The sequence below is a fragment of the Mya arenaria genome, chromosome 1 (assembly GCF_026914265.1).
Source record: "Mya arenaria isolate MELC-2E11 chromosome 1, ASM2691426v1".
Classification (NCBI taxonomy): domain Eukaryota; kingdom Metazoa; phylum Mollusca; class Bivalvia; order Myida; family Myidae; genus Mya; species Mya arenaria.
This window is the reverse complement of record NC_069122.1, coordinates 33,268,683-33,557,040: the sequence shown is the minus strand read 5'-3', so window position 1 is coordinate 33,557,040 and position 288,358 is coordinate 33,268,683. Positions and strand designations below refer to the sequence as shown.

General features: G+C 34.8%; 7 protein-coding genes, 1 long non-coding RNA gene and 1 pseudogene across 33 annotated transcripts; 4 read left to right on the top strand and 5 right to left on the bottom strand.

The window, feature by feature from the left end:
• Nucleotides 1-12,549: 12,549 nt before the first annotated feature.
• On the bottom strand, nt 12,550-16,572 carry LOC128234189 (uncharacterized). Its single transcript, XR_008260899.1, has 2 exons — nt 16,394-16,572; nt 12,550-15,959 (listed from the first exon to the last, which is right to left on the bottom strand). It is a non-coding gene; the product is annotated as an uncharacterized LOC128234189 (long non-coding RNA).
• Nucleotides 16,573-20,861: 4,289 nt separating this feature from the next.
• Nucleotides 20,862-24,661, top strand: LOC128234182 (protein wech-like). Its single transcript, XM_052948244.1, has 4 exons — nt 20,862-21,234; nt 22,128-22,269; nt 23,635-23,901; nt 24,135-24,661. Exons 1-4 carry the CDS (start codon nt 20,894-20,896, stop codon nt 24,483-24,485), a joined length of 1,101 nt encoding a protein of 366 aa, XP_052804204.1. The 5' UTR covers nt 20,862-20,893; the 3' UTR covers nt 24,486-24,661.
• Nucleotides 24,662-27,622: 2,961 nt separating this feature from the next.
• On the top strand, nt 27,623-47,765 carry LOC128238440 (ceramide kinase-like protein). The gene is made up of 13 exons (XM_052954365.1): nt 27,623-27,948; nt 30,178-30,300; nt 30,682-30,807; nt 32,142-32,273; nt 32,813-32,876; nt 33,636-33,778; nt 34,711-34,966; nt 35,937-36,017; nt 36,363-36,472; nt 37,201-37,418; nt 38,991-39,437; nt 41,029-41,252; nt 41,757-47,765. The coding sequence occupies exons 1-13, from the start codon at nt 27,753-27,755 to the stop codon at nt 41,848-41,850; spliced, it is 2,214 nt and encodes a 737-aa protein (XP_052810325.1). The 5' UTR covers nt 27,623-27,752; the 3' UTR covers nt 41,851-47,765.
• Nucleotides 47,766-77,273: 29,508 nt separating this feature from the next.
• On the bottom strand, nt 77,274-78,204 carry LOC128226573 (uncharacterized; annotated as a pseudogene).
• Nucleotides 78,205-84,001: 5,797 nt separating this feature from the next.
• On the top strand, nt 84,002-99,111 carry LOC128232517 (RNA binding protein fox-1 homolog 1-like). 7 transcript variants are annotated; one of them, XM_052946156.1, is made up of 11 exons: nt 84,002-84,078; nt 89,492-89,608; nt 89,884-89,975; nt 91,318-91,387; nt 92,405-92,464; nt 93,257-93,278; nt 93,809-93,948; nt 94,308-94,406; nt 94,680-94,763; nt 95,280-95,414; nt 97,210-99,111. In XM_052946156.1, the coding sequence occupies exons 1-11, from the start codon at nt 84,070-84,072 to the stop codon at nt 97,744-97,746; spliced, it is 1,365 nt and encodes a 454-aa protein (XP_052802116.1). In that variant the 5' UTR covers nt 84,002-84,069; the 3' UTR covers nt 97,747-99,111. The 7 variants fall into 7 exon arrangements, with proteins under 7 accessions (XP_052802116.1, XP_052802124.1, XP_052802109.1 ...); XM_052946164.1 differs by having other exon boundaries at nt 84,055-84,078; nt 89,480-89,608; XM_052946149.1 differs by lacking the exon at nt 84,002-84,078 and adding an exon at nt 84,085-84,278.
• Nucleotides 99,112-99,960: 849 nt separating this feature from the next.
• Nucleotides 99,961-225,483, bottom strand: LOC128230308 (dynein heavy chain domain-containing protein 1-like). 19 transcript variants are annotated; one of them, XM_052942490.1, is made up of 113 exons: nt 225,432-225,483; nt 223,003-223,241; nt 222,011-222,203; nt 221,377-221,478; nt 220,454-220,630; nt 218,704-218,791; nt 218,130-218,203; nt 217,528-217,641; nt 216,783-216,932; nt 216,230-216,399; nt 215,710-215,868; nt 215,395-215,478; nt 214,553-214,642; nt 214,090-214,170; nt 213,326-213,489; nt 212,544-212,748; nt 211,980-212,191; nt 210,980-211,133; nt 208,784-208,958; nt 207,545-207,666; nt 206,589-206,685; nt 205,856-205,978; nt 205,244-205,405; nt 204,576-204,617; nt 202,167-202,268; nt 198,446-198,643; nt 197,844-198,014; nt 196,641-196,884; nt 193,442-193,498; nt 192,647-192,810; nt 191,725-191,859; nt 191,290-191,385; nt 190,897-191,028; nt 190,282-190,510; nt 189,534-189,707; nt 187,731-187,962; nt 186,983-187,131; nt 186,426-186,620; nt 185,573-185,838; nt 184,891-185,023; nt 184,416-184,528; nt 180,552-180,671; nt 179,866-180,001; nt 178,139-178,186; nt 176,817-177,010; nt 175,557-175,694; nt 174,533-174,650; nt 173,702-173,813; nt 173,122-173,302; nt 171,787-171,987; nt 170,351-170,389; nt 169,265-169,456; nt 168,688-168,804; nt 167,893-168,055; nt 166,849-167,017; nt 166,157-166,392; nt 165,829-165,864; nt 165,142-165,195; nt 162,151-162,313; nt 160,929-161,055; nt 160,391-160,552; nt 159,489-159,699; nt 158,863-158,994; nt 158,384-158,562; nt 157,524-157,698; nt 155,149-155,337; nt 153,893-154,014; nt 153,178-153,347; nt 152,492-152,589; nt 151,821-151,964; nt 151,630-151,692; nt 149,903-149,917; nt 149,248-149,289; nt 147,240-147,317; nt 145,405-145,547; nt 145,054-145,147; nt 144,255-144,397; nt 143,402-143,497; nt 143,060-143,101; nt 141,024-141,195; nt 140,198-140,365; nt 139,533-139,690; nt 138,815-139,024; nt 138,380-138,550; nt 137,696-137,791; nt 137,361-137,420; nt 134,864-135,009; nt 134,417-134,510; nt 133,944-134,120; nt 133,383-133,505; nt 132,791-132,982; nt 131,780-131,982; nt 130,883-131,039; nt 130,185-130,422; nt 129,688-129,862; nt 128,711-128,892; nt 128,013-128,198; nt 127,233-127,417; nt 126,585-126,701; nt 125,692-125,887; nt 124,815-124,918; nt 124,152-124,292; nt 123,840-123,941; nt 123,275-123,373; nt 122,280-122,448; nt 121,146-121,360; nt 120,563-120,746; nt 119,871-119,995; nt 119,188-119,337; nt 118,360-118,506; nt 117,745-117,914; nt 116,812-117,367; nt 99,961-101,033 (listed from the first exon to the last, which is right to left on the bottom strand). In XM_052942490.1, the coding sequence occupies exons 2-113, from the start codon at nt 223,161-223,163 to the stop codon at nt 100,680-100,682; spliced, it is 16,653 nt and encodes a 5,550-aa protein (XP_052798450.1). In that variant the 5' UTR covers nt 223,164-223,241; nt 225,432-225,483; the 3' UTR covers nt 99,961-100,679. The 19 variants fall into 19 exon arrangements, with proteins under 19 accessions (XP_052798450.1, XP_052798442.1, XP_052798458.1 ...); XM_052942482.1 differs by lacking the exon at nt 225,432-225,483 and adding an exon at nt 224,845-225,070; XM_052942498.1 differs by lacking the exons at nt 143,060-143,101; nt 225,432-225,483 and adding exons at nt 142,620-142,649; nt 224,845-225,070.
• Nucleotides 225,484-240,999: 15,516 nt separating this feature from the next.
• LOC128226566 (uncharacterized) lies at nt 241,000-246,000 on the bottom strand. Its single transcript, XM_052936512.1, has 10 exons — nt 245,820-246,000; nt 245,215-245,291; nt 244,479-244,532; nt 244,112-244,186; nt 243,865-243,929; nt 243,282-243,483; nt 242,853-242,906; nt 242,506-242,679; nt 241,380-241,557; nt 241,000-241,085 (listed from the first exon to the last, which is right to left on the bottom strand). The coding sequence occupies exons 1-10, from the start codon at nt 245,998-246,000 to the stop codon at nt 241,000-241,002; spliced, it is 1,146 nt and encodes a 381-aa protein (XP_052792472.1).
• Nucleotides 246,001-251,504: 5,504 nt separating this feature from the next.
• Nucleotides 251,505-252,247, top strand: LOC128226558 (uncharacterized). The gene is made up of 2 exons (XM_052936500.1): nt 251,505-251,821; nt 252,139-252,247. The coding sequence occupies exons 1-2, from the start codon at nt 251,505-251,507 to the stop codon at nt 252,245-252,247; spliced, it is 426 nt and encodes a 141-aa protein (XP_052792460.1).
• Nucleotides 252,248-263,503: 11,256 nt separating this feature from the next.
• On the bottom strand, nt 263,504-279,578 carry LOC128237142 (uncharacterized). 2 transcript variants are annotated; one of them, XM_052952415.1, is made up of 6 exons: nt 279,087-279,578; nt 269,688-269,768; nt 268,526-268,669; nt 268,360-268,413; nt 266,661-267,036; nt 263,504-264,802 (listed from the first exon to the last, which is right to left on the bottom strand). In XM_052952415.1, the coding sequence occupies exons 1-6, from the start codon at nt 279,459-279,461 to the stop codon at nt 263,823-263,825; spliced, it is 2,010 nt and encodes a 669-aa protein (XP_052808375.1). In that variant the 5' UTR covers nt 279,462-279,578; the 3' UTR covers nt 263,504-263,822. The 2 variants fall into 2 exon arrangements, with proteins under 2 accessions (XP_052808375.1, XP_052808378.1); XM_052952418.1 differs by lacking the exon at nt 268,360-268,413.
• Between the last annotated feature and the right edge of the window lie 8,780 nt (nt 279,579-288,358).

The window sequence follows — 288,358 nt, the reverse complement described above, 5'->3', positions numbered from 1 at the left end:
GCAATAAGTGGACTATAGATTACATGCATAATAACCAGATTTCAGTAGAGCAGCGCAATAATGGTTGATGCAATGTAATTCATTGTCATGCATTATCACGTCTAGCACATTTCGCTTTAGTGACAAAATAAAACAAATGATTATGTGTATATATTAAAAAATATAAGCGATATCCTGACGCTTTTTTATTGGAGAGGGGATGGATTGTGGTCACGTAGCTATTAATTAAATAAAAACATTTACAAAAGTTATTATTTGTTTATCTGTAAGGAAAAATTATGTTTTTGCAAACTATTTTGCACTTCAAAGACCGTGATTAAAGACTTCAACTTTATTAGCCTACAGTTTTTAGACTATTAGGAACAGCACATGTATGAATCAACTGCGGACGTGCAAGTAAATAAATCGCTGTGCGACAAACATCGGCAATGAGGCCTTTGTAAGGTCATTGAAATCTATAATATGCAGTCGAACGTTTTAGTGGGTCATAATTGGAAGTTAATTAACACCGGTTATGCACATTCGATACCATTCACTTATGCTGTTACATATAGATATGCATATAAATATTATATGTAATGCATGCTGATCTGGATGGGGATGACAGGGGTATGTTAGTGTAAACATTCTACGATTTTGCTTGATTATTATTTGGTCTTAAATCATGAGCAATTGCATTGCACTGAAACAGCATTTATTTCCGAGGACATTATTTGACATGGTTGTTTCCATATATAGAATGAAATGAATTAATATAAAGTTATAAAATACCTGATATTAGTGAACAAAAGAATAAACATTATAATATATAACTTATTCAGCGTTATAAGGCCTATTCAATATCAGACCTGAATGACCATATCTGTCTACATAACTGCTCTTACCAACCATCTTACCAAAGAGGTCGTTAGATCAGGAAATTCAGTGGCGTAGCTTCATATAGATTTTGTTGGCCTGGGCCTACATCATTTTCTCGAAAAATTACAAGATTTAAATAACCCAAAACTAATAGCTACTCAAAAACTTTACACAACTCAAAAGTTGTATATAATGTTAATATAACCAAAGCAAGTCTGGTGTTTATTTTAACTACATGCAGGTTGTATTGATTGATTTTATTGTAATCATTGCATATATAATTAGGTTTGTGGAATACACATATAAAATGGACGAAATTGTGCCTATTGTTTGTCTCCTGGAATGCTCCCAAACGACATCGAAGGGGAGGGGGGGGGAATCCCCAAACTCACATAGAACCATCGGGCCTACAAGTGTTTTAGGCCTAGCTACACCCCTGAAATTGATTTCAATATAAAGCCAGTTTCAGAAATCGATTAGATTTTGACATATCAATTCAAACCTTATGTTAGCTTTATGTTAACATATCTAATGACGACAAAAAAGGATTCAAAAAATCAAAAGAAAGATAACTTATTTGAAAGGAGCTGGTCCGGATAACCCCAGTAACACTGCAGCTTATTTATAACGAACTCAATTCTAAACTTCGATTTTCAAAATTTTCAAATCGATACATGAGCAATCCAAAATTTAAATTTAGTTTTGATTTAATCCTTTACTTATACTTTATGGGTGTTCAATTGTTATTGTCATGAAATTGCATGCATTTATTTATGTACATTGTGATTTAACATTACATTGTATAATCAATATATTATTTTTTCAAAATGCGTCACGCTTAAATCACTGTCAGATGGAATAAAGAGTGCTTGAACCTTGACTCAGACTTACTCCTGATAAAAGTTTTTATAAGGGCAAGCGGGTGCCTTGTGAGATAAGATGTTCGTGCAGGTTTGTTTTTTTTGTATTAAGATATTTCAGGTTAGGGGTGTTTACTTATTTCCGCACGTATCCCACAATTGCTTTTCGAATCAATTTTTCTGAGGTGTTATAGTATCCATTTAAAAGCTTAATGTATTTCTTTGCTACATTAGGCCAAGTTTATTCGGCTTTGCAAGTATTTTGTTAATTTCATTTCAGACACTCACTCAATGTTCAATTTAAACGTGATTTTACAACAGTGTGTCGCACGTTCGGTTATAAGATAGACCCATAATGTATTTCACCTCTCTTTGCCAACACACAACTGGCTCATGAGCTGCACACTCACAAATTGACCTTTTTGTCTCAAAATCAGCTCATTTTGGCATCAGTGCCTTTCAGATAACTCAACATAGAACAGACCTCTTTCTTTCATTTTTTCTTAACGCGTTAGTAACGCTTTTAGCCATAAACAATATTTTTTTCAAACGTTAATATAAAAACTGCGATCTGCTCTTTTGTCAGCAGTCTTATATCACTGGTTTCCAAATATTTATGCAAAAAGAATGATCATTCCAAGACAAAAAATATCAATCCGTGAGAGCGCAGCTTTAAAGGAGCCTTTATCAGTTTGAACAATATTACATTATTATTTTTTTGTATATACACATTGCAAGCTTGTGGTCCGTATATGCATACCGACTGTAAATATGGTACGTCTTATAGCAATACCTATTGCTAACTCTTTTGAGATCATTTCTAAAGGGGAATTATTTATATTGCGTATTCTAACAGTATAGGCTTCTATACACCATACTGAAGACTCTTACATTCCTGTTAGCTTAAACAATTTATAGTGTGAGGTCCTGGCCCATGACTTGTGAATGTTCTTGCCGAGCTTAAACACGTTAAATTACTACAACTTTGTTATTTGTTATGTTTCTTATTATTTAGAATGACATATTTACCTTCTTAGAATATTTATGTGGACAACTAATATTATTGTTGAAATATTTACACTGAAACCCTGGTTAGTTTGTTAACAACAAGCAACAATAAGAACACTTTTTGTTTATTATTACCTATCCGACTCACCTAAATGCACGTACGAAACGACTTGAAACTAGTTTTATTTCACCGGTAGTCATATATGTTTCTCCTTTGTTGATATAAGGGGGAAGGGAATAGCCTTCCAACCAACCTGCACCTAAGAATGTGGGTCTGATAACGCCAAACAAAATCTTTATTAATCGTGGCTGATGGTAGTTTACGTATATTATAATTGTATTGTTCGGTTCTTGGTGCCATGATTGTGTTCAGCAGCATTTGCGCGTGTAAAATGTTCTTTTGCAAAATGTACATGCGGGATTTACCCTGAACAAATATAAATTTGTTTAAAAAAAGTATGCAGGGTAGGGAATCACGTGACTTCAACGGGGTCCTCACATGGGATACCACGTGTCATAACCGATGTAAACAAAGAAGAAAGTGACGTTAATTCCTTAATAACTTTTTTGAAAGAAAATATATTAAATATATATTAGCCTTTAAAATAATATGATTTCTACAAGTGTGAAATATTTTTAATTTGCATTTATTTTAACGATGCACTCTTTGGCCAAAATTTCAAATCGACGGAATTTGAAAGACGATGCAACGCTATGTGCGCCGTGAGTCTTTGTTTTGTATACATTTCTTAGTAATTAGTAATATTTACGAACTCAGACATATGTTAAAAAGTTATTTTTGTTCACTTCGCTCATTAATCGAATTGTTTGCAAAACATCTTTTAGTTCTTATATTAATATCGATATTTCGAGAATTGCTGTTGTTGACGTGAATTTCATATATGCTGCTGTTAACGTTAATTCTTCTCATTGAAGACATGCTTATTTTATTTTATTGAGTAGTTTGCATTAATCTCTCAACTGTGACGAAAATTTATTCAACATTAAACTATCATTCTAGTAAATGATATTTCTTTCATGAAATAAATTTATATCCGTCCATTTGATCGCTCTTAAAATGTTGAATTTCTGTTCTAAGTAGGCCGTCATAGGGATACGTCCAAAATACCCATTGTTCCCCTGTATGAGACAGAGACGGCCCCGTATGTTTCATCAAATGTTAACAAAAAGTGGATAGATTCAATTGATGCAGTGATGAAAACATTCAAATGGAATACAAGATATACTCCAGCCAACCCCGTTCCATTTACATCCTCCAGTAAAAGAAAGTCAACAGTCAATATATGATTGAACTTGCATTCGTCCTAACATTTACTTTAGATAACTTATATGTTAATGCATAATTAATCATTAAACTATTAAATAAAAAAATGATTACATGTGTTGCCGGTTGGGTCCATTTTATCTGTATATGACGTTATACATTATAAACTGCTTATTATTTTTTCATGATATAAGGCAAACTATTTGAGTGGAATGTTTCAAAACTTTGCGCTCGTAAAGTAAAGTACAACCCTTTTAAGTTACTGATGAAGTGGGCACAATAACAATGTATTTGATATATTATATGTTTGCATATTACATTGGTATGATCATGATGTTGTTTACATATATATATAAGCACATTCTATTGTGGTTTTGAATGGCCTTTGTACATTCATATTTGGTACATTATACATTGAATATTTGAACACAAATGACAAAACTATTTAAATGTTTTAAAAATAGCTGTTCATTAAGCACAACGTTTGACACTTATGAAGGCTCTTTACAAGCTTAATTAAGACCTAGTAAAATGTCCTGGTATATGAACCAGCAATTATTTATCTTTGTTTGATAAACTAATATATCCTTTTTTGAACTATGGATGTGAAGTATGTGGTCTACAAAATAACATTAAGTTAGGAAGAATTCTTTTAAAATTCTGTAAAGTAATACTGAATGTTAGAACCCAACGCAGAACAATTTTGTTTATGGAGAACTCGGAAAAATACCATTACTACCTAAAAGAATAGTAAATGTGATTAAGTCTTGGTTAAATATTTTACAATGTGATGATATTAAATATGCTAAAAAATATAAAATATCTTTTTAAGATTGCCAACTTGTTAGTCATGGGCAAAGGGTATTAAAGATATATTACAATCACTAGGATTTTATGATGCATGGGTATCAAAGTGTTGGAGCTTTTTAACTTAGACGGAAAAAATGTACTAAAATGGTTTGCAGAACTTAATCACTTATCTAGAGCCAGAACGTATGTATTGTTCGCAGACTTTAAGTTACAGCCATATTTGTGTTATGTTAATATAGTTAGATTTAGGAAAGCATTCACGAGAATTAGACTTTTGTCACAAAGGGAAGAAATTGAAGCCGGTAGATGGCAGAAACCCACTCCTATATCTGAAAAAGAAATGGAAGATCATGTGTGCCGTAAACTAGAAGATGAATTTCATTTCTGATTTGAATGTTCTTTATATCGTTATTTAAAAGGACAATACATACATAAATTATATTGGAACATATACCAAATATACTTAAAAAAATAAATTGATGAACTTTTTACAAATACAAATACGACTAATCAAAGGTGATAACGAATGTTTATCCATAAGGCTTTTGAATTGATAAATATCATGTTCTATTTATGATGATGTTTAATAACACATTTAAATGATATTTGTAACCACTGTCTCCTCACTATGGTTATATTATATTATATGTGTACCGGCTATGTTCAATTTGTGTTTCGTTAGTACCATGTTAGCATAAATAATTATACAAGTATCAATTTAATTATAGTGCGACCTAGGATTGATCGATAGAAGTGCATTTAATTATATATATTATGAATTCCATTGATGTACGCTCATTGGCCTAAGGCCTTCTAATATGCATTTGAATAAACTAAGAAACTATGAAAATATATCATCACAACTCGAAGTTTGTGAATCCACATGCGGTGTCTGGTTGGTGATGGGTTTTTTATGACGTCAAAGCTATCAATTTCTCCGACCTCAGATAAGTAGATCTAAACATTTCGCCATGCTGGACATCCTTTTAGTGCTCACGGCTAAAGATAAAAAATACCCGTAATGAACTAATTTTCAATTGCATCCCTTGTTAAAGACCGCCGTCTGTAGCACAATGGAAACATTGCCATATGGTGTTATTTGAAATCAAATAAATCATTTCTCGCATCAAATGGCACCGAAAACTGATTTTACTCCCCATTCAAGGAACCATGCTGCACTCTCCTCATTTCTTCATGTATTTCAAGAAAGAATTGACTATAAACATATAATGAATCACTCACAGCGCAAATATCTATTCCATCCATAAATTATCCATACGCGAATTATTTCTTACGAAGGTAGGACAATTTAATGGTAGTCAATTTCTTTGTCAGAGCTTCGTATTATTTCCAGATTTCTTCTGAATAAAGATATTTTGACCCTTTTCGAAGTAGGGGATTTAACTGCAGTGTGGGTAGTTTTATGATTAACCTTTAGGAATGGCGATTAAGTTACTGAATGTATTCGTTTCTTGTCCGTTGACTTTCTTTTACTTTGGAACGTACATGAAATGGGTGTGGCTTAAGTGCATTTTGCCTTCAAATTTATTGTACTTATTACTTCATCCATTTAATTTATCCATCTTTTGTAAACATTTTAAATACTTAATAAGGACAATGAGTGATTGGAAGTCTCCTTTTGACGGCCTTCATGCAAAATAAATTCAACATTTTCAATCGATCAAATAGATATTAAATCATACCATGAAAGAAATATCATTTGGAATAATAGTTTTTTGTTGTATACATTCTCGTCACAATTGAGAGAGAAATACAAACTATAAAATAGAGTAAAAAACAAGATATAATAAGTTTGTAAAGACCTCTGAACAATTTGAGCCGGACATACCTGACCTCCGTATGCATGTACTGGAGCTGTGGCTAAGCAAGTCATTGAGAACAAAAATAATTCAAAATTGACTCAGGTGACACTTTTAAGGTAAGTCTTTAAATACTTGTCTCCTTGACATTCAGACAAATTTGTCAACATTTGATTGTTCTCTACATAGGTTAATTGACCCAAGGTAATAACACAGTGTCAAGTTCACAATTTATCAATTAATATTATATTATTCCTGATATTGCAAGTTTGTTAGAAAGGGTTTTAGGCGAAATGTGCAGGTCCCATTTTGTTATGGTAAAGAATGGTGTTCTGATGAGAAAATGGTGACCATTTGATATCCCTGCTAACGATTCATGGCCTGTTACACACCATATGTCAGTCCCAATGTCAAATCGACGGTCATTCTTAATTAAGTTCTTGGAACACCTGTCAGATCATGTAGGTGTTAACAAGATAAAATTATAAGAAACTTTACCATTTATATTGGTGTGACATCAAAGCGGATGCTTCAAAGTACTGCAAACTATGCGACACTTGATGGTAGGGAAACCTACCCAAACAATACCAAAAGCTCATTTACAGCCTAATCATGCATGGATGAGCTTTTTAATAGTATCATTAAAGACTGTGTTGATCCTTTAGCTAGTCAGATTGTGGATGCATTTTGACAACCATGTATGCTTCAACACTCTTTCCTGAATCAATTAGTTTAAGGAATGTTAGACTAAGACCATTGTCAAGGTTTTTGTGAATGTTTTCACATTTGTTTGTCATCTGAAATCAATCAAATCTGAGCAGAGGTCAAAATTAATGTCTAGCATTTTCCAACAAGTCACAAGTTAGGGATCAAACAATATAGGTTATCAGCTTATCAACTTCAACGTCAAGTTGCATTAGAAATATCTCAACGAAAACTGTATAATGCGATACGGTTATACTGCTTTAACTCTTCCATATCCTTTTATTTGTAGTAAGGGAATCTGTAGAGGAGTCTCTTGGTTCCAGCCCTTTGGAGTTAGTGTTTGGTCATTCTATTTGTTTGCCATTACAACTTCTGAAAGAGAAAATCATGTCAGATAATGATGAAACTTTAGTAAATTTGCTTAGTATGACTTCAGATATAAGTTGTCATATGAGGATGAACATTTCAATCTCAACATGTCAAAGAGCAAAATAAAAGGTCTAAACAGGATGGTTAAAGAGATACTCTTTAAATCTGGACATACTTCCCTTACCTGGTTCTAATTTGCCTGCAAAGATCAAGAAATAATAACAATATTAAAATACCATCATTTAAGTGCAGACCAGAATTGATAACATTTTGTAAGTACAGCGCTCGACGTTCTACAAATAACGAGTATAGTGAAGGAGACATAACTTCAACATATCAACAAAATTACATATAACCTTCGTTTTCAAAAAAAAAGTTATTTTGATTTTAAGGATAAGTCTAAAAATAGAATCAGTTGAAGATCGCCCTTTTCGAAATCCGAATTGAGCATCCGAATTACATAATGTTAGTCACATAATTTATCTATACGCTTATTTAAAACAGAGATAACTTTAATAGACAACTTACAAATGTTATTCCCCTATAGTTATTAACATCAGATTCAAAACCTTTGTTATGCAGGGGGATACTAATACCTTGGGTCCATTGCTCTGGGGAAAACCCCCGAATGTAATATATTGTTAAACAAGTCACAAATATGCGAAAATATAATATTAACAATTTCAATAAAATAGTCATTTAATAAGAAGTCATTGCCAAATGCTTTACATCTTTTCAACAGCAACTTTAATTTCTTGAGCAGAAAAAACTTCATCCAGTTTTGGAAAAACTGTATTTGTTTGATTGAAATCCAACTTTTCATTAAAATCCTCCGCTTCCAATTTAATATTACTAAAATCATTGTTTCTTATATTTATACTTAAGTATTAGTGGAATTCGTCAAGAAGTATTTTATTGGATACACTTTTTTTATATATATAAATGCTTCCAGACCTCTCGAAGATTCCAAGTAATTTATTCCTTTTCTTTAATGAACATTTTCCATTCTTTTTAAGGAAGTAAGTGAATTGATTGTTACCGTGACATGTGGAATATAATCAGTAAATGAAATTATAAAGACAAAAGTAGAACACCTGGTCCCATTGACCTATATGTCACCGTTATGTAGAGTTAGGTATAGATGTGCAATTGTGATCATATCCGTTCATCCACGGGCTCGTCGACGTAACGAACAGTCTCGATCTGCAAAGGGAGAATCCATGGTAAGGCGTTCATGTTTTGGGATATTTAGTGTCACATATTTCTTAGCTTCTAAGGTGTCTTTAAACAACCTGTATGTCTGCAATTTTGGCGACGGCTTTATGGATTTTGCCTTTAGTGCGTTTTGAGCGTTAAATAATTGAATCTTTGCTAATTTTAAGTCGACTGAAGATTTGAATAATAGTGATTGGATAATCATTAATGGTCGATTTTATCTCACTGCACCAATTATATGTGTGTGGGTTATCATATTCAGTTTCAAACACCCGTTTTGTAATGATATCTATAATTAAGAGCCTATTCCAAAAACGGAGCATATTAAACTCTTTACGCGACAGTGCTGGGAGCCATCCGATGTAACCGAAAATGGCAGCAGTAGAGGCGAAACGATGCACACTCAAGACATAACGTATGGCCCTGTGTTGAACATTATCACTGGCTTGGTAATGTTTAAAACCCCAAATACTTGAGCAATAATCGAGTATCGGTACAATACAACGGTTAAATAACTTTTCATATGATTTAAAGCCGAAGCCTTTAAGGTAATGTATTTTGAAAATAAAGCTACCTAGGGCTCTTCCTTCTACGCGGCTAAGCATTTCAGCGTGAGATACAACAATGTAACCGTTGTCTGTGAGAATTACTCCGTGAGCTATCTGCATTCGGAAACTGTTTCGAGCACGTAGTCACCGATATGGAAACGAAAGTATGTTTGTCTCCTCCGTGACCAACGGAAATGCATGCATTTAGATATACCAGGTGTTTATGAAGACTCGCCATTTCTTGTACCAAACGTGAAGGGTACTTAATATTGTCTGTAAGTTTCTTTCTTTAAATAATATCCTTATAAATCGTTTTAAGGTCATACAGAATCAGTCGTTTTCGATCAGATTTGCAATTATCAAAAGTTGCCGTGCCTCTAAATACAAGCTCTGGGCATTTGAACATTTTTTTATCAAACCAAATTTTATCAATAAGTGTACAATTGTCAAAAAAATACATTATCCTTATAACAGCAGTCTTAAGCAAACAGTGGATTGGCTTCATCTCGTATTGTATTAGTTAACATATTATTTATAGAATCCTTTTGCGAACAATGTGCACTATAAACTATATTATTAAATACATGTACTGGCAATATTGATATCATCCCGGAAAGAAATTGTTCCCGAAAAGATGCATTCCATTTATACATAATCTCTGGATGTAATTCGGCGTCAGGTATCTTTAATATTGTTGCATAACAATGAAATATTTAAAGGGACGTGTTCACTCCATTCATTAAATGATTCAATATTAAACTGATTTATCTTCGTACTAGTTAGATGACACGAAGTGCATTTTTAATTATTAAGAATGGGCGGAGAGAGCGTAGCAAAAAAGGCCTTCTCAAGAGTCGCTGTGCATAGTTTATTTCAAATACTTCAGGCAATATGCCTTGCGTACAGAAGCAACAAAACATGTGTTATAATACATAGTCGAGAGACAAACAAATATCACAAATATCATATGAGGCCGTATAAATGTAAAAGGTTAATCTCAAACATATATCGCAGAGAGATGAAGAAATAAACTAAATGTATATATATCGCAGAGAGATGAAGAAATAAACTAAATGTATCACATTTGGTAGTTATATATGAACGAAACTATCGTCTTTAACAATATTAAATACACTAGAAACTGTTTTACAAAATATTAAAATGAACTTCCTTTAAAAATACCTCTTAAGTTGAAAGGGCACACCATATGTTGATGCCACAATTATATTACATTAAAACAAATTTGGCCTTCAAAATTATGGGTTTATTTAATTAAAAGCTACACGGCCACAAAATTCCTATTTAAAAAAAGCGCCAAAATATCACATATATTTTTTTCTGTACACAAATCAAATGCGTTTGTTTTTTGGGTTTTTTTGACAATTAAAAGCAAAATGAGTTAAATATTACAATAAACACTAAATTGAAAACAACTATAGTGTGCGCTTTAAAAACTGTAGCATATAAAGATACTATAAATCGATCAGTATAATCATCTAATATATATGCTTAACGGACAACGTTAGGAAGTTTACAAACACTGTCTAAATTTTAAAATAACCTTCATAGCCTGGTCAGACATTAATTAAAGAACCACTAGTTGTAATTAGTTGTCAACACAACTCTAAGCTATGTAAATGTATAAAAAGATACTATAAATCGATCTGAATAAAAATCTCAAATGTGCTAAACGGACAATGTTAGAAAGTTTACACTGTCTAAATTTAAAAATAACCTTCAAAGCCTGGTCAGACATTAAAATAATAATGAACGTCTCGTTAAAACACAACTCTAAGCTATGTAGATGTATCTACAATATCTAATTCATACCCTGACATTTCGAATATCATCTTTATCTACCTCTTTTATTAAACACTCCATCACATTCTTCTTTTGTAAATTGACACTTTTTTATATTTCGATTCACTACAATATTCTTCTTGCAATAACAAGCCTTTTTGATATGAAGCCCGGATTCTGAATACAAAATAATATCATCAGCAAACAATAGTACAAAAGGCTTAAAGACATGCGTACAACTAATCAGAACAATACATCTTAAATGGTGATACCTCTTCCACTTTTGCTGACAAAAGATCAGATCGTAGATTTACATGTTTCAGTTCAAAAACTAATGTTTTATGGCTTAAACCGTTACTAACGGTTTAAGAAAAATGCATAAAACATCAATTGTTTTATCTCAAATATAAAAACCTGCAATCTAATTTTTTGTCGGCAGTCTTATATAACTGGTTCCCATGCATTTTCGCAAAAATTTGCTCGTTCCATGACAAAAAATAAAAAAAGTTTTCAAAACTTTCAATCTGTAAGAGTGCAGCTTTAATACATATTGTATATTAAACTGTGACGTCATACTTAATTAATAATCAACTTGCCTGAGTGCCATCGATTACATTAAGTTCGATAGTACATGTAGTAATATTACAAACAAAATAACTTATTTCTACGATCGAAGATGCTTCCTTGGAATACATTCGTTAAAATTGTAACATATGAACTATAACTAAAACATAATGTACATTGGAAAATTCATTAGACAAAAAATACACATAGAGTAACAGACAGACAACTACAGAAAAATCCCTGTTGCCAAACTTTCAAATATAAAACATGTATAGAGGCCCACGTCAAAGGCCCAAACTACACTGAATTTGAGACACAAACGTATAAACATACGCACGTACAAACACCACTCATAGACCACATGCGGTACAGCGTTGTCAATAAAGAAGGGATAACCGCATTGGAACATCCTAATACACATATTTATGTTTACAATTATATAATACAATTAATATTACTATGATTAATGCAATTAATTACTAGCGCAGGAACTCCATTTTGATTAAAGCATAGTGTACTTAGTTTAAACAAATGAATGTATTTAACACACTCATACAAGATACATGAATGTCAAAGTATAGTACATAAAATACAAACAAAATGTAAATATATCCAAAAACAAGTACTATTATATACTAAAGAATTAAGGGACCTTTTTATCAACCAGAGTAGAATAATGGATAATTGGGGCCATTTTATCAACGAGCCAACGAGCGTAGAATAATGGATAATTGCTGCCATTTCATCAACGAGCGTAGAAAAATTGATAATTGGGGCCATTTCATCAACGAGCGTAGAATAATGGATAATTGTGGCCATTTCACCAACGAGCGTACACTTATCGATAATTGTGACCATTTCATCAACGAGCGTAGAATAATGGATAATTGGGGCCATTTCATCAATGAGCGTAGAATAATGGATAATTGTGGCCATTTCATCAACGAGCGTAAAATAATGGATAATTGTGGCCATTTCACCAACGAGCGTACACTTATCGATAATTGTGGCCATTTCATCAACGAGCGTAGAATAATGGATAATTGGGGCCATTTCATCAATGAGCGTAGAATAATGGATAATTGGGGCCATTTCATCAACGAGCGTAAAATAATGGATAATTGGGGCCATTTTATCAACGAGCGTAAAATAATGGATAATTGGGGCCATTTCATCAACGAGCGTAGAATAATGGATAATTGGGGCCATTTCATCAATGAGCGTAGAATAATGGATAATTGGGGCCATTTCATCAACGAGCGTAGAATAATGGATAATTGGGGCCATTCTATCAACGAGCGTAAAATAATGGATAATTGGGGCCATTTTATCAACGAGCGTAGAATAATGGATAGTTGGGGCCATTTCATCAACAAGCGTAAAAATAATGGATAATTGTGGCCATTTCATCAACGAGCGTAAATATAATTTGGGCCATCTTTTCAACGAACGTTGAAAAATGTAAGTAGTATACAGAAGTGTTTATTCTGTTTATTTCAGTACTGTTTCATATCTGAAATAATTAAAAAAAACAAAAAACAACCTTGCTCTATAGGCCTTTTTTTTTGAAAATAATTGTTCTAATAACCTGTAAACAAAAAGCTTAGCAAATGATTTACAGTATTTCTATTGCCAAATTTGATTAAATACATCATTTTTCAAAATGTTCAAATTGGCCACACAACTATGATAGGCTCTTCCTTATGTTTAAGTGATTGAAAGTGAATACTTAGGCTATTGATATAACCTTATCCATTGTCATATGTCAATCATGTTTTCTAATTTCATGTAAATGACTCTCCGATTCGCGTATTGGGTATCATATGAATTGTAGTTTGATTTTAACTTGGTATCTGCCGCCATGTATATATGCTTTGTACATGACCTTATTTGCCATGTTTATGGTATTAGTGAATAAACGGTGTTTGACTTGACTTGTCCTGCAGTTTATCAACAAGCGTAGAATAATTAGGGCCATTTTATCAAGGAGCGTAAGATAATGTGGCCATTTTATCAAGGAACGTAGAATAATGGGAGCCATTTCATTTTATAAACGAATGTAGAATAATGGGGCCATCTCATCAACGAGCGTAGAATGATGGGGCTATTAAATCAATGTTCGTAAAATAATGGGGGTCATTTTATCAACGAGTGAACGGCAAAATATTATCAGAGATAAAATGCGTTTGCTATTATTGTTGTCTAAAAAAGATAATTTAAAAAATCACTCAAAAATTCAGGTACGTTTTTCTTTAATATTACGTACTCATTTTCTCTATATAAGCACTTAACCATTAAAGCTGCACTAGCACATATTGAATGTTTTGACAACATTTTATATTTTTGCCTTAGAACGAGCCAATTTTTGCGAAAATTCATAAACACCAGTTATATAATGCCCAGTATAAGATCACATATTTTTATATTTAAGTTCAAAAAATGATGTTTTATGCATTTTTCTAAAACCGTAAGTAAGGTTTAAGCCATAATCATTAGTTTTCGAACAGAAATATAAAATTCTGCGATCTGATTTTTGTCAGCAAACTTTTATCATTGGTTTGCTGATATTTACGCAAAATTTGCTCTTTCCAAAACAAAAAAATGTAAAAATGCGATATCTGTGAGAGTGCAGCTTTAAAGGTTTTAATATAGTTTAATGCTCATACGTATTTAAGTTTTCACTTTTCCCTCTTTACAAACGTTAGTCAAGGAAAATCATTGAAACAAGAAAAACAATTGCCTCAGTAATACATTTGAAGATCACCATACGAGTGTGCCATGGGTTTCAGTGCTGTATATGTGTGAATAAGCAGTTGTGGGAATAGTCCTGTCCAATATGCAAGCAGTTCTGTTTCATTGTTGCCTATTTCTTGGTGCAAATGACTCATCTCGTGAAAGTGGTCCTTCGTGTTTCGTACTGCTCGAATCAAGCTGCTGACCTTATACTTGTTGTACATCGGTCTATTTCTCGTTCTAGGAGCCAAGAATAGTTCAGTTTTAACCTGTGATGAAAGGATGGTTTCCCAATCCTGCTGAAACACCTGATTAAAATGTTGATCTAACGCATTAGACATGTTTGTCATTCTTTGCCTCTGTTCACCTATCATTGTATCACTAACCACCTTGAAATATCCCAGAGTTTTACAGGAATCCCAATGAAACGGATGTTTCAAACACATCTTCGCGTCTGGACGTTCCCTTCCGTCGCGGCATGTCATCGCTCGTACAAGATCCTCAGCTGTAGGGTCAACTAAATGGCTATAATCTGCAATGTCATGATTTATATCTTGCTGAGAATTGTAACACTTGTTGCCGCCTGAAACTACATAGTACCCGAGCAGTCCACATGCAACTATATCTGCAGATGACTTCACTATCATATTTGGTGTGTTGGCTTCTACTCCTTGGTGCATTTCAGGTGGCATCCAACCTTCTGTTCCAACATAATGTCAAGATATGGCGCTATTTGATGTATCTGTTTCTTTGGCGAGAGAAAAATCAGACAATTTAAACAAAATACTTGTGTGTTCTCTCTTTACAAGAACATTGCTTGGTTTAAGATCTCGATGCAGAAAATTATTATCATGCAGACATTTCAATCCGTTGAGCATTTGTCTAAATCCGTCCTGCAAGGTCGCATTCACATAACTCCATGCAAAGGTAAAATGCAAATTTGTTTTTATCAACGGTGTAATATCGCACAATATTTGGACATGTAAAATTAAGGAGTTTTTCATTCGCTTTCACAGCTCGTCTTTTAGGCGCATCTTTGTCGACTTGTCGATAGTCCTGTATTCTTTTACTGCTGCATCGGCAGCTTCACCAAACGTAACCCTGTAAACGTTTCATTCTTCCCCTTGTCCAATAACATCTGCTGTGAATGTAAAACAATTTAACTGCCAGTGGGCAATCATGTTTTCGGAGCCTTGTCGTGTTTGACTTCGTGTTGATTTACCTGGTCTATTTTGCGCTGTGTTGTGATGGCCATCTGTGGAATCGCTACTCCCTGTATGCAGTATATTTCTTGAATATAATACCATTCCTGATACAACTCCCACTATCGCAAAAGAACCTAATACGACGAGTGCGGCGGTGGTTGGCTTCATGATGACATCAACTGTTTAGAACAAAAATTATAGTTACGTAGATTTATTTTTCAGATGCTAAGAACAGGAAATTCGTATTTGAAGTGATTATAAGAAAATCACTTTTCATACATTCGATTGGAAGCAAGGAAACAAGATTGACTGCAAAGGTCATAGAAAGTTATATTATTGTTCTCGACTTCATTGCACACGTACGTCACTAGGTAGATGCAAGTCTACCATCTCAAGACTTTACTAAATCCCCAATATCGAGGGTTCACATTATATGTGTATACATATGTTTCTTGGTATTGGTATTAATTGAAAAGGCAGATTTGAACTACCCTACAACATTGAGAAATTTCTTTTCTATCAAGATTACACATTAGGTTCAAGTAGGATATTCAGAAGATATCCACACATTGTGACACAACTTAAACAATAAAAATAACAGTTAAGAGCATACCTGTACATAAACAACTTGTCTGAGGTAACGTTACCCAGGACACAATTATAATTCACTGGTTTTAGTTTTGTAAATGCATTACTTATTCATTAAAAGATATAAACAAATGCCATCAACAATAACTGATTATGAGTAGCCTTACACACCTTTAATAGGTTTTTTATAAATTAAGTTCAAAATTAAATGAATTTTATGGGGATTTTTGTGGGGATTTCCAAGATTACTTACTTTCTGTTTAAGATAAAGGGAGACAAGTTTGTCAGCTTTATCATCATTCGGAGCTCCTCGGCCATTATTTTCAAAAACAAAGTTGTATTCATTGCTCTCAGTTTAAATTGATTGCCAGTGAAGTGTATAATTGCAAACATGATTAAGATTCCCAAGAGTTAAGTCATAAAGTTTAACAACTAATTCAGATTACTACGCGATCTATTTGCAGCGGACTTAAACGTACCACTTTTTGAGTATGTAAACCGTCCAAATACATCCGAGGTTGTTTTCGATAAAATGGCCGAGGAGTTCCGAATGCTTTATCATATTTTATTATACTCGTTCATGCGGACGTTTAGATTTGAATAAACTTAAATGAATAGACTTTTTATTAGTGACTCGGGGCTTTATGTTTAACGTATGCCGGGTTGCTTTTTATTACAAGTGGCATTATTGGGTTCATATTTGACTGTCATTCATAATGGCCCGCGGACAAACACAAGCCGAAATTGTGTGATCAATTATTTCTTCAGGAGATTTGCCTGCCATGACCATGTCATCAAGAAATAATGACAATATTAAAATACCATCATTTAAGTGCGGACCAGAATGAATGTCATTTTGTAAGTACAGCTTACAAAAGTTATAGACCGCCCTTTACGAAATCCGAATTGAGCATCCGAATTACATAATTTTCGTCACATAATTTATCTATACGCTTATTTAAAATAGAGATAAATACTTTAATAGACAACAAACAAATGTTATTTCCCTATAGTTATTAACATCAGATTCAAAACCTTTGTTTTGAGGGGGACACTAATACCTTGGGTCCATTGCTCTGGGGAAAACCCCCGAATCTAATATATTTTTAAACAAGTCACAAATATGCGAAGATATAATATCAACAATTTCAATAAAATATTCATTTAATAAGAAGTCCTATCCAGGACTCAACGCACCCATTGACCCCTTCTTATTCTATATAAATGATGCAATCGGGTACGAAGTCAATTTTCAAGCTCAGTCTAGCGCGACGTGATCTCTCCGCTTATGACGTATGATATGGTTGTGGATGTGGGACCATTGTTTATCATTCATATTAACTGTTGTATATACATGTAGGCGATCGATATGTATGTTAACCCGTGGCCTTTCGGTACTCTTTGTTCACTCAGGTATTGTCTAATATGAACAATTTTGTGATTCCGCGTTAATGTCAACACACTTCCAACAACATTATATATCATGTACAGCATCATAATAACAAATTTTGGCTTTAATCACTGTGAGGGAGCAAAAACAATCACGTGACCACAAATGCGGACGACCACGGCGAAATTAGAACAACAAAACGTATGTTTTTGATGTTCTAATTATCTTGAATCGAATTAAAGCAAGACCTAGCCCATGGTACGCTACATAGTTTCCGATTTCATGTGGTATACTGTCTGATATTCTTGGTGTCGTAGGTTTTGAGAACATTCAATAACAAATTTCAAATCGAAGATGCGGACGACCACACATTTTGTATATCTTGCAAACACAATTATAAAACGGCTAGTTTCACCTAGTTCTTTACGATAAACACTTATTAAAGCAAATATATACCATTTAGAATACCTTTACAAGGGGTATTGATGATTTTGAAGGCAATATTAAATAACAAATTATGCGAACGACCACACTCGAGAATTTTAGGCGAACGACCACACTTTTTACATCAGATTTGAAGGGGGTGCAAATAAAGCCTCCGTGATGTCAATGTTTTTTTCTATTCGCAGGACTGTTGTATTCGCACAGGACGCACACACGTGTATAATCTTCTCGACAAATCCGACATGTCAACAACACCAGAATGTGACCGAGATTGCATTCGACCATTGTAAAGGAGACTATTGTCAAGTAAGATTCTGATAGAAGTCACTTTAGGATGTATATCTAAAATAAAAAGAAGTACTAGAGATGCCAAGATCTAACGTACATTTGATAGGGCTAAAACCCACCCAAATCCCATGACACCTATATCTCTTAGTAGGTCAATCGTTCAACTTGTTAAAACACCAATTTTTGTATTATAAGATGAAGAAAACATACATTTCATTTATCTCATCCACACAATTTCAGGGACCGTATGTTCGATATACGTTCGACGAAAAGGAAGAAGAGTGGTACAGTATGTTTGGATCGAAATTCATTACATTACATAAAGGGGCGCTGGGTGTCAGAAGGGAAAAGGCGAGGAGAAAAACGTTAGTTACATCCTAAATGGGACTCCTAAACATCCAATTTTGACTATCTATATGATCATATGGAACTTCTAATACTACTGGGTAACTACAAAGTTGTTTCTGATTAAATATGTGTTGTGCCGTTATTCTTTATTGATACGTCACTTATATGGCAATACTCAGTCTTATTATTATTATGAAGATTAATCAAATAAAACTGATATTTGATAACGTTTATTGTCTTTATTTTAAAAATACAAACGAATCACAGTAAACACAGAACAAAATCACATCAATATGAAATAAAAAATGCCCGCATTTGTTTGTAAACAATCGCATTTATAAGATTGATATAGCATGGTATACTGATCAGGCTGTTTACAAACAAAACATACACATGTAATCACAGAGCAAATCACAAAAAGTGAAATGAATCACCTACAATAATCGTTTATGCAAACCTATCGACTCAAATTAATACAAGGATTTACTAATAAAGTTATGAAAAAAAATCACAAAAATAAATAAATCACAATATAATGATCTTTTATAATAAGAGCTGTCACAGAGACAGCGCGCTCAACTGTACCGTCGCTTTTAAGTTTAGATTGCAAAGTTTTGGTATATATTAAAAACCTTAACCAGAAACTTTTATTCGAAAAATAAAGGACCATAATTTACATTTTATGCAAAATGTAGCTATCTTACTTGATTACTTAAGTCTGTTCGATAGTTGGAAACGCCTGTCTAAAGTTTCAATGCAATATATGTGTTTACTGAGATAATGACTTAAAGGTGCTATTACATACAAAACCTTAAGCAAGGTTTGACGCTAGGTTGAGTAGGATAGCTCTCGTTAGTCTCTGAATAGTCGAGCTAAAATCACATCGCCTCAAACAAAAGCAAGAATTTACTAAACCAGTTGTGAAAAGGCCTTCCTGGTTATGTACATACGGCGATTACTTTTCTAAAACAAAATATTGTTAGAAAATACAATAAGTTTTCTAATAATATATATGTTGTTTCGTGCTGCCGCAGTGTTGAAATGTTCGAAAGGACCTTGCCACAATATCTGCAGACCTGAGGTTGTCGATTCTCCATCTAAAAGATATACCATACATATTAACAAATAAAGTATTTGAAGCATTATTCGCACTTTTATCAAAATTAGATAAAAAGTGTGGTCGTTCGCCTAAAATGCTCGAGTGTGGTCGTTCGCATAATTTAATATTGTACGATTTCTTTCAAAAGCATCATTACGCCTTGAAAATGTATTGTAAATGGTATATATTTACTGTTTATACAGTACATCTTTTTGTAAAAAAAACAGTTGAAACTAGCCGATTTATCATTGAGTTTTGCAAGATACTAGTAAACAAAATGTGTGGTCGTCTGCATCGCCGATTCCAAGTTTGTTTTTGAATGTTCTTAAATACTACAAAATCAAGAATAACAGACAGTTTACCACATGAAAGCGGAAATCATGTGGCGTACCATGGGCTAGGTATTGTTTTAATTTGATTGGATTTAGTAAAAAAATATACACAAACATAACTTTTGTTGTGTCAAGATCGCCGTGGTCGTACACATTTGTGTTGACATCACAATTCTTGCTCCCTCACCCTGAATACGGTCATAAACTAGTCATAACACTCATTGAGGTGGACTCGCATTGAAACAACCGTCCTAGAGTCATGTTACACAAATCTGCTGATTTAATTTGGTGAAATTCATTTAAAATATAAACAAATGCAATCAACTATATATGAGTAATCATGCATACCTTCAATGCTTTTCTTGAAATTAATATCAAATTCTGCCGAATAATTCCGTCTTTGATTACATGGGTTTCGGTGGGGATTTCCAAGTTTTTGTTAAGATAAAGGGAGACAAGCTTTTCAGACAGATAATATTACATTCTATTTTCGTACATGCGGAAGTTTAAAGTTCAATGATATTGATTAAACATAAAAGAATAGTGGCTCGAGGATTAATGTTTTAACGTTTACTGGCTTTGTTTTCATAAGTTACGTTATTATTAAGTGGAAAACATTTCAATATGGCATGTGGACAAACACATACCAAATTAGTAGAGGAAAGTACTGACTTAAATTTGAAGGTTATTTGTATATCATGTGACACTAAAGGAAGGGAGACAAACGCAAGTGTTTACTGCGTCGAGTGTAATAAATACGTTTGCGAAACTTGTTCTAACAGAGAACATGTTGATACGTCGGATGAACATTTTATGGTTTCCAGAAAAGATTTCCTTATAAATGAGTCGCAAGATAAGTCAGAGGATGTCGCCTGTGATGAACATCCTGGTCTCGTTGTAGATATGGTGTGTGTTAGCCCGCATAATCAAGTGGGCTGTAACCTATGTATGCAGATACACCACAGGTTCGTGCGTGTATTTATAACTATGTTTTCACAATGTAAATGTATATTTAATATATTTATTAGATTTTTACAAGTACGATATTTATAGCTTGGTGTAAGTTGCGTTATCATGCACACAGTGGCTTGATGACAAAGGCTCATTAAAGTCACAATAAATAATTCCAACTAGCCAAAATTATATTTTATACATACTTGAACATGACTTTTTTGTATATCATCAATAAAAATAAAAAATGAGATTTGACAAAATTCATAAATACCCTATACTGTAATATGAAAATTACAGTATAGAGTATTCTTGAATTTTGTCAAATCTCATTTTATGTTTATGGTAATGTATTATATTGATGATATACATGTTCAAGTATGTATAAAATATAATTTTGGCTAGTTGAAATTATTTATTGTGACTTTAATGAGCCGTTGTCATCAAGCCACTGTGATCATGCATACAGACAGTAGGCTTAAAGAGTAAATCAATGGAATTGCTGCCATGTACAAACTGATGTACATGGCAGCAATTCCATTGATTTACTTACAACTTGAACCTCTCTTCTTGTTTGGAATATAAACTTTATATTCCAAACAAGAAGAGGTTCAAGTTGTAAGGTATCCTATGCATTAATAAGCTTGTCGTTTTATCGTGTCAATTGTGATTATGTAAAAAATCAACTGAAATCGGATGTGGAATGGCCAATTTTGCATTTTTTCAAGGCCAAATTAAAAATTGTTTATCATAATTGGTATAATGTTGACATTTTTCTCTACAGTATATATCAAACGCTTTGAAATGATACAATAAATAATTGTGATTCACAAGAATTCTTAATTCACGTTATTTGTACATGAAGGATACCTCAATTAACAAAGCTTTCCATCTTTTCCCCTTTCAGTGGCTGTCAATTGCGTTATATCACCCATCACATGAAGGCGATTAATTTCAAGAGCGGAACTCACCTCAAAGAGATGGAAGCCAAACTTGCCAGCACTGTTGACGAACTCCAGGCAGAAATGACCAGGCGAATGGAAGTTAAGGTTAGATAAGTTATGCGTAGCTAGGGCTTAAAAAACTTGAAAGTCCAATGACTCTGTGTGAGTTTTGGGATTTTATATGCTCATTGCACACACTCAATTATACTTGCAATGGTTACAATAAAACCAAGTAATATACTCTACACCAAATTTGCAAGGTTATTTAAATTTTGTCATTTTTCATAAAAGTTGTAGGCCCAGGCCTACAAGGCCGATATGTAGCTACGCCACTGCAAGTTAAACTCAGCATAGAAACAACGCAGGTTGAGATTTGTGAATTGTTGCTGAAGAAATTACAAAAAGCTGAGGGATTTAAATTCCGGAAAATTAACTTGCCCGTTCGGGCAACCACTAGTAAATTTTGACTTGTCCGAAACAGTATGTACTTGTCACGGGCTTCAGGCAACCCATAACCCATCATAATCATCATCATCGTCATCATCATCGTCGTCGTCGTCGCCGCCACCACCACCACCATCATCATCATCATCATCATCCTTGTTAATCAAATTGTAGGATTTAAGGCAGGAAATTATTTCCTCGTCTTATGAGTGTACGTGAAACTTACCCCTGGTGAATAGTCGTATCGAGTTAACCGGATTCAAGCTATGGATTATTACAGAGCTGACTATCAACGTCGATAACACCTCAGCGCAATTTATCAAAAATATTGTTTGCACGTTATCGTACTATAAACTCTTCTTTAAACTGTTCGATTAGTCATGCTTTAAAGTGACTCGCTCATGGTTTGTTAAATGCAAATTTAATTGCGAATTCAAGTGTAGCAAATCATAAGGAGTGCTAAAGCAATCAATGCCAAAAGCTGGAACCCTTCAGCAAATGTTGATATTTGCTCAAATATCGTCTTTGAAGACCACGATTTTCATTAGCGTTTATAACGCGGTTGAAAATTAATTACGGCTGTGGTGTTGCGTGATTGGTTGGTTCAATGACGTTATCACGTGATGTTATCATTGTATCCTTAACAGGTCAACATATCTACCACTTTTGTTAAAGTCCCGGTGACCCACGCAGCCGGCTGTTTTTTTTAATAAATCCTGACTTTACCGGCGTGGGTTTGAACCCCACTATAACCAAAATTATCTTGTATGCTTTAACTGTATTTTTCTGCAACTTCGATATCATAGAGTAAAATAATGATGAAAAAGGTGTTTTTATAGCATTACCAGGAAAACTATTTTTTGTCCCAAAGCACGAGTGAGTCACTTAAAGTTACAGATCGTTGTCTTTTCTGTCACGAAATTGATGCTCCAATAGTCAGTGTCATTTATTTGTTACACGGTCCAAGTCCTTAACTGATTGCCAGATGATCACATGATAAACGATTAATATTTGAATTATTTTTAGAACAACGTCGAACGTCAAAAGCAAGAGGCCCGGCAGACCATCGCCAAAACCGCTCGTCAACTGGGGAGAATGATGGACGACCTGGAACGGAGAACTATGGAGGCCCTGACAATGACATACGAGAACATGGATAACGAGCTAGCCCAGGAGGGCCTCACCATTGAGGATCTGATTGAGAAAATTGAGGCCCTGGAGAGGGCGCGGGATGCGAACCCGTGTGAGGAGACGGAGCTCGCCCTTCAGGAAGCCATAGATCAAGCGGAAAAGGTGGCTAAAAGAATTTGTATTATTCCTTAGGGCTGTTTATTGTTGCATAATTTTATTTTCCACATTACTCTTGAATAACGAATATAAATGGAAAAAAATGAAAGTATCAGTAATACAAATTTAAATGCATTTTTAAGACAAAATTAATAGGGCGGGTTCCATTTTGTATCCATCCTGATTTGATTGTAATTTCGACTCTGTCTTTGCAATATCTGTTTATGTTTTCGTTTTAGATGATAAACGAAAATGAAGGAGGCGAACGGACTTTAGAATTCATACCTGACACGAGCATACTGGACACGATCCGCTCATGTGATACTCTTCTCACTGCGCATGTCACCGGACTGGAGCGTCAATTGGAGGACAGAACGGCGTTGGGGACTATCCAAGAGCGAACAGTGTTGGCACCGGAAGAGGGATCCGTGCAAGATCGTGGGGACAGGGCGGCTCTCGCTTCCGTCCAAGAGCGAATTGAGGCGACATCGGAAGAGGGATCCGCGCACGGCATAGACAACGACGCTCCTATGGAGTCCGTCAAAGAGCAGACAGCGGCGCCTTCAGAAGAGGGTCCAAGCACGGCCTAGGGGCAGGTTGGCGTTGGGGTCCGTTCAGGATCGGAATTAGGCGCCACCGGACCAGGCAGAAAGCGCCGACTACAGCGTTAACAACCCGGAAAGGGATTACGTTTTGGAGTCTTCCAAATCGCATTGGGTAAAGAAAATAATCCCGTAGACTAGGAGGAGACTTTTAATTATTTATATATATATATATATATATATATATATATATATATATATATATATAAGTTTAATTTGACGTTACAACTGTCTCATTCATGTCTTATATTAAAGACATGGACGTTCATATGAACTGTGATAAGTATGCTATAAGTATATGTGTAAATATATTAATAAAATCATAAAAATAGCTTATGTTTATTTTAACCACATTTTTATTCGGACCGTCCCAAGCATTCTTGTGACCGAAATTAGCGTTTTTAAGTATGGACTGTTATGGCTGGATTATTTAAAAGATATCCTTGAGTTTTAAAGTCTACGTATTCATTCCCATTGAGGCTTCAGAAAAAGATACTGAACACATTTCAAAAGCCTCCATAGGTGCGTGGCTAAAGCTCTTAAGCAATATGATTTACTTGAATGCCTGTGCAAATCGGAACAACTCTGACATTATCCAGCAGATGTCGGAAAAAACGGGCCTTTAAAAATAGTCCGTCATGGCGGCGCCCATATTGAAAACGTGCTGTATGTGTTTTCAACCGTGAAATGGTTTGAAGTGTGTGTGTGGGGGGGGGGGGGGCATTGTTTACCATATTTAATGGGTCTACGTAGCGAAATGACAATCGGCTTAATCGGCGGCGGCCTCCTCACATTTTCTTTATCTTTATAGGAGGCCTCTCCCGAAGTTTGCCGGTGATGGCCGAAATGTTACGATTGTAGATATATAATTGCCTTCGCTTTTCTGCATCTTATAATAAAGTGGTTGCGTGTGGCCTATTTTTGTGTATTCGTCATCAAAATATGTGTTCAATGAATAAAAGTTTAGATTGACATGCTTTCCAATAAATGCGATCAGTACACATACAAATGCAAGTTTAAAGTTATATTTTGCAAATAGTATCAAAATCAATTGCAACGTTTACACGTTCATGTAGCAATATGAATGAGGGCGATCCCTAGAAATTTTGTTTTGATCATTTAAAACACGCATGACCCTCCAAAGCACGCTTGGCCATCCGAAGCACGCATATGACCCTCTAAAGCACGCATGACCCTGCAAAACAGGTATGACACTCCAAAGCAGGCATGACCCTCCAACGCAAGCATTAGCATCCAAAGCAGGTATGGCCCTCCAAAGCAAGCATGACCCTCCAGAGCAGGTATGACCCTCCAACGCAAGCATTACCCTCCAAAGCAGGTATGACCCTCCAAAGCAAGCATGACCCTCCAAAGCAGGCATGACCCTCCAACGCAAGCATTACCCTCCAAAGCAGGCATGACCCTCCAACGCAAGCATGACCCTCCAAAGCAGGTATGGCCATTCAAAGCAGGTTTGACACGTTTTAATTAACAACGCTTGCATGACCTTCCAACGCAGGTATGACCTTCAAAGCATGCATGACCCACCAAAGCAGGCATGACTGCTCTAGGCAAGCATGACCCTCTTAAGCTTGGAATGCCTTTAAAGCACGCATTGCCCTAAAGGCGTGCATGACGCCGGGTGCCCCTCCCCCCTCTTAAATCCGCTTGTTTGGAAAACGACCGACGATATTTGGAGTGGATTTCAGTATTGGTTAATTTCATCTGAGGAGACTGGAGGAGCTAATCTGTTTGCGTGGTATAAATTATAAATAAGCATTAAACCAACACCTACAATGAATAAAGTCAATGAAGTTGAACCATAAGATTTATTAAGTTTGATATACTTTTCTCTTTACGTTCATGTGTTATGTTTAATATAAGTTATATGGTCATGAATGTTGTTACATTTAATGCCGAATAAACAATATGACATAATATGTTGTGTAAGGATTAAGCTTGATTTTCAACGCGATCAAAATTCAACGTTACCAGAACAAAACATAACAGAATTTTATTAGACACGTTGCCAAAAAGTACATTAACATATTTTCAAATATGACTGCAACAAGTCACATAATACAGAACCAATGAAGGTTGAATACATTGAAGTAAATAATTTGTCATGAGAAAATGCATATAAATGCACGGTTCCAGATTTGAGGTTATCTAGAGGGGGCGTAAAATAAGTGTCCAGCCATTTGAAATTCGCCCCTCCCACAAAACTGAAATTTAAATTCTTTAAAATGTTTGCAGTGGGATGGGGGGGGGGGGTTCTACCCCGAGACAATTTAAACAATTTCTAGTCCAAAATCGCGCCTTTTAACGTTTTTCTATATATAACCCTTTTTACCGGTATTGTACGATAAAAAAGAAACTAGCTTGGGCGATTTTTTTATTGATTTTTTTAGGGGGCGGGGGCGAGTGCCTCCCCCCCCCCTTACGGTTTCGCTATTGCATAGCAAACATGTACTAACAAAAATTCCATGTTTTTTATTCAGATTTTCTTAATAAATTTTGACAATTTAAATACGTGTTTGTTGTTGTTGTTTTTTACTTTCAGATTATAACAATTCTAAGTACCAATGCCGTACAAAAGTAAATTAACAAACAAATCGAGATTTCAAGCATTTACTGTACTGTACTAATTAATAGTGTACTGGATATATGATTACAGTACTTTGCATTTTTCTTAGTGTTATCCTTTTTATAAACATGTACATGTATGTAGGGTACATATATAAGTATATATGATAGGGTTTATGCAACAGATACAATAATATATTAAAATGATATAAAATTTGCTTTCAAACGTATAGATTACAGTACAGTAAAACGTAGTAATTTCAATTATACTGTAAAAAAGATCTGTTAAGACTGTTTCGCTGGCCAACAAACCATCCATTAACATTTGCCTATTTAAGGAATTTTTAATCTGTTTAAGTGTTAAACCAGACGAGCATCGCCGGTTTTTACATGACTGAACGTGGATGAATCACAGTTTGATGATAATTGATTGTTGTCATAGTTGTCATAGAAATGTCCCGGATTATAAACTTCGCTCATTTTTGTCCAATCAGCTTTCGTTGTTTCCTATTATTCGGAAGAGTACCTGTTTACTTCCGGGTATTTTCGGTATTAAAATATTTTTAGCTGTCAATTCAAATTATACTAACAAATCAATATTTATATGATTAATTGGATCAAGCGAATTTAGGTTGTGATTATTAGTGGCAACATTACATTCTGACAGTCATGGGAGACATAGAAGAGTATATATTCGATGACGATGGAAATCCGATTTTGAATTGTCCGAATCTCCCTCAAGAAGACCAATTATTTGCGGATGAACCCGACTTAAAAGACATTTTTCACTGTAAATCGGATGGTTATGATGTCACACTTTCACTATCAAAAGGGTACATATGCTGGACGAATGTTAATTCTGCAGGTAATTAAAACTTTTGTAACTATATGTATTCATATCAGTAGCAGTTAGTTACAATAATGTTTGTGAAGGGAAGTTTTTTTTAACATTTGGACATTCATCATGTTCCCCTTAATGTAGAATAAAATAGATTCACCAAATCAAAAATCATCCAAGACTCTGAAGGAGTTGTTTATATGGACTAAATAGTAAATAGCTTAAAGGTAATTTTAAAAATACATGTAAATTATTAACCATGTGTACCATAAATTAAAAAGTATTGACACTGTAGAGTTGAACTTTGCCATGATAAGTGTAACAGTTCCCCACTAGATGTGTTTTGCAACTTTTTTTTACTGCTACATTTGGTGTATAACGTAAAATATTTTTGATAAGATATACATGTAAAGTTGCTGTGTGTTACATTTGGTGTCTATTTGTAAAATACAGGTGATGAGCTTTGCATGCAAGAGTCTTTCAAATTGATCTAATATGAGATACAAGCTAGTTTGATATATAAGAGTTTAAGCATTGAATAAGCAGAGGGATTTATTAATTATTTGACGGTTTGAGAAATTACAATGCATAATTAACAACAACTGTGTTATACAAAATGTATTGAATATATTATGGGTGGGAGTCGTCTAGTGGTATACACATGAAGGTGTCCGCCTCTTATCCAAGAGGTTGATGGTTCCATCCCCACCAGCGGAACTATCACATGGCTACTCAAAATGGAAGCCAGCACTTGATTTCAGCATAGAAATAGGTTCGAGCATGATTCTTTAAGCTGACTTAAAGCTGTCACCTTTTTTTACAATCAAGCTAAAGGAAATTAGTATTAAATAAAAACTGTAGTGGTTGTTATGAGAAATCCTGTAACTCGTAAAACATGTGATAAATATCATTGTGAAATTGTATGGGCTTTGCAACGCAGTTAGCTTGTGTACCATAAAATAATGAAATAATACACAGGGTTACTATGTTGCAAAGCCTGCTGTGCTTTTAATGAACTGGAATGATTCTGTTATACAGTACCAACTTTTCAATCACACAGATGTGAGTTCTTTCCAACATAGTTGAATCAAACTAAACCAACCCATTAGCAATATGGAAATTAATAAAAATAAACTTTATCTCAAAGAGAGCCAAAACAAGTGAGGCCAAAAAAGGGGTTTGGTTAGGGTAACATCCTTTATTTTACCAACAGTCTTTAAAAAAAATGGTAGGGTCTATTTTGTAGGTAGGGTTGGGTAGCCTAAACTAAAGGTGTTTTTAGGCCTAATATTGGGTGTTACTGTCTTTTGAAGATATGCCAATAATTTGGATCAATAAAAATTAAGAGTTCTAACATTAAAAGTCATTTAAAAGGAGCAGGTAGGCTTTGACATGCAGGTACCACAATACAGCGAGTTCTTGAATTGAATCATTCCCAGCAACATTTTCCTTGACACCACTCCTAGAATTAAGGGCCATTTCCCATCCTGCTGGCTAAGGCGATTTAATTGATTCTGTATGTGATTATTTTGAGAGCTGATAAACATGCAAAAATGTGTATAGCTTGTTGCTGTATGAAGTTGTCAGAATTGTTTCAATTTAGACTTGTGCAGCAACATTTGTCCCCCCAAAACGAGTAGCTGTTGACATAGTTTGATACTTGAACAGGCAACTTTTGACAAAACCATTGTGCTCCAACATGCCGCTGTTGACATAACTTGCTGCTCCAACATGCCACTGTTGACATAACTTGCTGCTCCAACATGCAGCTGTCGACATAAATTGCTGCTCCAACATGCAGCTGCTGGCATAACTTGCTACTCCAACAGGCAGCTGTTGACATAACTTGCTACTCCAACAGGCAGCTGTTGACATAACTTGCTGCTCTAACATGCAGCTATTGACATAACTTGCTGCTCCAACATGAAGCTGTTGCTTTAAATTATTGCTCCTTGAGGTAGCTATTGACATAACTTGTTGTTCCATGAGGTAGCTCTTGACATAACATGCAGCTGTTGGTAATATTGCTACTCCAACATGTAGCTGTTAGCATAACTTGCTGTTCCAACATGCAGCTGTTCGCGTAGGTTGCTGCTCCAACAAGCAGGCATTAGCAGGGTTTTTCATCACCAAGAAAAATGACTTTTAATTGTCATTATCTGCACAAAAACACATAACCTTGTACAATAACTAGCTATGTGAAATGTTGTTCATTTTGGTTGAAATAATGACACTCTCTGTATTAATGTTTTTAAGGTAAGAAGAAGGGGAAAAACAAGAAAGGAGAGGACAAAAACACTGTTAAGCTTCGAGATGTATTTGGTATAACTATGAAGAGGAAAAAGGCAAGCTCGGAGAAAGAGGAGGGACTATGTTTAGGTATGAGTTGTTATTGAAAATATCTTAAATATGAGTAAGTCTGTAAGACATTTTTGAGAGAATAAACAATTGAAAATACAATAAGTTCCTTTTTAAGACTAAATCAAAGCAGTAATTTAAATATCTTATTTTCAAAGACAAAGTTAGATAATAATTGTTGTCAGTGATGTTTTATTTTTCAACAATTTTAAATCATCTTTAAGAGTTTGATGTTGTTTAAAGAATATTGCAACCTAATCCTGATGGTATGAAATGCTGAATTATTACAATTGTTTAAAGGCCGAGATGGTGGTTATCAATCTACATGTGTAGCAAAGTGCCCATTTTATTGTTCATTTAAAACTTAGCTTAAAATATAAAGTTTATGCTCTTCAAATTCAGGGTTTACTCTGCACATTGCTGATAGGTTTGGTCCTAATACCTGGGTTGACAAAATCGTTGTGTTCGAACATCCTAGCGAGACACTATGTACAAGATACATACGGAAAACCAGGGAATATCTTGACGGTACGTATAACACTTATTGGTTTCTAATCCATTAAAGTGTCTTAAATAATAAATGTGTTTGGCTTAGTTTGAAGTCGTTTTATTGCAGACTGGTAAACATACTAATTTGGACGTATTTTCGTGTTTAAATGGATTTATTTACAATTGTTTGGGGGTTTTCTGTCTGCATTTGTGTCTATATGATGCATTATATGATAAATTCAAACAATCTATCAATCATGAATTATTCAATATTCAATACCCATTATTTATCTGCTAAATGTAGCGAAACCATGCCCTAAGTACTTCTAATGCAAGTGAAGGAAAGAATCTATTGGAAATGAAGGTAGACTGTGGCTTTAAATACTAAAAACAATAATAATCATACCAAATAAATAAGCTGTTTTGATTGTATTATAGTTGAATCTCTGCCATATGCATCCACAGGGTTGTCTAAATAACATGTTTTGTATTGTGACATACATGCCATATTTCTGAGAGGCTTCCCAAGGGATTTTGGTCTGAAATCCGGGGGTTTTGATATTACAACAGGGGATTTTTAAGCAGCGAAATTTAGCGCAATCACAGACCTATAAACCTAGCTTTAGGTCCGTGGGGCAATATCTACATTTATGATATAAGAATAAATACAGAAACAAACTTTAATTACAATAGTTTTTGGACTTAGTCATCATGGAATTTCACACTCACAATATTATGGATGCTTTCCACTGTCAACCTTAAGCTAGTTTTTACCCCCCAAAAAAGGAAAAAAATAAATAAAATTCCAGGGGATAAGTTTTTGATATTATTATTTTTTTGGATAAAAATGCCCATAAATTTTCTGCTCAAATTTTCCTTTGCTCTTATGCCTAAACTTAGGAGTTAAAAACTATGCTTTAGTATTCAAATTGATGCACATTAACTCAATGTTTATTGATTGTTCATTCTTTTTCTAATCAATAATGTTTTTATTAGAAATACATTTGAGTACAACTTGTAAAATAGCATTAGAATACAACCTACATTTACAGCCAATGAAATTGCAGATAATCAATCATTTAGTTCTAGACTTAATCATTAAGAATTTCGACTTTCGCAGATGTTTAAAGGTCTGCCCACTGCCACTCATTTGATTCACAATCCTTGCGTCAGATTTTGCGTTGACAATGTGTCCGCCAATAAGATTGTATTCTAAGTCAGTTAGATGACCTGAATTAAATCTTAATGATTAAGAATGGGTGGAGTGAGCAAAGCGAACAAGCCCTTCTCAATCATTAAGATTTTAATTCATGTCATCTAACTATTACTTATGTAATTAATAAAAAAAATTATTCCATCTGTGTCCATTACAGCCTTGCAGTGCAGACCCCGCTCAGTGAAACTGTTCCTTCAAACCCACGCTGGGTCTAAGACCGCCAGTGCCCTGTATAAGAACAAGGTGCTGCCCTTGTTTCAAGCTGCAGATATAGATGTGGACTGTATTGGTGGGTATTTGAAATAACTTGAAAGAACCTGCTGCCTTTCAAATTAAAGGGTTCAAATAGCAAAAACGCCAGTTCAAGTTTGGAAATAAAAGAGTACAATAAGCAGTAGCTGGTCGGTAATTTACTATTTGAGGTGGTTCAACTGTAACATATTGAGAACCCTGGGTGTTTGTTGTACAAGTAAGTTTGTCAGTTCATTGAGCCATTGATATGGCGTAATGTGAATTCAGATGCCTGGTGAACCTATATATTTTTGGTATCATTGAAAGGAAATAGCTTACTGGTTACCAGCATGTAAAATAAATGATTGTGCAAACAAAAGAGATAAAGACAATGCAGTTCCTGTTTTATTCTTTATTTCAACTGAAATTGAATGCAAACTTACCCATAGTTAGTTAAACAGAGAAGTCTAATCATTTTATAATAATTCACCAGCCAGGAAATAATAAGGGCACCAAAAGAGTTCACACAATCAGTATCACATTAGTACAAAGGCAATAATGAACATATTTTTTATCATTTTTTTTCTTTTTTTCCAGAGGTACAGCACAACGAGCACATCAAACAAGAGATGACCCATATAAATCTAGACGACTTTGATTGGTGAGTAAAATTGGGATGTATACAACAGCTTTTCGTTTGTTTAAAAGAAAATGACAAAATTATAGTTTTGCACTTATTTAGTACCATAAATGACTCGTTATAAGACACACTTTTTTCTCTCAGATTTAAATGTAACAAAATGCCTGCGTCTTACAAACAGTAACAAGCTTTTGACATTTTTTTCTGAGGTCGATTTCAGGATCAAAAGTTTTTTTCTCGAGTTTTTCACAGATATTTTTGCCTTCGTCTTATAACCAGTCATTGACGGTATAGTGATTAGTTATAAAGTTCCAATGTACAATTATAGGAAGTTTCGATGCCTGTTCACCCCATGATACTTTGGAAGTCTTTGAAACCGTGTTATTTGCAGTGAAAGAATCATACAAAACTTATACCTACAATTACAAATGAGTTATTTTAATGGTCTTGAAATATTGCAAAAGGCCAATAATGGTTGATATAATGAGCAACTATTCAAACTGCATAATTAACATCTTACAGGGGTTCCTAAGTGCTAAGGATTGATCGTGAAATCAGTATAATGATTAAAAACTTTCAGCTAAATTTCAAAAACGTTTAAAACAAATTTTTCAAGTTATATCTTTCTGATAAACCTCTGTTTGATTTTGATTACAAATGAGCTTTAAATTAAAAAAATGTTTGATACCATGAATATTTCAAGTTATATTTTACTGATAAGTCTCTATTACCAACCGGAAAGCATATAATGAATTGCATCATTTCAAATTTCAATTTTAGTATCATAGCAATGGGAGGTGACGGCACTGCCAACAAGGCAGCTGATGGACTGTTGACTGCCTCACAGAAATACAGAGGCGTGGACCAGAAACCTGGGTTTACACCTGTACGAGCAAGGCTTCCCCTTGGCATCATCCCTTGTGGTATGTGGGAATAGGGCATAAAACAATTACCTGGTATTGTTGAAAATCAGCCTTTTGCAACCGAAGTTGGTGCCAATTGATTCTGGTTTTCAAAAATTGGTTATCATTAACTGTATATAGTTATCTAACTTTTGCTTTAATATTATTAGAATTATTATAAGGACAGTAACTTAGCAACTTTTTAACCCATAACTTTACATTTCACAGTTTCACACGACCCTTTTAGAAATCTTGTTCATTGGCCTCAGATGATATTTGTCTTTTATCGCACAACAAGTATCATATTACATTAACATCTGTCAGATACAACTAAGAAAACATTACAATACACTATGTTTTACATAATTCAGTTTCGAATATGAAATTGATGATTCATCAAAATAACTTTGATTATTGGTGATTATCAATTGTGTTTTTGTTCATACAAAACTACAAGGACAAATCGTCGGCCCATATTGACTTGAAATTTTATTAAATGCTGGGCCCATTTCATTAAAGGATCTTGGTCTACCTTCATTAAACGTAAATCTGTTTATGCATCACATTTAATTGCAATTTAACAAGGTTGATTTTTTCTTTTTCCTCAACTTTGTTTTCATTTTTGATACTGACTAAGTTTCAATTCTCAGAAATATGTAGCAAAATAATGAAAATATAAAACAAAGATATTTTCAATTTATGACGAAAATCCACTAAAATTTGTGGTCTGTTCCGATTAGTCGATTTTAGTCGAAAAATTGAAAAGAAACAGACCCCTGATCTTGATATTTGAAGTAAAATCTTAGTGTTTTGATTTAATGAGAAAATCATTTGACAAATAGAGCCAATGGAATAATTGAGACCTGTTAAAGGGTATGTATGCTCAAACAAAACATTCATTAGTTATGTTTTAATTATCATCATTCACTCATGAACCTTTTTTATTCTACCAGGTTCCACAAATGACATATGTCGATCAATAACCGGCACAGAAGACGTGGTCACATGTACCATACACATTCTGATGGGCTGGAAGTCCCCTGTTGACATTTGCTCTGCCTACTCGGAGGACAATTTCCTCCAGTGGAGTTTCAACTGTCAGTATGGGTTTGCAGGAAATGTACTCACATTCCGGAAGCGCTACAAGAAACTGGGAAAACGGGGTCTTGAGGCGGCGTTTATGAAAGCTCTCACAAAGGCTAAACTTAGGTATGTTGATGGTTCACTTCTTAAGATTATTAACTCAGCAATTTGATTGAAGTTTTCTTAGTGTGATTTAAAGAGGTCAGGCTCTTTGTTTTATTTTATAACTTTATGTGACTTATAAAATTTAGCCTAAGGTCTGTATTATAGAAGCAACTTAATTTCAAGACAAAATTTTCAAATATTTTATCTTAAATGTTAAATTTTTAAGTGTTCTAATCCTCAAAAAATGCAAAACTTTAAATGTTTTTTTCAATTTTTGAAAACTGAATTCCCCATTTTTTAATTCCAGAATATACATTAAGCATAAAAGAGTTAAGAAATGGTTGAGTTTGAGGAAAAAGAACAAAAAAATTAAGATGCTTGTGTAATTTGGCCCAAGAGTTTAAACAAAATGAGTATGAAACTGTCTTTTGTAATTAAACCTTTATAAAACTTCAAAATTAGAATAAAAAGGGCCGATCAAATATGTTGAAGTTAACAATGTTGTTAACGTCACTGTTGTTAACTTTCAAATTGTTACTGCTCTGGAAGTTTAATGGATACACTTGTGATCTGCTGTAATTTTAACAAGATTAGAGACAACTGTTTCAGCTGTACCTGTTTATAGTCAAAACTATGAGCAGATCATAAAATATTTCACATTTTAAATTAACAACAATGTCGTTAATCATGTTGTTAACTTTACCAAAATTCTGAATAGTCGGCCCAATATGTATCAGTATTTATAATGACATTTTTTGTATATTTCATATATTTCCACAGATTTATTTAATTTACTTTTGAAAGATGGCATTAAACTTGAACGGCTAATGTGAAAGGCGGGAGACGTGGTGGTTGAAAACCTGTTGTCCCTATCAAGTCCAAGGGTCACCATTATAGACCCTTCCAAGCGTCACAATAAAGACGCACCGTATTGTACACTTAAAACACCATCAGCAGATAGACCCTGGTACATGTTGTTGTTTTTTTTCAGGCCGTACAAGTGTGACATTGAGTACATTCCATCAGATCTTCAGATCCCTCCACATAGGAAAAACCTGCCTTGTTATACTGGGTAAATCTTCTCGATTCAATATGTTATGATGCTTTCTTTGAGATTGGATAATTAAATAGTGGAAAACTCCATTGAACTTACTTTGAAGTTGAACTGTAGCTGGCTAACTTGTGATGAATTAAAAAAATAAATGAATCAAATCACTTCAAATTCTTCGGTAGTGAAACTTTTTTGTTGAGAATATTAACAAAGCAGTGATTTAAGATGGAATTTATTTAACATGTTTTGAACAAAGGCTATTTATATCAATTTTAGTATTTTTTTTTTAATAAATTCATATTGAAAAACCACTCCATGTATTTTTGTCCATATACCGAGTATCCATGTTGTTGCTTTACCTTTAAGGTGTGACACGTGTTGGAAGGAAACAGTTGAAGATGATAATGGAGTCACTGAAGATCTTGTCCAGGCTTTTGACCCTCTGTCGGAGTCCAACAACAGCGATACTCTCGTCAGTAAGTACCTAAATGAAATGTTGTGCTACTAGAATACATGTACATACATGTAGATAACAGAGTGACCGAGATCTTGTCCAGGCCTTTTACCTTTTGTCTTAGTCCAACAATAGTGATAACCTCACCTCATCAGTGAGTGGAGAAAATGTTATGTTACATACATGTAGATTATGGAGTCTACCAAGATCTTGTTTAAGCCTTTTACCTTGTGTCTGAGTCCAACAGCAATGACACCATCGCCCCAAGTCAGTACCCCCCATCAGTACGTTATCTGGCTTCGTAAAGGCAATTTTTAAGCAATGTGAAACCTATATAACACTGGTTGATGGTAACTGTAAGATAGCCTGGGCAGTCTGCACATTATACAGGCTTTTTGATTAAGAAAATGCTCAGCATAGATGTTGTCATTGGAAGCAGTGTCATCATGGTTGTTATGGTGCTTGGGCAAAAGCTGTAAATAGAATACAGTTAAAGATATTGATGTGAAACTTTGTTAATGATAATGACTAAATCTATACAAATTTAATAAAAGTCTAGGTATAATTTTTAATACCGGGGTACTTTCCAGATTCTTATCATTAGAACATCGATGGTAAACACTTAATATTTGGTTCCATTATTGTTTAGACCAATAGTGCACTTGGCTGTCTTCCAAAACTCTTTATAGCATAGACAATAGGATTCAGTGTTAAAGTTTCGGTATTTCAGTTCTTCATAACTTTTTTCAGATTTGGCAGAACTTGAAGAAACTCCTTGGAGAACAAAGAAGCTTGACTGCCTCAACATAGGGCTCTACACAATATCGGGGCGTTCTGAACTAGCCGCCCGAGGGCTAAGTATGTATACACACCTGAACGACGGGGCCGCTGAGCTGGTGTTGATCAAGGACGCACCCAGGAAAGAGTTTATTAGAGTTCTAAAGAGGCTGACAAATGGCAAAGAGCAGGTACGTTTTCACACCGAAGCTTGTATTTGTATCTTAAAAACATATAGTTGAACCCTGTTGACTCGAACTCCAAAGGACTGGGGTAAATACCTCGAGCCTCGCAAAATTCGGGCCCTGTTGGCTCGAACTCCAAAGGACTGGGGTAGATACCTTGAGCCTCGCAAAATTCGGGCCCTGTTGGCTCGAACTCCAAAGGACTGGGGTAAATACCTCGAGCCTCGCAAAATTCGGGCTAAGCTTACATTCAGCATATATATAAAGAAATCGGTCCTTTACATACAATTCCAGCCAAAGAGGATTTCGAGCCAAACAAACAGGATAAATATAATACCATACATAATGTGTCCTTTCTTTGTGTATATAGTTGATTGGTCCATATGTCAATATAGTATAATAAAAATCCAGTTTTATGAGATCAGTGGTCCATATAGTATATTTGGCCAGTTTGGAACTCTCCAAACAAAATATAGACAGCTGATGTCATACAACTGCTTATGCAGCTTTGCAATTTTCACAAGTAAACAAGGCCAGGTTGAATAAACCACTTCAAAGCTATTTAGAAATATTGAATGATTATATAATATGTTTGGTATAATATAGTACATATGACACACCACTACAGGCCATGTGGCATTTTAAGGACTGGCCAGTCAGCCTACAAAAGTGAATAAGCCTCAGCTAACGCCTTTGTCCATATACACCTTTAGGGGCTGACCGACCTGCCCACATAATGTCCACATAATGTCCCTCAGTTATGTGTAATATACCCCAAGTATTACTAAAAGTAAATTTCGAGCCTCGGTGATGTCTGGGTAAATATATAGGATAATCTTTTGTTTCAATGTAAGATCAAAGTATATTTTACCATGTAAGCATCAAAAGCAATGTTCCAGAAATGACGTCGCCATGAGTGAAAAAATATTTTCATGATGAATTGAACAGTGAAATATCTACTATTTTCACTGACAAATCTCTATTAATCACTAAAAAGGATATTATAAAAAGCTCATATTACCCCGGTAACTATTTTACAAAAAATAAAAATGATGGACGCTCTTGGAAGAGAACAAACTGCCTTTAAAGCCATTTTTAGTTTGACTATTCAAAGAATAAGGAGAGCTATCCTAGTCATCCGAGCGTAAGCATCAGCATAACCACTTATGTTAAAGTTTGCGTACCACCTCAATATCTTCAAAGTCCATTGACATATGGCTTTGAAACTTTGCATGCTTGTTCACCATCATGCCCCAAACCTGTACACAGGAGGTGGTTACTGTATCGAGCATTTTGACAGAATTATGCCCCTTTTTCGACTTAGAATTTACATTAAAGTTTGCGTACCACCTCAAATATTTTCCAATTCAATTTATGTAAATATCTCAGTGCATCATGTATTGCACTGAAATCTAATCTAACAGTGATCCATGCATGTTTCGCCAAAACTTTTCAATCCATACACTGAAAAGCGGCGGAATAGTCGAGCGTGCTGTCTCTGTGACAGCTCTTGTTAATGAGGTTATGGGACTTGTTCAATACTTAATATAATGTTTAACCATGTTTTTCTACTTCCAGTTTGACTTCCCCTTTATTGAAGTGCTGAGAGTTAAGGAATTCAAGTTCCGACTTCGGCTACCGACAGGATTCCAATACAAAGATCGTAACTTTAGTGAGCTGGATTACGAAATCAATCGCCAACAGAAACAAATGGATAGTGCAACAAAATCAATGGAAATTCTAGAAATTGATGACTTGATTGAATCAGACAATGATGATCAGGTTGACAAATCCCCGAGTCCATCTTTAAATGATTCTGTGCATTCAAAAGACTCCAAGCGTGTGAATAATAACAATAAACCAGCTCCGTTCAAGAAAGCCAAAAGTGTTCAACATTTTGATAAGAAGGTTCTCAAGAGAACTTCAACAGAAACATCCATTGAGACATTCACAACAGATGATACAGATTCGGACTCTGACACGGAGGATTCGGATAGTGACATGGAGAATGGGAAGGAAATTGTGGTAAGAGTATTTCTGTATCTACTGCAATACGTGAAAGGTCAAGTAATTAATTGCAATACATTTTAAGGTAGTATATCTATCATAAATACAAAAAAATGCTACTGGAAATTTTTATGCCCACCAAAGGTGGGCATATTAAAATCTCACCAACTGTCTGTCCGTCCGTCCGTCCATGTGTCAGGCTCAATAACTTGTGTCCGGGCTGCTACTTTCTCTTGTATGGACAGATTTTAAAATAACTTGCCACATGTGTTTGACATACCAAGGCGACGAGTCGCGTGCAAGACCGGTGCACCTACCTCTTAGGTTAAGGTCACACTTAGTGTTTATTCACAATGGCATGCTGCATATAAGGACATAGAGTATAGGTTGTCGTGTCCGGGCTGTAACTTTCCCTTGTATGGTCATATTTTAAAATATCTTGCCACATGTGTTCAACATACCAAGATGACGTGTCACGTGCAAGACACGTGTCCCTACCTCTAAGGTCAAGGTCAAACTCAGGTGTTTATTCACAATGGAATGCTGCATATAAGGACATAGAGTATAGGTTGTCGTGTCCGGGCTGTAACTTTCTCTTTTATGGACATATTTTAAAATAACTTGCCACATGTGTTTGGTGTTTGATCTACCAAGATGATGTGTCGAGTGCAAGACCCGTGTCCCTCCCACTAATTTTCTTTTAAAGTTACAAAATGTAATTTTGAATGTTTGTAAAGTTTTCAAATGGAGCTTTTTTTTACACGCACCCTCATAAAAATGGACATATTGTAGTTTAAACTACAGCATGGGTTTGGGCAATGTCCAGAATCTTGTACAATCAATTTGGATTGACATATTATTTTGGACAAGTTTGATAAGCATCCATTTCCCTCTTAGACTCTCGAGAGTTATTGCTCTTTAATTATAAAGATTGTCGAAAATTTGTTGTGTCAGATCAATACCCTGGTAACTATTGGAGACTAATGGGGTGATGAGAGTTATGGCCCTTGAATTAGCAAAAATGGCATTTCTGGACTTATGTATCTCAAAATGCCAAAACTATTTCACCAAGAGTCTAGAAACCTTATGGGGAAAGTTTATTTTGGTGATGAAGTCTTGCACCTTAGGTTTCGTTTCCTGTTGCATTAAGTAAAACCAGAGTTTTGGCCCTTGAATTAGCAAAAATTGGCATTTTGGGAATTGTCCAACTTGTATCGCTCATATCTTCTTGTGAGTCATACACTCATGAGATCTTTCAGGAAGAAATTTGATGTTATTAAATTGTGGACACAATTCTAGTTAGTTCATGCTTCCCTGTTGATAACATATCAAATCAATTATTAACTGATTAAATTTAAAAATTGCAACAGTTTTTTCACCAATTTATGTGATCCAGGAAATGAAGTCATTGATTTTTTCCTACCAGCATTTGTGCTTTTACAATCTTTTTTACAGTGAAATGGGCTATAATGAGTGAAACAGTTACACTATATTTCTATTAATTCACAGTTTCAAACAGTGAGGTTACCAGGACATACATAAGTATCCCATTGATATTTTTCAATTTACCAACAGAAAAGCATTAAAAAAAAAACATTTTATCTTTCAGTCTGTAGACTCTATGGGAGTCAGGACCGTGAAATCTGCCAGTGCTGCCAACCAACATCTGGTCGGCCCTGCGTACAGGAAGACGTTTGCGGAGGAAGACCGGGCAAAGAGACAGCGTAAAAGGCAAAAAAAGGAAGATAAAAAGAAAGCAAAAGAAGAACAGAAAATGAAGTCCGTGTGGAACATGGATAATGAAATATGTCAGGAGGATACACTCCATGTTAAGTAAGGCACAAGTTTTTAATACAATGTGAACAACTGTTTTAGTTAATATGTTACATGCTGTCTGATTGGATAAAAAATATTGTACAACCAATGAACATCCACCTTTCATTTGAATAGTCTACTTGACATTTGTTAAGTGATTTCATCAAAACTTTTTTGGCATCAATTAAGAACAATATCAGTTATCAAAAAATCAAATCTAGTTAACTTATGAAGAAATGAATTTAAAAAAAAACAAAAACAGTGTGACATCCTTTGGGAGCATGTTATCAGAGGTAGGAATCAAAAAACAAATATCTGATTGAACAGCTTTAAGAGGTAGTGGGCTCAATCCCCACCAGGGCTACATTCTCATGACCACTAAGAAATAAAAACAGGTTCTGGCTTCATCGCAGAAAACAGATTTTGTTATAAATTATATTAGCTTTTGGCAGTGTCTTCGTAATCAAGATATTATATATTAGTATATACTTGCCCTTTAAAATTTCTGCTCTTTTATTTCAGAGTTCACCATGGATTGTTGAAGATCTTTGGACAAGGTGTTTCGCCATCAACTATTTATTCCAGCCCGTCACTGCTGTGTATTGCCAGGATGTAACCAAAACACTCGGGCAATCATCTGTTCAAAAGCCTCTATTGTACATGTTAAACAAAAAGAACATGGCTTTAGTAGAAAAAAAAACACCAATAACACAATCCAATCATTGCTGTGTTCTTCAAGGCTGTAGCTTTGTTAGATGTTTCTAACATTAAGTGTCCTGGGTCTGGTCCCATTTTTCAAAACATCTTAAATCCCTTATAACAGTATAAATTATTTTTCAAAACATCTTAAGTCCCTTATAACAATATTAGCATATAATTATATTTAAATCCCTTAAGCTTACTATATTTTTTGGACATATGTTGTGTAATAGTTAAATTCTTGAGAGCGTTGAAGTACAAAGGGATACTATCTCGATGATAATCACAATAATAATAATAATCTAATTTATCGAAATCAAGATTAAGTAGGAAATTTGGCTAAATGAAATAAGCTTTTTAAGCTTGTTAAGCTTGTTATGCTTAATAACTTTTGGGGAAATTGGGGCCTGGTTTCACGAAACAAAATGTTGCATAACAAACTAAACAAAGAATTAAGACCAGCTTATTTGATTGTCACAATAACTGTCTTATCGGATTATACAATTTAAGGCGTTGAAATATTCTCTTATTTTATGGGTTTTTTAAACTAGCCCCTGATGTAACTTACTATTTTTGTCTCATAGATTGAGATTGACAATATATTTTTTGAACCTATTGAGAATTGCAAATTATTTACTGATTTGACTGAATTGGCTTATATTTAAAACAAAACAATACTGCACTTAAATAGGCAAGTATGTGATGGGTTTAAAAACAAACATTAACTCTTCTTACTTATCCTCAAAACCTGGGTTTTTGTATTGCCAAATAAACCATTTTTTTAATTGTTGCCCGACTATGGATTCATCATTGTCAGATATCACTAATACGCTACTGCCTAGTGCTGGGCATAATGCTTCGTTGTGTTCTCAGAATCATGTAATAATAATTTATTATTGAGGCAACTTGGGGAAACAATGCAGAAATATGCACAGACACTCATACTAATGTTTTTCTGTAGAAAAGTACTCTGGCAAGCTCAAATAGAATTAGGTCCGTCTGATCATTACAAATTTTCAAACAACTACTTAGACCACTTGCCTGCGGATACAACTGACAACCCAAGAACAGGGTAATTTTATTGTAATATGCTATTTCATTGGTAGAAGGTTGTGTCCCCTGCCTAATGAATACTCGTATAAAAGAAATTTTGTCATTTTCCAATGTTATGTATGAAGTGAAATGGAAGAAAATTCTGTGGTTGCCGATGATGTGGATTCATAGGAGCCCATCTATTTTGAGACTAGCTAACTTTTTAGGCAATAATGCTCATAACAGTCCATTTTATATTTTACTATCATTTTACTATGCTTCCATACATTTAAAAATGCTTAGAAGTTCATGTTAACTTAACATTTGTATTCTAAAAAAAAATGATCTCAAAATAATATTACTAAATTGAATGATAAAGCTAATTTTTTTTTAATTGTAAGTATGGAAAAAAAGAAAGAAAAGAAGTACAATAAAGCCTTGTGTGGAGACAGCTTTATCAGTGAATTAAAAAGGATATTTCACTGTTTCAAACAATGACACAACCTCAACGATGTCATTTCAAACAACTATTAAAAGTCATCCTATATCATCTTTAGGCATATAATAAAATGAAAAATGTTTCAGTGCAAGATCCCAATACCTTTCATGTTTTGAACACCTCAAGTGAATATTTAACTTGTTGCTGTGCAACTCATGAAATATAACTTTTGATGCACACTCGGTAAAATATATTGCTATCTTACACTGAAGCAAACAATTATCCTCTATGTATGAAAATAGATTAAAAAACATGAATTAGAAATTTTGCTATTTAAATCATTTGTCAATTATTTTATTGTTAATGTCTGATGTGTCTGATTTGGTTTCAAGTCATATACTTACTAGGTTAAAATTTGGCAACCTTTGACATCCATATTGTACATGATTTGAAGAGATTTATTTGTGCCATTTTTTAGTGTAACGCAAAAAAGCATTCCATTTTCTACACTGTTCAACTATCATTCTACTTCATGTTGTATTTATATATGATAATCTTTTGATGTCCATGCATGTGTATTATTTTTGTCCCACTTAGTAGTACATGAATTCTAGTTAGCCCTTCCGCAGATAACATTTTTAGCCAGATTTTGCTCCTAAAATGTTTAAAAGACTGTCCATTGGGCTGATAGGTCAAATCAGAAATTTAGGGAGCTGAACTATCCAGGCAAAACTAGGCAGTTAAAATTGCAGCAACAGGTGCGAAAAGGACTCTCGTCAGAATTTATGTCAGCTAAGGTATTTGTTTTCACTAACTGGACCCACCCTATTTTTTCTCCCAATATTTATATGAAAAGCTACAGAAACAAGCCCACCCTACACTTTTTCCTGCCATAATGTAGATTTTTTTTCCGTAATTTCCTAAAAAATGTTTATTTTATGGATGAACATGTTTAAATTTGACCATTTTATATTTAAAATTTTCTACAATATTGATATACTCTGGTCCCTGAGATAGGCCAGTTTGGTTGAGAATCCTGGTTCTGTAAAAAAAAACAAAAAAAGTTATACCTTAAATCTGCACTCTCACAGATATACATTTTTTACAACTTTTTTATTTTTTGTCTTTGAAAGAGCAAACTTTTGCACATTTATCTGCAAACCAATGCTATAAGATTGTTGACAAAATTTCAGATCGTATATATTCATATTTCCGTTCGAAAATTAATGTTTTATGGCTTAAACCGTTACTAACGGTTAAAGAAAAATGCATAAATCATCAATTTTTGAACTTGAATATAAAAATCTGTGATCTAATTTTTTGTCAGCAGTCTTATATAACTGGTTTCCATGGATTTTCACAAAAATTGGCTTGTTCCAAGACAAAAAATAAAAAAGTTGAAAAACATTCAATCTATGAGAGTACAGCTTTAACTTACCCCCGAATTTCTTGAAGTTGGTGGAAACAAAGACCCGTTTTTGCCTAGTGTAATTAAATCATAAGCTTTTGTAGATTGCATGGGTCGAAACTCAGTTAAATGAATGACATCATTGTAGCTAAAATGACTTACTGTTTGATTGAGATTGATCTAATTTGTGTTCAGTATTATTATGTTACTTTGAAAGCAACTAGTAGATCAACATTTAGCATTAAATTAACATGCATGTAGTAATTTAACCATCTAGACTAAGTTCTTCTAAGAACTATAAATTAATTATCTTTTATTTCCAATTTAAATAATTCTATATACTTTTGTATGTTCTGTTCTTAAGCTCTGAGCTTGGCCGTTTCTTTGACATTCGGCTTTTATATTTTAAACATGTCTTGCGAGCATCCTAAATTTGAAAAAAATGATTTATGATCACCTCACGATTTCTTTCATGACACTTAGCCTACTTCTACTTATTATTTTGAAATTTATTTTGAAGATTAGTTACTTTTATGATTGAATCAAAATAAATAAATAAAAAAATGATATTATTCTGAAAACGAAAAAAACTGGGCTTAACATGCCATGTATGAATATCATGTTGAAATTTACTGGGGGGTACATAAAAAATTATGATTTTGTCAACGGATTTCATTGAATGTATATTTTGAATGTTCGTATTTAAGTGTATTTTAACCATTGTTTTGTATACTTTTATAGCGCTGTTATGCAATCAGTCACCAAGTGATAGTTAGATTTTAGCCAAGTTTACTTTGCACACCTTTGTATACCGTTTTTATACTTTTTTTGTAGTAGTCTAGTTCAATTATTTGAATGTAAGTTAAGTTATACTTATTTTTCTAGGTCATACACAATCTTGTATTGTTTTGTTTTGTTGTAGAGTGATTGTCTTTGGTTAACTGTCTGTGCTCGTTAAAAATTCCAGTCTTATTTTTCTTTGTTTGTTAGTGTTGTTTTATTTTATTCAATTTTTGATTTACCTTAGCTAGTTACCGTAAGCATTTTCATTTGTCCTATTTGTGTGTGTGTGTTTTTTATTTTCATATTATTGTCAATGCAATCTTTGCTGTTTTTATTTCATATTTATTTTAAATAGTGAATCTAGACTCTATGGCGTATCAATATGTACAATCAATATGTACAATTGGAGTAGAACAATTGTTATTTATTAACCAATTTGTTTGTAAGGTTTACCACACATATTTTCAAAAAATACAGAAAGTTTTAGACATTTGCTGCTATTTTTATAAAAATAACAATTATTTTTAAGAGATTTCTTTTTGTGCTCAAATTTGGTCACGTATGGCATGGATTCATTGAATTTGCAAATGACATTTAGTTTAACCTTAACATTCCTTTTACTTATAGCCTTGATCATACTTTATTTTGTCCTAAGCTTGTTGATAATAAGACCATATACAGTGTATAGTAACTGTAATTTTTGTTTTACATTCTGTTAGTATTGTTTTTCTTTTAATTCAGAATGAATTGTTGTATGTTATTCCGTCCTACATATTTTTACAATTGTTTAATTTATTTTATATTAATGTTAATATCTGGTAACATGATTGTATTGTACAAAAATTATATGATGTTATAATTTGTCTTTAAAACATTGTGAGTATGTAATAAGAAGTTTTTTAGTATTCGATATGTAACCATTTGTCCTCATAAAACTAGGAGAAGGTGGGTAAACCATTAGTGACACATGAAGGTCAGGGGTATTTTTTTTTAGCTCATCTGATTTTCTGAAAAAAAGTCTACATATCTTCACTGCCTTGTTGTCGTTGTTGACCTGTCATCAGCATCGTTGTTAAAAAACATAGGCCATGACCATTACTAAAAAAAACGTACAAGATATTCAAAACAATTTTTTATCACATGTTGTCTGAGACAGTACATTCATGTTTGACAAGATTCTTAACTCTGGATTAAATAATTGATGAGTTATGTCCCTTGTTGGACTGGAAAAATGATGAATGTTGGTAATAGCTCTTTAGCGCTCTTGTTTTATAGTATGTGTATATTTACATAAAAATAATTTCACTTTCACTTTACTAATACAATGTAAGTCCTGCCAATGTACAGCTCATACTAATTCCAACCACAATCCACTGTTATGAGATAAAATAATTCCAATGCCATGGTCGTTATTTTTACAGTCTTTGTTCTACATAAATTGAATATTTTATGCACTTATAAAAATGTTATTTTACTGATACATTCCGTCCCATCTGTTGTATTTTGTATTTTACACTGTGATTTTTATTCATTGGGCATCAAATGAAACTGCTTGAAATGTTTCTTTTTCGTGGAGTAAATAAAAATTTGTCTTAACATTTTATGTTTTCATAGTTTTGTTGGGAATATTTTAGCTTTTATCTTTTTCAACCCACATTATTAAAAATTACATGCAATACTCGAAAATCATAACAATTATGTCCTTATAAGGATTCCTTTATTAACAATCTATTTTTTACCATTAACTTACTGGATTCTTGGTAGTTTTGATGAACATTTAATTATATATATTTCGAAACAATTTGTTTCACTGGTTGATAATTTTGTTGAAATACAGTCAAAAATCGCTATATCGTTGGGAACTCGGGAAATACTTCAAGATAACCAACATTTGATATAACCGAAATACAAAAAAATGTCTCACTAAACCCAGATATTCTTAAAAGGTTTGACATAACCGAAACATCGAGATAAAAGAGTTCGACATAGCGAGTTTCGAAAGTAAATTTTTTTCTTATGTATTATGACACAAACGTTATCTTTATGTAAATTGATTGAAGTTGATTTTTCTTACTGAGTTGAGCCATATGCTCATTGGTGACATGGCCCAATGAATATATATTTATGTTATGATTACATGTAATATTTTGGTCAATAAATCTGTCTATTATATGAATTCTTATATTTTATTTTGAAATTTCTTAATTCATTTATTAAATTGTCAATGCCTTGCATATGGTTTCAATATAAACCATAAGATATGTCAAGCAAGTTATTTCAAATATAACTGTCAACATCTTAACGATGTACAATGGTCTGTCATCTGCCAGCGGAAATAGTAATAATTCATGATGGTCAATCATCTACCAGCGGATGTAGAAAAGATTTCATCTATCAGCGGATGTAGAAATGCTTTCATCTATCAGCGGATGTAGAAAAGCTTTCATCTATCAGCGGAAGTAGAAATGCTTTCATTTACCAGGGGATGTGGAAATGCTTTCATCTATCAGCGGAAGTAGAAATGCTTTCATGTACCAGGTGATGTGGAAATGCTTTCATCTACCAGCGAAAGTAGAAATGCTTTCATTTACCAGGGGATGTGGAAATGCTTTCATCTACCAGCGGAAGTAGTAATGCTTTCATCTACCAGCGGAATTAGTAAAATGCTTCATCATGATCAGTCCTTTACCAACGAACGTATTAAGTATGGATATACTTTACGTCTTCACTCAAGTATACAATGAAATCTACAAGGATAAGCCCAGTAGTGAAAAAATCAAAAATAAAGCCAGTTAGAAATGGCCAAAATGACATTGAATTAGAGACAAAACGTATACAGTCGAACCCCGATGGCTCGAACTCCCAGGGACCAGCGAAAATACCTCGAGCTTCGAATAATTCGAGCCAAGCGGAATTGTTAACATTGACATTCAGTTTAAATAAATCGGTCCTTTACATCTTGTTCGAGCCAACAATGAATTCGAGCCAAACGGGTTCGACTGTAAATAACACCAATTCAAACACCACAAACAGACCACACACGCATCAAAATTGCTTTAACGATGATGACAGGATTACCGCCTTGGAGTGGTCAGTAACACAATTGTTAACTGGAACACGAGTCTACAGGATGCTTAAACTAGTTTGTATGGTCATAACCTCGATTGTTCCAAACATTTATCAATTACTACAAACTGATTTAATACTGACCATCAAGACAAATTAATCAGAGATTTAAAATATGTATTTGTGTAAACTGGAGTATACGGAATGAGGGTACAAATCAGTCTAATATGTTGACCAAGTTTATGGGAGTGTCACCCATCTTTATCAAACTTTTATAACACCCTCTGTACTGTTACCTTTCTTTGTCCAACAAAGACATCCTCCTCCATACGTATTTGGCATGGCAAACACATACGAAAGTACCACCGATTGATGGCCACAGAAGCTAACTCAAATTCATAGCTCGACCATAAAGCTACTGTGGACACTTCACCATTCCTCTGCCTCTCTGCTCTCCAGAAACGTTAAACCTCGGTATCATAATAAGTGCTTACAGATGTTTCTACCTAGCACACAATGATTTGTCGTACATAATACACCCAGAAATGAATTGCAGCAGCTAAAGCTGCGGTAACATGGTTATTAGCTGCGGTATTGTTTGTGGGTTTTTTCTTGTCATAGACTGTGGTTTATTTGTGGAAGGATGATCCATTGTATTTGATTATTTTTTTCCTTTCTGTAGCTTCTTGCTTAAGTTTATGACTTTGGGCTTAAGTGCTTACCATAGAGCAGAAGTTGGTTTGAAGAACCTAAACATGAAATGCTTAAAAATATTTATTTAGTTATTAGGTTCAGTAATTTGCAGCTTAGTACAAATATCCTTTGCAATTAAGGATTACGAACAATCTCAAGTCTAAGACTAGACTCATCGTCAGAAAAGAATACCATTTTATTTACAAAAATATATGTAGAAACTAGTCAAACATTAAGACTGAAACCTACTTCAGCAAAGTTCACAATCAATGCAAGCTTAGAAGAAAAGTAGCAATTTATTTTGAGTCAACATTTAATGTTGTCATAATTTCCAGTTTTACAGAGACTGAGAACGGTAGTTTTTAGTTTACATAATCTTAGTGGAGTTTTGTGCTGTTCTTCTGTTTCTTGTTTGTGATTTGGTGTTCTATGTCTTTAGCGTTTGCCCAGTGCCACTAAACCGGGTTTATGTTTAAACTTTTTGCTACTGAGCTTGTTTCTGTAGCTTTTTGCATAAATATTGGAGTCTGAACATGGATTCATACTATTTGTAGATTCCAAAACATGAGCATTGTCGTGTATTGCATTTTGTTTTGTTCGGCCGCGGTCTTTCTACAGAATGAACATGTCATCTCATTAGTACACCTAAACAATCTGCAAAGGACGGATGTTTTGCTCTTTAAAGAGATTGTTCTTCAAAAATACATAAAACATGAACGTTTGAAACATTTTAAGTATTGGTCTTCCTTATCCACTTTGCACTGCGGAAGGACCTTCAAAACACACCCCTTTATCAATATAAAATTAATTTAAGATAATGATACTTAAAATGTATGTATTAATACATACGTGAAATTAACCGCTATAATAAAGCCGGCCTTGTAAACTTATTCTTAATCATTATGTTATCAATTAACGATCTAAGTTTTCATCCCGAGTTGACTGACAGCCTATAAATTAACCGTTATTCTGACTTAGGTGTGAAAGTACGTGTTTATGTTTAGCACTTTGCACCTATGGAATAAGATATTGCCTGTTTCCACAGCAAAGCAAATATTAATAAAGTCAGCAACATTCTCAGTTTATATATTGTTTTCATAAATTGATTGTAAGATTGTTGCCTCTTTTAGCTATAGAACTTATCTTCAGGTTTTGTCTCATATAAGATTCTTTTGTATACATGTGTATTCTATTTTTTGTTATTGTTTTTATAATATATGTTGTAGGACATGCAAAATATATAATTACTTTAGTCGGAGAAAGACCATGCTTAGTGTTTGCTTACCTATTTGTGGTATTCTCAGAATCTGTGCAATTCCAGAGAACAACGCAAAAATAATGTTCGTTACAACAAAACTTGTCAGTGACTAACATAATGCTGTAATAGATTCAATATTATTGGCACTACGTTGTTTTCACCAACTGTAAATATGCTATTAGGGGGAGTATATTTCCAAGTACGTAATAGATAAATCACATATTTCCCCTTTGAACTTTACTTCTTCAAGACTCCTATTTCTACTTCTGAGTTTACTCATTGCAGAAGTATTTGACATTGATAGAAATGCTTTCTGATCTTTTGTTGTTTAGAAAGACTAAAGAAGCAAGCGGTTCCATGCTGTGTGGGTTAATAAGTTTGCTTTCCACAGGAACCTTAGATGGAATTGTATACCTGGCATATTCTGGAAGGATTTTTCAGATTGATTTTGCTCAGCAAAACCAGGGAATTTTGCCACCAACTAGGGGAATACCGGGAGATATTGAAGAGAGCCCTAAAACCTCCACAACCCACCGCGGGGTATGGCATGTATGGGAGTTAATGTACAATATGCAAGGCCCAGTTCCCATAGAAAATATATAACACACTGTGTTCCCCTATATTCAAACATTGATGTGAATGATACAACTTAATGATAAGTCTTTGATATTAAACATTTAAGTGGTGCTTGGTTGAAAAAAGTTTTTGTATCTCTCAGGAATGTCATTAGTTGCTGCTATCCTTCATCATTAATTGTCTGTTATATCATTATTTTGTGTGCAATGCGACCTTCAAATTCTTTTTAGTGCTTTCTTATGTTTGAAAAAAGCTGATTAGTGTTGTCGACATGTTGCTTAAAACATTATTTAATCCATTTCAGTTAAAACTTGACAATTTTTATTTGTTATGATTTTGCAGCCAGGATTGCACATTTAAAATATTATCACATTTTTTTAAATAGAGGAAACCATAAAACATGATGTTTCTCGTTGCATGTTTTGTCTATAATTTCTCATAATTGCTATTTACGCTAATATCATAATTATAACAGTTGGCTGATGTTTTTGTTTCCGACTGCAAGTCATATGCAACCAGTTGTGGTATTTTCATAATCATCCCTAGGGGTATTTCCAACGTCAAAGCTGCAAGTTTGACATTTAGGTAGGTGTGTCTTAGACTTCCATGCATGTTTTGAAGATTAAAGGTGTAACTATTTAGCGAACTTGCGAAAGATAATCCTAATAAGATCAGCAGGTAGTATTCCCAAATGCTGATTGCCATGTCATGCTTAACTTTGATCTTCATATTTATAAGAGAGTGCTCGTTCTCCACCATTTTTCACTCATCAAAATGTTTAAGGTTGTTGTACGGGTATTTCATTTCCTTGAATCTCATCATTGGTAACGCAATTGGTAATATTTGTCTCGATCTCAAGAGGTTGTTGTGAATATCACTAGGTTCAAACCAAACAAGCACGCATTCACATGCAAGATTCCTGATTGTGACAGCACCATATCAAGGGACGGAGAGCTGATGCAGGGCGAAGATCATCCCCTCGTCTTTAAACATGTGCATTGTCTTGGTTACAATTGCTGGAAATAAATCCAGCAATCTTACCCAGTGCTTTCTAGTCCTATAGAACATTATGACAAGAGTCCATATCTGTTTGTCTACTAATACACGTCAAAAACAAGTCAATATTGGTTTTTGTACTGTAAGTTCGCAGTTTTAAGACATCTAAAGCATGGCATAACTAATTATGTTCTATAAATTGTTTCAAACCAAACTCACATATACTTTGACTATACAAAACAAAACAATGACAACATAATTCTTGAAGATGCTGCGGTAGGTAATAAGGTCAGGGTTTTTAACAAATTATTGAGATGGAAACTAGTTACAAGTACCCATAAATATAACATTTGTAAAGATCAAGTGGTTGTATGTGTTTGCCATTAAGTTATGAGCAGTCTGTTAACAACACCATTATGTTTATAGTCATTTCTTGGATAGATAACTAATGGCACACCTGTTTTTGTTTAGATTTGTTCTTTTTCAAGGTATTATGAAAGCCGTGGTGTTTAAGTCATTGTCGGCGGTGGCATAGTTGTGCAAGATCGTTAACCTTGGCCATAGCTCTAAAACTGTTCAAAATATTTAACTGAAACTTGATATACATGTTGCCGATGACTGTTCGCACATATACAACAAGGCCCATAACTTTATTAATAAATGCTGAGTTATATCCCGTGTTTTAACGAAGAAAATATATAAACGTGTTTGACTTTGCTCCTCTGAGCTCTTGTTCACATTACAGTTGCATTATTAATGTCAATAGTTTCAAGGATAACAGAGATTGTCATAAATATTTCACAGATTCCTTATTTCGTCGTCATCCACTTACTTAATTACAACGTTATGATAGATGACTGTACCGGCTCTTACAAGAAATAAATACACATTGTTTCACAAAACAAAGTTTTTCTGTAATTAATTCATTTTGTTGTTATTTTCTTTCATACAAGTGGCAGTAAAAAGTGAGTTTGTGATATGTTGGCTTGGTAATAATTATTTCTGTTAGGAGACACAACGCATAAATGTGATTATCTTATTACCAATTTCCACCACATTTATGAGCGGTTATATGAGTATTCCACGTTTTCTTATCATTTTCTTGGGTCATTTAATAAGATTTATTGAATTCATACATGTAACATTCATAATCATGAAATTACCTCATGAAAGTATATCCTTGTTCTTTTCTAAACTAAAAGCAATTTCTGCATTGGTAATCCATTGTTTGCAATGAGCTTGATTGTCTTTGGTCGATGATAAGTCTGAAAAATGGGAAATAAATTATACTATATATAACATTTTTGTCGTCACTATGGTATTTTTCATTGCAGCTATTCAAAATTAAACATGCCTATTGTAATTTTACTCTTACATTGTATATTGCTGTAATACACGCCTTCACATTTTCGCTTCATAACTCTCTTCAGTAAACTATAAAAATATAAAGTGATAAACGTTTTGATATTACAATTTTTTTTCACGGTTTCATTTGCCAAATGGCTTCAGTTATTGGCAACGCAATCTTTTCGTAGACGTGATTCCACCCTCAAAGCTGAATGTATTTTGTCTTTCAGATTTGACACACTCAGACTGAACTATTATTATTTCTTGGGTACAGGTATGCAAGATAATGCTTGTTAATACAAAGTATTGTCTTCCAGATAACAACTTTTGCTCACGGCTGGTATCATGAAAGACATGTGTTTCCTTTGAATCATCAAGTTGGATTGAACATTATAGTTGAAGTAAATATGATGAAATCGTTTGAATGGTAGTTTGGGTCATTGTAGAGTGTGAATCCCCCTCCCGCCTTGCGTCCCGAATACACGTGTATCCCTTTGTTTTGTACCTTAACCAGGTAAGCAGACGACACCGAGGCAAAAATGAGTAGGATAGCTGTCATGTTCTAAGAATAGTCGGGCTTGAACGGGGCTCCAGCTCGGGATTCAATCTCATTGCAGCTTCTATAAATACCGACCATCATTGGCATAAGCATTGCTTCTATGAAAAACTAGAACACACGTTGTTATTCTGATTTCCCTCTTATACAGACATATAGAAACAATGAAAAAACAAAACCAAATTGTAGTCGTGAACAAGTACAAGTAGCTTGGTAACGACTTTAGTCCTAAGATACAGATGTTTGCGATGCTTATCCCAAGTTGACTGACAGACTGTAATTAACCGTTATTCTGACACATGACAATACCATTAAGACAAAATTGATGTTCTAAATATCATAAAGTAGAACAACTTAACTCATGTGTGAAAGTACATGTTTATGATTAGCATTTCGCACCTATGGAATAATATATAGTGCCTGTTTCCACAGCAAAGCAAAATAAGTGTGCCTCAATTTTCATTTCATATAAAGTTTTCATAATTCTCAGTTTATATATTGTATTTTTGATAATTTGATTGTACGGGTATTGCATTTATTGAACTTATCTTCAATTTTTATCTCAAATAATTGTCTTTCGTATGTATGTTTATTTTTTAATGTAATGTTGTATGACATGTAAAATATACCATTGGTTTAGTCGGATAAAGACAATGCTCACCACTTTGCTGTATTCTCAGAATCTGTGCAATTCCAAAGAACAACACAAAAATAATGCTCGTTACACCAAAAATTGTTAGTTTCTCACATAATGCATGTTAGATTGAATATAATTGGAACCACGTACTTTTCACCAACTGTTTATGCCATGAGGGGGAGTATATGTTTCAAGTACGTAATAGATAAATCACATTATTCCACTTTGAATGTTACTTTTTTTAAGACTCCTATTTCTACTTCTGAGTTTTACGCATGGCAAAAGTATTTAAAATTGATGGAAATGTTTTCTGAACTTTTGTTATGTTAGAAAGACCAAAGAAACCAATAGTTCCATGCTGTGTGGGTGAACAAGTTTGCTTTCTACAGGAACCTTAGATGGATTGTAGATATTGCAACATTCATTTGCTCAGCAAAATCAGGGAATTTTGCCACCAACTAGGAAAAGACCGGGGGATGTATCGATATTGTAGAGAGTCCCACCACCGCCATGGGATATGGCATGTATGAGAGCTAATGCGCAGTATACAAGGCCCAGTTTCCATAAAAAAAATTTTTTATAAAACAAACTATATTCCCCGTTTATCAAACTTTGATGTAAAGGATAAAACATAATAATAAGAAATAAGGTATAAAACATATAAGTGTTGCTTGGTTGTAAAAGATTGTTGTAACTCTCTGAGATGTCGTCAGTTGCTGCTATATCCTTTATCATGAATTGTCTATGTTATATCATTATTTTGTGTGCAATGCGCCCTTCAAATACTTTTAAAAGTTTTTTGCATGTTTGAATAAAGCTTATAAGTGTAATATACATGCTGCTTAAAATTTGATAAATGCATTACAGTTCAAACTTAAAGATTTGTATTTTTTATGATTTTGCAGCAATAATTGCACTGTAAAATGTCATCACAAATATTTGAATAGAGGAAACCATAAAACATAAAGACATCGCCAATTATTTTCTATAATTCGAATAACCATTTTAAATTAATGCAAAGGAATTGTCATCACTGTAATTGATTAACACAATCAAATAAAACACTTAGAAATTGTTTGCTGTTTTACTATCGAAATGAGCATTGGACAGATAAAAGATAAAAACAACACGTTGTGCTGCACCCGTGTATTCCGGGCACAACTTTAACACCCCGTAACACAATAGTAAAAATTGTTTCATCAACATGATGTTTCTCTTTGTATATTTTGTTTATAAATTCTCATAATTGCCGATTACGCTTACATCATAATTCTAACAGTTGGCTGATGTTTTTGTTTCCGTCTGCAAGTCATATGCAACCAGTTGTGGTATTTTTTTAATCAGCCCTAGGGGCATTTCCAACGTCAAAGCTGCAAGTTTGACATTAAGGTAGGTGTGTCTTAGACTTCCATGCATGTTTTGAAGATTAAAGGTGTAACAATTTAGCTAACTGGCGAAAAATAACTCTAATAAGATCAGCAGGTAGTATTCTCATATATTGATTACCATGGACAGACCTCTGTCATGCTTATTATTTTGATCTTCAGATTTAATAGAGAACACTCGTTCTCCATCATGTTTCAGTCATCAAAATGGTTATGGAGGTTGTACCGCTTTTTCATTCCATTGTATCTCATCAGTGGAAAGTTTGTCCTCACATTTAACTCGCAAACTTACCCAGTGCTTTCTCGTCCTACAGAGCATTATGACAAGAGTCCATAATGTGTTTGTAAAATAATACAAGCCAGTTAACTTATCAGTTATCACACTACCGTTAGCTTGAACTTTAACTGGTCTGTTATCCACAGAAAACAATCAGGGTATTGTGAAAGCCTTGGTGTTGAAGTTATCGTCGGCGGCGGCTTAGTTGAACAAAAGCTTTAACCTTCGCTCAAAATATTTTACTGAAACATGGTATATATATATGTTGCCAGCGACATTACGCACACATACAACAAGGCCCTAAACTGGATTAATTTAATTGCTGAGTTAAATCCCGTGTATGAATGTTGAAAAAACAGTATACGAGTGTTTGCGTTCGCTCGTCGGCGCTCGTGTTCATATTCCAGTCGTATTATGATTGTCAACGGTTCAAGGATAATAGAGATTGTCATAAATTTTACAGGTTTCACTATGTTCTCCTTTCGTCGTCATCCACTTACTTAATTACAACATTATGATAGATGACTGTAAGACAATGAACCGGCTCTTACAAGAAATATATAATCATTGTTTCACAGCACAAAGCTTTTTTTGTATTTAATTCATTGTTACTGACATTTCTTTCATACAAGTGGCAGTTAGTTAGTTTGTGATATGCTGGCTTGGTAATTATTATACAATGATTATTTCTGTAAGAAGACAACAACACATAAATGTGATTATCTTATTACCAAAATATACCACATTTAGAGGGTAATTTTGGTTTCATTGCAAATAAGAATTCCACGTTTTATTAACATTTTCTTGTGTCAGTTAATAGGATTTATTCATTTCATACAAGAATCAGTAACATTGATAATCATTGACTTTTTCCATTCAGCTTATGAAAGTACACGTTTGCACTTTTCTTAAGTGAAAGAAATTTCTGAATTGGTATTCAATCGTTTGCAATCAACTTGATTGTTTTTGGTCGATGATCAGTCTTAAAGAAGAATTATAAATATACATTATTGTCGTTAGTATGTTAACTTTGTTTGTTTTTTATTGCAGCTATCCAAAATTTAACATGCCTGCTTTCATTTGACTTTCACATTGCAAATTGCTGTAATAAGTAAGTAAGGTTGAATGTATTATGTCTTTAAGTTTTGACAAACTCAGACTAACTAATATTATTTCGTTTCTTCTTTATACAATACAGAAATATAAAGTGATAAACGTTTTGCTATTGCATTATTTTTTCACAGTTCCATTTGCCAAATGGTTTCAATTATTTGCAGAATTCTGTCACAGACATAATTCCACTGTCAAAGTAAGGTTGAATTTATTATGTCATTCAGATTTGACAGACTCAGACAGAACTAATATTATTTCTTGGGTACAGGTATGAAATATAATGCTTGTTAATGCAATGTTTTGTCTTCATGATTACAACTTTTGCTACCAACTGGTATCATGCAAGACATTTCCTTTGAATATTCAAGATTGGATTTTGTTTATGATAACATCGTTTGAAAAAGTATTTAGATACATAAATAATATGCTCGACTGACGATGTAATACGTCCAGAAGATGCAGAGATACTGTCTTATATGTTCGCTTACATCAAAACCTTTAAGATAATTTCTATATCGAATAGTGAAGGGCCCTAATTTAATTATTATTTGCAAAATAGAGTAAGCTTACTCAATTTATTAAATAGGTAGGATGATTTGGAACACAATGTATTTACTTAACATGGCATACAATAATCAAGACAGAAAGGCAGACAGAAATGAATATTGTCGTAAACATTTAAACACAGTTTCTTTACATAACATTCTATTTATCAGAGTAAATAGATACCACATTATGAAAACCAGATATCTCTTAGGCCAAATAAAAAAATAGGTGCGTTTCAGGTAACGCTGCCAAAAAATAGGGTAGGTAGGTCGGAATATTTTTTTTTAATATATATATTGATTTCAATAACTGTTGACTCAGACTGTAACAAAAATAAAAGTAATCAATTTTCAGGTTTATCAGCAGTTTTTAAACATAGTCCATGCTTCAAAGCATATCTCTTTATTTGTCTGGTTAAATACTTTGACAATGATGGTTGTATTTCAACTAAGTTATGGTACACCACTCTGCTATTATTAAAGACTTTCCAGGAACGGTTTTACTTTTCTTTATGCACCCCTTTGCTTTTGCAATCACCCTCTGTAGTAGGCTAACCTTCCTGTTACATAATTTCATGGAGAGTGGAACAGCAAATTTACCATATAAGCCATCAGCCAAGAAAACCTCATTGCTGTCAAGAGGACCTGGGGGTTCAGGCTTGAAGAACAAGTAACATGCAGGTTTTATTGCCAAAATTACACACTTAAGTCTGACATATCAATCCGAAAGTCAGTATCTGACACATTTGTATCTGACAAGAAAATATAGTTCAGGAATTGAAATATACCTGCCACACAAGCACAAACTACCCGTAATTCACCTGCCAGTTTGGACACTCTAAAAATTTGGACACCCATTATTACTTTCAAAAATAATTTTGTTTTGTGCACCTAATTTTCGGACACCAAAAGGACATCGATTATAACTTTTACAGTTACTAAGTCTCACAGATAAAGATTATTGATCTTTATCCTTACAATGTACTTGCCTGGCTAGATTACCTAACCGTATACCGTGATCACTTTGAAAAGTTAATTAGTTACTACCCATCCAAAACGATTTATTGGCTGTTGAAAGGAAAGTGTGATATATTTAATGGAGGATTAAAGAAACAACAAGGGCAATCAAGGGATTATGAAAACACAGACATGACATGTTTGTAAAACGATCCGCCAATAAACTTTGAAACTTGTACCACACTTTTAATATAGACTTTATGAAGCAATAATCGTATAGTAATACTCATTGAAACATCAATAGAACAATGAAAGTCAACACATTCAATGATACAGGTAACTATTTAGTGTGATGAATTAAAATTAGAAATGCAATACTTAAGTTGCAGTCGAAAACACCACCCAGACACATTAATCCTGCATAACAATATCCATGCTCTCCATGAGATCCTCGTGGGTATAACTGTGAGTTATGTGACGTCACACAGTGTGACTGTTTGATCTGAAGCCGATAGAAGGTGTTTATTCATTTTAATGCATGTATAAAATGGTGTTGAATGGGATTTTAATTAACTTGAAGGAGTTATACTTATAGACGTTATAACCATTGAACTACGGATAAATAAACAAGTGGTAAAATGCAGACATGAAGAAAAAGGCAGGTTTAACATCATACATGTAGATAAAATGTAAAAATGGTTATTTTCTATGAATTCGGACAGCGAAAAAAAAATATTTTAAGGTGTCCAAACTCTCAGGTGAATTACGGTAAATACAATCAGAAATCCAACTCTAATATGATATGTCAACTTTTCGTATACCTTTCGTAACAAATGCTTTTCGTACCCAAATCACATTTTGTTCAGGGAAAATTAGGTTAGGGTCGGCGGGAAAAAATAGGGTCGATCGGGTAACCTGAAACGGACCTTTTTTATTTGGCCTTAGCGTCACATTTCTCTTTTTTAATTTATATGTACCAAGGTATCACAGTTTAATAGCTACATATGCTGACTGAAATTGTTGGTTCCCTTCTTAGACATCGACCATGAAGCTATAGTGGACATGTCATCCTTCCGTGCTTTTGTTTCGCCATTCATCTGCCCTTTTCTCAGTCTCATCATCGGGTAACCCCGATACACTACTGCGCTTTACTTCGTTGTGTTTGGTTTGTGAACTTGGCTTGCCCGATTCCTTTAATATTTTATCCAGCCCTCTAGACCAATCGCCTGCCGAAATATCTGACAGTAAAGAGTTATTAAAATGTATTTTATTGTGACATATGGTTTCATTGGAAGAGGAGTTATCTACCCCTGACTCATACATTTGACATTTTGTCTGTCCATTTTCCCACGGTATGTATAAAGTGTAACAAAAGAACCGTGGTTGCCGACGATGCCATTGTTTGCCGTGCTCTCATGTCACCATTTCTATGTCTTGCTCTCATGTCCCCATTCCTTTGCATTACTCCCATGTCCGCATTTTCTCTGTCTTGTTCTCATGTTGCCATTTCCCTGCCTTGTTCTCATGTTGCCATTTCCCTGCCTTGTTCTCATGTTGCCTTTTCCCTGCCTAGCTCACATATCACCATTTCTCTGCCTTGCTTTCATGTCACCATTTCTCTGTCTGTCTTGCTCACATGTCCCCATTCCTCTACATTACTCTCATGTCCGTTTTTACTCTGCCTTGTTCTCATGTTGCCATTTCTCTGCCTTGCTCACATGTGATCATTACTCTGATTTGCTCACATGTCACCATTACTCTGCCTTGGTCACATGTCAGCATTTCTCTGCATTCCTCACATGTCACCATTTCTCTGCCTTGCTTTCATGTCCCAATTCATCTGCCTTGCTCTCATGTTCCCTTTCCGCTGCTTTGCTCTCTTGTCCGCCTTTCTCTGCTTTGTTTTCACGTCACCAATTATATTCCTTGCTCTCAAGTCCTTGTTCCTCTGCCGTGCACTCATTTTCGCCTGTCTCCCTATTCCACTGCCTTCCTTTCATGTTCTCATGTCTCGCTATTCCTCTGCCTTGCTCGCATGTCCAAATCTCTCTGCCGTGCACTCATGTTCATGTTCGCATGTCTCCCTATTCCTCTACATTGTTATCATGTCCCCATTCCTCTGTCTTTCTCTCATGTCACAATGCCTCTGCTTTGCTTTCTAAACATCGGACAGATGTTTGCCTTCCTGGCATACAATGATATACAATTGTTCTCCACATTATAACCCACGGATAAAATTGAAGCTTTATCTGCGGTTACATTGGTCTAGCCTACGGTTTTGTCTGTGGGGTGTTGTTGTTATTTTTGGAATGGTGATCCATTTTATTCGCTTTTCATTTCTGTTGATACTTCTTTAAGAATAGGGCTGCATTCTTTTATTATGTTTTCACGTGACTGAAAAGTCTTGGGTGGTGCGATGGTGACGGTGTAATAAAGGTCTAATTTATGAGTGGCTCTCCATCTCCATATTTGATTAAGGTATATGTGATGGCAACGAAATACTTGATTCAGTGAGTTTGAGTTAAATAGCAAATCTTCAAAAAAGTGTTTGTTTCACAGTACACAGGCAAAGATAAATTGAATTAATTGTTTCAATTGTTTCAAGCATATGTGAAATTATCGAGTTTGAGAAAGCCTTGTTTTTAATTGCTGTTATTTATTTAAAATCAATGACATGAATTACATCAAATAAATCAATCATTGTTTAAACTGATGACAAAACCTTTATTGCAAACTATTTGATGTTCCAGATATCATAAGCAGAACGGTTAACTCAGGTGTGAAAGAAAGTGTTTAAGTTTAGTACATTTCAACTTTGACATAAGATATTGCCTGTTTGCCTAGAAAAACAACAATTAATTTTTCTTCAAATCTTAGTTTACATTTTGTTTTTTATCATTTGATTATTCAGGTAAGATCGTCCTTAACAATAGAACTTATTTAATTAGCCTAAAATAAAAGCATTTCGAACATTGTTTCTTTTTCCTTTGATATGTTGCCTTTTTGTTATAGGACATGTGGAAATATAATTGCTTGAAAGGAAAAGGCCATTCTCACCTGTTTGTGGCATTCTCAGTATCTGTGCAATTCCAGAGAACAACGAAGAAATGATGTTCGAAAGAAGAAATATCGTCATTGACTCATATAATGTTATGTTAGATTGATTATAATTGGAACCACTTTGCTTTCATCATCTTAATATATTATGTTGGAAGTATCTTTAAAAGAACGTTGTTAATAAATTTCATAACTCAACTTGGATTTTTTTAATCAAGTTCACTAACGGACTATAAATGAAACGTTCTTCCGACAGATGGCAAAAACATTAGGGCAAATTATGCGAGGTTCTTAATATCATAAACAGAAAGGTTTAACTCAGGTGTGAAAGAATGTGTCTAGGTTAACATATCTCACCTTGCAATAAGATATTGCCTGTTTGCCCAGAAAAAAAAAACAGAATACATTTGCCTCAATTCTCAGTTTATTTATTGCTTTTATCATTTAATTGCTGGGATATTGTCTTCTTAGCAATATTCATGGCTCAAAATAAATGTCTTTCAAATATGTTTGCTTATTTTCTTTTGAAATATTGCCTTTATGTTGTATGACATGACGGAAAATAATATTGCATTAGTAGAGGAAACGCAATTCTCACCATTTTGTGGTATTCACAGAATCTGTACCATTCCACAAAAGAATGTTGAAATAATCTTCGTAACAATACAAAACGTCAGTGACACACATGTTGCAGTAGATTGATTATAATAGAAACCACTTTGTTTTCATTTTATGGTTATATGTTATGTAGGAAAGTATCTTTACACAATTCAACATTTAATTGTATTTTATCAAGACTTCCGATTTTACCTCTAAGTTTACCCCTTGCACCAGTATTTGACATTGATGAAAATGTTTTCTGACCTTTTGTTATTCTGTCAGAAGTCTAAAGAAACAAATAGTTCCCTGCTGTGTGGGTATACAAGTTTGCTTTCTACAAAAAAAACTTAAATGAGATTACAGCAATATCATATTTCCGGGAAGGGCTTCGAGCGGATTATGCTCAGCAAAACCTTATTTTGCCATCTACTAGGGGGATACCCGTGGATGCATCGATATTGAAGAGAACCTCGACCGGTTGCTATGGCATGTTATGAAGTAAATGTGTAAGCACAAAAGCTACATCAAAGTGTATTCCTCTATTTTCACACTTTGAAGTCAATGATAAAACTTAGTATTAAGTCCGTGGTATAAATGATAAAAGTGGTGCTTGGTTGAAAAGATATGTATTTTCTCTCAGAGATGTTCTTAGTTACTGTAATGTCAACCATCATTGTCTATGTTGTACATATTAGAGCTCTCTTATCTTTAAATAAAGCTTACCAGGGTCGTCGACCTGCTGCTAGAAAAGCTTTATTTAAATGTACAACAGTGCAAAGTGACAATTATAGCAGTTACATTTTCGCAGTTGGGCGATGTTATTTTTGTGTTTCATTTTGCAATTCAGCTAAAACCATGGTAATGATGGCATTTTCTTAATCAGCCTTAGTGGTGTTTTCAACGTTAGATTTTGAGTGAGTGTGTCTAAGACCGTCATCCATAATTTTGAATATTAAAGGGGTTTCAGTTAGTTACCCCCGAATAAAATCAGCCGGCGGTTTACTAAAATGATGGAATTGCCTCTGTCATACTTATTACTTTGATTATCAGAGTTTATAGAGAACACTTATTCTCCATCATTTTTTCACTCCTCAAAATATTTGTGACGATTGTATAGGTTTTTCACTTCCTTGAAACGCATCAATGGTAATTAAGCTTGTCCAACCATTTGTCTCCATCTCAAGAGTTATTTGCGAATGCTACTTAGAGACCTATGCAAACAAACATGCAATTCAAATGCAGAATTTCTGATTGTGTCAGCACATATCAAGAGATAATGAAAGCTGATGCAGGTGGAAGTTCATCCTTCGTCTTAATTCTGGCCTCCAAAAATGAGCATTGTCTTGGTTTCAACTCCAGATAATAAGGCTTATTCCTTAACCTAATTGACTCGTCCCCTCGTCTAAATTCTGGTCTTCAAACATAAGCACTCGGTTACAAGGTCTGTAAATAATGTTCATTGTTTGATCTAAATAGTATATATTAACTGGTTCAATCCTTATCGCGTCTAATCCGACAATAACATATTTCAACAACAACAACCACTCTCTTGCTTACAAGTGTTGCAAATACGATATCCTCCATAATCATTCCCATTATTTTCTTGTTCTTTAGTTTGTCTACTAATACAAGTGATGTTCGTCGGATGTCATTTATTCTTAGTTCTCCGTTTAAAGACAGTGAAATCATGACTACCATGCCATTCAAATTATGATCAATAAATTGGTTCAAACCAATCTGAAATATAACTTGACAATACAATATTTCAACAATGACAACGTACATCCTGAAAATGCTTCGGCAGGTAATAAGATCGGAGTAAAGAACACATTATTTAGGTGGAAACGAGTTACTAGTACCTATAAATATAACAATAGTGAAGATCAAGTGGATGAATATGTTTGTCATTTGTTAAAAGCAGTCTGGCAACAACACCGTTAGGGTTTTAGTCATGTCCTTATAGTGTTATCCTGGTACTTGTGTTTGTTTGGATTTTAACCGGAATGTTTTTCGGAGCAAACAAATCAGGGCATTGTCGAAGCCTTGGTGTCGAAGACATCATCGGCGGCGGCTTAGTTTTGCAAAAGCTTTAACCTTCGCCATAGCTTAAACTGTGGTCAAAATGTTTAACTGAAAAATTGAATACATGTTACAATACACATGTACAGTACGGCCTATGAGTGGCTTTCGTAATTGTTGAGTTTTGCCCCTTGTTTGAATTGGGATAAAAAAAAAAAAAACAGCCACACATGAGTGTTTTCTTTTGCTCCTCGGCTGTCGTTTTCACATTCCAGTAGTAGTATAAATGTCGATGGTTTCAAGAATAGCAGAGATTGTCATAAATATTCCAGACATCACAAACTTATCCTTTCGTAGCATTTCACTCACTCAATGAGACAATAATAATAGATGACTGCAAAACAATATATAGGCAACTACAGACAAAGATAATATGACCGTGTTTTCACAGCACCAACCTTTCTTTTTATTTTAAATTAATGTTGTTGCTTCTGACATTTCTTTCAAGAACCTATACTGCTGACTGCAAATGAGTCACAGTATAGAGAATAGCATTGTCTTATGGAAAATTAATGTTGACAAACAACGTTCTGGCACCCTTTTAATACATGCCATCTTTGGAAAGGTTCCAAAACAATACTGAAAGTATACGAAATTTGCTTGTACTTGGTGTTTTCTCATGTAACTGACAATTAAACTGTGGCAGGAACATGTTAATGTCCTTAAAATTAAGTTAAAAATGACATTGTTCAGAATATTTGTCTATGTAGCATCACTAAAATACAGTTTTATTATAAATGAGAGGATTGGCTAATGTTTCTCATCCATACAAGTGGCAGTAAAATGTTAGTTTGTGATATGTTGGCTTGGTTATAATCATTTCTGTTAGGAGACACAATGCATTAAGGATAAATGTAATCATCTTATTACTGAAATCAACCACATTCATGAGAGGTATCAATTTGTTTCATTGCAAATTAGTATTCCACGTTTTAGTAGCATTTTATTGTGTCAGTTAAGTAATACGATTTATGCATTAAAACATGCCAATGATTAATATTCATAATCATTTCGTTTACAACTCAGTTCATAAAAGTACTTTTCTAAAGTGAAAGCATCATCTGAATTTGTATTATATAACAATAGTATCGTATTAAACTATGATAGTTTTCATTGCAGCTCCCCAAAATATTTGCATGCCTACTTTTATTTTAGTCAGAGTTATAACGTGTACAGAAAAAATGATAGTAAAATAATTTTACTATTATTTTTCTGTACACGTTATAACTCTGACGCCTTCACATTTTGTCGTAATAACTCTCTTCAATATCAATCATGTTTTTCCGGTCCGGATTGAAAACATAGATACTTATAGTTTTATGGTAAAAATTAAAAGCACCTAGCCGTTTGTTTTCGAAATAGTTTTCAGTAAGGTTAATGTAGTGCGAAGAGTTTTGCTTCCGCAAGAAGTATGCATAACCAGCATAATGTTCAATGAATGATAAACATAGCAACTTTTGTATTCATTCCTAAAGCGTATAAATATGTGCGTTTTTCCTTTTTAAGAAGTGCTTATTAGTTTTGATGTGTTCCGGCATAGGTACTATACAGTTATGTTTGCATGTGTGAGAATGTTCTTACGGATTGTGTAAGCACCGAAATGTACTTGCTATGCAATCAGGTCTCAAAATATGCACAAGTCCGATTCGGGAGAAAAGCTGCTGGCAACACAGTTTGCACAATATTGAAACGAAATAGTAACCAGCCTACAGTAGAAGTGTTCTTACACGGTACCACATTCTCCGATTTTCGAAATATGTCCGTGTAATGAAATTATCAAATACAATATAAATCATACTCACGTTTGTTCATGTAAACATAGGGCACAGCTCCACCAAGGAAGTGTCGACAGCTCTTTTTCTTTGCACCACCGTAAAGTGGTGAACCTGGCGTTTACAATAAAAAAATATAAAGTGATAAACATTTTGCTATTACATTATTTTTTCACAGTTTCATTTGCCAAATGGTTTCAATTATTGGCAACATAATTCTGTCACAGACAATTAAACTATCAAAGTAAGGTTGAATTTATTATGTCTTTCAGATTTGACAGACTCAGACTGAACTAATATTATTTCTTGGGTACAGGTATGCAAGATAATGCTTGTTAATGCAAAGTTTTGTCTTCCCGATTACATCTTTCGCTACCAGCTGGTATCATGCAAGACATTTGTTTCGATAAAATGTTCGAGATGAACATTTTAGTAGAAAAAATATGATGAAATTGCTTTAATGTTAGTTGGATCGTTGCAGAGTTTGAAACCCCGCACGTCTTGTGTTCCGAGTATATGCGTACACCTTTGTTTTGCACCTTCCCTCCTCACAATTTATATATAAACATACATTTCGGCATACAATATCATGCTAAGTTTGAGCATCGGTGTACCGCGTACCACCCGCATGAGTCCCGAGTTCCACATTTAGGCCCATCACACTGCATGCCTGACGGAAGCTGTCACAGAGACAGCGTGCTCGACTATTTCTCGACATTTAAAAAATATTTCGAAGTCGATTAACAAATGGCCATACTTTGCATTACATTTAAGATACTTATCTGAGTAGATTAATAAAGTAATTTGCATGGTTGTGAATCCTATCATGAATTCTCGAAGCAATACATAAAATCGTTATTGAGATAATGACTTTTGAACGCTTACATGCAAATCCTTGACCATAATGTTTGAGTCGAAAATGGGCCATAATTTGCATTATATGCAGAATAAAGTAATGTTATTTGGTTCATTACGTAGGCTTGTCGGTTGAAATTTCTTGTATAAACTGTCAATCCAATACAGTATATGTTTCAAGAACACATTACTCATCATAGTGTAAGGATTGTTATTAGAATAAATTGAAATTAGCTGAATAATATTCTGTTGAACAAAAATCAATTCCATCTACATTGACGTACGACATCCGTTCTTGTATTCATTTAATATGGCAATCACATACCAATGGAGAACAATTGAATGACCAAATACCTGTAAGTGTCACCTATTTTACGAAACTTAAATAAAATTCTCCTGTAATTAAACATGGCAAAAACCAACCAAGGTACCACAGTTTGGCGACAAAATTCATGTCAGTCTCACATATCTTTACCAAGCTTTCTTTACAAACGAACTATTTATCATATTAAATAGATATCACATATGTAGCGTCACATATCTTTATATTAGAGTAAATTGATATGGAAAACAATGTCATACCAAGTTACCACAGTAATGGCAACACAAGCTGACAGAAATTGCGTACTTCCTGATCATGCTCCAGCCATACAACTTTAGTGTAGATATCACCATTCCTCGGCCTATAAATAAATATGAGACCTAGGTATCCTAAGAAGAGCTGACAGATGTTCGACTACCTGGCACAGAATGATATATCTTCACATTATAACCCCTAGAAACGTATTGCAGATTTAGCTTCGGTTGCATGGGCCTTGGCTGTGGTTTTTCCATGGTATGTACTTTTGATGTATGTTACTACTTGTTAAAATATATGACGGTGTACTATTATATTGTTCACATGTTTCCAAAGTCAGGGTGGCGGACGGGTATTTAAAATCAACACTTTGAGTGGTTTTTTATCCGATCAACTTATAAGTTTTCTGTGTGCAAAATATATTTCAGTGAGTCTAATTTAAAATTTCTAAACTTGTTTTCTGTCGTAGTGGCTTAGAAACATTGCATTAAGTGTATCACTTGCATCATACTGAAATTAACCTATTATGGCAAAGTATGTCATGCTTTTAAAGGAACTCGCTCATCATTTGTAAATGCACTTTTTTATTACGAAAAAAGTGTGGCAAATCATAACGAGTATTAAAACTAAGATACTGACAGCTGGAGCCCTTAAGCAAATGTTGATATTTGCTCGAATATTGTCTTTGGAGACCACAAATTTCATTAGCATTACTCTTAGTTTATATATTATTTTCATAATTTGATTATTCATGTTATGTCCTCTTTAACAATATTACTCTCATTGGTTTGCTTTAAATAAATGTATTTAGAATATAGTTGCCGTTTGTTGTAGGACATGTGGAAAATATCATCGCTTAAGTGTAATTCCAGAGAACAACCCAAAAATGATGTTTGATAAAATAAATATCGTCATTGACTCACATAATGTTATATTAGATTTGTTATAATTGGACCCACTTTGTTTCATCAAATGTTATGTAGGGAAGTATCTTTCCAAGTACGTAATATTTAGATAAATTGCATAATTCAAATTTGAACTTTACTTCTTCAAGACTCCTATTTCTACTTCTGAGTTTACTCATTGCTGAAGTATTTGATTTTGATGGAAATGTTTTCTGATCTTTTGCTATTTGCGAATATCTAAAGAAACAGATGGTTCCCTGCTATGTGGGTGGACAAGTTTGTTTTCTAGTGGTACCTTAGATTTTTGAAGTAAATATGCAACATAACTGCCGCAGTGCCCACAATATTTATTGATTTTCTTTCTAAATGTATTTTTCTCCGCCATTCAAACCTTGAAGATAATAATTAAACAAATAGTTGGCGTAAGGCACATTAGTGGTGTTTGGTTCAAAAAGAGTTTTGTATCTCACAGTGATGTCATCAGGTGCTTTTTTGCCATTCTACATTGATTGGCTATGTTGTATAAATATTTTAATTATTACTTCAGACCCTCTTATGTTTTCAATTAATCAAGCTAAAAAAAAATTGTAAAAAAGCATAGTTAAAGCTGCGCTCTCACAAATTGACCTACTTTTTTATTTTTTGTTTAGGAATGAGACAATTTTACGTAAATGTCTGCAAAAGATTGCTGACGTAAGATCAGACCGCATATTCTCATATTCCCGTTCGAAAATTAATGTTTCATGGCTTAAATCATTACTAACGGTTTAAGAAAAATGCATAAAACATCATTTATTTAACTTAAATATAAAAACGTGCGATCTAATTTTTGGTCAGCAGTCTTATATATATGGTTTCCATGGATTTTCGCAAAAATTGGCTCGTTCCAAGACAAAAAATGAAAAAAGTTGTCAAACGTTCAATCTGTGAGAGTGCACTTTTAAAATATACAAAGCATTAAAGCTATAGCAGTTTGAACAGTTTGTTACATGTCATCATATGTTTTATTTTTCAAAAATAGAGGAAACGATAACATATTGCTGGTGCTTTTTGCATATTTTGTTTATACTTTCTCAAAATTGTTGATAATGCTAAGACCATTATCATAACAGTTGTCGGATGCTTTTGTCTTTCCTTTTGCAAGTCAGCTGCAACCAATGATGATTGTTTGAGCAGAATAACAATGTACTTCAAATTTTGCAGGCACATTTCTTAAATGTTTTATAAACATGGGGAAAGTTATTTTTCCAAGCTTAAGTATACCTGCACGTTTTTTGCTTGTTTTTAAAGGTACTAAGTAAGGTATTTTCTATCTACAAACAAATTGGGCATACTTGAAAGTAAGATTGTAATATCGTTCAGAAAATGAATTTGTGGTGGGTTTAACAAGGTTTGATATTTTAAGTAGGTGTGTGAGAATACCATGTTTTTTTTTAGATTAAAAGTGTAACAATTAAGCCCACTGATAAATGGTTACCCTATGAAAATCAGCCGTTGGTATTCCAAATGCTGATTATAATGGAATTGCCTCTGTCATCTCATAGAGAGCGCTCATTCTTCATCATTTTCCACTCATTAAAATGTAGAAAATAGATAAATTACATAATTCCACTTTGAAATTAATATATTCAAGATTCCTGCTTGTACATCTGAGTTTTCTCAATGCAAAATTATTCGACATTGATGAAAATGTTGTCAGATCTTTTGTTATTTACGAAAGTCTATCGAATCAAATGGTTCTCTGCTGTGTGGGTTAACAAGTTTGTTTTTTACTGAAACATATTTCAAGAAGATTTCCCAGAGGATTATGCCAAAAATATCACGAGCCTGCCCTCAACCAGGGACCAGGTATGAGTTTAGTTTAGTTTATTTCAGAATACAATAGGCAATACGCCCATGCGTACACAATCAATAAAATACGTTAATGTTTTTGGACTAGGGCACTTGTGGCCTAGTTCATAGCCATAACCGCGATGTCTGCATTTTCAAGCCGCATCTGAGGGTTCACTGACGTAATGTATTCATACGCTGTATTTTGATTGGATTGCCGTTAGCGAATTTGAATAATCAAAGAAGTACCAGATCTGATTACAATCACAACATCCAATAAAAATAGTTCTCCTAACAATTCAAGCTAACTGTTTGTTCTTTTAATGAAGCACGATAAATGCATACGTAGCGAGTGAGTTAATCGGGTTAACCACATGAATGTTCTTGCATACGGTCAGATTATATGCAATAAGAATATGAACATATTGGAAAAGTACGCATCGAGGTTTTTCCGTTCAATGCTCTGTATTGATATACTGGTACCCTCTTTCGCTTTTATCCGAAAAGAAATTAGTATCAGCTAACCGTGGTGCCCGTCGCGCATTCGAAATGTCTTGTGAATTCATACGTATTAAAAGCGAATAAAGCGTGCATTCTAAGTAGAAAACAACCAGGAAAGTTGGTTTAACAAAAGTAGTGTTATCCTTTGTATACAATGTCGGTATTCCGAAGTCGGTCCCTGATCTTTTTTTTCGACATAATTTGCATGTTTCCGTTTCATCGCATGGCACTTAGCAATTTTTTAAATACAACATGATTTTTGGTATTGATTGTTCAAATATTATTCAAGTTAACTAAAAACCATATGCCGCGTACCTGTATAACTTTATATTTTTGTTTACTTATTGAACTCAAAATTTACTCTGATCAGAGCGGCCGAATGATTCAGACATGTATGTTATCACTACTTCCGGATGCTGATGATGTGAATTTCATAGTGTTTTATTGAGGAAATTTATCAATAAAGCCGCCATTGAATGCTTACAACCATCAAACGGATTTATTTTCATCTTACCGAGGGTAGCATTTTTAATTTGACACGTTAATTTTCAAGCAATACAAGTTCGTTTGAAAAACTCATGTGATTTCAATTTTGCAAAATGGAGATAAAAAATATCAAATATGCGCATACTTATTTATGAAGTTTCATTCTAAATGAAGCCAAATATATGGATATGTGCACAGCATCTGTGAATAAGATGATTGTTTACCTATGTGCATAGAAAAATCTTGGAGCCACTCTCAGTGTAAGTACATGACATTGTGATAAACCATCTCCATGGCATTGATAAAAACAATCTTGCATGCTCAATTTTGATTTCCTCTCTTACATAATGCACCAGTCAATTGTTACCACGGTCCCCTCGAGGATATACCAGGGAAAAGGGCTGTGTTTTTTACCTTTCAGGTGCCCTCGTAGCTAAAGAACTTCAGCGAACACATTATATATTACCTTTTTGGACGTGTTGTAAACATCAAAAAAATAAATATCAACATTACAGTTATGGAAGCCAGAACTAGTGTCCTCGCAATGCTGGGTGATTGCGGTGGTTTTGTCTTCCCTCAAAATATATCAGGAAATTGCTCTTACCTTAGATCCCCGGGGTGTGGGGTTATTCACGGGATTTTACCACCAGTTCGTTCTCGCAGGGCAGGGATTTTACCGGGGATTGGCTGGATGAAAATCCGGGGGGGGGGGGGCGTGGTTACAATTGTCTGATGCATACTTTACAAGTTCTTTTTCTGAAGACGCTTTGTGCTCACTTTTTGTTTTCTAGCCAAGAATGAAAATCAAAAATTAGTCAGAGATACAGTATGGTGATGCATTGTTATTGATAGATCAATATAAATTTGTGAAGTATTTGAGGGAAAGGTATTTGGTTAAATTATTTACAAGTGTAACTTTTGAGTTTTATTTAACAATGCAGTGCCGAAAATTGTGGAGATATAATTGAATTTGTATCAATTAATCAGTTGACTTGTGGCGTTTAGGGAACAAAATCAAAATATTAAATAAAGATCCCTTATGTTGTGGAATAGTAAAGTAATGAAGATTTAATCTCACAACAGTCTTTCTCAAATGCTGTCAAGGCTTTTTTATGCTTAGGAATATCTAACCTCGCGATGTCAGACCAGAAATCATCTTGGCATGAGATTGGATCACTATGTATCATTATCCACCAGTCAATTGTAACCACGGCTCTCACATCCGGGGGTATACCGGGGATAGCCGGCGAAATGGGCCATGTTTTTACCTTTCAGGTGGCCCCGCAGTGCCAGGTCTTCCCGGAAAATACAGTGTGGATGGGGCTTAACCTAATATCCCTTGGGTGCGGGGCATTTGGTGGAGGCTTTACCATCAGATTATCTCCGCAGGACGGGGACTTTAGCTGGGTTTGGCTGGACCGAAAGTAAAAGTCCCTGCTATACCGGGACCGGGGGCGGGAGGCATGGTTACAGTTGACTGATGCATTAGCTTGTGTATTCCGATAAAGTTAAGAATAAATATTTATTTATATAACTTATACTTTGTAATCTAATTCAAAGATTTGAAAAAGGTATCAATAAATGCAAATATACATAAATGACTGTGCAAATCTTTTTGTATCATCCAAATATGAGTACCTTGCAGGGTGAATGTTATTTGTAAAAATTATACTAGGTGAGATTACCTTTCCAATCGCATACACAATGCAGTTTGAAACCTGAATAATTAAAACAAATCTTGGTTGTAGACCATTACTATTAAATAGTTGATAAGTCACAGACATTATAAGGTACAGTTTAAAGGGGCTGTACTAAGTTAATGATGAAAAAGCAAAAATTTAAAGAAAATTGTAGAAAATTGACATAAACTTGGTATCGATGTGTACAATTAATGCATTGAAACTTACTACTGATGATCCCCATCGTTTACAAATGATTTATTAATAGCAGTTATTTCGTGTTTTTTCCTTTAAAAAAGATTACTAGGTATTGTCGTTCTAAGACAAAAATTTAAAAAGTTGTCAAAATGAGAGTGCAGCTTTAAACTCATAATAAAATGTCAATGCACTTCAGTTGACATAATTTTAAACAGATGAAAAAATGTTATTTTTAAAAAGCACAATATATCTTTTATGTGACCTTACATTATTTAAGGAATTTATTCAGATCAGTGACTTTTCTTGCACTTAAATGTGAACAAGAAAGCTTGGGATTGAACACTAAATGAAACAGGAATGAAATTAAATGAATCACAAAATATCATCAAATTTATACACACAAATGTTATTTGATATACCAAAAAATGAAACTTTTAAGACATACAAAAATTTAAGATTTACTAAATACGGTTATAAAAATGATGAATACATTTGTAGGATTTGATATCCTACTAGATGTAACTCGGCTTCGTTCATTTTTCTAAACTTTCTCTCAGTGATGAGGAATAAATTTTATTCACTGCAGTTGTGTTTTCTAAGTTTATGAAAATAAGAACAATTGAAACAATTCATTAACTACTGTTGATCAGTGCAGATTGTGGGAGGTCATGGTTGATTTCAATGAACCACCAATAAGCCATGCCAAAATTGGATACTGATTGGTCAGTCAGGTGCTTTTGGGAGGAATGATTAGCATGAATGTTAATTTTAACCATCATTAATTTTATGAATGTTTACACAATCTTTGAATATTGAAATAACAAGCGAAATGTTAGTTTGAATGATGAAAGCCATGAAATATGTGAAGTATTCAAAAAGAGACCATTTTTTCAGCTTGTGTAAAAAATGAGAAAATTGTTAAGTAAAATTATTTATTGTTTATCAGGAAAATGTTGAAATCTCATGTTTAGGCCTATAGTGATCATACTTGATTGCTATGTTATTGGCACTTATTGCAATATGTTTTATTCATTGCAATATTTATGTAAAACATCAATTATTATGTAGACTTAAGTTTGTAGATAAGAAATTATGGTATAGGTGATGTGAGAATGATCTCATAAGTCTTTAAAACCCCTTTTGGTATTGTGAGTTTTTTGCTCAAGTCTTGTTCAGTTAAGCTTTTGAAGATTTTCAAAGTAACTGCAAAACAAGTCCAGCTGTCTAGAAAGACTATGTCAAACCCTGACCAGATATAATTTCTTGTCTTTTCAAATTACCAACTTGGCAATGGTTTTAGATCATAACATAGGATATTGGTTTGAACATGTTAGTGTTTTTGTATGTGGAATGAAATATCATAAGTGGCACTAAATTGAACATAATTTATAGTTCTCATTGATATTACACATAGCCCCAAGTACATGTTGATCTAAGATTTAAGGCTTGGATGGAGTCAGGGCAAGAAAAATGCATGTTAATACATTGTACTTTCCAACACAAGAACTGTTTGTTTATTCAAGCTAATAAAGCAATCCCAACACCAAGGAACTGCAGTATTGCATAACCAGCTTAATTGACATTATGAGTTAGAGTTCAAATTGCTGCAATTAAAGGCACATCTAGTTTTCAGAATTATTCAAACTCCGATTTAGCAACCTTAATTTAGTTATATGAACTTCTTTTGCGAAATGAAAGTTTTTTTAGATTTACAAGGACGGGTGAAAAGTATTTTTCAAATGTACTGCAACACCTGATACCTGTTGCCTAGGAATCCAACAAATTCTTGGCACTCCAAATGTTACAGTACTATTCAATTTGGAGTGCCTGAAAAGAAAGCTTCTTGATTCTACATTCAACATCTTCTTTCTGTATGACATATTGGACCAGGGAATCATGAACCTACAACCTTTTGCATCTATTGAGATAGGGAGCTATCAGGACAGTGACAGAGGACAATATAAGAATGGCCAACTGCTGCATTTATAGAGTTATCTAATGCATACAAATTAAGACGGAGAAAATAATTCTAATTTTTTCCAAACTACTTCCTTAAGCATCTTGTAAATGTATGTAGTTGTCTTTTACAATGATTGTTCAAAGTTACAATGGCCCTGTGGGTTAAAGATGCTCTGTCCACGGGGTAACAGGTTTTGTACATAATAGGGTTAAAAGTACTGCGTTTTGATCCAGTAGGTTGTATTCGACTCAAGTAGATTTTTGCAGATTCGGATACCACAAGGCACAAGCCGAGTAAAATCAAAATCTACAAAAAACTACCAGAATCAAATATGACATTCCGCCATATCCGGATCAAAACGCAGTTACCACATTTTAGCCTAAAATGTTATAATTATGGGAACTACTTTTATGCGCAGTCACCCATAGTCGCTTAGGTGTTAATCCGATCTGGTCATTGTTCAGTTTAATTTCGTCCCGTCCAGACGTCCAGTATTTGACTTAAAAAATGGCGGCATCAGAAAATGGCGCTCGACCGAAGACAAAGGCTTCGCGAAAAGTTCAAGAGGCCATTGAGTCTCTAGTGGAGGAGAACAAGGAAATACAAGAGGAGCTTGTGAATTTGACTCTGAAGAACGAGACCTCTTACGACTCTCTGGATGCTTTACGTCGTGAACGCTCGGTTCTACAACAACAGATAGAAGAGCGGCGTACCGACGTCACAAGAGTGGTATATGGCCGTATTGCACTGGAGCGGAATATGGGTTAAAGTATTTTGTGATATGTATTGCATGTGGATTGATGATGGGTATAAAATAAAGAATAAAATTATGTTTGATATTCCATTCTCACTAGCAGTGTGATGAACTGCTGTTACCATGTTATGAAATTTGATGGTCAAGGTATTTAAAAGACATTTCAATATTTCATACTTTAAAAACGATATTCATCTCATCTTAGTCTACTCAACTTGCTTTGCTATGTACAAAAGTCTGTAGCAGTTATATGAATAGCATTGGACAGAAGGCAGTGCCTAATATTTATCAACAGCACTAAGTTATCATGGTAACATGTTATATGAATTGAATACCAAGCACAAATTAAGAGGGAGAAAATAATTATTCACTTTTTAAATAAAAACTACTTCCTAATAGCATTGTGTATGCAGTATGACATAGGTGTACAATGTAGATGTCTTTTACAAAGATTGTCTAAAGTATGGCTCTGTGGTTTAAAGTTCCCCTGAAAAAGAGGCGACAGGTTTTCTATATAGTATATAATTACATCATTGAAAATCTTCTCTGAAACTGCAAATAACAGTCCTTTGATTAAAAGGAATTGATCAAATTAAAGAAGTATGTGTGCCAAGCACGTAAATTAATTTGTACAAGTCTGATTTAACGACTTTGGGAAATTCAAAAGAACTACTAGTATGACTTTATCTGATTTAACGCTTTAGCCCCCCCCCCCACTCTACACACACTTAACTAGATTTTTAAAATTTCCTTTGCAGCTTGCAAGCAGTTTTAGTCTAAAGTTTAAGCTAGCCCATTAAACAGTGACCCCTTGTGATATGAGCCGATTTTTTCAATGCTTAGAACATGGTTGTCAACATTCCCCTGAATGAGGCCCTAGTCCATCAGTGCTTTCAGCACTTTGATTAACATAGTCAATGGTCACTCAATCTTCCAATCATACAGTTACAAATTGGTTTAACAATCACAGTTCCATACAACAACATAAACACAGCGAGAGGAATAACCAAATATTATCCCTAATAACTATAGTAGGCATTTCTCAATTCGAAAGCTTTGAAAACAAACATAGATAATTTTCTATTTACGTTAGTATTTTTAGAGGTGAATAATTCTATAAATTTAAGCATATTAGGTCTTGCAAAATAATATTTATCTATGTAAGCTTTTCTTATATCAGTATACAATTTACATTCAAGAGCAAAATGATATTCATCTTCCAGTGAATCACATAAATGACATTTTCTTTCCGAATAAGGTATAGCAGCTGGTTTATGCCATCTACCAGCCTCTATCTGTAATCTGTGTGCAGACATCCTTAATCTTGACAATGCAATTCTATACTTATCAATGTTAACATCCTTTAAATATGTTGTTATGTTGAAATCTGCAAAAAGTACATAGGTTCTAGCTCTGGTAGACTCTGTTAATTCTGAGCTCCAACTCTGTATAAAAATATCAGTAACTCTTTGCTTAAAAAAATTTAAAAATAAAGATATATCCCCAACTCCTTGGTTTAACCATACATCATTGAATCCAAGCCTCTGTAATAATTCTCTTAACATGTATATCCATGATCTATTATTTGGATTTCTATCTACTTCTAAATACATTTTATCATATACAATTCTGACATATTTTATGGTTTGCATATTTACTATTTTAAGCCAATATCTAATCACATTTACAGAACGTTTACTAAACAATGAAGTCCTACCTAGTTCACCATAAACAAAATTATTTTGAGTTTTTTTTCTTACTCCTAATATTTCTTTACAAAAATTTAAATGTACTCTTTCTATTTGCTGACTATTAAAAAGACCCCACACTTCAGAGCCGTAACTTAAAACTGGATATATATATAAGTTTATCAAAAATATCTAATCTATGCTTCACAGACAACGTCGGAAATTTGGATAAGCACTGTCTAAGTTTATATATACCCTTCATAGCCTGTCCTGACAATGTTTCAAAAGTACTAGTAAAGGATTCCCCTGGTGTAAATACAATTCCAAGATATGTAAACTTGTCGACAATTTCTACTTCCTGGCTTTATACAAAAAAATTAAATTCCTCCTTAATCTACCGCCTTTTCTTAATATCATGACCTTTGTCTTTTGTGAGTTAACACTTAACTTCCATCTATCACAGTATCTCTCTAGTAATAAAAGACCTTCTTGTAAACCAGCCTCTGATTCTGACAACAAAACAATATCATCAGCATACAATAATATAAATAGTTTAAACACATCTAAATCTATACCCTGATGGTTATTAGTCATGAAATACTCTTCTATATCATTTAGATACATTGAAAATAAAAATGGAGATAAGGATTCTCCTTGACGAACACCTAACAGACATGTAAAACTATCACTTAAAACATTGTAATATTTTACTCTAGACTTAACATTCCTGTACATTGAACGTATAATATCTAACATTTTACCTCTTACCCCAAGTTTAATAAGTTTATACCATATCATATCCCATACAACATAATCGAATGCCTTGGTAAAGTCCACAAATGCAGTAAATAACTTCTTATTTGTATATGTGAAATAGTTTATAATGCCATGTAGAACAAAAACATTATCAAAAGTTCCCATATTTTGCATTAAGCCTGCCTGAGCCTCAATATACACTTGATAATTTTCAGCCCAATCAGTAAGTCTAACATTCAAAACTTTAGTAAATAAATAACTTTCCAAGTGTACTTAATAATGTAATACCTCTATAATTACTTGCAACATTAACATCTCCTTTTTTATGTAAAGGCACAATGAACCCTTCAGACCACTTCTCAGGGAAATAACTAATGTCAAATAATTTGTTAAACAATTTACATAAAGCTGTACTAAATGCATCATTGTTTGATCCATACTTGAAAAATTCATTAATATAACAGTCAAGGCCACCTGATTTACCGTTATTTAATTAGTACAATGAGTCTAATTATAGGGAAACATCCCCCTCCCCCCTCCCAACTGATGGATATGTAATGTGCAGGACATTTTGCCACCTACCAAGGGAGACCGGGTGGTAGATTGATATTGAGCGATATGTTTGGGAGTAAATGGGCATGAAATCTACAACTAAGTATATAACTTTCTTATCAATATTTGAAGTTAATTATCAAACGTAATATTAAATCTAAAAGTGGTGCTTTGCTGAAAAAACAACAGTTTTTTTATCCCTCAGATGTCATCAGTTGTTGTTTTTCAATCATCATTAATTGTCTATGTTGTATAATTGTTGTGTCTGCAAGTTGACCTTCAAATTCATTTTTGTGCTCTCTTATGTTTAAATCAAACTTAAACAGAAAAGTTTTTGCATTGCTGGAAAATCTTTATTAAATGTTTGGCAGTTATTAAACTTCCACAAATTTAACAGTTCTTATAGTTATGTTTTTGTGTGATATATATATATATGTAACATGTTGACATATATTTTTCAAATTAAAGGAAACATAAAAAATCAAAATTGATGATAACGCAAAGAGCATTTTCAATTTACGAACGTTTATGTGTTTCTTTTTGCCAATCAATTGCAACTAACGATGATTGTTAGAGCAGAATAACAGGGTACTTCAAAGTTCTTATGCACAGTTGCTAATATGTTTTTTTCTGTTTTTATGGGAAAGTATTTTTCCAACCATAACGAATACCTTCAAGTTGTTTGCTTACTTTTCAAAGGTATTTCCTACCTGCAAACTAGATTGGTCTTGGTTAGATGCAAAACTGAGCAACTGCTCAAAGTCAAATTTGGTATTTTCGTTGTCAGCTTCAGAGGTACTTTCAACGTTTTATCTGCCTGTTTGACATATTGAGTAGGTATGTCTGAGACTGCTAAACATTTTTTAACATAAAAGTTGTAACAATTATGCCCACTGGTGAAAGGTACCCCTAAGAACATCAGCCAGTGGTATTTCCTAACGCTGATTACTATTGAATTACCTGTGTCATGCTCATTATTTTAAACTTCAGATTTCATAGAAAGCGCTCATTTATCACTCATCAACATGTTTGTGCTGCACACACTGGGAGTTCATCAGTGGTAGTTAAGATTGTCCACACATTTTCTCGAGCTCAATAATTGCTTGCGAATATCTCTTAGATACCCATCCCAACAAGCATGCATTCACGTACAGGATTCCTGACTGTGTCAGCAACCATCAAGAGATCATTACAACACATGGGATAAAGCTCTTTCCGTTGTCTTCATTATGGCCACTGAAAAATAATATGCTTTGAATATAAATTTGCATGTATCATAATGTTTTCTTACTATCGGTGCTTGGTGTCCGCTAAAATACTATGACAAGAGTCCATATTTATTAGTCTACTAAAACAAGTCATATTTTGTTTTCGTCGGATGTTATTCATTTTCATGACTCTGTTTGGAGAGCCATACAATCATGACTACCTTGTGATAAAATTTTGATCTGTATTTTGGTTCAAAAACTCACACAAATAACTTGACAATGAAATATTTCAGCATTGACAACGTTCAACCGGAAATTGTTTCGGCGGTTAACTAACATCAGAATATAGGACAAAATATTGTAAACACTATCCACAAGTACCTATAAGTATATCAGTTATGAAGATCAAGTTCTGAGTATGTTTGTCGTTATGCTTTTAGAAGTTTGGCAACAACACAATTTGCGTTGTGTTGATTTCTTAGATAGTTAACTAATGACACTGCTGTTTGTTTGATTTTAAGACTTGGTAAACATGTTACCAGATATGCATTGCACTAAATAATTGTTGAGTTATGCCCCTTGTTCAAATTAAAAATAACAACACATAGCTTACCATCAATGTTTTAAGGCGTCACAACCTTCCCTTTCATCGTCATTCATACATTATATATGAGCCAAGAATGATAAATTACTGTCACACATAGTTCAAGAAGAAAATCGTTGTTCCGCATTGCAAAAAAAGGACACTAGACATTTTAATTTATTTCTTGTATAATTAATTTGCTGTTACTCAAATTTCCTTCAATAATATAATGAAAACTACGGGGAGTAGCCTATAAGTAATGAGTTGAAATATAAAACATGGTTAGAGGCACATGATAAGAGCACGAAGAGACTCTGCATGCTCTTACTTTCCTTGCTGGCAAAAACTCTATAATGTTATAACATTCACTGTCTTGTGGTAAATTAATGTTGACAAACCATTGTACTGCTTATAGTTGTTTGGCAGCATGTCCAAGACCTTTCAGGTATATAATTATGCTTTCTGCAATGGAGGGCTTGGAGTGTGTGTTTTTGTGGAGAATTTCCATGCGACGTGTAGATTGTTTTGTGGCAGTATTTTTTTCAATTCATCAAAATTAAAAAACACAACAACATTTTTTGGCATCTACTAATAGTATGCCCCTTGAATAGATGTGTTAACGACAAAGCAAGAATCCATTTTTGTACGACCTTTGTATATGTTCTATTACTAGAATTCTTCTGAAAGTAAGTGCGTTTTAGCATGACTGTTTTATTATAAACAAGAGGGTTCGGCTAATACTTCCCATTCTTACAAGTGGCAGTAAATTGTTAGTTTGTCATAAATGTAATTATCTTATTACTGAAAGCTACTGCATGAGAGGTATACATGTTTTTGTTTCATTCCGAGTTGTTTTCGCATTTTGTGTCTGTGTTTTAAGAGTATGGAATTGTTTTTTTTAACAATGCCGAAAAAATCTGTATTGATCTATAAATAGTGGTTAGTTGATACTGTCTCCGTGGTCTAGTGGTTAAACGTCCGCCTACGGAGCGGGAGGTCGTGGGTGCGATCCCTGGTCGCGTCATACCAAAAGAGGTTAAAATTGGTACAAGTAGCTCCCTTGCCTGGCGCTCGGCATTTGAAGGGTAGTGCTTGGAAAAGTGGTGTACTCAGTACTGGTTTAACCCAGGAAAGTTGTACCCCGTGTATCGGTGCTTTACACCGAGCACGTAAAAGAACCAAGGGATCTCTTCGAAAAAGAGCTAGGGTATCGCACCCGGACTTCCTTGTATCCCACCACTGTCTCTTCAGCGTACTGTCCCTTCAGCAAAAACAAAGGACCCCGTTGGAAATAAGTGCTTGCACTTTCACGGGTTATCCTTGACCGCAAGATCTAAAGATATACTTACATACATACTGGCCTGAAAGCCTAAGTTATAGTTAGATGACATGAAGTAACTTTTTAATGATTAAGAAGGGCATGCCCATTCATCTTACTGTCTTAGAAAACTACCTTATTGGCTGTCACATTGTCAGCTCAAAAGCGTCTATCGGATGAGCGGCAGTTGAAAGAAATTCTTAAAGATTAAGCTTTGTACTAAATGAGTGCCTATCTGCGGTTCCATTGGCTGAAAATGTAGGTTCTATTCTAAAAAAAAGATTCAAAATGTAAATACCGTTCGCTATGTGAGGTATAAATCTTGTATCCGGAATAGCCTTCATGTTGCAATATAAGCACACAAGTTCATTTTAAATATAAACACCATTCTCATTCGAAATTGAATAAATTTCACACTTACAACAAGTACAGAAATGGGGATTTTCAAATCTGACTTAAAACGAAATGATTTAGTTCTACTTTTAGATACACAAATGTGTGTTACAGTTTAGTAGTATTTCCATTTTAAATAGACCTATAACTTTAATTCCGTATGAAGTTAAACTTTTCAGTATGTGCTGAAATGTTGTCCTTTCTATTTGTTTCTTTTGCTTTTAGCACAGATAATGTTATCGAATATATGTATCACCATTTTTTTTTATTAAGTTTATAAATCGTGCCTGATTTATTCCGGCCAACACCGTAGACCCATGCTTAATTAAATGTATAATTTTCAACCGGTATTGTGCAAATTATAATAATAATACAAATAATGAGATCTGTCAATAATTATATTTAAATAAATATCGTTTTGTTAACAAGTGTATCATTATGATTTAAAGAAACAGGGGCGTAGCTAGGGCCTAAAAATCTTGTAGGCTCGATGATTCCAAGTGAGTTTCTGGACTTTTATATGCACATAACATACACTCAATTATATTTGCAATGATAAAAATAAAAAAATAAGCAATACACCCTGCACCTAGTTTAAATAAACACCAAACTTGCTTTGATTAAAAAGAACAAACTTTGGTGTTGTTCAAAGTGTTTGAGTAGTTAGTTTTTATTGCTTTTTTTGGTCATTTAAATTTTGTCATTTTTCAAAAAAGTTATAGACCCAGGCCTACAATGCCAAAATGTAGCTACGCCACTGAGAAATAATAATAATAATAATAATAATAATAATAATAATAATAACTTTATTTAAAGAAGGTAACACGTTCAGACATAGGCATCATATTATGAAAAACATAATATATTATAATATATTAAATATAATATAATATATATATATATATATATATATATATTTGTATTACAAAGTTAGTTCCAACTAAATTACATTACTATTTGATTTTACCGCTCTTTAATTCTACAGCTGAATGCCGTTTCACCAACCGTATGCCGTTTCAAAACTTTTAGTGGCGGGAAATTTCTCTCTGAAACATCCAAATGGACGATTACATTTTCGCAGGTGTTGCAGCATGAATATGATTTAAATAGTTATTCTCTGAAATTGCTTTTGTTAACAAAAAACTAATTTACTAAATCCTTTAACGATAAAAGAGATTAAATGTTGCAAATTTCGCTCTTGTTCTATCCTAACATAATATTTAAAATATACAACACATACCCGACTTACCCACGTGTTATTGGACGAGCGTCTTCATTACCTGGCTGTACACAGGAGCAGAAAAACACACAGGAAAAATGGAAATGGTGAGTGATCGCAGTGCAAAGACAATATTTCTTACCTGATCAGATGTTTTGTTGTCAGATATACACCTCCATTTATTTATTTTTGTAAATAGATATTCAGTTATAACTTTTAACAGTGCTGAAGTACTCCACCATTCGGACAGTGATTCCTGTGGATTTCCCCCCGTCACAGAATGTCATTGGAATATCAGTGTTTTTCTGTTAGTTTGTTTCTTTTTTAATTATTTCTATATTGTCATGTGTTCCTCTTCTTTGATATGTGATATTGGAATAGCTAAACACGGGATTAGCATAACTTATTTTGAAATTCCAGCGTTCTAAAAAGTGTTGGGACTTATGATATTTCATGTTCAATGAATAGTATTTGGACCCTATGTCCTGAAGGGCACGTGCAAGAATGTATGAATACATACACATTTAAAAACGTTAAACTTCAAAGGTACATGTCGATGCATGTGTTAGAATGTATAAATACATATAATACAGTACATTTAAATAGGTTTTACTTCAAAGGTACATGTCTTTGCATGTGTAAGAATGTATAAATGCATATTCATTTGAATAGATTTAACTTCAAAGGTACATGTCTATGCACGTGCAAGAATGAATAAATACATATACATTTAAATATCATTATAGTGGTCGAAATTGGCACAAGTCCACAATCCCTGCACTAGTTCAGTCCTCAATTTAAGACTGATGAACAAGCCTGAATGCTTGTACTTATACTTGGCATCAAATTTTGTAACAAGCCCTGCTATATAAAATTCAGAATTTGAGCAAGCCCGAAAGACCTTTTACCAGTGCAGGGCTTGCGGGCTTGTGCTAATTTCGACCACTGCCAGTTAATTACTTTCCGGGCTTGCTCAAATTCTGGGTTTAATAAAGCAGGGCTTCTTCAAAATTGTAATTCCAAGCAGTAATATAAGAATTCGGGCTTGTTTATCCAAAAGACTAATTTCAACTACTGTCACTAACTTCAAAGGTACATGTTTACAACAATTCAACCAATATATCAGATTGCAATTGAATGAAACTTGGAATCGTTAACAGTTGTATCACAGAAAGTTGATATGACTTAAGAATTATACTACTAGATTATGAAATTAATACTGCAAACATTTTTTAATGATAGATTAATGATTTAATAACAAATTAATTTCAACAATGTTGACGACGTTTGCACAGGAAACGCGCAAAGTTTTGCTCATGTGCAAGAGCTCATTTCTAACAGGGTCAATGATTTTGCATCAAGGTTTTTAATGATAGTTGGACATGAAGTACCAAATGCTCCTTCATTTTCAACTCAAGTCATCCGTAAGAAAATAATATTGAACGACCGAGTCTGCGTATCCCTTACTGGTTAACGTTGCAAATCCCAAACATTTGTTAAAACGAGCATTTGTTGATGTGGATCGATAATTCAATGACATCACAGGGCCCGTGCGCATCTTGAGGCCTGTTATGTTTACTGACATTCAAGGTAAAAGGCACAAGTTATTAGTATTTTTATGGGTGCTGATTTAAATTTGATATTGAAAATGAATAATCCATCTTGCCCAAATGAAAATAAACCTTCATTAAAAAAATGTAACTAAATGGAAGAAGGAACTCTTTGAATATGATTAATTAAACAATACTTTAGATGATTGGAACAACTATAAATTTCTTGTTCGAATTCAGTACATATATCTCTTTCTCTGAAGGTGGTTCAGAGCAATCGTGTTAAGTTAAATATGATGATAAATACTGTGTTGACACTCTTCCACTTTGTTGAACTTTTTCAATAATGAGAACTTTTTGTTTTAGTATAAATGTTTCGTTTTATTTTAAAATGCAGTCCCATCAGGGCTCCGAATTTAAACTTTTTTCCTACTTGCAATTTTTTAAAAGTGGGTAAATTTTCAACTAACATTTTCAGAGTCGCTTGCTTTTTTTTCTAAAGTATTAAATAGGGTAATTAAGCATTCTATGCCATATAATAAAGTAACAAAAGTCAATACTGGAAGTGCTAACTGCGTTTTTTTAGAAATGTTTCCATTTTGACATATAATAAATGATATCTGCAGACGACATATTCAGGGCAAAAAACGAAAGGGTATCGAATTGCACACACCATCCTCGGCACCCTAGCGTATCGTAACCTATATGATACCCTGGGCAAATTGGCTAGGAAAACTTTGTAAATCTTGAAATATTCAGAAGCATTTTCCAACCAGTTAAAAAAACCTGATAACAAAAAGGATCTCCTTTGTGAAGAGCTATAGGCATGTTTAACAATGTACTGCCTAAAACAGTTTGTAAGCCCAGGGTTCGAATTTAACTTTGAGGAGCACTTGCAAAATTTTGCGAGTGCATTTTGAGGCAACTCGCAAAATGACAAATCAACTTGCAATTTTATTTTTTGCTTTATTCCCTTATAATATTGTCTAATTAAAGTAGAAATTAACACCTAAGACATATTATGAATATTAAAAAGTATCAATCTTGAGTGACTCGACTACTAGAACTTGTTGATGGCTTATTCTATTTGGGGGGTATGGAAAGACTCGTCTGATGCTGGCAGCTTTTTGATAACAAAGCTGTCCAATAATTTGACATTGTTCACTTTGTATATTTAGTACTAGAGCGTTACTTCGTACTGTCTTCTTTATACCGGTAGTGTAAACATGCCACTTATAGGCTGTTTACACTCGACTACATAGTGGAATTAAGTTCATGTTTATTCTACTTTCCTTATAACATTTTGTGGTCTAGAAAAAGCCACTCGCAGAATTTTGCGAGCTTGAATAAAAGTAACTCGCAATTTCCAAATGTCGCTCGCATTTTGCGAGTATGCGAGTCTAAATTCGAACCCTGAAGCCATGATCTCGCTGGATTATTTCAAACCGAAATTACATCTGTAACATCTCGGCCATTTCCACACCGCTTGATTGGGCCTAAAAAAAAAAATTGTTTGGTTAGGGTTACATCCTTAAAAAAAATAGGTAGGGTAGGTAGGCTTTTTTTTTTATTTTATTTTTTTTTTTATTAGGTTTTATATAAGAATATAATTTTCATCATTGGAGAATGGTGTTAAAGCTATCTTCTGTACAAGCATTTAAGGTTTAAACTTAATATTAAAAAGCAATTAAAAAAAAAAACGAATTTTTTTTTTTTTTTTTAGTTTTTCATTTTTTTTTCAAACTGACTATAAAAACGGTAGGGTCGGCGCCTATTCCGTAGGTAGGGTCGGGTAACCCGAACCAAATGTATTTTTTTTTTAGGCCTTGGTCTCATGTGACCAATCAAGTGGCTTGATTTCACCTAATTAATCATGAGTATGATATTTTTACAGCTGATTTGCCCAGGGTATCATAGGTTATGATATGCTGCCTGGCTGCCGAGGATGGCACACTCAAACTGGTAACTTTCCCTTTGCTGAACTTCTCTGCCTATCAGGGGAGATCACTGCTTTCGAATTTTGTGTACTACAGCATCAAAATCGGCTCTCGCGATCATTGCACGAAGGCGTTTAATGCTTTCCTATTATGGGTTGTAAAGTGTAAGGGACATGATATTTGTTGTGTACTCCTTATCGTTCATCCTCTGGTATTTTATTTTGAAATATGAGACTCGCGAATTTTAGCAAGAATATTTTTTATGAGGTTGTTACCGACAGAACTTGCTCGCATTTAGGGAGTATGCGAGCATTAATTTGAGCCCTGTCCTATTTATTATATTTTATATCTACATTAATGAATAGAGTTTGATCTAGCTCCTCCAGTGTTGGACGAATAATGATATTTTTGGGGAGGCAAGGGGGGGGGGAGGATGATGGCTTTAAGGAACACGATATATGTTAAAAGATTGATTAAGTTTTATCTTGATGTTTTGCTTCCTTTAGTTTAATTTTTATCAGTTGGACACATCCAACCAAGAAAATTTTACATGTTCTAGTGGGAAATCACAAAATGTATTTAAATAAGCGGCTTAAAATAAAATTAACCTGTTGCAATGTCTGGTGAAGAAACATTGTTTGTATAACATGTGCACAAGTGTTGCTTTTTTGCAAGTGTGTCGATTTTTTTTATCATTTTGATTACAATTGGGCATGGATTCTTTTGTTGCAATTTAATGTTTTTTTATAGGTTGTTTCTCTTCGTAGAAGTGTCCATTTCCTCGAAAATGTCTCATTTTCCCATTTCTATAACAGATTTAAAAAAAGAGGAGATGAAAGAATAAGTTTGATTTTCTTTTAAGAATACACTACCAACCACACATTATTTTGCACATTTCCCATATTGCCACTATTTATCCTTAGCTCTGATGTTATGTTTTTAATCTATTTTTCTCTATACCCGCGATACAAGCATAATGTCCACCACATTAATTTTTATGCTTTTCTCCGCATTCCACAGCGTCGGGTCAACGCTTTTTACCCTGCGCACTTGCTATACCCTGCGCGCTTAAAAAGAACCATTTTTCCCAATTCAGCAACGTAAAAATGCACTTAATTTTAGGTTTGTCATTCAGACATCACGAAAGTTCAGAAAAAGTCTCGGTCATTCGGACCGACAGCCACTGATATTTTGTCGGTCCGAAAGAAAATTTGCTGGTCCGACAATTTTTGTTTGACAATTCTCTTTATCAAAGCCTTTGTCGCTAATTTTACATTAACAAGAAATAAAAATGTATGAAGATATTAACCAGTTAATCTTGAACACAAATAACAGTTTACAGAGCATTTTTTGACAAAATATGATTAAACCAGCTTTATTTCAGGTTGCCATATTTTGACAGACACACGCACTTAATCGTAACGAAAATTCTGATTGGGCGATTTTTTGGCAATTTGTATTCTTTGGACCATACCGGTAGCGTTTACGTAATCAAAAAGCATGTTCCAAAGGATAAGATTATTGTTTGGAACATTTGGAACTAAGCATTCCTATCTTTCAAAATATCGCGCGATATATACACAGTAGTAAACATTATTTGGTAATGTATTGCAAAGGGAGGCAAATGCTGCATGGTGTTTGATTTTATGCCGTATGCATTCCGACATTTACACTTTCGGAAAACTACATCGGATCCGAAAACAAATGGTTATTTGATAATTTCATTAAAAAAAACACGATTTTCTGTTAAACAAAATAAATTATTCTTACTTTTAAGCGGTGTTACAACACAGATAATTGATAAAGATTAAATCTTCATTTATTTTTTTACACCTGGCCCTCAGAATACTGTCGGTCAGACCCCATCACAAATTTAGTCGGACCGAGTCAAAATTTACCAGTCAGGACCGTCGGACCGACAGTTTTCCCGATATCTGGTCATTTTCTGGAAATTAGAGTTTAGTGTTAGAAGTTTGTATAATCTAGTAGTCTTTTAAAATAGGATTGATTAAACATTGCAGTTGCAATTGCAGACGTCGTCCACAGATGTTAGCCCCACCTCCACGCCCTGTGGGACGCCACTCGGCGGCGCACCCAAGTATGGCACAGTGATACCAAACAGAATATTTGTTGGAGGCATAGCAGCTAATGTAATTTCTATTGAAATTATCATGCACTCGATAAACTATTTTGAAAGGTTTACAAAATTGTGTTTGTCCAGACGTGCAAAATTCACAATAAAAATTTCCATCTTAAGAAAATTGTTCATATTTTGTTTCTGTGCTGCAAGATAAAGAGGTTATTTATGTAGGTTAAAAGTATTTTTCTCCTGAGTTATTTATGAATGAGAAAATCTTGTCAATTTAGTATCTTGATGTTATAACTCTAGGTACAGTGTAATTCATACAATCCATTGCCTTTTCAGACAACAGAACAAGAGCTCAAACAGTTTTTCTCAGCATACGGGGCAGTCAAAGATTCCAAAATCATTGCCGATAGGGCAGGAGTTTCCAAGGGGTAAGTACTTAAGTTATGCTGGGTCTGGCGCTTGATGGATTGGATGGCTCTGACCTTCCATCATATTGTGATGTGAAGAATCCAGTCTGCGAAATAAGCCACACACCTTGCCCGTGGTGTATAATAATACCGTCGGGCCTGTAAAAATCGGCAGACTGGGTACGTCCAGCGGGGGCCTATGATTTTTTTTCAAGTACTTGTTTATTTCACAAACTATCGATGTTCATTTTCGGATAAAGCTTCTCAATACAAACAAAATCATATCCGTATCCTAGAGCATGCGTTATCAAAATGCACCAGTCAATTGTTTAATACTTCAATTTTATCTTTAAGAACATGCTTTGAGATACCACCTGCAAATACACATTGCCACACAATTGACCAATAACAATCTGTTAGGAGTCGGTGTGAGAAAGGCAAAAAATGGTGATGTTGAAATTTTAATAAGAACGACAAGTTTTCACACCCAATGACTGACGCTCCTTTGCGAAAAACTGTCAATTTTTTCCCCAATTTGATAAATGAAGATTACGTTAACGAATAAAAAAGCAATGAATTTTTTTTAAATATAAACAAAATATTGACAAGACTTACTCTTTCAGCATAATGTATGCATAAAAATAGTTAAAACATGTATATTTTCAATTAAGTTTGCTATTTGGGCCTGATTTTGTATTTTTCCCAGAAGTCCACTTTTTCCCCCAATTTGAAAGGCACAGGCGGTAAAAATTTTCAAAAAAAAAAAATCACAAGATTGTCTACTGTATACGGTGGTTGTTTTATGAAGGTTGAATTATAGCACATTATGAGTGTAAATAACATGAAGCGCTTCGGCGAAATAAGAATGAATAAACTTTAAACTGCAATACACACCCGATGCTACGACTGTGTTTTCTTTCTTGTCCTTTTTTTTAGAAAATGGCACTAAAATACTCCATTTTGGTTATTTTGGTTAATTTTACTATCGAATATCAGCTGTTCCCCTCTCAAAGAAGCATTTTTGTTTACCAAAAATGTCCCACTGACTGACTGAATTTCTATTTCTTTTTTTTATCTAGAATTTAAACTTGCAAAGCCCTCTTCACATTTTTATTGGAGGTATTTTAGTTCCAGCAGTTCTTTTTTGAGGACTTGTAGACTTTTAGACAATGTATGAACAAACATCAAAATGAATGATAATTGTTTACAGTATTTTTTTGTCTAGACCCAACCCATGGCTATTTTTAATGATTGATAATATTCAGCTGATAGAACCCCTGCCTATAGATGAGTTGTAGTGAATGTCTCTTGATTCAAATGGCTGCTCCACTTGTTATTATGAATGCTTTTATCTTCCTTCCAGTTATGGTTTCATTACGTTTGAAAATCAAGAAGACGCAGACCGCATAATCAAGAAAGAGGTAAATGTAGAGGTATGTAAATGCTTAACATGATTTAGGTAACTCTGAAGTATGTGTTCTCCTGTTGAACAACTTCGAATGAAGCCTAGAGGTAGTGGAATGAATCGTTAAATACAACTTGTAGTCTGTTATGTGCCATGCTTCATCATGCAATTAACTTAACATTGTTGTTTTTTCTGAAAGAAAATTTAGCGCAATTGTTTGCATATATATATATATATATATATATATATATATATATATATATATATATATATATATATATATAGAAAATTACAATGTAATCCTCATGACGTCATCTGTAGGGCTTCCGTCTGTGGTCAGAACAGATAATAGCCTTGTAGCTTTTGAGTCTCACCACAATCGCATGCTTTTGTCGTCGGTTATACCATTAAAAAAATTCGTTAAACTGGAACTTCGTCAACTGTTTCATAGTATATAAGCAGCAATAAAGGTATGTACCATGGCTGCCACTATTGGAAATAAGGGTCAAACTTTCTGTTTGAATTCCTAACTCAGAAGTTATAATGATAATGCCCCTTTCAAAGAAGATGGTGCATCAAATGTTGGCTTGTAGACCCTGTCTCTGCTCAATAACTGTGGAACATTTGGACTTAGGACCATGAAACTGCAGTGGTAGATTGCTCTTGACCAGCAGATGATCCGTTATTTTTTAGGTCAGAAATTCATGTTCATGAATAAGCAGTTTTGTCTGCATCTTAGCTTAAAGGTTTGACCCAGGACTATTGAACTTCAATGGTAGGTTGCCTTTGAACAGTAGATGACCCTTACTGTTTTGAGGTCAGTAGGTCAAAGATCAAGGTCACACTTCGAGTTTATGAAAACTTGGTCTGTACATTAATTTTAGAACAGTTTGATTAAACTTCAGTTGTAGATTGCCCAATGACCTTTGGACACTTGGAAGTATTGCGTTAATGCAATCATTTTACTTCGTGGTTATGTTACTTGTGTTTACTCAGGGACAGTGTAACTGATGCGCAAGAATGTTTTTTGCTATACATATTTCAGTCCGACAACTTGGTGTTCCGTGACCGAAAACTAAACATCGGGCCAGCAATACGGAAACAGGTAGGAAGTGTGCCTTGGACAAGTTGTTCATAGAAATATTCCTAGCCCAAAATGTTTTCGAGTGGTTACATTATTGTTTTAGTTGAATAAGAAATCTCCCTTCTGTTCACATATTTGAATGTTTTAATAATGATGTTTTGTTCTTTCTTGAACAATCACCAAAAACTGTTAGTACTAAACAGGTTGCATTATTCTTGGAGAACAAATTGCTGAACTTGCTTAACTCAAGTTGGAACTGTTTGTTCTTCGAATTTTCACTTGTCATGGTTTTGTCTATGAACAACGAGTCAATCACAAAGTGGCTGGCATCTTTCTAGACATTCATGCAAGTTGTGCATGTATTTTACCCAATGAACAAGCTTTTACTGGACGATTGTCTTAATTCTTAATTATTCAAAAAATTTACATTTAACAGAAAAATTAATGCAACTGTCGTAAAGCTTGTTCTTTCTGTTCATCTAATAATGATTCTTCTGTTAGTTTGCATTGAAATGTAATGATGGAGGTTTGGTGCTGCTACATTTTGACTTGCACAGCTAGGTGGTGTTCAAGATTAAGTGTATATTCACAACACTTTAAGGATGTGCGTTGCCATTTGCCAAAATAGGCTAATCACATGTTGGCTTAAGATATTTCAAAATCAGCTGCTGGAAATGAGCTTTTATTATGATTCAACGAGTAAATTAAGAAATGAACTATCTGAAGCCATCTCGTTAAACTTAATATTTTAGAACTTTTTTGCATGGTATTTACTGTTTGTCTAACACTGTTCTTTTCCCGTTTCATTTACAGCAAGTTTTGCCCAGGGCATTTGGTAAGCTTTTCAAAAACCTTATGGTGCAAATCTGGCTAATAGAACATACATGTAGATAGCGAGATTTAGACGTGTTGTACCTGCTAACTAATCAAAATGCTTTCTGTAGGCTACATAATTATATTCACAAGATTTGGTTTGCAGAGAGCTTTTCCATTAATAAACAAACAAAAAAACAAGTAATGACATTAACAATATTTCATCTAAATAAATCCAACTAAGTGTGAACCAGTATCTAATACTATCTATCACAATTCTAACTAATTAAAAAAAATCATAAAGAATGTATATTAAACCCAAAAAAATAACATGCATGTACTACAGTCATATCTTGCCTTCTTAATTTTATTTTATAAAATTGACTTCTTAAATGTAAAATATTTGCCTCTTTTAACTTGAAATTGTCAAGGCAATCTTTGTGTTTTCTTTAAAATATGGAGCAATTGAAAGGTCTTTGTTTCTTAATAATTTATTAAATGTCGTTTTTTTGTTGTACAGAGGTACATGTTGCATATCTCTTTCACTTGAAGAGTCGCCAGTGTCACCGGGGGCAGTGATGTTCTCCAATGGTGTACCATATACGTATCAGAATGGAATGGCAGTGTTTGCCTCTCCGGAGGCTGGCTATGCTGCAGCTGTACAGCAGGCTCAAGCTCAGGCTCATGCTCAGGTAGCTCTTACATATCTTACACTAATTAACTGTATGCTTCAAGTCTATTAGTAGTTCATGAATTTGTGTCATTTATGTGATGATTATAAAGACAAACTACTGTTTGTGCAAGTTATTCATATGTGTTCAGGTAATATATTGATCGACCACAGGGAGTGTTACATAGTATCACAATAACCTCATTTTACAGTGGTTAAAATAAGCATAAGCATGCAATATTTTTATAGCAGTGCGCATTGACCATTTTGGTGCCAAGCATTTCTGTTTTCTATTTCAATCTCTGATTTCATATAAGGTTCACTGATAGTATTCTTGCTTGGTTGCTGCTTTTTTCTTGTAAGTTAGTCTTCTCATTTTAGTCGCAGGCAGCACTGATGGCAGTACCACAGACCCCTCCCATCTATGTTCAGCCACAATACACATATCAGATGCCCCTCTCCTACACAAACCAGCTCCAGGTCTGTAACCTTGCTTTTCAAATTTTCATTGATAGAAAAAAAAATTGTATTTTGTGATTGCATTACTTTCTGTCTTCAGAGGAGAAAGGGAAGAAATTTGAAAGGTTGTTAGAACTAGTACATGACACGCTTGTAAGGATATATGTTCATCTTCAGAGTAATTTTTTCTTCTTCTTTCTTTTAAATTTAAACTGGTAAAGATTGAATCTGACTTATGTAGATAGGCATTTCTTCATCTCTGCGCATTATCATTTCTGATTTATATATTTCAAGTCTTTACAGACATCACCACAGTGGGCAACAACAGCGGCGGCGGCGGCAGCAGCTACTGGCGGCCAATGGAGATACATGACTCAGGTAAGTACCTGGGAGGATAGTTTGGATGTGCACAGATTGTAATTATTTCCAGAGCTTATGCTCTTCCTATACTGACATTTATAATGCAGGCAAAAAAGCATTTCATCAATATCGTCCTATTTCAAATTTACCTAACTACAAAAATGGTTCAATGGCATTGCAGGCAAAAATATTGTAAAGATATGGAACCTATCTGAATGCAAGAATATTGTGGAAGTAATACATTTTCAAATGATTTAAAGAACTGTTAGTCACTATGTATAGAACGCACATTTATTAAAAAATGCCTGTGTCTTAAGTATTGGGCTTCTGACAAATTTTATTAAAATCCATTTCTTGCCGAAATCGCTTTAATATAGAAATGAATGGTCCAAGAAAAGTTGTAAGTTTACATTTTACTTCAAATTACTTTGACTCGCATTGCTTGATGGATTTTGTAATTATTCAAATATTACTTGCATAATTCATGTATGTTGTTAGAGGGGGTTGTAGAGCATAAAATATGTGTATTTACAGAGTCCCACTACTGCACTGACAGCCACCGCCAATCCCTACATGATAGCCATGCAGCCCGACATGATGTATGCTCAATTTCCCCAAGCTTATGGTGGTACTGAGCTAGCAGAACTCGATGGTGCAGCTGGGGTTGAGGTAATGTCAAACCCATACGCGCTGTGATATGTTCAAAACTTGTGCTATGGTGATAAAAGACTTGTAAAACTGAAATATATTGGTGGTAAAATTGTGAAGTTCAAAAGAGCATAGTGTATTTGGTGTTAACATGATTGTAAGCTAAATATGTTTTGTCGAAAATGTTACATGTTATCATATGACACAAATTCTGTTAACTGAGTTTTTGAAGAAGAAAAATGACCAGTAGAAGGGTAGTGTGTTATTCTACAACTGGTTGATGATGAAAGTTGTGCTTGCGGAGTATGCTCTTCTGAACTGTTGCTGTGTCCAATACTTCGAGACTTGAATGGCATTCCAGTGTTATATTTTGTTAATTAGGTATAGATAATGATTTCTAAATTTAGACAAGGATATCCTTACTTCAAATAAATTTTAAATTCTTCACTAGTTGGAAGTTCTATTTTTCTGTTATGTGGAATTAATCCGGAGTGCCTTGTCAATACATTCATTTCCATTTTGTATCATATAATGTATGGTACTTGTAATCTGTTGCTGTTGTAATTATTTCCTTAATTTATTTAAATTTATTTATTTGTATATAAATCATTTTATTCAGAGAAATATTTTTACTCTTTAATCTTCTTGTGCAATAAAAATGTTGATTAAGATGGTTTGCAGATTTCTACCTCGCATGTTCAGTGTTCTCAATAAGAACTGGCTGCCAGCCAAAATGGACAGTTCAAATAACAATTGGGCTGGTTCAAATTTGGAACAATACGTGAATTTTAAGTAGAAGCTGGTTAGTTATTTTACTATTTTCGACGGATTAACTGCAACTTATTGAGTACCCTGTCTGTTCAGATTAAATCTAGCTATGGTGAGCTTGAAAACAATTACAGTAACCGGAAATAGTCTGAGTTGAGTACTGGACTACCATGTTGTTTTTAATTTATTTGCAATATATAATTTTTCTGATTTAAGTTGTTATGTTGTTGCATTAAAGTTTTCCTGTGCAAACTTGGTATTTATAAGTATTTTTCACATTTTGTAATGAAGTGGTTTGCTGCTGGATCCTGCTTGCTGAAAAGTAACATGCATTTTGTTTCTTGTAGCATCTTGACGTTAAGCATGCTGCATGCACACAACTTCAATCATGCATGTATGCTTCTGCATTTTGTGTAATATTTTTTTTGAAATTTCCAGGTTTCCAAATATTTTGTGACATGAAAGTCCTCCATGGTGCATAACAGTATATTTAGCTGCGGTAGATTTAAGTTTTGAAAGTTTGAGCAAATTGTTCACAATTAATTTCACTGTATTTATGAGAAATTCATTCCTGTTGATCATTTATTGTAGCGTTCTGGTAATACAGTTCTATTTTTTGGCTTCCACATGTTGATTAACCAAATACTTTTAACCCATTTATTATTCTGTTAATTGTTGAGAATTTCCTACAGTGAGGTGCAGTTTGCAGGAATGTAGTGCGTGTAATTGAAGTACCTGTCTGAAGTTGCTAGATAGCTAAGCTTCTGAATGCATTTTGTTATTTGAACTAACAATTTCAGTTAAGTTTATGCACATAACCCATTTCTTTCATTTGAGTTTGGTGCTTATGCAAATGCTCCGCTTGTCCATAAGTCTTAAGCATCTTAATGGTAGTTATATATTTTTAATGCAAGTCAATCTCTATTTTAGCATTTAAATCCTTTCTTGTGCATTGTGATATATACATATATGTGACTGAAGCATCATTCTTGAAGAAAGCTATATAATTGCATGCGTCAGACATTTCTAGGAATGGCATTTGTTTCAGGGCAGCATCTTACCAGTGGAGGAAAAATTGCCAGTCAGCAAGTCAACCCGCGGCTATGCTACTGAATGCAGCCTAGGTTCAACCATGGGGCCCACAACTGTTGGTTGTGTATCGAGTGTATCTGCCCCACTTGTCTCCCTAATGGAGACATTTCAGACTCAAAACCCTGTGCCAGTAACCAGCACTGCAGTGTCCAGTGCTACCATGCTTGCTAACCTCTCCACTGTGCCTGTAGTAAACACCAGTATGCAGAATGCTGCCGTAACACAGACTATCAGTTCCTCGCCACCTGCAGCCACCACCCTTACTTCAAAACTGATGCACTCAGTGTGTAATGTGAATGTTACTCCTTACAAGAAACCTGTTGCAAGTCTGGCAAGGAGGCCAACATACACCACTCCTACATTTCTAATCAGAAACGGTCACAAAGTTCAGTGTGTGATGGTGCCACCTAAGACCCTAACATCCACTGGTCACCATGCATTATTGCCCCACCCACCTCAATCTGATACCACTCCAGCATCTGGGGTCTACTGACTGAATTAACACGATTCATCTGTTCTGTTGTTAAATTAAGTGCTAAAATCCATGTTCAATTCATGTTTAGTTGACTGTTAGCTTGATGAGATTTCTGTTAAATTATTATTTAAAGTGCTAAAAGCATTATTTATCAAGGGTGGTGGTTTTGTACCTTTGTTTTTCTTGATCAGTGTGATTTCTGTGTATGGTAACTTGGGTATAGTGAACAATTGTAGTTCTCAATGTGAAAATTAACACACTGGGGTGCATGTTAGTGGTGCAGAGTTGACTTGTCATTTTCACACTTTGTCTGTTTTATATTTTGTACCATGTGCTTTTTGTCTTTGACATTCTTATAACCGTATGATTATCTTAAAAAGCTGTTTTACACATGATTGGGTGCTTGATTGGTGAAATTTTACAATCCATTTATATGATTTATATAACTTCCTAATTATACCAAATTTATGCATCATTTTCTTTCATTTAATTTCATTTTAAATCATTATTTAGATGGGAAGCTAAGCAGCAGTATTGTATGCATTTTAATCTTTGAACTAATATGCATGATTAATTATTGGCTATTATACAGGTATAATTCAATTTGAATGTATGTACTTTGTGGTATACTTTGTTGATGCATATTTGATCCTTTTGATAAGAGTTATTTAATGTTGTATTTTTCATCTATACCATTATATACAATTTGTTTCTTTTATTAGAGAATGTTGTAGACAATTCTTGGATACATTTAAGGATTTTTAGTATTGATTGGCAAGTATTTCAGAACAAAAGTATTTAAAGTTGTTAATTCAGGTCTTAATGGCATTTTTTATAATGTCGGGCTGTATTTTGTGGCCATCATTAAAATTTTTAAAAAAGGACCCGGCTGAAACAAGTTTTTTTTGTAATTAAAACAATGAAGAAAGTATTGGCTTTTGTAAGATCATAATTATATGAATTAAAAAGGATTCAATTTCTAATTCATGAATTATTGGATGTACAAGAGGTTTTGAAGTACATATGATGTACACTGCTATACATGTTAACCAGCTACTCTTTAATAATGTTGAAAATGGGTACTAAGTATTTTGCTACTGTTAATTATACATTGTCAATTCTTTATTTTGTTCTGTGCAACAAAGTGCTCAATGAAAACATTTCATATATGCAAGATTTGTATTATATGCAACACTTACAAGTATAAAAGCGTTCATAGTATGTTTCGATGACAAAATTTAATGTAGTGTGAGTGGCGAGTGGTACGAGAGTAATCATTAATTCCTTAAGACTGTATTTTTGTGAGGTCATAAAATGTCTCAAATAATTGTGCTGATATTGTAAAATGTTTCTAGTCATAATAAATCACAGAATCACTTTAAACTATCTGTTTCCCCCCTTTTTTTGGTGCATGCAATGACCGGTCTGTGAATGCGAAAAGGTCTTAAGTGACGTTAGATAAGAAAGCACATGGAACCTTGTGCTTTCCCTTCTCGATATGTGCAATGCGTTTATAAGCAGAACTCATTATCTTGACTAAAAATACTTTCGTATTTACCACATTGGGGAACAAAATATTATCGGAACCAGTCCGTTTATGAAACTTCAATCCCCGCTTGATAATATTGTCATATTTTATTTGATTGAAAAGTAGACCGTCCAAATCGAAATGTGTCCCTGACACAAAATACGACCATAATTTTAAGTCGATGGTAGATTTCCTTCTATTTTAGCGTGACACTTGGCCTTACATTTTTCTAATAAAAAACTTGGCACACATGTTAACTATCGTGTTAAAAGCCTGCGTATCGTTTGCATGATGCATTCATCAAAATGCTATGTAGTTTGGCATGTCCTTTCACTGAGGGATTAAAAATATCTTGGCTCGACAAAGTTTTGTCAACAATGCATTTTAAAGAAATTGATACAACCAACCAACCACTTGATTTCCCTTGGCTAAATTGATATATTCCCGATGACACCAAGGCTATCACAGTACACCCGACTGCTTTTCTTTGAAAAACAACAACAGATGAGCTTAAACTGACGCCAAATTGTTGGCATTGAGACTTTGATGTTGGACCATTATTAAATGTCATGTAATTATTTTTTGCATCGTATGGACATCGGCAATAGTGAATGAAAGTCAACAGTTGTCGAGACTAGTAGTAAACTAGTCTCGACAACTGTTAGTAGTCACCACCAGTCAGATAAATAAATGACCCATTGAAGGAAAATCAACCAATTTATTTATAGAAAAATACAGTACTAGTTCATTAAGCAAAATAACACCAATAATAAATTGTACTGTGGAAATGTGATGTCATCTTTTAAGAAATTGTAAAATATCACAGATAAAATACAGCATCAACAAATATGGACGGATTTATTTCGACATTTCTGAATTTAAACGAAGATGCTTATTTAGTATCTGGAGAACAGACGATAATAATGTTCACACATAATTGGATACACATTAGGGACAGGTTTCCTATTTTTCTGCCAATATTACTGAAATAACGTTTTTGCTTAAGAGAAATTGTTTTTTCAGATTGTGCTTGGCAACAACTTAAGATGTGAACCATGAAGCAGAAAATTAACAATCCAGTGTCTTAAAAAGTTCTTTGATTTTCATCATTTTGATAGTACGATCGAATAGGTTATTAAAGACTTTAATTTAAACACAAAATGTAGATTTATCAGTGTATAAATAAGTTTAAAACGGTTCACCAATAAGTATAACATTAATTCACAATTTGATCATTGTGCAGTCTAGACATAGTGAATTGTTCATGTTTTTAAATTTCAAACACGCGTGTTAACATAGTTAACGTCACTGTTTTATCACATAATGAAGCAGTCACCACTACAGTATGTGCATCATTTAATAAGCAAGTATAATAAATAAATATAAAACTATCACAGTCAATAAAGTTCTTGAAATAACAATTTTAGCTTGAAGGTACAGCAGCGGACAAGAATGCTCTCTGGTACTGCCAGATGGACGGCTCACATAGTGTAGGCAAGGAGAAGTGAACAACTACACTGGAGTCTCCGTGCTGGCTTGAGCCTCTCGTGCAATAAACGGGGCATCTGTAAAGCTTATACAGGCGTCGTGGGGTCTGGGCACCCGCGTCGAGTGGTTTTAAACAGAATATAGGCATATCCTGGTGGCTGGGACTGTCCGGTGTGGGCTGCATCATGACGGCCCGCGTTATATCCCAGAGAGCGTTGTGGAGTTGAAGACCGGAAATAAACACTCCCTGAGATGGGGGCAGCGACGGCTTTAGCCCTGCTGGCATCACCTAAAACATGGGAGCATTTCAAGTTAAAGTGTGGATTATACAGCCAAAATTATAGTAATTTCAGAACAGGCATGTCACACTGATAAAAAATTTTTATCACAGTTACGATAACATTGTAATATTATTGTTCTTAAATTCAAACTTGTTCTGGACAAAATATCATAAAGTTAAATGCAAACATTTATAGAAATAAATGCTTTAACTGAAATTAAGAACAAGGATGCACTTATAAACGCCGAAACATTCTTGTTTGAGTATTAAATGGAATGATAATGAATTTCATTGTCGTTTATGAAATGAGTAAACAAGATTAACTCGTATTCTCAGAACACACAGGAACAAATTGCTAATCATCTGAGCTGGAACACTTATTTGTAATGAAAACAGCATAGTACTCCGCCTATGAAGGCAAAACCTTTCATTAATAAGATCATTACATTTATGACTTGTAATCCTTTCCCAGCCAAGAGATCACAAACTTACATTTAAATGCCACTTGTATCAATGGGAAACATGACTCAAACCTCTTGTCCATTCCAGTGATAGAATAACGATTCTGATCAAAGGCATTTTTTAACATTAAAAATTGTTAAAACATCTAAAAGGAAAATTTATTTAAGATAAAACTCATAAGACAATATTATAACACCATTGTGACTTTATATTGCCATCGGGGTTAGGAAACCCAGTAAATATTGCTCCTTGAAATAAATGTTCGTAACAACAAATATAAAAATGATTTTTTTTCTGGCGCCAATGTTGTAATGTTGAAGATAGGTTATAAGTTTCAGCATGAACCACAATTGCCAGTACATTGTTTGACATTCATCTATCATTGTTGTTTCATAAATTGAGTGGACGACAACGAAAATATAAATTAGTGACATCTAAACACATTTGTGACACGCTCTAGGAGAATCAGCGGCATTGAATATATTAATGGCTAGTGGACAAGGGTGCCCTGAACTACAGCCGAACTAAACTCCAAACAAACAGCAGTTTCATTAGTTAACCATCTAAGAAATTACTGCAATCCTAACTTTTCATGCAGTGTTGATCCACACAATTGTACTTTCCACCTCAACAATTTGTCCCATATTCGGATGTTCACTAACTTAACCTTTTTCAGAATGTATGTAGCCATTGTTGAAATATGTTCTTGTCAAAGTAATATATGTGTTTGGTCTAAGCAGATAAACAACAACAACAAATTTTTAATCGTGTTGTTGACAAATGAATATGGATGAACTCTTGCCACGATGAACAACACTCCAGAAGACAAAAAAGCACCGAATACGATGGTGGAGAAAGCAGGAAAGCCAAAAGATTGCTCTTGTTTCGGGGACCAGAAGAACACAAGGGGAAGATCTTATTGCCCTGTTTTAGCTCCGACAATGCTGACAGAATCCTGCATGCTAGTTTTGCTTGGTCTGTAAGTGAGTCGCAAATAAATATCGAGACCAGATAAATGTGAATACGCACTAAACAAGTGATAAGCACCGAGTGTATGAACAAGATTTACGACCCACACAAACATTTTGATGAGTGTAAAATGAGTGCTCTCTGAATCTAAAGATCAAAGTAATGAGCATGACAGAGGTTATTCCATGGTAATCAGCATTTGGGAATACCACCGGCTGATGTTATTAGGGTTACCTTTCACCTTTGGGCTTAATTGTATATACACCTTTAATCTTCAAAACAATGTATAACACTCCCAGACACACCTACTCAAAATGTAAAATGTGCTGATCTTTCGTTTAAAATACCACTGAGACTGATTTTGAAAATACCACAAGTCATTTGAAAAAAAAACACAAGTCATAATTGAAGCAATTTCACAATATTGCATTCAAGCATGGCCAATCTAATTTGCAGGTAGGAAGTACCTTACTGGGTACCTTTGAAGACAACCAAAAAACCCTGAAGGAATTCTTTGACGTAGGAAAAATACCTTTTCCCATTTAATTACAGAAAAACATTAAAAACTGTGCCTCTAAAGTATGTAGGACATTGTTAGTCTGCTTATACAATCATCGTTTGTTGCATCCGACTTGCAAAAAAGCACGTAAAAACATCCACCAACTATTTTGATAATGATCTTGGCGTAATAAACAAAATACGCAAAGAGAACTATCTTCTCCTTTTTATAGTTTCCACTATTTGTAAAAAAAAAACATGATGTCATCATGACATGTTACAATGCTATGCAGGCTGTTTATATAACTCCGAAAACTGTCAAATTTGCAGAAGTTTCAATATTGTTATACATTTAAATAAAAAAAAATCCAACAGTTAATCAACTTTTCTAAGCATAGTTAAAACATAAGAGAGAATTAAACTGTATTTGAAGGTCGACTTGCAGTACAAATAATTATACAACTTAGACAGTGTATGATGATTGACAAACCAGTAATTGATGACATCTCTGAGAGATACAAAAATAATTTTTAATCAAGCACCACTTTTATGCGTTATACCAACGACTTAAACACTTATTTTGACTATTATCTTCAATGTTCGAATGTAGAAGAATACAAGTTGAAAAAACAACACATTTTTGCACACGTTCGATGGAATGTTGCATATGTATCCCAATCATCTAAGGTTCTGCGTAAAAACAAACAACAGGGAACCATTTGTATCCAGAAGACTTAAGCAAATAAAAAGGACAGAAAACATATCCATCAATGTCAAATACCTTGCAATGAGTAAACTCGGAAGTAGAAAAGGGAGTATTGAACATGTAAATATCAAAGTTGAATATGGTAATTTATCTATTTTCTTCTTAGAAATATAAGCTTCAAAATACAGCATAGCTGTGAAATCTAATACAGCATTATTTGAGTCACTAACATATTTATTGCAACAAGAATTATTTTAGCATTATTTAGTGGAATTTCACATATTCGATGTAGGGCGATGCTCACCTTTTGTGGTATTGTCATAATATGTGACATTTTGGGTTGTGCCTTTCTTCACTACGTTTTATTCGCAATAAATAAATTTCGAATAGTTTTGCTTTTTATTATTTTGAAATGTTACCTGTATGTTGTTTGACAAAAAAGTTGTAAGAGCTCTATTGTTAAGAAAAACACAACCCAAACAATCAGAGGATCATAACAAAATACAAACTGAGAATTGAAGCAAATTTATTTTGTTGTGCTGGGAAAACAAGCACTATCTTATTTCAAAAGTGAAATATTCTAAACCTAAACACACACTTTCACACCTGAGTTAAAAACCCTTCTGCTAATGATATTCAGTACCTCCATAATTTGCCCTAATGCTTTTGCCATCTGTCGGAAGAACGGTTTATTTATATGTTGTCAGACAACGTAGGATAAAAAAAATCGATTGTTGTTTAACACTACAATGGTAAAGCCTGAGTTTATAAGGCTTGTTTCAGTGGTTAAGATGCTGATGGTCTGAAATCATGCTGCAATGAGGAAACCCAAGCGGCATCCACAGCAGCTTTTTATACAGAACTCGTGACTCGAGAGGGTGGTTTGTGGTACGCAGGAATCAGTAAGAACATTAAGGATTACACAAGGGAAGAGGTGTTATACACCTTACCAAGACCCAAACTTGTATCCTGAATTAATTTATTGATACACATAAATACTTTATCATACAATTTAATCGTTGTTTTTTTTTCACTAACATTTTCAATCCCACCGTGAAGAAGGGATACAAGGTATTGCATGATACCAGCTGGGAATTGAAAGATGTAATCAAAACAAAAAAACAACAACAAAACTTTACATTAACAAGCATTATCTTGCATTCCTGTGCCTATGAACTAACATAAATTTAGTCTGATTGTGACAAATCTGACAAACAATAAACACTAGTAACACCTTTCTTTGATACTGGAACATGTGTGTGACACGATTGCTATGCAAAAGAAATGAAACAACTTGGCAAATAAAACTGTAAAAACCTAAACATTATGAAATCGAAAATGTTCACCGTATTATATTGGTATATAGTGAATATAGTTCTGAGGCCAAAATGTGAAAGGAAAAAGACCAATTAAAACAACAGTTTCCAAGTTTAATTGGAAATTACAGCTAAAGTGATAGTGATTTAGGAACAGGCATTTCATACTTTGGATAGCTGCATTGAAAACAATGCAAAACCTCTTGAAATAAATAAAACTTTACAAGATACAAGAATCTTTATTTAAAATCGGGTGTGTGTTAACAAGAAACATTAGCTCAATGAGCTATTTTCCGACTAACTTTACTTTCAGAATAATGTAATGATATTACATAGACAAGGATTCTGAACATAAGCGCTTGTTTAACTTAATTGTTAGGACATCGAAATGTTATGTTGATTCCAAGGGGCTGTAAAAACGTAGTTATAAGTTACATGAGGATACATGATGTACAAGAAAATTCCGATAATGTTCTGTATTATACAAAACACTTTCCAAATCCTTCATTACAGATGGCATGTACGGAATGGTGCCAAACTACTGAGCCAATATAAACGTGGTTTGTCAACTTTAATTTTCCAAAAGACAAAGTAATAACATTGTGGTGCCTCTTTTGCCATCAAGAAAAGGTATAGCAGTTATGCTTTTGAAAAGAAATCTTTGTAGCAACAAATAAAGAAATAAAATTAAAATTTCTGGCTGCCGGTTGCAGTAAAACAATTATGTTAATTTTCCATGACTCATTGTTTTACAATCATCTACCATTATGGCGTATAAAAATATGTTTGTTTCCGTTCATTTCCAAACCTAACCAATTTCGGTGCATCCGACTCTGTTTTTTAATGCCAGCAGAAATAATTCAGACCGTTATTTTGTTTCTCCTTTTGGGGTGCATTTTGGTTTTATTAATTGAATGTTGATAAAGTGTTTGAAGCCTGAACATATCTATGACAAGCTCCATTATCCTCGAAACCAGTGGCCATTAATAATATTACCGGAATGTAAACACTCAAACAAACAGCAGTGTCATCAGTTAACTATCGCAGAAATCACTGCTATCCCAATTATGTATGTTGCCAATCTGACTAACATATTAAACCACTTGATCTTCACAATCATTATACTTATAGATACTTGTAACTAGTTTCCACTTCTGTAATTTGTCCCATATTCTGATGTAAGTTCATTGCCGGTGCGTTGTCATTCTTGAAATATGTTAATGGCAAGTTACTAGTGAGCTTGGTTTGAACCAATTTACAGATCATAGTTGGATCACACAGTAATCATGATTTTGTTGCCTCAAAATAAATGAGAGATAAAAAAACATCATTGTAGACAATGCTCATGTATTAGAAGCGAGAAAATTACTGTTGTCCAATATCAGAACATTATGATCTCTCGATATGTGCTGACACAATCAGAAATATGAATGCATACCTGTTTGGATTGGTATCTCAGTGATATTCGCAAAATAGCTCTTGAGAGCGAGACAAAATGTGTGGACAAACTTAATTACCAGAGATGAACTTCAAGGGTACGAACAAATCTACGCAGCCTGCAAAAATATTTTCAACGGATGAGAGAAAAATGGGCGCTTTCTACAACTCGGATGATCAAGCTAACGAGCATGACAGAGGCAATTACATGGTAATAGCATTTGGGAATACCACTGGCTGATGTAATTAGGGTTACCTTTCTCCATTGGGCTTAATTGTCACACCTTTGATCTTCCAAAAAAATAACTGCAGTCTGACACACCTACTCAAAATATCAAAGTGCAACTTTTTTGTTGAAAATACCTCTGAGATTGATTAATAAAACAGAAAAAGTTTATTTTTAAACAATTCTTCAATATTGCTTTCAAGCATAAACGATCTAAATTGCAGGTAGGAAATAACATACTTGGGTACAATTGAGGTTAAAAAACTTTTAGGGTAAGAACAAAAAACAAATAGAAGCTGTGCCTGTTAACTTTGAAGCAATTATTACTCTGCTCAAACAATCATCGTTAGTTGTACCTGACTTCCAAAAAAAAAAAAAAAAAAAAAAAAAAACCGCCAACTTCTATGATGATGATGTTTGCGTAATCAGCAATTTTGAGAGAGTAAAATCATAAGTTTTATTGTTTCCACTATTTGAAAAACAAAGTGTTGACATGTGACAGTTCAATTCAGTGTTAAATACGTCAAGTTTCCATGTATTTTAATACTGTCATCCACTACGATAAAGGTTTTTCCACAAGTCAACAACATTATAAGATGTCTACCTCTATTCACATGTATAATGTGTTGAGCGTAATAAAAAAGAACAACCTCTCTAGGCTTATTAAAACGTATCTGAAGGTCGACATGCAGACAGAATAATTATACAACAATTGACATAACAGCAAATGCTGACAAGACTGAAAGATACAAAATGATTTTCAATCAAGCACCACTTTCATGCTTAATACCAAAGACTTAAACACTTATTTTGATTATCATCTTCAATGTTCGAATGGGGAGGAAAATAATTATTTAGTTGCAGAAAAAAACACACCATCATTGCACACTTTAGCTGCAATGTTGCGATTTGTATTCCAATCTTCTAAGGTTTTCCGTTACCACACAGAGCAGGGAAGTATTTGTTTACTTAGACTTTTGTAAATAACAAAAGATCAGAAAACATTTCCATCAATGTCAAATACCTCGGTAATGAGTAAACTCTGAAGTATAATCAGGAGTCTTGATTAATTAAAGTTTAAAGAGGAAACACATAATTTATCTACCTGGAATCATACTCCCCCACATAAAAACAAGCTGATGAAAACAAAGTGGTTCCATTTGTAATCAATTTAAAACAGGATTATATGAGTCACTTACAATTTTATTGTAACGAACATTATTTCAGCATTATTTGTGAAATTGCATAGATTCTGAGAATACCACAAGGTGAGCATTGCGTTTCCCCCTGCTAATGCAAAATCATGTCTCCCGTAATGTCATTAAAAATCATTGAAAGGCATATATCAAAAGAAAATAAGCAAACATATTTGAAAGACATTTATTTGGAGATAAACTTTAGGATGAACTCTGTTGATACATCCGAACAATCAAATGATGAAAATGATGAAAAAAAATATGTACACTGAGAATTGAGGCAAATTTATTTTGCTTTGCTGGGCAAACAGGCATTATCTTATTTCAAAAGTGAAATACGCTATAGCTAAACACATACTTTCACACCTGAGTTAAATCCTGAGCTAATGATATTTAGTGCCGCACATAAATTGCCCTAATGATTTTGCCATCTGTCGGAAGAACGGTTTATTTACATGCTGTCAGTGAACTTAGGGTAAAAATTTAGATTGTTAATTCATAATATAATGATAAAGAATGAGTTTCCAAGGCTTTGTTAAAGTGGTTTATTTCATATTATCATGAAGTTAATGCATTTTTCTTTATCTCAAGCCACTGTGACCACATTTTTTACAGTAAACAAGTTAAGTACGATTTGATATTCAAGTTAAAAGCACTGAGTTAACTCTTCTGCTGCAATCACATAACCTAAACATTTTATGGGATGGAAATACACTAAAATGTGGCTAATAAAACCCCGCCCCCACACGCCTTCAGTCCATGTGGCCTTTATAAAAGTTTGCAATCATATACTGTAAAGGGTAGCAACAGAAATAAAAATAAATAAATAAGGTAGATCATCCTTCTACAAAAAAACAACAGAGCAAGACAAGAAAACCAACAGACAATACCACAGTCAAGACCCATGTTACCGCAACTAAAGCTGCAATTTGTTTCTGGGAATATAATGCGGAGATGATAAATCATTGTGTTTCAGGTAGGCGAACATCTGTCAGCACTTATTAAGATACCGAGCTTTACTTTTCTAGAGAGCACACAGGCAGAGGAATGGTGACATTTCCACTCAAAATTTATGGTCGACTCCTGAGTCAGAAGCTAGCAATTACCCCGTCAGCTTCTGTGGCCATCAAGCTGCGGTATTTGCTTGTTAAATAAGTTAGCATTGATGATGTCCTTGACGTTTGAAGAAAGATAGATGACACTGACTGATATAAGGTCAACAGAAAACATTGTATGGTATCATCATCTATTGAATTTTAATTCATCCTGATAAAATAATACCCAGACACTATCAGCTCAATATGTGCTATAAAACGTTTCTGATTCGTATGTAATATATCATGCATATACTTGAATTGTTTTGACGTTCTGGTCAAATATAATAGTAAGTTTTTAATATGATATGTCTACAGTTTAATCTACATTGTAACTATGATTGCAACAATAACTTGCTCTTTCTTCTGGACAGGTAGATTTCCAGTTTCAGTTTCACCTTTGAACATACTTACGTAGTCATAACTCAAGAGGACAAGAGTGATCACTACCTGTGAAATAATTGACAGAGGAGGAAACAACAAATGAAATACAGATGGAAGGAATACAATGCTATTGAGAATGTTAAGAATGTTTCATTCGAGACAGTTACCCTAGAATGTACCAGTTATTGTCCGAACCAATTATTTCTGCAAGGACCAGGGAGGTTTAATCACAAAAATCTGGATCTCTGACATTGCCAAGCCTTGGCTTGATACAAGTTACTTGTACTTGTCCTAGGCTACAGTATGGTATATTCTTGTTTCTAGATCATTGTCTATGATTGGTTCAAGATTACCTCCACATAGAACTAATTATACATGTAGCTACATGTATGCTTACGAAATTAAACAGAATCAAAAGTCACTGATGTTCAGAATTCAAATTAGCTTGAATATATACCAGTTATAATTAGTTATAAGTCAATTCATCTTCAGATTCAAATGTATTTATTTGTTCAATGCATTTTGAAACTAAGTTCTTTACTGTTTGAAAAGACTGAGATGCAAACAACAGGCATTAGTCCAACAAGACGGATTATTACAACCAAGGATGCTATGGCTTAACATTACCCTGCTATGCTTCTGGCTGTTTCTGAGATATTTCCTCATCTCACTGAATTTAAAAAAAATGAGAAGTCTCTGTCAACAGTCTCTGTCTCCCCCCCCCCCCCTCCCTCCCCATTTTCTTAGGTGGTATTCAGGTCCTATTTATGGACTACCCGGAACTCCGCAGATAGATACACAGTATATACTTCTTCAAACAATTCCAAATTTTATTTTACTAAAATTTTCAATTCATTCACAAAGATAGAAAAAATGTCTTGCATGATACAACCAGGTAGGTAAAGAATTAATCGGGAAGACAAAACTTTGCATTAACAAGCATTATCTGCATACCTTTACCCAAGAAATAATATTAATTCAGTCTGAGTCTGTCAAATCTGAAAGACATAATAAATTCCACCTAACTTTAATACTGGAATCATGTCTGGGACAAGATTGCTTGCTTTGCCAACTATTACTCACAGAAGCGAATGAAACATTTTCTTTACAGTAAAATAAAATAGTTATTGGTACTGCGTCTTGATCCAGGAGGATGAATTTGGATTCGAGTGAATTTCTGCAGAATCTGCTTAAATCATTTAGAGTCAAATAATTATGACACTCAGAATAAAATCTCAGTTCTAATAACCATGTTTTTATATACATTTATGGTCAAAAATCGCAAAGAAGAATACATTTTAATGACTCATTATTCATTTTTCTTAAGTCAATTTAACATTGCGCAATTTAACTTGTTTTGTACTTGTTATGACATGATGAGGGCAGTGTGGAATACAGCCGTATTGCACTTTTGTGGAATACCAACTATCATGTTTTGAATTATGTATCGCTTGCAGATTTATGATGTTTATATAATTAAGACATTTATAACTGTCTTTGCTGGTGCTGATGCCAAAATCTGAAGGCTAAAAGGAATCAACAACCCAACACAACAAAACATTCCAAAATGCACAGAAATTGCATTTCTAAGAATATTTACAGAAAAATATACTGACAAAAAATATCCTTAAAACCTCTTGAAAATGCTCATTTTGGAGGTGTGTGGGGGTCATAACATTCAGATGTGTTTTGGTTGGAAGCTGTCAATGCCATTCTTCTAACTTGAGAGAATGTAGATGCAGGAATGTCTAAATAGTAACATTCTGGCAGGTCTGTTTGTTGTTTGTGTGCAGAGAAAGTCTTGTTATTCTGTGTCATCATTTACATGGTGCCAAATCTATGGTGTAGTTCATATAAATTTATTGTAGCTTTAATGTGAAAGAAGCTGGTAGCTTAAATCAAAGTACACTCAATGCTGTTTCTTGTGTAGAAACCCATAACAGGTATCCATAATATGAGAACAAGAGAAACCCAATACTCGATACTACGATGATGAAAACCAGAAATCTGTAAACTACATTAACGATGACGTGACAGTACGATTACAAAAACATGTTAATACCACAGTACCATGATGATAATGCAATATACTATCGTGTTTTCACTATTGTACTGTTGCATTTTTACCATTGTTATATCATGACAATGTGTTTTTCGTAATCATAGTTTTGAACTGTTGGTTATCATCAACAGTCGTGTTATCGTCATCGTACTGTCGCACTATCATTTTCGTTAATTCTGATTACAACATAGAGCTAATGCAATTTTTTACAGATTTATGAATCAGATCTAATGTTTACCTTCAGACTCTGAATCGTTTTGCAACATGGAGGGGTCATTTTTCTATGTGCATGATTGTGCCCCGGAAGGCAAATAAGTACAATGATGATAAGGTGACCGTAAGATAATACCGCATAGTCATCAGTGTACTATCGTCTATTCATTATAGTAGTTTCGTGATTTCACCATCATCGTACGATCAAGTATCACGTTTCAGATCAACACATCATTCACAGGCGATGGCCCTAACGCAGTTCCATACTTTGGGTCTTGAACCCTTGACATTTTAGGTAAGATACAGACTACACTACACAACCTCATCATTTTGAGCAAAAGTTTAAAAGATTTAAGGTATGATTGTGCTTAGATCTACTCACTGCACAAATTATTCTTTGCCAGAATTTCACTACAAAAATACTACACATTCAAGTATGATATCAATTACAAAACAAATTGCAATGATGAAGAGTAATAGCCTTTTTTTGAAAATATAAATAATTATCATATGCAGCAGTTATTTCTTTTTCTTGGATGGACTGAATAAGAAATGAAGAGTTCTCAATCTCTACTTAATTACAGATAAATTAACACAGCTTTCCAAATTTGAAGAACTTTTTGACCTCACAACTGTGTGAACTTGCTATGAAAAAAGTTAAGTGGAAAAGATACAAATCCCTTATAACTATGACCTTTATTGTCGGAACAAGAACAATCTTTCACCATACATATTTCACCAAGACAATAGGAATGCAGTGAAAATTCCATATTGATGACTTCTGTCTATTTATTTTTTTGGCATTCAATTAAGAAAAATCCCATTATTCCACAGTAAAATGAAAAGCACTTATGAATATTTCTTTCCATCCAAAGATACTGTTGAATGCTAAATGATAATGTCAGTTCTACATAAGTTGAGAACACAACTTACATAATACTTTATTTAACAAATTTTAGATATGGTATTTTTTATTTTAATTATGTCAATGTTAAAAGAAAAAAAACAGGTCAGTCTTAAGACATTTGTTCATTCATATCAAGTACTGGGAAATAAATGACATAATAAAGATTGAGAAGACTTGTTTAATTGAAATATACCCAATTACTTTCTGAAGTGGAAGATTCCAACCCTTACATATGGAAACCAATACTAGGTTTCAAATGCAGCAATTTGAATGAGGAAAATGTGGTTTTAATTACCAATAGGATTTTCTTGGGAGTAAAATTTTTGGCAATGTATTTTTTTCATGGAAATTTTAACACCATTATAAATGGGTGCACAATTGGTTCAACATTGTCCAACCATGATAAAAATAATTTTATCACATACCATTGTGAGAGTTGAGTGTAAAACAACCATTGATGTCATCCACCCCTGAATGATCATGATGACAACTATTTTTTACATTGGCATATTAAATAATTTTTCTAAATTATGAGCATTCAATTAACAATTTTGATATCTGGACACATGATGCTGAATGGTAAAATAGATTGGAAGGGGATAAGAATCCCCCCCCCCACCCAACCCAAACCCATCCTAAACTTGTCCAAGAAAAAAAACAATAGAGGAAAAGAATAAATAAAAAACACCATTTCAGACTGAAAATAGCCAGAATGTTTTGTTCAGAGTGTATTTCACTGATATTTAAACCATATTTGTTTGGTTCTGTCATGGGATAGGCTGCATCCCCTCTTAAGTCAAATCCTGGATCTGCCTCTGATGGCATTCAATGGCAAAAGTGTTGTCTTTTATTACAGATACCAAATGCTGTAACATTTTGTTAGTGGTTGTGCTTACCAATGGATTACAAAAGATACCCGATTTTACAGAAAGATATTCCTTTGCCAAAGATTTTTTCCCTGATCTACTAGTTGGACTAGTTTTCTGGGGGGAATGAACTTCAATAAATACAGAAAATGTATGTAACAGCCGTGACACTAGAGGGAAGATTGCTGTTGAGGAATCATAAGTAATGACACTGATGAGAAATACAGGTTCTGTCATGAAAGATTGCAACAGGTAACATAGGCCAAGCAAAACTGTATCTGCAACATTCTTTTCTAGTTTCTTATTATGTAATAACAGTTGAAACTCGATATGTTGAAGTCATTGGGTCCCAGGGAAGTACTTCCAGATAACGAACATTCGATACAATCGAAATACAAAAAGTGTATATCTGAAATGAATAACCAGAACTTTGAGATAACAGAGTTCAACATAGCAGTTTACATTGTATATATATCTTGTTATCACATATTGGTTTATCATCCGATTGCTGTAATAGTACTGTGCTGTAACTATAGTCTCTTATAACCCTTACTTAGTCTAAGTAAGAGTTATAAGGGACTATAGTTACAGCACAGTACCATATTATATCATGTATAGGACGCTAGCATAGATAGGACGCAGGCAAAAAAATCGTTGAGAAAACGGGTAAAACCCCTTAATATATAAGATAGGACGCAGCGGAAAAATGTCAAAATCAGAGCCGAAAAATTGAGGTTCGTAAAGTATTTATAACATATATTGAAGTAAAAAAACAAACAAAAATTGTATAAAAGGCATATTTCCATAAGTGTCTTGTGTATTTCGATAATTATCGTCGTAATTCGGTAATTAAACGTACACAAAAATGATATATGTCTTGACATTTTGAGAACATTCACGCATAATATAAGACTTATACAAATGCTGTAATAGACTAGACAGTTAGAGTGGCAGTACTTTTCTATTGTTAATTAATCATGAAATGTGTATTGTTGTATTAATGAGACTTTAATGAACTATGAAACTATTTAATATTATAGATTTACCAATGGATTTCAAAAGATTTAACAGGAAGATGTTCCTTTGCCAAAGATTTTTTCCCTGATCAACTAGTCAAAATCAAGCTAAAAGGAACAAGTATGAAATAAGAACACATTTGTTAGAGCCTATCTGTAGGATTCTATTTGTAACAGCCCTGTCTTAAGGTGGTTACAATCCAAAATCAAGCAAACAACTTGCTTAATGCCATTTTTGTACCATCGACAACTGGAATGTGCCTATCAAAGGTTTTTGCTTATGCTTTGTCAAATGCACTTTTTTTATGACGTAATAAATTGTGATATATCATTAGGAGTGTTAAAACTAAGATACTGTCGACTGGAACCCTTCAAAAAACGTTGATATATGATCAAATAATTATTGTCTTTGAAGTCCATGACTTTGAATAGCGTAAGCAACAATTTTTAAGAAAAGGCTTAAAAATTGAATTATCTCTCAGCTTATGTAAGAGTCCTTGTGGGCGAGTGGTTATGTTGTCAGTTGTTTTCTTCACTATTCCAGCATGGGTTTGCTCCCCACTAAAGCCAGTTTTTTTATGAAAAACAACAACAAAAAACAGTTCATTTACATAGTCCCTTTAACAGTGAACAGCAAGAGCTGAACAATAAATCAATTATTCGATCAGTCACCATTTTGACCATTCAGCCGATTAATTTGTCTTGCAGATAATCGCCATGAGCTTAGTCATGTCACCTACTAAGCGTTGCCCAACAAATTAAATGACCTGTTAGAGAATGATTTTTTTACTTTGGTACTCTGTATTATCTATGCATTTCAGTTGTGGGAAGACTAACATTAAAAATAATTGTGTTTTTTCTTCAGAGTCATAAACCAGTGATCAAAATTAACACAAGCCTGCAAGCCCTGCACTGGTAAAAAGTCTTACGGGCTTGCTTAAATTTTGATATTTGTATAGCAAGGCTTGTTCAAAAACTTCATGCCGAGCAGCAGTATTAGAATTCAGCTTGTTCTACCAAAAGTTTCCATGACTGATAAACTACCAATGTCAAGCTAACTTGGCAATAAAATCACATGTGTAACAGATAAATGACAACGAGAAAACAAAACACCAAATGAAATACGCCCGGCCTCATGAAGTTCTTTCTAGATGATTACAGCCATGCATTTATTACACAAACTCGAAAAGAATTCCACAACAAACTGCGTAATGGCGCTCTGAACGACATACAGGACGGTTATATGTGTTTGCTAATATAATAATTGGCAAAAAAACGTTTGTAAAACTGAAATTCTTAAGAATGATCTGGGATTGTAGAAATAATGAGAGCTTTATTACCAAACTTACGGACAACAAGACTGGCTGTAAATTTCAAAAACATTCCAAGGTAAGTTTTACAAGAAAAGTACAAAATTTTCTCCCAAACTCGCAGAAGCTCTCTCAGTATGAAACTGAAATGATTTTCATGCATGTGTTGATTAAATAAGCCTGTATGTTTTCCATCTAAATAATAGAATGATGTTCAGTTATTATTGAATTAAAATTCCCAGCTGAATTTGCCGTCAAAATTAAAAATTCAATAAAAATATAATTCAAATGCAATCTTGGTTTATGTTTAGAGTTTATGCTTGCAGTGTAAATAATTATCTTCTTGTTCATAATCGATTTATAAAATTCAGACATGAGACTTAGTTTACAGCTGTTGTATATAAATTATTACCAGAAAATGCAACACCCACATTTAAAATCAGACTAGGAAAGCCTATGACACATCTGGCAGCAATTCAGGGTCACTGTGATGAATTCCCAAAACTCGAACAGGAGGATCTTTCATGATTATTTTTGATGAGCATCAACAAAATAGCTTTCAATCAAAACTGAAATGAAGTGGCCTATTTTTGAGGCAAAGTCAAAGAGCCGTAACTCTTACAATCCATTAAGACCACATCATATTTCAGGGCAGTAACTTTGCAGCTATGCCAAGGTAAATAACAGGCAGGCATCAGGCACAAATTACCATGCAATAAATCATTTAACAGACACACTGTCATATTCAGCAATCAAAACAAAACATTATATAGAATCCCTGGCATTTTGTTTCAATTAAGCACAAACTCTATGAACCATAGTTTTAGAGGAATAACTTACAACACCAACAAAGAATAATCACCCACAAACCAGATCAACAATACTTTCAACACAAACAAAGAATAATCACCCTCAAACCTAATCAACAACTACTAAATGACTAGACAAGAAAATAATACTGAAGAGAAAAAAAATGAATAGTCAGCATTTAAAGAAAAAAATCATTTTTCTGTAGGTTCTTGCAATATATTGGTTTAGTGGTTTAAGTTGTTGTGTCATGGATACTGTAAAACATGTAGTTGTTAAAGTTTAAATAATTAATTGTTACAATATAACTCGACTTACCTCCACTTTAAACTCAATGGAGTCAATGTCTTTAAACTGCTTCCTGGCGTAGGTCTGTTTCACAGACTCCAAGAAGCGATCTGGACGTTGAAATACAGACAGGTTGTAGGTAGCCGGCTTGTCATCCATTATGTACGACTTCAGATGCTTCAGTTTTAATGACAGTTCTAACAGCCAATCAGAAAGACTGTTGGCAGACTGGAATCCCTGATTGGTCCAAGAGGGAGGCACTTTGTTTCTATTTATAGCATATATCACTTCATTCAGCTCTGGTGATGTGTGGATTTCCCCCTTCGCCTTGCGCTGCAGAAGATTCAAATCCAGGGTAATTGTCTCAATCAATTTTCTGTATCCCTCCGCCTCGTAATGTAAGAAAACGTCAAGGGGCAGATACTGGTTCCTGTTTGTATCTGGGAGCAGAGGGAGGCCCTGAACAATGGATATGTAATGTGGAATGATGGCCTCCCGTGCTATCACTGCGGCGCTGTGACCCAGGGTGACTCTACTAAACAACTCCGGGGCTCCAATCACTTGGACCATGTCTCTGGACAGGATGCTGAAATAAACATGGTGAAAATTAATTCACCTACAATTATTGATAAAAGTTATTCAACTGATGGGGGTAAAGTTCTCCCTTTGGGTTCAAAATTTTGTCTAAGTCACACTTGGGAAAGTGACGGGGTCAATCCATAATGCAGCTATTATAGGGTGCGGGAAGACCTTTATATACTCAACAAAAACAACAACAGATGAAAATAATCAGAATCGGTGACTAAGCATTCTCAATTTGTTTCATGAATAATGAAGTGTAATTAAATTTCATAAAACACAGAATACACCTCTTTGCTTTGGAAACAAAGACCATCCCTGTTGTTTTTGGCATGAAATATCACGACAGTCATATCAAGCTTATAATATGCTGCTCTTACAGACCTGCTAAATTCTGCTGTTACATCCAGGTCGGCAGCATCCGGGAGCCCAAATGTACGAGCAGCAAGCTCATCAAGAGAGTCGATAGAGCGTTTCAGGTTGAATGTGCCCTCGTCCATGTGAAGTAAACGCTGGAGAAGGCGGACAATAGACTCATCTGGCTGGCTGGGAAACTGGTAGTAGAAATAAGAGAATACTTATATATGGCGTAATTAACTGATTAAGTGGACATTTCAGATTCAAATATCAAAAACATTTTGCCAATGGCTTAAAAATTGGGGGTATAATGTGAAACAATACATACAGGGCAACAAACAGGCTGAATGTATTTGTTTATATGCAAAATTGCAAACCAGTTTGCTATTGGTTGTACATATAAATATGTAATTATGTTTATGTTTTGATAATGTTATTGCTTTATTTTATTGTGCAATCAATTCTAATAGTCATGTTAAGTACAAAAAGAAATAAATTATAAATGGATTGATCTTTTCTCAGTTTAAACTGCAAGACCGCAGTGTTTATATAATATTATTGGCTAGCCAAGAACAAAGAAGACCGCTCTTATGTATGGCACGATCAGTACTTTTATGTTGTTACAACCCTACATGTACATACCTTATCTAGCGGGATGGTAGCATACTGTACAAGTGTCTGTACTAGAGCCTGTACTGCTGCCCGGTCAGTGCTGTCTGTACAGTGGTTGGTGTACGTCTGAGCTACCAGCCTGGGGATCTCCTCACGGGCTGTACACCGCAACATTACCTGGACAATCAAGTATTATGAGACAATAAGTCAGGCAGTGACATAAAACAAATCATTGCACAATAAAACATAATAATCCAAGAATGATTTCATAAAAGAAAGTCTTGACCATAAATAGTGAAAAAAAGATCAATCATTACAATTCAAATATCATCTACATGGGGATCAAAAAAAGGATCTACATGAAAATTTGTTTTTCAAAAGTCCATTGCCATAGTAACACTTTCTTTTGCCATAGTAACACTTACCTTCTTATACACATCTACAACCAAGGCAAGGTCAGTGAGGGACCAGTGGTGGTGGTGTGTCGAACACTCCATTGCTATAGTTACAATTACTGTTGCCATAGTATAACTTACCTTCTTATACAAATCTACAGCCATGGCAGAAAGACCAGTCGTGGTGTGTGCAGAACACTCTATTGCCATAGTTACAATTACTGTTGCCAAAGTAACACTTACCTTCTTATACACATCTACGGCCATGGCAAGGTGAGTGAGTGACCAGTGGTGGTGTGTGTCAAACACTCCATTGCCATAGTTACAATTACTGTTGCCATAGTAACACTTACCTTCTTATACACATCTACAGCCATGGCAAGGTCAGTGAGTGACCAGTGGTGGTGTGTGTCAAACACTCCATTGCCAAAGTCACACTTTCTGTTGCCATAGTAACACTTACCTTCTTATACACATCTACGGCCATGGCAAGGTCAGTGAGTGACCAGTGGTGATGGGTGTTGAACACTCCATTGCCATAGTAACACTGTTGCAGCAACAAGGAATGGAGCAGGGCCAGAGGCATGATCCTGGCCATCTTGTCATTTGACGTCTGCAAGTAAATAAAGTGGACTTTACGGACTAAACTGATGTATAGAATCATTGTAAGAAATTCATTTAGTTTCATTGATATATTTTACTCTTTTTTTCCTGTACTGCTTGTAAGTTACTATTATCTTAGCCAAATAATTCATTTATTTTGGTTCCCAAAGCAGGAATGAAGGTTAACTGTGTCAATCTGGTTTGTTACGTATAAGAATTATTACCGTTTAATCTTCACTTTTACCATTTTTTAAAAATGTTTCCGAATTTTACATGATTTTTTTTAAGACAAAGTAATAGTTAGAACAGATCTGAAAATCTGAAGGATTCAGAAAGTTGGAGTGGACATAGCAAGAATAAAAAATTTCATAGCAAAGAGCAAATATAAGACATCAGGTCTATTACCCATATTTTTCCTATTAATACCTCATGCTTTGTATACAACAGTAGCAGATAAGTGATTTCATTTGCTGGAAATGTTAAATAAATTCAATATCATGTTATTCAAATTATTTTATAATTCTTAAGAACAACAACATTTACCTCCTCTTGGGAGAGCTGAAAGTTGTTCAGTAGGAAGGCTACAGAGCGGTATGACTTGAGTAGTGTGGACTTGAAGTTCCCTGTGCTCTCTGCCGTCACCTTGATACCATGCTGTACCAACACTCCTAGGGAAGAAAAGAGGAATTTTTGTTTATAATCATTTCATTTTGTAAAGAAGTAAAAGTGGAATGACTAAGCAAAAAGTTACTAGTGCTCTCTGCTGTTGCTTACGCCTTGATCAATTGAATATAACTTATGCCTCATTGACCTCTGTACTTAATACCACCCCACACCAACGTATTGAAGTGGTAAAAAATCAAAGAAATAGTACCCAACTTTAAATCATACATGTACCTCAAAATTTTATATGTCCATCTGGGCCGCATTCCAATAATCATTGCAAGGCTTAAGATCATAAATTTCTAGGCACAACCCTGTTTTTGACCTTAACTGTGTTTCAATTCAAATAATGTACGACCATTTATCACATAGATTCTGCCCTTCACTTTACAAGTGTCCATGAGCACTTTTAAGAAGCCTAATATTTACGATTAAGACATCTTTTTGAAACGACCCAGTTCCCTGGTTATTTTTTTAATCAAGTTGCATCTTTTATTTTTCCCTGACTTTATGTTCGTAAACAATAATCCAACCTAGATCAATTTAATGTCAAATATTCCACATTTCTATACCTGGTATGAGTCTGCCAATATCGGACTGTGTGGTGATCCAGAGACGGAATGTATCTGCTATCTTGAGCTCGGCAGTGGTCCTTGAGGCCCTGGATGGGGCCACAAGCGTGACCTGGTCGTCATGCTGGCTTGAAGAGTACTCATGTTGATCCCTCTTTTTCTGCCATTTTGTGTACACAATCTCCTGGAAGGGGAAAATTTGTTCATTAAATAACAGAGAAAAGAAATTTCTGTGGGGGTAAGCCCTCTTACAAACCTCAAAGATGTGTTTAGAGAATCTTGGTGAAAGTTGATTTCAGCTAAAAAAAAATTGATATGAACAAATGCTTATTCCAGCCATCTTGAAATCAGAAGAGCGCATCTACACTGCGATCTTGGATAAGTTGAAAACCAAAGGGACTAATTTATACATGATCACATGATAAAACTTAATGCATTATTTAATACCTTGAAAAACTGGAAGAAGTTTAGCTCTACCTCCATTATAAGGTAGTAGTTCTGACATCTGTCAAAGGAGCCAGCGTTTATACAGTCATGCCCTATTAGGAATTCAATATACTGCCTAGTGAATAAACACCCTTACTTTGAGTAACTGGAAGAAGTCTGGCTCTGGTTCCTCTGCAAGGTGGTAGTTTTGTAGCAGTAGCCAATTTCCAGTGTTTATACAGTCTTCCACAGCTTGTTTCGCCTCAGCGACCTGCCCGGGCACCCCGAAGTTCATGACCTTGACCTTGCCCTCCATACCCAGCTCCTTGGCAAGACGTTTCACCTCGTGGGATGGGCTCACATAGGGTAGACCTGCATTATGGACAATAATCATGTTTTAAGGCTTAAGAATATTAACATTTGGATTCTCATTATGTCTGCCCTGGCCTTTACATGTTTTATTTGAAAGAAAGAGCCCCACAAAGTGAATGCCAGCACTGTGTTTTGTTTTCAGTCAATCAAAAGGCATAACTTATTATTGATCCTAGAGTTATATGCTTTGCTACATTAATGTGTGTATTGTTTTGGGCAGCATATGTACCAAGTTTTATCTCAATATGTTCAACATTTTTTAGTTATGGATAAAATTAGATTTTGCACAACTACATAGAAGACAATGAAACCCCAAGGCTATCACTAAGGCTCAACTTTTTGTCTTCAAGCCAGATGAGCTAAATATAGGCCTCAGCAATAATTAGTTAAAAAATCAGAAACAGCGCAAAAAACAACAACAAAGCTACATGCTTTTTGTCTAGCGTATAGAATGGCATACAATTCTATATCTAACCATTTGGAAAAATTGATTTGGTTGTAGGGGTTGTCCTTTTAAAAACATGAAAATGTAAACAAATTGCTTAAGAAACAAAATTAATTGATTATGAATACATAAAAATCTGTTTTAAGACATGATTCAACATCACACAGAACAAACATTCACACAGGTTTTGGAATAACAGATTTTGATAGGCATGATACAAATCTCAACTTTGTGCATTTAGATTTTACTAATTCATTTCAACTCAATTTGAATACTATATGCTGATTCAAATCACTCTGAGGTTCATTGCATTGGTTAAGATCAGTATGGATGTACTTTTTGAGAAGACCAAAGAATGTGCCCCTCAGGTGGGCCTTGAATCTATTGCCCTTTATTTTAGAGGCAGATAATTCTACTACTCAACCACTCTCAACATCTTGTGTATTTTCAACCAACACTTTTTTATATGTTCACCTTTGGTTGCCTCCGAAGCCTCCATGTCCTGTTTGTCATTGGGCAGTACAAACACGACCGGTGTGGTGCTGGACGTGCAGTCATAGACCTCCCGTATGTTGTAGTGGTCCGGGACGGTACGGATACTACCCAGCTCAAACAGGATCAGGGCCTGACATACTTCAGCAAGCTGTAACAGATATGTATATGTCATACAGTGAAAGCAATCCTACACATGCATCCTGTGCAAATGTTGTAGTGGTCCAGGCCTGTACAGATACTGCCCAGCTCAAAGAGCAACAGGGCCCGCAGTCATCGAAATAAGACTTTTGGCTTAACAAGCCAGAAATCTTATTCTCTTGCTTGGCATCAAATTTTTGAACAAGCCCTGCTATATATTATTCAGAATTTAAGCAAGCCCGGAAGACATATTACTAGTGCAGGGCTTGTGCGTTTTTGTTAATTTCGACCACTGGGCCTGACTATCTCAGCAAGTTTTGAAAAGAAAATATAAAAGGAAAGATAAATAGCATGTACTTAAACTTTACGTAAGTTATAGAGGTCCAAATTATACTGGTCAGCATACCATACGGTACATGACCAAGGCTTGACACACTTCAAGAATATTTCATACTCACTGTTTTTTTACCAGTATATTAGAGATCAGACTTTACTCTGACATAATCAAGACATAAATTCTAAGTACCAGAATATAACTACCCGACCTCATCTAGTTGTAAGCTAGCAACCAAAAGCAACTGAATGCAGAGTCCATCTTCATGAAGCATGTGTTATTTTTACAATAATCTCAAACTTCTAAACAACAAGGCTGCTGCGGAGCGAAAGCCAACACTTCTTCTGTTCTTCTTTTTTTCAGTCAAAAAGGGGCATAACTTAATAATCATAACCCAAAAGCAAGAGTTATGGCCCCTACTATGAATGCGTGAATTGTTTCTGGCAACATGGGGAAAACATTTCTTCTTTTTTTAGGAAACAAACAAGTTTATAAATCTTACCCTGTGTGGACAGGCAAATCTCCAGAGAAGACATTTCTGGAAGATGAACAGGTCCTGCATGGTTGTGCCTGGTACAGTGTTCATCAGGGCTACAGGATGCTGAAATGTACAAATGTATAATGTGAGACTTTTTCTCTTGGTTGCCATGCTGATCTGTATTGTATTCAATAACTCTACAAAGACCTTTCTGGAAGATGAACAAGTAGTGCATGGGCGTGCCGAGTATAGTGTTCATCAGAGCTACAGGATGCTAAAATATACAGATGTTTTACGTGAGACTTCATTTTATACAAAAGGTTGTTGTTATGCTCATCTTTAATGTATTTAATATCACTCTGGACAGTTCTGGCAGGTTTTGTATAATCGTGCCTGGTACAGCATTCATAAGAGCCACAGGGTATTGAAATTCTGCATGAAATACTTTAAGGTTCTAGCACTTTCATATCACTGGAAGACCCTTCAAGTTTCAACCACAAATTTGTTACTGATATTGGTGTGGTGTAACCTTTTAGTGGAGCACTAGGGTTGTGGTTTATATCAATGACATCAGTAAGAAAATGCATACCTGAAAGTATTCCTTCCACTGTTCAGAATTGGCAATAAGGGATCTCCGCAGGCCGTGGAAGGCGTGATGGACCTGCTCTAGGACCAGACACTCAACCCATGCCTGGAACAGAGATTTGAGTCATCATTTATAACACAAATATGATCACACTACACTTGTACATGTACTTGACTTGTTTCTTCAACAGTGACCTTGTTGAGTTAAATCTGATGTTTCCTGTCTTTCTGACCTCTTTACAAAGATCCTTATAAACCTATTTTTCATTGTACACAGTGACTACTTCTTTGTTAAGAAAAAAGTGCTTAAACTTACATGTGGGTCTATCCAATCCGGCCTTTTGTCCTGTAACGCAGCCTCCTCTACGCCCTGTTTGTCAAAGCCATTCAGGAAGATGCCCAGTTCCTTGTTGGAGGCCTTCTTGTTGAGCCGCAGCCTCTCCAGGGCAACCAGACACTAGAAATCACAGTAAATAGGCATTATACTCAAAGAATCTACAATGAAGTGTTAGAAATACTGTTTAACACTTGCAGTACATTAAACATTTTCAACATTCAAGAAACATAAGTCTTAATGATTGATAATTCTTTGCAATATAAAATAAAGGACTTGAATTGTACAGGGTTCCTCATTTTAAATACTTAAACCTAGAAAAAAAGTGCAAAACCCTAGAACTTAATTAAGACATCTATATCGATAACGGTAGCTGCATTTTGCCAATCATTGATTTTCGAATTTGAGGCCCTGTGCATTGTTTTATCCACAATTCTTTTGTTAAGTCAATGGGAAAATGTTATCAATTGTTTGATTTAAAAAAAGGATTATCAATTTCATTGGGGACTTACGAAGTTTGCCACCATCAGGCACACTGACCTTGTGCTTTTAGGATACACTGTTTGTATATTAGACTTAAAAGGAAAACAAATCTACATCCACTTTCCCTTCACCAATACAAGGGAAAAGCCAATGTTCACATACCTGTAGCAGAAGGAAGTGTCGTTCAAACATCATCATGGAGACATACTTGAAGACATTGGAGTAGACGGCATCGGACAGCTCCTTTGCTCTGGATGCTGGGGCTCCTGATATAGGTAGAACAACAGGTTGAAAGATATACATGTATAAGTTACATTATAACTTACATTTATACCGTGATGTATGTTGCATATTATTTTACTTGAAATTAACCACACTGTAAACCCAACAGTAACACAAAAAGATCAACCAACAGGTAACCCAATGGTAAACCAATCAAACTAATTAAAGAGGGTAAGTTGGATAAGATGTAAAGGTGTATGTCTCTGGTGTAACAGGTCCCAGGTTCAACCCAAACTGGGCTTACATGCTTGTGTCCATTTCAAATCAGCTTAAGCTATTAAGGATCATTAGTTAAGTTTATAATATTTTAACACAAACATGGGGAAATCTCATTATGCTGAAGTCTATTTTCCTCAAAAAATTCAAGCCAAGGTTGGACTGTAACTGGTTAATTCTTTGGTTTGGTCAAAATTAGCAATGCTTATTGGTTGGTCAATTTTTAACCAATAATTACTAGCTTAAGAATAAAGACTTGACAACTTATCAATGTTTTATACAATTGACTGCTATTGCAATATTTTGGTTACTAGTTTTTATTTGATAAATTATCGACCAATCAGTGCCTTGTTTTTTTTTTTGATAACTCTGACCAAAACAAAAAAAAATAACCAGTTTTATACAGCTGGCTGCTGGTGTCCATTTTATCAGGCCATGTGGAAGTTCCCCAAATAGGGCTTGATCACATGACTTCTTTGGAGAAGGACAAACACCTATACCACTACACCACACGACAATTAGAATTAACAGAGTAACTTACCCTGTGTTCCTTTGCCTCTGTCCCTGGCCTTGATGACCCCTGTAAACATCTCCACAAACTTATAGAAGGGCATGTAGTAGTATGAGTGTAGGATGGACATTCGCTGTATGATGCTATACAACATGGCGGCCTGCATGATCATGGGAACGTAGTGGGAAAACTTCTCTTCCAAGTGGTCGCCCATGTAACGCGTCTCCTGTAAAAGATTGAAGTCAATTGATGGTCATGCACAGACTAGGCTGTTCAACATGGCTGCTTGCATATAAGTGGTGAAAATAAGCCAATATTACTTTTATATTCAGAATTATATTATAATTATCTTTGTGTCATATATTTGTTATTTTTCAACATATCTGAGTGAATGAACATAAGAGTCAGTATTAAAAAATACTGTCTTGAGAAGGTTCAGTCGAGACCAGTCCTATCAACAGTACTAATTTTGACATTGGACAGTTTTTTGAAAATCCTACAATGCATGGTCAAGATACAGCCCGGACAAGGAGAATTTCAACCTTTGACCTCTAGGCTTGATCTTTCAGGTACATACCTGGGTCTTGTGTGTGACATGCCTCATTATAGTAAGCCTTTATTGCAAGTTTTCTTGAAAATGCTATAATGCATGGTCAAGATACAGCCTAGACTAAGATTATTTCAAACTTAGCCCTTTACCTTTGAGTTATAGACCTGGGTCTTGTGCATGACAGGCTGCCTCATTATAGTGAGCCTTCATTGCAAGTTTTTACTTGAAAATGCTATAATGCATGGTCAAGATACAGCCCAGACAAAGATCACATTCAACCTTTGACCTCTAAGAGTGACCTTGACCTTTTGAGTTATAGACCTGGGTCTTGTGCGCAACACGCAATCTCATCATGGGTTTCATTTAATCTTACCTCCAAGATCATCTTGTTCCTCTCCACTTCTTTCTGACAGTTGATCAGAGAGTCCAGCATTGTCTGGTCTTCCAGGATTGGTCCAAATAGGTTTAATGTCTTCTCTCGGATCATCTCCTGCAAAGTGGTACAATGGAAAATTCAATAGAAAATCAAAGAGCCATTTTCTATACTAACTACTTTAGTTCAAACTATTTTATTTAAGCTTGATTGTGAAAACAACTGTAAGCTAATATAAATCACTCTCAGTTTTGTTTCTAAGGTAGAAACCAGTAATTATGACCTTTTTGAGAGGCCATGAGAAAGTACACTGGTGGGGCTTCTTTGATGAGTGGCAGAAAGGTATAACACTTAACCTATCTCACTCTTAATTGAACAATAAATAAATAAATTTAAGTTACTATTCTCCTTCAATGCAAATTTTGAAACTTGCATAAATATTTCTGACAAGACTGAAAGTACCACAGCAAAACCCATTCATTAAATTTAATCTTAACTATATTAAAATAGATCATTCATCCTATTCTCTCAAGGCCCATTATCAAATATTTTTTGCCGCACTTTAGAGCAATCAACACATGAAAAGCAAACTAGTTTATCCTTACTAAGCTCATAAATTATGAATAAAGTAAGCTCAAAACACTTTACATGTTCCTGTGCGAGTTTCTGCCTGTGTCGTATGATGTCATTCTCGTTCGACCTTTTCTGTCCTTCAAACTCCTTACGCTCAACTCTCATGGTCTCATGAAGCAGGTAGTTGATGATGGCCTCATCACTGAGGGCCATGTTGATTATACACATCCGGTGAATTGGCACGTTATGAAGGCCATCCCCTGTAATAACACATGAAAAAGAAATGCTAACAACTTGTTACTATTGCCGAGGGGCAAATAATTGATAATGGCTTCATCACTGAGGGCCATGTTGATTATACACATTCAGTGAAATGGCCCATTATGAAGGCCATCCCCTGTAATAAAGCAGGTTAACAAATAGCTGATATTGACCTCGTCAGTTAGGGACATATTGATTAAAGAGGCCATCTCCTGTAATGGTAAATGGATAAGTATGGTTAAGAACTTTTGGAGCCATATATATTTTCCCAGGGCCATTTCAATTATACTCATCTGTATTGGGCCATTATGTAATGGTAAATGGAAAAGTATGACCTTGTGTAACAGGTAGTTATACACATACATAGTAAGTTAACTTAAGAGTATAACATGAGGTCCAATGCCAAGAAGATATTTTTTCCTACTGTTTATCAACACAAAAGTTTGAAACCCTCCCCTATGTGTTAAATGTGTCAAAATAGAAAAGTGAATGGCTCTTTAAAGTGCTTTTGGAATCGTTTCTTCTTTATACTATAAATTTCGTTTCAATATTGTCTGCAGTAATGATTGCTGGCGAAGCAATCATCAACCTCACCTTTAAGGAAGAGAGGCACAGAGGTGGACAGATACAGGCAGAAGTTGGGGTGATACTGGAACTCGTAGTTGCCCACCCGGACAACCTTGTTCCCATCTTTGTCCACATAGAAATGCTTCAGTAGAAGGCCTCGGAACAGAGGGTCGATGGGTTTACGCTCAAGGTGAGTGATTAGCACTGTTACTCCTGAAAAAGTAGGTTTTAATTGATGAAATAATTTTCAAAAGTAACAAGACTTTGAATATTCTTCTATGAGATACACAGAACTTTACTTCTTGATCAGCTGGACATGATGAGTACCTATGTGTTAACATGAATATTTTTCTAACATGGTTTTGAAGTAAACTTGATTTGTTATACCAACAGTACATTATAAATATTCTTCCTCTAAGCCATGACTTAACAAAAGAGTTGCAGAGCAAACACTAACAATCATCTGCTTTTATGTATTTTGACTGAACATGAATCATAACTCTACAATTATTTCAAGCCAGAGTTAAGGGCCTTGCCACCTGAGCTTATAGTCCCTTGCAACATGTGAACCAAGTTTCATTTGAATATCTTTAACAGTTTTGTAGATGATGTTTTTGCACTATAGCTACTTGTATGACAATACCTCATTTGTTTTCTGAACTGAAGCTAAAAACTAATTCAAGATAAAGGATAAGCAACCAAGAATAGTGAACTGCTAAACCTACCATGGACAATGGCGTTGATAAGCCTGCTGTCCAACATGGGGTCATCTGCCTCTATGATCCACAGGTTGTGTTCCGGGTGTTCTATACTGGAGTCCGGGTGTAGACTATAGGCCTCCCAGCTTGCCGTCACTGAGGTCACAGGTCTGAGCTGCTCACTCTCAAATGATAGTCTTGAACCGTCCCTGAAATATTGACAAGGGGGTTAAATCAGTACTCAGCACGTACTATAAAGTATTCCATGTTTTCCAATATCTTTAACCCTTGAAAAATGAGCGCAAGGCAGGTTTTATATCAGGAAAGACAGTCGAACCTAAGGAATTGAACCCTGGACCTGTTTGTGGTCATTTGACTTTGCCATGACTACTGACAGTGTAGAATAGTGCTATATAGTCAGATACTCCTGGTATACCATCAAGATCTGCTTCGTTTAGTAACATGGCAGATTAAGCAGCGAAAACCTCGTTATAATGTACAGTGAATGAGACAGATACCTTGGTGCAGAAAGGGGACCTGTTCAGATTCTAAGCCATGAAAATACATTGGACCGCTTGTTAAAAACATCGTAAAAGTTAACAACTTTGTTAACGGTATGGTTGTAACCTTTAAAAGGTGATATATTTTATTATGTACTCATATATTCAGATATAAGAAGCATAGCTGAATCAGTTATTTCAATATTTGTCACAATCAATTGTGTGTCCATGACACTTTTTTGGAGTATAACAGATTTGAAAGTTAACAACGATTCAGTTAACAACATAGTTAACTTTAACAATGTTCTGAACAATCGGCCCATTGTGTGTTCTTTTCAATATTAGTAACAAAGCCCATGTACGATGTCATGGTTAATCTTCTAAGTTGAAGTCAGTATCAAATTTAAACATGTTATTAAGAAGAGTTTTCGTCAATTTTACAGTAACAATGTAGTGTAAACAGAATAAAGTAACGAGGTTGCCAACTATGGCTGTATTACTCACCTCTTAGTGTAGTCTGTGTTGGTGTAAGTGTTGGTAGTGCTAGACCTCCGAGTGGATTCATCATCGGGCGGGTACTCCACGGTGTAGTCAGAGAACGTGATGCCAGTCCCTCTACTGGGGGGCGGTGATGGGGAGCCCTCATCTTTCTCTTCAGAGACTGGGACTGGGGGCAGGTCTGGGGAAACAGTGAGATAAATATTGTTGTTTTAGTGGTACAATGTATGCAGATACTTTAAATTTACTAATTCAAATCAAATTGAATCATGAAACTTCATTATTAACTATAGAATAATAATAACAGATAGCAATCATACTATTAGTAGTATGATATGTTTATAAATACCTGCATAAGCATGTGAAATGAAAAGTGGTTATTTTTTCTGTTCTGGAATCACCAAATACCATAGTTATCAATAGACCAATAATGATTCTAGTATGATTTTCATCCAGGTTTAAATTCTTATCTTATCCAATATAGAACTGTAACTCTAACCCACCAAGATAATCACTTTCATCTCCATCAGTGACGTCTTTCTCTGAGAAGATATTCCTGCTAGTCTGTATGGCCTTGACCCATGTTTCTGCCTGGTTATCGGGGTCAATAAGCAGGGGCCAGCAGTGTTTGCGATTATAGCAGCTCACACGCATTAAGAGGGAATTCTGGACAGAGTGGAGGTCTGTAGGGAGGCCCTCCAGTCGCCATGTGCTCAGCTCATCAAAGTCACTGAGGATGTCCTATAATTTGAAGGTTTAATATATATTTACAACTTTTAAAACCATTTACTTATAACAGCTCACACACACCAGGAAAATATTCTGAAACTAGTAAGGGTCATGAGTAGAATTGTCCCCAATTGCCAGCAGCTCAATTCAACATCCCATTAGTCCCATCTACCTATAGTGTGTAAGCGTTCCTTATATCATCAGAAAGTTTTGTTCCTCCTTGTCATCTTCTCGTAAGCTCTTTCTCTACCCTTCTATGACATTTAAATTCAATTTAGGACAACAAAATGTATATAACCAGCTGGACCCCAACCTAACTGTAGTGTGTAAGCATTCCAGGTCATCAGGAAGTTTTATTGCTCCTTGTCATTAGAATCTTACATGTTTTAACTTATAAGCCTTTACTCTATGCTTTCATGTCACTTATCTTCAATCAGCGCTACAAAATGTAAATAACCGCCCTCCAACCTACCTGTAGTGTGTAAGCATTCCTGGTCATCAGAAGACTTTGTTCCTCTTCATCATCAGAATCTTCCATGTCATTACTTGGAGGTTCATATTCCACACTCCCATGACGTTTCAGCTCAGACTTGTAGTATTTGCTGGTGTCATACACAACTGGCTGGTACCTGAAGAAGTTGGACATATAATTTATGTCCCTATGACCTGGATTTAAATTTGATTTTTCTTGATTGAAAGTTATATACTTGTTTTGTTGTACTTGCTCCAGTCAGGCCTGCTCTTCAGCAGAAGTAGTTAACATTTAAAGTTAAAAACAGTGCAATGATGAAGGTTCATGGTATTGCTAAAAAAAACATCTTCAGAAAATGTTGTTTAAATCATAGATTCTGTAAGTCTTGTAAAGTATTCATCACTTGGCTGTTAATGGAGGCAATTCTCTAGAATATTAAATTTTGCAAGAATCTCTTAAAAATTAACGACAAATTGAGAGTTCTAAAGGGTGGGAGTTGTCTACTGGTATATAAGTAAGTATCCACCTATCACCAAAGAGGTTGTAGGTTTGATCGTCACCAGGGAACAGTTTTTATGGCCTCTCAAAAAGGACATCATGAGTATTAGATTTGACACAGAAAACACTCCAGTGTGATTCTGTAAGCTATGAGCTTTCGTCTCAATAAAGCTTTCATTTCAATAAAGCTGGGGTCTATTCCATTTAAACCTATAGCCCCTGAGGGAGAAGGCACTTTAAAATTATGCCCCCCCCCCACAGAAACAAATTTACCCTTGTTAGGTTCAAATTATTAAAAAAAAAGACACCCACCTATACACTATTTAAATAATTGCCTTCCCCCCAGCGGTCATATGTTTTACTGGAATAGCTCTGAAAGAAATTAGTATAAGAACATACCTGAAAGTCTTGACCTGGGGCAGTGCAGGCATGCCACTCTCACTCTGTGTCTCCACCGAGCTAGACGCATCACTGATGGAATCTCGGTCCTTCTGTTTCTCGAAGGCAAACAGGCTGTCAGACCCGTTAGCCAGAGGGTACACTTCCTGGCCTATAGACTTGGGCAGTGTGAAGTTGCCCTGCTTACATCTGTCTAACCAGTCCTATGAACAGAGGAAAGATGATGATTATGAATATATTTTCTAACATAATAACAGGCTGTCCAGCCCATTAGCCATAAGGTACAGATCTTGGCCCTTAGCCTTGGGAAATATAAAGATGCTCCGCTTACATATGTTTAACCAGTTCTACAAACAGAGGTAAGGTTATAACAATGGACAACATAATTGTTTTGCTTCTACTACATGGATACAATTCCTGGTCTTTAGTCATAGTGTAATGAAATTTCCTAGTAAACATCTGTCAAACCAGTCTTTGGGAGTGAGGTTACAGTACAACATAGTATTTGGGTTTGGTTGTAAAGAATGTAACCAATAGGAGATGTGCAAATCCAAAGTTTTAACTTGCTTTCTCAGTACTAAGTTGTCTGGTTTAACAACTGATCAGAAAGAACCCTATTATTAGTAGCATGTACAAACTACAGTGAGGCCTGGCCAGGGACTGTAAATATCTGGTTTGCCTTGACCTATAAAAAAACCCTTCAGTATATAATCATACCTGCTGAAATGCATCTTTCAGTTTAAAACACAGGGGTCAATGGTAGCAGAAACAACTAGCAGTTCAATGCATTCACCAGGGTGCTGTTTAATTATCTGACATTAACCTTTGACCTTTACAAGGACCTTGACTTTTGACCTTCCAAGAATTTTCCTTTCAGTTTGTCAGACATGGGTCCCTTGTAGCACACACAGGAAGAGGTGAACAATGTGTGCCCTAGGGCAGTTAATATCTGGTGTTTGGCTGTGACCTTGATGTTAATGGCCTTGACCTTTTGACCTTAAAATAACATACCTGCAGTAATTCTCCCCTCAGTTTGTCAGACAGAGGTCCCTGATAGCAGACACAAGCCGCTGTAATCAATGCATCCCCAGGAGCGGTGAATATCTGGTGTTTTGCCTTCCTCAGTTCAGATTTCCACATGAAGTTCTGCATGGACATGTTCTCCATGAGGTTCACAGCTCGAGATATCTTCCTCTCAATGTTCTGTAAATAACGAAACAGGTATATTTCCACTGAAGCAATAGTTAAGAATGTTACAAGGGTATATTTGGGTAATTTTTCCTTACAGCTTGGCAAAAAGAGCGTATTTGAAGTAAACAGTCTAATTGTTTTATTAAGTGATTAGCCATGTACTCATTTATTTGAATGAAAAGAGCAATGATTTAGAAGCATTTCATAGGAAGTCTGCATTATTGGAATATGTCTAAATGGAACAAATAGCTGTGTTAACATGGCAACAGAACTTAAGTCACTAGAGAATGTTTAAGAATATAATCCAAATTTATTGTTATTCAGATTAATACACACAAAACCCAACCTCTAAAAACTTAGGTAGCAAAAATAGACTAAACTTAGGCTGAAATGAAGGAATAATACAACATACCTGCATCTGCCTATACAATGTCTTGGCCCTCTTCACCGCAGCCTTATGAACCTGTATTTTCCTCTCAAGGGCAGATTTCAGCCTGTTAGCATCAACACGGAGCTGACCAAGCTTTGCCTGGGCCTGTGTGGAGAAAGAGACAGCGTCACAAAGACAATTTTACAACTTTAGGGGACACTTAAGCATACAAATAATGCTAATACTTTGAGGTTAATTGTTTGTTTCAGTGCAAGATCGTAAAATATTTCACCGAGTGAGCACCAAAAATGATTTGAAACTGAGATCGGGCTAAAATTGCAAAACAGTGAAAAATATCAAAATGATATTTTCACTTTTTGAAACAGTTTAATATTAATTTTATTTCACTGAAAAATCTTTGCAAACCAACCGAAAGCATATAGTTAAAGGTGGTATTCAACTCTTACATTTCTATCCAGGTTGATAAAAAGGACTAATTTACTTTGAAGTACTTAAAATTTCCATTAATTAAAAGCAACATATTTATTTTGACAGAAGGCTCTACCATCTGTACACATTAAGGAAGAAGCAACAAGACAATACCTTTGTGAATTTCTCCTCGTGTTCCAGCAGGTTTTTCAGCCGTGGTTGCATGTTTCTGTGAATTTCCGAGTACTTCTGTACAGAGTGGACCCACTGACAGATCCCTGCCGTGGCCTTGCTGACACTCATGACAAGCTCTGGCTGGAACATTGGCTCCTTAACTAGCTTTGATAGCTCCTGTAATGTTAAATGTTATAGTAAAAGGAATGGAAGGAATATAATTGATCTCGGAGTACTTCTGTACAGAGTGGACCCGCTGACAGATTCCTGCGGTCACCTTGCTGACACTCATGACAAGCTCTGGTTGGAACATTGGCTCCTTAACTAACTTTGAGAGGAATGATGTCATTGAAATGCTCTTGCTGTGGCATACACTAAATAGTGTACGTCAGACAAGCATTTTGGTCACCAAGCCAGACAAGTGGGTTCGTGTACAGTTTCAATTCACTCAATGTCTGAGACAACATACATACCTGGAAAATCTCCTCCGGTATATTGTCTTTGTCATAGAAGATCAGGTCCTGGACGAAATTCTCCCGGGTCAGTAGCAGTTTCCCATTCTCCCAGCTAAAAAAGAAACAATCATTTTAATTTAGAAAGCCAGTAAAAAAATATTTTAGAAATTGATTTTGGGTAATTCCTACTAAGTATACCATAGAACTGATGGCGATATATAGTTAAGTTTACAACAATTAAAAGATGACCCAAACACAAAAATTTGACAATGCTGGTCACATGATGATGATGCTGAAGATGATGATGATGATGATGATGATGATGATGATGATGATGATGATGACTATGCTGACAATGACGATGATCATGAAGATCACAATGATGATGCTGATGAAGATATAAATATGAAGGTGCATTGAAGCTAATATATCAATTATTGACATCAACATTACTGTTGTACTTACTCCTGTGGTTTGTCATACAGCAGACACAGTGCATTGACCACATATTTCACAAGCTCTGGTGGCTCACGGAAACTCTTCACCTCATCCAGGTCTTGTCTGTTCAGGGAGTCCAGGGCCAAAATGGCAGCCTTGTAGTTTGGGTTCAACTAAAACAGTATTATGAAGCATATTAAAACAAGAGTACAACAAGTGGTTGTCTATGCTTGTCTGTTGTTGTTTCTTCTCAGTCAAAGGGGCATAACTCAACAATAATAATAGAAGCCAGAGTTACGGCCCAAACTTTGCTTGTGTGTAGTAACATATAAACAAACTTTCATTTGAATACCTGAATCTTTTTTTAAGTTATGGTCAAGTCTTTGCATATGGACCGAGCATAGTCACAACATCAACATGGAAAATGAGCCTAAGGCTATTTCATTACATTGAATGTGAAAGCTGCACTTTCACAGATAAATCGTTTTTAAAACTTTTTTTCTTTTTGTCAAATTTTTGCGTAAATAATCTGCAAACCAATGATAAAAGATTGCTGACAAAAGATCAGATCACAGATTTTCATATTTCCGTTCGAAAATTAAGGTTTTATGGCTTAAACCATTACTAACGGTTTAAGAAAAATGCATAAAACATCAATTTTTTAACTTAAATATAAAAATCTGCGATCTGATTTTTTGTCAGCAGTTGTATATCACTGGTTTACGTGCATTTTCCAAAAAATTGGCTCGTTCCACGACAAACGATAAAAAAAGTTGTCAAAATGTTTCAATCTGTGAGAGTGCAGCTTTAATAGACAATCTTAAAAAGAACTTTACATGTATCTTTAATTAATATTATGACTGTATCGTTAAACAAGAGTGTCAATTTACAATAAAAAAAACATTGCCTTTTGATTGAAGACTTACATCAGTAAATAGGATAATATTCATTATTAAAATCATGACCCAAGAAAGTTAAACTTTGATACTTCTTTTTATAAACTGAATCACATACATGCCATATACTTTTTCATTATACAGAATTATTATATGTCATATATATTTATATTTTTTTAATTCCGGTAGATTTTTATCACCTGCCGGGAGACCAGGGGATGGATCAAAATTCCGGGGGATTTATATCACCCGCCGGGAGACCAGGGGATGGATCAAAACTCCGGGGGATTTATATCACCCGCCAGGGGATATGGCATGTATGAAATCAATATTATTGTTGATTGTTCTCATATTAATATACCAATAAACAATTTTATTCTATTCATGATTTAAAAAACACAGAGTGAATGACAATTCCATTTTAAAAAAACTACATGAACAATTTCATAACAACAAGATAGTGCTGACACGGTTCAGACAATACAGTTTCATTCGCATTATTTAATAATAATTATTTCATGCGTTTATATCTATTACCTACTCATAGCATTGCTTTACCAGAAAGTTTATACACAACATATTGTGAAGGACTTGCATGGTGATACACAAATAGACAACAGATTGGTTGAATTAAACAAACCTATTTTATGCTGAAAACATGACAGAAATATTACATAATTATAATTTCGTAGAAATATAGAAATATCTTTCAGTAAAACTATGTTCGAAAACAATGATTTTCTTTAAGGTGACACATTCAAACATTTAATATCTGCAACATTTTTTTTAAACTTTGTTGAAATGAGAAATTTGGCTTACTTTAAATTTATGAACAAACACCAAACAATTACTGGCATTTACTTATTTGAACAGAAATATGTGAATCCTAAAATATTTCAATTTTCTATGGCATTTAACTTATGTCTTTTGGCAAAATAGACAGTTCTGTCACTTAAATAATCATTTTTATTAGAGCTTTAATTTGAAAACTTGATATTGTTTTATAAGTGAAACTAGAATTTATTCACACTTTACAAAAAATTCTTTTTATCAATATCTGATCCTAAAATACATGAACAAGTCCATTAGAGTGAAATGTCTTATAACAGTGCAAGATCTACTTTTGAAGCTATATTATAAAAATTAACTGAAAGCAAAATGGTGTATTATTGTATGTCAAGTTTAATATCAAGTGCATGTACTTGTAATGAAAAGTGCAAGCTGTTTTACTTGTTCAGCTTAAAACATTTTTTTTTAATAAAGCTTATATGGTAATATCACTATGTCTAACTGTATTAAAATGCATTTATATATAATTTTTGTGATATTGTGCATAAGACTGCTGTGCAATGCTTACTCCTGCTGTCTTTAATCCCAGACCCTTGGATTCCATAAGCTTAATTTTTTCTGCACGCTATAGAATCAAAATTGAATATTTATAGTGTATACCTATATACCCATTAACCAGTGCAACATTTGGCTTATTGCTTTAATGTGTCACAATTTTGCCACAACCCGTGATCTTTTCCAAACTCACAGATGAAATACACATATTAAGTAAAGTTTATGTCTTTGTATCCAAGAAAACTGCATTTCCCAATCTCTTTTTTACCGAGTGCAAGTTTTACCCTGTATTGTGATTGGGTGTAGTAGTCAGCAAAACCATGCTCTTCTTTAAACTTCTTAAACTGGCAGTATACAATCAATCGTTAACATATATGGAATATAATATATTAAATTATAACACGAAGAGGCTCTATCATAATGATGCCTGACTGATAGAAATAGGTGAAAGAATATTTATTTTATGTTTATCCTATAAATGGCTTTGTTTAAACAATTTACTCTTTCAACAAGGGAGGATGCCAAGCACATCTGACCAGTCTAAAACATTTGACAATTTCCAGGTCTTACTTTATAACATCAACCTCTGTATTTGATTCCCTAGATCCTCCTGTCTTACCTTGTCAAACTCAGACTGTGCGTCCTTCCTCAGTCTTTCCAGTGGTCCCTGCAGCTCCTCAATAAGGGCCTCCTGGTCTTTACATTTGTCCAGGGCCTACATGAGCAAGAAGAATGTATGTATACATGTAACATCAAAATAATTAATATGCTGTAATTGTACTTTCCAATCCTGCTCAAATGTCTATTAATAAGATATATATTATGGCCTGTTGTATTATTCAGATGTATGAAAGTATAAAAGTATGCTCTATTTGCTTACACTTCATATGACGTTACTAACTTTGTTGTACAAGGGTCCATTACAGTTTTTATTCATTGTATTTGTATTTGCAAGTGTATTTAAAGGTAAGGAAAGACAGTTGTCTTCAAATTCAGTATAAAAGGACTGGTATGGATCTTTTCAAGTATGCCATATATGTTTAAACCCCACACTTCACAAATGTAACACATATATTGTTGTTGAATATAATGGATATAATGTTGTTCATCATGTAAACTGTATGTGGAATGTTACAAATTTGCACCTTAATTCACTAAAACAGTAGGAAAATAATAAATAACTGGGAACTTTTGACATTTGCACCTCGAGGGTTGAATGGGAAAGGGTTCTAAGTGACATTAAATAAAGAAGATAGAACATTTTTGCTTTCACCCCTCGACCTGTTATACTAGTGTTACCCACCACAATATAGTCCTGTTTCTGAGCCTCCACCTGCTCCACCAAGCCTTTAATCTCCTCTGTAGCAGCCTTGTGTTGAGGACTCAGGTTTGACACCTCACGTCGGAAATCATCAATGCTTCCAAACGCCTCATTCACCTTGCCAAGGGCTTGCTCATGCTTGTAAATATTACCCTGTAGAGGAATGGAGATATTTTCTTGTTCATAACAATAAGACTTTGCAAGAAAACATTTATAATAATTGAACAATCACCATTTTTCCTCTTGCTATATTCTAAACAAATGGCAAGTCAATCCACCTGCTATCTTATGAAATTCAAGTTTGTATGCTGTTTCTGTATAAGTTCACATTTAAAAAACATTAAAACGTTTAGTTAAATACACGTTTAAGCGAATTAAAACCTTCTAGATATATGGATATGAATGATATTCACTCACTGTTTCCCTCTTCACAATATAGGCACAGATGATCCTGAAGATGTGCACAAACTCCATGAAGGTTAGAGGCGAGAAGAATCTCAGAGGCTCCCTCTGGTGGCAGTATTGCCTCTCCAGGGCCACCTTGGCTGACATATGGACATAAGCCATGGCTCTAGACGTCATGTCTACCTGGTCTTCTTTCTTACTGGAGTGCCAGTCCACATGTACCTTTAATAAAGGATTTGCATTGGTTGTTTTTGGTACTGTTTAGGGCCAACTTTGCCAACCACAAGAGTAAAATAACTTAAACTTACCCTAGATATCTTATACCGGTGCCAGACCTTGGCAATTTTGACAAAGGCATAAACGGAGAGGGTTGGTCATGGTCAACACAGAACCACTACCTCAACATGTTTGCCATGGCAAATCACAGATAAAATATTTCCAACACTGACCCTACATCTCTCATCATGTAGCTACATCTTCCAAATTTGTCGCCGGCATTATACAGCCGGGGTTGGCAATGATCAACTTAGCACAAGCACCCAGTATTCTTGCCATGGCTTACAAAAGATTGAACATTTCCCTCTTTTACCTTATATCTTTTATCTTGCAGCCAGACTTAGGCAATCTTGACATAAGCACCATACTGCCAGGGTTGTCAATGGTCACCTTAGCACAAGAACCTAGCATGCTTGCCATTGCTAACTTAATATTGAAAATTTCCCACACTTACCCTTGATCTCTCATCTTGCAGCCAGACTTTAGCAATCTTGACGTAAGCATCATACGGCCAAGGCTGGTAATGGTCTACACAGCAGGAGTACTTAAGCAGGTTGGGGAATCTACTCATCACTTTGTGTAGGCTCTTGAAATTGGAGCTGAAGCTGTTCCCTGTAAAGATAGATCATGAAATTGAATCATGTGCTTTTAGAAAATACTGCTGTGACTGGAATAGAATGGCAGTGCCGATGCTTTGACAGACATTTGATGACATCAAAGTTTTTTTATGAATAAAATAGAATGACAGCGCCGATGGTGTAGCATAATATTTTAGGTCCATGGTCAAAACTCTAAAAGGTCTGATCTGTCTTGTATTTCATTAATGCTCTACTCAATGACTATAGTTATAAATACTGTGCTAATCACCCCTGTAGCTCAGACGGACAACCACATGAACGTGTTGCTTGATTCTCTTTTAACAGATCTCTAAAAGGTCTACTCTATCTTCTTTTCCTAATGCCCTACACAAGAATTATAGTTATACACACCGTCCTACCCTGTAGCTGAAACAGACAACCACATGAAAGTGTTGCTTGATTCTCTCCAAAAGGTCTGCTCTAACTTCTATTTCCTAATGCGCTACTCAACAACTATAGTTATATACACTGTCCTACTCACCTCTGTAGCTTAGACAGACGACCACATGTAGGTGTTGCTTGATTCTCTTAAGGAACCTTTCAAAGGCTTGCTCTATCTTGTCAATCCTCTTGGTCTGCACGCCACCGGGCATCATCTGACTCACAATCTCCTGCATCTCTTGCTCAGTATACAGACCAGGACTTGTACCTGTGAAATTAATTAAGTTTTACATTGTTATTTAAAGTAAATTTTCGCTGTGATTAATTACACTGAATTCAGACAGTCTCTCTCATGGGTAAGCTGTGTTTCAAACCTCACTGATACAAATATTTGAGGCCCTCATAGGTGACTCATCCAGAGATCTTATCATTAATCACTGAACACTGCTTATTGCATATGACTTTTAAACAAGCTTATCTACATACAGATATTAGCAGGGCCTCACAAAGTGTGCAGCAACAATGATCCATGAGACTGGAACCATAAAACAGTCAGAAAAAAACGGCTGTTCCTATTCCTTGTAACAACAGGGTATTTCCCTTTTTGTGGAAAATATTCAAACAAAAGACAGGGGCCATATCTATCAAGGACCATAGTAAAGATTTTCAACTCAGTGAAAAAATACTTTTTTACTACCGTAATTTTAATGAAAACTATCAACATTTTTATACAAAAAATATAAAGGAAAAACAACACGAAAAATAACTGAATGATAATGGCATGAGAATACATTTGGGATAAATTATAGAGGTTAATTAAAATATTTGCTGTTAAAAAAAATGATTACTTTTCACTAATTTGAAAAATTGACTGATTTACACTAAATGTTCACTAAGAAGCTTTATGAACTCATCTCCCGACCCACCTTCAGCCATAACAGCTGCGACATCCTGTAGACAGTCAAACCCGAGGTCCTCGTGCACAAGGAGCACTGTTGGTTTTCCCAGGATTCCTGTGTGCTGACACGCTCGCTTTATGTGCTCACGCACGATCCGCAGATTCTTGGATGTGTCCGTCTGGGGTTTAGGCTCGTACAGCTAGGGGAGGGGAGAGAAAAACAGTCTAATAGCTATGTAATCATTCCTCATGGTGAATAGCCCATTATGAAAGGGAGGGATGGGTCAAAGGTTTCAACTAACAAAATAAATACAAATGCTATCACTGAATGGGAATAAAATCCCACTTTGTAATGTTTTTTATGGGGTTTTCTATCACTGAATTTGAGAAATACCCCCATTTGTGACATTTTGATTCTTTTCTGCCTTCCAAAATAAGAATGGGGATAAAAGTACTGTTTTCCTGTTTCTAAGGCAGAAAAACCTTCAAAGTGTTCAAGCAAGGGTTATAACATAGTTTGTAAAAAAACTTCATCAACTGTCCCATGACTTTTAAACTGAAACCAACAATACATTTATGAAAAAGTTAAAGAGACATAAAATGCAAAAGCAATGATTATATATTAGCATTTACTCTAGCCTAAGCAAGTCAACATTATATATCACCAAATCTAAAAAAGTTAACTAAGGTCATATCAAATGTTAGTCAAGATAAAAATAGGAAACTTGAAGCATTGGACATACTTTGAATGTGTATGCCAAGTTGTTTTAGAAAATTACCAAGTTTAGAGATACTCTAAAGATGTCTAATATCAAAATGGTAGAAGATAAAGTTTAGATTAAATAAAATAAATAAAAAGCAAAGGTATGTTTTGTCCTATAGACTTAAAATATCAATATTTCAAAGATGAAATCAAAACCTTAAAGATAAATAATACAAGAGGCCCATGATTCGGTCCTTAATTGCTCACCTGAGTAAAAGATAATACTTTCAAATAGTCGAAGAAACTTCAAATTCTCCTGTAACATTTAGTGAAACTAAATGTCATTTCTGTTTATTCTTGTGGCTTTTAAAAAGGAGAAAGTAGGTTTTAAGTTTTGCAGAAATAATATTGTCTTTGGACCTTGGCCATTGGTTTAATTTCAATGCTTTACCATTAAAACTTAGAAAGAAGGTGAACAGGACGTCAGCTCAAGATCAAACAAGGACAGAATTGATAGTCATTTGCAAAATAGTAGCTAAAATTACTTCTGAGAAGAAGATTTTAAGTCATTTTCCTTTTGGTCACCATGGCAACCACAGTTCTGCATTGAATCATTTTAATTGAAGGAATCTGAAAAGGGACCATCCAAGAAACATTCCAGTGAAATTCCGTTGGTCATAGTGGTTTAGGAGGTGCTGTGTTGCCAAAACCAAAAGTTGACATTGCATGATGGTCAACGGACAAAAAGTGATCACAATAGCTGACCATGAGCATGTCATGCTCAGGTGAGCTTGAAAAAAAACAAAAATAAAGCAGAGATATATTTTTTCATAAAATCACACGCCTGAAACCACAAAGAGAGCACAAATGATTAAATGTTATACACAGTTTGCACAAGGCAGTCATGAACCACAAACCTACCATATTGCGCAGTTTTCTATGTCGACCGATCTGGAGTGCAAAACACAAAGCGTGTACCCTTTAACCTCTTAAAACTGTGCTTTATCCACACTTTTTTATCATTTGTTGTCTACTTTTAATACTTATTTATGGGCTTAAAAGGCTTCAGGAAAATAAAAGTAATGTTTGGAGTGAATAACAAAATTGCTGTTGTTTTATTACAAAAATTCTTCCTCCAACAATCAAAATTCACATATTATTTTATGTTATAATAATGGTTATATTATTATAAGATTGGTACTATAGACCACAAAAAAACAATTTGTTCAAAATGATTTACTTCACAGTTGAGATATAAAAATACCATTGAGATATATGAGTTGAATATATTTTAATTCATGAAAAGAGATAATGTTTAAATGCTGTGCATCCAAAACGTAATTACAGTGTGGAACACTTACTCCAATACAGTTTCTAAGGCAACAGTAACCTAGGAGACCACCCTATGTATACAGAATGTCAAAATGGAATGATTCACTATACACAAAATGATTAACTTAATATTATCTCAAAAGACTTTCCTAGTTAGCGTTGATTAATTCGAGATGTACTCATCATGTAAACATTACTAAGTCTTATGGAACTTATTTCTAGTTTCAATTTGCTTCCTGTTGACTGTGTAAAATTATGGTAAAATTTACTTATGGAAAAATACGCAATTTTTGTGCAAAAAAAAATAAAAATACATGAAGCAGTTGTTGCAACAGTTTTGTTGCAAAGAAACCAGAATAACAATATTTTACCTTGCAATGGGCTATGTATGAGGCCAGTCTCACAAGAGTTGCTCTGCCAGTGGAATATGAGGTTCCCAGGAGCAGGGCGTGACCCCCTTGCAGGGCCTGACAAACAAAGGTTTCAATTGTTATTATTATTTTGAAAAAAATGCTCATGTGTTTGCAAAAGTATATCAAGAACGATCAGTCATTGAAACATGATGATATTAAGGAATCAGACCCACATACAAGCTTTTGATAGCTCCATTAACATGAATAATGTTCAATTTTGATGCATGGTGACCGATCACCAATTTGGGTATCATTTGAAAGGTAATTGCTTGATTACCAGTATGCAAATTAAATGTTCCGACAGTACATCATACATAAAATTATAACACTTTGTTCAATTGTTCTTTATTGCTACTAAATCATATGTAAATGACATATTTTGCAATCTTTCAATTCCAAAGCCTCTTGTTCCTTGTATCATACTCTTTTTCTTCACAAGTGGGTTTTTTTTTCAAATGATTCAAAATGAATATGGAGTACCAAGCATTTAAAAATTGACATAATTATATATGTGTCGGATATCTTCATGTTTATCCACTCAAAGTACATTTACTTTTATTAAACATCTATTGTATATTCAAGCTAGACCTCTTCTAAGAGAACCAGTCAACTTTACTAACCATAACACTGCTAAGAGAACCAGTCAACTTTACTAACCATACATGTAACACTGCTAAGAGAACCAGTCAACTTTACTAACCATAACTCTGCTAAGAGAACCAGTCAACTTTACTAACCATAACTCTGCTAATAGAACCAGTCAACTTTACTAACCATAACTCTTCTAAGAGAACCAGTCAACTTCACTAACCATAACTCTACTAAGCCTTGCAGCATGCTGAATGGCCTGTTTGAAGAAGACCAGCTCCAGCCTTTGTGAGGTTCCCAGATTGTAAACATTGAGGCAGGTCTGGAGGGCCTCAGCTAAAACGTCTTCTGTGGTATCTGTGTAGCCTGTAGACAGAGAAAACAACACATTTATATCATAGAACCAGCCTCTGTGAGAATTCAAGATCCTAAACAGTGAGGTAAATCTGCAGAGCCTCTGCCAAAACCTCTTTTGTGGTATATGTGTAGCCCATCTGGACTAAATTGCAAATTAATGAATGACTTGTATATTGAAAACACTAAATAATATTCATGAAAATTGAAAAAATTAGAGCACTGCAAAGCAAACACCGAATCTCCTCTCTTTTGGGTTTTTTATGACAAACAAGGGGAATATTTTTTTTAAAAATCAGCCAGAGTTATGGACCAGATTAAAGCTATTTGCACAACACCAACAATCACGATGAAAAATGTAAAACTAAAAAGGTGAAAAGAAAGCAATATACATGTTACTCCAATTGTTACTACAAAAAATAACTTGAAAGTAAGTGTCTTGTTTTACAACAAATCATTGTTTTAAGGGTGGACTTTAATACCCCATCCTTAGAGTCACTTCAAGTGCTTTGATTTTATGAATAGGGCAAAATAACAAAAAAGAAAATATGTAATAGTTGAATTACACTTGAAACAAGCAATGTCATTGATGAGAATGATTGTTATGGAATTTGGAAGATATTTCTAAATCATGTCCTAGACAGAGAAAGCATTAATACATCAACTACCTTTCTCAATAGACATGCTAAGTGTCTCGGTATGGGTGGTCATGAAGAACTTGCTGAAGAGAAAATCTGTAAGGGAGTCAGAAGAACTTTTTATCTGAAAAAAACATGCATATGATCAGGAATTAATTTCTATGAAAATTCAAATAATGACACATAAAAAATTAATAATCATGAAATCAGTTTGTAGAAAGTTTTTAATATGGGTGAAAAAAAAGATATGTAAGGATACTCAATATACATACTGAATCACTTATACCTTGTGACCATCATGGATATCTATTTGCCAACTAAAAAGCAGCTTAAGAGGATTGAGTATATGTGCTTAAAAGCACCATTCACATCAGTTCTTACCTCCTCGAGTTTTATAAGCGGGCCAAAGTATGCAATATGTTCCTTGTCTGTCATAAGCCCGGGCTTGAAGTGCACATGCCGCGAGGAGATGCTGCCCCGCTGGGTAAACTGCTTCTTGAAGCGAGGTGTGCTCTTTGTGTAGTCTGCAATACACAGGAGGGTTTGTTTTATTTATCGTAGGGAAAAACGTTAAGTTTTAACAGTGTTGCTGTTACAGTAAATTCTGTATTGATCACTCTAAATTCCAAACAAAACTCTATATGAAATGAAAAAAACCCAACATACTACTTTCTTTTGAACTCTTTTTCAGTTATACAATCGCAAAAAAAGGCATGCTAAGTAAACATCAACACTCATATCTTCAGCCAAAAAGGGGATATAACTCAAGAATTAATTAAGCCAGAGTTATGGGCCTTGCTACACTCATGTATATTGGCTTAGGCAACATGTGTACTAAGTTTCATGGGAATACTTGCAACCATTTTGGAGGTATGGCCAAGGTTACCATAAATATTTTGAACGACAGTGTCTTGTAACAACCAAAGGCTATCACAATTCCTCGACTTTTTATCATTGACAAATGGAAAAGAATGATGAAAATAAACATGAAATCTAAAATACAAATATTCAAAATTAATGGGTAACTGGTTCTCAAACTAATTCTTATAAACATTTAAATTGTAATTTTAAAAACAGGATTACTTCTAAATCATTCTATAAAACTGTATGAAATAGCTTTTTGTTAAAAAAATTGATTCAGTCTTCAACAGGTTTTCTTTTCAAGTGCCATATACCTACAATATCTTACATACATTGGTAGAAGAAAGAGTCAGAGGTGCTCATGATGACATGTGAAATGTTATTAAAAAATATACTTCCTTCTTTTCTATAGGAGATTAAAGTCATTGCAACAACAATGTAAATGCAAACAGAAAATGCAGTGCAAAACAGTGTCATCAAACACATCAAACACATCCATTTCTGGGGTTCGTTGATCAAATCATACAAAACTTAAGTCATGTCCTACTTTAAGTCAATTTTCAAACCAGTTCAAAGTCAAATTAAACCAAAGTATAAAAAAAGGATCTATTTTCAATTTAGTCAATGAATATAAAGTATTTCAGAAATTATTATGTTACCATTATCATATCATCAGTAAGATACTTAAATTAGGAAAGTGTCTTAAGTTAGAAAAATGAAAATCTTTTATGAATACTGAGCCCATTACTCTAAGACCCAATCCAAAGCAAATGTACATTACAAGAGCTGTTTTTTCAGAAATCACATAGTACAGTCGAACCTCCTTGGCTCAAACTCACTTGAGTCAAATTCCTCATTGGCTTGATCTGGATTTAAAGGACCGTGTCTAAAAGTTGGCTGTCTCACAGGCATAAAATACTATTTTCATTCAGATTTGCAAAAAGAATCTGCATCTAAAACTGTATGAAAGACATTGACTTTCTGACATAACCTTTCTGTCATTTTTCTATTGGTTGACTTATTCTATTTTTAACCATAAGTGCCTTTTGAAAATCAGGTCATTGCTAGCATAGGTGGGTTCCTATGTACGTGATACTATCATAAAGCGCTGTGCTTAAGCAACCTGCATCACACTTCTGGGCCAGGAGTTTATATAACCTTCCCATGCAATACCAACAACCGAAGTATTTCAACATAATTAATTATAATTTCTTGATATAGCTACATATGTCCGACATACATACATATATATGACCTTAAATTACATGTAGTAATACATGGGATACACATTTGCTCGTATACAAAAAAAACCACTGACACCCATGATACATGTATCACTCTGTGCATGTAGTTACCATCAGCAAACTTAGTTTTCCGTTTGTGACGTACGTTTGCCTGGTCAGAATCACTTGTCTCTGTACTCTGCGATGAATCTGTGTTACACAGTTATACATGACAAATGGAAGGTGCCGCTGGTGGATATTAGCATATTCTATGATGCAGGTAGTCTATAGGCCATATATGAATGCATTTGGAAGAAAATAGTGTACAGTCGAAACTCGTTGGCTCGATATTTCATGGCTCAATATCCTCGTTGGCTCGAACCAAATTAAAAGGACCGATTTTTATTTACTCTTTGTTCATATAAATTTCGATCGGATGGCTCGATATCTTGAGGGTCGATATTTCTCCACCCTCGAAGTCGTTTTCGCGGTCCCAAACAAGAATTTCACACTTTGATTTGGTTGCTTGGGTCAATGTCATTTTCGCGGGTTCAGTTAAGAATCTCACGCCTTGATTTGTTTGATCGGCTTCATTTAGCACAAGGCGCTAATCGATTAAAATTGCTTGACTGATATTATAATTATTATCGAATTTAAATGGTTTAACAGTTTGAATAAACATGCCATCACTATAAGTTATGTCTCTAATTGTTATCCATCCCTAAATTCCTATGCATTTTGATATAACTTTTAAGCTATATTTGTGTTACCCACTGTTTACAATTGCTTGTTTTCGCATAAATGTATTTTTATAAATTATAAAATAAAATGATATTTTCTAATAATCGAATAAGTCATATTACGAAATTTAGGGAGATAGCGTAGCCAATAACAAACGAGGTAAATAAGACTTTATGTAACAAATGAAAAAAATAACATTCTGTAAGCAATCCCGCTTGGCTCGATATTCTCGAGGCTCAAAGTACTTTGGCCGGTCCCTAGAATATCGAGCCATCGAGTTTCGACTGTATTCTGTGATAAAAACACTATACATATCACCACATGTATGGTCTGTATGCTGCCATGAATCTGCGATACACAGTTATACATGATATACGAAAGGGGTGACTAGTCCATCGTGGTGTTTTGTATAATGTAGAGAGTGTATATGCCATAAATAATTTATTTTTTATGGATAATTTGTGTCTTCTATGAGGCTGAGAGTCGCTAAGCATCTGCACTCTGTGACAAATCTATGGTACTAAACTGTATGTGCAGTAGGACATGTTGATGAAAAAACATAATGTAATGAAATGAAGTGAACATCACGATATGATTTTAATGACATGAGTAAGGACAGTCTCCTTTAATGCAAACAAACAGACCCAATAACATCACTAGAAAGTACATATATGAGAAATGAGCTTTAAGATTGTGAGTAAAACAAACTTGGGTCATCTTTTCAAAAATATACAACAAAATATCATATGACCATGATTCATCGCTTGTTTTTATGACATTTATAATTATTACAAAAAAAGTTTTACTTGCAATTTCAAATAAAAAAAATCCTTAGTCACATCATCATTTTTAGAATAAGTGTCACAAAATAAATCATAACTACTCAGGGATACTGATTAAAAAAGTGATCCTACAATACAATCCCATATCGTTGGTAGGAGGGTTCCAAAATCATAACACAAAATGCCAAGTACTGTATTCAAAAAAGAATTATAATATTACTAACAATTTGCATTCTGTAAATATTAGTTTTTACACTAAAACTCTGTTAACAAATCAATCACAGAGACCAACGCAAGCTACAACTATCTCAGGCAAGCAAGAACTCATACCAAAAGTCATGTAGTTCATAAATAATCTATGTATGCATTAACTTAAAATTAATAAATCCACCATACTTTGGACAATATGTTTTCTGATATAAATTTATATACAAACATTCTGGCTTTAAGCACAATTCCACAAAATTGCTAAGCAACATTCAAATATCAGGGCGTAATCTAAGCAAGCAACAATTTAGCTCTACATCTAAGCTGACCCCAAAAACCACCCCTACATCAACGAGCATGAAAATGGCGACAGTTTACACCCTTATGCCACTGTTGTGCGTATAACTTACACTTGTATGATGTACTCGTTGTTTTCGATGTTGTCATTGTGGCTACAACGAATCATGCAATTGTTAGCAGTTTGAAACGGGTAAAATTAGGGGAACTATAAAGGTATGTAAGTAACACTATCTACATATTTGTAGGGGGTTCTAACAAATGATAATTCTCAATCCTGAAAAATAGCTGAGTGTCTGTTAGGGTATGAGGAATTCATGCCCAAGGCAGGGTTTAGGGGCTTAGACCACTTTTGAAAATGTTTCCAAATTAAGTCATTTATACCAGAGTATTCATTTAAAGGTACTACTGTTTTTGATGCAAATGTCCGAGCCAAAAGACAATCTTGACCACTGTACAATAGTCTTAAGTAGAAAGTGATGCACATGTACCTTCAATTCAAAATGTGGCTCTACATTTAACAAAATTTTGAAGCATTTTTTTTCAAGTGAATTCTTTGGTTAAATTAACTTTTTAGTTTCTATTTAAAAGTTTTAATTGTTGTTTTCTTATGAACAATTCATATACATTATATGCTGAAACTTAAAAAAACATCAAATATAACTATAATTAGTCGGGAATTAACACAGTTATTCTATTTCACATTATTCTGGTACAGCCATGCACACCAACTGGGGGTTAAAACATCAACAACATGCATAGCCTTACCAGGAGGAATAAACTCTAAAAGATTGAAAACATTAAAAAAAAAAAAAAATTATAGGTCACTTCAAACATAATCCATGAACATTTTAGATGAATATTTCTATTTTTCAGTAGGAACTTCGAGTTTAAAGGGACCACCTTTTTGCCTTTACCTAAATTATTCGTTAATCCTATTAACTCCTTGTTAATCAATTCCATTATTATTGTTTATATACAAATGATGGTTTGCGCTCAAATGAAGTTCCAATATATTGAAACTAATTTTCTTTCTGAAAATGCGTAATTTTCCAGTGATAAGTAATAGTTAGATGACATGAAGAGAATTCTTAATGATTAAGAATGGGCTGAGTGAGTGCAGCCAATGAGTTCTTCTAACTGACTTAGAATACAATCTCATTGGCTGATACATTGTCAACGCAGAATCTGACGCAGGGAGTGTGTATTGGATAATTGACAGTAGGCGGACCTTTAAACATGCGCGAAAGTTGAAATTCTTAAGATTCTTCTGATTAAGTATAGTACTTAATGTTTGCCTCTCTTCAATACCATTGGCTGAACATGTAGGTTATTATAAGAACTTGCACCAGGTTGTGCCACATTTATTCCAGTGCCGGGTTATGGATAAAATACCGCCTTTTTAAACAAACAGAAATTTTAAACAAACAGAAAATATTTCAGCCCAAAACACATTTAACCTGAGCAACATGTTCAATTTTATCAGAAAATAAAAAAAATGAAATATTTTGTTGTCAGTAAGATTATTTTTTTTTTAATTGCAATTTTCTGAATTCAGAAAATTATTGGTCTAGTACACCGTCATTTCTGTGCATTTTTTTTCTGAGTATTTTCTGCATGTAAATACTATAAAATAAACATGCATTATAGATTGTGTCATACTATTTTAGAATATTCAGTGTTTCTCAAGTTATTACCTAACTCCCTCTCCAGGCGAAAAGGGGTCCCTAACCAGTACTGGTTATTTTCAATAATATCAATAAAAGATTATATTGAGTCGCACAAGCTTTGAAATGGTGGCTGACCAAATGGGGTATATTATAAAGCTCAGAAACAACCCAAAATACAATATCTAAAGCTCATGTATATCATGTAAGCAAGGGCTTCATTGAAGTCAAACCATGGTACAATATTTAAAGGCAGATATCCCTGAGATAGAGTTTTCTTCCATACCGTGTATAATGATAACAGTGTACACATAGTTTGGGCTGTGTTTATACAGTTTTTGACAAACAAGTTCCATGAACATCATTGCCGCAGACTTGGTGATGCCCTAATAAAATATATTTGTAGATCAACTTGTTTGAAATTAATTGGCAATAAGCTGTGTATATGGATTAAAAAGATATTTAAATAAAATATATTTGTAGATCAACTTGTTTGAAATTAATTGGCAATAAGCTGTGTATATGGATTAAAAAGATATTTAAATAAACCAACTCTGCTAGAGGGCCTCAAATATGTGTATCATTGATTGGTGGAAAACAGCTAATCAATGATACTGAGTGTCCTAATTTCTTGTAAGAACAGGGATATCTACCTTTAAAGCTTATAATCAACCAGTGTACATTTATGAAAGCTCAATAACGGAATAAAAACTGAGTATAGCAATTAAGCTGATAAACAAAACTGTGTCCATTATATTTAAAGCTCAAAATGAGAACAATATGAGTACAATATTTCATATTTAGTTCTACCAACGGTGGACTTCTCACCTGAAGTTCTAGAGGTGCCCCTGCTTGAGTCATCTATTGTAGTGGCCATTGTCCCGGTCAAATCTGCAATACAAATTGAAAATCAGTCCGACATTAAAAACAAGACTGTACACTAACTACAGCTGTCATTTCTTTTCACTGGAATTTACCTTCCAAAACTACTTATGTTTATAGCAGAAGACCACACTTACCCCTTGGTGTTCCAGTGAGAGTGTCCGTATCGGTTTCTGTCTCAGTTTCAATATCCGACTCTGAATCCTCTGTTTCATACTCCGTCTCAGAAACCATGCCCTTTGCTCCTGCTGGTGTGTGGCCATTCTCTCTTGGGCTGTCTTCTGAAATTAGTGATCCAGTTAACATTTACTGTTTATTCCTTTAGATTGTATTATTTTGGATTGCAGTTCACATATCAGCCCATTCTGAAATTTATTGTTGAAGAGTATACCCTTTTCAAACTCTTTGTCATAGAGTTAGCTAGTTGTTCAATGATAAACAAAAGCTTTAACATTAAAATCCATATTCTCAACTAGAAATCCACTAAACAGATGTGTCTGTGGTCAGAAGTGTCCAAAATTATTATTCTTAAGGTCACCATTGACCTTGAACTTTGACCTATTGAGCCCAAAATCTATTGGGGTCATACACTTTCATTATGACCAATGTGCATACCAAGTTTAAAAATCACAAAGTAATTTGAAAGAAATTTATCTTAAACTAAAGTGTAATGCTGCTAACGCCAGACAGAGTGATCCCTCTGTGCGTGCCATGCTATGTAGGCAACACTATATGAATCAAACTAACAAAATTTAGCTGATCTTAACTATTTTTTCCACATACAAATTTATAATGTTAAAACCATTACCATTTTCCATGGTGTTGTCCAGCCCTCCAGACTGGGTGTCACCAGATGAGTCAGTGATACTATCCTTCTTCATCGATCCCTGGGTAGACTGGGATGCCCTGAAAAAGATAGGATTCTTGAATATTTAAATATATTTTTTAAATAAGACTTTCAACTTTCAACAAGATATGCTGAAGAATTTAAGATTTTAGGAGTTCTATAATAGTTAGTCCTGCGGTGGCCCTTAATTCAGCCATGTCCCCTTCCCTTCCCCTTTTCTGTATTCTTATAAAGCAATTGCTGTAACATTTATCAACATTTTGTTGTTATTTTCTAAGAGTTTTTAAGGGTACACCAATGCTTATCTTCTGCATTATGGCTTCATCCTGCTGTGTGGCCCACAACCTAGTACATATGTATATGCCATAAGTGATATATAGCTCTTTTTCAAATAAACCTCATGGTTCTACTGGACTCTTACCATTACATGGGAGACAACTTTCCTGATTTCAATCAAAACTGAATACTCCAAATTTCCCAGTACTACCCTCAAATGCAATGCCAGGCAAGTAAGGAACTGGTACCAATTTCTAAGGTCTTTCAGTATGACACGGTCTGAGATTGAACCTGGGACCTTCTGCAAGTGAAGCAGACACTCTACCACTGAGGTATATGGGTGGTTATCATTCAACAACCATGTTTCTTACCTAGATAAGCTCTGTGACTGGAGGGACTTTTCTGACTTGGAGCTCTCTGATTCACTAGTCCGTTGTGTGTTCCCTAGTTCATCCATGTCCCCTTCTTCTTGTTCCCCTTCTGTGTCAGATGGGGTCATGGCCTTTGGAGGGGGAGGGGTCACTCTGGGGCTAGCTGGGCCCTGTATAGGATGGGAAAAAAGGCATCATTATCACAAGTATTTCCAAATAAAGCATTTTATCATATTGGAGAGTGTTTTCAAATAATCATTAATTATATATCTAAGCTGAACCAGTAGGCACAGCTCTTACCATGCAAAAAGTAGAGTGTGGATATATTTACAACACACAAGAATATTTCAGATTCTAGATGAAAATATGCTACAAAACAGTTATTACACCCAGCTTTCTTGATTGGAATTATACATGGCTTGCGCTTCTGGCCTGTTGTGTATGAATTTCAATAACTATGTAATGGATGCAAATTTTTCATAATAATAACATTGGTTGAGTTTGATGTAATGTAAATTATAAATCGCATTAAAATATACATACATGTTTGTTTAATTGACTATCTTTTAATATCAAAGAGGTAGTGAATGTAGAAAACTTCAACTTGTATACGAAGTCACACTAAAACACTGCGTAAATTACCCCCTGCTATGAAATGGAATACAATTAAAACTTCATATTCCTCTAAATGCTCATTAGATAATTGTCAACTCACGCTCTGTGACTGTGAGAATGTTTCCTCCGATATGGCGGCCATTTCAACCTTGGGGTCTTCTCGTGGGCTGCAAAACTGCTTCAACACAATCTCCTCCAATATACGACCAAACCACTGGGAATCTGAAATATATTCAAGGGTTCAATGAATAACTTTGCATTAACCTTAAATACAATGGAAACAACAGGGATAAGTCCGGTTGTTGCAACAGACCCTGTTAAAAGGCAAATGCCACATACACAAATGTAAACACCATACATACATACCAATAGCTTTACCTGATAAAAGAAGTTCCCTGTTCGAGGGCTTAGATCTAAATAAACGTATCTCCATATAAAAATAGAAGGATTTACATCTGTCTTGTGGTGAGCCCTCAAAATGCTTAAAGATGCACTCTTACTCCCAAATAAGATTAACCACAATTAATAAAGTTGTTTTAATATTCCAAAAAGGATGAATAAATGTCGAAAACAATGGTTCTTGTGAAGGATATCGAGTTTAATTTGAAAGAAATGAGCATAAAACACAGTATTTCTACCATATGAGACTATAGCACACCACAGTAAATCTTTTAGCATTCACTAATCATTTAATATTTTTGCGCTTTCTGCTATTAAATTCATGGTTACAATCTTGTTATCAGTTGCTAAAATTTTCCATACATTCATTATTTAGTAAGTTGTTAAAGGTTTATCAGTCGAAATTTTGTTTGTTATACATGTGTATGTATTGATTTTGAATAAGAGTGTCACTTTAAATGTGAAAACTAAGATGACAGATCAAAGTCAAGTAGTTACTAGATTGTTCTACTGCTGGTTGGACAAAAAACAACAATGAATAACTGAACACTGAATACTGATTTACATTATACACAAAATCATGCTTTTTGTGTATCATTATTTGGTATGAGCGCTCAATAATATTCAGTATCATATTGTGCTCTTATAAACAGAAAAAATAATTGAATACTCAACCTTATCAGTAGCGAACCTTTAAGTTAAATCTGCCTTCAGTCATGGTACAATATTTGTATAAAAACCATCAAGGCCAGTTTTATTTGACTCAATATTTCTAGACATCTTTAAAACCACAACATTCACCATACCTTCATCAGTGACAAACATGTAAGCAAATGTCTGCGACACTGTAACACTCATTGCATCAAAGTGGGACAATGCCCTCCATAACAGATAGTTTAGAAACTATTTTGAATCAAGGGTTTATGAAAAAACTTTCAACTCTGTCAAGCCACCTACCTTCATCAGTGACAAGCCTATCCGCAAATGTCCGAGTACACTCGTGGCACCATAGCTGGGCAATAACCTTCATCATGGGTGGTGTTGGGCTGGCGGGCTCCTTGTCCCCAGAGTTACTGAGGGAGCCCAGACTCTGCCGACCTCGGGAGTCGAGGGACGTCGCCCGAGATGTGGTCTGGCTGCCTCGTTCTGCATGGGTAGAATTAGATAATTGCTCATGTTTATTAGTAATGACAAGATGACAACTCATGCTTGAGGAGTGATGTGTTAAGGTTAATTGAGGCATTCTTTGTTTCAACATATTTTATATAATACACATGTATGTATCAACAACTGAGATTATAACATATTTAATATATAAATCATTCATATGTATAATATATATTGAAACAAATTAAAATGTAAAATGAGCTTATAATGTTTCTCTAAGAACATTGTTCTTGGATGTATTTATAAACAAAGTAACAAATTATTGAATCACAACATTGCTGTTTACAAAGGAACTAAAAAACAGCATGGACCCTAGCATGGGCAAAGCTTTAACTAAGGTCAGTTTCACAAAAGCTTACAATTTCCCAATCAATGAATTGATCGATTAGAAAATACTTAAGTATTAAAGAACATTATACATTTACAGATGTCGTTTTTTTTCAAAATTTGGCCCCATTTACATTCCCAAAATGTTCATTTAGACTCTTAACAAGTCAGCTTGTACAGATATGTCTAAATGCAGTCTTCTTCTCTTAAAAGTCTTCAAACAACGGATCTATTATGGAGCTTTGCTTTGTTTCTTTGTTTAAGCTATACTGTGGTTAATTCCCAGTTTTAGGCTTTCTTTCGCTATTTCCTAACTCCTAGGGCCTAGGTCCCATTTACAAAAAGGTAGAAGAAAAAACACTTAAAATCAGTGGTTGAAATTATCATAGGCCAGCAAGCACTGCACTGGTAAAATGCTTTCCAGGTGTGCTTAAATTCTGGGTTTTATACAGCAGGGCTTGTTCAACAAGAGCTGTCACAGAGACAGGGCGCTCGACTATTCTGCAGCTTTTCAGTGTAAGAATTGAAAAGTTTTGGCCAAACATGCATGGATCACTGTTAGATTAGATTTCAATGCAATTCATGATGTGCTGAGATAGTAACATAAATGTGGTTACATGCAAAATTTCAACCAGATTTTTTAAGTCTAATAATAAAGGGCAATTATTTGCAAAATACAGTTATATATCTTGGTTATTCAATTACGTTGAGTGGTTGAATACCATTCTATAAAGTCTCAATTCAATACATCGAGTAGTTGCTTAGAAATTAACCTATGTGTGCTTACACGCAAAACCTTAACCAGAATTTCTATATCGAATAATAAAGGGCAATTATTTGCATTAAATGAAACTAGAGTTATCCTACATGGTTAATTAAGTAGGTTGGATGGTTGGGTACCATTGTATCAAGTCTCAATGCAATACATCAAGTAGTTGCTTTGATATAAAAATAATGTGTGCTTGCACACAAAACCTTAACCAGAATTTCTAAGTCGAATAATAAAGGGCAATTATTTGCATTAAATGCAAAGTAGATTATCTTACTTGGTTAATTAATTAGGTTGGATGGTTGAGTACCATTGTATAAAGTCTCAATGCAATACCTCAAACTCAAGTAGTTGCTGAGATATTAACCTATGTGTGCTTGCACGCAAAACCTTAACAAGATTTTCTAAGTCGAATAATAAAGGCCTATTATTTGCATTAAATGCAAAGTAGAGTTATCTAACCTGGTTAATTAAGTAGGTTGGTTGGTTGAGTATCATTGTATCAAGTCTCAATGCAATACCTCAACTACTTGCTGGGATATTAACCTATGTGTGCTTGCACGCAAAACCTTAACCAGAATTTCTAAGTTAAATAATAAAGGCCTATTATTTGCATTAAATGCAAACTAGAGTTATCTAATTTGGTTAATTGAGTAGGTTGAATGGTTGAGTACCATTGTATCAAGTCTCAATGCAATACCTCAACTACTTGCTGAGATATTAACCTATGTGTGCTTGCATGCAAAACCTTATACAGAATTTCTAAGTCAAATAATAAAGGCCTATTATTGGCATTAAATGCAAAGTAGAGTTATCAAACTTGGTTAATTAAGTAGGTTGGATGGTTGAGTACCATTGTATAAAGTCTCAATGCAATACCTCAAGTAGTTGCTGAGATATTAACCTATGTGTGCTTGCACGCAAAACCTTAACCAAGGGGTGACGCCAACGCCGACGCTTGGGTGAGTAGTATAGCTCTCCATATTCTTCGAATAGTCGAGCTAAAAATGCCAAGCAGTAGTTTATCCAAAAGACTAATTTCGATGACTGTGAAATGGATTTTACTTACTTTCTTTCCTAATCTTCATCATCTTGCGAGTTCTGGATCTCGGAGACATAAGCAGTATGCCCTGTACCACCCGGGAAATGTCGTGTAGTGTGAACACGTAGTGGGCATGTGCGGGTGTGGGCCGGAATTTCTCCTTGACCTTGGTGTACAGCTCTAGCAGGCCCAGGGTCAGTGCCTAGAAAAGCAAAACATAACGTTCTTGCAGATTGTGACTGGTCATTCAATTGTATATAACAGCACTTGCAGTAAGTACAGTGAGAGATTTCTATGAAAATATATTAAGTAAGATACTTAAAATAATGAAAAGGACTTACGTTAAAGTTTAAATAAATGACCTGGCCCCAATTTCTAGAAACCTCAAGCTTAACAGGCTTAAGTCGCTTATTTCAATTAGTCAAAATACGTACAGAAAATGGATTTTGGTAAATGAAAAATGGTTTATTCTGATAGTCATACAGATTATTCCGACATAATTTCTAAAAGTTCTTGTAGAAGTAAATATATCACATTTTATAGATCAACAAAAATAGTGAGATTAGCTTAATCCTGTTATAAGGGACTTAAGAAGTTTCGAGAAATTGGGGCCTGATATTTTACTAATACAGGCCTGGCCCCATTTCAATAAGATATCTTAGTCATAAAACTTACAATGCTTATAAGTGTTCGGGTTAAACTGTGAAAATACGGGCAGAAGTCTATTTTTATTGAAATGCAACTTACAAAAATGGAGTTACAACTAGAAAGTTACGATCTTAAGCCTGACAATCTTTATTGACACAGGACTCACAGCTTTTCACACAACTTAAAAAAAACAAATCTTCCAGCATGAAATGATCAGGAAAACTCCATTGCAAATTTACCCTGGCAAACTCAAAGTGGTGTTCCACAGAGTATGTAGGAAATTCTTCCAGCCAGTGTTGGATGTTCCGGCCAAATGTGGACAAGATTCCATCCGCGCTTGGGAAAAACAGGGTCAGGTTCATAAAGAGCCGTGTGAGTCTGCTGGACATCACATGACATGACTCTCCCATACCAACACCTGGAAGACATTAAGGAAATGTTATACATCGAATGTCAAAGGAACTGACAGCTGGAAGACATTGATAATGCACTGAATGTCGGAGCATGTAAACTTTGAAAGAAGAGCAAACTGGTCAATTGTTTCATCACAAACTTCAGAAGTTCTAGTTTGGTTTGGCAGATCAGAATTTATGTTTGTACTTTGTGGGTATGACAATATCTTGTCAGCCTTGGTCTTTCAACCACCATTTTAAAGATGACCCACCACTAACTAAGCAAAGGCTTTTTAGGAAAATGAACTTTAATATTTTTAACTTACCTGGACAATTAGGTTGAGTGCAGGCGGCCAGAATGATGGCCTCATTCATCTCCTGAAACTGTTGTCTCTGTCGGTCATACACACCGCCCTGGGACAACATCTGGGTCAACAGCTCTAGTGGGGGCTGGTAGCCTACAGGGGATATTTTTAGTAGTTATCATCATGTAGCCAAAACAGCTTTTTTAATTCTGTGCATCACAAAACCTGGTTATTGTTTTCATTCAATAACAGTGGCGACAACAAAGTGCTTACACCAAGGAATTTTATAAATTGTGTTTATTTTCTTAAACCTTCTGTCACACATATATTTTATACACATACATTTGAGCCCTGTTGGGTCAAATTAGCTTGGCTTGAATTCCTCATTAGCTCAAACTTGATGTGAAGGACAGATTTCTATGAACTAAAGGTTAGCATTCTCACTTGACTCGGATTTTCAGAGGCTCAAGGTATTTTTTGACAGTCGCTGATAGTTTGAGCCAATGGGGTTCGCCTGTATAATATATGATTATAAATGGAAAAAAGTAATGAGATGTTATCTATTTTATCATTTCACATCACATTTTGTTTTTAAACTTAACCAAGAGTTGTGTTAAATCTGTACCTGAAATTGAGCTTGTGCATACCTTCCGTTTTTGGAGCCGTGTTCAGATCATCTATGAAGAAGAGATGTTTCTGCACGCCCTTGGTGTTGGCAGCCTGTCCCGAGGTGATCACGTTCAGGGCCTTACTCTTCAACTCTATGATGTGAGCCATCATGGCCTCCTGGAAGATGGCCGATGACATTCCTGGTGACATTGTGATTGTTGTTGAGACCTGTTTCGGCAGCACCATGTTCTGGAATAAATGGAGGGTCAAAATAAGTGAGATATCATTTATTTTTCCAAAAGGTACAGTGTATGCGTTATAATAATGTGCCATCAATTTCTACTTCTTTTAAAAAGTAAACAAACACTAAGTGCAGTTAAAAGCTGTGCATGCAGTCATATCATTTTTTTCTCTTGCTTATTTTTTCTCTCTTTCTGTTTTTTGGTTTTCGAATTTCTTGTTTCCAAATTTTAAAAATCAGGCAATAGAACTTAAAGTTAAATTTACAAAATATGTACCTAAGATCTAGTTTGATCTTGACTTATATATATAGTTATATCTTTTCATAACATCGTATGTTGCTTAACAACAAACGTAATTCAGACAGTTTCAAACTTGGCCAATTCAAATAAGTTATCAAGGTGGATTTACATAAGCTGTCTTACAGCTTGTTTACCAATCCAGGACATCATATAATTGTGCCGATTTTCTTTCTTGCATTTTATGTACCATGTTATAATATTGTTTAAATATTGTTTAAACTAACCCTGCGAATGAAGTTCAATTTCAAATGAATCACAAGTTACACACATGTATAAAGGCTTTTTTTCTGACACTCAGCTTCCCTACCAGCAGTATGTGCTGGTGTTAGGACACCAAAAGATCAATTTCAATCATTTTAGACTAATGTTAAATCCAAAATAATTCCCAAACTACTCACATGAATAAGTGAAGTCTTGCCAACCCCTGGCTGCCCGGCCAGGAGTACGGGCTGATGTGAAGACACGAGAAGATCCACAAGGAACGTGTACTTCTCCACTTCCGGTGTCATCACGTAACCCTGGGCGATGTTCTTTGACTTCTCTTGACCTTTCTGGCTCCACTGTGATTGGTAAACAAAAGGAAACAATGAATATTTAAGCATTTAAATGTTCTTGTTTGCTTATCTTGAAATGCATGGTTCTTGATACTTAAGTGCTTCATGATGTTGTAAGCAATGAATCTAAAACCTAATGAATTTTAACAAAACCAAAAAGACCACATAAAATTAGAACAATCCACAGTATCTTTCATGAATTTACTGAACTCTATTTTTCGATTCTAAACCATTTGTTATCAAAATTCCCGAGTTTTTAGATTTAAGACTGAAAAAATGAGATTATTTTATAGTATTCGCCATAAATACAGTCAACTCCATTTTTCCCATTCTTAACCATTTGTTAAAAAAGAGTCTGTCCACCCTGTTATGTTACACCCACCTTGATGAAGCCTCCAGTGCTGTGGTCCAGGCAGAAGTCAAACACACTACCAGACATGGGTATCCGGATCTGGTGCCGGGCACCATACAGGATGTCATGGGCAAACTTGCAGAACTTATCCCGGTGTCTGTAAGGGAAAAAGGAGGTGTTTATTAAGTTAATAGCATTTATTTTAGCTTCATTTCAAAGCCTGCAGTCTTATTCTAATGTGAATCACTCAAGAGTATTTCCTGACTAGAAATCAGTAGTGTGTCTTTTTTAGAGGCCAAGAGGACATTCCCCAAGTGTGGTTTGAACCAATGAACTCCTGCATGTAGGTGAAAGGCAGATATTATTCCACTAGACAACATAGTTGGAATAACATAATGAACTGTTATTATCATAAAGGCAGTAGTCACACACTATCAGACAATGGTAGATCCAGATCTGATAAAACATTTTTTAGAATATTAGTTTGTTACTACCTACCATAGTACAATAGGGTGGCAGGTTTTACAAAATACTTCAGCAGGTGCACTAGAAACAAAATGGTAGCTGATACAATGTTCACAGCAGATTAGTAGCTGTATTTTTAAAGCTTCAGTCAAGTTAAGTATTGTACAAGATTAAGAATTAGACAAAATACCCATAAAAAATCCCCACCCCCATCATTCATTCCTTTCATCTGTTCAATATAGTTTGGTGTGTTGATAAGGAAAGATTTTGGTACTTCAAAAGACCACCTACCTATCATGTAGATTTCCACTAAATTCCCAAATGTAGGCCATTATAGCAAACATCACTTTCATCTGTCGACATAGTTTTGTGTGTTCGGATAAAGACAGATATGATACTACAACGAACCACCTACCTATCATGTAGATTTCCACCAAATTCCCAAATGTAGGCCATTATAGCAAACATCACTTTCATCTGTCGACATAGTTTTGTGTGTTCGGATAAAGACAGATATGATACTACAACGAAGCACCTACCTATCATGTAGATTTCCACCAAATTCCCAAATGTAGGCCATTATAGCAAACATCACTTTCATCTGTCGACATAGTTTTGTGTGTTCGGATAAAGACAGATATGATACTTCAACGAAGCACCTACCTATCATGTAGATTTCCACCAAATTCCCAAATGTAGGCCATTATAGCAAACATCACTTTCATCTGTCGACATAGTTTTGTGTGTTCGGATAAAGACAGATATGATACTACAACGAAGCACCTACCTATCATGTAGATTTCCACCAAATGCCCAGATGTAGGCCATTGCAAACATCCCCTTCATCTGTTCCATATAGTTGGGTATGTTGTTTTCTATCTGGGAGCTACTGGTCATTCTGCTATTGGTGCCACATGTGCTGTTTCCGGGGGTCTGGATCTTGGACGGGTCTGAAAAGATGGCAATAACTAGTTTATACCAATAAGAATATAATAAGACTGTTTTCAATGTATTTCAAAGGCAAATGAATGGCTAGATAATGCCGACATTTTCTGCTAATCATGTAACATATGTAACAGAAGAATGTTCTTGTGTACTGTTGCTGAAAAAAACAATCTTTCACTCCCATGGAAGATAGCTTATGCGCAAAAACAATGCATCAATTTTAAATTAACTGTTGTAGTAGCTTTAGTTTTTAAAGAGAAATTTTATGCAAGAAAATTATAAATCATTGTTTCTGGCATGAATGGAAATACCTGATTCTCTGTATTTGTCCATCCCCTATAGAAACAATAACTGATTCACTGTTGTGGGGCCGATGTGAAGGACTTTGTCAAAATTATTAATGTTGTTAAGATCACAGTCACTGTGGTTAACTTTCAAATCTTTATTGCTCTGGATGTTTAATGGATATGCTTGTGATATAAAGTTTTTCTTACAAGATTATAGACAACAGTTTCAGCTGTACTTGTTTTATTTAAATATTTGAGAACATCATAGAAAAAAGTTCCCGTTAAAAAGTTAACAATGATGTCATTAATTACATTGTTAACTTTAACAAAGTTTTTAACAATTTGCCCATTGATTTAATTATGAAGAAAATGTATGGCACATGAGAACATATACCTATAGCATTTCTAATGGAGTAAGTTTAATCTATGATCAGTCAAAAACCTGTTGGCTGGAACTCTCAGGGACCGGCAAAAATACCTTGAACCTCGATTTTTTTTATCCCAAGTCGGAATTCTTACATTCTGTATAAAAAATCAGTCCTTTACATTAAGTTGGAGCCAACAGGGTTCGACTGTATGTTATCTTAAGTTAATTTGATGTTTCATAATTTCTTTGAAAGCACACAAAACACCCAGGAAAAATGGAAGAGTTTGGACAAAACAAGAAAACAACACACAGTAAATCACACAAAGTGGTGAAACCATAAGTTTAAAATAAATCTTAAAATTGTGCTGGAACTTGTTAGACATCATCACTCGCAAATTGTGTTAGTAATATATCTACTAAAAGAAGGGTAGAAATTCTAGTAAAATAATTCAAACCAATTGTACGTGAAGATGCTTCTTAAATTTACTATTCAGTTATGGCATTTTGAATATTATTGAAAAAGAAACTGGGGCCATATTCATAATGATTAACGTCTTCAGAGTTTGAATTTGTGACTCAGGCTCAGAACTCAAAATCCTACTTTGGTAGTAAAATGCTATAATAGACGCAAAGATGCTAAAATTGTTGTACCTGTTACAAATAATCTGTTCAACAATCTAACAATTAATGTTGTTTGTAAAGAAATGGTATATTTTAGCACGGACCTATAAACCATGGATTGGCAACTGCCCGATATCGGTGAAATGATAAGAAATAATAATTTACCCACAATCCTTAGCATGCACTCGGCAAATATCGGAAAATTCCACCGAATCTCCGATCGGTGATTAATGGCGATCTTCGGTTATTTCCGCCAACTCTGCTGATAATTATTTTTAACACCGATCAACATGTCGCATGTAATATAGTTGTAGTTTGTCGTTATTATATTTTCTCTAATTATCAAAGTATTAATCAGGACCTAATATGTTCCTGATTAAATTTATATTTAGTTTTAATTAATGTTTTCCTATATATTTGGCCGATGTCGGATGTCTCGAAAACGACCACACGGTAAGATCTCGTAATGAAATCGTACTGCACGCGTGAGTTTGAGCAAATAACACAGATGAGAGTTGCCAATCAATGGTTTATACATGTAGGTCCGTAATAGATACTTTGAGACCAATTATAATTCAGTTTTTTGAGCCGCATAGTCTGAAACTCAGACTCAAGATATTAGTAAATACAGCCCCTGGACATTAGTATTCCTTGCAGCCCTTTGCACATATACTTCTAACGTGGAACAAGAGTGCAATGGAATGCCAATGCTGGTCTGTTTTTCTATTCCCTCTAACAAGGGGAATAACTCATTAACTATGAAGGCTAGGTGACCGTTTCAATACAAATGTTAGTTGAAAATCGAAATTATTTCAGTTCCCTAGTTTCATTATTTTCCTACATATTTATTTGAATTAATCTTGAGCTATTGAAAATTGAACATGAAGTTGAGATATACTAATTTTTTTTTTTATGTATTGCCATATGTGATGTTTATCCAGATAATTGGAGATTAAATTCTTTATTGAAATGGCCACCAGAGTTACGAGACTTGCTGTACAAATGTTCATTGTTTCCTGCAACATGTGTACCAAGTTTCATGTGAATATCTTTTAAGAACATATTTTAGTTAAAGCTGCCCTCACACAAATTGAACGTTTTGACAAAACTTTTTTATTTTTTGTCTTGGAATGAGCCAATTTTTGCAAACATACATGGATTCCATGTGATATAAGTGATATAAGACTGCAAACAAAAAATCAAATCGCAGGTTTTCAAATTTATGATCAAAATTATGATCTTAAAGCATTTATTTAGCAATGCTTTTAGCCATAAATCGTAATTTTTTTAATGTAATTATAAGAATCTGAGATCTGATGCTTTGTCAGCACTCTTACATCACTGGTTTGAATGCATTCTCAAAAAAAATGGCTCTTCCAAGACGAAAATAAGAAAAAGTGTCAAAACAGTTCATCTGTGAGAGTGCAGCTTTGAGGCCCTCAACACCCAAACTATGACAATACCTAGAACTGTTTACCTTGAAAAACAGACAAATACAAAAAGGACAGTAAAAAAACTCATAGACATGTGACCAAACTCGCAAGTGTTCCAGTCAAACCTAGGGACACGCAGTCTTCATATATAGGCTTTTGTTTCTCAAAGCGGTGGGGGTCTGAAAGTTACCTCATGTTAATTTCCATACTTTTTTCAAATACTCTTTATTAAAATTGTATATTAAAAAAAAACATTTGTTCACAATGATTCAAAATAATGGTTGTTGCAAAAGAAAAATTGTGACATTTTAATAAATTTCAAAAAAGTGAATATTACAAATTTGTAAGTAAAAATTAGCCATTATATCTTCATGAAACTTCACCAATATTCTTAACTGTCTATACTAAATGAGTTGAGGGAACAGTGAGTCATAAGATGTCTAATCAAGGTAAGTCAAAGTTATGTATATGTGTTTTGTGGTTGTGTTGTTTTTTTAATAATTATATAAACACAGATTATGTAATATCTCTTAAACAACTGCGTTAAGGTAACACCAAATTAAAAACATTCTATTTCTCTTAAATGAAGATTAGTCAATATCTTGGCCATCAAAATGACCTATTACAGAAAATTTACTGTCTAATTCAATTTCCTGTATTCTTAATAGGGTGCAGAAAACAAAACATCTAACATCAACGAAAATGCTGATAAAGAAAACTCCTTTTGATCTGATGAATACTACTTTTGTAAATTGAAAAACTGAGAAGGGTCTAAAAGTCTTATAAAGCATCTACTGGTGCACTGAATTTACCCAGATGCCTTGAGATAATGATCAGTTTCGTTTCCTCTGTAAAACCACACAGTAAACATGAACAAACGATATATTTAAAAAAAAACATCTACATACAATGTAGTTATAAAACCATCTACATAATAATTACAACTACTTTGAAGAAATCAGCTGAAAATATCTAGAATATATATATAGTTTAAATTAAATATTGTTAGAAATTCTCAGCAAACTTTGAGCCCTGTTAAAATCTATTGTTACCATAGCAACCAAACAGTCACGTTACCAAGGTCATATAAAACATGTTACCAAAGCTATTTATAGAACAGGAAATGACTATCACACATACCGTCTGGTTCCCTGTTTATAATCTTCTTTTCAAACTCATCCCTGGAATAACCCCTGTCCAGTAGGGCAGAATACATCATGACAAATGATGTCACTTCCTGTACTCCAGGAATCACCCTGTTGGCCATGGCAACAGAATGACCTACATCAGTAAGCAGGGCAACAGTGCACTCAGAGTTCAGGAACTTGATTGTGGGTCCAAATATATCAAGAGCCAGGTCTATGATCACTTTCATGCTGAAAGTAAAGTATAAAAATAGTTTTGATTTAAATTACAGGATATTTTTACAAAATTTCTGTTTAGATCACACCCTTAACTTCACTGATGTCATTGTTGTCAACAAAGAACATCTGATGATCTCCATTCATTACTCAAAGTAAAACAAGAATATAGATAAATAAATGAGCAAAATTTTGTCATATCGGAAAAAAACAACACTAAAAACATATTGACATCTGCAGCCAATTATTAAACTGGTTTTAAGTTTTGGGTTCGGTTTAAGTTTGCCCAAATATCTCTTGATTGGTCAATATTTATCCAAAAATTAATCTTGACCAATCAAATCATTCAAATGTGTAAACTATATAAACTAAGCTAAATATAGCTTGTGGACAACTTAATCAAGATTAATAATTTTGGCTGCAGCTATCCTTTTGTAAAGTTAAAGTCCATATTTGTACAATATAGCCTACCAGTCAGACGTGAAGATCCACTTGGACTTGGCTGTCTTGGCCCAGCACTCAAACAATGATGTCCAGCTGACTGTGGCGTCCCCATTGTGTATGATGTTACAGTGGGCGATCGTGGAGGGAGATATGTTAGTCAGGTCTGTAGCCTCAAACAGTAGTTTGGTGCTCTCAACTGGAATAAAATATATATACATGCATGATTATAGCATCACCATTTGCATTATGCTTGAATGCTCATTTATGGAGTGTTTCTGAAAAAGATTTTCTTCCAGTTTTGAAAAGAAGCTATACTTCATTAATAAACATGCTTCTTTACTTGAGTCAAGAAGTTTTCTTATACAGTTGAAACTTGTCGAACTCTTTATCTCCTTATTCTGGTTATGTCAAACTATTTTTTGAAATGTGTTTGGTTTTAAGTTATAAACTTTTTGTATTTCCGTTATATCAAATGTTTGTTATCTGAAAGTATTTCCCTAGATCCCGATAAGTTTGACATAGCGTGTTTTGACTGTACATGAAACAATCCCTAGATTAAAATGTGCACAAAAGTAGCATACACATACATTGTACTCATGCAAGCAGTACTTCACAACCTATCTGTTTATAACCAATGAACTGACCTTTGACATGAACATGTCCTCAACCTACCATTGAAAGTGTTTTCTCACTTTACAGGACTGATTTTATCATTTGAGACCCACATTATACATGTAGCTGAGGTAAAACTTCATAAATATTTTGGGCGGAGCTTTATTACATAAACACACAGTAAATCACTTTAAATGTACATGCTTTCCATAAGCCTGTCCAGCTGGGGTGTTGCTATACTTAGCATGAAGTTGACTTCTCAAAATAAGATGTTGCTTCATATTCAAGGGAAAGGCCATTCATTCCATAAGCAACTATTTACCATTAAAGTGAACATGCTTTCCCATTAGCCTGTCCAGTTGGGGGGAGGCTATTCAAAACATGAAGTCGTACTACACAAAATAAGATGTTGCTTCATAATCAACCAAATGGCCATTTATTCCATAAGCATCTACTTACCGTTGAAGTGCACATGCCCGCCATTGGCCATGGACAGTTTTCTCTCACTGTCCAACACCGTGTTAAGCCCCTCTGTCCAGTTGGGGTGGAGCACACCATCAAGTACGATCCACTTCAGCAGGACAGACGGAAGGTCAGACTTGTGCTTCTGTTTAGTTTGTTCCTGAATTATAAACAAATATTCCATGAAATGGAATTAAAATGTGTCAATATCAACAAACTACACTGTATGAATACAAGAATCGGATACATGTAGGAAAGTTGTTTTTGCACAGCAATAGCGAGCTGTTTTAACAATTTTATAAATCTTAACCAAATGTTCTTCAAAAGGGTTCATGAATTAAATACAATATAATTAAATTGAAGCACAAAATAGGAGATGTTTTTGGTCATGTGACTTATTCTAAAAATAGAATGTAAACAATAGTTTTAGTAGCAATTGTCTACACTTTTCATTTTAAAACACAAGTTATCCTGAGGTGAACATAGAAACTTTGCTACTGTGATCATTAAAATATGTGTAAAGCCTTTTGTTACTTTAGATTAGTATAAAAAATGTTATAGTTCCAGATACATGTACATGTACATGTACCTGACCTACCCTATTTTTAATTCTCGAACCTAAATATGTTTTTATGAATATTGGAAATATGAATATATGTTGGGCTATTATTGGAAAAAAAATGATACAATTTACTTTGATGTGTGTCTTTTTTGGCAAAAAGAACTTAAACATTTTCTTTATCATTTGGCCTTAATTTAGACATTCTGCCACATTTGATATACAAAGCATACCTGTTTTTTATTGTTTTTCAGGTAGGTTTTGACAGCATCGGACATAAAGCTGGCATCTCGTAGCACTTTCTGTATCAGCCCACCTTGCCAAAGGCCATCCTTGAATTGACCCAGGAGCTGGAAAAAAGGGAGGAAAAAATATTTGGGTCAATGCTTCATACTACAAGAAATCAACTCAAGATGTGAATACATCCAAAAAAGACAAGCTATGTATCAAACTGTCCATACATCTTTGCTGGAATGAGGAGTGGGGTTAAACCTTAGGAAACATGGTAAATTTGAGAGATTTCCTACATTCAACATTTTCAAATAAACTGTATACTACCAGCGTAACAGCCAAATATTTGCAAAAAGTACATGACTTTGTAGTTTTGGCATGTCATACATCTTGACTAAAAGTTGCAGTGGGGTTAAGCCAGATCCAATCGAACTTGGGAAATATCTGGAGAAACATGGCATATTTCTGATTAGAATAAACTTTAAGTACATTCACAAGAACAATAAGCTGAATATACAGTCGAAATACCATCCCAACAATACCATCCCAACAGGACTGTCTTTTTCAAACTTCACTTACCTCTTGACTGGAGAGTGCTGTGGGGTTAAGTCTGACCAGGTCAATCTTCGGAAACATGGCATACTCTGGGGATTTCTTAACCTCAAGTTCATGTATAGCCTCACTGATCTTGGTCAGGATTGAAGTAGCATGCTTCATTTTCTTGAGGCCCTTGGAAGACTCAGGCTTTGGTGCACCGAGTCTGGACAGGAACTACAAGTTTGATAATATGGACATCATTATTATTATTAAGATGTCTTACGAATCATATTAATTTAACCATTTCTTGTAATTGAAACTATGATAGGTAAGGACAAATTGCCTTAGGCATATACATATATAGATCACATAAATTCTTCGTCAATGATCTGATTAAGGTATTTATTTATTTAGTTCCATGTTTTGATCTAGCTTGTGCCTTTTAGGAGAGAATATAATCTTTATCTCTTCTGAAGATTTCCAAACACTGGTACTGGTATCTGACACTTTAATCATGGTTTCAAAATACATTAGGCCGATTGTTCAGAACTTTGTTAACAATGTTGTTAATATCATAGTTGTTAACTCTCAAATCTTTACTGGTCTTGAAATTTCATTGAATCAAATATTTTGAATTTAAAAGTTAACAACGATTTTGTAAATAACATTGTTAACTTTAACACAAAGTTCTGAACAATCAGACTAAGGTTTCTGTATTCAAATAGTATTTATTTGAGATAATCTTCAGGCCCCAATTTCTCGAAACTTCTTAAGCTTAGCAGGCTTAAGTCGCTTATTTCAATTAGCCAAAATACATACTGAAAATGGATTTCGATAAATGAAAAATGGTTTATTCTGATAATCATACAGATTTTTCCTACATAATTTCAAAAAAATCTTGAAGAAGTAAATATACCACATTTTATAGAACAACAAAAATAGTGAGATTAGCTTAATCCTGTTATAAGGGACTTAAGAAGTTTCGAGAAATTGGGGCCAGGTTTTTTTTTGTCAAGACCAATTTAAAGAATATTATTTAATATTATTTAACAAAAATGTGAAATAAAATATAAAAAATAATATACACAAGAAAGTGGACATTTCCAAACAGTGGGGGTGTAAACTTACCTCCTCTTCAGCAGGAATGAACTCTTCCATTCCCAGGTCCTGTACAGTGCAAGGGAGATAATCAGTGCATTGTTAAATAAAAGAAATCTCCAGAGTTATCCAAATGTGCCATGCTTATTTCAGACAAGCTAAAAAATACTGCAGCAAAAATTAAATAAAATATGAGTTTTTTACATCTTAGGAAAACAAGCTTTCTAAGATAAATAAAAATACAATTTGTATTCGGGTAAAAACTTGTAAACCTTAATGCCCGAAAGGTTGCAGTAAATAAGCAAGGCACAATAAAAAGATAAATGTTAATTATCACACAGTGTACAAATACCTGAAATATTTCAAAACCAGCACACTAGTGCATACAATTCCAATGGACAAAACAGACCATGTGTGGATTATAAACTTCATAAAACAAATAATGAAATCACAGATCTATAAACCATGGTTTATATATCTGTGATGACAAGTAGGAAATACCTACCAGCGTTTGAAACACTACATATAACACATTTTAGCCCTTGATTACGCAATAATTATGAAAGACAGAGTTATGGGCCTTGCTGTTCATGTGCATATTGTATCTGGCAACATGTGTACCAAGTTTCATATCAATATATTAAACTTATTGAGTTATGGCCAAGGTTTTTGCACAACACCAAAGCTATCACAACAGCCTGATTTTATTCTTTGAAATACAGATGATCTTATAAAATGTTACTATGTCAATTACACCACAGCAATTGTGTGGTATTACAATGTAACTGAATGCATACTGTCGGTGTTGTCAATGTACAACAGTTTTGGACATTATTTGTGATAAACTGGGAAAAAACATCAGGAGGGAGTTAGGTTATTCTCAAAGTAACTTATATATACCGCGACAAGACTATATCTTCGAACTTGACCAGTTTCCAAAGGTTGAATTATCTGCAAATGATACAGCAACTTGGCATAGCATCAACGGTCAAGGTTACAATCTTGAAGGAATATGAAGAATATGGAGCCAATGAATGATTATGTAAAATGAAGTTTTAATGTTCTATATGGTTATGCTGTATGTTGCATATTTTGCTGGCTCTAATAAAATTCAACTTCATTTAAATGGTAATAAGCCCTCTAATTACACGGAAGGACCCATCTTGACTTTGAAACCAGTTATCATAAAATTGCAAGGACCGTATTTTTTTAAACTGTAAATCAAAGCACATATTTTGGATCTTAGTAAAATATAGAATTTAATCTACCCTAAATAAGACAGACTAAGGTTGTTATTGGCTTTTTTCAAGACCAGCATTTCGAGAAATATAAAATATGCGTTCTGAGGAATAAAGTGCAGAAATGCAGTAATAAAATATCACACAAATGTATGATGCAGGAAAACAATGGCCACCCAATGCATTGCAGACAATGTATTGATGCAGTTATGCGGAACGATCACATACTTGTAGCTTCTGTTTGGTGTGGAAGGCCATGCCGCGGTCGGTGGTCAACTCCTCCTTGGAGTGGTCGGGCGCAAACAGGAGGTAGTTGAGGCGGTTCAGCGCCCGGGCAAGCACACCAAGACAGGTGGATTTGCCTGAGCCCGCTGCCCCAGTGATGATCACTGACTCGCTCTGCTGGATGGTTGAGTATAACTGTAAGATCTGTTGAAGGGAAAAAATATAAATTTGAAATTTAGAGCATGCATTTTGCCTGAGCCAGGGTGATGATGATTGTCTCATTATGCTGAATGGTCAAGTACAACTACAGGATCTGGGAGGGGATAGGTCAAGTACAACAACAGGATCTGGGAGGGGATAGGACAAGTACAACTACAGGATCTGGGAGGGGATAGGACAAGTACAACTACAGGATCTGGGAGGGGATAGGTCAAGTTCAACTACAGGATCTGGGAGGGGATAGGTCAAGTACAACTACAGGATCTGAGAGGGGATAGGTCAAGTAAAACTACAGGATCTGAGAGGGGATAGGTCAAGTAAAACTACAGGATCTGGGAGGGGATAGGACAAGTACAACTACAGGATCTGGGAGGGGATAGGTCAAGTACAACTACAGGATCTGGGAGGGGATAGGTCAAGTACAACTACAGGATCTGGGAGGGGATAGGTCAAGTACAACTACAGGATCTGGGAGGGGATAGGACAAGTACAACTACAGGATCTGGGAGGGGATAGGTCAAGTACAACTACAGGATCTGGGAGGGGATAGGTCAAGTACAACTACAGGATCTGGGAGGGGATAGGTCAAGTACAACTACAGGATCTGGGAGGGGATTGGTCAAGTACAACTACAGGATCTGGGAGGGGACTGGTCAAGTACAACTGCAGGATCTTGGAGGGGAAATGATAATATAATGTTTAAACTGTAAACATACGAGAATTTGTATGATTTTTAGAAAAAACTGTGATGTTCCATTTGACTCAATAGTGGAGCATAACTGCATGATATTACAATGAAATGATAAACATGCAATGAATGTGGAGTTTGCTAGATTTTTTTCTTATGCATTTATTCCTACAACTTCTAATTTTGATTTTAATTGGTAACAAATGTTAATGTTTCCAATCATATCATATCATGTCATCATATGCGCAGGAGCAAATTGCAAATTTTCACATTAAAACGATTTGATTGGTTAATAGTTATTATTGGATAAATATTGACCAATCAGTAACCATTTTGGCTAACTTAGAGCATACCAAAGAGTTCACCACTTTAATACAATTGACTAAACCCTGAAGGTGAAAACAAATCAACATATTGAAAACTGTACAAACCTTTTCCATGATCTCTGGCGTTTCCTTCATATTATCCTCGTTCAGTTGATCCCGGACTGCGTTAACCAGTTTCATGTCCTGGTACGGGTCTGACATGGACTTTGACTGGTTGCTCTGTGGGAAGACATCCCGCAGAATGTTGAGAAATGCGGAGACATCATCCTCAGTCTCTAGTGCCGGACTGAAAGTAAAAAATAATATTGACCAACCATATATATTAAGATTTAAAGGTGATTTAAAAGAACTTGGAGAAAAAACCCTGCAGATAATGCTGAAAAAAGTAGAGACATCATCCTCTTTTTAAAGCACCAGTCCAAATGTTGAAATAAATGGTAAAGGTGAATGTTTATGCTTAATGATACTAACTAAGACCTCAAGCCTATCAACAGTTAGATAGAATAATGAAGAACATTTTTATTAAAATTTGACAACAAATATTGGGTGTTATACAGAAATAACAACAGCGATTTATATAACAGTTGATGGTAAACAGCTGCTGGTTGAATATATATCAAAGGCAACATGTATGTTCATTCATGATAAATCAAATGAATTTGTGATAAAAATAAGAACGCCCTACCTGAATGTGTCTAGAAGGCCCTGGACAATGGACTGTTCCTCCAGTTCACGGGGTTTCATATTTATCAGGGGTGGTGTGTCTGGTCTTGTCTGCGTCTGGGCTTTGACCTCCTCTGAAACAGGTTTAGAATAGTATCAACATTTGGGATCAATACAAACTAGAGCTGTCACAGGAGTGAAGAATACCCCCAAATGCCCATTTTTCTATTTTTAGTAACAATGACCTTGACCTTGGCCCCACCAGCCCCAATATCAAACTTGACCTGTATCTTCTGATGTTACACCTGTGTACCAAAAATTGTTCAAATCTGTCTAGCCTTTCATGAGTTATCGTCCGGAAACCATTTTTCTATTTTTAGTAACAGTGACCTTGACCCTGGCCCCACCAGCCCCAATATCGAACTTGACCTGTATCTTCTGATGTTACACCTGTGTACCAAAAATTGTTCAAATCTGTCAAGCCTTTCATGAGTTATCGTCCGGAAACCGTTTTTCTATTTTTAGTAACACTGACCTTGACTTTGGCCCCACCAGCCCCAATATCGAACTTGACCTGTATCTTCTGATGTTACACCTGTGTACCAAAAATTGTTCAAATCTGTCAAGCCTTTCATGAGTTATCGTCCGGAAACCATTTTTCTATTTTTAGTAACAATGACCTTGACCTTGGCCCCACCAGCCCCAATATCGAACTTGACCTGTATCTTCTGATGTTACACCTGTGTACCAAAATTTTTCAAATCTGTCTTCGTTTGTGGGGGTATAATAACTTTACCAGTAAAATTTTACGAACATCCAATGACAAAACTTACTGATAAGCCTCATATCTTACCAAAGGTAACTGTTTCGTTATGTTGCAGTTCAATGAGGTCCCTCAGTGTAGGTATGGCCACACTCAGAACCATCTTTATATCCCGCATTCCAACGGCATACTGAGCCTTCCTAGGGAGCTGGCAATGTAAAAAAACAAATTATAGCTTTGGCATATACAGGATTTGGAAAGAATGGGTTGTCATTATGAACAGGGGGCCGTTTCAATTTCGTTGTAACTTTAATAATCTTAAATCTGTTTCCACATCACAAATGGCAACACATTGATTTTATTTATTTCCTTACCTTTACGTTCATTTTTAATACTAATCTTGCTATTCTTTTTAATATGTAGCAAAATATATGACACTTTTAGTTACAACTAAAATCAACCAAGATCATTATTAAAATGGCCCCTGGGATATTAGTCAAGCCATCAGAGCTACTAAACACATGCTTTTTATTACATTACTTTTATATCAATTATTACTGTCCGTTCTGAGCAACAACAAAAATAATTCAATGGTCATCTTATTTGATCATTTAACAAAATATACAGCTTCCAGTATTATGTTAATTTAAGTTCATCCATGAATTTCTATAATTGACTATAATTCACATAAAAAATAAGAAGGCTGTGAGACTTTTTCGTTAATAAATGTTCACAATCTAGGGGCCATCTACTCAATCATTTATAACTCTATCTAACTGTTCAATATTTCAGTGTTTATTCTCTTACAGGAACTATTGACACTTCACACTCATAGAGAACAGGCCATATCAGCCACTCCTAGTTCATCTCCTCATTATTAAACATTAGAGTAAAAAGCCAGGCTATGGATAGAGGAGTAAAAAGGCATATCAATGAAGGAAAGGTTTAACCCATTAAATTAGTTTTATTCGAATATACAAGTTAAAATCTTAATTCTATATCTGACACTCACTCAATATTCAACTGAATTAATTTAATATTTTGATTTACACCCATTTATAAGATGACCCTTTTAATCTTAGGATTAAATACCAAAACTTTTTCCTTATTCTACCTGCATTCTGAAGAGTTTGACAAACAGTGTAAGCCTCTGTGCCCAGGTCGCATAGTCCTGGTAACTGTGGCATAGTAGGGCAGCCTCGATGTAGGGTTTGAAGTCTGGCTGTACCATCGCGCACGGACGTAACAACACCTGAAAATAGGGGTACAAGGCAATAAATGTATTAATGCAAGTTTCTGAGCAAGGCACTGCAGCTGATCATGGTAACCATAAAGGTTCTGTAAATAACAAGGGCAGCAGTATTTGATACATTGTCTGCCACAAGTGTTTAACCACTAACACTGAGGATCTTGAGTTCAACATATAACAGCAGCTATTTAACCACAATGCCAAACCTATTGGGTTTAACAACAGCTTTCACAACTAGCCAAAAATATCTTGATAACAACAACAGCTGTTTAATCACTAACCTTAATAATCTCGAGTACAACAGCACACTGACCTCCAAGATCTTAGCTATGAAAACATTGTTTAACCACTAACCTCAAATGTATCGGGTATAACCGTAGTTGTTTTACCCCAAACTGCAAAGATCTTGGATATAACAGCAGCTATTTAACTATCATATCTAGAGTTTTTAGGTATAGCAGCATTGTTGAACCACTAACCCCAAAGACCTCGGGTATAGCTGCAATTATTTATCAATTAACCACAAAGATATGGGGTATGACAGCAGCTGTTCAATATAACAGCAGCTTTTTAAACACTAACCCCAAAGATCTCAGCTATAACAACATTGTTTAACCATTAACCCCAAAGATCTCAGCTATAACAACATTGTTTAACCATTAACCCCAAAGATCTCAGCTATAACAACATTGTTTAACCATTAACCCCAAAGATCTCAGCTATAACAACATTGTTTAACCATTAACCCCAAAGATCTCAGCTATAACAACATTGTTTAACCATTAACCCCAAAGATCTCAGCTATAACAACATTGTTTAACCATTAACCCCAAAGATCTCAGCTATAACAACATTGTTTAACCATTAACCCCAAAGAAATAAGGTATAAAAACATTGTTTAACAATGAACTACAAAGATTTGGGGTACAACAGCAGCTGTTTAACCACTAACCCAAAGATCTTAGATATAACAGCAACTATTTAACCTCTTACACCAAAAATTGGCAATACAACAGTCTTGACAGTCATCTGTCAACCAAACGGTACATTGTTCTGAACAAGTACAAGTATGATGTTCAGTTTTTGAAGTTAAACCAATTCATCATAGTTAAAGTTAAAACATACCCTGAATGTTTCGGGTATAACAGCGGCAGCAGGATTGGTGATGTTGAGGGTCATGAAGCAGCCAAAGTTGGCGTTGGCCTGAACAAGCTTGCCGTTGAACATGATGTTCCCGAGGAACTCACTGCGGTAAATTGCCTCCTTCAGAAGCTTACTGTAGTCAGGAGATGCTTTCTTTCCCTTGAATCTTGCATGCTCTGAAAGTTGAGAACATTTACTTTGTCGGATATAAAAGTATATAGAATTTATACATTACTACCTTATTCTTTAGATAAACTTAAAAAATATATATGGTAATGTACATCTCAAGTAATATGTCATTGAAAGACAGAAAATTGAACACATGCATGAAAATGCAAAAAGAAAGTGCAAAGACCTTGCTTGTGCTTTTGCCATTGTATAAGAAATCTAGAATGGAAACCCAGCCAATGTATGATAATGCAAGTAGATCATGGAAATGGATGCATAATAAAAGGAAACAAGAGAGCCGCAGAGCTTACACCAACACATCTGTTTTTGTTGTTGTTGTTTTCAGTCCTATAGGGGGAATAACTCTAAAATCAACAAAGCAAGAGTTATGGGCCTTGCTACAAATTTGTGCATTGTATCCTGCAGCATGTGTACATATTTTTAAGTGAATATCTTAAACAGTTTTTGAACTATGGCCAAGATTCCAGGTTTAGCACAATAACCCCAATGACACCTACAAGGCTATGACAATATCTCGACTTTCTATATCTTTGAAAAACAGATGAACTTAAAAAACATGATCAATTTGGAAAAAACAGAGCCTCCACACAATATGAAGTTGTTAGTGCTAATTCTCTGTAACCTGAAAACCATTACCCATTGAGAACATTGAAAATCTTTAACCTTCACATAATAATTCACAATGCGCCAATATGCACCCAAATACCCGTCATTGGATATGCCCCCGTACGCTTTAAATACACTCCACTTCATTGAGAACCAAAGGACATTTCGCTAGGAAAATCTTATAATCTTAAATTATTAATGTGTGTTCTTTTCTACATGTAGTAAAAAACAGCAAAAATTGTACGACATCAAATATTATTCTTCTAAGTTGAAGTTGTATTATTAAGAATATTTAATGATTACATGCAATTTCCTTGGAAGAAGAGTCTCCCCTTCCTCATTAATGTCCATGAAAACAAGATTATGTCAGTCAATTTCCCATAGTATTAGTGTGATGTAAACAGAATAAAGAACCAGAGTTGCCAACAATCCTGACATTGCCAAATACCCCACTGTACACAATGAAATTCTGTTACTCATAATATACCAGACCCTGGTGATTTTCTTACTTGCATTTGGGTCCATGTAAAACTTATATATCTTTTCTAAAGTACTCTCTGAAATAGCATATAGAGATTAGTATGTACAATTCAAGGTTACTTCTGAATAACCCTAAATCTAAAACGGACAGTGGATTTGTGGTATAGGTGACGGTGTCCGCCTCTTATCCAAGAGGTTGTAGGTTGGATTCCCACCAGGGGTTCTTTCTCATAGGCAGGTCACCAATACTGGTTTCTACCACTCTGGTACTGGATTATCAAACTCAAATTTTATTTTTTTTCAAAAATCCAAAAAGTCATAAATATGCACTTTGTACTGTACAAATTGGGTGTACTTTCTAAAAGTGCATAAACTACCAAGAAATTTCATAATATGCTAATTTCAACAACTTATGTTGGAGATAAAACAACAACAAATATACATGTACAGTCGAAACCTGTTGGTACGATATCTTAGGGACCGGCCAAATTACTTCAAGCCTCGCAAATATCGAGCCAAGCAACAATGATTACACAAACCAAAAACGGTCCTTTTGATCCAGTTTGATCCAACAAGGAAATCAAGCCAAGCGATATTAAGCCAACGGGTTTTGACTGTATAGCAAAAAGGAATGAACTTTACATGCTAAATGTTTGTGTTTTTGTTTTTGATTTGTAGCAATTTAAAGAAAACTTTTGAAACATAAATTCAGTTGAGTAAATCTTAAACTAAATGAACTAAGAATGTCAATAACATACATTCTACTAATATTCTGGTTAGGAAGAAATCAAATGAAAATAACATTTTATCATCAGACTGGTTATGATTATAATTAATAAATTAGTATTTTATCATTAGACTGGTTATGATTTTTAATAATGAAATTAATATTTTATCATAGACTGGTTACAATTTAAAAAAAAAAAATGATATAAATATTTCATCATTAGATTATGATTTTAAATAAAGAAATTCATATTTTAATCAGTTGTCTAATTATGATCTTAAAAACTGAAAAAAAATCTTATAGACTGGTTATGATTCTAAATAATGAAATTAATATTTTAATCACTTGACTAATTTTAAAAAAAAATTTTTTATCCTAGATGGGTTAGGATTTCAAATACCAGTAATAAAATTGATATTTTATCATTAGACCCAGGTTAAGATTTTTGATAACGAAATAATATATATCATCATTAGCCTGGTTATGACTTATATTAATGAAATTTGGTTACATGTTCGTTCAACCACCATTAGTTTGTTAGCTGTTGGAAAAGACATTTTCTTACCTATAGCAGCCTCTGTTATACATCGAACATGGATATACAAGTTACTAATGTAGAAATTGAAATGGTAATTATTCAAACAATTTTTTATGCATACAAGTTGATAGGCCGTTACATTTCAATAACTAAATATTGTACCTCAGAAGTGAGATCTCACAGAAATGAGATATAACTAATTCTTTGTTTTTCTAAAATAGAAGAGTGGTCGAGAGTTGCAGCTTTTTCATGAGCTCGGCATTTTGCTGTAGAAAAGCTCTTCAATCTCTAACAAAATGTACACCCTACTATGAAAAAGAGGCTGGGATTTGTTCTAATTTACTATTCGCATCCTATATAATCTCAATTTAACCATTCCCTTGTTCAAATTTAGCTTATGATGATCATTCTTATAACTGCATGCTAATTTTCAACTTAATTAATATGCTGAATGGAAATAACATGTTTATTACAACGAAAAGCTCTCCTACCATAGAAGAGAGGAGGAGGTTTGTTTTTGTTGTAAAGCTCTGATTCCTGTATTTCAATCTCCCTCTCGATGGAGTGTCGTCTCTGTTCCTTCTCGGCTATCCACGTTTCCTCAAAGTATGTCACCAGTCCCTTCTCCTGTGATGAAAATTGTAAATAATTAGTATTAAATCATCCTCTGTATCAAGTCTGTTTATAACTTAGAATAACACCTACATTTAAAGACAATGAAATGGCAGACAGGCAATCATTAAGTACTAGGCTTAATCATTAAGAATTTCAACTTTCACGCGTGTTTCAAGGTCTGCCTACTGCCACTAATCTGATACACAGACACCTCATACTCGTGAAGTTGAAATTTGATTGGACATCTTAGACACATTTCAGGCAATACGGAAAAAGCTGAGAAGTTAGGGTTAAATATGAGTATTAATGCTTACAAAGTTTTGCTAGCCTATTTTCCCATGGTATATTCTGTATAAATGTAAATAAAAGGTGGCCTCATTTATATAACTGTGGTCAAATAAACACAAGCTGGCAACCCTTTGTCAAATAAGGACAAGCTGGCAAGCCACAGGGAACACCCTTTTATGGCATTTTATCAGACACTGGTTTCTAGCCAAGACACAGAATTAAGTGTGGTTCTATCAGTTTTTGTAACAATCAATATATATTAATCTTCACTCACATTGAATCCATGCGGCACAGTTTTCTGCCTTTCTAGCTGGGGTGACGTGGCAGTGTGTGGTAACGGGTGAAGAGTGGTCAAGGAGTTCCGTCGAATCACTGCGTCACCTACACCAGTTTTCTAGAAACAAAATAATCTTTTGGTTGGTAATTAATAAAAACTCCACATCCAGAGGAAATATTTGTCTGTTGTTGTATTTTCAGTGTCAAGGGGCATAACTCAGGAAATATTTTGGTAAGAGTTGTGCTAAAACATGCATTTTGTGATAATGTTACTGCTGTTAGTACATGAAGAATTAATCAAAAGTATAAGGAGAATTAATAATAATAGGGTAATAAAGTACTTAAAAGGTGAAAACATAAAAGGATCATTATTGTCAATGTTTGTGACATCAATAAACTGCGTAAAAAACCCTTCTCCTTTTAAGCATGTCAATCAAACTCTACTAATCATCACACGCCCTCTACACAAGCAGTCTGGCTGTATTTGCATGCAATATTTTGGTCCTCCAACAAAACACACAAATCGATGTATCATGCACTGTACTCTCCATTATTTCTAGAATTCAACAAATGTGATGCATCACCTGTCAGGAGAGTGCATCATTTACTGAGGGTGGCATTTGCTCTGGCCGTGTCATGGTCGTCATCACACTTCTGTTTTTTATCAATAACTTTTGCATGCCTGGTAGGGTTATTGCAAATGTGCATCAATTTTATCTACTTAAAGCAACTTTGTCCTTGACCTTTGACTTACTGACCTCACAATCATAGGTCATTTTATGATCATGTGCATACCAAGTTTGAAAACTCCACAAACAATCATTCAAAATGTATTGATCGTATACAAAAACATGACAACAACCACAATGCAGACAATGCAAGCACAAACCTCAGACAAAGTGATCGCTATGTATCTTCTATGCTTCACAGGTGACACAAATATAACTAAAGAAATTATATATAAACAAAATATTAGAGGTTCTAGTTCCAATTCATATACAATTTATATTGAATAAGAAAACTTACATTACATTCAGTATCATCAATAGCACTGCTTACTATATTCAGGTTTTGTCAACTACATGTATCTTACCTTATTCAGGACCATCCCCTGAAAATTTTAGCCACAACTTCTGAAGGGGGTGTGTGTGGGAGGGGGTACCCCTTTTTGCATTTTACACCCCATGATCATGACCATAAGGCAATACATTTTTGAAGTGCACCAACAATATAAATTATGGAAAACAGACGCCCCGGTGCCTTGCGCTAAATTAGTCTAGGAATGGCCCTGCTATTTGTTGGATTAACGAAAATATGAAAAGTACAGTGGATGAAACATGGGACCTTTTATGACCATACTCTAATGTATAATGATTTCCTGTTACACAAAATTAAAATCTATGGCAGCATATTTGTTTACTACATCTAACAGCAAAGGTCTACAAAGAAATGAGAATATCTTATAAGAATATTATATGAAAGAATACTTTAGGCACTCAACAGATTCTTGTTTGAGGCACTCAACAGATTCTTGCTTGAGGCACTCAACAGTTTCTTGCTAACTATTAGCAGCAAACTATAACACTATGAGCGGATTGTTAAGACTTTGTAAAAGTTAACAACATTGTTAATAGCATTGTTGTTAACTTTTAATGCTAAAATATTTCATGATGTGCTCTAATATTTAAGTACAAATAGTACAGCTGTAACAGTTGTCTCAAGATTTGTAATTAGTACTGCCGATCAGAAGCGTGTCCATGAAACTTCAAAAGTAGCGAAGGTTTGAAAGTTAACAATGATAACATTTACAATGTTGTCAACTTTAACAAAATTCCGAACAATGCATTTAAATGGCTATCTTCTCTAACTTATTAAACCAGATCACTGAAAACAAATGCCTAGACTTGTCCACTTTTCACAGTTAACGAAGGAGTATAACTTGAAAAGCATTATAGGCAGAGTTATGGGCCTTGCTACACATGAGGAGATAATCACTGGTAAAATGGGTACTAAGTTTATTTTATTTTTTTAACTTATTAATTTTTACCAGAATAGAAAACAAGTTGTTACAACATTATATTGATCACTCTCATTGCCACAATTGTTATGCAAGAGTGTGGTCTTGGGTTGGTTGGGAAACCAGAGTACCCGGAAGAAATCCACTTGTCCAGTTTGGTGACCACAAACCCAAACTCTCATGCCCCCAGGCCAGGTACAAACCAGGGTCACCTAGATGAGTAGAAAGTGCTCTAACCACTGTGCTAACTTGGCAAACAAACAAGTACTAAGTTTTATGTGATTATGAATCATTTGTTTTGAAATCAATGGCCAAGAACAGGACATAACTACAACTATAAATTATTTCTCTACAATTGATAGAATAATGAGCTAAAACTGCTTGTTTTTTTGTCATTGTGTTTTTGTATATTCCAGGATTTGAAACAGATTCAGGGCTTATGCACAAAAAAATAACATTAGACAAGTAAGACTACCGTTAATTTTAAAGCAATATCTGGTCTTACATAGTCAATAGAAATCTTAGAAAGATCAGGAAAGAAAAGATATAATTCTAGCAAAATCTATAAAAGTAGGAAACAGCCTGTGTAATAATAAACCCACCACGGAAAATGTCTGAAAACGGAATTATAATTATTTTCATAAGATTTTTTTTTATTTTTTTGTTTGTTTTATAAGTAGAAACAAAACAAGATATTTTATAACCATTCAAATAAGAAACATATAAATATGCAGTAAACTGATCGTAGACAGGCATGGAATCTGGTTAAAAATAGAGACAGTATAAGACCATGGAACATTTAAGATGGAGCAAGAGTTAAGGGTTAAATTAAAGACCTAAAAACTGAAGTAAATTACAAAGAGTATTAGTTAAAAGTTATATCGTGCATCATTAAATGTCTCTCTTTCATCTACAATAAGTATTAGTAAGAGATGCTTTATTTTCTGAACAGAACATAATAAAATGATGCAATGCTCATAAAATACGAAAATCTTGTATATTTGCTAAGGCCATCTATATTAAAACTGCAATTATTTTAATAAATTAATCTAGTTAAGAATAAATGACTTCAAAATCCTCTAAAATCAGAAGAGCCTCAATACATGAGACAGCATAAATTCCTTTTCCACAAAGGCAACAAGGTTTGAGAGATATTGCTGCAGAAAAAAATGTGAGACTCTTTACTCTTACTTTTACTTCTACAATCCGTTGCAGTGTTAAATATTTTAAAGTGTTCACACTTTTCTTCCCCAGTAATATTATTTTAATCTCTTTCAATGATGTGATCTGAAAGAATATGTTTTAACATTTTCTTCCCCAGTAATATCATTATAACCTTGATGTTCAAGGATTTGTTCACACATTTTCTTCCCCAGTAATACCATTATCACCTTGATGTTCAAGGATTTGTTCAAACATTTTCTTCCCCAGTTATGCCATTATTACCTTGATGTTCAAGGATTTGTTCACACATTTTCTTCCCCAGTAATACCATTATTACCTTGATGTTCAAGGATTTGTTCACACATTTTCTTCCTAAGTAATAGCATTATTACCTTGATGTTCAAGGATTTGTTCACACATTTTCTTCCCCAGTAATACCATTATTACCTTGATGTTATAGGATTTGTTCACACATTTTCTTCCTAAGTAATATCATTATAACCTCAATGTAAAAAGATTTATTCACACATTATCTTCCCCAGTAATATCATTATTACCTCTTTAAAAGTTGTGATGTAAAAGAATTTATTTACAACTTTTCTTCCTAAGCAATAACATCCTAGTATATAAAAAAAATTTGTACATGATCATGTAAGGTACAACTATCTAACAAAACCCTACCTTATCAGAGCGGGGCTGGCCCCGTATCTTGTACTGGTTTTCACTGGAGACATCAAGTGTCCTCAGGGCTGTACGGAGATGGTCTAGGTGCTGGGAAGTCACTGACATTAGACCTACAAGGAGATAGTAGGATTATCAGGGTGGGGCTAGATAATAAGTGTGCAGGTTCAGTCAATGGCAACAAAAGCCAGTGATTGTTTTTTAATATTCCGAATAATCGAAGCATCCAATATGTTAATGAAATGATAATGAATGAAATTCTAGCTTTTAAGTAGTAAAGAGGAATTACTCTACAATTATCAAAGCAAGATTTATTGGCCTTACCATTTTTAAATTATGTCCCAGGTTAAAGTTTTTGTATGCCAACAGCCAAGCAAGGCTATGACAATATCTCAAAGCTAAAAATATCCCACAAAACTTTTCCAAAAATTTGGAAAAAAAAGAAGCTATAACACAAAGAGATAAGTTTTCTTACCTTTGGTTAGCCTGTCTGTGTCATCAAATAGAGCCCAGCATCCAGACTGGACCATCCCCATCATGTACTGGGTCATCATGTGTAGTGTGACCTCACTGTTACAGCTGATGGTGTACAGACAACACCCAAACACCTACAAGGGAAGATAACTCTCTCAATAACTTGGGGGGGGGGACCAATCCTTATCAGACAGGTTGCACTATTTCCATCATGTACTGGGTCACCATGGGAAGTGTCAATTCACTGTTACAGCTGAGTACATAAGTGTTTTTTTTAAAGTATATTCCAACAACCATAAAACAATAACAATAAACATTCAAATGTTGACAACTTTCATTTCAATTTTGACAAATTACATCAAAATTTATTGTTTCAAAAATCCCTCTATTTATCTGTCTACGTTGGTGTTATCGATACAGTCCCTGACTGCAACCCAAGTTAACATGGGTTCAATTTTTTTTTTAATTTCTAATATATTTCTTATCATTAAGATCAATAGTATAATTTGTATAAAATATTTTTATATCTTTACTAATCAAAGTTTTCAGAAACATTTTGATTTGATAACATCAAAACAGTCACAAATACGAAAATAAGATAAACAGGAAAACTCTCCTCCAAATAAGAAACTACCAGCAATTTTGTTCTAACTCAGGTATACCATAAACATAAAGACAACAACCTTTGCAAGATCTTTCACAGTCTCTGACTTCCCCATGCCTGGTGGTCCAATCAGTGTCCCACAATGGAAATTCTTCACAGCCTGTGTTAAGGACAGGAACGCACGCTCTGTGAGCGGGGTCATCACGAGGCGCTCAGAGGGTCCGAGGTACTCGTAATCATAGTGGAAGATGTTCCCAAGTTGGTGGACTGTGCACCGACTGAACTGGAAGTCAGTGGAGACACTCGTCTTCGTGCGGCTTAAGGATTGCATCGGGCTCGAGTCAACTGAAGGTAGAATATGGAATATTTAGCATTGAGGTTTTGATAAGATGTAGTCACAAGAATGGCTGAATTCTTTTTTGTTCTCTTGTGGGCCATCTTTTCACCAAGCATGCAATAAAATATCATTAGATCAAGAACTTCAGTTAAATTTTAAGTGAGTGTCACAAGTTAAATTGAATGTTTTACTTGCAAAATCAAATATACTTTGCCTAAACTAACCGATAAAGCTCTTAGATGCTTTCATAAATAAATACAGTCCATAGCCAGTATTCATAAAACGTCTTAAGTCATTTCCTAACTTAAGTCATTTCCTAACTTAAGTCATTTCCTAACTTAAGTCATTTTCCTAAGTTAAGTATTTCACTGGTTATTTGATATAAATGCGTGATGCTATCTGAAATGATTTATTTTCTATTGACGTTATTGAATAAAAATACTTTAATTCTAAACTCACTTATACTTTTCTTTTAATTAGATTATGAAACTTTTAACAATTTGACTTAAGTTAAGAAATGACTTAAGATGCTTTATTAATACTGGCCCTGTAGGATAGTAACTATAGATCTTAAAATATTTAATGATTTTCTTACAAGATTCCTTCCTGCTCTTTCTCCTGACAGCTTGTTTGGCTCGACGTGAGGCGGCAAAGTCGGGCTGGCCAGGGGGTGGGGCAGGATCAATGGGTTCCTGTTTTGCCCTGAGAACATTCCGTATGTCCATATTGTAACGCAGGATTCTCAGCCAAGTGAAAGACTTGTCATTGACCTCTGGCTCAGACATTACAGCTGGAAAAGAGAGCGGTTTCATTTTGTCTCTTAAAATACACATAAGCGGAATTATTTTAAATAGAATAAGAAGGAATAAATTCGGGACCAAGGAAAAATGTTTGAGACAACCAGAAAGTCGAGATATCAGAGAATACATAGAGAGGTTTGCCTGTATGAACGAAAAGTAATCAGCAAATTTTGGGATCGTTAATTAACACACAACTCTGTTGTTCTTTGCAATGTAACAGCAAAGGTTAAATGCTTCCAGGTGGCATTGTCATTACGTTCCTTGAAACTTAAAAAAGCAAAATTCAAAAAAGCTCTGCTGTGTTGTATGGATAACTAACATGGAAAATGTGAAAACATGAAAGTTTTCCTACCTGTCAAATTGTCCCTGTGCTGGATGTTCTGGCTGACCAGGACAGTTATAAGACACTGTAGTCTGTGTTGGACCTCGGAGCTGGCACCAGTTGTATGCATCTCCTTCAAGATCTCCACATACTGACTCAATCTTCCCTCATAGTTGGTCCTGTATACACATAGGAGAGATATTTATCTGTACTGATAGGGGAAAAACAACCTAACATGTGTAAGAATTCGTTAACCAATGTTTGTTTACCTCATAAATATCTTACCAATGCTTGCTTACTTAATAAATTTCGTCAAAATGATTGCTTACCTCATAAATTTCTTATCAATGATTGCTTATCAAATATATTGCTTACTAATGATTGCTTGCACAATTTATTGCTTACCAATGTTTGCCAATCTTTGCTTACATTATAAATTGCTTAACAATGTTTGCTTACATTAAAATTGCTTACCAATGTTTGCTTACATTATAAATTTCTTAACAATGTTTGCTTACTATTAATTGCTTATCAATGATTGCTTACCTAATACATTGCTTACTTCATATATTGCTTAATGGTATTGCTTACATCCATCTGCTTATCCCTGACAATTGGTACTGCCTACCTTATAATTATATTACTTACCTAATGTAAAGCTTACAGATTGCATACCACATATTTTGCCAATGATTGCCTACCAAAGATAATAAATACTAAATGATGTTTTGTTACACAATTTACACAAGATAACATGTTTTTACAATCAAATGCCTACCTCAGACACCTGAGGTCCTCCAACTGACTGTGTTCCTTCTCCAGAGCGCGGTTGATGGCCCTGGACCAAAGGATACCCTCAGTGACCAGCACACTTTGGGTTGGGAACCGGAGCATCCAGTGGCCGTACACATGCTTCAGTTCAACAGCTAGGTCTTCTTCTGTCTGTTCCGACTTGGCTCGATACACTGCTGTCATCTCTTCTAGGATGTCCAGAGCTTGAACTTTGCCTCCTAGTAAGATTAAGGATGTTCAGAATTTATTTTTGTTCCAGAACTAATATAGTCTTTTGGTTACAAGTAAACTTATGGATGAATACAGGGTTCTCGCGAGGGTGCGACTTGGGCGAAGTGGTCGCCTAAAACTCCCAGACTTTGCCCATTTGTATCATCAAAGCGACATTGACTTCGCCAAAAATTTTAGTACATTGTAAATCTGTCAATCAGCGAGTATTAGGCCAATGTCCCATAAGTCAAAACACCGCAATTAGCCATTCATAAAATTTGGTAATCTCCTAATCCGATAATTGGGACCGTGACATCCAATTACCAAAACATCGCCAGCAGGCGGAGCTATTGAAAGTAAACCAACCAGAATGTACATTGAGAAGACCCTGGTCAAATGATATAAGTTCGTTAAAATGCAATAGAAAATATGACATAATAATGAAAAATCTTGTCAAGCACAAATCAAGTTAAAAAATAACTGATATATGTATTGCACAAACAAAGCAAGATTGTTGCTTTTGTCAAGCAGACGGTCATAGCAATCTCGGGTCATGTGCAAGGTGGCACTAAGAAAATCAATAACATGACGCATTAACAAATAATTTGATTGGTTTTAGTGAAATGTTCATGATAAAAAATTGTTTTGTTTTTACAAAATTATTTTTTTGCTTTATGTAGAGTTTACTAACAGTATTTTTCTCCTGTTTAAGATGTCAAAATATTCGGTGAGATCGCCATTTTGTCAGAACAATTTTTCTAGTTAATTTCTCAACCTCCAATTATGTATTAGTAATTTTTTCATCAAGGACAGTGATTTAAATGTCATTTGGTTCTTAAATGTCAGCATATTGAAAATTATTTAGTCAGAGACAAGTAAATAACAGCATAGCTGAATGTGACATTCATACCCTATCCTGAACGTACCAAATTAAGATTTGCCCCCTGCACTTTATGTATTTTGACAGTTCATTAATAAGGTCATTTTGATTGTTTCAAATGCTTAGCTGTCTTGGTTTTTGTTTCATTTTAGATGCTATTTGGAGATAAACTATGTGACATTGACAAATACTCTTTTGCTGAGCCAAAATATAGTTATAGCAATCAATTTGAATGTGAATATAAACTGAGGTGTGTTGTATGGCATAGTTTTTATATCAGGTGTTACGAAAAGTATCACTTCTCCCTAAAGTCTCCCCACTTCTCCCTAATTTGACTCAAATTTTCAGCCTAGTGAGAGCCGTGGAATAATAGGATATCTTGACATGCATTTGTTTGGCAGTAAGGGCAATTCTTGAAAAACAGTTCATGAGGTTCAAATTGAGATAAATATCTAGATGCAAAACAAATAATGTTAGAAATACTACTTTCTTATACAGTCAATACCCACTATGTCCAAGTCATTGGGACCTCCGGAAACACTTTGACATAACAAACATTGATATAACCAAAACACAAAACATGTCAAACTGAACCGGATTCAACTCAACCAGATTATCGGGATAACATAATTAAACATAGTGAGTTTCGACTGCTGTTACTACTTTCAAAATAAACTGAGCATATAAAGCATCACCCACCATCTTCCAACCTGGTCTGGACACAGGCCTGCAGAATTGTTGCTACTGTGTTCTTCATAATGCTCTCCAAGAGTTTCAGCCAGCGTGTGGAATTCTTCTGGGCCTCCAGATGGGCAAAGAATGGTAGTTCTTCTCCCATAGCACCACGGACAGCAATGACCTGGAGCTTGTCAGCTGTATATGAATAAGAGGGAATTTAATATTGGCTAGTGACTGTAAAGCTTTGTGAACTTCTTCTGGGCCTCCAGACTCAAGTATGATATGAGTAAGGTTTGTTCTGTGGTTACCAAGCAGGACAAGTGGGCCCCGCACACCCCACATGCACACATACAACCAAAAGGCCACACTCTCATCTCACATAACACCAAGCCATTAAGTGCGATTAACAAAATGTTGTAATAACTTGTTTCACAATTGCTGGAAAATGAATAAAATTTATATATCAAGATATTAATATGAAAACATCAATGTCACTCTCATAAATAAATTTATCAGTTTGATATAAAAATAATTCATTCTCTAGCTTTACTGAGGAAAAGAATGAATTTGACCAACTAGGCTTATGTTTTTTAGTGTTTGAACAATCAGTATTAAACTTTATCTGCATTGACCTTATGTTACTGTGATTTTAGATATTTTCTACAGATTGTATACATCATGATTCACCTGTGATATGTCACAAGACCCATGCTTGTCAATATAATTTATCTCATCTTATTCTATAAAATAAAAAAAAAACTTTACACACCATGCAAAGCAAAGTCCAGGTGTGTATTCAAACTTGATGTCCCAGGGGGCAGGGCAAACGCCAGCGACTGTATCCCTGGGAAACACTTCTTGGCGAAGGGCGTGAGGGCTTGGGGATTACGGGACACGCCCAACATCTCGACCAGCTCTTCATCGGACAGGAAATACAGGCGTGTAAACTCCTGTCGACAGTTGTCCATCAGGCCAGTCAGATGTTTCAATATCTCCTCCTGAAATATATGCAATACACATGCAATATAATAATGAACAGTTCAATATTTCAGTATCCAGCTGAATGGGATTTATACCAAACGGAAGAAAACATGAAGTACACAAAACACCCTTTCATTGTATGAATATAATTTCAGCCCAAAAAAATCCATATACATTTAAATTGGTAGCTTATTGTATAAAACTGTTTAGTTCTTTGGTTTGGTTAAAGTTAGCCAAAATGTTAAGCGATTGGTCAATATTTATAAAAAAAAATGATATTACATGTATTATCAAAAATTCGATCCCACTTGTTTGTTATACAGACTGAAGTTTTAAACCCATCTTAAAACCCATTTTAAACCCATCAAAATTTATTCAGTACAAGAATGATCCAGGCTCCTACCTGTTTTTGTATAAGTTCCAGGAAGTCTGCGCGGAGTTTGTCCCCCTGCATGAGACGGTACCCCTTTTCACCCCGTCGTCGGTTGATCACTGTCAGGACCTTCGAGTCATTGGATACCACCTGCATCCAGTTCTGAAAGATATAAATAAACAAAATGGTAGTCTCATAATGCTTGGACAAGTTTAAAAGTCAGCTCTGGAAGAAATTTGTTTAACCAGTTAACCATAAATCATTAGCATTGAAACTGATATATTGCACAGCCATTTTCAATGCTATCTATTAATAACTTAATGTCACAATCTTGAGATAGTTATAACACCAGTAATATCAAAAATACATAATGTTTCATTACATTGTTTCATGATAAAATATCAAAAACTTTCTCGCCCCTACCTTGAACTTGTTATGGATGAACTCAAAGTTAGCGGCCTGGTTCTTGAAGCGTTTGTACAGCTGGGGCCATTCAAATACCTTTAACAGGTACATCCACTGAAACACCAAGGGTGCATGTGAAAAACAGTTCAAGTGACACAAAACGGAAGATCTAACATTTCTTAACGTTTAACATAAACAGAATAAATAATGGAAGAAAAACAAAGGTTTTACTTAGATAACATGAGTTATGAAGTGTGACCAAAAATACGGTTAATTTCATCATGTCTCATAAAATACCATTTTGATAAGATAAATACGACCAAAAGTCTGAAATCTTGAATTGGAAATAAAAATATTATCTTTTTTGCCAAAAAAATACTCAAAAATTCCGCCTAATGAAATTTATCATGTTAAACTAATGCTCATCTGTTTGGACTATAAATCCTCATTTACCTTTTTCTGGCAGGTATACCAGAGGTCTGTGATTTCCTCCACCTGTTGAAGGGCACTACACCGTGACTCTACCTCAGCTGTATTATCACCAAGGTATGGAGACTGCATCATCCCAGCTATACTGATCATACTATCCTATAACACATAATACACAAGTTTAGAGTATTATACAGTGATCTACTCCCCAACATGCCATATTCCCCTATAGGGCACTACACCGTGACTCTACCTCAGCTGTATTATCACCAAGGTATGGAGACTGCATCATCCCAGCTATACTGATCATACTATCTTATAATACACAAGTTTGAGTTATTAAACAGTGGGCTACACCCCAACAAGCCATATTCCCCTGTAGGGCATTTCAACATGACTCAATTTCAGCTGAACTATCACCGAGGTAAACTGCATCATGCCAGCCATACTGATCTGTAAAACACAAGTGTGAGATAATATATATAGTTAACCCCACCCACACATGCCATACAAACACTACACCATGACCCTACCTTGGCTGTATTATCACTAAGGTATGGGGACTGCATAATACCAGCTATAAGTGCAAGTTATCATATAGTGGGCCCAAACATGCCATATTAACCTGTGGGGCACTACACCATGACTCCATCATCATCATCATCATCATCATCATCATCATCATCACCACCACCACCACCACCACCACCACCACCACCATCATCATCATCATCATCATCATCCTCATCATCATCATCCTCATCATCATCATCATCAAATGCAGCAGTAGCAGCAGCAGCAACAGCAACGGCAGAGATCATCTTTCCTCCTCAATTTTGAAACTCCTACCATCAAGAAAATAGCAATGTCCTAGTGACAACTATGCTGCACATTGCACAACTCTATACCAAGGGCCCCAGCTATCAATTCCACTACCTTTACCCACCTCAAGCTGATACTTGAGCTCTTCAACTTCAATCAGAATGTAGTAGTCGTCATCTGCCACATTGAGCCCAGCAAATGCTCCCTCCCGGTCCTGGCGAGCCTTCTCTTGTCGGTACTTCTCCAGTTTTGTACGACGTCGCGGACTGCTGGGCTTCTTACTAGGCTCTGGAGGGATACATGTTATTAAAATCTTAAATATTTATATTTTGCTGTATGAATCTGAAACTACATGAATCACATGATATTTTACCAAAGGAAACAACAATGCTATGTGATTTTGATAGACATACAAAAATGATTGCAACCGGAAAAACATTGTGACCACATTCACGTTGATTTCCAATATAAAATGCAATGAGATTGTGACACAAGTTTTTTCAAACATAACCTATAGCCTTATTCTCTGGAGGAATACAACATGCGTTTAAGATTTAATACCAAATGCATGCAAATAGACATATATCCATCAAAAAGCATTAATTAAGATATATCCATCAAAGATTTTCAATCAGAGCATGAACCTTCTTTTCTTCTTTTTTTCACATCACAATGTACAACATATTTTCATTTCTTGTTATTGTACAAAACACTGACTAAACACAACCCAATTACAAACAAGAAAATTCTCATTGTAAACATTAAGGTACACAGAAGACAGTTTAGTCAACAAACATCATTTCTACACAACTATGTATACACTAGTTCTAGTCCCCAGATTTCCTACAACTATGTTATTTTGTATATTAAATGCCCAAACATTACAAACCAAAGCCCAGCATGTCAACGATTAGTTTACCGGCTCGTTTTTCTTTGGCAAGTTTAACATACTCTTTGAGCTGTCTGAGTTTTATCTCTGTAAAATCATTTTTGTATCAATTATGAAAAAAAATATAAACAATAAGTATATTGGTGAAATACTACAAACTATTGTGCATGTCTATGCTAGAAAGATGTTGATACCTGCAAAAAAACAACAATCATATAAAAACTTAGTATAACACTGAAGTAAAGTATTAAAAGGCCCTTTTCAACAATCATAATGGAATATAAAATATAACGGCCAACAAGAAAAATTAACAAGAAGAATTAAATTTACATCAACTTTGCAAAAAATTGGGCTCATTGTTCAGAACTCTGTTTTCGTTAACAACGTGATCAACAACATTGTTGTTAACTTTTAAATGTGAAATTTTTGATGATGTGCTCAAAGATTTAAATCAAACAAGTACAGCTTAAACAGTTGTCTAAAATCTTGATAGAAATAGAACTGCTATCACTAGTGAATCGATTTAGTTCCAGAGCAGAAAACATATGAAAGTTAACAATGATTACCCTAATAACATCAATCACTTTACTAAAGTTCTGAACAAAATACCCAATATGAAGGACATTTTAGGGCGGTTTTGTTGGTAATAAACTGGTTTCGGTTTAATATCGTTTTCACCAACTGTGTATTTGTTGTAACAGTTTCAAATAAAACCAAAACCAGTTTTAATAGTTTTTTAACGAAAACCGAAACCGGTTTTGGAAAATAACGAAACCCATACCGGTGGCGGTTTCATCGGTTTGCTCCATCCGAAAACTAGTTTACTTCGAACACAACATGGCGGAAAGTGATCAACCACGTTTGTTGAAACTCAATCTTTTTGATAACAATGCCTGACAATGGGCAAATGAGCTAAATGAAAAGGGTTACATTAGTAATTGTGTAGCTCAGTAGCTACAATAGCTCCACCATATTGTTGAAAATGTACACAAAACCATGCATTTGTTACTTCAAGCAAAACTATCAAAACTGGTATCGTAACTGCTGAAACCATTGAAACAAAAACTGAAACTGGTTTGGTATCAACAAAAACGCCCTAAGTGTCGAAATACAGGGTCACTGTGTAGGAATGTCATTTTAGTGACATTAATTTTAAGACTGATGTCATTGACATTAAAAGAAATCAACGAAATTAAAGGATAAAATCAGTGACTTTAGGGGACATTATCAGCGACATTAGAGATAATTATTGGTGGCTTTGGATGACATTATCAGCGACATTAGAGATAATTATTGGTGGCTTTGGATGACATTATCAGCGACATTAGAGATAATTATTGGTGGCTTTGGATGACATTATCAGCGACATTAGAGACAATTACCATAAATGACTGGGTATTAGACGCCCTTTTTTTCCCTCAGATTTCGATGCAAAAAAATGCCTGCGTATAATACACAGCAACAATTTTTTTAACTTTTTTCTGAGGTCGATTTCAAGCCGAGAGTTTTAGATTTATGTAGAAAGGAATGTTACTTGCGTCATATTAATCGAGTATATACGAGTTAAAACGGCAGTTGAAGATCGGAATACGGTATATCGTAAGACGTTTATATATAAACAAAAATATTTTTCGATTAAAGTTATTCAATATTATTTTGAATAATAAATTGAATTGAACAATAATAAAACTTGCATATAAAAAAGCAAAGTTGGGCACTGTCAAAATATTTTTGTCAGTTGTACGAGAAGGTGTGACAAACTCGACTGCCTTTATCCTGTTTAACATACCAATACCACATACTGTTGCGATAATGGTCTCGTTTTTTCACACTTTGTCACATTCTTTATTCTTTTCTGTAGGTGTTGACATTTTGAGAACAAACCCGTACAATATATAAGGTTTTTGCATAACTTAACTTATCATTCTCGACAGTTTATCATTGTATGGTTTTAAAGATAACCGTCACCATTTTGTCACTGTCAACAAACATGGTGGCCGAAAATGCCAGACAATTTGACATCTTTTCTATGCGTCTTTTAACCAAAAACATAGATCAAAAGTTTTTTCTTGGACTTTCATTTACGGTATTGGTGGCTTTGGATGACATTATCAGCGACATTAGAGATAATTATTGGTGTCTTTCGATGACATTATCAGCAGCATTAGAGCAGCATTAGAGATAATGATCAGTGACTTTGAAGATAATAGAGTTATAAATAAGCAACATTGAGGTCAAAATTTGTGACAATATCATAATGCTAAAATGAGAGGGATAAAATATGTGCTATTAGAGGAAATAATCAGTGACATTTAAGGAAAAAAACATTGACAATAGGGGTCAAAATTTGTGATATTTAAGCCAAGAGAAACATGTGAAAATCAATGACATCAGAAAGACATAATCGATGACTTCAGAAAGACATAATCAGTGACTTCAGAAGGATAAAATCAGTGACATCCGAAGGATAAAATCAGTGACATTATAGGGAAACTCAGGGTTACAATTACCAGGATTAGGTTTATTAGACTTCCGTCTCGACATACTAATGCTCTTTCGTTGACCATCTTTCTTTTCTTCAGCATCTTTGTTTTCTGATTCTGTTTCAATTGTGTGTGGTAATAAATAATATGAAATAAGCTCTTTGCAATATAAACGTTTATATAGATTGAAACAAGTGAATTGTGTGCTATGACTACGACTGGTTAGAAAATATTAACTTGACAATCTATGCTAAATCTACAGTGATAAGATTATATCTTAAAAAGAAATGAAAAGCTTCTTTTTTATGCACTTGACGTTACTCTATAAATCTCTATTTACAAATGAATATCAGATAAGTAAAGTATCTTTGGCTATGTTTTTCTACTGGGATGCAGTATAGTGTACTTCTACTCTATAGATATATTATAACCCTATTTGCAGTGATCTAAAGATACACTTTCCTTCAATAAAACACCAGTAACCCCACAATTAAAAAATAGTTTGTTTGGCATTACCCAACTCACACTTTGAAAGTATGGTAGATTGGTTGAATTTTTTTGTTGTTGTTTTTACTTCCTGACCCTTTTATTCCACATCCCATAATGCAAAAATTAAAAACATTGTTTTGACAATTTGGAGAGCCTAAAAAACTTCCGGATTAAAGGTATTTTTTATTGAGTCAGTCTTTTTTAGTCATGTTGGTTCTAAAAACTATTTTTTAATCGATGCCTTATGCTACACCCACCTTTAGACGCGAGCAGGCTGTCTGGTATATGCTTGGCCAGTTTAAACTCCCTCTCAAGCCAGAATTTCTTCATATGCCCTATCTTCTGTTCAAGGTCATACTCAGCCACGGCCCCCAGGTAGATCTGGTTTACGAGCTGCTCATGGTCTTTGAGGTCGTAGGTCAGTAGGTCGGAAACTGTGAACTGTTTCTTAGGGTCGTAGGATTCATTCATACCTACAAAGATTGCCTTCCAGTGGCGCTCCTGAAAATCATAAACAAATACATATGAACCAAACAAACATATACATAGTGAACGTGGAAAAAACGCAGCATTTACAATAAGGTAAAGGACAATAATTTTATCCACACATTTTATGAAGTCATTAATGCATACATAGAAATGTGATTTCAAATAGGCTAAAATATCCAAACTCCAAATAACGCCTTTTTTGGTCAAATCTGTAAATTGCTCACAGTGTTTTTTCTCATCCTAAAATTGGACGAAATTAAGACCCTTATTGACAATTTCAAAATCACCACATTGTTCCCAAGTACTGGGCCCAATTTCTCAAAACTTCTTAAGCTTAACAGGCTTAAGTAGCTTATTTCAATTAGCCAAAATACATACTGAAAATGAATTTTTATGAATGGAAAATGGTTTATTTTGAAAATCATAAAGATATTTCCTACAAAAGTATAAACGTTCTTAAAGAAGTAAATATTACGCAAATAATTGCTAAACAAAAGTAGTGAACTTAGCTTAAGGCTGTTATGAGGGACTTACAAACTTTCGAGAAATTGGGCACAGTAGTATCAAAATTTAGAAATTTAAAAAACAAAATATTTGCTTTTTGTTTCTTTAAATGGATTGCTATCAGTTTGTGTCTATAGGAGGTTGTTAGCATAGAAGTTACAGTATATAATGTTATATGCCCACAATTCAAAGCACCCTTGCCCCTTATAAAGAGCTGAGAAAACTAGAGCTGTGTACCAAAAATTTTTCAAATCTGTCTAGCCTTTCATGAGTTATCGTCCAGAAACCATGAAAACCGACAGACCGACCGACCGACAAGCTCACTCCTATATACCCCCTCAAACTTCGTTTGTGAGGGTATAAAAACACATTAATGTAAGTTTTGATTTAACTACTACTTCGAGTCAATATGGTAACTATGGCACAATACATTGATAAAACTCTCAATTATTTTAAACAACAAGTACCTTAAGGGCATCATTTGCCAGTTTATGGAGGACGGGAAGGTCTTTCTTGAAGTCCTGCAGCATCTTGAACCATGAAGTAAGCACCCTGTCCTGGGGAGGGAGGTACGGTTTCAGCTGGCCAACTGCCGACTGCCACTCAATAACCTTCTCCAGGGCTTTCTTGATGTTCATCTGGAATTGGATTGGATTAAAATAAATACAATATTTGGAAAGCTTATAAATTTAACCCAGATCATTTGGTAGTTAAACTGGAGTGGAAAGTAATGTCTTGATTTGACCAATGGCTGCCGGCAACTCATTAACCTTGGGAAGGGCCTTCTTGATGTTCCTTTGAATTGGGAATAAGATTTAAATGAACAGTTTGATGATGATGATCATGATGGTGACAATGATGATGACAACAACGATGATGACGATAACGATGATGATGATGATGATGATAATGATGATGAATAGAATTAATGATGTCCAAGATTCAGTCCGTTCCTTTTAATGGGTATGGACCTCCAGTCCTTGCTGGCGTATGTGGGGACCACAAGATTTATCTAATTATGACGCAGTACAAATTATTCAACAAAGTGATAACACAAGTTCAGACATACTTTCTTAAACAGCATGGACTTCCAGTCCTTGATGGCGTGTGTGGAGACCTCGACATACTTCCAGAGCTCCTGCCTCACGTCCAACTTCACCATCATGTCTGTGAGGAACGCAAGGTCATATGGTTCTCCGCAGATCGCCTCACGCCACTTAGATGCCTTGTGCAGCTGGGTCTGGATGTCATAGAACTTGTCTCGGATCTACAAAATAAGACGATGCAATAAATATCTATTAACTAACAAACCGAACAAAATATTGTTTGGTTCCCAGCAGATGCCTGTGTTTCCGGTGACATGGCGAAAAAAAAAAGGGTCGGTCGGTCGGGATTTTTTTTTTTTTTTTTTTTTTTTACAGTTTCCATATCATGCAATTACAGTTTCCATATCATGCAATTTTCTGTTGAATCATAACAATTATGTTATATCTAAGCATTTCATAATTCACAAAAAGTCACAGAAAAACACCTTCGACTACCGTATTTTCCTGCCAATTTTGCATATGAAATCTGGTGTTTTTTGTATACAATACTCGTTTATAAGTCTCGATCGGTTTTTAGAAAACAACCCAGCACTTCAATTTCTACAGATCTGTGAGAATGTTCTACCCAAACAGTCAAATATCAACTAATTTGTTAATTTGCATGAGGAAAATCGCCGATTTTCTTGTCAACTGTGAGCTCCTTAAACTAGGCCTTCAAGTGGAGGTAGGTTAAAAATAGAACAAGTAAACGGGGATATGGATTTATTTTACTTATCTTATTTTCGTACAATCAAAGTTTCATTCATATTTATAGTGAATTCAAACATTTCGGTCATTGTTATAAGATTCCCAGACGACGATTATTGATTGTTTTTTCGATCGTATAGTATTTTCTTACCAGCCTAGGCGATATCTTGGCAATCAAATGGGATCGTACGGTATCCGACTGACTAAATTAAATACAAACCATAGCGACGCGCCTTTGATATTATCACCGCTCGTGCACTGACGTCACAAATAGTACCGTTTGATCTGCAGCCAACACATTCCAACAAATGTGTCGTTAACTTTCAAAGGTTTTTAATTGGATTTTAGTTACCGGTAATGGGACTTATTTTTAATAAGGCGAAATAAATAACCATTGATAATTGTGGATAAATTAATGTAAAGATTAGTGAAATGTGTATTGGAACCTGGCAAGTAGCCTGCATTAGATCACGGACATATAAACTGGTTTATAGGTCTGTGATTAGATGGAGCAAAGCTTAATCGTAAGAAGCCTGCATGATATACGCAATGCCTAATCGTAAAAAGAAAGTTTTATTTTGGACATGAATAAATAACACCGCGAGCTATAATCCTAAATATTTTCATTTTAAAGACTGCAAAATATGTCTCTTGTGATTAACCACGTGTTTGGACCGTAAACATGCGTTTGCCAATTTGAAGATATCGGACAGGGTTCGCCGCCCTCCGCCATTTTGTATTCCTGTTGACATAGCGTCTCGGTAATACATAATAAGGAATGAAAGTTTATTCTCCAGGTACATAGAAAGACAAAGAACGAAAATAATGACGATATATTAAAAAAAATATAAAAAAAAATTATGAAATAAAATTATTTTTTTTTACTTTTATGTCTAAAAAAAAGATTAGGGTCGGCGAAGAAAAAATCGGGTCGGTCGGGTCACCGGAAACACAGGTTGTTTTTTTTTTGGCCTAAGCTCACTATTTTTGCTTTGGTATAATTTGGGTAGTATTCTTGAGAGTTTCAAGACTAAATTCAAAAGAAACATTTTTTATGAAAAGCATGATAAACTAGTTTTCATTTTGAGATATAAATTTAAAGTAAGTGTTTTAGCAAAATGAAATGAAAGACTTAAGCTTGTTATGCTTAACTGTTTTGAGAAACTTGGCCCTTGTGAAGTTTGGTCTGGGATTAAATCGTTAAGATAATGCAATAGGTATTTTAAAAAACATCAAATATCAGATCTGGGTACAGGAATTTGCTCTTGGACTTGCTTCTACCTCAACGCCAAGTTTTATGTAACTGTGACCATTCAAACATAAACAACAAGAGTGACACTCACAAAATATGCCCATCAATAATTTCTTGGATTCTAAGACAACTTACTGTCTTGGTAAAGATTTTATAGCTACAAACATTTTCAGCAAGTTTGGTGAAGGTCAGATGAGAATTGTTCAAGTTAGAGAGTAGACAAAGCTTAAATGGCAAGGGCAGTAATCCTGAAGTGCTTCGGGGCATTTGGCTGATTATCATACTTGACCGATTTATTTTACCAACAAATATTTTCAGCAAGTTTGGTGAAGATCAGATGATAACTGTTCAAATTAGACAGTGGACAAAGCAAAAATGGCAAATTTTGACCAATTCAAGGGCCATAATCCTGAACAGCCTGGCTGGTTATAGAACTTTGCCAAGAATATATACCAACAAACATTTATAGTAGCAAGTTTGGTGAAATTCGGATAAAAACTGTTCAAGTTTGAGAGTAGACAAAGCTAAAATGGCCAATTTTGATAAATTCAGGGGGCCATAACTCTGGAGTGCCTAAAGCGATTTGGCTGTTTATCGAACTTGACCTAGATATTTCACCAACAAACACTTTCATGAAGTTTGGTGGAAATTGGATGAGAAATGTTCAAGTTAGAGAGCGGACAAAGCTAAAATGGACAATTTTGACAAATTCAGGGGGCCATAACTCTAGAGTGCCTAAAGCGATTTGGCTGGTTATTGAACTTGACCGAGATATTTCACCAACAAACACTTTCATGACGTTTGGTGGAAATTGAATGAGAAATGATCAAGTTAGAGAGCGGACAAAGCTAAAATGGCCAATTTTGACAAATTCAGGGGCCGTAACTCTGGAGTGCCTAAAGCGATTTGGCTGGTTATCGAACTTGACCTAGATATTTCACCAACAAAAACTTTCATGAAGTTTGGTGGAAATTGGATGAGAAATGTTCAAGTTAGAGAGCGGACAAAGCTAAAATGGACAATTTTGACAAATTCAGGGGGCCATAACTCTGGAGTGCCTAAAGCGATTTGGCTGGTTATTGATCTTGACCGAGATATTTCACCAACAAACACTTTCATGACGTTTGGTGGAACCGGATGAGAAATGATCAAGTTAGAGAGCGGACAAAGCTAAAATGGACAATTTTGACAAATTCAGGGGGCCATAACTCTGGAGTGCCTAAAGCGATTTGGCTGGTTATCGAACTTGACCTAGATATTTCACCAACAAAAACTTTCATGAAGTTTGGTGGAAATTGGATGAGAAATGTTCAAGTTAGAGAGCGGACAACATTGTGGAGCCGCCCGCCCGCCCGCCCGCCCAATTTTGACAAATTCAGGGGGCCATAACTCTGGAGTGCCTAGAGCGATTTGGCTGGTTATCGAACTTGACCTAGATATTTCACCAACAAACACTTTCATGAAGTTTGGTGGAAATTGGATGAGAAATGTTCAAGTTAGAGAGCGGACAACATTGTGGAACCGCCCGCCCGCCCGCCGCCCGCCCGCCATGGGTGTTCCCATAATACGGCCATCGTAAGATGGGCGTATAAAAACCACTCATATGTTAAATAACCATGAGTACAGTCATTTTTAGGATTCTGGTTTGGTTCAACAAATTTCTCATTGGTTGCTGCTTGCTGTACAGCTAACGTTTAACATGAATAACACATACATACCTACATATTAATACAGTTACCACTTACATGTTTCATGTCCATGAGTACAGCAGTGGGGTTCTGATCGGGGTCCAGGAACTTCCCATTGGTTGCAGCTTCTTCCAGCTCATAAGCCTCGCGCTCCAGTTTCTGTGGCATTGAAGTGTTTAATATGAGCTCAGGCAAGTTAAAAGGATAATGATTTATTTAAATTGTTTGCAAAAAAAGTAGCTGATATATGTGCATAGTGGCCTTCCTTCAAAAGTGAAATGACTTTCCTAGAAGAGGAAATATGACTTGTCAAAGAACATTTGTAAGGCGACAATATAAATCTTAAGAGTTTGGTACTAAAATTAAGGGCCAGTCAAGAAATGATAAAGTAAAATAAAATGTTACAAAAAGCGATACAATGGCATGCTTATTTGACATCAGATATCTTAACAAAATAAAGATCAATACAAACAAAAATGGTTGGGCCAAAATCATGAGTGATTCAACATCTTGGATCGTGAAGGACATTGGCCAGTACCGTAATTACTCTGATGTGGGATTGTGAAGGACATTGACCAGTACCGTAATTACTCTGATGTGGGATCGTGAAGGACATTGGCCAGTACCGTAATTACTCTGATGTGGGATCGTGAAGGACATTGGCCAGTACCGTAATTACTCTGATGTGGGATTGTGAAGGACATTGAACAAGGTACCGTAATTACCCAATGTGTTGGGAAACTGAAAATATTTTTGTTATAACTATGTTCTTGGAAAATATCTACACGTCCCAAATGTTAGGAGGTCACAAGACTAAGGGTAATTACGGTACTGTTAGAGGCATAAAATGTTAGAAAAAATCACATTTTTATAGACTAAAAAATGGACTGAAACAACAAGCTATTGAAACAAAAGTGATGAGGGTACCAGCATAATTACACAGCATATGTTATTGTCATTCATTAAGAAACATAAAAACTTTACCAAATGTTACAAACATTGCTATTATAATTAAGTTTATACAAGTTATTCAATAGATAAAAAACACACCTTTTAACAGTTTGTAAATCAATTTTTGTCAGCGTAGTTTTTTATCCATTCTTATTAAAAAGTTGTAAAAATATCAAGGGTGTTATTGCCATAAGGTACTAAAACCTTTTATATTCTAATGACGTTTGGAAGCTTCTGGCATTGAGATTTTCTATCATTAAAGGGACAAGACACCAGATGATATCATTGTAAGAAAAAAAGGAAATAGTGAAAAAGTTAAATAAAATTGATATTGTTGTCTACTACAACACATTGAATCTTAGGGCGTCTTTGGGCGCTTCGTTCTTCTTGTTCTTCTGTGTCCGATCCTAGATACATTCGCCCTAACGACACAAACAAGGCCCAAGAACATTGTTCTCGGGTCAAAATTCCACACTACCTACAAACCGGGAGGACCGAGAACTACACGAGAACAAAATGGCGGAAAGTAAAGTTAAGAACGATGCGTGCATGATTTACAGCGAAAAACTTTACTACCGGTTCCTGATGTTAGGGCGTTTTGCGCGATTTACATGTTCCGAATCGACTCGATTCTATCCTGGAAACAAGCGCCCAAAGACGCCCTTACTTACTAATGTATCACATCGCTTGCAACACATGTGTCTTTCGCAATTTTTGCCTATTTTTCCAATTCAAAATTTACTTTGTTTGCCTACCACGTTAACCCCATTCAATTTATAATTAGCATCAGTATAATTATGTATCTGTACGATGACTATTTCTTGCCAAATATACACACTTTAAACTGGGAAACCATTACGTGCTATTTTATGGGTAAACTCAGATGAGAAATCCATAAATATTCTACCGTATTAATCATGTAAAATGATGTACTTTCTGCCTCATTCTAGCTCATAATGAGACTCAATTCTAGATATGTTTTGATGAAATACTGTATTTGCCAATTTTGATATCATCTGGTGTCTAGTCTCTTTAAAGTTCTTTTCTCAAACATAAGCTAAACAGGGTGTATTGCATTCAGTAATCATAGCATTGACAATGCATGAGGAAATGACTTCAATATGCCCGTTAACATACAAACAAACTGACAAGGTACATTGTTGCACAAGGTGACATGTTATTATGGTGGCGGGTAGCATCCAGTTTCATTAAGCAAGATCTTTTGTATTCCGCACATAAAAAGTCGCAGGTAAGCCGACTTTTTCGGCAACTTTTTTTTTATTTCAGGATTAAAATAAGTAAAGAATATAAACACAATGCTTGACATTATCTTCGATCTTGATGCTTGAATTAAGTAACGAATAACATTTTAAGCTGCCACAATTTTGACTGCAACGGCCAAATAAGAAAAAGAAACTGTTCTGCGACATATTCAGTTATAAATTTAAAAAATGAAAATGGACACTAATGGCCACCACATGTTATCATACAGGAATTCAGACATTGTTGCTTTACCATGTATAGACTCTCCTCAATATCGTATTCATACTTTGAAGGCTAAAATTAGGGAGTAAAGATATAAGACAGTACAGAATAAAGTAAGATAATACAGTTTTTAGCAGTCAGAAAACAGTTTTAGTTTTTAGTGTTCAGATAACAAAGTTATTAACAGTCAGGTAACATAGTTTTTAGCTTTCAGATAGCATAGTTTTTAGCAGTCAGATAACATAGTTTTAAGCAGTCAGATAACATAGTTTCTAGTGGTCAGATAACATAGTTTTTTACAGTCAGATAACATAGTTTTTAGCGGTCAGATAACATAGTTTTAAGTGGTCAGATAACATAGTTTTTAGCAGTAAAATAACATAGTTTATAGCAGAAATAAGGTGGAAATTACAGGTTACTTATTTTCTACAGCTAATTCACATTCAGAACAATTTTCTACAATATTCTATTAACATGTGACTTTACCAATAAACCAAAAGATTGTCTTGGACAAGTCATGTTTATTGAAAAGAATAATAAGAAAAGAGTTAAAGAATCTCTGAGATTATTTTTTCCATTTAAAAGTCTTCAATCTACAAAACCTCAAATATCTATAAAATGCTTACTACTAGCCCCTCTCCCCCACCCCACCCTTTACGTGACCCTCCTCGCACAGCTCCCAATCCCCACCCTCATACCTGGTAGGTATCCTCTAGTAGTTGAGTCATGAGTGGTGTCTGTGTGTTCACAAACTCTGATGCGTCCTGCATCTGCAGGAGGAAGGCCTCCCACGCGGCCCACACATTCTCCTCATACTTCTCCTCCTCTGACGTCAGCTGACGGTAACTCATACGAATCACCTAGAGAAACACATGTAGTACTATAATCAGGCTCAGTTGAAACAAAAACTTAACCTAGATGAGCTATACAGACAGGTAAGTGAGTATTCTGCATATATTAACTCTTAATATACATAAAGCAACCTTTTCACTTTTGTTGAAAGGTTACCGGTACTTCAGTTTGGAAATAGTACAATAAAACTGCAATAAATCGGGGACACTGTGGCCTGAACTAAAACCAGGAGTTATCTGATGTTTTAGTTATACCGAGTTTCCATTTTAGTCCTTTATGAAATGCCTTATTTTCAAAGGAGTTTGACAATTTGTAAGTTCTTTCTCATTTGCCATATTGCAAAAAAATGTAACAAGAAGGAATTCTTTTCATAGATCAAGGTTCGACCGTTATGGTAGGGTTTTTTCTATCTCCAATAATAAATCCAAATGGTAAACACCCTGAAACAGTCCCCATACCTCATAGAGTGACTTGATGTATTCGACCTTCTGCTGGTAGGACGCTGTGTTCTTCTTGTACTGATTGTAGTTCTTCGCATATGTGGCAAACATGTCAACTTCTGGTTCCTTGTTCTTCATATTCTGTTAGGGGAGATGATAAAAGGTACGTTACATACGGCATGTATAACAGAGCTGCATATCAGTTATAGTCTTCTAAATCTGACTTTTGGATAAACTATTCCGAACTATTTGGCATAAAAAATGGGACAATCCCTGCTATATAATATCATGAATCTGAACAAACACTGAAAACGTAAGTTTTGGACAAATTATGAATTCTAATTTTGCTTCAACAAAGATTTCAATATCACATTTATCATTTAATCTCTGATCCATTAAATGGGATAAACACCAATATCATCAGTCTGGAAGTGTTTATTTTTATCTGCTTTTATTATTTATCTTCCTATAAACTCTTTTTATATCATAGTCATAATTAGTACTAGTCATAATGCTCAAGTAAATGCCATGCTTAGAAAATGAAATCAATCAGGACTGTTTATTTTACTTCCAATCGCTTATTTCATCATAGCAAACAACAGAAATGACACCACATCCTGTAACACACAAGGGTTGGTTTAAAAATATATTTCTTTTTGCCTGCGCATTTCACTTTCTATGGTTTGTTATGTGACAGACTCTCAACCAATGAAAACAGATATAGCACATGTTATAGTATATGTAAGCATACCGCAATGACAGTTTTCATCTCAGTACAGAAATTGTCGGCCAGATTCTTGGCCTCCTCAGCCACGAATGTCACAAGCTCCGAGTAAATGTCATTCAACCTGGGGTGAGAAATAAGATGTACATGTTAGCTTTAAGTTTCAAAACAGACAGCACAACACAGTTACTTTTATTTTTCAGAATTAGATATATTTCAACCTTAGTATAGAAATTTAATGTTTGAGGGGTGTTTTCAAACTGGATTAATGTACAACATATACATAGCACAATTAACCAAAATTTGAAATTCAATCTAAAAGCACATTTTTTTTCACTTAACAATTAATTACCGAATCATTTTACACCATCAGTAAGTAATGCAAGGAAATATTTGAGTTAAGGGAAGGTGGTGGCACAAACTCTCTATGTCTCACGCCTGTTAATCCATTGAACCTTTATTACTAGTCAGAATCAAGGGATGGCAACAAGTACAGGGGTGCGTTTCAATAAAGATTTTTATCGTAAATTGAAATTATCTTAGTGTCATAGTTTCATTATTTTATTACATATTTGAGTGAATTGAACTCGAGTCAGCATTGAAAATGAACACCAAATTGAGTAAATAAAAATAATCGATGTATATGTATTGTTAATCTTTATACAGATTTAAGATAATTGAAGTTAAGACTAAAATCCTTTATTGAAACAGCCCCTGGAGTATATGAACACTAAATACATTACTGGAGTAATTGAAAAAAAAAATTAACAAGTTAATTATCGTTGTTTTAAAATGTGTTACTGCAGATATCAAACTAAAGCACACCTGTAATCCCCGAATAGGAGAAAATGAGGCCATAGAATCTAATGGCAACATTTTGTGATACATTACAGATTACAGTTTACAAACTGTCTACTAAAAGCTTCCTTATTAGCATGTTTCGCTGATGTTTTGACGGCAGTACATCTAATAGAAACCCTTACCTAGGCAGTAGGTTGTCATGTATGTGGCTACAGTCAACATAGAAGAGTCCATTGGCTGTGTGAAAACTGTGGTCGAAGTTCTGGACCTTTTCAGACCACTGGCGTAGCTCTGTCAGCTTTTGCTGTAGAAATAGACAAATATTAAGGCTTAATTATTAGAGACAAGAATTCAGAATGAAACCAGACAATTCGGGCCATTTTGATAATTCTCTGGCTTATATCAGGGGCTTTCAGAATTCATAAATGTCAATTCTGAAAAATAGCCAGGTGTCAGCTGATAATAAGGAATTTATGCCCAAAGTGGGGTTAACCCTTCGACTCTTTTTGAAGTTTTTACCCAATTCATTTTTATATTTCTAGGTACTTCCTACTGTTTTTTATTCAAATGTACAAGCAAAAAAGCATTACAACTGTACAATAGTCTGAAGTTAAAAAATCACAATCCTGAATACAGGATACACCCTGAACTTTAGAACCCTACCTATACGCTGATCAAATAGAATGTTAATTTAATGAATAAGCATGGGCTTATTTCCGGCCCCAATTTCTCAAAACTTCTTAAGCTTAACAGGCTTAAGTCACTTATTTCAATTAGCCAAAATGCATACTGAAAATGGATTTTGATTAATGAAAAATGGTTTATGCTGATAATCATACAGATTATTCCTACATAATTTCTAAAGATTATTGAAGAAGTAAATATAACATGTTTTTTAGAACAACAAAAATAGTGAGATTAGCTTAATCCTGTTAAAAGGGAATTTTCGAGAAATCGGGGCCTGGTGTAGACATGCATTACATATGTTACTTGTGACCAGTAGGAGAGTTCCACTCGCAGGGCCCTTGGGTATCATTGATTCAACTAGTCCATCTAACTTCTCAACAAAGCAGTAATTCTTAACTGTTTACATATATATATATACATTCCCACACTTAATTTCCAGTCCAGAAATTTCAGAAAAACTATAATTGTTTCTTTAAATAAATATGAATAAGTCCAACATTGAGAAATATTATAATCAATATCTTAAATAAGTAAGGCATAACAAAATGAACTTGTTTGTTTCTGTTTCCTGATCTACTATAATATTTTCTGTGGAAACCTCATTTATTGACATTCAGACATTTTTTCTAACTGTTTTGTTACAGATTTCATATTTTCGTAATGCGTAATTGTTCACTTAACATCAATAACACACATTTACTGTCATCTGTTTTCTTTGGCCTCAGTAAACTAACCTCAATGGTAAAAGCCTGCTCCCCCTTGAATTCTCGTACAGATTTCTCAGTCCATCGTTTACAGAAGGCATGTATCTCGTTAAGCCACTTGTTGAAGTCGCAGTACTGGTCGATTTCCTCGAGAGACTCATTCAACAATTTGTTGGTGACTCCAAGCATCTCCTGGAACTGGCAACTGGGGAAGAGAAGGACATACATATTTAGAGTGTAATGCATACATTGTATTGATGAAGCATTCATTATACTGTTCGATTTCCTCAAGAGACTCATGCAGCAATTTGTTCAACTTGGTGACTCCAAGCATCTTCTGGAACTGGCAACTGGGGATGGGAACAACACATATATTTTGAGTGTAACTCATACATTGTTACGATAAGTCATCCATCATACTGGTTGGTATCCTTGAGTGACTTGCAGTAATTTGTGGGTGACTCCAATTCTTCTAACACATGTCAAGGGTTCATAATTTTTCATATTTTGAAGATAAAAACTATACTATGTTCCGCTCAATTTCTCAAGTTCCCAGGTGACTCTCTTGGAACTGACTACTGGTTTCTTTGAGTGCCTCTTGCAGTCTATTCAGGGGTGATATCTTGCACATCTTAGAAAATAAGTTGTAAATACAAAGCAATCCATTATACTGGTCAATATCCTGGAGATGTGTGCATTAATCTCAGGAGGATGCCTAGCATCTCTTGGAAAATACATGTTTAGTGTTTACTCATAAACCCTAAAGACAAAGTAATCCATTATACTCAGGGTTTCCGCCCAGAATTTCATAAGGCATGTCGGAAGAGGAGGGTTTGGGAGGGGTGTCCCCTCCCTACGTTGATTTTTTTATTATTTTCGTATCCAAAATGGTGCAATTTCCTGCATTTTAAACAAGTTTACAGTTATGTTCCTATGATTTAGAATTACCAACTCAAGTCCGATTAACATTAAAAATATTTGTGAAAAGGTTTAATGGTTTCTGTTCATTAATTATTGGTATTTCTCAAGTTTTCCGACAAAACAATCTCGACGATATCAATTGAGTCATGTTTTGTTTATTGCGGGTATTATTTATATTGACACCGTTGACGTCACAGCAAAACATGTAAAGCACGCTGCATGTTGGAACACAAAAGAGCCTGGAGCAAAGCGACTGCTCGTGGGTGTATTCGTATTTAAAGCTGCAACAGCTAATAATTTTAAAGCCGAGTCGGCTAAATAATAACATAAAGGGAATGTAATGTGTATTTTCAGATTTATTTATCTTTTTTCTAAATAAATTAAAAGAACGATAAAATAATCAAAGTTTAATAATAAGCAACACAAAATATGACTTTACACTAAACTAAAGACGGGAACGCGACTCAATTACATACGACGACATAGCATAACCCTTGTTTATAATAACACAGATATCTCAACACGGCTCTCAATTACAATTTAATAATTTAATAATTGGTTAACAAACGGACTCGGGATTAAGAAACAAAATAAAACGACACATGATTTACGTTACCGAAATCAATTAACACTTATTGTTTACTTTGCGTTCATTGATGATTATAGGGATGAAGGTCGCAATTACGACAGTGGTGTTTTTCACACATTTCCATTTTGATAAAGAATAGGAGGAGTTTGGTTAATTGCACTGTTGAACCTCACCGACACGCCTTCATGCTGTCGTCGATCCTGAATGGCTGATACAAATGCCGTAATAGTCCCGACACACCTTCTGGCTGTCAGTCAACCGTTGCAATCGCAACAAAACTGTGTATTGTCAAAACTGATGGTTGTTTTGATAAGGCTCGTCGCTACGCGGATTAAAGCATGTCGGCATAATTAACGTGTGTCGGTAATTAGCCTTGCCAGCGGAAGGCACGTCATGGCCCGACAAGCCATAAAGGGCTGGCGGAAACCCTGATTATACTGGTTCATGTTGTATGGAGACTCATGCAGAATTTTCTTTAATACGCTGGCAACTGAGGGGACGGTTAATACATATACAGTCAAATGATTGGAAAGATCTATGTTATAAACTTTCAATTACATTTTTAATAGCATCAATATTTCTCTTGTGACTGTTCTTTATTGAGTAAGAACAAATTAATCTTTACGCAGACATATGTACCATTAAACTAGTTAGCTCGGTCAGAAGAGCATACAGAAGGCATTTCTTTCCACCTACACAAAGTACATAACACTTACTCCTTATCTAGTTTCTCCTCCAGGCTGGCCCGAGACAGGGGCTGGTACTGGCCCATAAACCCCTCGCCCTCCACCAGCAGGTTTTGACCTTCATGTGGAATCACAAGGTCAGGTGTGGCGATACCAATCTCATCTTCATCCTTTGTCTGCGTGTCTGAAAGAGACACCGGCTATTTATGCAAACCTGCCTCTTTTTTTTATTAGAAACTATCAATATATTTTCTACATTGAACATATACATTGACTTGTTACTAACATGTACAATGGCATATTCATAGTTTCAAGATCATTTCTCAAACATTTAGAAGTTAAAAGAATTAATATATATATGTTTGAACATATCTTAGTCTTATCTTATATATAAGTGAATAGCCTGCTAAATAAAATAGAATTATGTGAATGCGACGCCTCATCCGTCAGCAGCACCAATAACTTTTTCAGTAAATGTCACCTTGACCTTGACCTATTGACTCCAAAAATGTTTACGGTCATATTAACGGTCATCTACCAATTAATCTCAATGTAAATACCATATAAAACACACCACATAAAGTCATTCAAAAGTGAATGATCAGAAGTGAAAGCACATGTACTTTTTGTAATCATCATGACCTATGACCTATTAACCCCAAAATCAAAAGGGGTCATCAACTGACAATGATTGGAAACAAAAAAACCTGTAACCTTTCTACTAAAGGTCACCATGACATTGACCAATTAACTCCAAAATGAAAAAGTCATCTGCTGATGAACAAAGCACATACCAAGATTCTAAACCAAAAGTTCAAATGTAATTGATCTGAAATAAATGTCTGACAACGCCAACGCCATGCTTTGCAGGCGAAACAAAAATCAAGAATTTATGTCAAAACATAACAGTTAAATGACAATATCATTTATCCTTAGCCTTGATGTAGGTTTAGAAGAACCATACATATTCCATTATATTTGATTTTTTTTATCTACTCCTGTGTTATTTTTTTTAATTATGAGTACCAACCTTCAGAGGGCATTTCAGGAAACCTCATATCACTATCATCTCCAACAGTTGAGCGTGTCTTCGACATAGGAATGGTTCTCTCCGTGAGTGCCCCAGATATCACTGTCATCGTATCTCCGGCCTGGGACACACCCTCTGACATCTGTGTGCGACTCTCCTGCTTCACCGAGCTTGTTGCTGCTGTGCTTTTACGTCTCTCTGACAGCTGGGGTCTGCAGTTATATATTTGAAACATGATGACGTCCTAAAACATACTATCATCTTTCTTGTTTAAACATTTTTTACACTGATTTTTTACAGGAAAAACAATAAGAATATAATAAAATAATAAAATTATAGTTTTAAAAATAAAATGTCTACATGTTCATCTGTTGAATGATACAATAGCACTGATATTATTTAAGATATGCATATGATCAGTACCATAACATTACAAGGTTGCAGGTGTAATAACATAGGTACAGGCATTCTAACATTCACGCAGTACAACATTACAAACACTGCAGGCACACATGGCATAAGATTATGTTACAGGAAAACAATGTAAAGAAATATTAGGACAACCTATAGTCTGAGATGGATTTTGCAGCCTCAGACTTGAGATGTGTAGATTCTGTCTCCTCCGGTAACCCATCACGGTCGGTCTGTGGTTCCTGAATAGACCCGTCCATGGGGACGGCCTTTCCACATAGCACAGTGGGGATTCCCCGTAGCGTACTAGTCAGGACTCTGGTAAGCTTCTCTTTTGTAGGGAATATTCCCAGCACATCTGAGGTGTGGAAACAAACAACATGGTGTTATGAGTCAATGTCTGTCAGATATAAAACATAGTAAGTATTGGATAAAGATTCTAATCATTTTAAGGGGGAACTTTTACAAAACAGGGTTACCTCCACAAATTGGAATCAAATGCATGTTACAGAGTGTTACACCCTTGTTACATTCATGTAACATGTGTTACAGCAGGCTGAGTAAAATTGTCACAACTTCTAAAACCTTATCACACCTTGTTTCTGTTGTTAGGTTTAACACTTGTTACGGCCCTACACCGAGTTACGATTGTTAAGTGTAACACTTGTTACGGCCCTACACCGAGTTACGATTGTTAAGTGTAACACTTGTTACGGCCCTACACCGAGTTACGATTGTTAAGTGTAACACTTGTTACGGCCCTACACTGAGTTACGATTGTTAGGTGTAACACTTGTTACGGCCCTACACAGAGTTACGATTGTTAGGTGTAACACTTGTTACGGCCCTACACCGAGTTACTTTAACAAGCTTCTGTTTTGAACATGGTTGCATCAATCTCGTTCCCTAATTTCAACTATATGATGAAAACTAACCCTGTTTGGTGTAGACCAAGTTAGCCTTGAAGAAGCCATCCCGTAGCGGTATCTGGCCGATGTCGAGTACCGTTGTTACAAACAGCGTGACTTGGGTCTTGGTGAGATGGAACATGTGCTCCACAATCATCTGGTCAACCAGCTTCACAAAGTTGCCCAGCCGCCTGCAAGGGAGATGATTATAAGTATCCATCATCTGTTTCCATTACAGATACAAAAATCTGACCAAAAAGCATGAGTGAAAGCCCGTAAAAAGGCTTGCCAAGTGACTTGCTACATAAATTGCATAAAGGTCAGATTTGTTTTAAACGTACCTGAAACACATGATTTTTATGATTTTATGCATATTTTGAACATTTCAAAATTTATTGAAATGATTTTAAAAAAACATTGTTTTTTTACATTTCATCAAAACCTAGTGCATCTTTGCTTTAAAAATTTTAATAATTTGAAATCCTAATAAAGTTCAAAGAGTTCCTAAGAATTGAATTGAGGACACGTCAAAGAGTTCCTAAGAATTAAGATCAGTTAACATTAAAGAGTCCCTAAGAATTGAAATCAGTCAATGTCAAAGAGTTCCTTTTTCAATATCAGCTTCATTTGTCATGCTGCTAAAGTACCTGCCATTATTAAAAATTAATGAATGATGTTTTCCTAATTATGAAGGTTATATTGCCGAAACGTTTATTGATAAAACTTTAGAAAAACAGAACATGTTTGTATGATTTTATATCTTATTCACACGCTAACAGAGATTCACCCACCCAGTCTCACTCCTGGCAAGTCTCAAGTTCTCCTCTCGTTGTTCCTTCTTGAATTTCTGCATGTGCAGGGAGTCCTTCGAGCTTCAAAAAAACACATTGCATTTTAGTAGTATTTTTTATTTGTGCTAACTTTAGCAAAATATTTCATAAAATACATCAGGGGTCACTCAAAAAGGAATTTATTATTAATTTTTCTTAAATTTTAGGAAACAAGTTTAATAAATTTTGTAATAAATGTCATGCATGTGATATTCATAGCATGAGTGATTTGATGATTTTCAGTGACAAATACATAAAACATCGTTATGTTTAGTGCACTCATTTCCAATGGTATATACATTAGTGATGTCACTTTAAAAGTGATCGAAATATATATACCCAGTATATCATAAATATATAATGATGATATTTCATGATGGTGATCTTTTAATGATATAAAACCAGATATTTTCATTTCACTTACAAGTATGTCTTCTTCTTGACCTGTTCCTCACAGTATCTCAGCTTGTTGAACGATTCCTCTGCAGTCTTGTCCACAACCATCTTACAGTACCTGAACAGAGTTTAACACTTTGCATGCTGGGTAAATTGTCGTCTGCTCAAAAATGTCGTCTGGTTTATTCTACATTTCTTTCAATTTCCTTAAAACTTTGGGCATATATTGACTGAGTGGCAAACAGCTTGAAACCTGACCAGGCGCCTAGTTACTCGGTGTCTGGTCTGGTTCCAAGCTGTTTGCAAAGCCTTTAAAATTGCCATCAGCAGCCTAAGGGTTAAATACATCTTGTTCAGCTTGATTTTAGACAATAAAAAATAGTTTATCATGATAATCATAAAAAGTTCATTGCCCTTTTAAAAGTTTCATAACTTGATCCTGTTATAAGGGACTTATGATTGTTCAAGAAATTGGGGCCAGTACTGGTTTCTATGTAGGAAACAGGGCTGGGCATCACTTTAAAAGATATCAGGTTTCAACAATGAAGTAAAGACTATTTTGTATGAAGTATAAAAAAGAAGTGTATTTTATATGGAAATGCTTTCACACAATTCAGCCTAGGTTAAGTGACTTTCAAACTGATAAAAGATGAAAATCAATGAAAGAGGGAAAACTCAATGTCAGTTTTTAAGATGTTAAAGCATTAAATAAGGATTTAAATGCTGTGTAAATGTTCCTTAGATTTAGTGAAGAAGTTGAGCAGTGAAAGCCTTTCATGTGATCATTTTTCTACAATCCCCATTAGGATACCTTGAATCATACAAATCCATAATATGATACACAAATGAATGTCCATCAACAAAACTCACGTAAAGAACTTTTCTAAGATTTTCTCTGCCTGGATGTTCTTGTAGTTAACATTGTTTTCAAAGTCTGACAGCTGGTACATTTTACTGAAATAAAAGAAATATATCACAATTGTTTAAATATTCAATAAAAGTTTGAGCTATGTACACAGTTTGTGCATTGTAGAAGTTTTGCAAGTAAAATTGGTAATTGAGATTAAATTCATACGATGAATAGAATAGGGCTTCTAAAATTTTAAAATCTCAATTGGTCCACGCCTGTCGACTCCGACAGAATTTTGGTGTGAGGTTAAAATTCCAGATTAAAACCATACATACTCTGTATCAAATGGCAGGAATGTTACAGTGATGAGCTCTTTCAGCAGTCGTAACACCTGAAGGAGGGCGGCGCCAAACACCGGAACGTTCTGGAGCAGGCTTGTTGATATCTTCTGCTTGTGACGCAGATAATCCAGGTATAGTTTGTTGGCTCGCCACCTAGAACACAAATTATTATCACAGGATGATGCTAACTTCCATTGTAATACAACCATTTTGTATTTCCTTGTATTACACTAGTATTGCACAAACTTGACATTGATATCATTTGGCTCTACTAATCTATCAGAAAACTAATAAATAATGAATAAAAATGAACAACCTGATTATCATGTATAAGAGGAATCTTAAATTTATTGCCATTTAATACAAAATTGTTTAAACATGTAATAGACTTATAAAGCCCATCAAAGCCTTTTGAATGGTTTTTGCCTGATTGCACTCATACAGATTTGACATTTCAGCAGACTAATTTGATCTGATTTTTACATTCATTATCAAGTAAACATACTGTGTTTACCTGTCAAACATTTTCCTTATGAGGTAGTTCCTAAAGAATGGTATGTGTGACACAGCCTTCCACAATACGGCATCTCTCTGCCACTCCGCCAACGTCAGACTTTCTGCTGGGGCATCGGGGAGAACGTGGAGAACGCCAAATGTTGAGAACACAAAATGCTCTCGTTGAACCTAAAGAAAACATACGGCAGTTTGAATATACCGGTATGTCTTACTTTGAAATTTTAGTTCCATAGAGTATTATTCTGTTCCTGCTATGTCATATATATATATATATATAAATATATATATATATATATATATATATATATCAAAAAGATCTCTGGTGATGTATATGAGAAAAACAGCTTAAATCCAAACCTCTATTTTAAGTAAGCAGTTGGTTAATTGATTAAATCATTAAATGGTAGAAGAGAATAGTAAAACCTTAGTAAAATTACTTCTCTCATAGATTAATGTTTTTATAACTAAATATTTATTACGAGAATGTGTTACTCTTAAAAAAGCAAATTTCAGTTTTTCATTCATATACATAAAGATACATATTCACTTACATCATTTTTGTGTACACAGACGAGATCATACGGCTTGAAGTATCGGGACGGAGCAAAGTTGAAGAACAGCGATCGAACATTGCCGAGGTGATGACACTTTACGAAGTAGGCAACCGCGTCCCGACCCGTCATGTTGGGCACCTCCTCATCCTATTTAAGAATGATTTGTATTATGATCAATCCCTGGGCTATACCTTAAACAATTATTTTATTTGGTCAAAAACATTTGCGATGTTTGAAGAAGTGACTGTGTCCCAACCAGTCTATGACCTGTGGTTGAAACTATTTTGGCTCATTTTGGAAACATGCTGATAATATTTTACTATCAGTGTATTTGTTTATTTTACTTTACTTGTTTATTAACCCCCACAGAGGGACATATGGCAGTCTCGCGTGATTTAGTGCGATAAGCATCTGCGTGATTGGGATCTCCGCGTCACCAGGCACTTTTCATGAACTGGTCTATTATATAATTTATGGAGTCAATGAAACCTGCTACTGAACATCTGAATATCTCATTTGCTTTCTAAAGAAAAATGTCTGTATTAACTTAATTTGGGGTTTAAACTTTAAGTTCCAGTAATGTTAATCTGATGATGCATCCTTCTTTTAAAATTAACAACAACAAAAATCCTGATTTTAAAAAATAAAACCTGAAAGGCCAAATTCCATTTTCTGTGTGCTTATATGACTATGATAATTAGAATAAGAAGAATAAAAGTGATAGCTGATGAACAATGCGTACCTCAACTCTAGGTGATTTCTTGAACTTTCTCTCCGCAGCCGTGTAGTGCGAGATGGAAGTGCGCGGAGTCAGTTTGTACCCTCCCTGATCCTTCTCTGTTAACCTCGCCTGCTTCTGTAAAATATACAGCACAGAACATTGGACTACATCATAACAAAGCAATTCTTCATAATAATTCAAAGTTAACAAAGGATTATAAAAGAATCATCAATCATTTACACATACACGAAAATTATGCAAACAATAATCAGCAATTCTTATAATGCAACAAACATTTACAATAGGTAGAATGCATGAATAAGAAGTAGCAGAGTCAACACCAACACTAGTCTATTCTTGTATTGTCAGTAGAAAAAGAGGCATAAGTGACACATGGCTAAATAATTATCAAAGCCAGAGTTATGCACCTTGCTATAGATGTGAATATTATATCTGACAACATGTGTGCCTAGTTTCATTTAAATATCTTGAAAACATCTTTTATTCCTCAAAAAAACATGACAAGCTAAAAAGCACATTTTCAGACAATGTTTTATTTCCGAACAACTCACCATGTGTATAATCTATATTCCATATTTACTTAAGATAAAGTCAAGATTTACCTGTGCATGTTCTGGGATGTCTGTCTGTAAGGCCTGAGCCACAGGACCCAGGGTGTGGCTCCAAATTGACTCCCCTGAAAAAACAAGAATTGTGTTTATTCACCCATTAAATTTCAGCATCGCAAACGCCCAGCAATATTCAAACAGACTAAGAGCACATATGGAAGTTTTCGGCATGTAAAATTGATTACTAGTATGTTTTAATTATTTTTTGGTCTTGGAATAAGCAAAGTTTTGAGTAAATGTCTGAAAAAAAACAGTTGTATAAGACTGCTGATAAAGATCAAAGATTTTAATATTTACATTGGAAAAATAGTGTTTTATGGCTAAAAGCATTACTAATGCTATAAGAAAAATGAAATTTTCAGCAGTTTCCAAACAATTAAGATCTGTAATTATTAATATTGTGAGCTATCTTATATGACTTAATGAAAGCATTGATGCCAAGTTGAGCTGATTGTGAGACAAAAAATAAAAAAAGTTGTCAAATTGGTAAATTTGTGACAGTGCAGCTTTAAGAGTTGATTTAGAACATTGAGAAAGTGTTTGTCTTTGACTGCTAAACAATACTCACTGGTTGCCATGTCAACAGCAACGGTTGCCAAGGACTTGCGGAGGTCACCAAAGGTGAGTGGCTTCACCATGCGTATCTGCTCCTCCGTCTGTAAGCACAATTGTACAATGGGCTCAATATTAAACTGCATTGAACAAGTTTGTTTTTTGTAAACTTATGCACACAACAAACTTGACAATATATACAAATTTAAATAGGCAATGGTTATTCACACAGAATATTTCATTTTGCTTTCGTTTTTTCCCTTCAGCTGTATTGTTGTGTATATAATTTGTTATTTATAGTTTATTAACATTGCCATATCATGTAAATTCAATTGTTGTGTACTATATATGCCATATCATGTAAATTCAATTGTTGTGTACTATATATGCCATATCATGTAAATTCAATTGTTGTGTACTATATATGCCATATCATGTAAATTCAATTGTTGTGTACTATATATGCCATATCATGTAAATTCAATTGTTGTGTACTATATATGCCATATCATGCAAATTCAATTGTTATGTACTATTTACAAGTAAACTGTTCTGTGTAGATGCAGTGCTCATGTTGCCACATAAAGTGGCCATTCTAATTGATCCGGCTCCAATTTCTCGAAACTTCTTAAGCTTAATAGTATTAAGTCGCTTATTTCGATTAGCCGAAACACATATTTTCACTAAATTTTGAAAAATAAAAATGGTTTATTGTGATTATGATACAGATTATTCCTATAAAATTTCGAGAAACTCTTAAAGAAGATAATATAACGTACATTAAAGAACAACAAACATAGTGAGCTTAGCATAATCCTGTTTTAAGGGACTTAAGAAGTTTCGAAAAATTGGGGCCAGAGGTTTGATAATGATAACATAGGCATAGCAATATCACTCTGGTGTACTAGAAGGAAAGTGGCCTGAAAGATTTAATAAAGTGTACTTGACTTGCTTTCTATTATGATATTGCTGGGAATCGGACCAATTTTTTATCAGTGATTATTGAAGATTTATATTGATCAATGATTTATTAATAATCAAATAATCAAATATTTTCATGCATGTGCAAACACCTCCAATTTGCATTTTGGCTTCCATATTTCATAACTTCAATTTTGTATCCATAGTGTTACTTGTCAGTAATTTTCATTCATTTAGCCTTCAACAATTACTTTTATTTTATATTGAAGTGTATAATTTTAAGCGAGTTTCATATTACACTAGAGTAATATAACTAACATCATTTTGCATTACTATATTAGAATAAAACTTTTTATCAAAAATGAGTAAAATATTCATCTATGGCAACAAATATGTCAGTAGATAAAAATAATTTTACATTCATTGTCATTTAATACCAAAGTTTATGAAACTCATAATGGAAAAACTGTTTCTTAATATTTTGTATTTAATGGTATCACATGTAGGATCCTGTATTTCATTTCATTCCTCATACAATAATAACAATGAGCCGATTGTTCATAGATTTGTTAAATTTAACAACGTTAATGGCATAGCTGTTAACTTATAAACGTGAAATATTTGATGCTGCACAGATGTAGCAATATATAGCTAAGTTAAACAAGCATAGCTGAATTAGTGGTCTCAATATGTATGTAAAGTTCTGCAGATCACATGTGTGTCCATGAAACTGTCAGAGTATTAAAGATTTGAAAAGTAACAACAATACAGTAAACACCACTGTTATCTTTAAGATTAATTCTCAGAACAATCAGCCCAATTTATTATAAACTAAAGCCACATACATTGATGTACATGGAGTATGGGTTGGAACCATCCGGGAGGGAGAGCAGGTTTGGTGGGCCGGGTACCATCTTCTTCACCCGCGGACTGGATGATTCCATTGACACTCGGACATTGGGGATAGCCACACAGTAGTTCCGTACTTTACGCTGACTTGCCGTCTTGATTTGGGACACCTCCTTTGAAAAGAAAGTAAAATCTTTATGACTTACTGCAAATAAAGACTGAAGAATGGGATGATGAAACAGCTACACAAAAGAGTACAAATACTGTAACCAATCATCAGAACTAATTAGAGAGGCCATTTAAATCAATCACTGATTTCATAATGGGAACTGATAAGTGTTAAAATGGAAGAAGTTTGAAATTTTGTATTAAAATGGCATTCAAGATCATTAGGTTCACCAGGAATACTTGTGACTTAGTGTTTTGAATTCTATCAGCCGCTACAGTTTCTCTTGTTTCCTGCAAGAAAAAATCTTGTGGACAACAATGGCAAGCAAGTGTATCCTAATGCCTTAGAAATGGTGTCTTGTAACTAAGAACCATTTCTTAGAAAATAATTTGAATTATTTTTACACAAAGACAACTGCTATTGTTTGAATGTTGTAGTAAACTAAAATTTTAAAAGCTTCATTTTAAAATGCTTTGCACCTGCAGACTGAGGGTTCGTGGGATTGATCCCAACCAAATGCCCAAAGCATATGTATGCCGTTTTTGAAATTTTGCCTCAAATACACAATTTTTAACACCACTGCTTTACTTATCATTATTTCACTGGACAATCAAGATTTTCACAGAGTCTAAAGCAATGAAGGCCATTTTATCAATCTGCACATATCGTACCATACCGTAAATCTTTCAATCTGACATATGACACCCACTTACATGTACTGGGTGCAAACTTTAGAAGAATTCTACTTACATTCGGGAATACTTTCTCCAAGGAGTCTACAATGTGAAGGTCAAACAGTTTCTCCCGGTGGAGCTGGGCGTGGTACAGGAGTCTCTCCAGGTAGTGGTACAGCTGGGGGATGGAAAATCGTGGTACAACATTTTGTTTCAGTGTTATGTGTGAATAGCATTTTAGGATATCTGATGTCTTGATGTAGTAATGTGAAATTTCCTTTAAGTTGATCTTACGATGTTTATGATGGTTAATGGCATTGTTCTAAATATATTCAGTTGTGATGTGATGTTTGTCAAAAATAAATGTGTGTAATGCTGATGAAGTTATAACAGTCATACTCAATTGTAATGATTACAGTAAAACAAAGGCAATAGTGGAATTAAAGGGTGTTCCCAAAATATTCCATCAAAATTATAAACCCCTTGTACATGCATCATAAATGTGATAAGAGTTGCATTTAAAACGTACAACTTGCGCAATCCTTTTGTCATATCCACACTGTATGTTATCTCAGAGTATGTTTGATCAAACACGACCTAACGGAATATGAAACCAGGTTAACCAACCAGCTGTTCCCTAACTCAAGAATATTGAAACTTCCCTTATCAATATATGTACATACAAAAAATAGTAAGGCGTATAGCTTTACCTCAGACTTGACATCATCCAGTTCAATGTAGGTTCGTACGGGTTTGAGCAGGTCCAGGACTTCTGTTAGGTATCTCCAACCATGTCTTGTGTCCTGCTGTAGACACACAATAAACACCGGGAACAGCTCTTGGTACACGGCACACTTCAGCTCATCCGGTATGTCCCCCTGCTCTGCTAGGATACCCTCAATTCTGTTGAGGGAGAGATGTATTAAATTCAAGGGTGTTTGGGGAGGTTCAGTTATTTTTATAGCCAATAAACAGCTATGTTCCCAATGCCTTAGCCTTTTGATCAATTATTGGGAAGAAACCATAGCGGGGAGTAAAATATCAATACATCAGTTAATATATATTACATCATTTAATAAATCGTGAGATTCTCATTATATATAAAACAAAAATATTCTTTTATTTTGAAAATGGGGAATTTCAGAAGCATTGGAGAAGAAACAGGGTCGGGCCCTTAAGGAAGTAGCCGGGTACCGACTACAGTAAAGAAGGGTAAAAAATATACATATTATCAATGGACAAGTTCTGTTTGAAAAACTATTCTATTGTTGTTTAAGTTATAAAAGCCCACAAATAAATGGTTAAAAAGAGTTTTTTCAACTTATTTTGAGTATTAATCAATATTCCCAAGTGTATGAAAACAATGCGAAAATTCCCAATGCCAGTCCCAAAATACCAAAATAAACCCCTGAATTTGGTTATTTTCTTTTGAAGGAGATACACGGATAATTTTATATATGAGGTTGAAATAAAGAAAAAATATTCTTTCCATTTCATGATTTATCTTCTTATCACAATTATTGTGAATATATATATAAATTTTCAAAAACAAAAGGATTTAACTGTTCTTAAAATTATGTTGTAAAGTTCGAAAAAGACCTATTCCTTTTTCTTGACACATTTTGTCATCATAAGTACTATATTTATAATCAATGAAGCTAAATCAAACAAAACCAGCTCATTTTCTTGTTTCACGTATTACCTCTGTCTGACAGGCTTGGCCCACTCAGAGGCCTGTTCCCGCGGGGTAGGTGGAGATGAAACCTTATCTGGGGAACACACAAGGCTGCTCTGACCCTCACGCAGGGCCGGCAGTTTGGGTGAGGTCTGCATCTCCATTGCTATGCCAGCCTGCTGTGACATGCTTGGTAATATCAGTCCACACCTTCACAGCAGTAATAAAGTCTGTTGTTGGGGTGTGATTGTTACATTTCACGGTCTCTGTAATGAAAAGTGGCACATCACAAAAAAATTAATGGCATTTAAACACCATTAATCTAAATACCGTTTATTTGAGTTTTATCAATACAGTACTGCTTTAGTCTTTCCCTGGTCTTACCCTTGCCTTACCCTAGTGCACTATGAAGTGCACTGATGGTGAACTGATAGTGAACAAGAAGTGCACTTAATGTCAAGTTTGGTCTTAACAGTACTGTATTTCAAATTTAATTTTTGGTTCGCAGTTAGCTCTTCTTGTGTCAGAAGTAAAAAGCTTTAGTGTCTTAAACAAAAATTGTAAGCATAAGGCAGCTTGCATTTGTTTTGATAACAGCTAGAGCAAATTATTTGTAACAGTATAGGTTGGAATTTGGGACCTGGGTGCAGTGTTCTCAATAAGAACCGGCTGCCGGCCAAAATGGACAGTTCAAATGACATTTGGGTCGGTTCAAATCTGAAAAAATATATTAATTTATATATATTTATAATAGTTGAATAATTAGAAGCCGTTCGGTTAGTTTACTAATTGAGACGGTTAAACCGAAACTTATTGAGAACGCTGTGGGTACCCAAACCACATTTACCCATGTGTAAATGAATAAGGAGCCGAAAAACAATGACAAACAATAATTAATACTGTGTTTCTTTCAGAAAAATAACAATGACTTCTAAAACAAAAATCATTACAGTTATCTTTCTAAAAGTTTTATTGTTTGTCAAATGAATATATGAAATGTCTGCCAATCTCATGTTAGATAATGTATTTTACATTGCTGTAATGTAGATTACATGTCAAGCCTGTGTGTGCCGGTGCATGCCCTAGGAACAGAGTTTGCTCACTGACTGTCACTGAGACTTTTGGTCTATTGTGCCCTTATTTGTTCATTCGGTCTTAAATCAGCATATCATGCAGCTAGTCTAAAATAATAGACGTGTTATACGGGATTCTTCCAATCCCTATCGTCTAAATGGGAATGTGCAAAAAACGGGGGTGCTTTAAAAATATTGAAATTGTTTTAAGTGAAGTATTTTATTGTTGAAATTGATCATAAAGAGTTATATTAATAATTTACCATGTAAGTGAAATGTATTTTGCACTAAACAAGCATTTAATGCATTAAAACAAGTTGTTTACCTTTCCAATAAAATGAAAATTGACTGACACAGACAACAATTATGCGAAGGGGAACAACTTGATACAATCGTAATAACTCGGCCTCCGACGACAAAGCTTCGAGATAGACCTCGTTATACAATCGTAACAACTCGGCCATGGCCGAAATGTTCTGAGCGATTTAAAACTGTGCCCTAAAGCCTTGCAGGTGCCCTTCATGTATATATCGTTATGTTTTGACAGAATGAAATGAAGAAAAGCCGTCAAACTCATAATTATAAGTTGGAAATTATAGTACGGAACTAATATAAAATAACATTATCTGGTAATATTTCTTGTTTTTATGATATTTTATAGACGCGATATTCTTTAACCCGGAATCCTGATCAGAACAACTACCCACTTTTGATACTAAACAATTTGTATGTGAAGGATTTGCCATATCAAAAATCTAAAAACAATCCGTCAACGTACAATTATTTGGACTAATACCTGTAGGATACCTGTAGGATGATTTTGGGTTCTGTATAAGGACTTGTGCCCTTTTTAAACCCCTCTTCGTCTAAACTTGTTTCGTCACGTCTATCTTCGGAGCTCATAAAATCTTATCGTGTAAAGGTTGTTGGTAACAGTTATGAGTATATATGATTAAATTACAGCTGTCCATAGACAACTTTGATACAGGTCTCAAAACTGGTACAGCATGTCTCCTTGCCAGTGGCGGTCCAACCTTAATAATCATGCAGCAGACTGGGCAAAGATACATTCATAGTACAATATCTATATTTGTCATGCAAATATATATACAAACAAGACAGGTTATTGTGAATTACAAGTAAAAAGATAAAATGTGATTGTCAATATAAATATTTAATAGTAAAGATATATTATTCAAAATTCTGACATTTATTTACCTTACCCCACCCACACAGAAACCCTTATTAAACGGGCACCTGTCACAATAAACATAGTGATAATTCAGTAGCTTTCCATAGAATAATATATTTATCCGTCTTATAAACAACATAATCAATTTTTGGTTTATAATTCTGATATTAAAGAATCTCAATACAACCTACCAGTAAGATGTACACATGAAAGTTATTTAAAGTAAATCCGCGTCTGTTGCCAGGACGCCATTTTAAAGGCTAACGTATACTATATTTTTGGCAAATACATCAACCATGCAGAGTAATCGTTCTTAGTTTTTAAAGACTTCGGCTTCCAAATATAATAGGCAAGGCTCTCTCTGACGCAATATCGCATATAAACTGTGTAAAATGTCATTTTGAAGATAATAAGTCAATGATGAAAAGAGTGAAAATCTCTGTATATACAATAGCATGTGCTGGTGTATAAATGTCAAACCAGTTGGAAATATACTCCAAGATACAATTTTCAACTTTGAAGTTGACTCTGGCAACAATTCAACATCAAATTGTATCAGTAATAGGATCAACAGTCCTTAGAATAAAACACCGAGGTGACATTGGGAATAAACAGTAACTTCTGCAATCTTACTGGCTTGCTTCTTTACACGCCAGGCCGAGCCAAAGATCGCACCTAGAATTTCAAAGACCTTTTTCCACTCACTGATTTCAGATGTAAAAGTTCCACCGACCCTATGGTTTACAGAATTCAAACCGGTTTCAGACATATCACTGTTTTTCTATGATACCATTGTGACCTCGTTTAAAAACATGTATATGCTACTTGTGGGGCGGGGATGAACCAGCGAGATCTTTATTACAAGTTTTAATTAGAATGTTATCAATCGGCCATGAATTTACTTTAAATACGAATGGTTCGCTGACTTGTAAAATTTTGAATTGCAAAATAAGAAATACAATCTGTTCACCGTGTATTCACAAATACTTCGCAAGTATATACGCTCCTCTTTTTTCTACATTAGCGAAATTTTTCGAGTTCAGTGAGTCTGTGGTGGGGTATGTAGTACGAGTGTGCTCCGAAGATATCCTCAAGTGAATCCTTACAAACTTTGACACTAATCGGCTCGTTTTGTATGTAGTTTCAGGTCTACACTTTCTGCTTAGTTTCGTCCTTAGTTTCAGTGTATCTTATTTAACGGAGAACATTGAGGCACCGGGTATACTAACAAATCAAACAATAATACGGTCGAACCCCGTTGCGGAAAAATATTTTCCTTCAGTGTATATCAATCGGTCATTTACATCTAGTTCGAGCCAACGAGGAATTCGAGTCAAACGAACTCGAGCCAACGGGGTTCGACTGTATTTACCAAATGTTAGACACTAATTTATGTGTGTGCGAGTTATGTTTCATTTTATTCGCGCAATTGGCTGAATTTATCTACAAGATTTAGTGATGGAAATTGATGTTTTTATTAATTTATTATCAGCACTTGCTGAAAAGGTGTTACAATAATGATGACTTAAGGATACAGTGCTGTCCTACTGATTTTTGTTTACACAATTCTATATATACGATCTAATAATTATTCAACTCTCATTAAACTGGCTTTGCGGTTTCATTTACCATTTTGAATATAGTTGTGGGCATATAATCCTGCTACAACTCAACCTTTTCATTTCACACACATTTTATGCTTTTCCTGTTTGTTGAAGGTCACAACTGCAGACCGCGGTCTCCCAGATTCCCAGATGAAGAAAAACAGACCGAAAGAAGGCTTGTTAATATCCAAAGAAGATGGTTGATGAGAGGGTTGGTCCGTAGATGAATGGTTTATATTCATTATTATATGACCTGGCGAACTAGAAAATATATGTGTTTGTACATTTACACATGTTCTTTAAAATGCATTTCACATTATATTGATATTATGTATAATTTTAAAGGCTAACGTATACTATATTTGGGGCAATTACATCAACCAAGCAGAGAAATCATTTGGGCAATTTAGATCGAATTCCTCGTTGGCTCGAACTGGATGTAAATGACCGATTGATATACATTGAGAAAATATTTCTCTCAAATTATACATGTCATATCCATAACTTAACAAATTATACATGATATCAATATAAATTGAGAGAATACATTGTCATAGCATTACTCAGTACATGATCTTGAAGCAGCTCAAACCTTGGAGACGCATTTTTAGATCAAACGTTTGATTACATATGTGAGTCAATTTTCTGCAAAAAAAACGTCAAAATTAATACATGACGTCATCATCAACATCTTATGTCAGATATTTGGACTAAATGGGCGTTTACGCAGGATTCAGCAACGATGTCAATGGAGACAACATCAACTCTGGAAAGGACATTCACGTCAGGAAGTCAAGCAATGCGCAATCATAAAAGTTTGCGTGAATCTCTGACAAACGCTACAGAAGACAAAAACTATGATGGAGCAGTCGTCGGCCGGAAACAAGTGACTGTCGCGCGCTGGTGTACAAGTGGCACAAACCTTTTCGAGAGGGGAGAGATAGTGTCAAGGCCGAAGAACGACACGGTCACCAAGGTGCCTGGTGTACAAACAGTAATATTGATTAAATTAATGTAATGACTGAAAAAGATCGGTCAGCAACTTTATGGGATCGTAGTATGGAAATGGATATGAGTTATAGAATGTTGCAGAAAATATTCAGGGAAGACCTTAACTTGAGACGGAGACGTGCGTGATGGGTCCAGTGTTTATTAAGAACAGAAGAAATGAAGAAGAGCATCTTTCACAGCCAAAGATTTCTTCGACGGTACAGTAATTTTATACAGATTTAAAATTTGTCTGCTTATCAGTACGGATAAATATACCGACGCTTTTTTAAAACTTACTGGAATTTACGACAGACAGCCCTAGTGAATTTTGATTCGGACAAATGCGCAAAAACTGCGAAAAAACAGACGCACACCCTGGATCATTCTGTCTTTAGTATTTTAATAAAAGCGTTTTTAGGAAACCAAATTTAGTAATATACCTAAAATGGATATGAATTGAGTCATGTTCCGTATTACAAATGTACGAATTAGCTAGTCATCCACCAATACTAATACGGGTAATGATAACATTTTGTATGCCTGTACAATGATGGTATCATTTGAAAAGGTGCTGCTTACTGACTGCTGATAAGGAGAATATATGGGGGGCATTCCCTTTCACCCACCTAACTGGACGGTCCTGCACAATTGATGTAGCTTCGCTCGAGGGTGCACAAGAGAGATCAATTAACTCGGTCTTCGGTGTGTTATAGTTTAGCCATCGCTCTGCGGCATGCATCACCGACATACAATACCAACATGAAACATGTATAAAATATTTATTTTTGTGTTTTAATATTATACAAAAATGGAATGTATTATACGGGCGAAAGTTGGCCCCAAACTTATATATTGTCTAACATAAGATACACGCATAATTTAACTACGCCCCGCAATGACAGCTCATGATAATTAGGTGCAATTAAAGTAATCCGTGCATGGACAGCGATCACTCTCAGTTAAAGTATCTTTACAAAATACACTGTGTAATGATTATAAAGTAACCGAACAATGCTTTCTAGCCCGCGGACATATGTACAACTAGGTTTGAGTGAACGGAGTCGTTTGTGGTTAGCCTTGCATGCACATGTCACAGTCTTGGACGTATTTTGCTCAGTTGAACGCGGGAAACGAACAAAGAATGACCTTCCATATTGGCAGTCAGCAAGACCATGTTTGCAGGTATTTGTTTGTGTGGTTTACATCCATTTTTCTTGCTAAGATTTAATGTTTTGTAGGATAATGCCGAACTGTTTCTGTTGAGTTTGTGTTTTTCTGCCAATTGCTGTTGTTAAACAAATCGTTCTGAATATCGGATTATTTTAAAAGGACAAGCTGAATAGCAAAAATTAACAAGAGTGTCAGCTATATCTATATCAAACGATTTTGTTGTCGGTGTGCTCTGTCTATAATTATTTTAGATATTTTATATATAACAGTCGCTGACGTCTCCCCCGCGATCCGTTGCCGCCCTCTAACGCCTGACGCACTCCAACGACCAATACACCTGATCTGACCAGTAGCCGTCGAAACAACATCAATAAAAGGTATGTGTTCTAAAAGCCCAAAACCTCTCTTTTGTATTTTACGTTATAACGGAAGTTTAACGGTAAAAGTTTCGCACTGTAAGTCGATCAGAAATTTGAATGTTTTCACTAAATATGTCACTTTTTATTTCATGAGTTTATCAATAAGAATAAAATGAGAAATCTGACTTAGTTTATTTCTTCTATACATTAATTGAATATTAGAAATCATAATCGATTTGATGTTTCAGCGTCCACGGTACCGGAAGCGTCCAAACATCCAACAGCTACTTGAAGTGATGCCCTTCGCACTGGAGTTGGCTATGACGCAATGGCTCGGTGGCTGGACTGGGGAAAAGGTTAGAATAGCATAGTGTATGAATACCTGCAAATACGTAAATTATATAATGAATATAGCTTGTTCACCGATAATAAGGATGTTGGATGGTGATTATGAAAGTTCATGATAAATAATTGTAGAGCTCCGCTAATCTTTACAACTCGGCCATCCCCGGCAAGCTTCGAGATGACTCCTGATGGAAACTGGGCGATGTGTTCCGATTGGAGCCCAGTGTTTAAAATGTAGATCAAGGGGGACAACTTTTGAAATGCTATTTTATTCAAAACTGTTGACTGCCTCGGTTGATTCGGCCATATTTTGTTTTCAAGTTTCTGCTAGGTATGTCACTTCGCCATATCATTTCGATTGTTTTATTTTTTTACAGTCATTGCGGTCTATACTAGTTTCATATGTTGTTTCAAGTACTTCTCTAGTATTTGAAATGTGTTGGAGTGTTAACTTAACTTTTGGTTGAATATATGAGTTATGTCACATATTTCCGCGAAAAGTTTCGCAAGAATATTTTTTGAAAGTATTTACTTACTGTCTTTTTGCATTTAAATCAGCAACAGGGGCTCTGACTCCATTGAAACTCTAGAATGTATAAGATGAAAAAGAATAGTGTTTGCAATTGCTCTGCAGCAATATTTTTTTATTTAAATCAGTCCCCAAACTCTTGACACTAAGTTTAATGAACACATATCTAAATTATTTTCAACAATATTTGTTTATTACAACTTTTATTTTAATATTTGGTCTATGTTTCTATTATGGCAGCAATCCTTTTGCTATGAATGATAAAAAAAAGATGTTCACATGCATAGATGTTTCTTCGTCGTTTCTGTTGCATTTGTTTACTTACAGTAACTTTCAGCTGAAAAACTTGGTCAAAATTTTTGGGAATGGTGACTCTTTTCTGTCCAATGTGTATACAGTAAGCAGAATCATTAAATTACATAATATTCTGCATATGGTGTGTTCAGAACGCCAGAATTACTTCAAAAGTTTGGAATTATTTTCTTATTTCAGTTAATTTATGCATGACTTGGGTAGAGGTTTTATTGAATATAGGTCAGTTTCGGAATAATTTGTAAACATCCTTTTCTGATAGATCAACAAATATCATTACATATAGGTCCCTCCCCCCCCCCCCAAAAAAAAAATAAATAATGGGGGATCACTCTGGGTTGAAATAAAGTGTGTAAACATGTATGTTTTGCATACAGTTGTAAATAAATTATATGCTATGCTATGCTATCAATAGCATTTATATATCTTAACCATGAATGCATCTTTTACTGTTAATTTCACTCCAAAAGACACAAATTGTTACACTAGCAGTAATTGGGTCACCCAGCATTTACCGTTTGTTTTTAAAAGTATGATAGTTGTTTTAATTTAATGTGTTTTTTTAAAAATGGAAGTTTCTATTCAATGCTTCAGCATCTATGGTACTGGAAGTGTCCAACCAACCAACAAGAAAAGATGCTCCTTTCGGTGGAGAGTGCTATGGGTGACAGCTTACTGACGTCCAATGGCTTGATAGCTGGACTTAATCAGGTGAGCATAAATATGTAGTGTATGAGAATGATGAGAAAAATGCTTACAATCACTAACTTATCATGGTATCTTTAACAGTTTTCATGTAATGCCCCTTCAAATTTAGAAAATTATTCATTTTTAGCTCGACTTTTCAAAGAATAAGGAGGGCTATACTACTCGCCCAAGCGTTGGCGTCCGGTTAAAGTTTTAGGGCAAGTTGGGATTTTCACAATAAGTCCAATACCCTTCATTCAATTGACTTAATACTTCACACAGTTGTTCATGGCCATCACTTAATGAGGTTAGATATCTCCATATTACCCTTTATACAAATTATGGCACCTGATTGACTATGGAACTTTGGTTTTAGGGCAGATTGGGATATTTATTAATAACTTCTATAACTTCTTTACCCTTCGTTCAATTGACTTGATACTTCAGGTTCAGGATCATCATACATTGAGGTTACATAACTCCATATTATCCTTAATACAAGTTATGGCCCCTGATTAACTTATGTTTAAGTTTTAGGGCTGGTTAAATATTATGGCAAGTTGGGATTTTAATAAAAACACTTCTATACCCTTCATTCAATGCAGCATCAAAGTCACCTTCTGTATCAATAATTTTAGTTTTAGTTAGGTTTGACATAAAAAGACCAAACTTGGAAATATTACATATTTGTTGTATTCCCTACTAAGTCAAAACAGTGTAGTCGAGAGCGCTGTCCTAGGACAGCTCTTGTTAAAAAATTGTTTATTCAATTTCTTGAAATAAGTTACTGCATCAGTTTTTCATATAAATATCAATGTTACAGCATCCACGGTACCAGAAGTGGCCAGCCATCCAACCAGAAGAGATGCCCTTTGCAGTGGAGTTGGCGAAGAGGTGTAATGCAGCTACATTGGCAGTCAGGTTTGAGTAAGCTAATGTGGACAACATCGTCAACAAAGATATGTATTATTTTGCTCACTTTTTTGTATAAGTTTATGTTGGAACTATTTGGCCCAGCATTGTTGTTGTTTTTAAAAATTTCATCTTGAAAGAATGTTTTCACTAAGTAGGTCACTTTATATTTCATAGCCTTATAATGAATAATTAAAATATATGGATTACATTTTTGAAGGTTCTTATTAAATCAATTACTTTATTAAACATATCAATGATTTTTCGAATGAACGATTCTTTTTTCCAAATACACCAAAATTGAAAAGGCATTTTCTGTTGGTTTTTGAAATCTTACAGTGAGAATGCTAAAAGGCACCAGCATTTTTCCCAAGATTTCTTTAACCGAACCCAAGTAGCAGAAAATGTTTATTTCATTTTGGTGTATGTCAAATTATAATATTTTTATGTGAAATGTTTCACATTGGAGGGGCTCCATTTGAATAAGTCTAAACATGGTTAATAATTAAACTGGTAGGAAAGGCTCATGAAATAAGAGTGCAAAACAATATTAAACTGATTTAATTCATATGAATATATTTGTCACATCATTTAATTGATTTCGAATGATATTTGCTTATAACTACTTAATTCACATGTTAAACAATTGTTTATTGAATTTCTTGAAGTAAGTTACTGTATCAGTTGTTCATATAAATATCAATGTTACAGCGTCCACGGTACCTCAGGTGGCCAGCCATCCAACCAGAAGAGATGCCCTTTGCAGTGGAGTTGGCGAAGAGGTGTAATGCAGCTACATTGGCAGTCAGGTTTGAGTAAGCTAATGTGGACAACATGATGAACAAAGATATGTATTATTTTGCTCACTTTTTTGTATAAGTTTATGTTTTTACTATTTGGCCGAGCATTGTTGTTGTTTTTAAAATTCATCTTGAAAGAATGTTTTCACTAAGTAGGTCACTTTATATTTCATAGCCTTATGATGAATTAATTAAAATATATGGATTACATTTTTGAAGGTTGTTATTAAATCAATTACTTTATTGAACATATCAATGATTCTTCGAATGAACGATTCTTTTTTCCAAATACACCAAAATTGAAAAGGCATTTTCTGTTGGTTTTTGAAATCTTACAGTGAGAATGCTAAAAGGCACCAGCATTTTTCCCAAGATTTCTTTAACCGAACCCAAGTAGCAGAAAATGTTTATTTCATTTTGGTGTATGTCAAATTATAATATTTTTATGTGAAATGTTTCACATTGGAGGGGCTCCATTTGAATAAGTCTAAACGTAGTTAATAATTAAACTGGTAGGAAAGGCTCATGAAATGAGAGTGCAAAACAATATTAAACTGATTTAATTCATATGAATATATTTGTTTAATAAACATCATTTAATTGATTTCGAATGATATTTGCTTATAACTACTTAATTCACATGTTAAACAATTGTTTATTTAATTTCTTGAAATAAGTTACTGTATCATTTGTTCATATAAATATCAATGTTACAGCATCCACGGTACCAGAAGTGGCCAGCCATCCAACCAGAAGAGATGCCCTTTGCAGTGGAGTTGGCGAAGAGGTGTAATGCAGCTACATTGGCAGTCAGGTTTGAGTAAGCTAATGTGGACAACATCGTCAACAAAGATATGTATTATTTTGCTCACTTTTTTGTATAAGTTTATGTTGGAACTATTTGGCCCAGCATTGTTGTTGTTTTTAAAAATTTCATCTTGAAAGAATGTTTTCACTAAGTAGGTCACTTTATATTTCATAGCCTTATAATGAATAATTAAAATATATGGATTACATTTTTGAAGGTTCTTATTAAATCAATTACTTTATTAAACATATCAATGATTTTTCGAATGAACGATTCTTTTTTCCAAATACACCAAAATTGAAAAGGCATTTTCTGTTGGTTTTTGAAATCTTACAGTGAGAATGCTAAAAGGCACCAGCATTTTTCCCAAGATTTCTTTAACCGAACCCAAGTAGCAGAAAATGTTTATTTCATTTTGGTGTATGTCAAATTATAATATTTTTATGTGAAATGTTTCACATTGGAGGGGCTCCATTTGAATAAGTCTAAACATGGTTAATAATTAAACTGGTAGGAAAGGCTCATGAAATAAGAGTGCAAAACAATATTAAACTGATTTAATTCATATGAATATATTTGTTTAATCAATTAAATGATTTCGAATGATATTTGCTTATAACTACTTAATTCACATGTTAAACAATTGTTTATTGAATTTCTTGAAGTAAGTTACTGTATCAGTTGTTCATATAAATATCAATGTTACAGCGTCCACGGTACCTCAGGTGGCCAGCCATCCAACCAGAAGAGATGCCCTTTGCAGTGGAGTTGGCGAAGAGGTGTAATGCAGCTACATTGGCAGTCAGGTTTGAGTAAGCTAATGTGGACAACATGATGAACAAAGATATGTATTATTTTGCTCACTTTTTTGTATAAGTTTATGTTTTTACTATTTGGCCGAGCATTGTTGTTGTTTTTAAAATTCATCTTGAAAGAATGTTTTCACTAAGTAGGTCACTTTATATTTCATAGCCTTATGATGAATTAATTAAAATATATGGATTACATTTTTGAAGGTTGTTATTAAATCAATTACTTTATTGAACATATCAATGATTCTTCGAATGAACGATTCTTTTTTCCAAATACACCAAAATTGAAAAGGCATTTTCTGTTGGTTTTTGAAATCTTACAGTGAGAATGCTAAAAGGCACCAGCATTTTTCCCAAGATTTCTTTAACCGAACCCAAGTAGCAGAAAATGTTTATTTCATTTTGGTGTATGTCAAATTATAATATTTTTATGTGAAATGTTTCACATTGGAGGGGCTCCATTTGAATAATTCTAAACGTAGTTAATAATTAAACTGGTAGGAAAGGCTCATGAAATGAGAGTGCAAAACAATATTAAACTGATTTAATTCATATGAATATATTTGTTTAATAAACATCATTTAATTGATTTCGAATGATATTTGCTTATAACTACTTAATTCACATGTTAAACAATTGTTTATTTAATTTCTTGAAATAAGTTACTGTATCATTTGTTCATATAAATATCAATGTTACAGCATCCACGGTACCAGAAGTGGCCAGCCATCCAACCAGAAGAGATGCCCTTTGCAGTGGAGTTGACGAAGAGGTGTAATGCAGCTACATTGGCAGTCAGGTTTGAGTAAGCTAATGTGGACAACATCGTCAACAAAGATATGTATTATTTTGCTCACTTTTTTGTATAAGTTTATGTTGGAACTATTTGGCCCAGCATTGTTGTTGTTTTTAAAAATTTCATCTTGAAAGAATGTTTTCACTAAGTAGGTCACTTTATATTTCATAGCCTTATGATGAATTAATTAAAATATATGGATTACATTTTTGAAGGTTCTTATTAAATCAATTACTTTATTGAACATATCAATGATTCTTCGAATGAACGATTCTTTTTTCCAAATACACCAAAATTGAAAAGGCATTTTCTGTTGGTTTTTGAAATCTTACAGTGAGAATGCTAAAAGGCACCAGCATTTTTCCCAAGATTTCTTTAACCGAACCCAAGTAGCAGAAAATGTTTATTTCATTTTGGTGTATGTCAAATTATAATATTTTTATGTGAAATGTTTCACATTGGAGGGGCTCCATTTGAATAAGTCTAAACATGGTTAATAATTAAACTGGTAGGAAAGGCTCATGAAATAAGAGTGCAAAACAATATTAAACTGATTTAATTCATATGAATATATTTGTCACATCATTTAATTGATTTCGAATGATATTTGCTTATAACTACTTAATTCACATGTTAAACAATTGTTTATTGAATTTCTTGAAGTAAGTTACTGTATCAGTTGTTCATATAAATATCAATGTTACAGCGTCCACGGTACCTCAGGTGGCCAGCCATCCAACCAGAAGAGATGACCTTTGCAGTGGAGTTGGCGAAGAGGTGTAATGCAGCTACATTGGCAGTCAGGTTTGAGTAAGCTAATGTGGACAACATGATGAACAAAGATATGTATTATTTTGCTCACTTTTTTGTATAAGTTTATGTTGGAACTATTTGGCCGAGCATTGTTGTTGTTTTTAAAATTCATCTTGAAAGAATGTTTTCACTAAGTAGGTCACTTTATATTTCATAGCCTTATGATGAATTAATTAAAATATATGGATTACATTTTTGACGGTTCTTATTAAATCAATTACTTTATTGAACATATCAATGATTCTTCGAATGAACGATTCTTTTTTCCAAATACACCAAAATTGAAAAGGCATTTTCTGTTGGTTTTTGAAATCTTACAGTGAGAATGCTAAAAGGCACCAGCATTTTTCCCAAGATTTCTTTAACCGAACCCAAGTAGCAGAAAATGTTTATTTCATTTTGGTGTATGTCAAATTATAATATTTTTATGTGAAATGTTTCACATTGGAGGGGCTCCATTTGAATAATTCTAAACGTAGTTAATAATTAAACTGGTAGGAAAGGCTCATGAAATGAGAGTGCAAAACAATATTAAACTGATTTAATTCATATGAATATATTTGTTTAATAAACATCATTTAATTGATTTCGAATGATATTTGCTTATAACTACTTAATTCACATGTTAAACAATTGTTTATTTAATTTCTTGAAATAAGTTACTGTATCATTTGTTCATATAAATATCAATGTTACAGCATCCACGGTACCAGAAGTGGCCAGCCATCCAACCAGAAGAGATGCCCTTTGCAGTGGAGTTGACGAAGAGGTGTAATGCAGCTACATTGGCAGTCAGGTTTGAGTAAGCTAATGTGGACAACATCGTCAACAAAGATATGTATTATTTTGCTCACTTTTTTGTATAAGTTTATGTTGGAACTATTTGGCCCAGCATTGTTGTTGTTTTTAAAAATTTCATCTTGAAAGAATGTTTTCACTAAGTAGGTCACTTTATATTTCATAGCCTTATGATGAATTAATTAAAATATATGGATTACATTTTTGAAGGTTCTTATTAAATCAATTACTTTATTGAACATATCAATGATTCTTCGAATGAACGATTCTTTTTTCCAAATACACCAAAATTGAAAAGGCATTTTCTGTTGGTTTTTGAAATCTTACAGTGAGAATGCTAAAAGGCACCAGCATTTTTCCCAAGATTTCTTTAACCGAACCCAAGTAGCAGAAAATGTTTATTTCATTTTGGTGTATGTCAAATTATAATATTTTTATGTGAAATGTTTCACATTGGAGGGGCTCCATTTGAATAAGTCTAAACATGGTTAATAATTAAACTGGTAGGAAAGGCTCATGAAATAAGAGTGCAAAACAATATTAAACTGATTTAATTCATATGAATATATTTGTCACATCATTTAATTGATTTCGAATGATATTTGCTTATAACTACTTAATTCACATGTTAAACAATTGTTTATTGAATTTCTTGAAGTAAGTTACTGTATCAGTTGTTCATATAAATATCAATGTTACAGCGTCCACGGTACCTCAGGTGGCCAGCCATCCAACCAGAAGAGATGACCTTTGCAGTGGAGTTGGCGAAGAGGTGTAATGCAGCTACATTGGCAGTCAGGTTTGAGTAAGCTAATGTGGACAACATGATGAACAAAGATATGTATTATTTTGCTCACTTTTTTGTATAAGTTTATGTTGGAACTATTTGGCCGAGCATTGTTGTTGTTTTTAAAATTCATCTTGAAAGAATGTTTTCACTAAGTAGGTCACTTTATATTTCATAGCCTTATGATGAATTAATTAAAATATATGGATTACATTTTTGACGGTTCTTATTAAATCAATTACTTTATTGAACATATCAATGATTCTTCGAATGAACGATTCTTTTTTCCAAATACACCAAAATTGAAAAGGCATTTTCTGTTGGTTTTTGAAATCTTACAGTGAGAATGCTAAAAGGCACCAGCATTTTTCCCAAGATTTCTTTAACCGAACCCAAGTAGCAGAAAATGTTTATTTCATTTTGGTGTATGTCAAATTATAATATTTTTATGTGAAATGTTTCACATTGGAGGGGCTCCATTTGAATAAGTCTAAACGTAGTTAATAATTAAACTGGTAGGAAAGGCTCATGAAATGAGAGTGCAAAACAATATTAAACTGATTTAATTCATATGAATATATTTGTTTAATAAACATCATTTAATTGATTTCGAATGATATTTGCTTATAACTACTTAATTCACATGTTAAACAATTGTTTATTTAATTTCTTGAAATAAGTTACTGTATCATTTGTTCATATAAATATCAATGTTACAGCATCCATGGTACCAGAAGTGGCCAGCCATCCAACCAGAAGAGATGCCCTTTGCAGTGGAGTTGACGAAGAGGTGTAATGCAGCTACATTGGCAGTCAGGTTTGAGTAAGCTAATGTGGACAACATCGTCAACAAAGATATGTATTATTTTGCTCACTTTTTTGTATAAGTTTATGTTGGAACTATTTGGCCCAGCATTGTTGTTGTTTTTAAAAATTTCATCTTGAAAGAATGTTTTCACTAAGTAGGTCACTTTATATTTCATAGCCTTATGATGAATTAATTAAAATATATGGATTACATTTTTGAAGGTTCTTATTAAATCAATTACTTTATTGAACATATCAATGATTCTTCGAATGAACGATTCTTTTTTCCAAATACACCAAAATTGAAAAGGCATTTTCTGTTGGTTTTTGAAATCTTACAGTGAGAATGCTAAAAGGCACCAGCATTTTTCCCAAGATTTCTTTAACCGAACCCAAGTAGCAGAAAATGTTTATTTCATTTTGGTGTATGTCAAATTATAATATTTTTATGTGAAATGTTTCACATTGGAGGGGCTCCATTTGAATAAGTCTAAACATGGTTAATAATTAAACTGGTAGGAAAGGCTCATGAAATAAGAGTGCAAAACAATATTAAACTGATTTAATTCATATGAATATATTTGTCACATCATTTAATTGATTTCGAATGATATTTGCTTATAACTACTTAATTCACATGTTAAACAATTGTTTATTGAATTTCTTGAAGTAAGTTACTGTATCAGTTGTTCATATAAATATCAATGTTACAGCGTCCACGGTACCTCAGGTGGCCAGCCATCCAACCAGAAGAGATGACCTTTGCAGTGGAGTTGGCGAAGAGGTGTAATGCAGCTACATTGGCAGTCAGGTTTGAGTAAGCTAATGTGGACAACATGATGAACAAAGATATGTATTATTTTGCTCACTTTTTTGTATAAGTTTATGTTGGAACTATTTGGCCGAGCATTGTTGTTGTTTTTAAAATTCATCTTGAAAGAATGTTTTCACTAAGTAGGTCACTTTATATTTCATAGCCTTATGATGAATTAATTAAAATATATGGATTACATTTTTGACGGTTCTTATTAAATCAATTACTTTATTGAACATATCAATGATTCTTCGAATGAACGATTCTTTTTTCCAAATACACCAAAATTGAAAAGGCATTTTCTGTTGGTTTTTGAAATCTTACAGTGAGAATGCTAAAAGGCACCAGCATTTTTCCCAAGATTTCTTTAACCGAACCCAAGTAGCAGAAAATGTTTATTTCATTTTGGTGTATGTCAAATTATAATATTTTTATGTGAAATGTTTCACATTGGAGGGGCTCCATTTGAATAAGTCTAAACGTAGTTAATAATTAAACTGGTAGGAAAGGCTCATGAAATGAGAGTGCAAAACAATATTAAACTGATTTAATTCATATGAATATATTTGTTTAATAAACATCATTTAATTGATTTCGAATGATATTTGCTTATAACTACTTAATTCACATGTTAAACAATTGTTTATTTAATTTCTTGAAATAAGTTACTGTATCATTTGTTCATATGAATATCAATGTTACAGCATCCACGGTACCAGAAGTGGCCAGCCACCCTTCCCTAAATTTGCCATGAAAATGGACGTGGAAAATGGGTGGCAGTTGGTGGAGTATTGGAACGACGTGGCACTTGGTGTAAAATGAGGAAAAAATTAAGAAAATCATTGACTCTCATCTAATTTTTATCATTTTCCACCAACTGCCACCCTAACGTGGCAGTTGGTGGAGTATTGGAACGTTTTCCACCAAGTGCCACGTGGCAAATATTTACACCAACTGCCACCCAGACGTGGCAGTTGGTGGAGTATTGGAACGTTTTCCACCAAGTGCCACGTGGCAAATATTTACACCAACTGCCACCCAGACGTGGCAGTTGGTGGAGTATTGGAACGTTTTCCACCAAGTGCCACGTGGCAAATATTTACACCAACTGCCACCCAGACGTGGCAGTTGGTGGAGTATTGGAACGTTTTCCACCAAGTGCCACGTGGCAAATATTTACACCAACTGCCACCCAGACGTGGCAGTTGGTGAAATTTATTAAATCATTTCCACCAAATGCCCTGTTGCATTTGTGTGCAAATATTTCAGGGTTTAGTATCCGTTCACTGCATCCTTCCAAATATGGTCAACACGGTCACCAAAGTTCTGTATTCGTTATATCAGGGTTCCATTATCTGTCCTAAATATGCTGGTGACAAGAACTGTATGTAACATGGATATGTAATTATATGAAAATAGTAGATTTGAAAACGTTTGTATGTTTGTTTTGATTATGGCTAATGTTGATTGTTTATTAATGTGAGATGTGATCCAAATATAAATAAAACTTAACAGACTTAATACTCTCTGCTCGGGCTTCACCTTCCCAGTAAAAGAAGTGAATTGATTTTTAACATTTTACTACAAAATCGATAACATTGAAAAATGAAAAAACATTAAGATATTCTTGACGGCTTCAGGAGATGCCTCAGGACAACTCGAACCATCTCCTTGCGGATTCCCCATACTTCTACAATGCAGTCTGAAAGTACAGAATAACAGTTGCTATGAGCACACTTGTGAATTATTAATGGTGATACATACCATATAATATACTTGTAATTTTGGGTTAATACTCTTTATAGCAGGAGTTTGTAGCAGATGAATTTTACTAAATGATGCATGTATACTACACCCCCACCCCCAAATAACAGATCTTATCACTTTACAGAATATATAAATTGTCAAGGGCACTGCATTAATTCCAGACCTTTCTATATCATGTTATTGCCATGCCATCAAACTTGCATAAGCCACAAAAGAAATCCTTGCTTACCTTCCAAAAAAGCCAGTTTTGACTGATCAGCCAGTGCAGGCCTCACATCCCCTGATGTGTTCTTCTTTCCGAAGAGGCTCCTCCCATTGATTTCCTGTTTGGTGAAAAGAAGGCGGAACACTCTTGCGGTCGCCTTCTTGTAATTTTTTTGCCGCTTTGCTTCCTCCAGAATTTGCACCTAAATAAAAGAATATGATTTGATGGCAATTATTAAAGGAAAGTAAAAAGCAGTTTGAAACAGTACAGATAACTAAAGGTTGAACTTTAGGAAGCAGATCATAAATGATTTACCAATAGCACTTCATATTTAAAAAAAATAATCAAAAACAAGAGGGCCCTGAAGGCCCTGTATAGCTCATCGGATCCAATAAAGACCATCAAGAATAACATTCTGATCAAGTTCTATGAACATATGATCATAAATGTGGCCTCTAGAGTGTTAAAATGCTTTTCCTTTAATTTGACCTGGTGACCTAGTTTTTGACTGCACATGACCAATACTGGAACTTGGCTTAGAGCTTTTAACCCCAGATGACCCAATATCGAACTCGTCCAAGCTTTTATTGAGTGTAACATTCTGGCCAAGTTTCATTAAGATTGTGCCCAAATTGTGACCTTTAGAGTGTTAACAGTCAAATTGTTGAGGATGGACGACTACGATGGACACAGGGCGATCACAACAGCTCACCTTGAGAACTTCGTGTTCAGGTGAGCTGAAAATGTTAAATAAAGAAAATAAATAAAGTTTTGTATGTAGAAAGATAAATTTCTTCTACTCTGACAGGCTCTTATTAATTTATAATAACTTTACTTTTTGCAATTTTGACTATAACAAAATCATTCTCATGCATAATTATAATCAAAGTATATTTAAACATGAGACCGGTAATTAAATATTCAAATCAATGATGATCTGTAATTTCAAAGTTGAAAAAGGTGCATATCTACTATTATTTAAGCAAGAGTCATCAGCTTTGCTACTCATGTGTACTTTCTACTTTAGAACTGACGTTTGAGTGATGGACAAGGTTGTCTTAATGAAGTTTGACTTTGACAATATTTCAGTTTATTTTAGAAGAAGATTATGAGATGAAATCAAATGTTTGAGTGTTTTCTTTGCATATACCTTTGAATACCCTGCATAAGACCCCGTCATCGATATGGAAGATGTAGGTGTAGTAGGTGTAGTAGGTGTAGACGGAGTTGAAAGAGTAGGCTTTGAACACTCAGATGTCAGGGGCTGGGCTTCCTCCGAGGCTGACATGTGTGAATCCTCCATCAGGTTATCATGTATGAAATTCTGAGAGAAGATATTTAAAAAAAAAATTGTTTTGTTTTGTATTCAAAAGTACAAGTTTAAGATGTTATTTTACTATGTAGACAACATATAGCACAATGCTTATATAGCTTGGAGTCCATAACTGCACTTAAAAATATAATAATATTTACTAATTCTTTAACACTGCAATTCACCTGCTGAAAATCATGTTGATTTTGGAAACTTTCTTGACGTTCTGCCTTCATGGCCTGAAATACAAAACATACTTTAAATATAAATGAGTTTATCTAGTGATAAAAAGCCCTGCAATTTAATAAAAAAAAAAGAACTGCAAAATTGTTCAATGACAGCCATCTGTTTTAGTAAGGTATTTATGATTCCTCAAGTAACATGCACTGAAATTAAGATGTATTTCATCAACATGCAAATGAAAGTTATTCACCCAACTAAATGTCTTTTCAAAGAATAAATATTCAAAATATGATTGAAAAACAATCCTGGTTTGATTCTAGTCCACTAAAGATGCAAGTTTAATTGGTTTTCACCCTATAATACCATACCAGCTGCTAGAGAACTAACAAAGAGAAATTCAAGAAATGATAAAAATTCTGGAAAAAACAAACCTGGATGTCACTCCACATCTGTCGACACCAAAACTCGACAGTAGCACATTGACTTTGAAGTTGGATAAACTCTTGCCGAGAAACACACGATTCACTACAGGGGGTTGAATGCGTCCTCCTTGGGGATCTCCTAATCTCGAAGGCACTGTCTTCCCCCCCTAGCAGCTGTAGACTGGATCTTACCAGCGGCCCAGTTTCATCACTAAAATAAATATAATAGTTTATACACTAATTTAATTTAAAATTGAATAATTTTAGCCTTAAATACCTTTTATGTTTTTAACAGAGATCGACTATTGTGACAAATTCAAAAAGACCTCATAAAAGAGCGAGTACATATTTTGATGCATTACTATTTAACTGATAAATCACACTTATTATCAAACACTAACCTTGACAACATGGTCAAAATATTTAAATCATTATCATCTTAATAGAACATCCCTGCTGCAGTGTTCTTATGTAATACTTCAAAAACTTAGGTTGTTGGAGCAATAAGAATTAAGTACCGTTACCAACATGTATAATACAGCAAAGATTTAATTAAATCAAGAAGAAAAAAATCTAAAATATTTAAATTAACCTCTTCTGTACAGACTGTGAAAGATCAGCAAGAGCTAGCTCCTCAGCAATCGTTTCCAATTTATCCTAATAATAAATAAAATTTTACATAAGAATGCATTTCACAATGTTAATTAAGTTAAAAACGGTTATTTTAATATGTAAGTTAATAGTTGTTCAAACGGATATGTTTATGCTTTCCAGTATACTAAACATAAATCTTCTTAGTAGACTGTATTTATGATTTAATATCAATTCTTTAAACAAACCTCTTCAACTGCAGCTGTTTGCTTGTCCGAAAAGCACACTTTCCTCTTAACTGTTTTTGGCTTGACAACAACAGTCTTTAAAGAGACAAGGATTAAAGATTAAAATACAAAATGTCAATGACCAGTGCCTTATGACTCTCTGGTAAAAGCATCTAATTTCAAAGAGACATTTACTGATTTAGAAGAAAAAAGTTATGCACATTCTTTGAACCTAACAAATGAATTGTTGCTATTTACTCAAGTTAAATATTTAATATACAAGATAAAAGAATCTTTATTCAAAGATGGGTTAATGATAACAAGAGACAAAGAGTTATTTTCCAACATGAAGATATATATCTATATCAAGTTCTTATTATCCACTCACCTTCACCTTGTCTGACACCACTATGTTATTTCCGCCGTCTGGCAATACATCATTCTGAAAGTTATGAAATAAAACCTTTATTATACCTGTGCATGGCTGATAGCACAATAAAAGTTACAAACAGCATCCTCGACAACTTTTAAAATTTAGGAATAATTTTCTCAAGATGGATTTCAGTTGAATACAAATGCAGGTACATTTAAAAATTCTACACATTATTTCATTGTATTTGTTGAATGAAATGTATCTATTTATTAGATTTATCAATAATGTGAAAAGTTCAACCTGTACGGCTGCATTTGGGACTGTATTGTCACTCCTCTTCGATATCTGAAAACAGATAATGTGGCATTGGAATTAAAAAATCCACTTGTTCACTCGATTTATGCCTACATCTTATTGTTTAGATATTAAATCAAAGTTATTTTTCAATTTCATCTGACAATTACTAGTACAGTTTGCATCTGATCTGTAGCCCCCCCCCCCCCCCCCCCCCCCGGCCTGGGGAAATCAGAGGACTTTCATTCCAGTCAATCCCTGGTTATATAATCACTGTCCAGCAGTAATGCCCCCGCTCATGGTGACATGTTAGTAAGGCCTATTCCCTTCTATTTACAGCGTGAAAAATGTCACTTTAAATATTTTTAACACTTTCAGCCAAGCTACAATTTCTGTTTTGAAATAAAAGTTATGCTGTTATATAACGCAGAGACATATAGTTTGAAAGATTACGTACTTTGAACTTCAAAAGCAGTTCTTGAAATCGACCAGAATCGGCCAGGACAGCTTCAATCGTCTTCTTGTCTTCATTTCCTAACAAATAAAATCAACACATTTAACACTGATTTAATCCTAAGGTTTTGAAGATAGACGATGGGAACGCTTGAAAGAAATACCTAATGCAATATAATTATCAAGCAATATTTCCTTCAAGCATTCGAGATTTTCCGGAATTTTTTTTGCAGCAATGTCAATATATTTTTACGTTGTGAAACTTGCACCGGAGGTCACACGTTGTGAAACTTGCACCGGAGGTCACACACTACTATTTTTCAAAATAATGCCCATTGCGCGCCTTTCTAAAATCATATAAAATAGTCGATTCTAGTATTAATGGTGGGTTCTACTTTTTAATTATTTGCTATTTATCTTTTAAATAAGGCGAATTTCGATAATGCCAATTCACCCTATCAGCTAATAGCATTCATTTTTATTAAACTGGTTTGTTCTGGTGTGTATATGCAATATACTTCTTACAAACTACGCAATCCCTGTGGTCAATATTCTAGAATCATCACCAATGTTGTTTACTTAACAAGCAAAATATTTGAATTAACTTACCTCCAATTTTCCCGATTAAGGCATCATGCTTTCCAATTCCAGGGCATTTGACGGTAACCGTCTCTCCTTCGGTATAGGCATTAAAGTCCCTTCTTGGATGCACTATATTCCGAATTCTTAGCACACTCCCACTTATGGGATTATCATTTATCCAAATGAAAAGGCAAAAATTTTCCGCCATTGTCTAAGATCGCTGCTAGAAAATATTCAACTTTAAACTTTCTGGAACCCGCCACGCGCCTAACGCCCATAAATCAGTGCCACGGCCGTACTGGCCTACGAGTGGTCAGGGTGAATAAACAATCAGACCTCTATACTAAAGTCATGATAGCCCATGATCAGTTATGCAAGGCAATTCAAAAAAAAAAGTACATTTCTGGTTTTGATAATTATCATTAATTTGAACACATGCTTTATCATCAGCAATACGTATGATAGTAGTATATAAACGGTACACTAAAATTGTATAACGACCATGCATTCTCATTGCACTTATTTAACATTGCGTGGTAAAATTGAGCTAATCGGGCAGACAGAGACAGTTATACGATTGATAATATTAAGCAGGAAAGTATGAACATAAAAAGCCTTCAAATATCCTGTATAAAGGGCTCATGGTTCGTGTTCTTTTTTACGAAGATTTTTTTCTTGGACTTTTATAATGTCGTCTAAAAAATACCGTCCCATTGCTACGGCTTAAACATGATAGAAACCCTCTGATTTTCGATATACAGCATTAAAGTAAAAACAAAATATGCACAAGAAACCAACATTTTATGCATGCTCATTAGATAGTTAGTTCGACTGATTCACTCGGGTGATTGCACAATTTCATATTTGAGCAAGTTAATTTAGCATTTAGTCAATTAATTTTGACGACATGGCAATGAAAAACATGGATGGTAACAGCGAACATACGGAGATCATCTATTCGAAAAATATGTAAGTTTAAAAATAATTATTTTTATTGTTTACTTGACGTATATTATAAAGTGATTTATCACTAAAACGTTTCACATTGCAGTCGGATACAGAAACATGTCGTCTGCTCGTCTCAAAACGCGCCAAAACACACGTGGGAATGTTGTTAAACACATCCTTATATTTGTAATCAAAACATATCTTTATTGTGATTGTGGTATTTCAATATGCATTTTTCCTACTTTTTAAGCTTTGATGACGAACGGCTTATCGAATGTCGAAAGGGAGAAAAACAGTGGCTCTGTCCAGTAGGCGGATGTACGAAAGTTTTAAGTAGAAAGCAGACGCTCAAGATTCACATTGCAGTGTTTCATCAATTGGAGAAATGTAATTATATCTTTTTACAGTTAAAACGCTCTAGTATAAAATATCATTACGATGTTGTAAAGACCTTGTAAATGTTCACGTACAAATGCTTATATGGACGTACTAAGCGGAAGTTTAATCCGATTAAACAGGAAGCTGTCAGATCAATGTAAATATGCGGTTACTACGCAACCATATACTCCGAAAATTGTGCACATATGAAGCAGATAAATTATGTCATCACCCTAAAGGAAAGGACTTAGTATCTGCCTATGTCTCTATAGGCATTTATTGAGTTATTGCACTAGGATGATGATGTTCTTGTAGCGAATGAGACTTTGTTGTTAATATCGTTTTAACGAATACCACGTATGCTTCTCATGTCGTGTCGCCGATTGTCTCGACGTAGATAATAACAGGCGGCACGTACGTTTACAGGACCCATTTTGAACACCCAACCCCAAATGATAAAACAAACAAAACAGAATTACAATCATTGGAACATGCTCATTCATCATAAAAACACACGCAAATGAACTTACATTTTTCCAAAATTTATGTATGTTCGAGAAAGCGTTTCTATTGTTATTATACCCCCGACAAACGAAGTTTGAAAGGGGTATATTGGAGTTACCCTGTGGTCGGTCGGTCGGTCGGTTTGTCGGTCGGTCCGTTGCAATTTACCTTGTCCGGAGCATAACTTTAAAACTACTAAATGGAATTGGATTAAACTTCATACAATGGTAGAGCATAATGAGAGGAAGTGCAGAGTACAATAACCATAACTATATTCTTGCTTATTACTGAGTTATTGCCCTTTGTTACTTTTTTGTCCGAAGTATAACTTGAAAAGTACTGGATGGAATTCATTGAAACTTCATACAATGGTAAAGCACAATGAGAGGAAGTGCAGTGCACAAGAACCATAACTCTACTTAACTAATTACTGAGTTATTGCCCTTTATTTCTTGTTTTTTTGCTGTCTTTTTTACCAGACATTAACTTGCAAACAGATGGAATTTATTAAATCTTCATACAATGGTAAAGTACGATGAGAGGAAATGCAATGCACAAGAACCATAACTCTATTTTAGCTAATTACAGAGTTATGGCCTTTAATACTTTTTTCTTGTCCGGAGCATAACTTGAACACTGTTGGATGGAATTTAATAAAGATTTATACAGTGAAAGATCATAATGATAGGAAGTGCAGTGTACAGGAACCGCAATTCTATTTCAGCTAACTACAGAATTACTGCCCTTTGTTACTTTTTTCTTGTCCGGAGCATAACTTAAAAACTATTGGATTGAATTTAATAAAACTTCATACAGTGATAGATCATAATGAGAGGAAATGCAGTGTACAGGAACCGCAATTCTATATAAGCTTATTACAGAGTTACTGCCCTTTGTTACTTTTTCATGTCCGGAGCATAACTTGAAAAAAGTAACTTAACTCATGGTCATAGGCATTTGTATATTATGTGCTTAAGAACATCAAATATATCAGTATTAACATCTCAGTATTAACATCACTGATATTGTTTAAATCCTTTTTTTCTAATTTTTAAAAACATAATAAAAAAATGAATAACTGACGATAGTCCATAAAATAAAATAAAGTCAATTATAGGTTTGCTTTCCAAATAGTTGACTGCAATTTCATATCAGTGCGGCGTTTGAGGGTATTAATCATCTTCAGTGATAGCTCTAGTTTTTGTGATAAATGATTAGGTTCAAATTGTCTTTAAAAAGTGTTTGTTTCACATTTGTCATTGTGGTTGTGGTGGGAGGGGTGGGGCGTGGCCATAACACATGTCCTATCCTGCATGATTCCTTAACTCCACAAAACGCTGGTGGATTGAGTTGAGGTGTCCTTATAGGGGAATGTGTTAACGTAACTGTTTTAAATGAACTTGCCAGTGTTTTGTTGAATTCACAGGAATATTGATCTTTTCAAAAACAAGGGAATGAAAGTTTAAGCAACTTTTGCATTTATTCATAAAAAGATCGATTGGAAAATACTTGTCAAAATGTTATATATTTCATAACATCGTTTACAAAATGTGTTATCTTTACAGACTGTGTTCAAACAAGGACCTACAAAGATTACGAGTATACTGCTGTGGATACATTTCCCAGAACAACGGCCTGGAGGTATTTATAATTCCATAAAGATAATACAATGAAAATGACAGGAACAAGTGAAGTACTACAATAATTAAAAAATGACTACTTCTAGCATCACAAACATTTTTTTATTTATAAACAAAATGATTCAGCTCACGAGTTGGTCTGATTTTGTAAAATTTCATATATTTTTTTTTACATTTAAATATATACAACTTGAACAAAATATATTGAATTTTATTTCCAGAAAACACCAACATACTGCAACAAGTCAACATACACATCATGAAGAAATCACCCATATGCAGTCTAACGAATGTCATGTCCCCTTGACACATGACGCTGGTGCAAATGTTGAACCTGAACCTATGGACATTGATTATGAAATCAATGAAAATGCAATCCTAGATAATGATGTCAAAGATACAGAAAGCGCACCGCTTTACATTGTTAAATGTAACATGTGTCCAAATAGTATCTATAATTCGCAAATCACCAAAAAAGAACATGAACTTGCAATTCTAACATTTAGTGCAAGACACAACCTTTCTGATGCAGCTTTAGAAGATCTGCTAAAGCTTGTTAATTTATACTTACCTGAGAGCAATCTTGTTGAAACAAATATTGAGGTGCTCAAAGAACGATGTGGTTTTAATGGCACATTCCTCAAAAGTCACACATTTTGTAACATTTGCAAAAACATCCTTAAATCTGGCAAGGACACATGTTCGACCCCTAACTGTCCCGGCAAAACGCCGTCATTGAAAACGAAGAGTTTCTTTATGACAGCCGATCTGAAGGTGCAACTTCAAGAAATTTTGACACGACCAGGTGTATGGGAATCCATAAAAGATGAGAGATCAAAACCAACTCATTCATCCTTTTCTGATATTACAGATGGTGATGCATATACTGCATTGAAGCTTGAAGGATGCTTCTTAAGTAACTCTGACAATATAACATTTACCATGTTTACAGATGGTGTTCCTCTCTTCAAAAGCTCGGGTGTCTCCATGTGGCCAGTCTATCTCCTCATCAATGAAATACCACGCAGTCAGAGATTTCACAAAAAAAATATGTTATTATGGGGAGTGTGGCAAGGTGCAGGGAAACCTCAAATGACAATTTTTTTGAAAGAACTGATCAAAGACCTTAGTGTTTTGCAAACAGAAGGTTTCACTTTCACAGTTGATTCTTGTGAAATAAAATGCAAAGCAATGTTAATTGTTGCTACGATGGATTTGCAAGCAAGATCAGCAGTATTGAAAATGGTTCCACACAACGGTGAGCAACCATGTGTTTACTGTCTCGAAAAAGGTGTTACAACATCTAGTGGGAAAGGTCATTGCAAAAGTTTCCCTTACACAGAAAACCCTAGGTTGAGAAGTAAAGACCAAATAAAAGCTGATACCGGGAATGCACAGATAATGAACAACGAACGTAGCAAAGAGTTACAGACGAAAAAAAAGCAAAACAAAAATGAATATCAATGGATTCCAAGGAGAAAGTGTTCTAATGTATCTTGAACATTTTGAATTGAATGAGAATATCGTTGTTGATTACATGCATGGCATACTACTTGGCATTACAAAAAAACTTCTGAGCTTTTGGTTAGACAACAAACATTCAAGTGAAATGTATTACATTGGAAAAAGGGTAAATGAAGTAGACAATAAGTTGATGCAAATAACACCCCCACATTCTATCAGTAGGCTGCCAAGAAAATTATCAACAACAATGAAACATTGGAAGGCATCAGAACTGCGGGCGTGGTTGCTGTTTTACAGCCTGCCGTGTTTGAAAGATATTTTACCAGACATCTACCTAAAACACTACAGTCTTCTAGTAGAGGCTGTTTTTATTCTTTTGACAGAAGGCATAAGCCATGAAGATCTTCACCGTGCTGATCAAATATTGCACATGTTCTTAAAAACCGCCCCAGCTCTTTACCATGACAATATAATGGGACTGAATATGCACAATCTTTTGCATTTAACTACATGTGTTAGGAACTGGGGTCCATTGTGGGCTTGGTCGTGCTTTTCTTTTGAATCCTTTAACGGGCAAATTAAAAAGACAGTTCATGGAACGGGGAATGTTTGTTTACAAATATTTTGGGCACTTATGGCACAAAAATATGTAGAACAAAGTTTTTCGGAAATAAATGACACCAAGACCCTTGAATTTGTTCAAACTTTGTCCAACAAAACACAGCATGATGAAACCAAACAGTGCATAGTGCGAAAAAAGTATACGTTTTCAAAAGGAATGAGTTTCCCAGAGCAAATTAGAAATCAACTTGAAAGTTTAGCCGGAACATCAGACATTTCTAAATACATGAAAGTAAAGAAGTGTGTTGTGAATGGCAAAACTATTTACAGCAAAAGTTGCATGAAAGTAAAATCAAGGAACTCCTACACTGTTCTTGTTAGTGATACTAGTAACTCTGCAAGATACATTGAAATACAGTATTTCATCATTGAAACATCAACAGGGAAGGTATATGCCATTGGGAAGGAGTTAGCTATCACCAGTCATGTCCTTCAAGCAAATGCACCCCATCTAAAAGTCGTAGAAGTAACCAGGTAATACAACAAATGTTTATTATACACTATATATATGTTTAATATGACTTTTGCATTCGATATGAACAGTATAAGTCACTTAACTACATTTTGCACACTCAATGAAAGATAAACTACATTAGAACTAGGTTGAATACTTAAACTTTGATTTTAGACATCTTCCTAAAATTTAACTTGATGGTTGACATAAAGGTTATGCATTTTTTTTATGTCTGAAGGTAAATTTCTTTTTGTTTGAAGAGATATATGTTTATTAAACAATTATTTCGAAAAACCAACCCTTTAAGTTAAACCTGTGATATTCTTTATTTTTTCAGAGAGGAAAAGGTTGAGAAGGCTACCAATATACAGTCAATCCTGGTCAGCTTTACTGTGAATGATCATCACATCATATCTGACATTCCAAATAGTGTTGAAGGTGACTGAGATTGAATCCGTTTTGTTGTGAACATACTTCTTTAATACATCAGTTATAACTTCATAATGAGACATATACAGTGGGAACATGGCAGCATTTAATTGTTTCAATTTTTACTGGCTTGCCCCTCTTGTTTTCATTTTATAATTGACACTTGCATGTGAATTGTAATACAAAGATGCTTGAAGTTATTTGAAATAATAAGGATTATATGAATGAATTCCATGTGATTGAATATTGCTTTGAACAGTAACAATGATAAAACAAACATTTTAACTTTTTTTTTTGACATTCAAAAATTTAAAGTTTAGCTCCCAGTATACTTTTGCAATGTTTTAATATGAGTTTTTGAAATAGTAACTACATTCAAAAGCAAATGTTTAATGATTGTGTTGAATTAATAAACATTACATAAAAAATTGTCTGTGTTTTATTACATAATATTAAGAATTTGTGCCAATTCAATTTTATCATTGTTGAAATAAAAATGGTGAATTTGGCATGAAACTTTCAAAACTTGTTAAAATAAACCATCACTTGACCCATGGATGGAAGTGGTTTTTTTCTTTACATTTTGCCAAAAAGGGGCAAGACTTATCAATGACAAGAACAAGAGTTTTCACGCATACCTTGATTTTTGTTCTGGACAAGATTTGAGCTTACCATATACAGTCATAAGCTAAAAACAGTACAAAAAAAACAACAGTTGTATTGCTTACAATGTGAATAAATAAAAACAAAACCATCAAACATTATATTTCAAGACATGATGTGTCATTCTTAAAGTGGCTTTACTGCATTAATGTATTTGATAGTTGTGGTATACAATGAATAAGCTGATGTAGTTGCCATTGTGTTATTGCAATTAACAAGTGAGTTTTTTTAATTATGGTTTGAAATGCATAATGATCATGTCTGAAATTGTCTAACATTCAGTATTTCAATAAAGAATCGAAAGAATGCACAAAGGATGAAAATGATTTTTTTTGCAATTTGATTAATGATGTTATCATCATTTTTCATTGAAACAGCCAACAAATTTAGCTGAAGAAAAATCTTGCAGAATTATGAAAATATTCTAAGTTTTTTTTTACACCAACTGCCACGTCCAAAATTAACTAAGTCCCACTTTTTCAACAAATGCCACATCAAAAAAAAGCTAAGTCCAATTTTTCCACCAACTGCCACTTCAAAAATAAACTAAGTTCAAATTTTTCACCAAGTGCCACCTAAAAAAAAAGCTAAGTTCAAATTTCCACCAAATGCCACGTGGAAAAGGGTGGAAAATTCGTGGCAGTTGGTGGAATTCCTGATTTTCCACCAAGTGCCACCCTTTTTCCACCAAGTGCCACCCATTTTCCACCAAGTGCCACCCATTTTCCACCAAGTGCCACCCAAATTCATGGCATTTGGTGGCAAATTTAGGGAAGGGCATCCAACCAGAAGAGATGCCCTTTGCAGTGGAGTTGGCGAAGAGGTGTAATGCAGCTACATTGGCAGTCAGGTTTGAGTAAGCTAATGTGGACAACATCGTCAACAAAGATATGTATTATTTTGCTCACTTTTTTGTATAAGTTTATGTTGGAACTATTTGGCCCAGCATTGTTGTTGTTTTTAAAAATTTCATCTTGAAAGAATGTTTTCACTAAGTAGGTCACTTTATATTTCATAGCCTTATAATGAATAATTAAAACATATGAATTACATTTTTGAAGGTTCTTATTAAATCTCAATTGTTTTATTAAAACATATCAATGATTCTTTGAATAAATGATTCTGTTTTCCAAATACACCAAAATTGAAAAGGCATTTTCTGTTGGTTTTTGAAATCTTACAGTGAGAATGCTAAAAGGCACCAGCATTTTTCCAAAGATTTCTTTAACCAAACCCAAGTAGCAGAAAATGTTTATTTCATTTTGGTGTATGTCAAATTATAATATTTTTAAGTAAAATGTTTCACATTGGAGGGGCTCCATTTGAATAAGGCTCAACGTGGTTAATAATTAAACTGGTAGGAAAGGCTGGTGAAATAAGAGTGCAAAACAATATTAAACTGATTTAATTCATATGAATATATTTGTTTAATAAACATCATTTAATTGATTTTGAATGATATTTGCTTATAACTACTTAATTCACATGTTAAACAATTGTTATTCAATTTCTTGAAATAAGTTACTGCATCAGTTTTTCATATAAATATCAATGTTACAGCGTCCAGGGTACCAGAAGTGGCCAGCCATCCAACCAGAAGAGATGCCCTTTGCAGTGGAGTTGGCGAAGAGGTGTAATGCAGCTACATTGGCAGTCAGGTTTGAGTAAGCTAATGTGGACAACATCGTCAACAAAGATATGTATTATTTTGCTCACTTTTTTGTATAAGTTTATGTTTGAACTATTTGGCCCAGCATTGTTGTTGTTTTTAAAATTCATCTTGAAAGAATGTTTTCACTAAATAGGTCACTTTATATTTCATAGCCTTATAATGAATAATTAAAATATTTGGATTACATTTTTGAAGGTTCTTATTAAATCAATTGTTTTATTAAACATATCAATGATTCTTCGAATGAATGATTCTTTTTTTCCAAATACACCAAAATTGAAAAGGCATTTTCTGTTGGTTTTTGAAATCTTACAGTGAGAATGCTAAAAGGCACCAGCATTTTTCCCAAGATTTCTTTAACCGAACCCAAGTAGCAGAAAATGTTTATTTCATTTTGGTGTATGTCAAATTATAATATTTTTATGTGAAATGTTTCACATTGGAGGGGCTCCATTTGAATAAGTCTAAACATGGTTAATAATTAAACTGGTAGGAAAGGCTCATGAAATAAGAGTGCAAAACAATATTAAACTGATTTAATTCATATGAATATATTTGTCACATCATTTAATTGATTTCCAATGATATTTGCTTATAACTACTTAATTCACATGTTAAACAATTGTTTATTGAATTTCTTGAAGTAAGTTACTGTATCAGTTGTTCATATAAATATCAATGTTACAGCGTCCACGGTACCTCAGGTGGCCAGCCATCCAACCAGAAGAGATGCCCTTTGCAGTGGAGTTGGCGAAGAGGTGTAATGCAGCTACATTGGCAGTCAGGTTTGAGTAAGCTAATGTGGACAACATGATGAACAAAGATATGTATTATTTTGCTCACTTTTTTGTATAAGTTTATGTTTTTACTATTTGGCCGAGCATTGTTGTTGTTTTTAAAATTCATCTTGAAAGAATGTTTTCACTAAGTAGGTCACTTTATATTTCATAGCCTTATGATGAATTAATTAAAATATATGGATTACATTTTTGAAGGTTGTTATTAAATCAATTACTTTATTGAACATATCAATGATTCTTCGAATGAACGATTCTTTTTTCCAAATACACCAAAATTGAAAAGGCATTTTCTGTTGGTTTTTGAAATCTTACAGTGAGAATGCTAAAAGGCACCAGCATTTTTCCCAAGATTTCTTTAACCGAACCCAAGTAGCAGAAAATGTTTATTTCATTTTGGTGTATGTCAAATTATAATATTTTTATGTGAAATGTTTCACATTGGAGGGGCTCCATTTGAATAAGTCTAAACGTAGTTAATAATTAAACTGGTAGGAAAGGCTCATGAAATAAGAGTGCAAAACAATATTAAACTGATTTAATTCATATGAATATATTTGTTTAATAAACATTATTTAATTGATTTTGAATGATATTTGCTTATAACTTATCTTAATTCACATGTTAAACAATTGTTTATTTAATTTCTTGAAATAAGTTACTGCATCAGTTTTTCATATAAATATCAATGTTACAGCATCCACGGTACCAGAAGTGGCCAGCCATCCAACCAGAAGAGATGCCCTTTGCAGTGGAGTTGGCGAAGAGGTGTAATGCAACTACATTGGCAGTCAGGTTTGAGTAAGCTAATGTGGACAACATCGTCAACAAAGATATGTATTATTTTGCTCACTTTTTTGTATAAGTTTATGTTGGAACTATTTGGCCCAGCATTGTTGTTGTTTTTAAAATTCATCTTGAAAGAATGTTTTCACTAAGTAGGTCACTTTATATTTCATAGCCTTATAATGAATTAATTAAAATATATGGATTACATTTTTGAAGGTTGTTATTAAATCAATTACTTTATTAAACATATCAATGATTCTTCGAATGAACGATTCTTTTTTTCCAAATACACCAAAATTGAAAAGGCATTTTCTGTTGGTTTTTGAAATCTTACAGTGAGAATGCTAAAAGGCACCAGCATTTTTTCCAAGATTTCTTTAACCGAACTCGGGTAGCAGGAAATGTTTTATTTCATTTTTCATGTATATATAATATTGGAAATTGGAGTGGGGCTTTGTTTGTGTTAAATTGAATATGGTTAATTTATAATAGGAAAGGCTTATGAAATATATAGTGAAAAAAACAGATGAAATAATCTTAGCATTAACTAATATGAATATATTTATTAAATGAACTTCTGTTGTTGTTGTTTGTTGGGTTTTTTTTTTGGGGGGGGGGGGTTAAAAGTATTAGTTTATCACCATTGTAGTTATATCTTGAACAATTGTTTGTTTAATTATGATACTTGTTTTAATTATAATTCAACTTTTTATTGAAATTAGGTACTGCACCTGTTTAATGTTTCAGCTTGAGTCCCACCATCCAGTCGGAAGTGATTCGCCTCACAATGGGCTTTGGTTGACCACTTGTTTGTGACGCAATAGTTTAATACCTGGATTAGATCAGGTATGCATTTTGAATATAATTTGAGTTTGAAAGAATTGAATAAACAATGATTGGTTAATACATGGGAAATGGTTATAGCGAAGTCAGTGTACAGGGGATGATAAGTTTGTAATGTATTATGGATTGGTCTTGCTTGATATTTAACTTCATACACACACACTTAAACACACAATTTTTTTTTTATTTATATTTGATAAAAACAACATTTTATATATATATATATATTAATTTTTTTTACGACCAGACTTTAACAACGGTAGGGTTGGCGCTTATATGGTAGAAGTATTTTTTAAGGCCTAATGATACTTGTCTAGTTACAGTATATATGAATTATATATTGAAATAACAGTACATGCAATGGTTTCAATCTTTCAGTGTCCCGGGAACCACAAGTGCCCCAACATGCAACCCGAAGAGATACCCCTTGCAACCGGACATGATACCCCTAGCAACCAGAAGTGATACCCCTTGGAACCAGTTGTGATACCCCTTGCAACCAGAAGTGATACCCCTGCAACCAGAAGTGATACTCCTGCAACCAGAAGTGATACCCCTTACAACCAGAAGTGATACCTTTGCAACCGGATGTGATACCCCTGCAACCAGAAGAAATACCCCTGGCAACCAGAAGTGATACCCCTGCAACCAGAAGTGATACTCCTGCAACCAGAAGTGATACCCCTTACAACCAGAAGTGATACCCCTTTCAACCAGAAGTGATACCCCTGCAACCAGAAGAAATACCCCTGGCAACCAGAAGTGATACCCCTGGCAACCAGAAGTGATGCTTCATCAGTGGCAGTGGACATGGTATGAGTTGAACAAAACATTGCCTGATTCAACTTTAGAATTAAGATAATTATGAATGGAAACATAAAAAAAAATCATTATTTTTATTTTTAAAAAGACTATTACAGAAGAAGTATTTTTTAAGGCTGAATTATACTTGTCTTAGCTACATTTTTTATGAATTACATATAGAAATAAGAATGCATGCAATGGTTTCAATCTTTCAGTGTCCCGGGAACCGAATATGTCCAACCATGCAACTGGAAGTGATGCCCCTTGCAACCAGATGTGATACCCCTTGCAACCAGAAGTGATACCCCTGCAACCGAACGTGAAACCCCTTGCAACCAGAAGCGATTCCCCTTGCAACCAGAAAGGATACTCCTGCAACCAGAAGTGATACCCCTTACAACCAGAAGTAATACACTTGCAACCGGACATGATACCCATTGCAATCAGAAATAATACCCCTGCAACCGGACCAACAAAAAGTAATACCCCTGCAACCGGACCAACCAGAAGTAATACCCCTGCAACCAGATGTAATAACCTTGCAATTAGAAGTAATACCCTTTGCAGCCAGAAGTGATACCCCTTACAACCAGAAGTAATACCCCTTGCAACCAGAAGTAATACCCCTTGCAATCAGAAGTGATACTCCTAACAACCAGAAGTGATACCCCTGCAACCAGAAGTGATACCCCTGCAACCAGAAGTGATACTCCTGCAACCAGACGTGATACCCTTACAACCAGAAATGATGCTTCTTCAGTGGCAGTGGACATGGTATGAATTTAACAAAACATTGCCTGATTCAACTTTAGATTTAAAATAATTATGAATGGAAATACCAATATTTATTTTTAAAAAAAGACTATAACAACCATAGGGTTTGTGCCTATATGGTAGAAGTATTTTTTAAGGCCTAATGATACTTGTCTAGTTACAGAATACATGAATTATATATTGAAATAAGAGTACATGCAATGGTTTCAATCTTTCAGTGTCCCGGGAACAGGAAGTGTCCCACCATGCAACTGGAAGCGATGCCCCAGGCAACCAGAAGTGATACCCCTTGAAACCAGAAGTAATAACCCCTTGCAACCAGAAGCTGTGGCTGTGGACATGGTATGAATTTAACAAAATATTGCCTGATTCAACTTTAGATTAAAGATAAATATGAATGGAAAAAATCAATACTTTAAATTTTTTTACAAAAAGACTAAGACAACGGCAGGGTTGGCTCCTATTTGATAGTAGTATTTTAAAGGCCGAATGATACTTGTCTAGTTTATATGAATTATATATTGAAATAAGAGAACATGCCATGGTTTCAATCTTTCAATGGTTTCAATCTTTCAGTGTCCCGGGAACCGGAAGTGTCCCACCATGCAACCGGAAGCGATACCCATTGCAACCGGATGTGATCCCCCTGGCAATCAGAAGTAATACCCCTGCAACCAGGCCCCGATTTCTCGAAACTTCTTAAGTCCCTTATAACAGGATTAAGCTAAGCTCACTAGTTTTGGTGTTCAATACACCAATTGCATAATATTAATTTCTTTTTATACTTAAGATAGGAATTGTCATTTTATTAGAGTCACAATAAACCATTTTCCAATTATCAAAACTCAATTTAAGCATGTTTTTTCGGCTTTTTGAAAAAACTATTTAAGCCTGTTAAGCTTAAGAATTTCGAGAAATTAGGGCCAGAAGTGATACCCCTGCAACCAGAAGTGATACCCCTGCAACCAGACGTGATACCCTTACAACCAGAAATGATGCTTCATCAGGGGGAGTGGACATGGTATGAATTTAACAAAACATTGCCTGATTCAACTTTAGAATTAAGATAATTATGAATGGAAATATAAAAAAATATTTTTTTTTACTTTTACGAAAAGACTACAACGGTAGAGTTGGCGCCTATTTGGTAGAGAGTATATGTCAGGCCTAATGATACTAGTTACAGTATATATGAATTATAATTGAAATAAGAGTACATGCAATGGTTTCAATCTTTCAGTGTCCAGGGAACCCAAAGTGTACCACCATGCAACTGGAAGCGATACCCTTGCAACTGGACGTGATACCCCTTGCAACCAGAAGTGATACCCCTGCAACCGGACATGATACCCCTTTCAACCAGAAGTTATACCCCTGCATTCTAATGTTGATGAGACATCATATATTAAACATGACATTCTAATGTGTATGTGACATTCTTATATTAATGTGAAATTCAAATGTTGGTGTGACATTTATATATTGATGCGACAATCTAATGTGTATGTGACATTCTTAAGTTGATATTACATTCTTATGTTCTTGTGACAATCAAAAATTGAAATGACATTCTTAAGTCTGTGACATTCTTCAGGACATACTTATAGTAATTTGACATTCTATTGTTGATGTGAATTCAGTGTTCCCACAGTCAAGGAAAAAGTTGTTGTTTTCAAGGTCAGGGAAAAGTATGAAATTTTGAAATTGGTCAGTGAAACAGATTTGTTGGCGTAAGTCAGGGAATTTTATAATGAAGGGGCTTTGGTTGTACAACTACTCTCATTTAGTGATAAAAGGCTAAGGCAGTTTCTTCCATTTTTTATGATTGTTGTCATTATTAATATATACACACATTTTGTACCTTATTAACCAATAGCTTTATATTGCTGTATATGCTTGTGTAAAAGTACTTGTGGTATAATTGTGAGCAGTTTCTATGCATATACACTTAACTGCTAATATTAGAGCATTGTAATGTCATGTATGAGCTTCTTTTGTATGTTTATGATTCTCCTAATTCTTTCCTAAGTATTAGTATCAGTATTTAATAGCTTTTACTGAAATGCCTTTTAAGGAGAAATTCTATTATTTGTACAAATTTTGTGATGAATCAATCGAAAACAATTCATACAGAGAACAAAATTACAGTTAAGGGCAGGGGATTTGTTTTTCTTAATTTTATTGATTGTCTTGTATTATACTACCAGTAGATACAATTTTTTTTTAAAATACTAATTGAATCTATGTGATAATATTTAAGATAATACTTAGGATGAAGAGGGAGATTTAAAAAAAAAAGAATAAAATTGGAAGGAGGTAAGGGGTTGGCTATGGGGAAGGAAGGAGGCCAACATCTTAAGTACATTTCATGCTCATAAATGACCTGTATGTGTGCTTTTGAGCACATGAATTGGTCAGGGAAAATTGAATTTAGTTGTGGAAAAGTCAGAGAATTTTGTTTTGCCACCTCTGTGGGAACCCTGTTGATATTCTTTAAGTTTGTATTACCACCTTATATCAATGTGACATTCTAATAGTGATTTTACATTAAAGTAGTGGTGTGACAACCTTATATTGGTGTGATATTCTTATTTTGATGTGATAAAATGTTGTATTTGAGTCATTAAAGTTAAACCAGACAGACATGAGGCTTGACATTCATACTTTGTGAACCAACACTACGCAAATGAGCACAGGTTTCCAGAGTTAGTCTCTGGTTTTGCCTGGCTGGTCAGTAGAGCAGCTCAGGACTTTTGCAGCCAGTGTTTGCTTCGGTGCTATAGTGTGCTTGTTTTACCTTTCTTGACAGTGCACAGCTCAGAACTTTTGTAGCTTAACTTTTGTAGCTTGTTTTTTTTTCTACAGTGCTATAGTGTTCCTAATTATAATCTTAACATGTGTTTCTTTGTTGGCTGCATTTCATCTCTTAATAAACTTATCGTCTGGTATTGTATGTTATTTTTAGCTAAACACGTCATCATTTTAGAAAATAATTGATTATACATTTGTAATACAATAACAATGAATGTATGGACTTAGTTACATGTGCATGATATTAAATTATTCAGCAAATGAGACCCGACTTAACGATTTGAAACCTAATTGGAATATCTTTTATAGTTTTGTGTTGTATCAAACTGTATTGATTTTGTTTGTACCTATTAAATATTGAAACTATTTTTCGTTATGTTTTCAGTTTTTGGAATACCCAGTCAAGGTATTAACCTCATCACTGTTGCTGTAGAAACAGACTATATCATTCATTGACCTGTGTTTTCCCAGAATCCTTTTTCCTCAATAGTATAAAATCATGAAGTATAAAATAAGATCGTCATTTGTTTGTGCTATGGCCTTGTGCCCTCAATTTCTTGTGTTTTTGTCAATTCACAGCTGGGTAATTTGTAGCTTTGAAACAGATGTTAGAGGTTACCTTATACAAGTTAAGGTCATCTGCCATGAATACCCCATAAATGTGTAGGTATATGCCACAGGTCAAGGTTACCTCATACAAATGTAGGTCATCTGTCACTGTTTTTCATTTTAAACAGTTCATACAACAATAGAATGCATATTAATGCATTTATTTGCTCACTGATATATATGCAATACTGTCTTGTTGTATTTGTCAGACAAAATGTATGTTCTTCCTAGCGAAACGGCTTCTTACGTCTGCAAGAGGACACATTTGTAGTAAAACATGTACTGGATTTGATAGTGTATCTCATGCATACATGGGGATCAGATAAAGGAAACTGTTTGTATGTATGGAAAAAAGATACGTGCAATTTGTGAATATGACCGGTATGTACAACGTTATTTTCTGACTGAAAATTTTCTAAAGCTTGTAGAGAGAGGATCGTTGGTAATACTAGGTATAATTACTTCTTATCCTGAAATACATCTGGCATTCAAAATAAAATGTAATTGTGCCCAAGTAAATAACATAAAAGACACAGTTTTTCATTCAAAAGAGTTTTTTTTCACCTTCACACAAGTGTACAAGTGCAGCACACTGTATTTTTAAAAACTGGCTTAAACAACAATAAACAAGAGGAGCCAAGTCGACACTGCCAATAGTGGGGCAATAACTCTGCATTAAACCAAGCATAGTTCCTTTTCTGCGCATTGTCCAGTATAATTGATATGCAGCATGTTTTAGAAAAAATCTAAGACAATAAATTCTAAGACAGCATACAAGTGACTTATTCATGTAAAGACAATTATTAGTAATGGTGAGTTAGATTCATGACTTGATTGTGTCTCAGAAGTCCCATCCTGCTGGTGTTTCCACTGAATTAAAGGTACTGCATCCTAAGTTACTGGATCACACATAAGTACCTATTTCCCTGTATGCTTAAACAGCTGAAATACTGTCTTCCGCCAAGGATAAACTTCCTTTTCCAACATAAATCCCCTGTGCTCTTTATATGCGAGTGTGTTAGTAACTACGCGCTGCTTCGCCACAATATCCTTAGAATACAGAGACACATTGCTAATATGAACATTAGCAACCCCAGACCACTTTATTTAAAGTTAAATATAGCTTATTCATGAACACCATTGCAAAAACTGCTCTTGAAGACCTTTACAGAACATTTTGATTTTTTCTAAATATCTTAATGAATAAGAGTTATGGCATTTTAAAGTTAACAATTTCTGGCAGCTTTTATGAATTTTTGCCAATCCTATATAGCGATTCGCGAGTCGAGGAACTCGTTTTTCAAGAATTTTCACCATTTTTTTTCACAACTTTTGTTTAAACAAAGTTATATTCATGAAACTGGCAGTCTTGTGTGTTTTTTTTCTTTTCTTTCCTTTGATTCTACTTACATTGTTGTATTTATTTCTTAAGAAAAAGCTTTGTATAGAAAAATGAAAAAACAAACCCCAAAATAAAACATATTGTTTTACATTTTATTAGTGCGGTCAAATCGATAGTATAACTGAAAAAAACATATTTAAAATCAACAGGAATATCAAAATGAATTATTTCAATGATAGTTTATAACTTTACTTACATTAAAACAGAGTTCTTATACTTATATATCATTATCAATGCTATTCACATTTTATTGAAATAAAATAGCACTAAATCACAGAAAACCATAGGAACAATCCCCAACATTGGCAACTGGCGGCAAACGGCTTTCAAATGAATAGCCTCCTCCTTTCTGCTAACGTAAATACATCAACGTATTTATTTTTCTGCTGTTTCAGGCTGTTTACCACGAAACTTCATCTCCCTCATATTCAACATAATACTTGTTGTAAACTTCGTCCCAAAAATGATTTGTTTATTTTCTTTTTTTCTCGAAGTCGCATGCTTCTCTTACATGGTGTTTTATTGTTCTTTTCAGATTCCAAACCTTTCTTTTTTAGCCCTAAACAAAACAAATGTGATTCTTGCTCCTCAATATTTTCCAAATTTCCTTCAGTTTCATCCTCCTTAGTTTTTTGTTTCTTTAAAGAACCAGGACTTTTACCCTCAAGTTTAGATTTATTCCTCTGAGAAGTCTGTTTCCCTTTACTAGTGCAAAACTCATCCCGGTTATTTGCAAATTCGAGTCTACCCTTATTCTTATTCATCAATGAGTAATAATTTTCCTCTTCATCACTGTATGCATGTTCTATGTACACTTCTGGGTACTTCCTTTTCCTGAAGGTTTCAAAGCTAATGCTTCTATTAGGTCTGTCATTGTCAAAATTTGTACCAATCCCAGTGGAAACTCTTTTTGATAACACAAGACCACCACCCTTATGTACATCACTGTCTATTGAGGGGCCTTCTTTCTTCACTTCCAATCTTAGGGCAGGACTGTCAGAATCTCCTCTCGAATAATGTTTGTGTCCGGAGGTTGTGTTATACTCATCATCAGCTGGCTCTGTTTTGATGGTTACAGCTGGCTCTGTTTTAATGATTACAGCTGGCTCTTGTTCCATGATTACAGCTGGCTCTGCTTCCATGCTTACAGCTGGCTCTATTTTAATTATTACAGCTGGCTCTGTTTCCATGGTTACAGCTGGCTCTGTTTCTATGATTACAGCTGGCTCTGTTTTAATTATTACAGCTGGCTCTGTTTCCATGGTTACAGCTGGCTCTGTTTCCATGATTACAGCTGGCTCTGTTTTAATTATTACAGCTGGCTCTGTTTCCATGGTTACAGCTGGCTCTGTTTTAATTGTTAAAGCTGGCTCTGCTTCCATGGTTACAGCTGGCTTTGTGGCTGAAGCTGAAGAAAAGTACTGGTAAGAAAATGCTACACAATTATAGTATGATGGCAAAAAAGGAATGTCTGTAACAACCAACCTACATATAGATATTCTGATGACGTACAAGAAATTGAGGATTACTGTTTGTTTCATTGTAAGACCGCAATATATTTCACCCAGTGATCACCAAAAGCTGTATTTCATAAGTGGCGTAGCCTCTTCTTGAACACCTTTAGTAATGGCCAATGGTTTTGCATGACAATGACGCTGACACATGATTAGCTAAGATAATAGCTTAACGTTTTTTCTTAAAAATAAAAGATGTCACAGGGATGTGCTAATGCCCCTGATTTGGCCATGTTGAAGTAATAGCAAATTGAGCTCTGAGAGTGACCTTGACCTTTGAGGCTAGAGCCCCATGATTGCTGCCCAAGACGTACCTTCCCATGCTGCAAAATTCTGTGAGTGAGAAAATTACAGCTGAGACCTTGCAGTAACAGATGAACAGATGGGGGAAGAACAACAATGAACAAACACACTAACGGTACCTGAATTACAAGCAAGTTTTCCCTAAACATTTGATCTGTTTCTGTAAGAACAAAACATTTGTTTCTGTGCTGCTTCAGTGTTAACACAGGAGGGCAAGCTAGCCACACCAGGATGCACTCAATCTCAAGATTTGAAGAATAAATATAAACAAGAGCTGTCATCTGACAGCATGCTCGACTACGCCGCTTTGTCTTAGAAGTGAAAACCATGATATAATACTTGCCTGTCAAAAGCAATAAAAAATCAAATTAAAAAGTAAACAAGAACCTTGATGTGACAAAACCAGGTTTTTTAATGATTGGCTGAAGAGATTCAGTTTCAACTGCATTCTTCTATTTTTGTAACAGAGACCTTGATCATTGGGGCCCCAAACACAATCCCATGGAAGTCCTCCATAAACTCTTCCAACATATCAAGTTTGGTCACACAGTATGTCAACCATAAGTTATTTAGTACCAACTGGTAATCTATTTTAGTAACAGTGACCTTAAGGGGGGCAAAAGGCCATAAACTTGTCATATATACCAAGTTTGGTCACATTATGTCAACCATTACATAAGTTATTAAGTACTAATCATTTTTTTCAATTTTAGCAACAGTGACCTTGACCATAACTTTTGGGGCTCAAAACATCATCTCATGAAAGGTCTCTGGAAAAATCTTCATATATACTAAGTTAGGTCGCAATATGACGGCCCTTACTTAAGTTATTCAATACTAACCAGTTTTCTATAAACGCCTCAAACCCAATCCCATGAATGGTCTCCATAAACTCTTCCTATATACCAAGTCTGGTCACTATGTGTCAAACCTAGCTAAAATCATTCAATACATAAGGTGACTTTGACGCTGCTCTCCCATCAGCCTGCCCGAACAAGTCATTCTAATAAATAGTTTTCCCTTTGTGAAAACCTGGTTAAGAATATAAAAATGTGCCTGTCAAAGGAAAAAAAAAATGAAATAAAGAAGTCAATCAAGGGCCATATTTTTTTTATTGAGGGTTAAAATGGAGTTATGTTGCCTTATTGCAAGATGGTCGTCAATAATTCTGTGATGTATTAAGCCAATTTAATGAAGGGTATAGAAGTTGTTGTTTTTAAATCCCAACTTTTCATAAAACTTTAATCCGCCCTTAAACTTTAACATAAGTTTCTAAGTCAATCAGGGGCCATAACTTGTGTTAAGGATAATATGGAGTTATGTTACCTCATTGTGTGATGGTCCTGAACAACTGTATGAAGTATCAAGTCATTTGAATTCTGGCACTGGGGTGTGAAGTAAAGCTCTCCTTATTCTTCGAATAGTCAAGCTAAAAATTGATCAACTTACCAACACTACTGCAACTGATATCCAGGTCTTTTGACTGGATGAATATTTCACCCTTTTTTGTTGATGTACATTCTTCACCAGTCGCCAATTTCCCATCTTTCTTCCTGTTTAAAGTTTCTGGCTGAATGATATCCCAATGAGCTCCTGACACAACAGCGTTTGTTTCTGTTAAACACCCCTTTGGAACCTGAGGTTTTATTTCGTGGATTAGTTTACTTTCTGTGGATAATGATTTAGTACTAGGTTGGGTCCGTGGTATCTCTACATGTTTTTTGAAGACACTTGGGGCTGAATACACTTTACATCTATTGGCCCCATTGTAATCGTTCTTCCGGAAATGGTATGTGCATACACCCTGCCCTTCACTTGCTATGTCCTAAAAAGGAAAGGATTAACAATTATCCTTTACTGCTTAACTAAACCATAACCAGGCCCCAATTTCTTGAAACTTCTTAAGTCTCTTATTACAGGATTAAGCAAACCTCACTATTCTTGTTTTTCTATAATTTGCGTTATTTGAACTTCTTTAAGACTGTTTAGTCTTTAAATAAGAATTATCTTTATAACAATTAACCATTTTTCATTTATCAAAATCAAATTTTATTATGTATTTTGGCTTAATGAAATAAGTTATTTGAGCTTGTTAACCTTAAAAAGTTTCGAGAAATTTGGGCCAAGAAATGACAAAAAACATGGACAATAATCAGCAATGTTTTTGAACAACTGACGCTTTCTCACTTAAAAACTGTGGTGGTAAATCTACCAAACCTGTTGTATTCATAATTGAGTGCTAAGAAGAATGGCAGGTGGTTCTTCTTATTCTTTACTCTTATTTCAAAACATTTACCTAAGACAGTTCATAAATAAGTTAATAAAAGTATCTGCACTCTAACAGTACGGTTATAGGTAAAGAGTCCTGTTAGTGCAGTAATTAGTGCACTCACTTCTAACCTAAGCAACCACAGTTTGATTTCCGGCCTGGGCATATGTGAGTTTGGTGTTTGGTCACCAAGCCAGACATTAATGAGTTTCCTCTGAGTACTTTCGTTTCCCCCACAACACAAGGCAACATGAAGTGTGCAAAATTGTCAGATTTCATGTTTTATAAATTGTAATTCATTTCGATTTTAATCTGGCAATAATATTAGGTTTCAGAATTTTTTTGTCATATCATTTTAATTTTAATTTTTTCCAGTCCGTGGCATTATAAATGTAAAGAAAAATTTCTCTCGCTTCATTGAGATGAAACCAGGTTTAAAATATTGGCAATCAGAAATTATATCTATCCAAATAATTTCTCATATGCGTTAGGAAAAAGTAACAGCTAAAAGAAATTGGCCGGAAACTCTTATATTTTAAATTTTACAGACTGGCAGTTGAAAGCTTAAATAACCTCATTTACATGTACATAGTTTATACATTTCTAACATTTTTTTTGTCAAATCTATAATATTTTCACCCTTTGAAACTTTTTGGCAGCACCCTGACTACTAGTACAATAAATTTGGTTTTTCGTGTAAATATGTATCTAGCACCATTAGAAGTTTTATGGCGACTGCTTGCTTTTTCGACTTTTCTGCTGTTCAAACAAATGATCACACTACTCTAATGTGTTAATGCTGTTCTCTACTGAGCAAATGACAAAGATTTGTTTTTATCAAATAACAAATAGTAGCTGGTGAGCACACCTGATTCTCACTTTTTCTCCGGTTTTCCCCATGAGACAAGGGTCAAAGACAATAATCCAAGGTACCTGTTATAAATGTCTTGTGATCAATAATATGTTGTTATCACTCATTTCACAATCATTGTAAAATAAATAAATTTACAGCAAAATGACAAACATATGTGAAGGAGTTACTAACATTGTATTTGTTGCCGTACACAGCAACAATAGCATTGATCCAGGACTGGCGTTCATCGAGAGGCGTCGGGAAACGATGGATAACGAAGTTGGTCTCTCCTTTCATTGGTAGGCCACTACAGTCAGGAATACAGCATTCTATAGGCTTGAATAGGGAAAAATGGGAATTAAATTTTTTATTATCTTATAAATGCAAACAGTCTGATTCAATGTGCATGCAACACAAGCCAGGAGTATAAGAGATCAGAAACTTGCTGTAATTAAGTGAAAGCTACATTTGCGTATACAATGGTTGAAATTAACACAAGCTCTGCACTTGCTCATATTCTGAATTTTAGACAGCAGGGCTTGTTAAAAAATTTGATGCTAGGCAATAGTATAAGAATTCAGACTTGTTCATCTGAAAGTCTAATTTCAATGACTGGTAATATCTGTTTGGCGCAAGTTAACCATTTGACAGTATATATTTGACTGTGAACTCTTTTGATTTAGATATTTATAACTGCCAAATGCCTCATGGTGGCAATGCACGACACTGATTAAAAACAAGCCAAAAAACATACAAAATTACTGAGGGAAGTCCAATGCCTGTCTGTCTTTTTTATTTATTAAAAGAGGGTCAATCAGTCTATTCCTTTAAGCCAAATTATACCCCTTTCTTAAAGCTACGCTCTCAGATTGAACGTTTTGACAACTTATTTATTTTTTGTTTTGGAACAAGCCAATTCTTGTGAAAATCCATGGAAACCAGTTATAAAGGACTGCTGACAAAAAATAAGATCACAGATTTTTATATTTAAGTTAAAAAATTGATGATTTATGCTTTTTTCTTAAACCATGGAAACCAGTTATAAAGGACTGCTGACAAAAAATAAGATTGCAGATTTTTATATTTAAGTTCAAAAATTGATGATTTATGCTTTTTTCTTAAACCGTTAGCCATAAAACATTAATTTTTGAATGGAAATATGAAAATCTATAATCTGACATTTTGTCAGCAATCTTATATCATTCGGTTTGCAAATATTTAAGCAAAAAATTGCTCTTTCCAAGACAAAAAATAAAAAAGTTGTAAAAATGGTAAATCTGTGAGAGTGCAGCTTTAAACATGTGTGTGTTGTCTCTGGTGAAATTTGAAGAAATCATCTACATCTACAACTTACATACTGCCATGGACCTAAAACCAGCGGTTGAGCTGTGGTTTCTTGACCTTTTCTCTTTCTGTCTCGAAGTTGTACCAGGATCTGAAATTGTTTTTAAGTTACAAATGATTTTCACACAATAATCAAAACCAGATTGATGGGAATTGCTGTATACATATGTGCCGCATGTATTGTCTCTCTGAGTCTAACAACATGTATATCAAGTTCATTTGTGTATGTCTTGGAACTTTTAAGATATGGATGAGTTCAACTTATGGCCAAGGTACTCGTAGGTACTTTTGCACAACAAAATTAATAACACGAAGACTTTCACAAAACCCGGCTCTTTATTTAATAGATATGAACTCACTGACAGGCTAATAAAAATTACAGTTCCACAAATGTCAATGAATCATACAACTCCTTTTTTATTTACTTATTACACTTTAATATGTCCATTTTCTGTTCTTTTCTTTTTAGAGGGCCAAGATGGCACTATATTGCTCATCTGATTGGACAAAGGGCTCTAAAGTTATTGATCGCACAATATTCTGGACGCTGCCCATCAAAATGCTTGCCCTTATAAATACATTAAAGTGACACTCATATTCCAAATCAATACATACACATGTATAACAAACAGTGCTCCAGCTAGGCCTAAATAGCAGGGTGGGACACCCCGCTGCCCTTTTCAAGCACCCTGCTGCCCTTTACTACACCCTGCTGTGCCCTTTTGTTTGACAGAGTCAATTTTCAGAAATAAGTATGAAAATAATAAATATAAATAATTTTGACACTAAATTAAAGAAAACAGGTAAGGTATTCATAACCAACTATTAGGATTGAAAGTAATTACAACAAATACACAATAAGAATTCAACATTGGCCCTTGCAAGTGCCGATCAAGGCTCATTGAAAGTGCCCTTTTTAACCTAGCACCCTGCCCTTTTCAAATCCTGGCTGGAGCACTGACAAACATCCATTTTGAGTGATAACCCTTAACTAATTACTAAATAATGCATTCATGGAAAATATTAATTAATGATTAAAAGATTGTAACCGTGTATTGAATTGCAGAAAACGCAAAAATATGAAATGATTGGTGAATGCTTAAAAATTTTCTGTGGCCTGCTATAGTCTCATAAGGCAGAAATACCGTGTTTATGCTGGTTTCTTTCAAATTAAACTTGGTGTCCTTCACAAGAACTATTGTTTTCGACATTTATTCATCCTATTTGGAATATTAAAACAATCTTATTAATTGTGCAAAATCTTATTTGGGAATAAGAGTGCATCTTTAACTAATTTTGAATATCAGGCCAATGGTTTCTGAAGAGAAGCTTTTTAAAGATTTCCATATGATAGAGACATAGAGTGAAATCTAGCCCTGCCCCTGGCAGCCATGTTTTTTTATGAATCTCAATGAGTTGAAGGAATTTGATAAATGGTTGCCAAAGGAACATTTTTGAGAAATTATTTTGAAATAAGGTCTATGGTTTCTGACGAGAGTTTTCAAAATTTTCCATATAGACAAATAGTTTTGCTTTTTATGAATCAACATGGGTTGAAGAAATTTAACAGAAGGTCACCTTAGGATCATTTCTGTGAAATTATTTTAAAATCTGGCCAATGGTTTCTGAGAAGAAAATTTCGTTTCCGCTGTCAATGGTACCACTATTACTGTAGATATTTTGAAATGAACCAGCCAAGGTACATTCCTGTGATGTTTGGTTGAAATTGTCCCAGTGGTTTAGGAGGAAAAGTTGTTTGATTTAGGAAAATGTTGACAATGGGCAACGGACAACGCACCACTATCACAATAGCTTAAGCTAAGCACTTTGTGCTCAGGTGAGCTAAAAATACATACATGCGTATATATATATATTATACATGTTCTTTATACTCATAGTTTACATGTAAGTTACATGTACCAGGTTTCCATTAAGTCAGCAATAATAACGGCTATTATTTATGCACATAGAGCGACCTTTTTTAAATAAATGGAGATATATACAAAGTAACCTGTATCTACCTGTTTCACCAAGAGTCTGTCAAAACAAAAAAAGTCACAAGACTCTGCATGGTGGTGGCATTTAAATGGTCTCCTAACCTTTGGTACACAGGTGTTCAGCATTTTACACATACATTAATATTACACATACTTGAAGAAATAGCAATTAATTAATTAACTGTAATTTGTACCAGCCATAGCTGTCTGTGTTTTTTTTTCAGCCCAATTCGCAAATTCAGAAAATATACTTTTCACAGTATTGGACTCAAACTCACAATTTTGAAGTAAAACCACAAACACATAAATCCTTATAGGTTAAATTTCTACAGATACGGCATAGTTATTTAGAACATGTTTGAATTTGTTGTATTCTCTAATTCAATGATCTTAAAAGGGATTGCCTGCTGTTTGATATACATGCATGCTACATAATTATAATGAATTCACAATTTTGGGCATTTTGTCATTATTTTCACAATTATAAGGTCCCTGGCTACATTCACAAACAGTGGCGAAAAACACTGGCCGCTTAGCTGTAAGCATGATTTAACAAGAGCTGTCACAGTATGTTATAAGTGCCCCCAAATGAAACTATAACCCTTGAACAATGTATGTAAATGTACATAAAAAAGGGAAGAAAATAGAAATAAAATGTCAGTTATGTCTAACCCTAACCAATATGGCTGGTGCATTTGCAAGACCACAGTCATGGCTTTATGTCTAACCAATATGGCTGGTGCATTTGCAAGACCACAGTCATGGCTTTATGTCTAACCAATATGGCTGGTGCATTTGCAAGACCACAGTCATGGCTTTATGTCTAACCAATATGGCTGGTGCATTTGCAAGACCACAGTCATGGCTTTATGTCTAACCAATATGGCTGGTGCATTTGCAAGACCACAGTCATGGCTTTATGTCTAACCAATATGGCTGGTGCATTTGCAAGACCACAGTCATGGCTTTATGTCTAACCAATATGGCTGGTGCATTTGCAAGACCACAGTCATGGCTTTATGTCTAACCAATATGGCTTGCGCATTTGCAAGACCACAGTCATGGCTTTATGTCTAACCAATATGGCTTGTGCATTTGCAAGACCACAGTCATGGCTTTATGTCTAACCAATATGGCTGGTGCATTTGCAAGACCACAGTCATGGCTTTATGTCTAACCAATATGGCTTGTGCATTTGCAAGACCACAGTCATGGCTTTATGTCTAACCAATATGGCTGGTGCATTTGCAAGACCACAGTCATGGCTTTATGTCTAACCAATATGGCTGGTGCATTTGCAAGACCACAGTCATGGCTTTATGTCTAACACACATGGCTGGTGCATTTGCAAGACCACAGTCATGGCTTTATGTCTAACCAATATGGCTGGTGCATTTGCAAGACCACAGTCATGGCTTTATGTCTAACCAATATGGCTGGTGCATTTGCAAGACCACAGTCATGGCTTTATGTCTAACACACATGGCTGGTGCATTTGCAAGACCACAGTCATGGCTTTATGTCTAACCAATATGGCTGGTGCATTTGCAAGACCACAGTCATGGCTTTATGTCTAACCAATATGGCTGGTGCATTTGCAAGACCACAGTCATGGCTTTATGTCTAACCAATATGGCTGGTGCATTTGCAAGACCACAGTCATGGCTTTATGTCTAACCAATATGGCTGGTGCATTTGCAAGACCACAGTCATGGCTTTATGTCTAACCAATATGGCTGGTGCATTTGCAAGACCACAGTCATGGCTTTATGTCTAACCAATATGGCTGGTGCATTTGCAAGACCACAGTCATGGCTTTATGTCTAACCAATATGGCTGGTGCATTTGCAAGACCACAGTCATGGCTTTATGTCTAACCAATATGGCTTGTGCATTTGCAAGACCACAGTCATGGCTTTATGTCTAACCAATATGGCTTGTGCATTTGCAAGACCACAGTCATGGCTTTATGTCTAACCAATATGGCTGGTGCATTTGCAAGACCACAGTCATGGCTTTATGTCTAACACACATGGCTGGTGCATTTGCAAGACCACAGTCATGGCTTTATGTCTAACACACATGGCTGGTGCATTTGCAAGACCACAGTCATGGCTTTATGTCTAACACACATGGCTGGTGCATTTGCAAGACCACAGTCATGGCTTTATGTCTAACACACATGGCTGGTGCATTTGCAAGACCACAGTCATGGCTTTATGTCTAACACACATGGCTGGTGCATTTGCAAGACCACAGTCATGGCTTTATGTCTAACACACATGGCTGGTGCATTTGCAAGACCACAGTCATGGCTTTATGTCTAACCAATATGGCTGGTGCATTTGCAAGACCACAGTCATGGCTTTATGTCTAACCAATATGACTGGTGCATTTGCAAGACCACAGTCATGGCTTTATGTCTAACCAATATGGCTGGTGCATTTGCAAGACCACAGTCATGGCTTTATGTCTAACCAATATGGCTGGTGCATTTGCAAGACCACAGTCATGGCTTTATGTCTAACCAATATGGCTGGTGCATTTGCAAGACCACAGTCATGGCTTTATGTCTAACCAATATGGCTGGTGCATTTGCAAGACCACAGTCATGGCTTTATGTCTAACCAATATGGCTGGTGCATTTGCAAGACCACAGTCATGGCTTTATGTCTAACCAATATGGCTGGTGCATTTGCAAGACCACAGTCATGGCTTTATGTCTAACCAATATGGCTTGTGCATTTGCAAGACCACAGTCATGGCTTTATGTCTAACCAATATGGCTGGTGCATTTGCAAGACCACAGTCATGGCTTTATGTCTAACCAATATGGCTGGTGCATTTGCAAGACCACAGTCATGGCTTTATGTCTAACCAATATGGCTTGTGCATTTGCAAGACCACAGTCATGGCTTTATGTCTAACCAATATGGCTGGTGCATTTGCAAGACCACAGTCATGGCTTTATGTCTAACCAATATGGCTGGTGCATTTGCAAGACCACAGTCATGGCTTTATGTCTAACCAATATGGCTGGTGCATTTGCAAGACCACAGTCATGGCTTTATGTCTAACCAATATGGCTGGTGCATTTGCAAGACCACAGTCATGGCTTTATGTCTAACCAATATGGCTGGTGCATTTGCAAGACCACAGTCATGGCTTTATGTCTAACCAATATGGCTTGTGCATTTGCAAGACCACAGTCATGGCTTTATGTCTAACCAATATGGCTGGTGCATTTGCAAGACCACAGTCATGGCTTTATGTCTAACCAATATGGCTTGCGCATTTGCAAGACCACAGTCATGGCTTTATGTCTAACCAATATGGCTTGTGCATTTGCAAGACCACAGTCATGGCTTTATGTCTAACCAATATGGCTTGCGCATTTGCAAGACCACAGTCATGGCTTTATGTCTAACCAATATGGCTGGTGCATTTGCAAGACCACAGTCATGGCTTTATGTCTAACCAATATGGCTTGTGCATTTGCAAGACCACAGTCATGGCTTTATGTCTAACCAATATGGCTTGCGCATTTGCAAGACCACAGTCATGGCTTTATGTCTAACCAATATGGCTTGTGCATTTGCAAGACCACAGTCATGGCTTTATGTCTAACCAATATGGCTGGTGCATTTGCAAGACCACAGTCATGGCTTTATGTCTAACCAATATGGCTTGTGCATTTGCAAGACCACAGTCATGGCTTTATGTCTAACCAATATGGCTTGCGCATTTGCAAGACCACAGTCATGGCTTTATGTCTAACCAATATGGCTTGTGCATTTGCAAGACCACAGTCATGGCTTTATGTCTAACCAATATGGCTGGTGCATTTGCAAGACCACAGTCATGGCTTTATGTCTAACCAATATGGCTTGTGCATTTGCAAGACCACAGTCATGGCTTTATGTCTAACCAATATGGCTTGCGCATTTGCAAGACCACAGTCATGGCTTTATGTCTAACCAATATGGCTTGTGCATTTGCAAGACCACAGTCATGGCTTTATGTCTAACCAATATGGCTTGCGCATTTGCAAGACCACAGTCATGGCTTTATGTCTAACCAATATGGCTTGCGCATTTGCAAGACCACAGTCATGGCTTTATGTCTAACCAATATGGCTGGTGCATTTGCAAGACCACAGTCATGGCATTATGTCTAACCAATATGGCTGGTGCATTTGCAAGACCACAGTCATGGCTTTATGTCTAACCAATATGGCTTGTGCATTTGCAAGACCACAGTCATGGCTTTATGTCTAACCAATATGGCTGGTGCATTTGCAAGACCACAGTCATGGCTTTATGTCTAACCAATATGGCTGGTGCATTTGCAAGACCACAGTCATGGCTTTATGTCTAACCAATATGGCTGGTGCATTTGCAAGACCACAGTCATGGCTTTATGTCTAACCAATATGGCTGGTGCATTTGCAAGACCACAGTCATGGCTTTATGTCTAACCAATATGGCTGGTGCATTTGCAAGACCACAGTCATGGCTTTATGTCTAACCAATATGGCTTGTGCATTTGCAAGACCACAGTCATGGCTTTATGTCTAACCAATATGGCTGGTGCATTTGCAAGACCACAGTCATGGCTTTATGTCTAACCAATATGGCTGGTGCATTTGCAAGACCACAGTCATGGCTTTATGTCTAACCAATATGGCTGGTGCATTTGCAAGACCACAGTCATGGCTTTATGTCTAACCAATATGGCTTGCGCATTTGCAAGACCACAGTCATGGCTTTATGTCTAACCAATATGGCTTGCGCATTTGCAAGACCACATAGCATTATGTCTAACCAATATGGCTTGCGCATTTGCAAGACCACAGTCATGGCTTTATGTCTAACCAATATGGCTTGTGCATTTGCAAGACCACAGTCATGGCTTTATGTCTAACCAATATGGCTGGTGCATTTGCAAGACCACAGTCATGGCTTTATGTCTAACCAATATGGCTGGTGCATTTGCAAGACCACAGTCATGGCTTTATGTCTAACCAATATGGCTGGTGCATTTGCAAGACCACAGTCATGGCTTTATGTCTAACCAATATGGCTGGTGCATTTGCAAGACCACAGTCATGGCTTTATGTCTAACCAATATGGCTGGTGCATTTGCAAGACCACAGTCATGGCTTTATGTCTAACCAATATGGCTTGTGCATTTGCAAGACCACAGTCATGGCTTTATGTCTAACCAATATGGCTGGTGCATTTGCAAGACCACAGTCATGGCTTTATGTCTAACCAATATGGCTTGTGCATTTGCAAGACCACAGTCATGGCTTTATGTCTAACCAATATGGCTGGTGCATTTGCAAGACCACAGTCATGGCTTTATGTCTAACCAATATGGCTTGCGCATTTGCAAGACCACAGTCATGGCTTTATGTCTAACCAATATGGCTTGCGCATTTGCAAGACCACAGTCATGGCTTTATGTCTAACCAATATGGCTGGTGCATTTGCAAGACCACATAGCATTATAATCACTGATGATGTCTAACACACATGGCTGGCGCATTTGCAAGACCACATGACATTATGTATAACACACATGGCTGGTGCATTTGCAAAACCACATGGCATTATGTCTAACCAACATGGCAGGCACATTTGCAAAACAAATGGCATTTTGTCTAACCAACCTGGCTGGTGCATTTCATTTTGCAAGACAACATGGTATTATGTCTAACCAATATGGCTGATGCATTTGCAAGACTACATGGCATTACATGTATGTCTAACCAAAATGGCTGGTGTATACTGAAAACTACAGTTATAGAATGATGTCTAACCAACATGGTTGGTGCATTTGCAACACCACATGACATTATGTTTAACACACATGGCTGGCACATTTGCAAGACCACATTGCATTATGTATAACACACATGGCTGGTGCATTTGCAAGACCACATGGCTTTATGTCTAACCAACATGGTCGGCACATTTGCAAAGCAAATGGCATTTTGTCTAACCAACATGACTGATGCATTTGCAAGACTACATGGCATTATGTCTAACCAAAGTGGCTGGTGTATACGTAAGACTACAGTTATGGCATGATGTCTAACCAACATGGCTGGTGCATTTGCTATACTATATGGCATTTTGTTTAACCAATATGTCTGGTGGCCTTGCAGGACCACATGACATTATGTCTAACCAAAATAGCTGGTGCAATTCCAAGACCCCGTTGCATTATTTCTAATCAATATGGCTGGTGCATTTGCAATATTTCACAACCTACACTGTTATGACCTTATATGCAGCATTCCATAGTATTCAAACTCTAAGTGTGGCCTTGACTTAGCAGTGGGACACAGGTCTTGCACATGACACGGCGTCTTGGTTTGTCAAACACATATGGTAAATTATTTTAAAATCAGTCCATACATAAAAAAAACTTCAACCCGGAAACAACCACCTATACCCTACATGTATGTCTCATTTGCTACATTTTCCATGGTATTCAAACATAAGCTGGACTAAATATGACCTGAGAGGTAGGGACATGGGTCTTGCGTGCGACATGTCGTCTTGGTGTGTCAAATACATGTGGTAAGTTATTTTTAAATCTGTCAATACATGAGAAAGTTTCTGACCATACAGTATACAACCACCTATACTCTACGTCCTTATATTCAACATTCCATGGTATTCAACACTAGTGTAACCTTAAACTTAGAGGTAGGAACATAGGTCTTGTAAGCAACACATCGTCTTTATATGCCAAACACATAGGCCAAGTTATTTTAAAATCTGTCCATAAAAGAGCAAGTACCAACCCGGTAATACAACAGAAATTGCAAGTTTTAAACATCAGTAGGAGTAAATAAATAAAAAAAAATGTTAATAACATTTTAAATCATGGTCCGTAAGTTTCTCAAGATGGCCCCTAATGTCCCTAAATATGGTCCGTTATGTCCAAAAAATCTGGTCCGCTATGCACCAGTCAATTGTAACCACGCCCCCCCCCCAGGTCCGGGGAATAGCGGGGACTTTGACTTTAGGTCCAACCAACCCTGGCTAAAATCCCCGCCTTGCGGAGATGAACAGCTAGATGGTAAAATCCCTGCCAAAATGCCCCTGCACCCCAGGGACTCTAGGTAAGGCCCATTCCCCGATAAATTTAAAGCGAAGACAAAACAACCGTATTCACCCGGCACTGCATGGCCATCTAAAAGGTAAAAACACGGCCCAATTCTCCGGCTATCCCCGGTATACCCCCGGACCTGGGGGGGCGTAGTTACAATTGACTGGTGCATTATGCACTGGACACACAGACGGTGCAATTTTAATATGTCCACCTTCGATGGCATAAAAACATGATTCACGCAATCTGAGATTGCATTGGTCTCAGACCTACTGATGTGATATTACCCTCTGTATTTCTCTCTTCCTTATAACAGGTCTGTTAACCTCTGGGACTTCTGGTTCAATATTTGACAGTCTTGCAGCACTCCCAAACAATGTCGGTAACGCATCGTCTAGTAGACATGCTTTGCAAGGCAGTCCTAGGCGCCACTTTGTTCTTGTGGTAATCGTGAAACATTCGAATTCAAAATGTTGTGAACATACTAATTGTGCATTCGCAGAACGTTCTTTAGATGGTCCCTTCCATTCGCCACTTCTCGTCGTTTGGATGGATTTAATCCATTTTTTTCGCATATTATCCAGCTTTGGAAAAGTATGCAGGCTAACACTGTCATTTTTCTTGTTAGTGCATCCTCCGACGCAGCAACAACTTCCACCCATCGCTTTAATACTGTCGTAATGATGTTTAATGAGAAAAGATGCTACTTTGTGGATGTAAACATTGAAGTACTCGAAGTGACGTCATGGATGCCGAGGTGTTCCGATGTCACATTCAGAACTCCTCGCGGTCATTTTCAGTCGAAAACATAAAATGGCCGAGGAGTTCCGAATGCCGATTTTGATCCGAAGCCGTAGTGCTAAAACCCGGTTTCAAGTACCCGCCATCGTTCTGTACCCCAATGTGTACACACCGGTCTCAAAAATAGTCAGTAAGACCGGTGTGTACACAATGCCTGTACCCGGTATTACTTTTCGCTAGCGGATTATGTTGATACCGTACTGAGTGATACCGGGATACAATCAGGAGATAAAGCCGGTAGCACATGCGTCTGGTATTTTTATTTACTATTCATGTAACTTTCGCTGGTTTTGTTGGTATATTTTATGACTTATTTTTTCGTGTGTTCCTGGATTGTTTAATTTGCTATAGGGATAAATGTTTAACTCCTTTGCGAGGTGCGAAGTAATACAAACAACCAATATAAAGTGTTTCATATTTTATGTATCGATTTTGAAATGAGACGAAAGGAGAATGACAAAAACCAAACAAACAAAAAATAACATTTGTGAATATTGTCTATATTTATATGGCAGTGTGATATGCATTTTCAAGCAATGCTTCAAACATACATGCTGTTTAATATAAGTTCATAAACATATAATGAAAATATAACAAAGCCACCAACATAAATCATAATGAAACATTGTTTATGTTGAAAATAGCATTAATGAACGCATATTTGTATTTGAACTTGTAAAATGTATTATATAATATATAATACACGACCACTATCCGATCAAGTCAGTATTAATCAAATACTATGCATTTTACAGGTGAATATTATTATTTATGGGTAGATACCAGGGTGAGGAATCATGTGAATTCAACGGGGTTCTCACATGTGTCACCACGGTTCAAAACCGATGTAAACAAGCAAGAAAGTGACAGTAATTCCTAAATAACTTTCCTTGGAGAAAAGATAGGAAAATATTTCGTAGCCTATAAAAGACTATGATATTTTCTGCTTCTACACGTGTAAAATATTTTAGATTTGCTTGTATTTTAACGATGGAATCCTTGGCCAAAATTTCAACTCGACGGAATTTTGTAGAACGATGCAACGCTGTGTGCGCCGTGATTCTTTGTTTTGTACATATTTCTTAGTAATTAGTAATAGTTAATAATCAGACATGTGTTAAAAAGTTAGTTTTGCTCATTACTTTCATAAAACGAATTGTTCGTTAAATGTTTTTATAGTGTTTTCAATAAATATCGAATTTTCAAGAAATGCTGTTGTTAACGTGAATGTTATATGTGCTGCCGTTAACGTGAACTTCTTTTCATCTAAATAAAACTGACTATGTTTAATCGGTATGCTTAACAAACGTATCATAACATGCTTATTCCCTCGTAAGATGATAATTTGTATCTTGCATGGCCTTTCGTGTAAGAAAGGTTCATTTCCTTGAATTCCGCAAACAATTCTTGTACATATAAATTTTTAGTCTCTGTTTCAGTTCACATATAAATATATATTAAAATCACCAACACTTTGAAAAAAACATACAAAATCAAATCCTTGATCAAATGATTGTTATATATCTATAATAACTTTTGCCCATGACTAACAATTTGGCAATCTTTCTAAATCTGTATACGATTTTCTTTAAACAGCTTTAACATATTTAATATCATCACATTGTAAAATCTTTAACAAATAATAACCCACATTTATAATTCCTATAATTTGTAATGGTATTCTACCAAGTTCTCCATACACAAAATTGTTCTAAGTTTGGGTTCTAACGCCCAGTATTTCTTTACAGAACTTGAAATAAGCACTTAACTTAATGCTATCTTGTAGTAATAAAACGAACCTAGGCTGATTTCCATGTGTCAGTACTGAAAATGCCCATTTCGCCCCCTCACAAAACACTAACTGTACATTGCTATGGGTAGATTTATAGCGAGCCTTTTTTGCTGTCTCCTACAGCAATTTTGTACTTGTATGATTAACATTTGCTCCCAAACTATCTGCTCAATATACGCAATCACTGTCATGTTGGAAGCTTGTAACGATTTGGACGATTTTAGAGTAGGCGCCCCCACCCCTCCCCCTGTAACCGCTTATAATTATATCATGCATGAGGTATTGCTTTGGGTAATGTGTTCATACCATAACTTCTCAAAACCTTCAAGCACTCTGCGTTAAAACAAACAAGGTGAAAGTTTTTAAACCAACATAGTTTGGATTAAACTTTTATTCTGTAAGACTCAGAATTAAATCATTTGTCCCTAACTACAAAACGGACTTATTCTTCGAAGTATTTGCTACTAATAAGAAAATTTGAACTTTGTTTCTTTTTTATTTATTTCATCCTGCTAAAACGGTAATCTCAGGTTCGTCAATCGGAACACCTCGACTTTTAATTTTTACAACACATATGACCTCCGAAATATTACGGGTGTCTAAAAATGGTCTATCATATGAGTTTTCAACCGGCAAGGGATACATTGAATGTTGAGTTCGGGGAAGTGATGACATTATATCGGCCATTTATGGGTCGAATTCAAGTTTCTCCAAAGCGTTATTAAAATTGGAATCAAAATAATTCATTTAAGTACATCGTTTACGTTAAATATCAAATAGGTCTACTTATCGTAATGATAATCAATTGAATTAATCGCCAGCGGCCTCATTTCATTCTCGTATATCTTGACGCCTATTTTCGAGGTATATTTCGCTTGCCGGAGATGGCCGAGATGTCACGATTGGAAACTCGAGTCTACGCATGAACAGCGAGCGCACGTTGGATCGGAACCGGGTACCACTGACCACGTATAGTAGGAAATTGATTGCCGAATTCAAATATGTCAAGTTATGAATTATTGCTTCCGAGAAATGTATGTTACCCGCCATATACTTATACGTCGCAAAGTCTGTACAGGCAAAGCTGTTGAGTTTTTGAATGATATGTGGGAACAAAACAATATACACGGCCGCCGGTGTCTGGGTAATAAAGAACATAACATTCAATGACAGTAGCATAATAGTGAGGCTGCGTTTTTGCAACTCCCGTCGACGCATTTGCTGCCCGGAAATACTCGTATGAGATGCAGTGCTATCTCTTAATACCCGTTCAAAAGACGAACACCACAAATCGTACACAATGACGATGTTGCCGACGATGACACTACCAACGGGAATGGTGAAGCCGACGACCAAATGGATCCAAGAGTAATAATACTCGAAAAACACGTAGTAGCCTTCATACGCAGAACCGCACCTTTTATCTGTTTTGTAGATATTGATTGCTGAAGTTCCGTACCCGTAGAGAATATGGCTGTTTAGCATCACAACTATTATTAACATTGTCATTGTTGCAATCATTGCATACTTTTTCGTGATCACTCTCTTCGCGGAATAAGGCTTCACTATACCTATCACACGCTCCCCCGTCAAAAGAACGAGCATTAAGGCCGAGAACTGTAAACTGACATGAGTTAGAAAAACTCCAGTCTTACACATGAAGTCACTGTCTTTTCTGATATCTATTTCCCAGCTGTGTATTAGCCATCGCCTTACCGCCGTAGAGTAGAGGAAAACTGTATCACTGACGGCCAGCGCAAACAACATGACGTCGGTGGAACGTATTTTGTTTAATCCAAACACGAGTACCAAAACAGTCAGACCGTTCCCTACAGTACCCAAGCACAGGAACACGGGTGGGCCTACCATCCACAGATAGTAGGTGACGGCGCCAATGACTCCCAGGGACTCCCCCTCCGCCGCGGGAAACGCACATCCGGGCCACCCCAACAGAAACCAGCCAGGAAGTCGATGATCACTGCCTACCGTGGTGTTGTTCATCGTCGAACCATGTTTCTAACTTTTCATTGAAATAAATTCAATTGACATCTAGTATGACGCGCAAATCCCATTGCAATGAATGATCAGAATAACACTTTTAAATTAATTGTGAACTTTATCAGTCACACTAGATCGAGAGATACAGTTGGGTTTGTGCGCACGTTGATTATAAAATCATTGATTCTGGGAAGCCTCGTTCAGAGCCTGAGCCATTCGTGACAACTCGGCCATCTCCGGCAAGCTTCGAGATAGTCAATTCCTGTTGGATACTGGTCGAGGTATTCCGAAATTGAGCCTGAGCCCGGAAAATTCAATTACCATCACATGAGCTCCCATTCCTACAGCTCAAAATTGCACTTATTCAAAGAGCGCTTATTAAAAATGATAAGAAAACGCATTAACAAAAACAAAAATATCTTAAAAACAAAAGGGCGTTGATGTATTGTCATAGGTACCAGAAATCTAGCTGTAACGGTTGATATTGAATACCTTTTTTCTATCATCAAAGTGACTGCATTATGGTGTCATATTTCTTTTGTATTGTCGTTATTATCTAATGACGATTCTAGATTTAATTGTATTGGAGGGCGGTGTGGTAATATACAAAACGGGCGGTTGGGTCCAATGAAAAATTGAAATTATGGTTGTTGGTCTTTTAAAAATAAATCTGGGCGGTGGGTTGATTATATCTATGATCGACTGAATAAAGTGATTTCTAATCAATGTCTTTATGTTTCCACAATAATATTTTAAGAACTTGACTGTTTAATACCCCCTTATTAAAATCGCACTGGTCGTCCGTCCGTGAATTACCCCGTTTTGTCGTCGCAATAACCCTCATCATAGTATGGTATCTCAATGAAACTTCACACAATAATAAAGCTCATGAGAAGGTGTGTCACAAATGTAATTTGTGCTCTATCATCAAGGTCACTCATAGAGGTTCAAGTTATACAATATGGAATTTTTAGCAAAAAAAAATGTTTCTTCGAGATACCTTTCTGAATTGTTTATGTTTTTTCATGAAAATAAAATGACATTCAATTATAAAGCCCATTGAGTAGGTGTGTCGCGCTCTTATCTTAAAAGGTCCATGTCACACTTGGAGGTCAAGGTTATACATGTTCATTATGGATCTCATTATTTGTGTCCTCACTATATTTTTCATTAAAATATGATATCAACGAAACTTCACGCATATGTGAGTCTTATTGTTAAGTTTATCCAATCTTTACTAAGGTTTATAACAATGTGTTATTGGCATTATTTATCATAAAACATGTCGGCTTCAAGTATTCAATTGAAATGCTTCCTCGGCACCCTATCGTATCATACCCTACCATATAGGTAATATGATACGCTGGGGTGCCGAGGATGATCGAATTGATACTCAAATCAAAGATTTAAAACAAAACCAGGTAAACAAACTCCATTGTTTAATAAATGTATAGCTGTGTATTTGAAATATTAACAAAACGGAGTATCAAAATGGCCGAGTCACAATTATGTGTTTTGATAATAATTAATAGTCTACAAAACTTATGGTACTTCCTACAGCACTTCTTGATCCCTTGTGTATGTACACAGTAAATACAATGTTCTTCATATGGTGTCTTCAACTAATTGCCATTACGAAAACATCAAGGTGCTGAAAAGGTAAATCATATTCAAATAAATTTACATAGCCATGGGAATTCTCCCAGCCGCAAAACAACAACAAGAAAAACTGTCATACAAAGTATCACAGCGGGCCCACAAACAGATCTACCATGTAAATATTTTGAAGTTGGTGATGACTGATGTTGAGTCAGGGCTATGAAGGAATTCAAAGAGACCTATTTTGGTAAAACATTAGTCTATGCACAACTACAGTTTATATTAAACACTTCTTCCAGGTTTCAGTACAACTGTTTACAGGTGACAAAGTTTTTTTACAGACAGACAGCACTAAATCTATATGTCTCTTGCTATAACTCGGGAAAAGACTTGAATAAGGCAAACCAAAGTTACAGTTCTTGCACAAGCACAGCTGTCAATGGGTTTAAACTTTAAAGTAATTCCTTTCCATATACATGAACTGGTTCATTTGTATAAACCATTAAAAGCAGAAACAAATATACAACAGATTAAAGAGAAATCATTTCTTAATTAAAATGATCAATAATGGATTGGCAAACAACATTCTTTAGGTCGTTCTTTGATGTAGTGCAGATAGTTTTCCACAAGTTGTGAGGCTAACATTTACAATTAAAATAATTGGTTCAAACAATTGTAAATGAAACACCTAAAAAACAAGGGGGAGGACGTAATTTGATTTCTGGCAAATATTAAGTAAGAAAAATGTTTCATGGCAAACAAAATGGCGTATTTTTATTGACAAGTGCCGATTCTGGGACCATTTTTGCCTGGAAAGTTGACCTTTTTTATAATTTTGAAAAATGAATGAATTTATTATCTTTTTTCGTATTTTCTCGGCAAATATGGCATATCTCTGCATGTTGTAACCGTACTTTTATAAATATATTCCTATCTTCCAAATATCATGGTTATTACTCGATTGTACACTTTTCCTGGCCGATTTTCCTTGTACATTAACCTCCTATTTTGTTTAGTGCAAGCACATTACCCCCATTTTGGTGACAACGCAAACAACCCTCTGCATCATTTCAGTGTCTCCAACTGTTCATGATGTGTTGTAAATTTAACAACATACCTTTGACTTACTACAATTGTATGTGTTTACGATTATACCATAGCTAAAAAGTAATACAACAGAAATTATTCTACAATAACGTACCTAGATGATTATTAAAAAGACATACATTTTGACTGATAAACCCTTTACTACTTACTACTTACTACTTACTAAATAATGCATTTATGGAAATTATTAATTACTGATAACAAGATAATTGTAACCGTGTATTTAATAGCAGAAAGCGCAAAAATATTAAATGATTGGTGAATGCAAACAAAGATTTACTGTGGTTTTCTATAGTTTTATAAGGTAGAAATACCGTGTTTTATGCTCATTTCTTTCCAATTCAACTCGGTATCCTTCATAAGAACTATTGACCTCGACATGTATTCATCCATTTTAGAATATATAAACAATATTATTAAGTGTAGTTAATCTTATTTTGGAGTAACAGTGCATCTTTCATAATAACAACAAACACCTTGCGCAAGGATTCGGACTAAGATTCATGGCTAATTTAACGTAAAATGTTTATTTAAGAATTGATGTTTTTCAAAGATAAGCGGCTCGCTGCACACAGTTTGATGGTATTCGCTTAAACATCATATATAAATGAAACTGAAGTTGCATTCCATAAGTCAGATTTCTTCAATTTTTAACGGTTGTATCGTTAAACAACTCTTAGATCTGTGCTACCTGATACTGCCCGTTAGTTCAATGGCAAGACGGTCGTTTCTGCTGCGGAAGGTCGCGGGTTTAAGACCCGGCTGCGTCCAACCGAAAAACGCCAAAATATGTGGCACCACCCAGTAAACACATTACGTTAGTATAACGTTGTGCGAAGGTTGTGTCACGGTAAGGTTGTTGTACAACGGTGTCATAACGTTGTCACAATGTTACAACTAAATTAATTGTAACTAAAGTATTGTACACTAGTTACCATGCAAATTAAGTGCAATGTAATTTATAGATAAAAAATGACGGATATCATTGAAAATATTTCAGCGCTGTTGGTCCAAAAAATGTCAACCATACATATTGAGACGATTGTGTTCAAAATGGTATTTTGTCCAATGAGATCGCAGTATTTTTTTTTCAAATCTGCCATAAATTTACTTTGGTAAATCATCATTTAGTCTTTATTGATTTTAATCAGATGACCTGGTAAATTCATACAGAGACGCCGTACACACTATGAGCTCAAACAGTAAGATTGTTAACGGGTATTACGGATGTACGAGTATTTTTCTTATGTAAATGGATATACGACTGCGCCGCATTTACGAGACTCGCTCATGTTGGTTTGTAAAGTGTACTTTTTTGTATAACGAAAAAAGTGGGCAGAGTGTTAAACAAAGATGCTGACGGCTGGAACCCTTCAACAAATGTTGATATATGCTTATATATCGTCTTTGAATTCCACGACTTCGAATAGCGTTATTAAAAAGAGGCGTTAACGTAGTGTTTGTGTTTGAGTCCTTGTGGGCGTGTGGTTTTATTGTCGGTTTTCCATTTTTTAATTGATTGTACATGCGTGGGTTCGCTCCCTTCTAAAACCAGAATATATTTTGTATACTTTAAGTGTGTTTTTTTGTGATATTTCGGAGTAAAAGAGTTATACATGTATGTATATTCAGACGCATTACCGAGAAAAAATGATGGTGCCTAAACATGAGCGTGTTTGAATGTATTTGAAAATCTGAGAAATATACCTTTTTCATTGAAAAAAATGGACATAATTTTTATCACTTATAGTAATGATTGACCAAGAGCTAGTACACTTGGGTCATTGACAACATGAGGAATTGCACACATTCAAGGGATGGAATGAGGTTTAGGTTAACACCTAAATGAACGTGGCTGTACCGTTTTTTTCTTTATATGTAATGTACAAAGATTTTTGTTGATAAGATTAGTGAAAGCAAATAAAAACGGCATTAAAGCTGCACTCTCACAGATTGACAGTATTGACATTTGTGATTTAATTGTTTGGCTTCAAAATCATCAAAGCCGTTAATTTAGTCATATAAGATATCTGACAAAATAACAGGACTAAGTTGTTCGAGAAACGGCTGAAAACTTCAATTTTCTTAAAGCGTTTAATAGTAACTTGGTTAACGCTTTTAGCCACAAATCATCTATTTCCGACCATAAATATGAAGAACTGCGATCTTATCTTTAGTCAGCCTTCTTTAAGCACTGGTTTCTACACATTTACTCAGAAAATGGCTCATTCCAAGACAAAAAATAAATAAATAAAAAAGTTG

What these genes read in the sequence shown, in the direction of transcription:
- LOC128234182 (XM_052948244.1), top strand. Translation starts at nt 20,894, where the DNA reads ATGGCATGTGGACAAACACATACCAAATTAGTAGAGGAAAGTACTGAC. An exon ending in CCAGGCGAATGGAAGTTAAG is followed by an intron (nt 22,270 to 23,634) that starts GTTAGATAAGTT and finishes AATTATTTTTAG; the next exon opens with AACAACGTCGAACGTCAAAA. An exon ending in CCATAGATCAAGCGGAAAAG is followed by an intron (nt 23,902 to 24,134) that starts GTGGCTAAAAGA and finishes TTTTCGTTTTAG; the next exon opens with ATGATAAACGAAAATGAAGG.
- LOC128238440 (XM_052954365.1), top strand. Translation starts at nt 27,753, where the DNA reads ATGGGAGACATAGAAGAGTATATATTCGATGACGATGGAAATCCGATT. An exon ending in TATAGATGTGGACTGTATTG is followed by an intron (nt 32,274 to 32,812) that starts GTGGGTATTTGA and finishes CTTTTTTTCCAG; the next exon opens with AGGTACAGCACAACGAGCAC. An exon ending in AATCTAGACGACTTTGATTG is followed by an intron (nt 32,877 to 33,635) that starts GTGAGTAAAATT and finishes TTTCAATTTTAG; the next exon opens with TATCATAGCAATGGGAGGTG.
- LOC128232517 (XM_052946106.1), top strand. Translation starts at nt 87,442, where the DNA reads ATGATATGCTGCCTGGCTGCCGAGGATGGCACACTCAAACTG. An exon ending in AGTTTTGCCCAGGGCATTTG is followed by an intron (nt 93,279 to 93,808) that starts GTAAGCTTTTCA and finishes TTTCACTTGAAG; the next exon opens with AGTCGCCAGTGTCACCGGGG. An exon ending in ATGGTGCAGCTGGGGTTGAG is followed by an intron (nt 95,415 to 97,209) that starts GTAATGTCAAAC and finishes CATTTGTTTCAG; the next exon opens with GGCAGCATCTTACCAGTGGA.
- LOC128230308 (XM_052942490.1), bottom strand. Translation starts at nt 223,163, where the DNA reads ATGTCACAGCAGGCTGGCATAGCAATGGAGATGCAGACCTCACCCAAA. An exon ending in TTACATGGACCCAAATGCAA is followed by an intron (nt 177,011 to 178,138) that starts GTAAGAAAATCA and finishes CTCAACTTTCAG; the next exon opens with AGCATGCAAGATTCAAGGGA. An exon ending in TGCAAGATGAGAGATCAAGG is followed by an intron (nt 139,025 to 139,532) that starts GTAAGTGTGGGA and finishes CCTTTATTAAAG; the next exon opens with GTACATGTGGACTGGCACTC.
- LOC128226566 (XM_052936512.1), bottom strand. Translation starts at nt 246,000, where the DNA reads ATGGCGGAAAATTTTTGCCTTTTCATTTGGATAAATGATAATCCCATA. An exon ending in TGGTGTCAGACAAGGTGAAG is followed by an intron (nt 244,187 to 244,478) that starts GTGAGTGGATAA and finishes GTCTCTTTAAAG; the next exon opens with ACTGTTGTTGTCAAGCCAAA. An exon ending in ATCAACATGATTTTCAGCAG is followed by an intron (nt 242,680 to 242,852) that starts GTGAATTGCAGT and finishes ATCTTCTCTCAG; the next exon opens with AATTTCATACATGATAACCT.
- LOC128226558 (XM_052936500.1), top strand. Translation starts at nt 251,505, where the DNA reads ATGAGTTTCCCAGAGCAAATTAGAAATCAACTTGAAAGTTTAGCCGGA. An exon ending in AAAGTCGTAGAAGTAACCAG is followed by an intron (nt 251,822 to 252,138) that starts GTAATACAACAA and finishes TTATTTTTTCAG; the next exon opens with AGAGGAAAAGGTTGAGAAGG.
- LOC128237142 (XM_052952415.1), bottom strand. Translation starts at nt 279,461, where the DNA reads ATGGGTGGAAGTTGTTGCTGCGTCGGAGGATGCACTAACAAGAAAAAT. An exon ending in GGAAGAGAGAAATACAGAGG is followed by an intron (nt 269,769 to 279,086) that starts GTAATATCACAT and finishes AAACAATTTCAG; the next exon opens with ATCCTGGTACAACTTCGAGA. An exon ending in TTTTAGGTCCATGGCAGTAT is followed by an intron (nt 268,670 to 269,687) that starts GTAAGTTGTAGA and finishes TCCCTATTCAAG; the next exon opens with CCTATAGAATGCTGTATTCC.